This window comes from Pseudophryne corroboree, chromosome 2, assembly GCF_028390025.1.
Source record: "Pseudophryne corroboree isolate aPseCor3 chromosome 2, aPseCor3.hap2, whole genome shotgun sequence".
Classification (NCBI taxonomy): domain Eukaryota; kingdom Metazoa; phylum Chordata; class Amphibia; order Anura; family Myobatrachidae; genus Pseudophryne; species Pseudophryne corroboree.
In genome coordinates, this window is record NC_086445.1 from 396,994,211 (window position 1) to 397,236,277 (window position 242,067).

General features: G+C 46.2%; 3 protein-coding genes, 1 non-coding gene and 4 pseudogenes across 11 annotated transcripts in view; 4 read left to right on the top strand and 4 right to left on the bottom strand.

Moving 5' to 3' along the window:
• Positions 1-10,702: 10,702 nt before the first annotated feature.
• On the bottom strand, positions 10,703-51,601 carry MRPL30 (mitochondrial ribosomal protein L30). 5 transcript variants are annotated; one of them, XM_063953366.1, is made up of 7 exons: positions 50,917-51,007; positions 49,642-49,726; positions 25,984-26,067; positions 25,227-25,373; positions 18,333-18,406; positions 12,676-12,793; positions 10,703-10,880 (listed from the first exon to the last, which is right to left on the bottom strand). In XM_063953366.1, the coding sequence occupies exons 2-7, from the start codon at positions 49,690-49,692 to the stop codon at positions 10,866-10,868; spliced, it is 489 nt and encodes a 162-aa protein (XP_063809436.1). In that variant the 5' UTR covers positions 49,693-49,726; positions 50,917-51,007; the 3' UTR covers positions 10,703-10,865. The 5 variants fall into 5 exon arrangements, with proteins under 5 accessions (XP_063809436.1, XP_063809434.1, XP_063809433.1 ...); XM_063953364.1 differs by lacking the exons at positions 12,676-12,793; positions 50,917-51,007 and adding an exon at positions 51,521-51,601; XM_063953363.1 differs by lacking the exon at positions 12,676-12,793.
• Positions 51,134-137,186, top strand: MITD1 (microtubule interacting and trafficking domain containing 1). Of its 4 annotated transcripts, none has more exons than XM_063953360.1 (7): positions 51,134-51,437; positions 90,264-90,365; positions 105,051-105,187; positions 122,039-122,125; positions 123,507-123,619; positions 124,181-124,241; positions 136,760-137,186. In XM_063953360.1, the coding sequence occupies exons 1-7, from the start codon at positions 51,134-51,136 to the stop codon at positions 136,796-136,798; spliced, it is 843 nt and encodes a 280-aa protein (XP_063809430.1). In that variant the 3' UTR covers positions 136,799-137,186. The 4 variants fall into 4 exon arrangements, with proteins under 4 accessions (XP_063809430.1, XP_063809432.1, XP_063809429.1 ...); XM_063953362.1 differs by lacking the exon at positions 136,760-137,186 and adding an exon at positions 133,866-134,329; XM_063953359.1 differs by lacking the exon at positions 136,760-137,186 and adding an exon at positions 131,766-132,931.
• Positions 64,598-64,716, top strand: LOC135051640 (5S ribosomal RNA). The gene has a single exon (XR_010242211.1). It is a non-coding gene; the product is annotated as a 5S ribosomal RNA (ribosomal RNA).
• Positions 137,187-143,427: 6,241 nt separating the features above from the next.
• Positions 143,428-143,546, bottom strand: LOC135052153 (5S ribosomal RNA; annotated as a pseudogene).
• A 6,584-nt stretch (positions 143,547-150,130) lies between these two features.
• On the bottom strand, positions 150,131-150,249 carry LOC135052164 (5S ribosomal RNA; annotated as a pseudogene).
• A 17,369-nt stretch (positions 150,250-167,618) lies between these two features.
• On the top strand, positions 167,619-167,737 carry LOC135053338 (5S ribosomal RNA; annotated as a pseudogene).
• A 25,673-nt stretch (positions 167,738-193,410) lies between these two features.
• Positions 193,411-193,529, top strand: LOC135052175 (5S ribosomal RNA; annotated as a pseudogene).
• Positions 193,530-240,118: 46,589 nt separating this feature from the next.
• Positions 240,119-242,067, bottom strand: part of LOC135023088 (lysozyme g-like) — a 72,762-nt gene continuing 70,813 nt past the window's right edge. Inside the window, exon 6 of the mRNA XM_063953368.1 lies at positions 240,119-241,310. Within this exon, the coding sequence (XP_063809438.1) occupies positions 241,174-241,310 (137 nt within the window). The 3' untranslated portion in view covers positions 240,119-241,173. The remainder of the gene's footprint in view (positions 241,311-242,067) is intronic.

The window sequence follows — 242,067 nt, forward strand, 5'->3', positions numbered from 1 at the left end:
TATTCATGCCTCCAAATTCCTCTCTCTAACTTCCTCTCTTGGCCTCACCCAATGGTCCAATTCCTCTACTCACCAGGAGGGCCACTGCCTTAATCTTGTGTTCACCAGGCTCGCTCAGTTTCCAAATTCATTAACACTCCTTTCCTGCTCTCTGATCACAACCTGATCCCAATCTCTTCTATTACTCTAAATTCTATGAGACGAAAACCAAGCAAGCCTCCTCTAACCTGCAGAAATACTAACAATATAAATTTTCAACAACTTTCCACTTCTCTGCAACAACTCTTCTCACCAATCTCTACATTTACCACAACTGACACTGCTGTATCCCACCTGCACCAGACCCTAGAGAGTGCCCTTGATGACGTGGCTCCAGCTACCCATCACACTCCATGTAGGCTTAGATGCCAACCATGGCACCTACAAAAACTGTCACGTAAAGTAGAACGTCAGTGGCGTAAATCTCAGAATCCAAGTGACTTTCTCACATATAAGACCACCTACCACTCCTATCGTCAGGGCCTGGACACTGTCAAACAAATATATTTCCAATCTCTCATCATGCCACAAACCCCAAGCGACTTTGTAATACATTTAAATCACTTCTTTACCCTCCCTCATCTCCCCCACTAGCTACTATCAGTGCACAAAAACTTGCTTCATACTTCAAGGATAAAATCCGAGATTAAATTGTATTCTCTAACTCAGCCAGTGACCTGCTCAATTCCCTACCTGAACCCTCTGGCACTCTCTCTTAATTTGATCCCACAAATGAAGATGAAGTATCAACACTCATTTCATCCTCCTACTCCACTACCTCTCCTCTTGATTCTATACCCCAGGCCTGGCCAACCTGCAGCTCTCCAGCTGTTACAAAACTACACAACCCAGCATGGCCTGCCACAGTTTTAGCATTCCCTAATAGCAAAACTCTGGCAGTGCATGCTGGGACTTGTAGTTTCACAACAGCTAGAGAGCCACAGGTTGGCCAGGCCTGCTATACCCCCACAAGTCAGTAAAACCTTGTCTCCTGTGCTTATCCCAACCTTAACTAAAATCTGTAATTTCTCTCTCTCTCTCTCCTGGTAGCTTTCCTTCTCTGTTTAAACATGCAGTGATTACGCCCATTCAAAAAAAAAAAAAAAAACACAACTCTGACCCAAACACACTCTCTAACTACCGTCCCATATCTCAGCTACCATGTCTCTCCAAGCTACTTGAGAGACTTGCTACACTCGCCTTACACAATTTCTTAACTCCCACAGCTTATTGGACCCACTTCAGTCAGGCTTTCGTGCCCAACACTCCACAGAGACGGCACGGACCAAAGTAGTGAATAATCTAGTCCAGTGGTTCCAAAACTTTTTTAGTCCAAGGCACCCTTTGGGACTCCCTGACTTTTTCAAGGCACCCTTAAGCCAAAATAATTACCGAACTGTCCCTTTTTAAAGTAGTTGGGTCAAAACAATGCTATCAGTATTTAGATGAGGAAAAAATGACTTATTACCTTGTTTTAAAAATAAGCGTGCGATTTGAACTAGATGCTATCTAGTACAAAAATACTTTTTTGGCTTGCGATGAGAACTATGTGGGAGCGCGAATCGCATCCCAAGCCAAAAGAAACACAGTGCAATTTAAACTACAAGTGATGCGTTTTGAACTAAAAAGTTCAAAACGCATCCGAGAATTGCACCGTGTATGGGCACCATGAGTGCTTCCCTGCTTTCTGCCTAGCACCCAGCCCCAGCCCTGCTCCCTGACCACCCTGCAGCGTCCCGGGACCTCTGCATGTGTAGAGGGAGCCGCCGGCTGAATCCAACACCACAATGGTAGAGCGCAGGAGAAGACAGCGCCGCTGGAGCCCAAGACACCACAAATTGCCGGAAAGGCGAGTATTCATGAATTGCTACTTACCAAAGTTATATATCACATCGAACTGATGCGATGTATAGTGGTAAGTATCAATTTATTTTACGTAGCATACATGAATACTCCCCTATGTCTTTTATGTCTTTTTGCAGTGCAAATGCATCCATTTAAAAAAAAAAAAAAAAACAGGCTTTGTATAAAATACCAGGTTTTTTTTAAGTCAAATAAATCATCTAAAAAGGTTCCAGTGCATCCATGCACTAGGACCAGCCCCCCCACCTGCTTGCCAGCTTGTCCTCATATAAGCACTGGCGTATCTATAATGGGTGCAGAGTGTGCGGTGCACACGGGCCCCTGGGTCCAGAGGGGGACCGCACCGTACACACTGCACCCATTTTTTCTCTACCTTTCTGGCATCCATCGGTGTTCGTGTGGGCCCCCTCCTCTCCCGTAGCTGCTAGTCACTTATAGTAGGCACCCCCCTCCTATAGATTTCCCTATGCAGCATACAGTATCACATATTAATATTTTACTCACTTTCTCAGCCAGCTGCTCTGTCACAGCGGCCAGTACTTCAATCAGCCGTCGGGTCCCTTGCCCAGCACACTCCTCGGCCACTGCAACCTGCTTGCACCCGCACCCCCTGCGGCTGATTCCAGTCACAGGTTCCCCAAAGGACCCGGTCACAACCTGCACAATAACACCTCCCCTCCCCACAAGGTGACTCTCCCAGCACCTGAGCTGGCTGACTTTGGGCACAGCCACCAGCGCATACCGCACAAACCCCCCACCCCACTCCCCTCGGCGCTGGCTATATCCACACTGCCCAGCCGCAGCTCTCCTCTTCCTCCTCCCTCCCCCGCCGGCTAACTGCACACTGCCCAGCTGTTGGCTATCTACTATCTATGCACACTGCAGTAATCAGCAGCCGCCTGCACTCTCTCCCTCCGTAACTCCCCGGCCGCCCGCGCGCCCCCCTGACTAACTGTGCACACTGTATGACCGCAGCTGCCGCCAGCACCCGCTACCCCCGGCTAACTGTGCGCACTGTATGACCGCAGCTGCCGCCAGCACCCGCTACCCCCGGCGCTGGCTAACTGAGCGAACTGCCCGGCCACCTGGACTTCACCGTGCACACTGGCCTGCCTCTCTTGCTGCCCGCACTCCCCTCCCATAGCCACACAGCAGCACGAATGTAAAAAACAAACAAAAAAAAACCAAGCGGCTGCTAGGCTGCGGCACCCCAGGGAGCCGCGGCGCACAGTTTGGGAACCACTGATCTAGTCACTGCTAGATCGAAAGGCCATTACACACTAGTTATTCTTCTAGATCTCTCTGCTGCTTTTGACAGTGTTGACCACTCTCTTCTCATACAAACACTACAATTCCTCGGTCTTCAGGACACAGCTCTTACTTGGTTCTCATCCTACCTAATCGTTCATTCAGTGTTCACGTCTCTGATTCTACCTCCTTTTTTCTATCTGATATCTCCATAACTGTTCACAATGCGACTATCCACCCTACCCCAGAAGCTCGCTATCTAGATGTCGCCCTTGACTCTGAACTGTCCTTTGTTCCACACATTCAATCCGTCTCTAAATCATGTTACATGCACCTAAAGAAAAATATCCAAAATACGCCCCTTATCTTACACAAGACACTGCAAAAACTCTAATCCATGCTCTCATTAGGCCAAACATAGGCTCTCACCACTACAATCCATTTTAAATGCAGCTGCGAGGCTAATCTTCCACGCTAGACGTTCGTCTGCTGATCCGCTCTGTCAGTCCCTCATTCGTTACCGGTATTCTACCGTGTTAAAATAAGAATTTACTTACCGATAATTCTATTTCTCGTAGTCCGTAGTGGATGCTGGGACTTCCGTAAGGACCATGGGGAATAGCGGCTCCGCAGGAGACTGGGCACAAAAGTAAAAGCTTTAGACTAGCTGGTGTGCACTGGCTCCTCCCCCTATGACCCTCCTCCAAGCCTCAGTTAGGATACTGTGCCCGGACGAGCGTACATAATAAGGAAGGATTTTGAATCCCGGGTAAGACTCATACCAGCCACACCAATCACACCGTACAACCTGTGATCTGAACCCAGTTAACAGTATGATAAACGTAGGAGCCTCTGAAAAGATGGCTCACAACAATAAACAACCCGATTTTTTTGTAACAATAACTATATACAAGTATTGCAGACAATCCGCACTTGGGATGGGCGCCCAGCATCCACTACGGACTACGAGAAATAGAATTATCGGTAAGTAAATTCTTATTCTCTCTGACGTCCTAGTGGATGCTGGGACTTCCGTAAGGACCATGGGGATTATACCAAAGCTCCCAAACGGGCGGGAGAGTGCGGATGACTCTGCAGCACCGAATGAGAGAACTCCAGGTCCTCCTCAGCCAGGGTATCGAATTTGTAAAATTTTGCAAACGTGTTTGCCCCTGACCAAGTAGCTGCTCGGCAAAGTTGTAAAGCCGAGACCCCTCGGGCAGCCGCCCAAGATGAGCCCACTTTCCTTGTGGAATGGGCTTTAACAGATTTTGGCTGTGGCAGTCCTGCCACAGAATGTGCAAGCTGAATTGTACTACAAATCCAACGAGCAATCGTCTGCTTAGAAGCAGGAGCACCCAGCTTGTTGGGTGCATACAGGATAAACAGCGAGTCAGATTTTCTGACTCCAGCCGTCCTGGAAACATATACTTTCAGGGCCCTGACTACGTCCAACAACTTGGAGTCCTCCAAGTCCCTAGTAGCCGCAGGCACCACAATAGGTTGGTTCATGTGAAACGCTAAAACCACCTTAGGGAGAAATTGAGGACGAGTCCTCAATTCTGCCCTGTCTGAATGAAAAATTAGGTAAGGGCTTTTATATGACAAAGCCAATTCTGAGACACGCCTGGCTGACGCCAGAGCTAACAGCATGACCACCTTCCATGTGAGATTTCTTAATTCCACAGTGGTGAGTGGTTCAAACCAATGTGATTTTAGGAACCCTAAAACTACATTGAGATCCCAAGGTGCCACTGGTGGCACAAAAGGAGGCTGTATATGCAGTACCCCCTTGACAAACGTCTGAACTTCAGGCACTGAAGCCAGTTCTTTCTGGAAGAAGATCGACAGGGCCGAAATCTGAACCTTAATGGATCCTAATTTTAGGCCCATAGACAGTCCTGCTTGCAGGAAATGCAGGAAACGACCCAGTTGAAATTCCTCTGTGGGGGCCTTCTTGGCCTCACACCACGCAACATATTTCCGCCAAATGTGGTGATAATGTTTCGCAGTTACATCCTTCCTGGCTTTGATCAGGGTAGGGATGACTTCATCTGGAATGCCTTTTTCCCATCAGGATCCGGCGTTCAACCGCCATGCCGTCAAACGCAGCCGCGGTAAGTCTTGGAACAGACAAGGTCCCTGCTGGAGCAGGTCCTTTCTTAGAGGTAGAGGCCACGGGTCCTCCGTGAGCATCTCTTGCAGTTCCGGGTACCAAGCTCTTCTTGGCCAATCCGGAGCCACGAGTATAGTCCTTACTCCTCTCCCTCTTATGATTCTCAGTACTTTGGGTATGAGAGGCAGAGGAGGGAACACATACACCGACTGGTACACCCACGGTGTTACCAGAGCGTCCACCGCTATTGCCTGAGGGTCCCTTGACCTGGCGCAATATCTGTCCAGTTTTTTGTTGAGACGGGACGCCATCATGTCCACCTTTGGTTTTTCCCAACGGTTTACAATCACTTGGAAGACTTCTGGGTGAAGTCCCCACTCCCCCGGGTGGAGGTCGTGTCTGCTGAGGAAGTCTGCTTCCCAGTTGTCCACTCCCGGAATGAACACTGCTGACAGTGCCACCACATGATTTTCCGCCCAGCGGAGAATCCTTGCAGCTTCTGCCATTGCCCTCCTGCTTCTTGTGCCGCCCTATCTGTTGACGTGGGCGACTGCCGTGATGTTGTCCGATTGGATCAATACCGACTGACCCTGAAGCAGAGGCCTTGCTTGACTTAGGGCATTGTAAATGGCCCTTAGTTCCAGAATATTTATGTGAAGAGACGTTTCCATGCTTGACCACAAGCCCTGGAAATTTCTTCCCTGTGTGACTGCTCCCCAGCCTCTCAGACTGGCATCCGTGGTCACCAGCATCCAATCCTGAATGCCGAATCTGCGGCCCTCTAGAAGATGAGCACTCTGTAACCACCACAGGAGAGACACCCTTGTCCTTGGAGATAGGGTTATCCGCTGATGCATCTGAAGATGCGATCCGGACCATTTGTCCAGCAGATCCCACTGAAAAGTTCTTGCATGGAATCTTCCGAATGGAATTGCTTCGTAAGAAGCCACCATTTTTCCCAGGACTCTCGTGCATTGATGCACTGGCACTTGGCCTGGTTTTAGGAGGTTCCTGACTAGCTCGGATAACTCCCTGGCCTTCTCCTCCGGGAGAAACACCTTTTTCTGGACTGTGTCCAGAATCATCCCCAGGAACAGTAGACGTGTTGTTGGAATCAGCTGTGATTTTGGGATATTTAGAATCCACCCGTGCTGACGTAGCACTACCTGAGACAGTGCTACTCCGAACTCTAACTGTTTCCTGGATCTTGCCCTTATCAGGAGATCGTCCAAGTAAGGGATAATTAAGACGCCTTTTCTTCGAAGAAGAATCATCATTTCGGCCATTACCTTGGTAAAGACCCGGGGTGCCGTGGACAATCCAAACGGCAGCGTCTGAAACTGATAATGACAGTTTTGAACCACAAACCTGAGGTACCCCTGGTGAGAAGGGAAGATTGGGACATGGAGATAAGCATCTTTGATGTCCAGAGATACCATATAGTCCCCTTCTCCAGGTTCGCCCTTGATTATCACCTGCTGGGAATACAGCTTGTGAATGGCTTCCAATACTGCCTCCCTGTCGGAGGGAGATGTTGGAAGAGCAGACTTCAGGAATCGGCGAGGGGGAGACGTCTCGAATTCCAATTTGTACCCCTGTGATACTACCTGCAGGATCCAGGGGTCCACTTGCGAGTGAGCCCACTGCGCGTTGAAATTTTTGAGACGGGCCCCCACCGTGCCTGAGTCCGCTTGTAAAGCCCCAGCGTCATGCTAAAGACTTGGCAGAAGCGGGGGAGGGCTTCTGCTCCTGGGAAGAGGCTGCCTGGTGCAGTCTTTTTCCCCTTCCTCTGCCCCGGGGCAGAAATGAGTGGCCTTTTGCCCGCTTGTTCTTATAGGAACGAAAGGACTGAGTTTGAAAAGACGGTGTCTTTTTCTGCTGAGAGGTGACCTGGGGTAAAAAGGTGGACTTTCCAGCCGTTGCCGTGGCCACCAGGTCTGATAGACCGACCCCAAATAACTCCTCCCCTTTATACGGCAATACTTCCATATGTCGTTTGGAATCTGCATCACCTGACCACTGTCGCGTCCATAACGCCCTTCTGGCAGAAATGGACATCGCACTCACTCTTGATGCCAGGGTGCAAATATCCCTCTGTGCATCTCGCATATATAGTAATGCATCCTTTAAATGCTCTATAGTTAATAAAATACTGTCCCTATCCAGGGTATCAATATTTTCAGTCAGGGAATCCGACCAAGCCACTCCAGCACTGCACATCCAGGCTGAGGCGATTGCTGGTCGCAGTATAACACCAGTATGTGTGTATATACCTTTTAGGATATTTTCCAGCCTTCTATCAGCTGGTTCCTTGAGGGCGGCCGTATCAGGAGACGGTAACGCCACTTGTTTTGATAAGCGTGTGAGCGCCTTATCTACCCTAGGGGGTGTTTCCCAACGTGCCCTAACCTCTGGCGGGAAAGGGTATAGTGCCAATAATTTGTTAGAAATCAGCAGTTTTTTATCGGGGGAAACCCACGCTTTATCACACACCTCATTAAATTCCTCTGATTCAGGAAAAACTACTGGTAGTTTTTTCACACCCCACATAATACCCTTTTTTGTGGTACTTGTAGTGTCAGAAATGTTCAATGCCTCCTTCATTGCCGTGATCATGTAACGTGTGGCCCTACTGGACATTACGTTTGTCTCCTCACCGTCGTCACTGGATTCAGTATCCGTGTCTGGGTCTGTGTCGACCATCTGAGGTAACGGGCGTTTTAGCGCCCCTGACGGTGTCTGAGACGCCTGAATAGGCACTAACTGATTTGCCGGCTGTCTCATGTCGTCAACAGTTTTTTGCAAAGTGCTGATATTGTCACGTAATTCTTTAAATACGACCATCCAGTCAGGTGTCGACTCCCTAGGGGGTGACATCACTAACACAGGCAATTGCTCTGCTTCCACATCATTTTCCTCCTCATACATGTCGACACAATCGTACCGACACCCAGCACACACACAGGGAATGCTCTGATAGAGGACAGGACCCCACTAGCCCTTTGGGGAGACAGAGGGAGAGTTTGCCAGCACACACCAGAGCGCTATATATATATATATACAGGGATAACCTTATATAAGTGTTACTCCCTGTTATAGCTGCTGTATTTATATATTAGCTGCCAATAGTGCCCCCCCTCTCTGTTTTACCCTGTTTCTGTAGTGCAGGACTGCAGGGGAGAGTCAGGGAGCCGTCCTTCCAGCGGAGCGGTGAAAGAAAATGGCGCTTGTGTGCTGAGGAGAAAGGCTCCGCCCCCTTCACGGCGGCCTTTTCTCCCGCTTTTTTCAGGAAAACTGGCAGGGGTTAAATGCATCCATATAGCCCAGGAGCTATATGTGATGCATTTCTTTAGCCATATAAGGTTTTTACAGTGTTTTATTGCGTCTCAGGGCGCTCCCCCCCCAGCGCCCTGCACCCTCAGTGACCGGAGTGTGAAGTGTGCTGAGAGCAATGGCGCACAGCTGCAGTGCTGTGCGCTACCTTATTTGAAGACAGGAACGTCTTCTGCCGCCGATTTCTCCGGACCTCTTCGCTCTTCTGGCTCTGTAAGGGGGCTGGCGGCGCGGCTCCGGGACCCATCCAGGCTGAACCTGTGATCGTCCCTCTGGAGCTAATGTCCAGTAGCCAAGAAGCCCAATCCACTCTGCACGCAGATGAGTTCGCTTCTTCTCCCCTTAGTCCCACGATGCAGTGAGCCTGTTGCCAGCAGGACTCACTGAAAATAAAAAACCTATTTAAACTTTTACTTCTAAGCAGCTCAGGAGAGCCACCTAGCATGCACCCTTCTCGTTCGGGCACAAAAATCTAACTGAGGCTTGGAGGAGGGTCATAGGGGGAGGAGCCAGTGCACACCAGCTAGTCTAAAGCTTTTACTTTTGTGCCCAGTCTCCTGCGGAGCCGCTATTCCCCATGGTCCTTACGGAAGTCCCAGCATCCACTAGGACGTCAGAGAAATATAAAACACTTACTTACATACAAGGCTATTAACCAAACTGCACCATCATACATCTCCTCACTCATCTCAAAATATCTCCCTACCAGACCTCTCAGCTCTGCGTCTCTCATCCACACGTATTACTTGTTTCCACTCAAAATTGCAGGACTTTACCCAGGCTTCACCCACTCTGTGGAATGCCCTCCCACGCATAAGACTCGCCGTTAGTCTCCAAACCTTTAAACGTTCCCTGAAAACTCATCTCTTCAGACAAGCCTACCAAAAATTCCAGACCCACCCACATAACCTTAAATGCTTCCTTATCCAGTTACATCCTCTCTGTACAGTCCACATAACCTCACATATTTTGTCTTCCAACATTGCTGGGTGATCATATCATACAACCCATTAAGAACCTAGCAATCTGGTGGACCATTATGCAACAGGTAGCATCTATCCTTGTGTATCAATGCCCATTTCATTATAGTTTGTAAGCTTGCGAGCAGGGCCTTCCTACCTCTATGTCTGTCTTTGCCCAGTTTTGTTCTATAACTGTTGTTCTAATTGTAAAACGCAACGGAATATGCTGCGTTATACAAGAAACTGCTAATAAATAAAATAGATCAGTGGTTCTCAAACTTTTTTGAATCACAGCACTCTGAAAGTATCGGAATTTTTTCCACAGCACCCCTAAACCAAAAGTTTCTTAATTTAATATTTCTTTCTAAATTTCTCAATAAGTCAGTTGTGTTTATAGGTCATCCTTGGGGTCAGTTATGTTGTGAGTGACAAGATTTGCTTCTGTTCTCCCACATATTTTATAATTGACTGCCACCAGCACTGGTTTTGCCTATTACACTGACCATAAATAATTTGAATTGGTCCTGGACCACCAATCCAAGGCACCCTTAGAAGTGTTCCGGGGCACCCCTGGGTGTCATGGCACACAGTTTGAGAACTACTGGTCTAGATTTTAGTTGGGGGAAGGTGACATGGCCAGAAAAATCATCCGTCCCCATATTCTTGGCAAATAAAAGAAAATGCATGTGTCCGAATTGGTTTCCAACAGCGAAGTGTTGTGGGTGCCCCCTTTCCCCCTCCTGTGAATCACTTCACATCTTGAACCAGAGTGCGCTGGTAAGTTCAGATTTGTGTGTTACTGCACCTGTCCATGGCGCTAAGGTAGAGCTCTATGAAAGCGGTTGATTGGCATGGATGAACTTCAGGCTAGGGTGATGTCCCGTTGTGTACAGCACAGATAAAGAAGGTGTTGTCCTATAGGGGATAACCTCATTTATTTATTTTTTACTAAACAAAGTACTACATTTTGCCAACCTGAGAGTCTTATTGGGTGAGACACTTTGCGTGAGACACCTGCCGTGTCTATTTCCACGGAGGCACCCGGTGCAGTGCATATGGGTAAAGGAGAGCCAGACCACACTGTGTGTGTGTGTATTATATATAAAAAGAAATATAATGAAAGCTGCATACTTTGTATATGTTCTGTACAAAAAACTTTATTTTACAAATGACAAAATAACGTGCACTAGGATTCATTTGATTTTATATCAACTGGCTGCAACTTTTTACGAATCACCAACTGGCCCAGGCTATTCAAATAGGTGTCAGACATATCTTCCTCTGTCGGAAGCCCATACGGCAGTTTAAGAGGCTGAACCCTGTAAAAAGGACAAAATTACAATGTTATTGATATGTAATATCTATTGTGCATCTTCACAATCATCTTAAAAGTTTGTGACTTCCTAACAGAGAAGTGGGCAATTGTTTTAGTTGGGGGGGTTAGGGTAACTGTAGAGAGCCATATAAGGATTTTTGTGTTTACAATGTAAGAAGTTGTGCGGGGCATTGATGTGGGAAGTTCTGCTCTTTGTTACTTTGTAGCATACTCCTGGCTTATTCATTGTGCACAGGACAGATGTGGTGGGGAAATTCAGGGTCACTGCAGGTCCATCTCAGCCCATCTCGTTGCAGGCTGTGGTAGGCAGTGGGCTAGACACAATAGCCTGGTGGCCTACATGTGGTTGCTGAGAAAAAAAAAACACTTCACACATAGTCCTCCTCTTTCTCTTCTTCGATCAGTCTAGGACAACTCAACCGGCCAGTTAACTCCCACTTATGTTTATTCAGCCACTCACATAATGTAAAAACCTTTGCCAGGCAACATCCTGCTCCTAGTATTTCTTGGATGCCCTACATTAATGGCCAAAATCACAGGTGTGATAAGATCACAGAGAGAGAAAGAATAGCAGGTACATGCAGAGGCTGCCCAATGGGATGGTGCGAATAAAAACAATTGCACGGGCGAATGCAAGGCGATTGACAGGAAGAGGGAACTGACCGTTTTACAGGAGTGTCCGGAAAAATGCTGACAGGATCAGGCGTTTGGAGGGGTGTCCGACGTCAGCTCCGGCCCTGAACACCAGGAAACCATCGCAACGGCTAAGTCAGTCCTGGGATGAGCAGATACTGTACAAACTGATGTTTGTGCAGCTCTGCTACAAATGCGATCACACACACCATATACCCTCCCCCTGTAGGCAGCGACTATCTGATCGCAGGGATGCAAAAAAATGCACCCTAGCGATCAGGTCTGAATTACCCCCAAAAACCATTCAATCATGAGTTAAACTGGTGGTGATTCAGTTAGTGAATCTTGGCACTTCAAACAGGACAGGTTTAAAATGTGCAGAGTGATTTAGCGTTGGGAGGGGCGTGTCCTAGTCAAAGTCTACATTGCAGTGTATAAATAAATCTGTCCAGTGTGGGCTACATGCAAAAGCCTTGCATGCAAATATATGAATAAATGTATTTTCACCCCACCCTTTGCAGTGCAATATGGTTTGTCCAGGTGCAAAGTTGCTCCATTTTTTGTTTTACTTCATTCCCAACACTGAACCAGCCCAATTACAGGGTGTGTAAAATCAAGCAACCGTAGGGGGAAATGATTTCACAGTAAATGCTGGAAGGGGATGCTGCTCTGTGCTTCACAAAAAATGGGCATTGCTAATCATGTTCTTAAAGACCTTTTGCGATGTTTCCCATGAAATTGCATCACAGTTCTGAACGTTCGCTTGCAATTCTGGAATACTGAGTGGGTGAGCAGCATCCTTCAGGTACTTCCACAAGAAGAAGTTGAGGGGTGCCAACTGCCAAGTCCAGAGATTGCGCCAGCTACAACCCCCATTAGAGCAGTTGTCCTGGAAAACATCCAAATCTTCCAAGCAAGCCATCTTATTTATAACTGTATGGACTATGACATTGACCTGTTGAAATCACATGTTCTGCAATCTCTCTGCTGGCAACGTGTTGACAAATCCTTGCACCATCGTTCTGCATCAGTCACAGTTCACCGTCTTGGATGAATGTTAGGAAGATGCAACTACAATACGTGCCTTGGCACACCAGACACCAAGAAGAAAACAATTACATGCGTTTGCCCATACGGTAGCGTACCTTTTTGAATACCCTGTATTTGAAAGAAATCTGCTTGTACTCTATTGACAGAACTTTTTCAGATGTAGGCTGACACGTTCTAGCAAAATTCAGTGCAGTAAGACAGGTGTGTGAAAGGCTGTCAACAGTAAAAAAAACTCAGAAAATCCTACAGCTGATTACAGAGTTCAATCAAATGAATTGTTTCAAATCAAGTTATGCCACAAAAATAAGATTTTACTTACCGGTAAATCTATTTCTCGTAGTCCGTAGTGGATGCTGGGGACTCCGTAAGGACCATGGGGAATAGACTGGCTCCGCAGGAGACATGGGCACTTTAAGAAAGAATTTATATTCTGGTGTGCTCTGGCTCCTCCCTCTATGTCCCTCCTCCAGACCTCAGTTAGAGAAACTGTGCCCGGAAGAGCTGACAGTACAAGGAAAGGATTTTGAGAATCCAGGGCAAGATACATACCAGCCACACCAATCACACCGTATAACTTGTGATAACCTTACCCAGTTAACAGTATGAACAACAACAGAGCATCAGTTCAACCCTGATGCAACTATAACATAACCCTTATTTATGCAATAACTATATACAAGCATTGCAGAAGAAGTCCGCACTTAGGACGGGCGCCCACCATCCACTACGGACTACGAGAAATAGATTTACCGGTAAGTAAAATCTTATTTTCTCTAACGTCTTAGTGGATGCTGGGGACTCCGTAAGGACCATGGGGATTATACCAAAGCTCGCAAACGGGCGGGAGAGTGCGGATGACTCTGCAGCACCGATTGAGCAAACACAAGGTCCTCCTCAGCCAGGGTATCAAACTTGTAGAACTTTGCAAAAGTGTTTGAACCTGACCAAGTAGCCGCTCAGCAAAGCTGTAATGCCGAGACCCCTCGGGCAGCCAACCAAGAAGAGCCCACCTTCCTTGTGGAATGGGCTTTTACTGATTTTGGCAGCGGCAATCCAGCCGCAGAATGAGCCTGCTGAATCGTGTTACAGATCCAGCGAGCAAGTTTGCTTTGAAGCAGGAGCACCCAGCTTGTTGGATGCATACAAGATAAACAGCGACTCAGTTTTCCTGACTCTAGCCATTCTGGCTACATAAACCTTCAAAGCCCTGACCACATCCAGTAACTTGGAATCCTCCAAGTCACGAGTAGCCACAGGCACCACAATAGGTTGGTTCATATGAAAAGATGACACCACTTTTGGCAGAAATTGTGGACGGGTCCGCAATTCTGCTCTATCCATATGGAAAACCAGATAGGGGCTTTTATGTGACAAAGCCGCTAATTCTGACACACGCCTAGCCGAAGCCAAGGCTAATAGCATGACCACCTTCCACGTGAGATATTTTATCTCCACGGTTTTAAGTGGTTCAAACCAGTGTGATTTCAGGAAACTCAACACCACGTTAAGATCCCAAGGTGCCACTGGAGGCACAAAAGGGGGCCGAATATGCAGCACTCCCTTTACAAACGTCTGAACTTCAGGTAGAGAAGCCAGTTCTTTTTGAAAGAAAATGGACAGGGCCGAAATCTGGACCTTAATGGAATTAAGCCATATACGGTGATAATGTTGAGCAGTCACGTCCTTCCTAGCCTTTATCAGCGTAGGAATAACCTCATCCGGAATGCCTTTTTCTGCTAGGATCCGGCGTTCAACCGCCATGCCGTCAAACGCAGCCGCGGTAAGTCTTGGAACAGACAGGGCCCCTGTTGCAACAAGTCCTGTCTTAGAGGCAGAGGCCACGGGTCCTCTGTGAGCATTTCTTGCAGATCTGGATACCAAGTCCTCTGTAGCTTTTTGTTGAGGCGGGATGCCATCATGTCCACCTGTGGCAGTTCCCACCGACTTGCAATCTGCGTGAAGACTTCTTGATGAAGTCCCCACTCTCCCGGGTGGAAGTCGTGCCTGCTGAGGAAGTCTGCTTCCCAGTTGTCCACTCCCGGAATGAACACTGCTGACAGTGCGCTTACGTGATTCTCTGCCCAGCGAAGAACTCTGGTGGCTTCCACCATCGCAACCCTGCTCCTTGTGCCGCCTTGGCGGTTTACGTGAGCCACTGCGGTGATGTTGTCTGACTGAATCAGAACCGGTTGGTCGCGAAGCAGGGTCTCCGCTTGACGTAGGGCGTTGTATATGGCCCTTAGTTCCAGGATGTTGATGTGAAGGCAAGTCTCCTGACTTGACCACAGACCTTGGAAATTTCTTCCCTGTGTGACTGCCCCCCACCCTCGGAGGCTTGCATCCGTGGTCACCAGGACCCAGTCCTGAATGCCGAATCTGCGGCCCTCGAGAAGGTGAGCACTCTACAGCCACCACAGGAGAGACACCCTGGCCCTGGGGGATAGGGTGATTAACCGATGCATCTGCAGATGTGATCCGGACCATTTGTCCAGTAAATCCCATTGAAAGGTCCTCGAATGGAACCTGCCGAAGGGAATGGCCTCGTATGATGCCACCATCTTTCCCAGGACTCGCGTGCAGTGATGCACCGACACCTGTTTTGGTTTTAATAGGTTTCTGACCAGTGTCATGAGTTCCTGAGCCTTCTCCATCGGGAGATAAACCCTTTTCTGGTCTGTGTCCAGAATCATGCCCAGGAAAGGCAGACGAGCCGTAGGAATCAACTGCGACTTTGGAATATTTAGAATCCAGCCGTGTTGTCGTAACACTTCCAGAGAGCGTGCTATGCTGATCAGCAACTGCTCTCTTGACCTCGCTTTTATGAGGAGATCGTCCAAGTATGGGATAATTGCTTCCGCAGGAGTACCATCATTTCCGCCATTACCTTGGTAAATATTCTAGGTGCCGTGGAGAGACCAAACGGCAACGTCTGAAATTGGTAATGACAATCCTGTACCACAAACTGAGGTACGCCTGATGAGGTGGATAAATGGGGACATGAAGGTATGCATCCTTTATGTCCAGAGACACCATAAAATCCCCCCCTTCCAGGCTTGCGATGACCGCTCTGAGCGATTCCATCTTGAACTTGAACCTTTTCAGGTATATGTTCAGGGATTTTAAATTCAATATGGGTCTGACCAAACCGTCCGGTTTCGGTACTACAAACATGGTCGAATAATAACCCCTTCCTTGTTGAAGGAGGGGAACCTTGACCACCACCTGTTGAAGATACAATTTGTGAACTGCAGTTAACACTATTTCCCTCTCGAGGGGGGAAGCTGGCAGGGCCGATTTGAGGTATCGGTGAGGGGGCCTCTCTTCGAATTCCAGCTTGTATCCCTGAGACACAATATCTATCGCCCAGGGATCCAACTGGGAGCGAACCCACATGTGGCTGAAATTTCGGAGACGCGCCCCCACCGGGCCTAGCTCCGCCTGTGGAGCCCCAGCGTCATGCGGTGGATTTTGTGGAAGCCGGGGAGGACTTCTGTTCCTGGGAACTAGCTGTGTTGTGCAGCTTCTTTCCTCTGCCCCTGGCAAGAAAGGACGCACCTCGGACTTTCTTGCCTCTTTGTGATCGAAAGGACTGCATTTGGTAATATTGTGCTTTCTTAGGTTGTGAGGAAACATATGGCAAAAAATTTGACTTTCCAGCAGTAGCTGTGGAGACCAGGTCCGAGAGACCCTCCCCAAACAATTCCTCACCCTTGTAAGGCAAAACCTCCATGTACCTTTTTGAGTCGGCATCACCTGTCCATTGCCGAGTCCACAGGACCCTTCTGGCAGAAATCGACATAGCATTTATTCTAGAACCCAGTAGACTAATGTCTATAAGAGCATCTCTCATATATAGGACAGCGTCTTTTATATGCCCCAGGGTCATTAATATAGTATCCTTGTCTAAGGTATCAAGTTCCTCAGACAGGGTGTCTGTCCATGCTGCTACAGCACTACACACCCAGGCCGACACGATCGCTGGCCTCAGTATGGTACCTGAATGCGTATAAATGGACTTCAGGGTACCCTCTTGCTTTCTATCCGCAGCATCTTTGAGGGTGGCCGTATCCTGTGACGGCAGGGCTACCCTCTTCGATAAGCGTGTTAAAGCTTTGTCCACCCTAGGGGAGGATTACCAGCGTAACCGGTCCGTTGGCGGGAAAGGGTACGCCATAAGCATCCGTTTGGAAATCTGCAGTTTTTTATCTGGAGATTCCCAAGCCTTTTCACATAACTCATTTAGCTCGTGTGAAGGGGGAAAGGTTACCACCTGCCTTTTTTCCCCATACATATGAACCCTCTTGTCAGGGACTGGGGTTTCCTCTGTGATGTGCAACACATCCTTAATTGCTATAATCATATAACGGATGGATTTAGCCAATTTAGGCTGTAACTTTGCATCATCGGTCAGAATCCATGTCGGTATCTGTGTCAACAATTTGGGATAGTGGGCACTTCTGAGACCCTGACGGCCTCTGCGACATAGGATCAGGCACGGGCTGAGACCCTGACTGTCCTAAGGCTTCAGCTTTATCCAACCTTTTATGCAAGGAATTAACATTATCATTTAAAACCTTCCACATATCCATCCAATCAGGTGTCAGCGCCGTCGGCGGAGACACCACATTCATTTGCTCCCGCTCTGTTTCCACATAGCCTTCCTCGTCAAACATGTCGACACAAGCGTACCGACACAACACACACAGGGAATGCTCTTTTTGAAGACAGTTCCCCTACAAGGCCCTTTGGAGAGACAGAGAGAGAGTATGCCAGCACACACCCCAGCGCTATATAACCCAGGAATAACACATAACTTAATGTTAACCCAGTAGCCGCTGTTTATATTGATTTTTGCGCCTAATTATGTGCCCCCCCCCCTCTTTTTACCCTCTTCTACCGTGTATCTGCAGGGGAGAACCTGGAGAGCTTCCTCTCAGCGGAGAGGAGTGCTGAGGAAGAAGCCCCGCCCCCTCAGCGGCGGGCTTCTGTCCCGCTTCAATGTACAATTTATGGCGGTGGCTCATACATATATACAGTGCCCAACTGTATATATGTGTACTTTTTGCCCCCCCCCCCCCCCCCCCCCTGCGCCCTTACAGTGACCGGAGTATGTGAGGTGTGTGTGGGAGCAATGGCGCACAGCTGCAGTGCTGTGCGCTACCTCAGTGAAGACTGGAGTCTTCTGCCGCCGATTTCGAAGTCTTCTTGCTTCTTATGCTCACCCGGCTTCTGTCTTCCAGCTCTGCGAGGGGGACGGCGGTGCGGCTCTGGGATCGGACGACGAGGGTGAGATCCTGTGTACGATCCCTCTGGAGCTAATGGTGTCCAGTAGCCTAAGAAGCAGGACCTATCTTCAGAGAGTAGGGCTGCTTCTCTCCCCTCTGTCCCACGATGCAGGGAGTCTGTTGCCAGCAGAGCTCCCTGAAAATAAAAAACCTAACAAAATACTTTCTTACAGCAAGCTCAGGAGAGCTCACTAAACAGCACCCAGCTCGTCCGGGCACAGATTCAAACTGAGGTCTGGAGGAGGGGCATAGAGGGAGGAGCCAGAGCACACCAGAATCTAAATTCTTTCTTAAAGTGCCCATGTCTCCTGCGGAGCCCGTCTATTCCCCATGGTCCTTACGGAGTCCCCAGCATCCACTAGGACGTTAGAGAAATGGGTGGTTATATGCATTTATTACCGCTCCAAGACAATTTCCTACTGATTTTAGGTGGAATTTACTAAAGCATAAAAATAAATTGCACAAACCTTACTAAGTGCTTGACAACTTTAAGCCGTCTGTTGACTGATGGGATGTTCTTGTGTACAACTGGATTGTGAGCCTAAAAACAAAGTATTCAGTGATACTGTACTCAATATATAGATGAACAAACTGTGTACAAGTCACTGAAGAAGAGTATGAATCAAAGCACTGGGAACATAGATGGGGCTAGGGGAAGAGGATCCGGCTTGTGAGCTTACATAGGAGCAGGAAAGTGTGAAATGGGAAGGATACATAGAGACATGGAGTAGAGGTAGAGGAGAGGAGTATAAGAGTACTGGTAAGCTTACAGGAAGAAGGGTATTGTAGGTGCATGTTTAAAGCTGGGGAGACTAGTAGAGTATAAGTGAGGGAATGACGGGCTCAGAGAAAAGGCGAGCATCAGAAGAGGTGAGGTGAAGGTCTAGGAAGCAAAGAGAGATTGTGAACATAGTGGAAGGAAGTGTGTGTGTGTGTGTGTTTGTTTGTTTGTGTTGTATGCTTGGGTGAGGATTTTCAACTTGATTCTGAAGGGGATAGGAAGAGGCAGACACCATATGGCAAGAGAAGAAAATGGGACAAACAGTAACATTAAAAGAGTGAAAGTGGTGAGGAAGCCAAATATACAACTATATAGGTTGCTATTTTTGCTATAAAACCCACGAGTTCTTGTATTAATGTTGCCTTAGAGCAGGTTTAGACAAAGGCTGCTTTAGAGGAACAGTCCTCAGTGAATAAGAAGTCAGTCAAGATACATAGGGGTATATTCAATTAGGGTCGAAAACTGCCACCTGTCGAAAAATAAGAATTTACTTACCGATAATTCTATTTCTCGGAGACCGTAGTGGATGCTGGGGTTCCTGAAAGGACCATGGGGAATAGCGGCTCCGCAGGAGACAGGGCACAAAAAGTAAAGCTTTAGGATCAGGTGGTGTGCACTGGCTCCTCCCCCTATGACCCTCCTCCAAGCCTCAGTTAGGATACTGTGCCCGGACGAGCGTACACAATAAGGAAGGATTTTGAATCCCGGGTAAGACTCATACCAGCCACACCAATCACACTGTACAACCTGTGATCTGAACCCAGTTAACAGTATGATAACAGCGGAGCCTCTGAAAAGATGGCTCACAACAATAATAACCCGATTTTTGTAACTATGTACAAGTAATGCAGATAATCCGCACTTGGGATGGGCGCCCAGCATCCACTACGGACTCCGAGAAATAGAATTATCGGTAAGTAAATTCTTATTTTCTCTATCGTCCTAGTGGATGCTGGGGTTCCTGAAAGGACCATGGGGATTATACCAAAGCTCCCAAACGGGCGGGAGAGTGCGGATGACTCTGCAGCACCGAATGAGAGAACTCCAGGTCCTCCTTAGCCAGGGTATCAAATTTGTAGGATTTTACAAACGTGTTTGCCCCTGACTAAATAGCCGCTCGGCAAAGTTGTAAAGCCGAGACCCCTCGGGCAGCCGCCCAAGATGAGCCCACCTTCCTTGTGGAATGGGCATTTACATATTTTGGCTGTGGCAGGCCTGCCACAGAATGTGCAAGCTGAATTGTATTACACATCCAACTAGCAATAGTCTGCTTAGAAGCAAGAGCACCCAGTTTGTTGGGTGCATACAGGATAACAGCAAGTCAGTTTTCCTGACTCCAGCCGTCCTGGAACCTATACTTTCAGGGCCCTGACAACATCCAGCAACTTGGAGTCCTCCAAGTCCCTAGTAGGCGCAAGGCACCACAATAAGCTGGTTCAGGTGAAACACTGACACCACCTTAGGGAGAGTACTGGGGACGAGTCCGCAGCTCTGCCCTGTCCGAATGGACAAACAGATATGGGCTTTTTTGAGAAAAACCCCCCACCAATTTGACACTCGCCTGGCCCAGGCCAGGGCCAAGAGCATGGTCACTTTTCAAGTGAGATGCTTCAATTCCACAGATTTGACTGGTTTTAAACCAATGTGATTTGAGGAATCCCAGAACTACGTTAAGATCCCACAGTGCCACTGGAGGCACAAAAGGGGGTTGTATATGCAATACTCCCTTGACAAACTTCTGGACTTCAGGAACTGAAGCCAATTCTTTCTGGAAAAAAATCGACAGGGCCGAAATTTGAACCTTAATGGGCCCCAATTTGAGGCCCATAGACACTCCTGTTTGCAGGAAATGCAGGAATCGACCGAGTTGAAATTTCTTCGTGGGGCCTTCCTGGCCTCACACCACGCAACATATTTTCGCCACATGTGGTGATAATGTTGTGCGGTCACCTCCTTCCTGGCTTTGACCAGGGTAGGAATGACCTCTTCCGGAATGCCTTTTTTCCTTAGGATCCGGCGTTCCACCGCCATGCCGTCAAACGCAGCTGCGGTAAGTCTTGGAACAGATATGGTACTTGCTGAAGCAAGTCCCTTCTTAGCGGCAGAGGCCATAAGTCCTCTGTGAGCATCTCTTGAAGTTCCGGGTACCAAGTCCTTCTTGGCCAATCCGGAGCCATGAGTATAGTTCTTACTCCTCTACGTCTTATAATTCTCAGTACCTTAGGTATGAGAAGCAGAGGAGGGAACACATACACCGACTGGTACACCCACGGTGTTACCAGAACGTCCACAGCTATTGCCTGAGGGTCTCTTGACCTGGCGCAATACCTGTCCCGTTTTTTGTTCAGACGGGACGCCATCATGTCCACCTTTGGTATTTCCCAACGGTTCACAATCATGTGGAAAAACTTCCCGATGAAGTTTCCACTCTCCCGGGTGGAGGTCGTGCCTGCTGAGGAAGTCTGCTTCCCAGTTTCCACTCCCGGAATGAAACACTGCTGACAGTGCTATCACATGATTTTCCGCCCAGCGAAAAGTCCTTGCAGTTTTTGCCATTGCCCTCCTGCTTCTTGTGCCGCCCTGTCTGTTTACGTGGGCGACTGCCGTGATGTTTTTCCCACTGGATCAATACCGGCTGACCTTGAAGCAGAGGTCTTGCTAAGCTTAGAGCATTATAAATTTACCCTTAGCTCCAGTATATTTATGTGGAGAAAAGTCTCCAGACTTGATCACACTCCCTGGAAATTTTTTCCTTGTGTGACTGCTCCCCAGCCTCTCGGGCTGGCCTCCGTGGTCACCAGCATCCAATCCTGAATGCCGAATCTGCGGCCCTCTAGAAGATGAGCACTCTGTAACCACCACAGGAGAGACACCCTTGTCCTTGGATATAGGGTTATCCGCTGATGCATCTGAAGATGCGATCCGGACCATTTGTCCAGCAGATCCCACTGAAAAGTTCTTGCGTGAAATCTGCCGAATGGAATTGCTTCGTAGGAAGCCACCATTTTTACCAGGACCCTTGTGCAATGATGCACTGACACTTTTCCTGGTTTTAGGAGGTTCTTGACTAGCTCGGATAACTCCCTGGCTTTCTCTTCCGGGAGAAACACCTTTTTCTGGACTGTGTCCAGAATCATCCCTAGGCACAGCAGACGTGTCGTCAGGATCAGCTGCGATTTTGGAATATTTAGAATCCATCCGTGCTGTTGTAGCAGTATCCGAGATAGTGCTACTCCGACCTCCAACTGTTCCCTGGACTTTGCCCTTATCAGGAGATCGTCCAAGTAAGGGGTAATTAAGACGCCTTTTCTTCGAAGAAGAATCATTTCGGCCATTACCTTGGTAAAGACCCGGGGTGCCGTGGACAATCCAAACGGCAGCGTCTGAAACTGACAGTGACAGTTCTATACCACGAACCTGAGGTACCCTTAGTGAGAAGGGCAAATTTGGGACATGGAGGTAAGCATCCCTGATGTCCCGGGACACTATATAGTCCCCTTCTTCCTGGTTCGTTATCACTGCTCTGAGTGACTCCATCTTGATTTGAACCTTTGTAAGTGTTCAAATTTTTTTAGATTTAGAATAGGTCTCACCTAGCCTTCTGGCTTCAGTACCACAATATAGTGTGGAATAATACCCCTTTCCTTGTTGTAGGAGGGGTAATTTGATTATCACCTGCTGGGAATACAGCTTGTGAATTTTTTTCCATACTGCCTCCTTGTCGGAGGGATACCTTGGTAAAGCAGACTTCAGGAGCCTGCGAGGGGGAAACGTTTCGACATTCCAATCTGTACCCCTGGGATACTACTTGTAGGATCCAGGGGTCCTGTACGGTCCCAGCGTCATGCTGAGAGCTTGGCAGAAGCGGTGGAAGGCTTCTGTTCCTGGGAATGGGCTGCCTGCTGCAGTCTTCTTCCCTTTCCTCTATCCCTGGGCAAATATGACTCTTATAGGGACGAAAGGACTGAGGCTGAAAAGACGGTGTCTTTTTCTGCAGAGATGTGACTTAGGGTAAAAACGGTGGATTTTCCAGCAGTTGCCGTGGCCACCAGGTCCGATGGACCGACCCCAAATAACTCCTCTTCCTTTATACGGCAATACACCTTTGTGCCGTTTGGAATCTGCATCACCTGACCACTGTCGTGTCCATAAACATCTTCTGGCAGATATGGACATCGCACTTACTCTTGATGCCAGAGTGCAAATATCCCTCTGTGCATCTCGCATATATAGAAATGCATCCTTTAAATGCTCTATAGTCAATAAAATACTGTCCCTGTCAAGGGTATCAATATTTTTAGTCAGGGAATCCGACCAAGCCACCCCAGCTCTGCACATCCAGGCTGAGGCGATCGCTGGTCGCAGTATAACACCAGTATGTGTGTATATACTTTTATATGATATTTTCCAGCCTCCTGTCAGCTGGCTCCTTGAGGACGGCCCTATCTATAGACGGTACCGCCACTTGTTTTGATAAGCCTTATCCACCCTAAGGGGTGTTTCCCAACGCGCCCTAACTTCTGGCGGGAAAGGGAATACCGCCAATAATTTTCTATCGGGGGGAACCCACGCATCATCACACACTTCATTTAATTTATCTGATTTAGGAAAAACTACAGGTAGTTTTTTCACATCCCACATAATACCCTCTTTTGTGGTACTTGTAGTATCAGAAATATGTAACACCTCCTTCATTGCCCTTAACGTGTGGCCCTAATAAGGAATACGTTTGTTTATTCACCGTCGACACTGGATTCAGTGTCCGTGTCTGTGTCGACCGACTAAGGTAAACGGGCGTTTTAAAAACCCCTGACGGTGTTTTTGAGACGTCTGGACCGGTACTAATTGTTTGTCGGCCGTCTCATGTCGACCTTGCAGCGTGTTGACATTATCACGTAATTCCCTAAATAAGCCATCCATTCCGGTGTCGACTCCCTAAAGAGTGACATCACCATTACAGGCAATTGCTCCGCCTCCTCACCAACATCGTCCTCATACATGTCGACACACACGTACCGACACACAGCACACACACAGGGAATGCTCTGATAGAGGACAGGACCCACTAGCCCTTTGGAGAGACAGAGGGAGAGTTTGCCAGCACACACCAAAAAACGCTATAATTATATAGGGACAACCTTATATAAGTGTTTTCCCTTATAGCATCTTTTTATATATTTCTAACGCCAAATTAGTGCCCCCCCTCTCTGTTTTAACCCTGTTTCTGTAGTGCAGTGCAGGGGAGAGCCTGGGAGCCTTCCCTCCAGCCTTTCTGTGAGGGAAAATGGCGCTGTGTGCTGAGGAGATAGGCCCCGCCCCTTTTTCGGCGGGCTCGTCTCCCGCTCTTCAACGGATTCTGGCAGGGGTTGAATATCTCCATATAGCCCCCGGAGGCTATATGTGAGGTATTTTTTTGCCAAAAAATAGGTTTACATTGCCTCCCAGGGCGCCCCCCTCCCAGCGCCCTGCACCCTCAGTGACTGCCGTGTGAAGTGTGCTGAGAGGAAATGGCGCACAGCTGCAGTGCTGTGCGCTACCTTAAGAAGACTGAGGAGTCTTCTGCCGCCGATTCTGGACCTTCTTCTCGTTTCAGCATCTGCAAGGGGGCCGGCGGCGAGGCTCCGGTGACCATCCAGGCTGTACCTGTGATCGTCCCTCTGGAGCTAATGTCCAGTAGCCAAAGAAGCCAATCCATCCTGCACGCAGGTGAGTTCACTTCTTCTCCCCTAAGTCCCTCGTTGCAGTGATCCTGTTGCCAGCAGGACTCACTGTAAAATAAAAAACCTAAGCTAAACTTTTCTAAGCAGCTCTTTAGGAGAGCCACCTAGATTGCACCCTTCTCGGCCGGGCACAAAAATCTAACTGAGGCTTGGAGGAGGGTCATAGGGGGAGGAGCCAGTGCACACCACCTGATCCTAAAGCTTTACTTTTTGTGCCCTGTCTCCTGCGGAGCCGCTATTCCCCATGGTCCTTTCAGGAACCCCAGCATCCACTAGGACGATAGAGAAAGATGGCAGTTTTCGACTTTTTAAGGTCGAATAGTGATTCCACCTATTCAATCCCATCAGTTTTTATTCGACAAGTGGGGGAGGGGAGCAGCGGGAGAACAGCCACGGGCATACAGGGGAGAGCAGCGCTACAGCACAGCAGCAGGATGTCTCACAGCCGCGCCGCTCACGGCAGCGTCCACCCGGCTCCAGCAAGTGAGGTCACGCTTGCTGGAGCCGGGTGGACACTGCCGTGAGGTCTGGCGGCTGTGAGACAACCTCCTGCAGTGCTACTCTCCTCCGTCTGCCCGCGGCTTTCTCCCCCCACCTATCCTCTCCTCTGGGTCCCTCATCTCAATTCGACTTTTTAAAAGTCGAATTGAGATGAGATTGAATAGGGGTTGTCGGATCCATTCCGACAAATGCATGTCGGAATGGATCCGACCCTAATTGAATATACCCCATAGTGTTGGGGCAGGTCATTTTTTGTTAAATAATAATTTCGCATCATATAGTCAAAGAAGAATCCAGTATTTCACAGATTTGAATTAATGCTTCCGCTACTACAGAAAATTAAGTAATATAAACTATACCTTTTGAAGTTTGAGCTCATCTATCACTTCCTTTTCCCAGTACGGTCTTCCCACAAAGGATCGTATCCTAGTGACAATATGTAACTTATGTGCTTGATCCGGATTTCCTCCATACTTCTCATGATCTTCTGGTTTTGGCTGAAAGGCCTACATAGAGAAATACATAATAGTATTATCTGGGTTTTTGTACACTGTTTAATAAACTCATTAAAGTGGTACATTTGTGTACATAATTTTCACGTGCCATAAACCTTGTGCTTAGATTATACCACTTATCTATACAGCCATCATATAAAAAGAATATTTGATATACACCACAAGAGACATTTTCAAATAAAAAAGACACCCGACCCTTCTACCTCCTTGGTCAAGTAACTAGACAGTTATTATGGGATTGTTCACCTTTGGCCTGATTCAGATGTGGACGGATTAGCTATTGCTGCTGCTCACATGGAAGCAGCACTGGTAGCTCTAAAACGGTAATGCAGCATCGGATCATTTGTGACACCATTGGTTCACTGCAAGACCCAAGGGTTGTGCAAGCCAGCCCGCCACACTGAAAACAAATAGGCTATGAAATCTCCATCACAAGACTGACAGCCTGGCCTCGTCCCTCCCCCACAACAGCTGTGACGCTCCTCCATTTTGGAACCTGCTCAAATTTTTCTATCTTATTTAGTTCAGGTCATAATTGGATGCAACAATTACTTATGAAAATCAACCCAACAGAACCGTCATTTTTATTTTCATATCTTACCTCCTGGAGAACACGCGACTTTGTGAACTTATGGCGGATCCAGCCAGTCCACACTAGTGACAATGCGGGGTGCTTTGTCAAAACCTGCATAACAGATTTCGTTCACTTAAGCATCGGCCATAGACAACGTAAAAAACATAGCACAATATTACAAATTTAACATTTAATAAAGTTTAGTAGTTAAATGGTAACACTTCTACAACATGGGCACTTTAGCTATTGTTAATATAAGCAGGTTCAAGTGTCTACTATATTAATTATGACACCAAAAACCAAACAAAAGTGCACTTGTTGTACTTCTTATTTTTATTAATGTCTGAATTATCTTGCCATGGTATGGTTTCCAATAATTGTCCATTTAAACCAGAGAAAAATAATAAGAATTTACTCACCGGTAATTCTATTTCTCGTAGTCCGTAGTGGATGCTGGGTACTCCGTAAGGACCATGGGGTATAGACGGGCTCCGCAGGAGACTGGGCACTCTTAAAAGAAAGATTAGGTACTATATCTGGTGTGCACTGGCTCCTCCCTCTATGCCCCTCCTCCAGACCTCAGTTAGGGAAACTGTGCCCGGAAGAGCTGACATTACTAGGAAAGGATTTGGAACCCAGGGTAAGACTCATACCAGCCACACTGTACAACTTGTGATAACTATACCCAGTTAACAGTATGAACAACAACTGAGCCTCATTTAACAGATGGCTCATAACAAAACCCTATAGTTAAGCAATAACTATATACATGTATGGCAGAAAGTCCGCACTTGGGACGGGCTCCCAGCATCCACTACGGACTACGAGAAATAGAATTACCGGTGAGTAAATTCTTATTTTTTCTGACGTCCTAGTGGATGCTGGGTACTCCGTAAGGACCATGGGGATTATACCAAAGCTCCCAAACGGGCGGGAGAGTGCGGATGACTCTGCAGCACCGAATGAGCAAACTCAAGGTCCTCCTCAGCCAGGGTATCAAACTTGTAGAATTTTGCAAATGTGTTTGAACCCGACCAAGTAGCAGCTCGGCAAAGTTGTAAAGCCGAGACCCCTCGGGCAGCCGCCCAAGATGAGCCCACTTTCCTCGTGGAATGGGCTTTTACTGATTTAGGATGCGGCAGTCCAGCCGCAGAATGTGCAAGTTGAATCGTGCCACAGATCCAGCGAGCCATAGTCTGCTTTGAAGCAGGAGCACCCAGCTTGTTGGGTGCATGCAGGATAAATAGCGAGTCAGTTTTTCTGACTCCAGCTGTCCTGGAAACATAGGATTTTTATGGCCCGGACTACGTCCAGCAACTTGGAATCCTCCAAGTCCCGAGTAGCCGCAGGCACCACAATAGGTTGGTTCAAATGAAAAGCTGATACCACCTTTGGGAGAAAATGGGGACGAGTCCTCAATTCTGCCCTGTCCATATGGAAAATCAGATATGGGCTTTTACACGACAAAGCTGCCAATTCTGACACACGCCTGGCCGAAGCCAAGGCCAATAGCATGACCACTTTCCACGTGAGATATTTTAGCTCCACGGTTTTAAGTGGCTCAAACCAATGTGATTTTAGGAGATCCAACACAACGTTGAGATCCCAAGGTGCCACTGGAGGCAAAAAAGGGGGCTGAATATGGAGCACTCCCTTAACAAACGTTTGAACTTCAGGCAGTGAAGCCAGTTCTTTTTGAAATAAAATAGACAGGCCGAAATCTGGACTTTTATGGAACCCAATTTAAGGCCCATAGTCACTCCTGACTGTAGGAAGTGCAGAAATCGACCCAGCTGAAATTCCTCCGTTGGGGCCTTCTTGGCCTCACACCAAGCAACATATTTTCGCCATATGCGGTGATAATGTTTTGCTGTCACATCCTTCCTAGCTTTTATCAGCGTAGGAATGGCTTAATCCGGAATGCCCTTTTCCTTTAGGATCCGGCGTTCAACCGCCATGCCGTCAAACGCAGCCGCGGTAAGTCTTGGAACAGACAGGGCCCCTGCTGTAGCAGGTCCTGTCTGAGAGGCAGAGGCCATGGGTCCTCTGTGATCCTCTCTTGAAGTTCTGGGTACCAAGTCCTTCTTGGCCAATCCGGAACAATGAGTATAGTTCTTACTCCCCTTTTTCTTATTATCCTCAGTACCTTGGGTATGAGAGGAAGAGGAGGGAACACATACACCGACTGGTACACCCACTGTGTCACTAGAGCGTCCACAGCTATCGCCTGAAGGTCCCTTGACCTGGCGCAACACTGCTGACAGTGCTAGCACGTGATTCTCCGCCCATCGAAGAATCCTTGTGGCTTCTGCCATTGCCATCCTGCTTCTTGTGCCGCCCTGTCGATTTACATGGGCGACTGCCGTGATGTTGTCTGACTGAATCAGAACTGGTTGGTTTTGAAGCAGGGGTTCTGCTTGACTCAAGGCGTTGTAAATGGCCCTTATTCCAGAATATTTATGTGTAGGGAAGTTTCCTGACTCGACCATTGTCCTTGGAAGTTTCTTCCCTGGGTGACTGCCACCCAACCTCGGAGGCTTGCATCCGTGGTCACCAGGACCCAGTCCTGTATGCCGAATCTGCGGCCCTCGAGCAGATGAGCACTCTGCAGCCACCACAGCAGAGACACCCTGGCCCTCGGGGACAGGGTGATCAACCGATGCATCTGGAGATGCGATCCGGACCACTTGTCTAACCGATCCCACTGAAAGATCCTTGCATGGAATCTGCCGAAGGTAATTGCTTCGTAAGAAGCTACCATCTTTCCCAGGACTCGCGTGCAGTGATGCACAGACACCTGCTTTGGTTTCAGGAGGTCCCTGACCAGAGATGATAATTCCTGGGCCTTCTCCTCCGGGAGAAACACCTTCTTCTGTTCTGTGTCCAGAATCATGCCCAAGAACAGCAGACGCTTCGCAGGAATCGGCTGTGACTTTGGGATATTCAGAATCCAGCCGTGCTGATGCAGCACTTCCTGAGATAGTGCTACGCTGACTAGCAACTGCTCTTTGGACCTCGCCTTTATAAGGAGATCGTCCAAGTACGGGATAATTATGACTCCTCTCTTTCAGAGGAGCACCATCATTTCGGCCATTACCTTGGTAAATACCCGCGGTGCCGTGGACAGACCAAACGGCAGCGTCTGGAATTGGTAATGACAGTCCTGTACCACAAACCTGAGGTACTCCTGGTGGGGTGGATAAATGGGGACATGCAGGTAAGCATCCTTGATGTCCAATGACACCATAAAATCCCCCTCTTCCAGGCTTGCAATAACCGCCCTGAGCGATTCCATCTTGAACTTGAACTTTTTTATATAAATGTTCAATGATTTCAAATTTAGAATGGGTCTCACCGAACCGTCTGGTTTCGGTACCACAAACATTGTGGAATAGTAACCCCGTCCCTGTTGAAAGAGGGGTACCTTGATTATCACCTGCTGAAAATACAGCTTGTGAATTGCCGCCAGTACTACCTCCCTTTCTCTGAGAGCAGCAGGCAAGGCCGATTTGAGGTAACGGCGAGGGGAAGTCGCCTCGAACTCCAGCTTGTATCCCTGTGATACTACTTGCAGAACCCAGGGATCCACCTGTGAGCGAACCCACTGGTCGCTGAAATTCCGGAGACGCGCCCCCACCGCACCTGGCTCTGCCTGTGGAGCCCCAGCGTCATGCGGTGGACTTCGAGGAAGCGGGGGAAGATTTTTCATCCTGGGAACTGGCTGTCTGGTGCAGCTTTTTCCCCTCTTCCCTTGCCTCTGGGCAGAAAGGAAGCGCCTCTGACCCGCTTGCCTTTCTGGGGCCGAAAGGACTGTACCTGATAATACGGTGCTTTCTTAGGCTGTGAGGGAACCTGAGGTAAAAATGTCGACTTCCCAGCTGTTGCTGTGGAAACGAGGTCCGAGAGACCATCCCCAAACAATTCCTCACCCTTATAAGGCAAAACCTCCATGTGCCTTTTAGAATCAGCATCACCTGTTCACTGCCAAGTCCATAATACTCTCCTGGCAGAAATGGACATTGCATTAATTCTAGATGCCAGCCGGCAAATATCCCTCTGTGCATCTTTCATATATAAGACTACGTCTTTAATATGCTCTATGGTTAGCAAAATCGTATCCCTGTCGAGGGTATCAATATTATCTGACAGGGTATCGGACCAAGCTGCTGCAGCACTACACATCCAAGCTGAAGCAATTGCAGGTCTCAGTATAGTACCTGAGTGTGTATATACAGACTTTAGGATAGCCTCCTGCTTTCTATCCGCAGGCTCCTTTAAGGCGGCCGTATACTGAGACGGCAGTGCCACCTTTTTTGACAAGCGTGTGAGCGCTTTATCCACCCTAGGGGATGTCTCCCAACGTAACCTGTCCTCTGGCGGGAAAGGGAACGCCATCAGTAACTTTTTAGAAATCACTAGTTTCTTATCGGGGGAAGCCCATGCTTCTTCACACACTTCATTCAACTCATCTGATGGGGGAAAAACCACTGGTTGCTTTTTCTCCCCAAACATAATACCCTTTTTAGTGGTACCTGGGTTAATGTCAGAAATGTGCAACACATTTTTCATTGCCGTAATCATGCAACGGGTGGCCCTATTGGAATGTACATTAGTCTCGTCCTCGTCGACACTGGAGTCAGACTCCGTGTCGCTATCTGAGGTAGCGGGCGTTTTTGAGCCCCTGATGGCCTTTGAGACGCCTGGGCAGGCACTGGCTGAGAAGCCGGCTGTCCCACAGCTGTTATGTCATCGAACCTTTTATGCAAGGAGTTGATACTGTCGTGTAATACCTTCCACATATCCACCCACTCTGGTGTCGGCCCAGCAGGGGGTGACATCACACTTATCGGCACCTGCTCCGCCTCCACATAAGCTTCCTCATCAAACATGTCGACACAGCCGTACAGACACACCGCACACACACAGGGAATGCTCTGACTGAGGACAGGACCCCACTAAGTCCCTAGGGGAGACAGAGAGAGAGTATGCCAGCACACACCACAGCGCTATATATCACAGGGATGCACACTATACTGAGTGATTTTTCCCAATAGCTGCTATTATACACAATTTGCGCCTAAGTTTATGTGCCCCCCCCCCTCTCTTTTTTACCCTAGAGGTCTGGACCTGCAGGGGAGAGCCTGGGGAGCATTCTTCCAGCGGAACTGTGAAGAGAAAATGGCGCTGGTGTGCTGAGGAAGATAGCCCCGCCCCTTTCTCGGCGGACTTCTCCCGCTTTTTTATATGTTTTATGGCGGGGGATTATGCACATATACAGTTTAATAACTGTATTATGTGCTATTTAGCCATGTAAGGTACTCTAATTGCTGCCCAGGGCGCCCCCCCCCCCCCCCAGCACCCATCAGTGACCGGAGTGTGTGGTGTGCAGAGGGAGCAATGGCGCACAGCTGCAGTGCTGTGCGCTACCTTAATGAAGACCGGAGTCTTCAGCCGCCGCTTTTCCACTTCTCTTCGTTCTTCTGGCTCTGCGAGGGGGACGGCGGCGCGGCTCCGGGAACGGACGACCGAGGCTGGGCCTGTGTTCGATCCCTCTGGAGCCTATGGTGTCCAATAGCCTTAGAAGCCCAAGCTAGCTGCAAGCAGGTAGGTTCGCTTCTCTCCCCTCAGTCCCACGAAGCAGCGAGTCTGTTGCCAGCAGATCTCACTGAAAATAAAAAACCTAACAAATACTTTCTTTTCTAGGAAGCTCAGGAGAGCCCCTAGGGTGCATCCAGCTCTGGCCGGGCACAGATACTAACTGAGGTCTGGAGGAGGGGCATAGAGGGAGGAGCCAGTGCACACCAGATATAGTACCTAATCTTTCTTTTAAGAGTGCCCAGTCTCCTGCGGAGCCCGTCTATACCCCATGGTCCTTACGGAGTACCCAGCATCCACTAGGACGTCAGAGAAACTATTTTTGAAAAGGATAAACAACTGGTTTTTAAATCAGTTTTGGGCTAGATCAATCTAATTTGTTTTAAGCTGCCCACACACCTGATCATTTGTCAGATCTGGCTGGTTGGAATGAAAACCTGGTAATGGATGAGAGAAAATGACAATCGACCATTTGCTCCCAAACACTGGAAAACAGACAAAAATGGTCAAACAAATTGATTAAATCCATTTGGATTTAACCAATTTGTCTGCGCAACAGTTTGTCACTTTTACGGCATTTAGGAGCAAATGGTCATTTGCTCTCATCCATTACCAGGTTTTCATTACAACCAGCCAGATTGCACAATAAATCTTTAGGTGTATGGGCAGCATTAGTTACAAGTTACATTTATTGTTATTAAAGATGGGATTACTCTGTTTTGGGTGATAGGCTATAGAATGATGAACTGTCGAAAATCAGGGAGAATTATGCCTCCAGCTCAATCTGTGTCCGGATAAAACAAAAATAGGATTTTACTTACCGGTAAATCTTTTTCTCGTAGTCTGTAGAGGATGCTGGGGACTCCGTAAGGACCATGGGGAATAGACGGGCTCCGCAGGAGATAGGGCACTTTAAGAAAGCTTTGAATTCTGGGTGTGCGCTGGCTCCTCCCTCTATGTCCCTCCTCCAGACCTCAGTTAGAGAAACTGTGCCCAGAGGATATGAACAGTACGAGGAAAGGATTTATGTAACCTAAGGGCGAGATTCATACCAGCCACACCGTATAACTTGTGATAAACTACCCAGTCAACAGTATGAACAATTAACATAGCCTCGGTTCAAGACTATATACAAGTCTTGCAGAAGAAGTCCGCACTTGGGACGGGCGCCCAGCATCCTCTACGGACTACGAGAAATAGATTTACCGGTAAGTAAAATCCTATTTTCTCTAACGTCCTAGAGGATGCTGGGGACTCCGTAAGGACCATGGGGATTATACCAAAGCTCCCAAACGGGCGGGAGAGTGCGGATGACTCTGCAGCACCGATTGAGCAAACAGGAGGTCCTCCTCAGCCAGGGTATCAGCCTTATAGAAATTTGCAAAGGTGTTTGACCCCGACCAAGTAGCAACTCGGCACAGTTGTAGTGCCGAGACCCCTCGGGCAGCCACTCAAGAAGAGCCCACCTTCCTAGTGGAATGGGCCTTAACCGATTTAGGCAATGGCAATCCAGCCGAAGAATGCGCCTGCTGAATCGTGTTACAGATCCAGCGAGCAATTGTCTGCTTTGAAGCAGGAGCGCCAACCTTGTTGGCCGCATACAGAACAAACAGAGCTTCAGTCTTCCTGATCATAGCTGTTCTGGTCACGTAAATCTTCAAAGCCCTGACCACATCCAGGGACTCGGAGTCCTCCAAGTCCCGTGAAGCCACAGGCACGACAATAGGTTGGTTCATATGAAAAGATGAGACCACCTTGGGCAGAAATTGAGGACGAGTCCTCAACTCTGCCCTATCCACGTGAAAAATCAGGTATGGGCTTTTATATGATAAAGCCGCTAATTCCGAAACACGCCTTGCAGAAGCTAAGGCCAACAACATGACCACTTTCCAAGTGAGGTATTTCAACTCCACTGTTTTGAGTGGTTCAAACCAAGGTGACTTGCGGAAACTTAATACCACGTTAAGATCCCAAGGCGCCACCGGAGGTACAAAGGGAGGCTGAATATGCAGCACTCCCTTCACAAAAGTCTGTACTTCAGGAAGAGAAGCCAATTCTTTGAAAGAAAACGGATAAGGCCGAAATTTGGACCTTTATGGACCCTAACTTTAGGCCCAAATTCACTCCCGTTTGAAGGAAGTAATGCAGACGGCCCAAATGGAACTCCTCCGTAGGAGCAGCACTGGCCTCACATCAAGAAACATATTTCCGCCATATACAGTGATAATGTTTCGATGTCACATCCTTCCTAGCCGTGATCAGGGTAGGAATTACCTCCTCCGGAATCCCTTTTTCAGCTAGGATCCGGCGTTCAACCGCCGTGCTGTCAAACGCAGCCGCGGTAAGTCTTGGAACAGACAGGGCCCCTGCTGCAGCAGGTCCTGCCTTAGAGGAAGAGGCCACGGATCTTCTGTGAGCAACTCTTGCAGATCCGGATACCAAGTCCTCCTTGGCCAATCTGGAACAATGAGAATTGTTCTGACCCTTCTTAGTCTTATTAATCTCAACACCTTGGGTATGAGAGGCAGAGGAGGAAACACATAGACCGATCTGAACACCCATGGTGTCACCAGAGCGTCTACCGCTACCGCATGAGTGTCTCTTGACCTGGCGCAATACCTCTTTAGCTTTTTGTTGAGACGGGACACCATCATATCTATTTGAGGCAGTTCCCACCGATCCACGATCTGTGTGAAGACTTCTTGATGAAGTCCCCACTCTCCTGGATGCAGGTCGTGCCCGCTGAGGAAGTCCGCCTCCCCGTTGTCCACCCCCGGGATGAACACTGCTGATAGTGCACTCACATGGCCTTCCGCCCAGCGCAGAATCCTGGTCGCCTCTGCCATGACCACTCTGCTCCTTGTGCCGCCTTGGCGGTTTACATGAGCCACTGCCGTGATATTGTCCGACTGAATCAGAACCGGTTTGTTCTGAAGCCATTCCTCCGCCTGGCGTAGGGCGTTGTAAATGGCCCTTAACTCCAGGACATTGATGTGGAGACAAGTCTCTAGGCTTGACCAGAGACCTTGGAAATTTCTTCCCAGTGCGACAGCCCCCCAACCTCGGAGGCTCGCATCCGTGGGAACCAGGATCCAGTCCTGAATGCCGAACCTGCGACCCTCTAGGAGGTGAGCACTGTGCAGCCACCACAGGATACCCTGGCCCTGGGAGACAGGGTGATCTGTTTCTGCATATGTAGATGGGACCCGGACCATTTGTCCAATAGGTTCCATCGGAAAGTCCTCGCATGGAACCTGCCGAAGCCACCATGTTCCCCAGAACCTTTGTGCAATGATGCACCGAAACCTTTTTTGGCTTTAAAAGGTTCCTGACCAGGGCTATGAGCTCCTGAGCGTTCTCCACCGGAAGAAAAAAATATTTTTTTGTCTGTGTCTAGAATCAGGCCCAAAAAGGTCAGACGCATTGCAGGTACTAGCTGGGGTTTCGGTAAATTGAGAATCCAGCCATGCATCTGCAACGTCTTCACGGACAGAGACACGCTGTCCAGCAACTTCTCCCGAGATCTCGCCTTTATAAGGAGATCGTCCAAGTACAGGATAATTGTGACTCCCTGCTTGCGCAGGAGCACCATCATTTCCGCCATTACCTTGGTGAAAATTCTCGGGCCGTGGAAAGACCAAACCGGCGAGAGGGCATGTCTTCGAATTCCAGTCTGTATCCCTGGGAAACAATCTCTATTGCCCAGGGATCCACCTGTGATTGAACCCAGACGTGGCTGAAAAGACGAAGACGTGCCCCCTCTTGTTCTGACCCCCCCCCCCCCTTCCCCCCCGGAAAGCCCCAGCGTCATGCTGTGGACTTTGCGGAAGTAGGGGAGGACTTCTGCTCCTGGGAACTAGCTAAGTGCAGCTTTTTTTCCTTGCCTTTACCTCTGGCAACGAAGGACGATCCCCGTACCTTCTTGTTTTTATTGGAACGAAAGGACTGCATTTGATAATGTGGTACCTTCTAAGAATGCTGCGGGGGAACATAAGGTAAAAATTTGATTTACCGGTCGTAGCAGTAGAGACTAGGTCCGAGAGGCCTTCTTCAAACAACTCCTCCCCCTTGTAAGGCAATGACTCCATATGCCGCTTTGAGTCGGCATCTCCCGTCCACTGTCGGGTCCACAAGAGCCGCCTAGCAGAAATAGACATAGAGCTTAGTAAACAAATGTCTCTCTGAGCATCCCTCATATACAAGGCAGCATCTCTGATATACTCCATGGTCATTAGAATGGTATCCCTATCTAAGGTGTCCATCTCCATAGATAAGGAGTCTGCCCATGCCACGACAGCACTACAAACCTAGGCCGACGCCATGGCCGGCCTAACTATAGTTCCTGAATGTGTGTAAATGTGCTTTATGTTAATTTCCTGCTTGCGATCAGCAGGATCATTGAGGGAAGCAGTATCCGGAGAAGGCAGTGCCACCTTCTTGGATAAGCGTGTCAGCGCCTTGTCTACTTTAGGCGCAGATTCCTATCGTATCCGATCCTTCTGTGGAAAAGGATACGCCATGAGAGTCCTTTTGGGAACATGGAGTCTCCTATCCGGAGATTCCCAAGCCTTTTCGCATGATTCGCTTAGCTCAAATGAGGCCGGAAACGTGACCCCAGGCTTTTTCCCTTTATACATGTGAACCCTCGTGTCAGGGACAGGGGGTTCCTCAGTGATATGCAAAACCTCTTTAATGGCAATAATTATGTACCTAATACCTTTTGCCACCTTCGGCTGTAATTTTGCATCCTCAGTCGACACTAGAGTAGTATCTGTGTCAGTATCTGTGTCAGCGACCTGGGATATGGGGCGCTTTTGAGACCCTGAAGGTCCTGGCACCACAGGGACAGGCACGGACTGGCTACCTAACTGATCCCTAGCTTCAGCCTTGTCTAATCTTTTATGCAGGAGATTTACATTTGCATTCAAGACATTCAGCATATCCACCCAGTCCGGTGTCGGCGTTGCCGACAGCGACCTGACATTCAAGCACTCCCCCTCCACATTAAGCTAGCCTTCCTCATCAAACATGTCGACACACACGTACCGACACACTGCACAACCCAGGGAAACTTTTTCTGAAGACAGTATCCCCTGAAATGCCCTTTGGAGAAACAGAGAGAGAGTATGCCAGCACCCCCCCCCCCCCCCAGCGCAACAACCTGGAGACCAACACAGAATGCTTTTCCCCAGCAGCACTGTATTATACTTTATCCGCCAATTATGTGCCCCCCCCCCCCCTCTCTTTTTAAACTCCCTTCACCGTGTGTAAGCAGGGGAGAGTCCGGGGAGCTTCGTCTCAGCGTTCTGTGGAGAGAGAAATGGCGCTGGTGAGTGCTGAGGGAGAAGCCCTGCCCCCTCGGCAGCGGGCTTCTGTCCCGCTCAAAATCGTGTAAAATGGCGGGGGCTCAATTATATACATGTACAGTGCCCAGCTGTACATGTATATACCTATTTGCCATCTAAGAGGTGTTATTATTGCTGCCCAGGGCGTTCCCCCCTGCGCCCTGCACCCATACAGTGACTGGAGTGTGTGAGGTGATGTGGAGCAATGACGCACAGCTGCAGTGCTGTGCGTTACCTCTGTGAAGCTGAAGACTTCTGCCGCCTGAGACGTCTTCTTGCTTCTGTTCTTCTGGCTCTGTGAGGAGAACGGCGGCGTGGCTCCGGGGATGGACGCCCAGGACGAACCTGTGTTCACCCCCTCTGAAGCTAATGGTGTCCAGTAGCCGAGGAAGCAGATCCTATCAGTTAAATAGGTCTGCCCCTCTCTCCTCAGTCCCTCGATGCAGGGAGCCTGTTGCCAGCAGTGCTCCCTGTGAAAAAGTAAAAATCCAAACAAAAATGCTTTCTGTAGCAAAGAACTCAAGAGAGCTCCCTGCAGTGCGCCCTTCATCCTCTGGGCACAGTGTAAAACGGAGGTCTGGAGGAGGGACATAGAGGGAGGAGCCAATGCACACCCAGAATCCAAAGCTTTCTAAAAAGTGCCCTATCTCCTGCGGGGCCCGTCTATTGCCCATGGTCCTTACGGAGTCCCCAGCATCCTCTAGGACGTTAGAGAAAAGTGCATATAAAATGTTATACAGATAGTATTATGTACAATAAAACGTGTGCAGATATAGCAAGACTACGCTAATTGTTGGTGGTGTGCTTCCCATCACCTGGCTAGTACCTGCACATGGTAGGACTGCCTTAAACTCTCTGGTTTTTGGTTCAATAGTAAAAAAAATAAGAATTTACTTACCGATAATTCTATTTCTCATAGTCCGTAGTGGATGCTGGGAACTCCGTAAGGACCATGGGGAATAGCGGCTCCGCAGGAGACTGGGCACATCTAAAGAAAGCTTTAGGACTATCTGGTGTGCACTGGCCCCTTCCCCCATGACCCTCCTCCAAGCCTCAGTTAGGATACCGTGCCCGGACGAGCGTACACAATAAGGAAGGATTTTGAATCCCGGGTAAGACTCATACCAGCCACACCAATCACACCGTATAACCTGTGATCTGAACCCAGTTAACAGCATGATAACAGAGGAGCCTCTGAAAGATGGCTCACAACAATAATAACCCGATTTTTGTAACAATAACTATGTACAAGTATTGCAGACAATCCGCACTTGGGATGGGCGCCCAGCATCCACTACGGACTATGAGAAATAGAATTATCGGTAAGTAAATTCTTATTTTCTCTAACGTCCTAAGTGGATGCTGGGAACTCCGTAAGGACCATGGGGATTATACCAAAGCTCCCAAACGGGCGGGAGAGTGCGGATGACTCTGCAGCACCAAATGAGAGAACTCCAGGTCCTCCTCAGCCAGGATATCAATTTTGTAGAATTTTACAAACGTATTTGCTCCTGACCAAGTAGCTGCTCGGCAAAGTTGTAAAGCCGAGACCCCTCGGGCAGCCGCCCAAGATGAGCCCACCTTCCTTGTGGAGTGGGCATTTACAGATTTTTGGCTGTGGCAGGCCTGCCACAGAATGTGCAAGCTGAATTGTACTACAAATCCAACGAGCAATAGTCTGCTTAGAAGCAGGAGCACCCAGCTTGTTGGGTGCATACAGGATAAACAGCGAGTCAGATTTCCTGACTCCAGCCGTCCTGGAAACATATTTTCAGGGCACTGACAACGTCTAGCAACTTGGAGGCCTCCAAGTCCCTAGTAGCCGCAGGCACCACCAATAGGTTGGTTCAGGTGAAACGCTGAAACCACCTTGGGGAGAAACTGAGGACGAGTCCTCAATTCCGCCCTGTCCGAATGGAAAATCAGATAAGGGCTTTTTCAGGATAAAGCCGCCAATTCTGACACGCGCCTGGCCCAGGCCAGGGCCAACAGCATGACCACTTTCCATGTGAGATATTTTAACTCCACAGATTTAAGTGGTTCAAACCAATGTGACTTTTGGAACCCAAAACTACATGGAGATCCCAAAGTGCCACTGGAGGCACAAAAGGAGGCTGTATATGCAGTACCCCTTTTACAAACGTCTGAACTTCAGGGACTGAAGCTAGTTCTTTTTGGAAGAAAATTGACAGGGCCGAAATTTGAACCTTAATGGACCCCAATTTCAGGCCCATAGACACTCCTGTTTGCAGGAAATGTAGGAATCGACCCAGTTGAATTTCCTCCGTCGGGCCTTACTGGCCTCGCACCACGCAACATATTTTCGCCAATTGCGGTGATAATGTTTTTGCGGTTACATCCTTCCTGGCTTTGATCAGGATAGGGATGACTTCATCCGGAATGCCTTTTTTCCTTCAGGATCCGGCGTTCAACCGCCATGCCGTCAAACGCAGCCGCGGTAAGTCTTGGAACAGACAGGGTCCTTGCTGGAGCAGGTCCCTTCTTAGAGGTAGAGCCCATGGATCCTCCGTGAGCATCTCTTGAAGTTCCGGTTACCAAGTCCTTCTTGGCCAATCCGGAACCACGAATATAGTGCTTACTCCTCTCCATCTTATCAATCTCAGTACCTTGGGTATGAGAGGCAGAGGAGGGAACACATACCAGAGCGTCTACAGCTTATTGCCTGAGGGTCCCTGGACCTGGCGCAATACCTGTCGAGTTTTTAATCATGTGGAAGACTTCTGAGTGAAGTCCCCACTCTCCCGGGTGGAGGTCGTGCTGAGGAAGTCTGCTTCCCAGTTGTCCACTCCCGGAATGAATACTGCTGACAGTGCTATCACATGATTTTCCGCCCAGCGAAGAATCCTTGCAGCTTCTGCCATTGCCCTCCTGCTTCTTGTGCCACCCTGTCTGTTTACGTGGGTGACTGCCGTGATGTTGTCCGACTGGATCAACACCGGCTGACCTTGAAGCAGAGGTCTTGCTAAGCTTAGAGCATTGTAAATGTCCCTTAGCTGCAGGATATTTATGTGAAGTGATGTCTCCAGGCTTGACCATAAGCCCTGGATATTCCTTCCCTGTGTGACTGCTCCCCAGCCTCGCAGGCTGGCATCCGTGGTCACCCGGACCCAGTCCTGAATGCCTAATCTGCGGCCCTCTAGAAGATGAGCACTCTGCAACCACCACAGGAGGGACACCCTTGTCCTTGGTGACAGGGTTATCCGCTGATGCATCTGAAGATGCGACCCGGACCATTTGTCCAGCAGGTCCCACTGGAAAGTTCTTGCGTGGAATCTGCCGAATGGGATTGCTTCGTAGGAAGCCACCATTTTACCCAGAACCCTTGTGCATTGATGCACTGAGACTTGGCTCGGTTTTAGGAGGTTCCTGACTAGCTCGGATAACTCCCTGGCTTTCTCCTCCGGGAGAAACACCTTTTTCTGGACTGTGTCCAGGATCATCCCCAGGAACAGAAGACACGTCGTCGGAACCAGGTGCGATTTTGGAATATTGAGAATCCAATCGTGCTGCCGCCACACTACCTGAGATAGTGCTACACCGACCTCCAACTGTTCCCTGGATCTTACCCTTATCAGGGAATTGTCCAAGTAAGGGATAACTAAAATTCACTTCCTTCGAAGGAATATCATCATTTCGGCCATTACCTTGGTAAAGACCCGGGGTGCCGTGTACCATCCATACGGCAGCGTCTGAACTGATAGTGACAGTTCTGTACCATAAACCTGAGGTACCCTTGGTGAGAAGGGTAAATTTTGACATGAAGGTAAGCATCCTTGATGTCCCGAGACATCATGTAGTCCCCTTCTTCCAGGTTCGCAATCACTGCTCTGAGTGACTCAATCTTTAATTTGAACCTCTGTACGTAAGTGTTCAAAGATTTTAGATTTAGAATCGGTCTCACCGAGCCGTCCGGCTTCGGTACCACAACAGTGTGGAATAATACCCCGTTCCTTGCAGGAGGGGTATCTTGATTATCACCTGCTGGGAATACAGCTTGTGAATGGCTTCCAAAACGGTCTCCCTGTCAGAAGGAGACATCGGTAAAGCCGACTTTAGGAAACGGCGAGGGGGAGACGTCTCGAATTCTAATTTGTACCCCTGAGATATCACCTGAAGGATCCAGGGGTCTACTTGCGAGTGAGCCCACTGCGCGCTGAAATTCATTGAGACGGGCCCCCCACCGTGCCTGATTCTGCTTGTAAAGCCCCAGCGTATACTGAGGGCTTGGCAGAGGCGGGAGAGGGTTTCTGTTCCTGGGAACTGGCTGATTTCTGCAGCCTTTTTCCTCTCCCTCTGTCACGGGGCAGAAATGAGGAACCTTTTGCCCGCTTGTCCACGAAAAGACTGCGCCTGATAATACGGCGTCTTCTCATGTTGAGAGGCGACCTGGGGTACAAACGTGGAATTCCCAGCTGTTGCCGTGGCCACCAGGTCTGAAAGACCGACCCCAAATAACTCCTCCCTTAATAAAGCAATACTTCCAAATGCCGTTTGGAATACGCATCACCTGACCTCTGACGTGTCCATAACCCTCTACTGGTAGAAATGGACAACGCGCTTAGACTTGATGCCAGTCGGCAAATATTCCGCTGTGCATCACGCATATATAGAAATGCATCTTTTAAATGCTCTATAGGCAAAAATATACTGTCCCTATCTAGGGTATCAATATTTTCAGTCAGGGAATCCGACCACGCCAACCCAGCACTGCACATCCAGGCTGAGGCGATTGCTGGTCGCAGTATAACACCAGTATGTGTGTAAATACCTTTTAGGATACCCTCCTGCTTTCTATCAGCAGGATCCTTAAGGGCGGCCATCTCAGGCGAAGGTAGAGCCCTTACAAGCGTGTGAGCGCTTTATCCACCCTAGGGGGTGTTTCCCAACGCACCCTAACCTCTGGCGGGAAAGGATATAATGCCAATAACATTTTAGAAATTATCAGTGGTTATCGGGGGAAACCCACGCATCATCACACACCTCATTTAATTTCTCAGATTCAGGAAAAATAAGAATTTACTCACCGGTAATTCTATTTCTCGTAGTCCGTAGTGGATGCTGGGAACTCCGTAAGGACCATGGGGAATAGCGGGCTCCGAAGGAGGCTGGGCACTCTAGAAAGATCTTAGACTACCTGGTGTGCACTGGCTCCTCCCACTATGACCCTCCTCCAAGCCTCAGTTAGGTACCGTGCCCGGACGAGCGTACACAATAAGGAAGGATTTTGAATCCCGGGTAAGACTCATACCAGCCACACCAATCACACCGTACAACTCGTGATATGAAACACAGTTAACAGTATGAAACAATAGAGCCTCTCAACAGATGGCTCAACAATAACCTGATTTAGTTAACCATAACTATGTACAAGTATTGCAGATAAACCGCACTTGGGATGGGCGCCCAGCATCCACTACGGACTACGAGAAATAGAATTACCGGTGAGTAAATTCTTATTTTCTCTAACGTCCTAGTGGATGCTGGGAACTCCGTAAGGACCATGGGGATTATACCAAAGCTCCCAAACGGGCGGGAGAGTGCGGATGACTCTGCAGCACTGAATGAGAGAACTCCAGGTCCTCCTCAGCCAGGGTATCAAATTTGTAGAATTTTTGCAAACGTGTTTGCCCCTGACCAAGTAGCTGCTCGGCAAAATTGTAAAGCCGAGACCTCTCGGGCAGCCGCCCAAGATGAGCCCACCTTCCTTGTGGAATGGGCATTGACAGATTTTGGCTGTGGCAGGCCTGCCACAGTATGTGCAAGCTGAATTGTACTACAAATCCAACGAGCAATAGTCTGCTTAGAAGCAGGAGCACCCAGCTTGTTAGGTGCATATAGGATAAACAGCGAGTCAGATTTTCTGACTCTAGCCGTTCTGGAAACATATATTTTCAGGGCACTGACAACGTCTAGCAACTTGGAGTCCTCCAAGTCCCTAGTAGCCTAGGCACCACAATAGGCTGGTTCAGGTGAAACGCTGACACCACCTTTGGGAGAAACTGGGGACGAGTCCTCAATTCTGCCCTATCCATATGGAAAATCAAATAAGGGCTTTTACAAGACAAAGCCGCCAACTTTGATACTCGCCTGGCAGAAGCCAAGGCCAATAACATAACCAACTTCCACGTGAGATATTTCAGATCCACGGTTTTTAGTGGTTCAAACCAATGTGATTTTAAGAAACTCAACACCACGTTGAGATCCCAAGGTGCCACAGGAGGCACAAACGGGGGCTGACTCTGCAGCACTCCTTTTATAAATGTCTGAACTTCAGGTACTGAAGCTAGTTCTTTTTGAAAGAAAATCGACAGAGCCGAGATCTGTACCTTAATGGAACCCAATTTAAGGCCCATAGTCACTCCTGCTTGCAGGAAATGCAGAAATCGACCTAGTTGAAATTCCTCTGTTGGGGCCCTTTCGGCCTCACACCATGCAACATATTTTCGCCATATGCGGTGATAATGAGTTGCTGTAACCTCTTTCCTGGCTTTAGTAAGCGTAGGAATGACTTCCTCCGGAATGCCCTTTTCCTTCAGGATCCGGCGTTCAACCGCCATGCCGACAAACGCAGCCGCGGTAAGTCTTGGAACAGACAGGGCCCCTGCTGCCGCAGGTCCTGTCTGAGTGGCAGAGGCCATGGGTCCTCTGATATAAGTTCTTGAAGTTCTGGGTACCAAGCTCTTCTTGGCCATCCACGAGTATCGTTCTTACTCCTCGCCTTCTTATTATTCTCAGTACCTTTGGTATGAGAGGCAGAGGGGAGAACACATAAACCGACTGGTACACCCACGGTGTTACCAGAGCGTCCATAGCTATCGCCTGAGGGTCCCTTGACCCGGTGCAATATCTTTTATAGCTTTTTGTTGAGGCGGGACGCCATCATGTCCACCTGTGGCCTTTCCCAATGGTGTACAATCCTATTGGAAGACTTCTGGAGGAAGTCCCCATTCTCCCGGGTGGAGGTCGTGTCTGTTGAGAAGATCTGCTTCCCAGTTGTCCACTCCGGGAATGAACACTGCTGACAGTGCTAACACATGATTTTCCACCTATCGGAGAATCCTTGTGGCTTCTGCCATCGCCATCCTGCTTCTTGTGCCGCCCTGTTGGTTTACATGGGCGACTGCCGTGATGTTGTCTGATTGGATCAGTACCGGCTGGTTTTGAAGCAGAGGCCTTGCCGGCCTCAGGGCATTGTAAATGGCCCTCAGGTCCAGAATATTTATGTGTAGGGAAATAACCTGACTTGACCAAAGTCCCTGGAAATTTCTTCCCTGTGTGACTGCCTCCCAGCCTCAAAGGCTGGAATCCATGGTCACTAGGACCTAGTCCTGTATGCCGAACCTGCGGCCCTCTTGAAGATGGGCACTCTGCAGCCACCACAGTAGAGATACCCTGGTCCTTGGAGACAGGGTTATCAGCCTATGCATCGGAAGATGCGATCCGGACCACTTGTCCAACAGGTCCCTCTGAAAAGTTCTTGTATGGAACCTGCCTAATGGGATTGCTTCGTAGGAAGCTACCATTTTTCCCAGGACTCGCGTGCAATGATGCACCGCTACCTATTTTGGCTTCAGGAGGTCTCTGACTAGAGATGACAACTCCTTGGCTTTCTCCTCCGGGAGAAACACTATTTCTGGTTTATGTCCAGAACCATCCCCAGGAACAGTAGACGTGTCATAGGAACCAGCTGTGACTTTGGACTGTTTAGAATCCAACCATGCTGTTGTAACACTTTCCAAAATAGTGCTACCCCGACTACCAACTGCTCCTTGGACCTCGCCCTTATAACGAGATTGTCCAAGTACGGGATAATTACAACTCCCTTTTTTTGAAGGAGTATCAACATTTCGGCCATTACCTTGATAAAACACCCTCGGTGCCATGTACAGTCCAAACGGCAGAGTCTGGACTTGGTAATGGTAATCCTGTACCACAAATCTGAGGTACTCCTGGCGAGGATGGTAAATGGGGACATGCAGGTAAGCATCCTTGATGTCCCAGGATACCATGTAATCCCCCTCGTCCAGGCTTGGAATAACCACCCTGAGCGATTCCATCTTGAACTTGAATTTTTGTGTTCAAGGATTTTAAATATAAAATGGGTCACACCGAACCATGCGGTTTCGGTACCCCAACCCGTGTGGAATAGTAACCCCGTCCTTGTTGAAGTAGGGGCACCTTGAGTATTACCTGCTGGGAATACCGCTTATTAATTGCCTCTAGCACAGCCTCCCTGCCTGAGGGAGTTGTCAGCAAGGCATATTTTAGGAAACGGCTGGGGGGAGACATCTCGAATTCCAGCTTGTACCCCTGAAATACTACTTGAAAGAAACAGGGATCCACCTGTGAGCGAGCCCACTAATTGCTGAAATTTTTGAGACGGCCCCCCACCGTACCTGGCTACACCTGTGGAGCACCCGCGTCATGGTGTGGCCTCACAGGAGGCGGGGGAAGAATCTTGATTCTGGGAACAGGCTGACTGGTGCAGCTTTTTTCCCTCTACCCTTGTCTCTGTACAGAAAGGAAGCGCCATTTGACCCGCTTGCTTTTCTGAAGCCGAAAGGACTGTACCTTTGTCGGTGAGGAAACCTGAGGTAAAATTATTTCTTCCCAGCAGTTGCTGTGGATACGAGGTCCCAGAGACCATCCCCAAATAATTCCTCACCCTTATAAGGCTCTCTATGCGCTTTTTAAGTCAGCATCACCTGTCCAGTGACAGGTCTCTAATACCCTCCTGACAGAATGGACATTACATTTATTTTGGATGCCAGCCGGCAAAATATCCCTCTGTGCATCCCCCATATATAAGACGACGTCTTTAATATGTTTTTATGTTTTCCAACTAGTATCCCTGTTTGACAGGGTCACCGACCACGCTGCAGCAGCACTATCTGCAGGTCTCAGTCTAGTACCTGAGTGTGTAAATACAGACTTCAGGATAGCCTCCTGTTTTTTATCAACAGGTACCTATTAAAGTGGCCGTATCCTAAGACGGCAGTGCCACCTTTTTTGACAAACGTGTGAGCGCCTTATTCACCCTAGGGGATATCTCCCAGCGTAACTTATCCACCTGGCGGGAAAGGGTACGCCATCAGTAACTTTTTATAAATTACCAGTTTCTTAACGGGGGAACCCACGCTTTCACACACTTCATTTATTCATCTGATGGGGGAACAAAACACTGCCTGCTTTTTCTCCCCAAACCTAAAACCCATTTTTAGAGGTGCTTGGGTTAAAGTCAGAAATGTATAACACATTTTTTATTGCCGGGATCACGTCACGGATGTTCCTAGTGGATTGTGTATATGTCTCCACCTTGTCGACACTGGAGTCAGACTCCGTGTCGACATCTGTGTCTGCCATCTGAGAGAGCGGGCGTTTTTGAGCCCCTGATGGCCTTTGAGACGCCTGGGCAGGCGCAGGCTGCGAAGCCGGCTGTCCCACAGCTGTTACGTCATCCACCCTTTTATGTAAGGAGTTGACACTGTCGGTTAATACCTTTCACCTATCCATCCACTCTGGTGTCGGCCCCACAGGGGGCGACATCACATATATCGGCCTCTGTTCTGTCACCATATAAGCCTCCTCATTCAACATGTCGACACAGCCGTACCGACACACCGCAGACACACAGGGAATGCTCTAAACGAGGACAGGACCCACAAAAGCCCTTTGGGGGGACAGAGTAAGAGTATGCCAGCACACACCAGAGCGCTATATATATACAGGGACTAACTGAGTTATGTCCCTAATAGCTTTTATATAATATACTGTATACAGTGCCAATTTTAATGCCCCCCCTCTCTTTTCCCTCTTACTGTACTGTAGAATTGCAGGGAAGAGCCAGGGAGCTTCCCTCCAGCCGAGCTGTGAGGGAAAAATGGCGCCAGTGTGCTGAGGAGATAGGCTCCGCCCCTTTTTCGCGGCCTATTCTCCCGTTTTTTATGGAATTCTGGCAGGGGTATTTACCTCATATATAGCCCCTGGGGCCATATATTGAGGTATTTTAGCCAGCCAAGGTGTTTTTATTGCTGCCTCAGGGCGCCCCCCCCAGCGCCCTGCACCCTCAGTGACCGGAGTGTGAAGTGTGTGAGAGGAGCAATGGCGCACAGCTGCAGTGCTGTGCGCTACCTTGGTGAAGACAGAGTCTTCATGCCGCCGATTTTCCGGACCATCTTCTTGCTTCTGGCTCTGTAAGGGGGACGGCGGCGCGGCTCCGGGACCGAACATCAAGGCTGGGCCTGCGGTCGATCCCTCTGGAGCTAATGGTGTCCAGTAGCCTAAGAAGCCCAATCCGGCTGCAAGCAGGCGAGTTCGCTTCTTCTCCCCTTAGTCCCTCGCTGCAGTGAGCCTGTTGCCAGCAGGTCTCACTGAAAATAATAAACCTAAGACTATCTTTCTTCTAAGAGCTCAGGAGAGCCCCTAGTGTGCATCCAACCTCGGCCGGGCACGAAATCTAACAGAGGCTTGGAGGAGGGTCATAGTGGGAGGAGCCAGTGCACACCAGGTAGTCTAAGATCTTTCTAGAGTGCCCAGCCTCCTTCGGAGCCCGCTATTCCCCATGGTCCTTACGGAGTTCCCAGCATCCACTAGGACGTTAGAGAAACTACAGGTAGTTTTTCCTCACCGAACAGAATACCCCTTTTTTTGGTGGTACTCGTATTATCAGAAATGTGTAAAACATTTTTCATTGCCTCAATCATGTAACGTGTGGCCCTACTGGAAGTCACATTCGTCTCTTCACCGTCGACACTGGAGTCAGTATCCGTGTCGGCGTCTATATCTGCCATCTGAGGTAACGGGCGCTTTAGAGCCCCTGACGGCCTATGAGACGTCTGGACAGGCACAAGCTGAGTAGCCGGCTGTCTCATGTCAACCACTGTCTTTTATACAGAGCTGACACTGTCACGTAATTCCTTCCAACAGTTCATCCACTCAGGTGTCGACCCCCTAGGGGGTGACATCACTATTACAGGCAATCTGCTCCGTCTCCACATCATTTTTCTCCTCATACATGTCGACACAAACGTACCGACATACAGCACACACACAGGGAATGCTCTGATAGAGGACAGGACCCCACTAGCCCTTTGGGGAGACAGAGGGAGAGTTTGCCAGCACACACCAGAGCGCTATATAAATACAGGGATAACCTTATATAAGTGTTTTTCCCCTTATAGCTGCTGTATAGTTAATACTGCGCCTAATTAGTGCCCCCCTCTCTTTTTTAACCCTTTCTGTAGTGTAGTGACTGCAGGGGAGAGCCAGGGAGCTTCCCTCCAACGGAGCTGTGAGGGAAAATGGCGCCAGTATGCTGAGGAGATAGGCTCCGCCCCTTTTTCGCGGACTTTTCTCCTGCTTTTTTATGGATTCTGGCAGGGGTTAAATGCATCCATATAGCCCAGGAGCTATATGTGATGCATTTTTTGCCATCCAAGGTGTTTTTACTGCGTCTCAGGGCGCCCCCCCCCAGCGCCCTGCACCCTCAGTGACCGAAGTGTGCTGAGAGCAATGGCGCACAGCTGCAGTGCTGTGCGCTACCTTGTTGAAGACAGGACGTCTTCTGCCGCCGATTTTCCGGACCTCTTCTGCCTTCTGGCTCTGTAAGGGGGCCGGCGGCGCGGCTCTGGGACCCATCCAAGCTGGGCCTGTGATCGTCCCTCTGGAGCTAATGTCCAGTAGCCTAAGAAGCCCAATCCACTCTGCACGCAGGTGAGTTCGCTTCTTCTCCCCTTAGTCCCTCGATGCAGTGAGCCTGTTGCCAGCAGGTCTCACTGAAAATAAAAAACCTAAACTAAAACTTTCACTAAGAAGCTCAGGAGAGCCCCTAGTGTGCACCCTTCTCGTTCGGGCACAGAGATCTAACTGAGGCTTGGAGGAGGGTCATGGGGGGAGGGGCCAGTGCACACCAGATAGTCCTAAAGCTTTCTTTAGATGTGCCCAGTCTCCTGCGGAGCCGCTATTCCCCATGGTCCTTACGGAGTTCCCAGCATCCACTTAGGACGTTAGAGAAAATTCTATAAAACAATTGTCAATATTACCATGACCCCAAAATACTTTCTCTTGCCTCCGATTGTGGCACATGCTGCCCGCTACAAAAACAAACTGATAAGACGTATGCTCTATACTGCCACTTTCCAGCTGAACGGAAGAAGTCAAACTCTACTTTTTTGGACTCAATATTTCACAGAATTTGGCACACTTTGGCTCTATGGAATACATGGCTAGCATCATCTAAAACTTACGATATCACAGAACCATACAAAATAATATTATAAAGTAAATAAAGTGACTATAATTCTCAGTAAAAAACTGGCTTGCAAAAGACTGCAATTGCAAATTTAGTTTCTAACTGTAAACACTAGTTATGGCAGCTATGCATAATACAGTTCTGGCTATTTAGAATGCCAATAGGGTACCAAAGCAGTGTTATAATGTAGGCGACTTACACCAGAATGAATGCATTCTACAACACCTTTGGGCCAGAAATACAGCTGGTGATGAGGCAATTATGAAAGTGGTTTTACAGGACAACTTTTTTTTTTTCTTTCATATTCTAATCAGGTACAACTAAAATGTAATTGCTTTTTTATGATTTCTTGGGAAATAAAGCACACAGGCCCACAAAGTACGTAGACTAAAACTTTTATGGTCATTCTGATATCAGTGACATTTTGTGTGTGAAAATGTAACATTCTCTTTGAAACATCAAGGTAAAACTTACCCTTAATCCCAGTGTTCTTTTCTGCACAACACTGCAGCACACCAATGCCATTTCTCTATCTGAAATCCAGATATCTTCTTCTTACCTGCAACAGATAAAATTCAAAATGTACTAACATTTAGGAACCAGAATTATACAGCACAATCTAATCTGATAGATGTAACCATGTAAACAATTTGGTCAAATACTAGATTAAACGTTAGTAGTATGCATATTCATAACATTAGATAGAAATTAGGAATGCTTCTTGTAAAGGCTACATCCTATCTGAAAAACACCAGCGACTAAGGAGAGATATAGGGAAAGCATGTACAACAAAGTATCTGTAGGGAGAGCACAGTTGGGAAGCGACATTCATGTTCTAAAGGGGTGGTATTCATGTGACCGGCGGTCACATGATTTCTTCCAAACATCCCGCCACCTCACTATGCTGACTGACAGGGACTATTTCCACTCGTGGGTGTCCACAACACCCATAGAGTGGGAATAGGACCCGTGGCAAGCACAGGTCGCGACCGAGCCAGCAGCATGGCAATCCCGCAAGGAGCTTGCAGCACTTAGCTCATCCCTCTGTCGGTATGCTGACCGCCGGTCAGCCACACTACACCTGTTTTAAAGCGTACTCCCCCATACCCATTCTGATTTGATCATTATCTGGTACTGGGATGGTTTGGGGCCACATGCAGACATAAGCTTGCGGCATATAGGAATAGATACTGATCACAATTCTCTTCTATTAGCGTGAAGAGCAGTAAAACATTGATAAATTAAAAAGTTGAATGTGTTGCAAATGCATAGAAAACATTGTATTAACCTTTATTAAAGCAATGCTGCACTATGTCTGTGTAGACCAGCTTATGCTATGCTGCTCTAATAGCACTGGGCATGATATGCGGTCAGAATACTGACTGCGGCATCTTAATGGTGGGAATCCCGACAAGGGAAAGGCAAGTATACTTACCCTTCCCCAATGCCGCCGCCGCCGCCACCCCCATCCACCCAAAAACTTTGTTATGTGATGTGATCTCATGGCTGGGGAATGTCAGAGCCTCTGTAGCAGCAGAGCTGTCACTGTGTAATGAGCAGGAGGTACAGCAGCCGATAATAGCACCGTGTCCTGTCTGTTGACCATGACCCCACAGGGCGCCCAGCGCGGCACACCCGACAGGGGTATACTGTGCTACTGCCTAACACTGACCTCGCTATATAGATTCCCCCAGCTACACTATCCCATGTGCAGCCTCCTGCTCCGGCCTCACCACCCACAGCAGTCACCTGGGGGTAAGATGCGTGGGCGCTGGTCACTGCCTAGGGTGTGTACCCGGCCCGCAGTGCACCAGGGCTGAAGGTCACCGCGAACCGACCCCTCCGCACCCCGCTGCTTCTAGCGTCCTGCACGGTGTGGATAGGCGCAATAATAAGACGTCATCAGGGCAGCGTCTTCATTTACTCCAACAGGAGTAAAACAGCGTATTCTATACCCGGTCCACGGATGTCTCCAGCACCCGCGCCATATTATCGGAGAGTAAACACTGGCGGCAATAATAATAATAAGCAGAAGCAGGGCAGGAGTCAGAGACGCGGTACGAGCTGTACTCAGAGCTGCGTGTGCGTTGTGTGCACCGAGGACCGTCCCATAGTGACCACTGCTCCCGGCATGTCCGCCCTGACCGGTGTGGAGACCTCGGCAGGTGTAGTGCTCAGGCGGGCGGTGGAGCTGGACGGGAGTGGCCGGTACCAGGATAGTCTGGTCTGCTACCAGGAAGGCATCCAGCTGCTGCTACAAGTCCTCAAGGGTCAGTTTATTGTTCTTACTACTTATTATAGCGCAAGCATGTCACTCAGAGAAGCGAGGTAATCCCTGATACATATAGCTTACACTTATGTATCACGTGTCCTGTCAGTGTTTCGCTTTGAACAAGTGAATGGTGCCTAGCAGTCCTTGTACGGTAGATGCTAGAATCAAGTGGGCTAAGGGACCTTTTCCGTCTGGGGGAGGAGTCACAACACAAGGGGGAGGAGCAAGGCCAGCGGGATAGTTCCTCTACTATCCACGCCACCAACTATTACCTTTAGTAATCAGGTGGCGAGCAGAGCGAGCCACCGAGCCCGAAGCGTGGCGAGCCTACTTTTCGGGTACCCTGTTCGCCTGTAGCTCCTCCTCCTGGTGACGTGTCTCCTCCCCTAGATCCGTCAGAAGGTCCCTTCTCCCACTCCGAAATAGAATCAACCGTCCTTGTACCTCCCAACTGTCCTTTTCCTGGACTTCACTCTTAACCCTCCGTCAGGTGCACCTCTGGGACTCAAGGATTTAGACGCAGTGCACCTGACAGGCGCCTGTTAGAAAATCGTCATTAGCATCTAATTAACTCAATTCTAATGGGCCCTACACACATGCCGATATCACTGCACGATATGAACGATCTCGTTCATTAATGAACGAGATAACGTTCATATCGTGCAGTGTGGAGGCACCAGCGATGAACGATGCGCGGCCCCGCGCTCGTTCATCGCTGGTGCTATGTCGGCTGTGCATGCAGGCCAATATGGACGAGATCGTCCATATTTGCCTGCAAGTCTACGGAGCCGGGTGACGGGGGAGTGAAGAAACTTCACTCCCCCGTCATTGCCGCCGGGTCGCCCGTATCGGTGGTCGGGCAGCTCGGCTGCACATCGCCGAGTGTGTAGGGCCTATAACGCTCTTAAAGTGATCAGTGACCTTCATTAGGACGTACAAAGAGAGAAATTGTAGGGTTTTATGGGCCATTTCAGCAGAAAAGCTGAAGCAAAAAAGAGAAAACATGAATATAGGTTTGGGCGCAATGTGCCTGAGAGGCCACCCTGGACAAACCTACATATTTCCGCAAAATATCCACAACCTTTGTAATTTTAATTCATAAAATGAGCAAAATAAACAATAGATAAAAATAAAAGGAAATACGAACCTTCAAAAGTTGAAGGAGCTTGGGCGCAGTGTGCCTGATAGGCTAGGAGCGTCACTACTGCACTCCATGCAGGCAGCGGGAAAACTGACTAGGGGGGTTTCTAATAGCACCTAGAGATAGGAAGGTACTAGGAGGGACAGGCCCCTGCGCAGAGAGGGGAGCAAGAACAGCTTTGCAACGCCTGTCAGGCCAGCTGCGCCAGACCGAGGGTTAATCTATGATTGCCATCACCTTTGTTGAACTAATTAATGGATTCACCTGGGCGTGGCCTGCCTGCCGAAGGGAGAAACTTTGGGGGTAATTCAGAGTTGATCGCAGCAGCAAATTTGTTAGCAGTTGGGCAAAACCATGTACAGTGCAGGTGTGGCAGATATAACATTTACAGAGAGAGTTAGATTTGGGTGGTTTATTTTTTTTCTGTGCAGGGTAAATACTGGCTGCTTTATTTTTACACTACAATTTAGATTTCAGTTTAAACACACCCCACCCAAATCTAACTCTCTCTGCACATGTTATATCTGCCCCCCCTGCAGTGCACATGGTTTTGCCCAACTGCTAACAATTTTTTTGCTGCGATCAACTCTGAATAAGGCCCTGTGTTCCTGCTGTGCCCCAGCTTACCGATAACTAATTAACTCCACACTCCCTTCCCGGGCTCTCAATTGCCTGTCCGTGGCTATCTTTCCCCCCTTCTCCACCTTCAGCTGTTCCTGGGTCTGGCTCGTGGAATCGGGGAGCAGCCTGTGGACTCCCAGTGCTCCTTTAGCAGCGGCCTCAATTTCCCCTGCTGCCTGAGTGGACTTCTGGCGCCGCTGCCTGCACTGAGCTTTACCTTTGGAGGCTGGTCCGGACACCTGGCGCTGCACTCTCCGGTGCCTGTGGTTCCCGCTGACGCCGAGGTTTACATCCCCTGACCGGAGCCTGCTGCCTCCTGCTCCGTGGACCCCACTCTGGCTCCCTCCTGACGGCAGCCATCTTGGATGACCCAGCGGCCGGTCCGGCTGTATTTTTGCCTCCCTCAGCTACCTCTGCGCCTTGTATACAGGGGATCCCGGTGCCTCCAGCCTGCATCCATTTATCCAGCAAATATGTCCTCCCTGCGGTCCTTAAGTATACAGGGACGCACACACCGCCTAGCCTGCTGGTGACACTGGATAACACTGGGAGTACTAGTGTCCCTACATATTCCACAGGCTTCTCCTGCTGCCCGCACTGTGTGCTTCTCCGGTGGGCACCTCCTGTCACCGGCTCTGATTGTGGGCCCCCGTCCTCAGTTGCTCTGCCACTCTGCGGTCTGGTTTCTGTCTGCAGCTGTTGGATGCTGTACTCCCCAGCTTCTCTGGGCGCATTATATAGCCTCCGGCTGGAGTGATTTTACAGTTTGCTACTGTGACTGCAATTGCTCATCATTATATGTCACAACTGAGGGCCTGAGCTGACGGGAGGCAGCCTCAGTTGTAGGGGCTGAGATGTACCGGAACCTGGGAGGTTGTATCAGACCCCTGGACATGTAAGTAACATGAATAATAACTGCCCGAAGGCGTGACCACGACAACTTGGATAAAAGTCAATGATGTTTATTATGACAACTCCGCAACACAGCAGCAGTAAAAGAAAACGTAAAAGTCAGCAAAGAATAAATACAGTTCCTGGGTACTACAGGATGGCAGGAGCCACAGGGCACTGGTAGTGTGAGATAGTTCTTATAATCTTCTAGATGGAAAGTCCTTACCAGGCCCGACTGTAGCAATGGAGATAACCCAGGATTGTACCAGCTGGTGTTCCAGGAAAAGCTGGGTTGCTGAAGATAAAACGGCTGCTGTGGATACTGGCTGGAACCAGACTGTTGTTAGCACGGAGTGGATACTGGCTGGAACCAGTTAAATAATAAATGAACTTGGGAGCGATGAAATATGAACTGAAATGTAGAACTTGAGAGCGGAGAAATAATAATGCCGGTGGAGAGTGGTAAAGTGTAGAAAGGACACCGGCCCTTTAAGAGAAGCTGTACTCTGCTGGAAGCTGGGCTGGAAGCAGGTAATGTTGTAGCTGGAAACAGATGAATCCACAATGGATTGGAGAGTCAGGCTACACCGCAGGTGGAATGCTGGTGCGGGTCTCTATGGTGGAAGTCTTGAGACAGGAGCTGGAACCTGGAAGACAATCACAGGAGAGAGACAAACAGGAACTAGGTTTGACAACCAAAGCACTGACGCCTTCCTTGCTCAGGCACAGTGTATTTATACCTGCAGCAAGGAAGAGATTGGCTAGGCAATTATGCAGATTAACAATACTGACAACAGATTGGAGGAAATGATCATCTGACAGAATCCAAGATGGCTGCGCCCATGCAGACACTTGGAGGGAAGTTTGGTTTGTAATCCATGTGGTAATGAAAACAGTAATGGCGGCGCCGGCCACTGGAGACAGGAGACGCCAGGCTGACAAGTGCACATCCAACCACGCGGACACAGCGGAGGCCGCGGCCGACGCAATCGCCACTCTGACACTCTGCATGCAGAAGCCCAGGGACGGCGGCGGAGGCCGCGGGAGACGCCATGCCAGATGCAATAAGGCGCTACTGTGACAGCGTCTCAGAGAGACAGGAGAGGATGCAGGAATGCGAACACTAGGATAACAGATGGGATCCGGTCCTGGAGCGCTGAGCCAGCCCCAGGAGGCATCTGATGGGTAAGAAATGGCGTCCAGATACCCGGATCGTGACAGCACCCCCCCCTTTAGGAGTGGCCCCAGGACACTTCTTTGGCTTTTGAGGAAACTTGGAATGGAATCTCCGGACCAAGGCAGGAGCATGGACATCAGAAGCATTGGTCCATGAACGTTCCTCAGGGCCGTAACCCTCCCAGTCAATAAGATACTGTAGTTGACCGTAACGGTGACGTGAGTCCAGGATCTTGGCCACTTCATACTCAACGCCTCGTTGAGTTTGGACTTTCGGAGTTGGAGGAAGTGAGGAATGAAACCGATTCAAGATCAGCGGTTTCAACAGGGAAACATGGAATGTCCTGGGTATTTTTAAGAAGGGAGGCAACTGAAGTCTGTAAGCAACAGGATTGATGACTTGTTCAATCTTGAAAGGACCGATATAGCGAGGTGCAAACTTCATACTGGGAACTCTTAACCTCAAATTCTTCGTGGATAACCATACCCGATCACCCACCTTGAGAGCAGGAACTGCTCGACGCTTCTTATCCGCAAACTTCTTGTACCTGAACGATGCCTTGAGCAGAGCTGATCGTACGCTCTTCCAGATATTGGCAAACTGATGCAAGGTGATATCCACTGCGGGAACAGAAGTTGCTGGAAGCGGTTGGAACTCAGGGACTTTAGGGTGGAATCCAAAGTTAGTGAAGAATGGTGTTGAAGCAGATGAAGAATGATACTGGTTGTTATGACAGAACTCGGCCCAGGGAAGTAATTGAACCCAGTCATCTTGAGAGGAGGACACATAGATGCGGAGGAAGGCCTCCAAGTCCTGATTCACCCTCTCGGTTTGACCATTGGTCTGAGGATGGTAAGCCGTGGAAAACTTTAGCTTGACTTGAAGGACTTGACATAGACTTCGCCAGAATTTGGCTGTGAATTGAACTCCTCGATCTGAGATTTCTTCAGGAAGACCGTGGAGTCGGAAGATCTCTTGTATGAATACTTGAGCCAACTTGGAAGCTGACGGAAGACCGGTGAGAGGAATGAAGTGTGCCATCTTGGTGAACCGGTCAACTACCACCCAGATGGTATTGAACTTGTTGCACATGGGTAAATCTGTAATAAAATCCATCGACAAATGGGTCCAAGGTCGACGGGGAACAGATAGTGGGACCAGTTGCCCCGCAGGCGACTGGCGGGATACCTTATGTTGAGCACACTTTGGGCAAGATGCAATAAACTCCAAGACGTCCTTTTTCAGAGTTGGCCACCAATAGGACCTAGAGATAAACTCCAGGGTTTTTTGGATACCTGTATGTCCGGCAAAACGGGAAGCATGGGCCCAATGCATGAGCTTCTTCCTTAGCATCGGTTTCACAAAACTTTTCCCTGATGGGGGCGTAGAGTCCATCCCTACCGTGGAGAATGCCAACGGATTTATAATAGGATGCTTGTCTGAATACTCTGACTCATTTTCTTGCTCCCATGAGCGGGAAAGGGCATCGGCCTTGCGATTCTGAGAGCCCGGACAGAACTGGAGTTTAAAGTCGAACCTGGAAAAGAAAAGTGCCCATCTGGCCTGACGAGGGTTGAGACATTGTGCGCCTTTCAGATATAAAAGGTTCTTGTGGTCTGTAAGTATGGTGATTGAATGAGAAGCTCCCTCCAACAGATACCTCCACTCTTCTAGAGCGAGCTTGATGGCTAGCAACTCCTGGTCGCCAATGGCATAGTTGCGCTCAGCTGGTGTTAGGGTCTCCTGCCCTGTGCTGCCACGTCGTCATGGCAACCGGGAGACAAGTGCTAGTGGTGTAACCTGAGCGCAGCTGATACTCCGGTTCGGGTCTTTTGCTGTGCAGTGGTTATAGGCTCTGTGCACGGCAGGGGATCCGGTGCTGGTTTTTGTGCTCACAGTCTGTGAGGTCTGAGTGGGGCGTGGACAGCACCTGCTTTATAAGGCCTCTTTTCAGGGTAAGCAGATGCTGCTGAATCTTTGTTGGTTAGTCAGTTCATGAACGTTAGCCAGTACTGTGTAGCTTTGTATTTGTTTGTTGCTTACTGCAAATAGGCCTGGGAATTTGGTATTACACTCTGCCAATCCAGACCTAGCAGTAAGACTGGAGTCAGTCGTTTAGCTTGCTGGGGTTCTGTTACTACCCTGTGAACTTAGCAAGTTTGCGGCTGTATTCTAAGACTTGCCTGTCTAATCCTGTCTCACTGTGCTAGGTGTCAGGGGTCAGTTTAGTGGCAGTAAGCTAAAACCTGTGCACTGCAAGTGAGAATTTGGATTGTGGAGATTCTCCTTGTGTCTATCATTCCATCTCTGACCAAGGAGTTTACTGCCACACCCGTTGGTAACCCTTTAGGGTTTTGCTGTTGCCCTTAGCAACAGCATTTCGGGTACTCTACGTATTAAAACACAACATCTTGCTTTTTCCATCTTAGCAGTTCTAATACAAGGGAGATACCCAGTTCCTTAGCCTCTGGGCTTCTCTGTTCACTTTGTGTGTATTTTGTTACCCTATCACCTTCTGTGTACGTTATGTCATATCCCCCAGTTTGTCTGTGAGTCCATCTGTTTTGCATAACAGTTCAAACACCAGTACATTCCTGCAGACACTGGAGTGCATAACCGTTCTGACACCAGTACTTTCCTGCTGGCACTGGTGTGCATAACATATTCAGCAGCCTAATACTCCTGTTGAAATTTTGTGGGAATATGGAGCATACCCCTTAAAATACGTTGCAACAGGTGGTCGATCAGGTGCAGGTCCTGACTCGACAATTTAATGATTTGTCCATTAAAATGCACACCTCCCAGGCTGCTGGCGGAGCTCCCGCAGCAGCAGCACCTGCAGGGGTTAAGGAGCCGAAAGTAAATCTCCCGGATCGTTTTTCTGGAGATCGCTCGCAGTTCTTTTGTTTCAAGGAGAGCTGCAAGCTATACTTCCGGCTTAGGCCTCAGTCTTCTGGGTCGGAGATTCAGCGGGTGGGCATAGTGATTTCCTTGCTACAAGGAGACCCACAGGTCTGGGCATATGGGTTGCAGCCTGACTGTCCGTCGCTTAAAAGTGTTGATGCTTTTTTTACGGCACTGGGCATGTTGTATGATGACCCTGACAAGACGGCCTCAGCCGAGGCTCAGATTTCGATCCTTAAGCAAGGGCGCAGGCCAGTTGAGGTTTACTGTACGGAGTTTCGGAGGTTGGCCCATGATACCCAGTGGAATGACCCAGCCCTGAGACACCAGTACCGAAGAGGTCTTTCTAACCAGATAAAGGACCAACTGGTACAATATCCCTTGCCTGATAGCTTGGATCAGCTCATGCAGTTATCCATCCGGGTGGATAGACGGCTGAGAGAGCGTAGGCTTGAAAGGGAGACTGAGATTTCCTTCCTTCCCAAGGGAACCTCAGACTCTGAGGAATTTTCTGAGGAGCCTATGCAGATTGGGGCTACCCGCCTCTCCTCGCGTGAGAAGACGCGGAGGAGACAGCAGGGGTTGTGTTTGTACTGTGGGAATAAAGGTCATGTGGTAGTATCATGCCCAGAAAAGCCGGAAAACTTCAGGGCCTGAGGGTGATGGGAAATATCCTGTCAGGCCAGAAGTCAGAATTTCCCAAGAAGACTTTTATCATTCCAGTGACCTTGAAGATCCTCGGTCAAACTGTCAAGACTGAGGCCTTTGTGGACAGTGGGGCCGACGGGGTTTTTATGGACCGCCAATTCGCCCTGAAACACTCTGTTCCCTTAGTACCCTTGGCATCGGAAATTGAGATTTGTGGGTTAAACGGGGAACCATTATTCCAAGGTAAAATTACCTCTTGCACTAGCCAGATTTCTTTGTTTATTGGAGCCACACACTCTGAAAAATTGTCCTTTTATGTGACTGTCTGTACTTTTGCCCCATTGGTGTTGGGGTTACCCTGGTTAAGGGCCCACAATCCTCAATTTGACTGGGTCTCTGGGGAGATTCTTAGTTGGGGTACTGATTGTTTCAGGAGTTGCTTGAGCCTTCCAGTCAGGCTCTCGCAGCTAAGTTTGCCAGGATTGCCAGGGTGTTATGCAGATTTTGCGGACGTGTTCTCCAAAAAAGTTGCAGAGGTACTACCTCCCCATCGCCCCTATGACTGTGCCATTGATTTGTTGCCAAATGCTAAGCTTCCCAAGAGCAGGTTGTACTCCCTGTCACGTCCTGAGACTCAGGCTATGGCAGAGTACATTCAGGAGAACTTGGCTAAGGGATTTATCAGACCTTCACAGTCTCCAGTTGGGTCGGGGTTCTTCTTCGTGGGTAAAAAGGACGGTTCGTTGCGACCCTGCATCGACTTCAGGGAATTGAACCGTATCACGATTAAAAACTCATACCCACTGCCTCTCATTTCGGTCTTGTTTGACCAGCTTCGTACTGCCACCATTTTTTCTAAGATTGACCTACGCGGTGCGTACAATCTAATCCGAATAAGAGAGGGGGATGAATGGAAGACTGCCTTTAATACCCACTCAGGGCATTATGAATATTTGGTGATGCCTTTTGGGCTCTGTAATGCCCCGGCAGTCTTCCAGGATTTCATGAATGATGTGCTCAGGGAATATTTGGATAGATTCTTAGTTGTATACTTAGATGACATCCTAATCTTCTCCCATTCCCTGGAGGAACATCGGAAGCATGTACGCTTAGTCCTCCAGAAACTCAGAGACCACCGGCTTGGGGCAAAGCTGGAGAAGTGCGAATTTGAAGTTCAGCAAATCGCATTTCTAGGATATATTATCTCCCCAGAAGGTTTCCAAATGGAGGGTTCCAAGGTACAGGCAGTCCTGGATTGGGTGCAGCCCACTAGTTTGAAGGCGCTTCAGCGTTTCCTGGGCTTTGCGAATTTTTATAGACGATTTATCGCTGGATTTTCGTCTATAGTGGCGCCCTTGGTGGCACTCACTAAGAAAGGGGCGGATGTTGCTCACTGGTCTTGTGAGGCTAAAGCGGCTTTTGCCCGTCTCAAAAGGGCATTTGTTTCGGCCAAGGTGCTGCGACACCCAGATCCAGAGCGTCCTTTTGTGGTGGAGGTGGATGCCTCTGAGATGGGTATTGGGGCAGTGCTTTCTCAGATGGGAGTGTCTGATAATCGCCTTCATCCCTGTGCTTACTTTTCCCGTAAATTTTCGCCTGCCGAGATGAATTATGACGTGGGTAACCGGGAATTGTTGGCTATTAAGGATGCACTCGAGGAGTGGAGACACTGGCTTGAGGGGGCTAAGTTTGTGGTCTCAATTCTCACTGACCATAAGAATCTGGCATATTTAGAGTCAGCGAAGCGTCTCAATGCCAGGCAGGCACGATGGGCTTTGTTTTTTGCTCGCTTTAATTTTTTGATAACATATCGCCCTGGGTCAAAAAACATCAAGGCTGATGCGCTCTCGCGGAGTTTTGCTCCAATCCAGGAGACCACCGAGGAGCCGTTGCCCATTGTTTCCCCATCATGTATTAAAGTGGGCATTACCCAGGACCTCTTATCATTAGTCCTTAGAGCACAGGAGCAGGCTCCTCCAGACCTTCCGGTAGGTCTTTTGTTTGTGCCTCCTAGGTTAAGACAGCGAGTGTTCCTGGAATTCCATGCCAAGAAGTCGGCAGGTCACCCGGGTATTGCCAGAACTCGGGAGTTGCTATCTAGGGCGGTGTGGTGGCCCTCGGTGGCTAAGGATGTGGATCAGTGGGTTCGGGCATGTGACATCTGTGCCCGAAATAAGACTCCTAGAGGGGTTCCTGTTGGCCCATTACATCCACTCTCTATCCCATCTAAGCCATGGACCCACATTTCAATGGATTTTGTGGTGGACTTGCCCAAATCCTCGGGGATGACAGCCATCTGGGTTGTCGTTGACAGGTTTTCGAAGATGGCGCACTTCGTTCCACTGCTTGGGCTGCCATCAGCCAGACGCCTGTCTGAATTATTTATGCTGCATGTTGTGCGTCTCCACGGGTTGCCACTTGATGTGGTCTCTGACCGCGGATCCCAGTTTGTGGCCAAATTCTGGAGGGCATTTTGTTCCGATCTCCAGATTTCTGTCAGCTTGTCGTCAGGCTACCATCCGCAGTCTAATGGGCAGACTGAAAGGGTGAACCAGTCCTTGGAGCAGTTCCTCAGGTGTTATGTCTCCAAGTGTCAGACTGACTGGGTTGCTCATCTGTCCATGGCGGAGTTTGCCTATAACAACGCGGCTCACTCTGCTACAGGGATCTCTCCCTTCCTTTGTGTGTATGGGCATCATCCTAAGGCCAATTCTTTTGACCCCGTGGACTCCACGCCTGGTGGTTCCTCTGTGGTTTCGGTCCTTAGAGGTATTTGGCGGAAAGTGAAGAAAGCCCTTGTGTCTGTGTCATTAGTGACCAAAAGGGTTTTTGATAAGCGGAAAAGACCCTGCAGCTTCAAATTAGGAGACTTCGTCTGGTTGTCTACCAAGAATTTGAAGTTGAGACAGCCATCTCATAAGTTAGGGCCCCGGTTCATCGGCCCTTATAAGATCACCAGGGTTATCAATCCGGTGGCATTTCAGTTAGATCTGCCCCGTTCTTTGGGTATCAATAAAACATTTCATTGTTCCCTTTTAAAACGGGCGATTAGTAATCCTTCTACCAGTGGAAGACCTTCCCCTCTTCTGATACGTGGCCAGAGGGAGTTTGTTGTTGAAAGGATTCTTGACTCCAAGGTGGTTCGGGGTCGGCTGTCATTTTTGGTGCACTGGAAGGGGTATGGCCCGGAGGAGCGGTCGTGGGTGCGCAGTTGTGATCTTCATGCCCCCAGACTGATACGCTCTTTCTTCTCGCAGTTCCCCGATAAACCCGGTGGTAGGGGTTCTTTGACCCCTCGTCAGAGTGGGGGTACTGTTAGGGTCTCCTGCCCTGTGCTGCCACGTCGTCATGGCAACCGGGAGACAAGTGCTAGTGGTGTAACCTGAGCGCAGCTGATACTCCGGTTCGGGTCTTTTGCTGTGCAGTGGTTATAGGCTCTGTGCACGGCAGGGGATCCGGTGCTGGTTTTTGTGCTCACAGTCTGTGAGGTCTGAGTGGGGCGTGGACAGCACCTGCTTTATAAGGCCTCTTTTCAGGGTAAGCAGATGCTGCTGAATCTTTGTTGGTTAGTCAGTTCATGAACGTTAGCCAGTACTGTGTAGCTTTGTATTTGTTTGTTGCTTACTGCAAATAGGCCTGGGAATTTGGTATTACACTCTGCCAATCCAGACCTAGCAGTAAGACTGGAGTCAGTCGTTTAGCTTGCTGGGGTTCTGTTACTACCCTGTGAACTTAGCAAGTTTGCGGCTGTATTCTAAGACTTGCCTGTCTAATCCTGTCTCACTGTGCTAGGTGTCAGGGGTCAGTTTAGTGGCAGTAAGCTAAAACCTGTGCACTGCAAGTGAGAATTTGGATTGTGGAGATTCTCCTTGTGTCTATCATTCCATCTCTGACCAAGGAGTTTACTGCCACACCCGTTGGTAACCCTTTAGGGTTTTGCTGTTGCCCTTAGCAACAGCATTTCGGGTACTCTACGTATTAAAACACAACATCTTGCTTTCTCCTTCATCCACTAGGGGCCACTGGAGTGTAGTTACAATGGGGAGATAGTAGGTGGTATTGGTAGCTGGCACTTTAAAAATTCTCACACTGTGGCTAGCTCCTCCCCTACTATCTCCCCTCCAAGCCAGTCTTAGTTAAGTGCCCGAGGTAGCTGGTTCACTTGGGTTTAGCTGAAGAATTTTCTTCTTTTTTCTTTATTATTTTATTTTTCTTACACACACTCACAGACTGGCAGCTCTGCCACTGCCAGTCTGCACCGTGGGAGCTGCCGGCGGGGTCCCATCGCAGCTGCGTGCGGCTAGGGATGGGCCCCGGCTGAGGGAGACACTGAGCTCTCCTGAGTTGGCGGACACCGCTGCGTGCGGCGCGTGTCGCGGCCACTCCATCCAGCAGAAGATTCCGGCAGCATGGCAGCGGTGAGTATCAAAAAATGGTCGGACACCGCTGCGTGCGGCTTGTGTCGGGACCACCCCACCACAGAAGATTCCGGCTGGACGCCGCGGCGTGTGTCGGGGCCGATCCACCAAGAACACAGTGGTGAGTGAAGTATACTTTATTTGTGGTGGCTATGTATGTTTTTAGAGCAATGCACTGTTTATTGTTGTACAACCCACTCCAGAAGGGCTCTCTGGGGCTGTAATGTACTTTATTGTATCCTTACCTGTCCTCCTCATGGAGAAACAGACAGGATGATTGGGGGAGGCTGAGTATGTGTTTATACAACCCTGACTGAAAAACGGGTGTGTGTCATTCTGATAACCCTCTGCTCCCCCAGCTCCCCGCACCCCCCGCACAGATCCCCACTCAGCGCGACTCACAGAGCCGGCACAGGGATCCCGCTCGAGCGCAAAGCAATGTTTAAATTTGGCGCCTTGTACGGAGGGGGCGGAGCTAAGTCCCGCTCTGTAAAGCGAGCTCAGCGCTCCCTGCTCCCAGGCGGCGACTCGCGCTCTGTTCAGCGCAACACCCCCCGGCGGCGGCTAGCAGATACAGGGCTCTACTAGCGCTGTATAGCGGGCTCAGCGCTCAGCGCTCCCCGGCGGTGACTCGCAGGCCCAGCGGAGGGTACAGCTCGCTTCCCGCTTAGTTTTGCAATAAGGCGCCATAGCCGGGGGGCGGAGCTAACTCCTGCTCTGTACAGCGGGCTCAGCATTCTCCGCTCCCCGGCCACTGTTATAGTGTAATAGGCATTTATGTGAGTTAAATGGGGAGAATGTGATATAGTCAGAGTGGCTCAGCACTAATCCAGTTATCCACTATATAGATTTTATCGCATAGCCCAGAGGAGTTTCACTCTGGCGGCCATTTCCTCCCTGCACAGACCTGGCTTCATATTTGCAGTGTCTCCTATAGCCCAGTGGGCTAATCTTGCATACTCAGAGACAAATACAAATAAAGTCCCAGGTATATTAACAGTTAACCTGCTTTACTCAGCGGGCTCCCAGGTCTCCCCGTCGCTAGGCAACAGCTCTGGGATTTGTAACTTTTCGATACTTCAGGCTGCTGAAATATAGATACATTCCTCCTGCAGTAGAGTCCTCTACCCAGCATTTTCCTACTTGCAAATCAGGGAACCTGCTCTATTACAGTAGCTGGGACTCAGCTCAATAATAATTAAAAGGATCTACTGTGCAGTATTTATTTACCTACGGTGTGTGTGTATATATACATATATAGTTATGTTTGTGCATGTATATATATAGATATATATATTTAAGTGCGTGTAGGTATGTATATAGATAAATCCATAAAATACCAGATATAGGGGATAAAAGCCTACGGCCACACCACCCTGAACACGCCCGATCTCGTCTGATCTCGGAAACTAAGCAGGGTCAGGCCCGGTTAGTACTTGGATGGGAGACCGCCTGGGAATACCAGGTGCTGTAGGCTACTTCCGCAATGTTTTCTAATAACAACATCTTGCACATAACATTTTCCCCCATCTTTCTCACAGGCTGGTCACCATTTTGAAAAGCCAGCGGAACCTCAGAGAAACATCTGGTGCACCTTAATTAGCGGTACACTAAATACAGGGCGGGGTGTTGCCTTCCCTTTATTATTCCTTGTTGTCACTAGTTACTAATGCTATTTGTAATTGTGGAATGCGTGTAAGGCATCAGACAAATAGCGCTGCGGCTCAGTACGCTAGTAGCGGGTATCTGAATAGGGGTTTGACTCCAAACAAAACTTTAAGGAGAACTCCTATAGCCTAGGGCTAAGACTCCTGTCCCACAGCGCAGCGTTGCTGGTTCAGGTCTCCGCTGCTCCAGAAAGTTTATTTTAATCGTATCGGTCACTACACATTATAGTGCACACCTTACGTAGGGCTCTGTTTATTTAACCCACCTTTTCTCCTTTCGTTTGTCTCTCCTGGGATAGTCGAAGAATTCCCTCTTAGGTGTGAAGTATGCGGCGGAGCCATCTGCTTCGCCCTCCACGCACCTGCACACCCCTGTTTGATCAATGATGCAGGTAATGTCACTATTAACCAGACAATAACTCATGGTTTCCAAGGTCACAGGATCAAATCACAGCGGGACCAAACACACCTTTCCAAAAAGAAACTTTGCTAACATTCCATGCATTACTGATGTCTGTTTTCTGTGGATCTGAACCAGTGTCTCAGAATATACAGGTACATAATACAGCAGTTCATCTGATACTGCAGGTAAAGGAGGAGGACACGTCAAGTCCATCAGGGTTCCACGCCATTGACGAAAATGACAGCGACTGGTTCAGTTTCGGATGAGCTGGGCAGGCTCCGGTAGGCGGCCGACAGACACCCGAATACACAATATCAGGTATCAAACAAGGTTTGTTTTCCTATCTTTTCCCCGCAGATGGCAGGAGATGGTATCAGAACCTCTCTAGGGTATACACCTCGGTGTATCGCTGGTCCATCAAGCCGCCGTTTTCCTGAGGCAACCTTGCTCAGGGATCCATCGACATATGCGGCAGCATGGTTCTACCGTATCCGGAGCAGGTAGGTTGGGGAACAATTGTCCTCTAGGTTACAGGATGCTTCGCATCAGGATCAATTGATACTTTGATACAGGTCAGAATCACGATTCTGCTTTATGTTCCTTGGAGGTCTCCATGTCTACAGACTCGGACCCTGCATCTTCGCTTGGGCTGTCTTAACCCGACGACCTCTGGGGCTGCGACAGTGACAAGTAAACATGAAATCCTACGGGGCAGATGGTTCTGGGGAAGGAACTTTCTGCAGGATTTCTTGAACCAATGGAGGTAGGTCCACTTTGATTTCTCCTACTACTGCCCCAGCTCCAAGACAGACCTTTACTGGTCTTCCCTTTAGATTTTTTCGTGCCCTTTCAGGTTTTTGACTCCACACGGGTGATATCTTCGTCGCCAGGGGTTCTCAGGGTAAAAAGGCTGAAGCAGAGGTTCAACATCCTCAGTCCAGTCTGATTTTATGTCATCCTATACACCCATTACACCTGCAGGGTCCCAGGGTAGGCGCAGGTCGATGGGAGAAGGCTTGGGCGGTTACAACCGTCTCAGGAGTCCCTCGGCATAGGTCGGCTGATTTACGATGACAAGAGAGTCATACTGCAGGCTGCGCTCCATAGGTTTCTAACCGCAAAGGGTGTTGATCCCTGTTTTTCACATATCATTTGAATTAGGACAGTTCTCAGGCCTTTGTTTTCTTTTCACGTTCCGAAGCCAAGTGGCTCGGACAGGCCTATTCTGGCCTTACAATCCTTTTAGTCTGTGATTGCTAGTTTAAACAAGAAAGGGAGTTTTACGTGTCCCTTGTCTTCAGAGATGCCTGTTTACTGATTTCCGTTGGACAGGCTTTTCTCAGATTCCCCCTTAACAGGATTCTCATTTTCACTGTAAGTCCTTTACTCTTCTCTCTTCCGCTCCCACAGAGTTTAGGAAGATAACAGAATAACTCTTTTTCAAGGGCAGTGGGTGACGTTGGTTCCCTAATGGGACAATTTACTGCTACTATCCCACTCTGTACATTAGGTGGCTTCTGAATATCCGGAGGATCCACGAGCTTCTGATTCGACACAGATCCAATTTATGCTCCGCATAGACGTTTCTCAACACGGTCCGTCAGAGGTTTTTTCATTCCTCGGCACCAGAGACTCGATTTCTTCAGTCAAGTTACGACGTAATGAGTGGTCGCCTCCATTCCTCTCGGAACGGGGGACAACAATCTTGTTTCCAGATCAAGCCACCAGGTCAGACTCCTGGGTGAGGGAACATGCCCCGGAGTTTTGTCAGCTGGTCCGCTGTGGGCGGAGATTTCGGATCGACCTCAGGGCGTTCTGACTGACTCCTTAACCCTTTATTACTCTCGGACGGCAGTAGCCGTGGAGGCCCTCAGGGCTCCGGGGAGTTTTCTGGTTATTCTATCCTGCCTCCTTTTCTATTTCTACTTCATGTTCAGTAACACAGGAGGGGATTATGCGTGCTAGTCCTCTCGGTGGCGCTGGTTGGGCCACGCATGACTTGAAGATACAGATACGCCTGTTGTCAGTAGAGGAGCCTTGGCTCCTACCTCGACTGGACTGTCTACTTCAACAGGCTCCTTTTTTCTCCTTGTTCAATTTTACACTGGTTTCGGTTACCCGTGTGACTGTTCACGAGACCTCAGAAGGGAGGAGTTCCCTAGTTCGGTTAGGCCTACTGGGCTCCGATTTCAGAAGTCTATTACCTCTTCTCGCTTTTGCCACTTTGGGAAAACTTTATGGAGCATAATGAAGATAAAAGGGGGTTTTTCCCCCTTCTTCCAGTTACCATTCATCTTTGGTTTCTCTGGGAGGTTTTTTGCTCCGCTGCGCTTCAAACCACACTGACCGGAATTTTAGGTCTCTGCCTTTTTCGCTTTTCTTCCAAATGAGATTAGCCTAGCGGCCGTAAGTTCGGCCTCTTGTTCAGGGAGTACTCTATTGGCAACTCCCCGGGCTCGGCTTCGGCCTCAGCGGTCGTTTCTTCCAGAGGGGAGGTCCATTTTTCATATAAATCTGACACTAGTGGTTTTCAATCCTCTCTGAATGTTGTCAGGGCTCGTCAACTCTCTCTACAGAGGTCTCAGGCTATTCGATGAAGTGTTTTTTCTTCTTTGCTCTGGACGATGCTCCCGTACTAAATAGCCGGGGCCCCAGCATATGCTGGACAGTTGGATACATCTGATCATCAGACAGTCTTCTTGGCGGTTACTAGGGAACCTCCGTTTTCCATTTCAGCGCGCTTTACGCGCATTGTAAGACCTTCGGGGGCAGCCGCCCGCGGGGTCTCCATGAATATTTTGTCGGGCGGCTACTTGGTCAAACCGACATTCGTTTTGTCAAATTCTACAAGTTTGACACTTTTACGGCCTCTGCATCACTGTTTGGCCGAGCAGTTTTTACAGGACTCTCAGCGCTTTCCCACCCGTTTTTTGGGAGCTCTGGGACGTCCCCATTGTAACTACACTCCAGTGGCCCCTAGTGGATGAAGGAGAAATCAGGATTTTGGTACTTACCGATAAATCCCTTTCTCCGATTCCACAGGGGCCACTGGACGCCCGCCCAGCGCTGTTTCTCCTGATTTTTGTTTGATTAACGATTGCAGATCACCATATGACTGCTTGTTGGGTTCAGGCTAGCCTGGTTTTTTGTCAGGTTCTGTTCCAGGTTTAGTTTGTGTTCGCCTGGTTTACAGGGCGTCGTTAACCTCCTCTACCTTACGGTTTGTTTATTACAGCTCTCCTCGGGCACAGTTTAACGTAGACTGGCTTGGAGGGGAGATAGTAGGGGAGGAGCTAGCCACAGTGTGAGAATTTTTAAAGTGCCAGCTACCAATACCACCTACTATCTCCCCATTGTAACTACACTCCAGTGGCCCCTGTGGAATCGGAGAAAGGGATTTATCGGTAAGTACCAAAATCCTGATTTTTCCATCTTAGCAGTTCTAATACAAGGGAGATACCCAGTTCCTTAGCCTCTGGGCTTCTCTGTTCACTTTGTGTGTATTTTGTTACCCTATCACCTTCTGTGTACGTTATGTCATATCCCCCAGTTTGTCTGTGAGTCCATCTGTTTTGCATAACAGTTCAAACACCAGTACATTCCTGCAGACACTGGAGTGCATAACAGTTCTGACACCAGTACTTTCCTGCTGGCACTGGTGTGCATAACAGCTGGGGAGAACTTCCGGGAGAAGAAACTGCAAGGGTGTAAATGGCCATCTTTAGCCCTCTGAGATAACACCGCTCCTACTCCAACGGAGGAGGCATCCACCTCTAAGATGAAAGGAGAGTCGATGTCAGGCTGTTTCAGAACAGGCGCAGAGATGAACCTTTGTTTTAAAAGATGAAATGCTTGCATGGCTTCTTCAGACCACTTGGACGGGTTAGCACCCTTCTTAGTGAAAGCAGTAATAGGCGCCACAATGGTGGAAAAGTCTCGTATAAACTTTCGGTAATAGTTGGCGAACCCCAAGAACCTCTGGACCCCTTTGAGGGTTAAGGGTATCGGCCAATTTTGGATTGCTTGTAGTTTCTCAGGATCCATCTCTAGTCCGGAACCGGACACAATGTACCCTAGAAACGGAATGGACTTGACTTCAAAGACGCATTTCTCTAATTGATGATTGACACGGAGACGGGACAGAACCTCTTTAACCCAAAAACGATGTTCCTCTAAATCGTTGGCAAAAATGAGGATATCGTCTAGATAGACCACGACATGACGGTATAGAATGTCTCTGAAGATCTCATTGACAAAATGCTGGAAGACAGCTGGAGCATTACTCAATCCGAAGGGCATGACGAGGTACTCATAATGTCCGTCACGGGTGTTAAAGGCGGTCTTCCACTCGTCACCCTCACGGATCCGGATGAGATTGTATGCACCTCTCAACTCCAGCTTTGTAAAGATGGTAGCTCCGCTAACTCTGTCAAAGAGCTCAGTAATCAGGGGTAAAGGATAACGGTTCTTGATGGTAATGTCGCTCAAACCTCTGTAGTCGATGCACGGCCGCAGACCACCATCTTTCTTTTTTACAAAAAAGAAGCCTGCGCCGGCTGGGGAAGAAGAAGGTCGAATGAACCCCTTTGCTAGGTTCTCTTTAATGTATTCCTCCATAGAATGCGTCTCAGGCAGAGACAACGGATAAGTTCGGCCTCGAGGTGGAACCTTCCCTGGAACGAGATCAATCGGGCAGTCCCATTCTCTGAGGAGGAAGGATATCAGCAGAAGCTTTACTGAACACATCCGTAAAATCTTGATATGGAGGAGGTGGAACATCAGACGACCTGGGGGAGGAAGAACAGACAGGCAATACTTTAAACAAACATGTCTCAGCACAGGAGGAACCCCTTGCCAGAATTTGCGTAGTCGTCCAATCAATTGTAGGATTGTGAAGACGGAGCCATGGAAGGCCCAGGACCACAGGATGTGTGGCTCTTGGAATCACTAAAAAAGAAATAAGTTCGGAATGAAGAACTCCCACTCTCAGACGAACTGGTAGAGTCCTTAAAGAAATAACTGCATCAAAAATCTTGCTGCCATCCACGGTGTCACGATCCGGGTATCTGGACGCCATTACTTACCCTTCAGATGCCTCCTAAGGCGGGCTCAGCGTTCCAGGACCGGATTCCGCTGTTCCTGAGTTTCCACATGCAGAGTGGTCTTTTCATCAGCCGCGGCCTCCGCTGTGCCCGCGTGGTTAAATGTGCATCTATCAGCCTGGCGTCTCCTGTCTCCAGTGGCCGGCGCCGCCATTACTGTTTCCCAGACCACATGGATTACAAACCAAACTTCCCTCCAAGTGTCTGCATGGGCGCAGCCATCTTGGATTCTGTCATCTGATCATTTCCACCAATCTGCTGTCTGTGTTGTTGATTTGCATAATTGCCTAGCCAACCCCTTCCTTGCTGCAGGTATAAGTAAGCTGTACCTGAGCAAGGAAGACGTCAGTGCTTTGGTTGTCAAACCTAGTTCCTGTTTGTCTCTCTTCTATGATTGTCTTCCAGGTTCCAGCTCCTGTCTCAAGACTTCCACCATAGAGACCCGCACCAGCATTCCACCTGCGGTGTAGCCTGACTCTCCAATCCATTGTGGATTCATCTGTTTCCAGCTACAACACTACCTGCTTCCAGCCTCAGCTTCCAGCAGAGTACAGCTTCCCTTAAAGGGCCGGTGTCCTTTCTACACTTTACCACTCTCCACCGGAATTATTATTTCTCCGCTCTCAAGTTCTACATTTCAGTTCACATTTCATCGCTCCCAAAGTTCATTTATTATTTAACTGGTTCCAGCCAGTATCCACTCCGTGCTAACAACAGTCTGGTTCCAGCCAGTATCCACAGCAGCTGTTTTACCTTCAGCAACCCAGCTCTTCCTGGAACACCAGCTGGTACAATCCTGGGTTATCTCCATTGCTACAGCCGGGCCTGGTAAGGACTTTCCATCTAGAAGATCATAAGAACTATCTCACACTACCAGTGCCCTGTGGCTCCTGCCATGCTGTAGTACTCAGGAACTGTATTTATTCTTTGCTGACTTTTACGTTTTCTTTTATTGCTGCTGTGATGCGGAGTTGTCGTAATAAACATCATTGACTTTTATCTAAGTTGTCGTGGTCACGCCTTCGGGCAGTTATTATTCATGTTACTTACATGTCCAGGGGTCTGATACAACCTCCCAGGTTCCGGTACATCTCAGCCCCTACAACTGAGGCTGCCTCCCGTCAGCTCAGGCCCTCAGTTGTGACACACGGCAGTTAAAGAAATGGACGAAGGAAGTCTCTCGGTGGGTAGGGACCACCGTTTAACATAGGCTTCGGTAATAAAGTTCCCAGCTGCTCCGGAATCAAGGAGGGCAATGACGTTCCGATAACGTTGAGCAACTTGAAGCGAGACTGGGAGATTACAATCTTGAGGAGATGGAGAGGAGATCATTACTCCTAGCCGGCCCTCTCCTTGGCGAGCTAGGATTTGGAGTTTCCCGGACGTTTGGGACAGGCATTAATGGTGTGAGACGGAGCTGCACAATAGAGACAGAGAGACTCGGAGAGACGTCTTCGGCGCTCAGCAGGAGTTAAACGGGAATGGCCAAGTTGCATGGGCTCATCTTTAGATGGTGACAGTTGACGAGGAGGAGGAGCAGAAGATTTTGGAGCAGATGATCTTCCACGCTCAGTTGCTCTCTCTCTGAAACGTAAATCAACTTTCGTGCAGAGTGAGATTAGCTCATCTAACTTAGAAGGTAAGTCTCTGGTAGCTAACTCATCTTTAATACGCTCGGATAAGCCATGCCAGAATGCAGCATACAGGGCCTCGTCGTTCCATGCCAGTTCGGACGCCAGGATCTGGAACTGTATCAGATATTGTCCTACAGTACGTGACCCCTGGCGTAAACGGAGAATCTCGGATGAAGCTGAGGTTACCCGGCCTGGCTCGTCGAAGATGCGCCTGAATGTTGACACGAAGGCAGTGTAGGAAGATAGCAGGGTGTCGGACCTCTCCCATAACGGTGATGCCCAATCAAGGGCTGAGCCACTGAGAAGAGAAATAATGTAGGCAATTTTTGTACGGTCACTGGGAAAATTGCCAGGTTGTAGCTCAAACTGAATCTCACACTGGTTGAGAAATCCCCTGCAGAATCTTGGAGATCCGTCAAATTTTGCTGGCGTTGGAAGATGAAGACGTGGAGCAGAAATGGGTAAGGTGGGTGGGGTTATAGCTGGAGTCACTGTGGTTGACGCACCAGACGCGCCTGATCCACGGAGAGTTGTCTGAATCCCATCCAGCCGAGTAGAGAAATCCTGGAGACAGCGGATGATGTGGCCCTGTGCAGCCTCCTGATGTTCTAGTCGGGCTGCCAGTTCTTGCATCGGCCTGGCCGCTTGATCCTGGTCTCCGGCTGGATTCATTGGGTCAGTGCTTACTGTCACAACTGAGGGCCTGAGCTGACGGGAGGCAGCCTCAGTTGTAGGGGCTGAGATGTACCGGAACCTGGGAGGTTGTATCAGACCCCTGGACATGTAAGTAACATGAATAATAACTGCCCGAAGGCGTGACCACGACAACTTGGATAAAAGTCAATGATGTTTATTATGACAACTCCGCAACACAGCAGCAGTAAAAGAAAACGTAAAAGTCAGCAAAGAATAAATACAGTTCCTGGGTACTACAGGATGGCAGGAGCCACAGGGCACTGGTAGTGTGAGATAGTTCTTATAATCTTCTAGATGGAAAGTCCTTACCAGGCCCGACTGTAGCAATGGAGATAACCCAGGATTGTACCAGCTGGTGTTCCAGGAAAAGCTGGGTTGCTGAAGATAAAACGGCTGCTGTGGATACTGGCTGGAACCAGACTGTTGTTAGCACGGAGTGGATACTGGCTGGAACCAGTTAAATAATAAATGAACTTGGGAGCGATGAAATATGAACTGAAATGTAGAACTTGAGAGCGGAGAAATAATAATACCGGTGGAGAGTGGTAAAGTGTAGAACGGACACCGGCCCTTTAAGAGAAGCTGTACTCTGCTGGAAGCTGGGCTGGAAGCAGGTAATGTTGTAGCTGGAAACAGATGAATCCACAATGGATTGGAGAGTCAGGCTACACCGCAGGTGGAATGCTGGTGCGGGTCTCTATGGTGGAAGTCTTGAGACAGGAGCTGGAACCTGGAAGACAATCACAGGAGAGAGACAAACAGGAACTAGGTTTGACAACCAAAGCACTGACGCCTTCCTTGCTCAGGCACAGTGTATTTATACCTGCAGCAAGGAAGAGATTGGCTAGGCAATTATGCAGATTAACAATACTGACAACAGATTGGAGGAAATGATCAGCTGACAGAATCCAAGATGGCTGCGCCCATGCAGACACTTGGAGGGAAGTTTGGTTTGTAATCCATGTGGTAATGAAAACAGTAATGGCGGCGCCGGCCACTGGAGACAGGAGACGCCAGGCTGACAAGTGCACATCCAACCACACGGACACAGCGGAGGCCGCGGCCGACGCAATCGCCACTCTGACACTCTGCATGCAGAAGCCCAGGGACGGCGGCGGAGGCCGCGGGAGACGCCATGCCAGATGCAATAAGGCGCTACTGTGACAGCGTCTCAGAGAGACAGGAGAGGATGCAGGAATGCGAACACTAGGATAACAGATGGGATCCGGTCCTGGAGCGCTGAGCCAGCCCCAGGAGGCATCTGATGGGTAAGAAATGGCGTCCAGATACACGGATCGTGACAGCATATAACCGAGCCCTGTTTCACTGCTAGGGGTCGATCCTCCTTACCCCGTTGTATTGGGCCATACAGTTTCCCTGCTGTGCTCTGGATAGGGAGGCCCTATATACTGGGACACGTGCTTCTCTTGCCACTAGTGTGCCTCCCTGGACTGCTGTTGATGACACTTCTCCACTGCATGTCTTTCTAATCAGAATCAGCTTTATTAGCCAGGTGTACTCACGTACACTAGGAATTCTTTGTGGTACACTGGTAATGTGACCCCACTTCCCCCTGGTATCCCATATATTTCTTGAAGTGCTACCTGTGCTCCCCTCCTTCCCCTGCCTCTGAGGTGTAATTTGCATTCCTCTTTCTGCCTACCTCTGTTATTTCACAAAGAAATAAGAAAGGTCAGTCAGCCCCTACAAACTTTTTCGGGAACAAAGCTAAAACAGCATAGTCGCAGCGGTCCCTCCTGGACTCATCTACTTCTCCTCAATCCTCTGATTCGAGTATTGACCTACAAATACAGGCCGTGGTAACCGGCCTACTGGAAGGCGTGCAATCTGCTTTTAACCAGGAACTTTCTAAAGCGGTCTCGGAATTTAAATTTGAAATCGCCTCTTTAGGCTCCAGGACTGACACTTTAGAAACTAAGGCTGACGACCCCTGTCGCTCAGAACTGCGCATGGACTTGAAACTTACTAGGCTCCGCAAAGAGATCTAACTGCTTAAGCAGAAGCAGATGGATCTAGAAAATAGTTCCATGTGTAATATTGTCCGTATTCGAAACATTGCGTAATCTGTGTCCGTGATTTCTTTTTTGAAGATGACGCTCTGCCCCATATTCTTCTATGGCTCTTAAATGAATTCCTGTTAATGGACTTAACTCCCCCAAAGAAACGTATAATGTACTTCTTAGTGCCTGTAACAGGTATTGTCTTCCTTCAGGAGACTCGCTTCACTGGCTTGAATACCCAACATAAAGGTAAGCAGTACTCCTAGACCTTCTTTGCCTCAGATGATTGCAAAAAGCTGGGAGTTTCGATCCTATTTCACCGCAGGGTCTCTTTTACTCATTCTAAGATGATAATAGACCCGGAAGGATGATACATTGTAGTGATAGGCTCTTTATGCTCATATACTTATACCTTTGTCTCCATATATGCACCTAACCAAGACCAGCCCCAGTTTTTCCAACATTTGTTTCCCCGTCTTCTCAAAATCGTACAGGGACACATTATTTTAGGTGGTGACTTAAATACAGTTATTGATCCGTCACTAGATAAATCTGGCACCTCATGTCCGCATAGAAATTCTAATCTCTCTAGAGCATCCCTCACCCTTGCCTCTTCCCTTAAACAACTTAATCTCTGCAACTCCTGGCGTTTTTGTCACTCCTCGGCCTGTGATTACACCCATTACTCTGCCCCACCACCATACTCCCGCATAGATATGCTTCATGTGTCTCAGTCTGCCACCACGACTCTTCTTGACGCCAGTATTACTTCTTTTACGTGGACCGATCATGCGGGTGTTTATATTTTACTTTTGAACTTTTATGACTCCTTATATAACTTACCGGTACCCTCTGCTTCCCCATGTGATTCTGGGGCGGTACAAGCGTACCTATCCAATATGCCTTTATCTTGTTTAACGGATAGCCAGTTATCTGCGTCGAATGCAGACATTACGCAAGAGGAAACTGTTGCTGCCATAAAGTCCATGCGCCCGTCTGCTGCTCCGGGTCCTGATTGTTTTATGGCTCAATACTACGAAACCTTTGCGCCCGAGCTGGCTTCCCCGCCTCACATCTCTATTTAATAGTATTTTGAATGGCGCATCTTTTGCACCCGCTTTGTTACTGTCACAACTGAGGGCCTGAGCTGACGGGAGGCAGCCTCAGTTGTAGGGGCTGAGATGTACCGGAACCTGGGAGGTTGTATCAGACCCCTGGACATGTAAGTAACATGGATAATAACTGCCCGAAGGCGTGACCACGACAACTTGGATAAAAGTCAATGATGTTTATTATGACAACTCCGCAACACAGCAGCAGTAAAAGAAAACGTAAAAGTCAGCAAAGAATAAATACAGTTCCTGGGTACTACAGGATGGCAGGAGCCACAGGGCACTGGTAGTGTGAGATAGTTCTTATGATCTTCTAGATGGAAAGTCCTTACCAGGCCCGACTGTAGCAATGGAGATAACCCAGGATTGTGCCAGCTGGTGTTCCAGGAAAAGCTGGGTTGCTGAAGATAAAACAGCTGCAGTGGATACTGGCTGGAACCAGACTGTTGTTAGCACGGAGTGGATACTGGCTGGAACCAGTTAAATAATAAATGAACTTGGGAGCGATGAAATATGAATTGAAATGTAGAACTTGAGAGCGGAGAAATAATAATACCGGTGGAGAGTGGTAAAGTGTAGAAAGGACACCGGCCCTTTAAGGGAAGCTGTACTCTGCTGGAAGCTGAGCTGGAAGCAGGTAATGTTGTAGCTGGAAACAGATGAATCCACAATGGATTGGAGAGTCAGGCTACACCGCAGGTGGAATGCTGGTGCGGGTCTCTATGGTGGAAGTCTTGAGACAGGAGCTGGAACCTGGAAGACAATCACAGGAGAGAGACAAACAGGAACTAGGTTTGACAACCAAAGCACTGACGCCTTCCTTGCTCAGGCACAGTGTATTTATACCTGCAGCAAGGAAGGGATTGGCTAGGCAATTATGCAGATTAACAATACTGACAACAGATTGGAGGAAATGATCAGCTGACAGAATCCAAGATGGCTGCGCCCATGCAGACACTTGGAGGGAAGTTTGGTTTGTAATCCATGTGGTAATGAAACAGTAATGGCGGCGCCGGCCACTGGAGACAGGAGACGCCAGGCTGACAAGTGCACATCCAACCACGCGGACACAGCGGAGGCCGCGGCTGACGTAATCGCCACTCTGACACTCTGCATGCAGAAGCTCAGGGACGGCGGCGGAGGCCGCGGGAGATGCCATGCCAGATGTAATAAGGCGTTACTGTGACAGCGTCTCAGAGAGACAGGAGAGGATGCAGGAATGTGAACATTAGGATAACAGATGGGATCCGGTCCTGGAGCGCTGAGCCAGCCTTAGGAGGCATCTGATGGGTAAGAAATGGCGTCCAGATACCCGGATCGTGACAGCACCCCCCCCTTTAGGAGTGGCCCCAGGACACTTCTTTGGCTTTTGAGGAAACTTGGAATGGAATCTCCGGACCACGGCAGGAGCTTGGACATCAGAAGCATTGGTCCATGAACGTTCCTCAGGACCATAACCCTTCCAGTCAATAAGATATTGTAGTTGACCGTAACGGTGACGTGAGTCCAGGATCTTGGCCACTTCATACTCAACGCCTCGTTGAGTTTGGACTTTCGGAGTTGGAGGAAGTGAGGAATGAAACCGATTCAAGATCAGCGGTTTCAACAGGGAAACATGGAATGTCCTGGGTATTTTTAAGAAGGGAGGCAACTGGAGTCTGTAAGCAACAGGATTGATGACTTGTTCAATCTTGAAAGGACCGATATAGCGAGGTGCAAACTTCATACTGGGAACTCTTAACCTCAAATTCTTCGTGGATAACCATACCCGATCACCCACCTTGAGAGCAGGAACTGCTCGACGCTTCTTATCCGCAAACTTCTTGTACCTGAACGATGCCTTGAGCAGAGCCGATCGTACTCTCTTCCAGATATTGGCAAACTGATGCAAGGTGATATCCACTGCGGGAACAGAAGTTGCTGGAAGCGGTTGGAACTCAGGGACTTTAGGATGGAATCCAAAGTTAGTGAAGAATGGTGTTGAAGCAGATGAAGAATGATACTGGTTGTTATGACAGAACTCGGCCCAGGGAAGTAATTGAACCCAGTCATCTTGAGAGGAGGACACATAGATGCGGAGGAAGGCCTCCAAGTCCTGATTCACCCTCTCGGTTTGACCATTGGTCTGAGGATGGTAAGCCGTGGAAAACTTTAGCTTGACTTGGAGGACTTGACATAAACTTCGCCAGAATTTGGCTGTGAATTGAACTCCTCGATCTGATATAATTTCTTCAGGAAGACCGTGGAGTCGGAAGATCTCTTGTATGAATACTTGAGCCAACTTGGAAGCTGACGGAAGACCGGTGAGAGGAATGAAGTGTGCCATCTTGGTGAACCGGTCAACTACCACCCAGATGGTATTGAACTTGTTGCACATGGGTAAGTCTGTAATGAAATCCATCGACAAGTGGGTCCATGGTCGACGGGGAACGGATAGTGGAACCAGTTGCCCCGCAGGCGACTGGCGGGATACTTTATGTTGGGCACACTTTGGGCAAGATGCAATAAACTCCAAGACGTCCTTTTTCAGAGTTGGCCACCAATAGGACCTAGAGATAAACTCCAGGGTTTTTTGGATACCTGTATGTCCGGCAAAACGGGAAGCATGGGCCCAATGCATGAGCTTCTTCCTTAGCATCGGCTTCACAAAACTTTTCCCTGATGGGGGCGTAGAGTCCATCCCTACCGTGGAGAATGCCAACGGATTTATAATAGGATGCTTGTCTGAAGACTCTGACTCATTTTCTTGCTCCCATGAGCGGGAAAGGGCATCTGCCTTGCGATTCTGAGAGCCCGGACAGAACTGGAGTTTAAAGTCGAACCTGGAAAAGAAAAGTGCCCATCTGGCCTGACGAGGGTTGAGACATTGTGCGCTCTTCAGGTATAAAAGGTTCTTGTGGTCTGTAAGTATGGTGATTGAATGAGAAGCTCCCTCCAACAGATACCTCCACTCTTCTAGAGCGAGCTTGATGGCTAGCAACTCCTGGTCGCCAATGGCATAGTTGCGCTCAGCTGGGGAGAACTTCCGGGAGAAGAAACTGCAAGGGTGTAAATGGCCATCTTTAGCCCTCTGAGATAACACCGCTCCTACTCCAACGGAGGAGGCATCCACCTCTAAGATGAAAGGAGAGTCGATGTCAGGCTGTTTCAGAACAGGCGCAGAGATGAACCTTTGTTTTAAAAGATGAAATGCTTGCATGGCTTCTTCAGACCACTTGGACGGGTTAGCACCCTTCTTAGTGAAAGCAGTAATAGGCGCCACAATGGTGGAAAAGTCTCGTATAAACTTTCGGTAATAGTTGGCGAACCCTAAGAACCTCTGGACCCCTTTGAGGGTTAAGGGTACCGGCCAATTTTGGATTGCTTGTAGTTTCTCAGGATCCATCTCTAGTCCGGAACCGGACACAATGTACCCTAGAAACGGAATGGACTTGACTTCAAAGACGCATTTTTCTAATTTGCAATAGAGATGATTGACACGGAGACGGGACAGAACCTCTTTAACCCAAAAACGATGTTCCTCTAAATCGTTGGCAAAAATGAGGATATCGTCTAGATAGACCACGACATGACGGTATAGAATGTCTCTGAAGATCTCATTGACAAAATGCTGGAAGACAGCTGGAGCATTACTCAATCCGAAGGGCATGACGAGGTACTCATAATGTCCGTCACGGGTGTTAAAGGCGGTCTTCCACTCGTCACCCTCACGGATCCGGATGAGATTGTATGCACCTCGCAAGTCCAGCTTTGTAAAGATGGTAGCTCCGCTAACTCTGTCAAAGAGCTCAGTAATCAGGGGTAAAGGATAACGGTTCTTGATGGTTATGTCTTTCAAACCTCTGTAGTCGATGCACGGCCGCAGACCACCATCTTTCTTTTTTTACAAAAAAGAAGCCTGCGCCGGCTGGAGAAGAAGAAGGTCGAATGAACCCCTTTGCTAGGTTCTCTTTAATATATTCCTCCATAGAATGCGTCTCAGGCAGAGACAACGGATAAGTTCGGCCTCGAGGTGGAACCTTCCCTGGAACGAGATCAATCGGACAGTCCCATTCTCTATGAGGAGGAAGGATATCAGCAGAAGCTTTACTGAACACATCCGTGAAATCTTGATATGGAGGAGGTGGAACATCAGACGACCTGGGGGAGGAAGAACAGACAGGCAATACTTTAAACAAACAAACATGTCTCAGCACAGGAGGAACCCCATGCCAGGATTTGCGTAGTCGTCCAATCAATTGTAGGATTGTGAAGACGGAGCCATGGAAGGCCCAGGACCACAGGATGTGTGGCTCTTGGAATCACTAAAAGTGAAATAAGTTCGGAATGAAGAACTCCCACTCTCAGACGAACTGGTAGAGTCCTTAGAGCAATAACTGTATCAAAAATTTTACTGCCATCCACGGCAGTTAAGGAAAAGGAGGAAGGAAGTCTCTCGGTGGGTAGGGACCACCGTTTAACATAGGCTTCGGTAATAAAGTTCCCAGCTGCTCCGGAATCCAGGAGGGCAATGACGTTCTGATAACGTTGAGCAACTTGAAGCGAGACTGGAAGATTACAATCTTGAGGAGATGGAGAGGAGATCATTACTCCTAGCCGGCCCTCTCCTTGGCGAGCTAGGATTTGGAGTTTTCCCGGACGTTTGGGACAGGCATTAATAGTGTGAGACGGAGCTGCACAATAGAGACAGAGAAACTCGGAGAGACGTCTTCGGCGCTCAGCAGGAGTTAAACGGGAATGGCCAAGTTGCATGGGCTCATCTTTAGATGGTGACAGTTGACGAGGAGGAGGAGCAGAAGATTTTGGAGCAGATGATCTTCCACGCTCAGTTGCTCTCTCTCTGAAACGTAAATCCACTTTCGTGCAGAGTGAGATTAGCTCATCTAACTTAGAAGCTAAGTCTCTGGTAGCTAACTCATCTTTAATACGCTCAGATAAGCCATGCCAGAATGCAGCATACAGGGCCTCGTCGTTCCATGCCAGTTCGGATGCCAGGATCTGGAACTGTATCAGATATTGTCCTACAGTACGTGACCCCTGGCGTAAACGGAGAATCTCGGATGAAGCTGAGGTTACCCGGCCTGGCTCGTCGAAGATGCGCCTGAATGTTGACACGAAGGCAGTGTAGGAAGATAGCAGGGTGTCGGACCTCTCCCATAACGGTGATGCCCAATCAAGGGCTGAGCCACTGAGAAGAGAAATAATGTAGGCAATTTTTGTACGGTCACTGGGAAAATTGCCAGGTTGTAGCTCAAACTGAATCTCACACTGGTTGAGAAATCCCCTGCAGAATCTTGGAGATCCGTCAAATTTTGCTGGCGTTGGAAGATGAAGACGTGGAGCAGAAATGGGTAAGGTGGGTGGGGTTATAGCTGGAGTCACTGTGGTTGACGCACCAGACGCGCCTGATCCACGGAGAGTTGTCTGGATCCCATCCAGCCGAGTAGAGAGATCCTGGAGACAGCGGATGATGTGGCCCTGTGCAGCCTCCTGATGTTCTAGTCGGGCTGCCAGTTCTTGCATCGGCCTGGCCGCTTGATCCTGGTCTCCGGCTGGATTCATTAGGTCAGTGCTTACTGTCACAACTGAGGGCCTGAGCTGACGGGAGGCAGCCTCAGTTGTAGGGGCTGAGATGTACCGGAACCTGGGAGGTTGTATCAGACCCCTGGACATGTAAGTAACATGGATAATAACTGCCCGAAGGCGTGACCACGACAACTTGGATAAAAGTCAATGATGTTTATTATGACAACTCCGCAACACAGCAGCAGTAAAAGAAAACGTAAAAGTCAGCAAAGAATAAATACAGTTCCTGGGTACTACAGGATGGCAGGAGCCACAGGGCACTGGTAGTGTGAGATAGTTCTTATGATCTTCTAGATGGAAAGTCCTTACCAGGCCCGACTGTAGCAATGGAGATAACCCAGGATTGTGCCAGCTGGTGTTCCAGGAAAAGCTGGGTTGCTGAAGATAAAACAGCTGCTGTGGATACTGGCTGGAACCAGACTGTTGTTAGCACGGAGTGGATACTGGCTGGAACCAGTTAAATAATAAATGAACTTGGGAGCGATGAAATATGAACTGAAATGTAGAACTTGAGAGCGGAGAAATAATAATACCGGTGGAGAGTGGTAAAGTGTAGAAAGGACACCGGCCCTTTAAGGGAAGCTGTACTCTGCTGGAAGCTGAGCTGGAAGCAGGTAATGTTGTAGCTGGAAACAGATGAATCCACAATGGATTGGAGAGTCAGGCTACACCGCAGGTGGAATGCTGGTGCGGGTCTCTATGGTGGAAGTCTTGAGACAGGAGCTGGAACCTGGAAGACAATCACAGGAGAGAGACAAACAGGAACTAGGTTTGACAACCAAAGCACTGACGCCTTCCTTGCTCAGGCACAGTGTATTTATACCTGCAGCAAGGAAGGGATTGGCTAGGCAATTATGCAGATTAACAATACTGACAACAGATTGGAGGAAATGATCAGCTGACAGAATCCAAGATGGCTGCGCCCATGCAGACACTTGGAGGGAAGTTTGGTTTGTAATCCATGTGGTAATGAAACAGTAATGGCGGCGCCGGCCACTGGAGACAGGAGACGCCAGGCTGACAAGTGCACATCCAACCACGCGGACACAGCGGAGGCCGCGGCTGACGTAATCGCCACTCTGACACTCTGCATGCAGAAGCTCAGGGGCGGAGGCCGCGGGAGACGCCATGCCAGATGTAATAAGGCGTTACTGTGACAGCGTCTCAGAGAGACAGGAGAGGATGCAGGAATGTGAACATTAGGATAACAGATGGGATCCGGTCCTGGAGCGCTGAGCCAGCCTTAGGAGGCATCTGATGGGTAAGAAATGGCGTCCAGATACCCGGATCGTGACAGTTACAAGCAGATATTGTGGTTATTCCGAAACCTGATAGGGATCCCTCAAAATGTGGTAATTACCGGCCAATCTCCTTACTCAACGTAGATCTTAAAATTTACGCCAAACTCTTAGCGCTGTGTCTAGCCACTCCTCTTCCTCACCTGATCCACCCAGACCAGGTGGACTTGATCCCCGGTCGTCAAATGTCCAATAATACTAGGAGAGCCATAGATTTAATCCACTCTGTTCATAAACAGAAACTCCCCTCTTTAATTCTTGCGCTAGATGCTGAGAAGGCATTCGACCGTATCTCTTCTTGGTCCTTTACCTTTTCAGGTTCTCTACAAGATGGGGTTTGCCGGTCGGTTTTTCCAGGGTATTCAAGCGCTGTATCGTTCCCCCTCTGCCACGGTTTCGGTTACCTACTCACCTCTTGACCTTTTGGGTATCGCTAACGGCATCAAGTAGGGTTGCCCGCTCTCCTCCCTAATATTTGCCCTTGTTATGGAACCCCTAGCTGCGAGAATCCATGCCAACTCAGATATTGCTGGGCTGCTAATAGGTCTGACCGAGCATAAAATTATGTATATCTTAATATGCCTGGGACAACCAGCTCGATCACTGCAACCTCTTTTATCTGAAATAGACCTCTATTCTGATTTTTCAGCCAATAAATTTAATACCGAAAAGCCCGAGGTACTTTATTTCTATATCCCGGGTCCAACCAAATTGGTTCTGGAAGCCTCCTTCCCGTTCAGTTGGCATAAACGTAAACTTAAATAACTAGGTATTTACTTAACCCATTGGCATCATCAACTCTTCCATGCTAACTTTCACAGAGTACTGGACCAGGTCAAATTGTACCTGATTTCATGGTCCACTCATTTTATATCATGGATGGGACGTATAAATTCGGTGAAGAAGACTGTGCTCCATAGACTACTTTATCTTTTTCAAATCCTCCCAATTTTCATCCTCTCTTATGCATTTCAATTTTAAAGATTTCAGACCTCTCAATTCATTTGGGCTAACAAACACCCCAGAATCTGCTTACAATTGCTATAGCGCTCCACACATAATGGAGGGTTAGGTATCCCAGATTTTAGACATTACTATAATGCAGTCATTTAAAACAAAAAAAAAAGAGGGGGGGGGGGGGGTAGAGGTAGAATACTGCGCTGTATATACTATAGCTGGCCTGGGGGTGGTCACAGGGCTCCCCTGTCGGGCCCAAATCAGAAACAAATGCGTAAACGGAAGAAAGCCCACTCCTATTTGGCGCTAGTCAGCTTACACCCACATATGATATTGTGATGTGATATGGAAGACTGCTGGCGGGATTTGGCTCCGCCCACTCGGGCGGAGCCAGGTCCCGGCAGCAGTCTTCCACAGAGGTGATCCTGACAATATAATGTTTCTTATATAGCGCAGCAAATTCCGTTGCGCTTTACAACTGGACACAATTAGAAGACAAAACTAGGTAATAACAAACAGTCATAGAGGTAGGTAGTTTCAACAAAGTTTGGCCTTATCACAATATCATATGTGGGTGTAAGCTGACTAGCGCCAAATAGGAGTGGTCTTTCTTCCTTTTACGCATTTGTTACTGTAATGTAGCTCAACTGGCACACTGCGTGCAATGGTCTAATCCTGAGGCATGGAAGGTCTGGACTGATATTGAGGCTGCTGAATTAGGGCTTTCACCTCCCTCTTATGGATTCCGAGATCTAGCCGACCCAAAAGTGCAGCCTTCCACCCGACAATTTCTCGTTCCCTATCTATTTGGGATTCTGCAATTAAAAAATATAGCTTAGCCCCCAGCCCATCTCCGATTGTGCAATATATACTTAGCACAATCTCACTGAAGACCCTCCCCCCCCCCCCCCCCCCCCCCAGCCTACTTTTTACGAGGCAGCCTAGGTGTCTGACCTTAACACTTCATTAGCTGAAGACGAAAGGGCAGAGATCTGGGACGCTGCTTCTTCTAGTTCTATATGTGTCGAGATTAAAGAGAACACTTACAAATTACTCTACAGATGGTACTACGTCCCTTCTAGACTTAGTCAAATTTACCCTGGTTCTTCAGACAGGTCTTGGAGGGGCTGCGATACGGAGGGCTCATACACATATGGTGGTCGTGTCCCAAAATAGCCGCTCAATGGAAGGAAGATAACACTTGCATAGCAACTCTACTACAAATGCCTATTCCAATTGACCATAAGTTTTTTTCTTTTGCCATTGAATGTCCCGACTTTTTTCAGACAACCGAATAAATCGATGTGCCATATGGTCTCTGCGGCTACCTGCCACATTGCGATGGATTGGAAACGTGCAGCTGCTGCTTCCATCCATTCTATAATAGCTTGCATTTGGTACGTACGCCATATGGAATATATGACAGCATCATTAATAACTCCTTCAAGAAATTTAACTGTTTGGTCCCCATGGATTTCCTTTCAGCAGATCGCTTCCCCATTTGTTTCCTGATGCACTGCCTTGTTCTTAATTATTATCTGCCTTAATCTCATCCTCTCTCACCGAGGATCCACTCTTCCTGTTCTCCCCCCCCCCCCCCCCCCCTTCTCCTCTTTCTCTACTTCTTTCTTTTCTCTGAAAAACAGTAAAATTGGATTTCATATTATACTCTGTTTGATTTGCCTACTACGAATGTTTTTTTGCTTGCATCTCTAGATTGTGACAGAGGGTTTTATTGTGCCGTATTCTGATCCCTTAATAAATAAAACAATTTTGTATATAATAAATATAAATATATATATATATATAGGTGTTTCACCACAGGTGATGGCAATCATAGATTAAGAGGCTCATTTTGGGAGGTATGCTTCCCGCTCAACTCCTCCTTTCTTCAAACTCCCTCTTAACTCACCCCTTCTTAAGTAACCTTCTCTGCACCCAGATGGTCTTGCAAACTATTATTACCACCATGTATTTCGCCTTCGCTTTGGTTCAAACTCCCTCAGAGTATTGTCTACTGCCCCCCCCATATCACCGCTCTACCCAGCAACTCCCTCCTTGACCCTATTCATTCTGGCTTCTACTCCCCTTCGTTACACTGATAATGCCTTTGTCAGCAGGGCAGAAATGCTCTGGGTGGCTCAGCATCAGCATGCTGCTGGGACCTGGTAGAAGCTGGGTACGAGCATCCTGAGAATGCTCCAGGCAGCATCTTTCTGGGATGTGGGGGGTGCTGTTTCATTCATTCTTACCTGCTTAGAAAACACATGTGCCTTGGGGCACTGATGATACTGCTATCTAGTCCCTGTGCCCTGGGCAGCGACACCTCTCTCCCACCCCAGTTATGGCCCTGCTTCCCAGGGTCACCACTGACCTTACCACCAAATCTAAGGAGCGCTACTCTCTCTCTCTCCTTGATCTGTCTGCCACATTTGGCACTTAACCACTCTTTCCTTCGTCACGCCCTCTATTTCATCAGCCTCCGTGACACTGTCCTCTTCTGCTTCTATATCTACTCATGCTTCTTCCATGTGAAAAATAATTTCAAGGAGATTATGCAAAGATGTAGGGTAGCCATCGATGGTCTGTGTTTCACATCCATGGATAGGTAGGGCCTAATGTCAAGTGTTTTGGGCATAGATGGTGTGAGGCCATTGTCGACTGCGTTGCTCCAATAGAATCCTTTGTGTGGCAACCTTTGCCATTTGTGCATTCCCATATGCCACCAATGATGGTTTGAATCAATTGTTTTCCCCCAATGGTAGTTGAAGACCATCAATGGTTGGACTCAGAATCCTACCTAGATGCTTCCGCATGTGGCGTGTCCTCTTCCTCCCAATGTCTTATCTACTGTAGCCCCACTCTTATACGTATTTATTGCCACACGGGCATTTCCATCTCTAACAGGGGGAGCCAGTCATACCCATAAAAGTACACTGTGTACAAGTTGAAATATCTGCAACAGTAATTAAAAACACTCTGTGCTGTGATACGCAACTTGGGGTTGATTTCAATTGTTTTGGGTGTCTAAAAATCCCGTCTAAACAGGACGTTTTGGATGCCCAAACAATTGCCACTATTCATTTGTGTTTGGGCGTCCATGCACATCACACACGTCACGCCCAAACAGACAGGGTTTAGCCGCTTAAAACTGCAAAACCCATCTAACTCCCTGATTTGGGTGTTCAAACTACCGAGCTTCCACACATTGTTTCTTGCACCTCAGGAGGCTGCAAGAAAAATGTTAGCCCCATGGGTACTGGGAGCAAAAACTAAGCAACAATTGAATTGCTCCGTTTTGCGCCTCCCCAGGTCTCCTTTTGTGTCTGGTTCTGAAGCACAGAGTGGTGTAGGCCACAGACTTTTTACTCCTGCAGCTCACTGTCCATGGTTTAACTCGTTTAGCTGTCGCTCTAGGCTTGCTGTTACAGTAAGACAATAATCCCAGTGTTTCAGACATGCAAATGGCCTTTATCTATATTAAATGTTTACAATCTGGCCAGTACATACATTGCATCTTGACTGCTCTGTGCAGAGATCTTCCACATATATCCATACGTCTATTTAGTCTCCAGTAATTTTCCATCTGGAGCTCCACCAACTCATGTAGCGAGTTCTGGCTGAGTAAGAAGCAGTGGTGTTTGTATTGCATACCTCATTGCTGGTGCTGTTAACAGAGAAGAGGAATTGGTGGGGTGCTTGCTGGGTAGTGGGAGAACAGGTGTTTGGCACACACTAATATCCCTTTCATACCGTCTGAGGCAGGTTGAACCCGGGAGCCTGACACGGGAGCTCCCAGTGTGCGACCCACCTCAATACCCCCTTTCACACCGCAGACTGAAACCGGCAATATGCCGGGTTGGTGACGTCGGTGGTGACGCGGCGTGGGTGGTGCTGGGAGATCACATGATCTCCAAGCGCCGCCCGTCCATCCACTGTGGACGGGAAATGGGTTGCACTGACCCGGCTCCCGTTCACACCGCACAGCGAGCCGGGTTGAACACTGGTTCAACCCTGCTCACTAGCAGGGTTGAAATACCGGGTCTCTCAACACGGTATATTGCCCCTGGAACCTTTCACACTGCACAGGAACACGGGTTATGCGCGCTCATGTGCCAGTAACCCGTGTTCAAAGCTGCTGGTGTAAAAGGGGTATAAGGGATGGGTGGTCTTCTGTTTGCCGGCGGTCGGGCTCCCGGCGCTCAGTATACCGGCGCCGGGAGCCCGACAGCCGGCATACCGACAATTATTTTCCCTCGTGGGGGTCCACGACCCCCATAGAGGGAGAATAAAATAGTGTGGCGCGCCACCGTGCCCGTAGCGTGGCGAGCGCAGCGAGCCCGCAAGGGGCTCATTTGCGCTCGCCAAGCTGTCGGTAAGCCGGCGGTCGGGCTCCCGGCGCCGGGATGCTGGTCGCCGGGAGCCCGACCGCCGGCCAGCCGTAGTGAACCCTAAGGGATGGTTCAGAGGTGGAAGCAGGGAAAGCTGCATGCTTCCAGAAGTTTACTGCGGGGATTAAAATTGCTTGAATATCCATACAATTTCTTTTCTGTGTGGTAACTGGGGGTGGCTAATGGTGTCACAGTTGCACTGACACCGGGGATCATGGTCTCTCAGACATTCTGTGTGTTTGTACGCACATCGGTGGATTTGCACCCTAGCTGGTCAGCGTATAAGTAGAACACCCATTGGCCTCTGCATTAACATAAAGAAGCAGTAGCAGCTGTATTCACCACTGAATCTTCCGCACTGTTAGAAAGAGCAGGCTGAGATCATGTATTGGGGATAAGGAAGTATTTGGGGTTGGATGTAAATAATCCAGCAACCACCGGAAAAAAACAGCTGCACTGATAGCACTGGGGAGCAGCCTACAGTAAGCACAAGGAAACAAAAGTGTAATTACTAGTCATCATGAGGGAGAAGTCTATTTCAAGTACTTTGGATTTATAAGTCATAGTACGTACCGAGGTGACCTGTTTCACATACACATCCTATATTTATCTCTATCCACATGGACGGCAGTTGAGTATTACAATGAAAATGTATACACCTATTAAATGTGCATAAGGTGCTGCCTCAAGTGGAAAACATAAAGCATCACCAGTGCTGAAAACAATTAGAAAGCAGAAAAAAAGGTTTAAAACTCACAAAAAGGAGGCTACTCCTCTCTTTCAAACAAAGGTACCATTATGGGAGAGAGAGAGAACCTTTAATACTCTTTCTGATTCCTGCAATGTTTGGTTTGGAAGATGCTGATCTTCAGGCCATCATTGCTGCTCTGCAGTGCTTCCTGAGGGCTTTAAGGTAGTAGTAGGGGTTTGGATCATTGGGATCAACCAAAATTGGGTAGACAGTCAGTAGGTCGACCATATAGGGTTGGCAGGGTCAGTCGGTCGACCTTTAAAAATGTAAACACTTGAAAAGATAGACAGTGAAAAGGTGGACAGAAATGGTTGACACAGAAAAGACGCACAATTTTCTGTTTTTGTGTTTGGGTGTCATTTTCTGTATTGTGACCCCAATTAGTGTACCGCTTAACTCACTGCACGGGCAAGGTTAATATTCCCAGTCGTAGTCCATGTTGATAGTAATTGATGAATTAGTTGAAAAAATGTAACTAAAAAAAACTTGTCGACCATTGACAGGGTAACCATTTGGACCTGTTGACCTTTATATGTCAACCTTTTGTACCTGACGACCTTATGCATGGCAACCATAGGGGGTCATCCATTGATTGCTGAACTATCATACAGAACCCAGTTGTAGTGTTTAAGATGAGTCCCACTCTTCCAGAGCAGCAAAGGGTTAAAAAAAATAATTTATGTACATTTATCAGCTTCTAAGTTGAGTAATATAAAATGTAGTAAATAATTTGCATATATAGAGCCTAATTCAGTAAGGATAGCAAATTCTGGTAATTAGCAGAGTTTGCTATCCTTTGGTTCGCATGCTGGGGTCCACACATCGCAGGACAAGGCCGCCAAGCATACTGACCGCATCACGATTTCTGCTTGTTAGCAGAAATTAGGGTTGCCTCCTGCCGGCGACCGCAGGAGGCCTGTCGCCATGTTCCCGGTCGTGGCGGCTGCGCGTGATGTCACGCAGCGGCTGCGATGATGCCCCCGTTCGTGCCACACCGTCCCCCATTTTCCCGCCTCCGCAACGCTCCGTCTCCTCCCTGGAAACGGAGCGTTGTGCACCCCGCGACCGCCTCTGCCTCATTAACAGACAGAGGTGATCACATTTTCTGTTCCCCCACCCAGAAAATGCGGGCGCATGCGCAGGGCGGATGCTGCGCATGCACCCGCTTCTTTTTCAAATTTTTTACAGTTGGATCGCACACTGTGATCCAACCTGAATCAGCCCCATAGTAAGAAGTCTGCTTTTATGGCATGACACATTCCAGTTGCTCTCCTTTTTAAGCTGATCGGTATTTTATAGAGATGTGCAGCATAAATGGAACTATTACTTATTTATTTTTTCTGCTGTGATTCTTTTATGCTACTAAGGGCTCATCCGTACATGGTAATTTAATCTGCTTCTTGCAGGCACTAAAGATGAAACAAAGAAGGCTCATTACAGACAGAAGCTTAGAAGTTACATGGACAGAGCTGAGCAAATTAAACATCATGTACTGAAGGAGCAGGAAGGTGAATTTGGTTATTTCTGATATACATAATTATACAGTGCGGGTTATTTGTATTGCGGCCTATCTTTAGAACACGCAGAAAAGGTGTGGGTGTGGAGTCTTCCAGTCAGTACGTTCCTTCAGGAGGGAGTGGTGTGCATGTAAAGCAGGTCTCCTCAAACTAACATACAATATGTAAAGCCAGAGATGAGTAAGGCTGCACACCCACGCATTCTTGATTCAAAACAAGCTTGTTAGATTACAGCTATTTCCTGGAAGCAAAACAGACACACGGGGTAACATCTAAAGAGGCACATATTTTGTCGCTGAAAAAAATCCCATTTATGTGAAGGAAGATGCATCAACTTGTTTCTGCACTTGAAGAAGGGGATTTTTTCAGGCCCAAAATGTCTGCTTCTTTTAAGACGTCACCACTAAGGTCTCTTTTGCTTCAATAAAATAGCTGTAATAATGGGTGTAGTATGGTATGCTGGCAGCCGGGCTCCCGGCGAACAGCATACCGGCGGCGGAAGCCCAAACACCGGCATACCGACAGCGTGGCAAGCGCAAATGAGCCTCTTGCGGGCTCGCCACGCTGCGGGCACGGTTCTCCCTCCAGGGGGGTCGTGGACCCCCACGAGGAAGATAAAGTGACGGTATGCCGGGTGTTGGGATTCCGGCGCCGGTATCCTGTGCGCCGGGATCCCGACAGTCGGCATCCTGAAGACCACCCGTAATAACATAAGGTAAGGAGAAAGCAGAGACTGTTGGGCTGGGGAGGATTTGGGGAGATGGCAGCTGATCAGCAGCAGCAGCAGTCTATGCTCTCTCCCTGCCTGATGTGCCACTGCCCTGCCATAGAAACGCCCGTGGTAGTGGGCAAGAGACACTGGGGGTAATTCAGAGTTGCTCGCAGCAGAAAATTTGTTAGCAGTTGGGCAAAACCATGTGCACTGCAGGGGGTGGGGGGTCGGGGCAGATACTGGTCCAGTGGTATCAGGTGTATGCTATAGGTGTGAGCTATGCATGGCTATTGGTGGGATGTGTATAGTGATCACTGTATTTCAGGTGTGATATCTCTGGACTGTGTATAATGATCATTATGTATCGGGTGTTTGTAGGGTAGGTAAATAAACTGGTATTAATGGAACAGAGGATTGGTCCCAAAACCATTATCTTGCCCAGAGCCGCATAGAGTCTTAGGGCCTGATACAGAGATGGAGATTAGTGCACAGGCAGCTGCGATCCCTAACACAGCGTATGTGTGATAATATAATAGAAATGTACTAAGATACCCACCAGCGACCTGACAAATATCAGCATTTGCGTACACACAGATCCTGTCGATAATCGGCCATATGAGTAAACTTGTGGTCACGCACAATGGCTATGGGAACTGAGACGCTGGTGCCATGATTTCTGCATACAAGATTGCAGATGTGGGCTGAGACCTGCCCCCGAAAATGGTCACAAAATGCTGCCTTTTGCCACCACTCCCCGCTACCTCTCCCAAACGCTTGTTAATTGTCAATCTGTGAATAAATGTTATTGTGCAGTGCCACCGCAGCGAATGGGCAGTCAGACGATTATCAGTCAGCTGCCTAAACATCGGCACCGAGTATGTCTGTGACTAAGGCCCTTAGTAAGGTTCTGCCTCCAGGTCTAATTATGTTGTAAGGGGTGTATGTACCCAATTTATGCTTTCTAAGCCCTGTTTGTCCTCTCCCGTAACAGTGTGCTGCAAGTCTAAAGGTGCTTACACACTAGGCGATATTGTAAACAATATCACTCATTTCTACCCTCCTGATTGATATCGTTTACCATATCGCCCAGTGTGTATGCTACAAGTGATGCCCAATGCGCTCTCCCTGGGGTCGTTAATGACCCCCTGCTGTCAGCTGTACATGCAGCTCAATCTGACAGAAGCTGCATGTTCGGGCCGGCTGCGGCATGATGTCACAGTGTGATATCGCACAGTGAGTAAGCATAATGTTGGCAGCCCGGGAGGGGAAACATTATGCGATATCACTAATGGAGTGTATCGCCTAGTGTGTACCCACCTTAAAAGATGCACATGTAGACAGAACGCATATTTCTCTGACGTCCTAGTGGATGCTGGGTACTCCGTAAGGACCATGGGGAATAGACGGGCTCCGCAGGAGACTGGGCACTCTTAAAAGAAAGATTAGGTACTACATCTGGTGTGCACTGGCTCCTCCCTCTATGCTCCTCCTCCAGACCTCAGTTAGAATCTGTGCCCGGCCAGAGCTGGATGCACCTAGTGGGCTCTCCTGAGCTTACTAGAAAAGAAAGTATTTGTTAGGTTTTTTATTTTCAGTGAGATCTGCTGGCAACAGACTCACTGCTACGAGGGACTGAGGGGAGAGAAGCAAACCTACCTGCTTGCAGCTAGCTTGTGCTTCTAAGGCTACTGGACACCATTAGCTCCAGAGGGATCGAACACAGGGCCCGACCTCGATCGTCCGTTCCCGGAGCCGCGCCGCCGTCCCCCTTGCAGAGCCCGAAGACGGAAGTTCCAGGAGAAAATCGGCGGCTGAAGACTCCGGTCTTCAATAAGGTAGCGCACAGCACTGCAGCTGTGCGCCATTGCTCCCACAGCACACCACACGCTCCGGTCACTGGTGGGTGCAGGGCGCTGGGGGGGGGGGGCGCCCTGGGCTGCAATATTTATACCTTTTTGGCAAATGTGCACATAATACAGTTTTAAACTGTATATGTGCCTAATCCCCCGCCATACACATTATTTAAAAAGCGGGAGAAGCCCACCGCGGAGGGGGCAGGGCTATCTCCCTCAGCACACCGGCGCCATTTTTTCTTCACAGCTCCGCTGGAAGGACGCTTCCCAGGCTCTCCCCTGCAGTATACACAACAAGAAGGGTAAAAAAGAGAGGGGGGGCACATAAATTTAGGCGCAAAAGGTGATATAAGCAGCTATTGGGGGAAAATTCACTTTCTGTTAGTGTAAATCCCTCTGTTATATAGCGCTCTGGTGTGTGCTGGCATACTCCCTCTCTGTCTCCCCAAAGGACTTTGTGGGGTCCTGTCCTCAGTCAGAGCATTCCCTGTGTGTGTGTGCGGTGTGTCGGTACGGCTGTGTCGACATGTTTGAGGAGGACGCTTACGTGGAGGCGGAGCAGGTGCCGATAAGTGTGATGTCGCCCCCTGCGGGGCCGACACCAGAGTGGATGGATATGTGGAAGGTATTAACCGACAGTGTCAACTCCTTGCATAAAAGGTTCGATGACGCAGTTGTGGGACAGCCGGCATCTCAGCCCGCGCCTGCCCAGGCATCTTAGAGGCCATCAGGGGCTCAAAAACGCCCGCTACCTCAGATGGCAGACACAGATATCGACACGGAGTCTGACTCCAGTGTAGACGAGGATGAGACAAATGTACAGTCCACAAGGGCCATCCGATGCATGATTACGGCTATGAAAAATGTGTTGCACATTTCTGACATTAACCCGGTTACCACAAAAAAGGGTATTATGTTTGGGGAGAAAAAGCAGCCAGTGACTTTTCCCCCATCTGATGAGTTAAATGAATTGTGTGAAGAAGTGTGGTGTTCCCCAGATAAGAAATTAGTGATTTCTAAGAGGTTACTAATGGCGTACCCTTTCCCGCCAACAGACAGGTTACGTTGGGAAACATCCCCTAGGGTGGACAAGGCGCTCACACGCTTTTCAAAAAAGGTGGCACTGCCGTCTCAGGATACGGCCGCCTTAAAGGAGCCTGCAGATAGAAAGCAGGAGGCTATCCTGAAGTCTGTGTATACACACTCAGGTACTATACTGAGACCTGCAATTGCTTCAGCATGGATGTGTAGTGCTGCAGCTGCTTGGTCTGATACCCTGTCAGATAACATTGATTCCCTTGACAAGGATACTATTTTGCTAACCATAGAGCATATTAAAGACGTAGTCTTATATATGAGGGATGCACAGAGGGACATTTGCCGGCTGGCATCTAGAATTAAGGCAATGTCCATTTCTGCCAGGAGAGTATTATGGACTCGGCAGTGGACAGGTGATGCTGATTCTAAAAGGCACATGGGGGTTTTGCCTTATACGGGTGAGGAATTGTTTGGGGACGGTCTCTCGGACCTCGTATCCACCGCAACAGCTGGGAAGTCGACTTTTTTACCTCAGGTTCCCTCACAGCCTAAGAAAGCACCGTATTATCAAGTACAGTCCTTTCGGCCTCAGAAAGGCAAGCGGGTCAGAGGCGCATCCTTTCTGCCCAGAGGCAGGGGTAGAGGGAAAAAGCTGCACCAGACAGCCAGTTCCCAGGAACAAAAATCATCCCCTGCTTCCACTAAGTCCACCGCATGACGCTGGGGCTCCACAGGTGGAGCCAGGTGCGGTGGGGGCGCGTCTCCGGAACTTCAGCGACCAGTAGGTTTGCTCACAGGTGGATCTCTGGGTTCTACAGGTGGTATCTCAGGGATACAAGCTGGAGTTCGAGGCGTCTCCCCCTCGCCGTTAACTCAAATCAGCCTTGCCAGCTGCTCCCAAGGAAAGGGAGGTAGTACTGGCGGCAATTCACAAGCTGTACCTTCAGCAGGTGATAATCAAAGTTCCCCTCCTTCAACAGGGACGGGGTTACTATTCCACAATGTTTGTGGTACCGAAACCATAAATTTGAAATCCTTGAACACTTATATAAGGAAGTTCAAGTTCAAAATGGAATCGCTCAGGGCGGTTATTGCAAGCCTGGAAGAGGGGGATTTAATGGTGTCACTGGACATCAAGGATGCTTACCTACATGTCCCCATTTACCCGCCTCACCAGGAGTACCTCAGTTTTGTGGTACAGGACTGTCATTACCAATTCCAGACATTGCCGTTTGGTCTGTCCACGGCACCGAGGGTATTTACCAAGGTAATGGCCGAAATGATGATACTCCTTCGAAAGAAGGGAGTTATAATTATCCCGTACTTGGACGATCTCCTTATAAAGGCAAGGTCCAAGGAGCGGTTGTTAGTCGGAGTAGCACTATCTTGGGAAGTGCTACAGCAGCACGGCTGGATTCTGAATATCCCAAAGTCGCAGCTGATTCCTACGACGCGTCTGCTGTTCTTGGGTATGATTCTGGACACAGAACAGAAGAAGGTGTTTCTCCCGGAGGAGAAGGCCCAGGAATTGTCATCTCTGGTCAGGGACCTCCTGAAACCAAAACAGGTGTCGGTGCATCACTGCACGCGAGTCCTGGGAAAGATGGTAGCTTCTTACGAAGCAATTCCCTTCGGCAGGTTCCATGCAAGGATCTTTCAGTGGGATCTGTTAGACAAGTGGTCCGGATCGCATCTTCAGATGCATCGGTTGATCACCCTGTCCCCGAGGGCCAGGGTGTCTCTGCTGTGGTGGCTGCAGAGTGCTCATCTTCTCGAGGGCCGCAGATTCGGCATTCAGGACTGGGTCCTGGTGACCACGGATGCAAGCCTCCGAGGTTGGGGGGCAGTCACTCAGGGAAGAAACTTCCAAGGACAGTGGTCGAGTCAGGAGACTTCCCTACACATAAGTATTCTGGAACTAAGGGCCATTTACAATGCCCTGAGTCAAGCAGAACCCCTGCTTCAAAACCAACCGGTGCTGATTCAGTCAGACAACATCACGGCGGTCGCCCATGTTAACCGACAGGGCGGCACAAGAAGCAGGATGGCGATGGCAGAAGCCACAAGGATTCTTCGATCGGCGGAGAATCACGTGCTAGCACTGTCAGCGGTGTTCATTCCGGGTGTGGACAACTGGGAAGCAGACTTCCTCAGCAGGCACGACCTCCACCCGGGAGAGTGGGGACTTAATCCAGAAGTCTTCAAGCTGATTGTAAATCGTTGGGAAAGGCCACAGGTGGACATGATGGCGTCCCGCCTCAACAAAAAGCTAAAAAGATATTGCGCCAGGTCATGGGACCCTCAGGCGATAGCTGTGGACGCTCTAGTGACACCGTGGGTGTACCAGTCGGTTTATGTGTTCCCTCCTCTTCCTCTCATACCAAAGGTACTGAGGATTATAAGAAAGAGAGGAGTAAGAACTATACTCATCGTTCCGGATTGGCCAAGAAGAACTTGGTACCCGGAACTACAAGAAATGATCTCAGAGGACCCTTGGCCTCTGCCGCTCCGACAGGACCTGCTGCAGCAGGGGCCCTGTCTGTTCCAAGACTTACCGCGACTGCGTTTGACGGCATGGCGGTTGAACGCCGGATCCTAATGGAAAAGGGCATTCCGGATGAAGTCATTCCTACGCTGATTAAAGCTAGGAAGAATGTGACCGCAAAACATTATCACCGCATATGGCGAAAATATGTTGCTTGGTGTGAGGCCAGGAAGGCCCCAACAGGGGAATTTCAGCTGGGTCGATTTCTGCACTTCCTACAGTCAGGAGTGACTATGGGCCTAAAATTGGGATCCATTAAAGTCCAGATTTCGGCCCTGTCTATTTTCTTTCAAAAAGAACTGGCTTCACTGCCTGAAGTTCAGACGTTTGTTAAGGGAGTGCTGCATATTCAGCCCCCTTTTGTGCCTCCAGTGGCACCTTGGGATCTCAACGTTGTGTTGGATTTCCTAAAATCACATTGGTTTGAGCCACTTCAGACCGTGGAGTTGAAGTATCTCACGTGGAAGGTAGTCATGCTGTTGGCCTTGGCCTCAGCTAGGCGTGTGTCAGAATTGGCGGCTTTGTCCTGTAAAAGCCCATATCTGATTTTCCATATGGACAGGGCAGAATTGAGGACTCGTCCCCAATTTCTCCCAAAGGTTGTATCAGCGTTTCATTTGAACCAACCTATTGTGGTGCCTGCGGCTACTCGGGGCTTGGAGGATTCCAAGTTGCTGGACGTAGTCCGGGCCCTGAAAATATATGTTTCCAGGACGGCTAGAGTCAGGAAAACCGACTCGCTGTTTATCCTGCATGCACCCAACAAGCTGGGTGCTCCTGCTTCTAAGCAGACTATTGCTCGCTGGATCTGTAGCACGATTCAGCAGGCTCATTCTGCGGCTGGACTGCCGCATCCTAAATCAGTAAAAGCCCATTCCACGAGGAAGGTGGGCTCTTCTTGGGCGGCTGCCCGAGGGGTCTCGGCTTTACAACTTTGCCGAGCTGCTACTTGGTCGGGATCAAACACTTTTGAAAAATTCTACAAGTTTGATACCCTGGCTGAGGAGGACCTTGAGTTTGCTCATTTGGTGCTGCAGAGTCATCCGCACTCTCCCGCCCGTTTGGGAGCTTTGGTATAATCCCCATGGTCCTTACGGAGTACCCAGCATCCACTAGGACGTCGGAAAAAATAAGAATTTACTCACCGGTAATTCTATTTCTCGTAGTCCGTAGTGGATGCTGGGAGCCCGTCCCAAGTGTGGACTTTCTGCAATACATGTATATAGTTATTGCTTAACTATAGGGTTTTGTTATGAGCCATCTGTTAAATGAGGCTCAGTTGTTGTTCATACTGTTAACTGGGTATAGTTATCACAAGTTGTACAGTGTGATTGGTATGGCTGGTATGAGTCTTACCCTGGATTCCAAATCCTTTCCTAGTAATGTCAGCTCTTCCGGGCACAGTTTCCCTAACTGAGGTCTGGAGGAGGGGCATAGAGGGAGGAGCCAGTGCACACTAGATGTAGTACCTAATCTTTCTTTTAAGAGTGCCCAGTCTCCTGCGGAGCCCGTCTATTCCCCATGGTCCTTACGGAGTACCCAGCATCCACTACGGACTACGAGAAATAGAATTACCGGTGAGTAAATTCTTATTTTATGCCACCACATTGGATGTACTTCCAAAGGAAAAAAAAGTCCCCTCTTTCTTGGTAGAATCACCAGGCAGTAATCGCCTATGCTATAGAAACTGTTAAATCCATAAATGAAGGGGTTCTAATTCCAAAATCTTTCACATCCTGGCATCAATAAACTAAGGGGTCCCCTCATTTGATGTGGTAGGTTGTCTATTTTTCAAAATGGTGTGCTACTTGGATGGCTAAATGTCTGCTACATCTTTCTGAGATACCATTATCTGGTTAAAGTTTGTACCTCTACAGAGATTAACCCCTGATGAAGTCTTATGTGGATATAAAATGCGTAGGGTAAAGAAACTCGATCCACAGGGAGAATTCAGAATTGAGAACTTGTACCCCCAGATTATGGTTAAAAAATGTTATCTCAAGAGAGAGAAACTTATAACTATTGTCACAAATGTGTGTAGTATATGCAATTTTTTATATATTGTGAACTATCATGTTTTAATACATTTTATATTTCTATTTATGGAATTTATTGTATGAATGGCTAAAAGACAAATTTTATTGGGAGTTTTACATGTTATTGAGAATTGTATAGGCAACTACACTGATAAATCGTATTGAAAATTTAATTTTTACTGCCCTTCAATAGGATTTTCTCTAACGTCCTAGTGGATGCTGGGGACTCCGTAAGGACCATGGGGATTAGCGGCTCCGCAGGAGACTGGGCACAACTATAAAGAAAGCTTTTAGACTACTGGTGTGCACTGGCTCCTCCCACTAAGACCCTCCTCCAGACTTCAGTTAGATTCTTGTGCCCGGCTGAGCTGGATGCACACTAGGGGCTCTCCTGAGCTCCTAGAAAGAAAGTATATTTAGGTTTTTTATTTTACAGTGAGATCTGCTGGCAACAGACTCACTGCAGCGAGGGACTAAGGGGAGAAGAAGCGAACCTACCTAACAGGTGGTAGTTTGGGCTTCTTAGGCTACTGGACACCATTAGCTCCAGAGGGATCGACCGCAGGACCCGACCTTGGTGTTCGTTCCCGGAGCCGCGCCGCCGTCCCCCTTACAGAGCCAGAAGCAAGAAGAGGTCCGGAAAATCGGCGGCAGAAGACTTCGGTCTTCACCAAGATAGCGCACAGCACTGCAGCTGTGCGCCATTGCTCCTCGTGTACACCTCACACTCCGGTCACTGAGGGGTGCTGGGGGCGGGGGCACCCTGAGGGCAATATATGACACCTTGGCTGGCAAATCTACATCATATATAGTCCTAGAGGCTATATAGATGTAAAATTACCCCTGCCAGTATTCCAGAAAAAGCGGGAGAAAGTCCGCCGAAAAAGGGGCGGGGCTATCTCCCTCAGCACACTGGCGCCATTTTTCCCTCACAGTTCCGCTGGAAGGAAGCTCCCTGGCTCTCCCCTGCAGTCTGAACACTACAGAAGGGTAAAAAAGAGAGGGGGGCACTAAATTTAGGCGCAATATAGTGTGTGTATATATATATATATATCTATCATATATATATATATATGATATATATATATAAAAAAAGCAGCTATAAGGGAAAACACTCATTTATAGTGGGATCCCTGTGTTATATAGCGCTCTGGTGTGTGCTGGCATACTCTCTCTCTGTCTCCCCAAAGGGCTTTGTGGGGTCCTGTCCTCTGTCACAGCATTCCCTGTGTGTTTGCGGTGTGTCGGTACGGCTGTGTCGACATGTTTATTGAGGAGGCTTATGTGGAGGCGGAGCAAATGCCTGTAAATGTGATGTCACCCCCTGCGGGGTCGACACCTGAGTGGATGGTGCTGTGGAAGGAATTACGCGACAGTGTCGACTCCTTGCATAAAAGGTTTGACGACATACCTAATGTGGGACAGCCGGCTTCTCAGCCTGTGCCAGCCCAGGCGTCTCAAAAGCCATCAGGGGCTCTAAAACGCCCGCTACCTCAGATGGCAGACACAGATGTCGACACGGATACTGACTCCAGTGTCGACGACGATGAGACTAATGTAACTTCCAGTAGGGCCACACGTTACATGATTGAGGCAATGAAAAATGTGTTGCACATTTCTGATGTTACCCCCGGTACCACAAAAAAGGGTATTATGTTTGGAGAGAAAAAACTACCAGTAGCTTTTCCTCCATCTGAAGAGTTAAATGAAGTGTGTGAAGAAGCGTGGGCTTCCCCTGATAAAAAGCTGGTAATTTCTAAGAGGTTACTAATGGCGTACCCTTTCCCGCCAGAGGATAGGTCACACTGGGAAACATCCCCTAGGGTGGATAAAGCGCTCACACGCTTGTCAAAGAAGGTGGCACTACCGTCTCCGGATACGGCCGCCCTGAAGGAATCTGCTGATAGAAAGCAGGAGGCTATCCTGAAATCTATATATACACACACAGGTGTTATACTGAGACCGGCTATTGCTTCAGCCTGGATGTGCAGTGCTGCTGCTGCGTGGTCAGATTCCCTGTCAGAAAATATAGATACCCTAGACAGGGACACTATATTGCTAAACGTAGAGCATATAAAAGACGCACTTTTATACATGAGGGATGCACAGAGGGATATTTGCCGGCTGGCATCCAAAATTAGTGCAATGTCCATTTCTGCCAGGAGAGGGTTATGGACTTGGCAGTGGACAGGAGATGCAGATTCCAAACGACACATGGAAGTTCTGCCTTATAAGGGTGAGGAGTTGTTCGGGAATGGTCTCTCGGACCTTGTTTCCACAGCAACAGCTGGCAAGTCTACATTTTTACCCCATGTTCCCTCACAACCAAAGAAAGCACCGTATTATCAGGTACAGTCCTTTCGGCCCGGGTTAAAGGCGCGTCCTTTCTACCCAGAGGCAGAGGTAGGGGAAAGAAGCTGCAGCATACAGCCAGTTCCCAGGAGCAGAAGTCCTCCCCCGCTTCCTCTAAGTCCACAGCATGACGCTGGGGCTTCACAGGCTGAGCCAGGTACGGTGGGGGCCCGTCTCAAATATTTCAGCAATCAGTGGGCTCGCTCACGGGTGGATCCCTGGATCCTTCAAGTAGTATCTCAGGGGTACAAGCTGGATTTCGAGACGTCTCCCCCCCCCCCCCCCCCCCCCGCCGTTTCCTCAAATCTGCCTTGCCAACCACTCCCTCAGGCAGGGAGGCAGTGTTACAGGCAATTCACAAGCTGTATTCACAACAAGTGATAGTAAAGGTGCCCCTACTTCAACAAGGAAGGGGTTACTATTCCACAATGTTTGTGGTACCGAAACCGGACGGTTCGGTGAGACCCATTTTAAATTTGAAATCCTTGAACACATATATAAAAAAATTCAAGTTCAAGATGGAATCGCTCAGGGCGGTTATTGCAAGCCTGGAAGAGGGGGATTTTATGGTGTCATTGGACATCAAGGATGCTTACCTGCATGTCCCCATTTACCATCCTCACCAGGAGTACCTCAGATTTGTGGTACAGGATTGTCATTACCAATTCCAGACGTTGCCGTTCGGTCTATCCACGGCTCCGAGGGTCTTTACCAAGGTAATGGCCGAAATGATGATACTCCTTCGAAAGAAGGGAGTTTTAATTATCCCGTACTTGGACGATCTCCTGATAAAGGCGAGGTCCAGAGAGCAGTTGTTGGTCGGGGTAGCACTATCTCGGGAAGTGCTACAACAGCACGGCTGGATTCTAAACATTCCAAAGTCACAGCTGGTCCCTACGACACGTCTACTGTTTCTAGGGATGGTTCTGGACACAGAACAGAGAAAAGTGTTTCTCCCGGAGGAGAAGGCCAAGGAGCTGTCATCTCTAGTCAGAGGCCTCCTAAAACCAAAACAGGTGTCGGTGCATCACTGCACGCGGATCCTGGGAAAAATGGTAGCTTCCTACGAAGCGATTCCATTCGGCAGGTTTCATGCAAGAACCTTTCAGTGGGACCTGTTGGACAAGTGGTCCGGATCGCATCTTCAGATGCATCGTCTGATAACCCTGTCTCCAAGGACAAGGGTGTCTCTGCTGTGGTGGCTGCAGAGTGCTCATCTTCAGGAGGGCCGCAGATTCGGCATACAGGACTGGGTCCTGGTGACCACGGATGCCAGCCTTCGAGGCTGGGGAGCAGTCACACAGGGAAGAAACTTCCAAGGACTATGGTCAAGTCAGGAGACTTCCCTGCACATAAATATTCTGGAACTGAGGGCCATTTACAATGCCCTAAGTCAGGCAAAACCCCTGCTTCAAAACCAGCCGGTACTGATCCAGTCAGACAACATCACGGCGGTCGCCCATGTAAATCGACAGGGCGGCACGAGAAGCAGGACGGCAATGGCAGAAGCCACAAGGATTCTCCAATGGGCGGAAAATCACGTGTTAGCACTGTCAGCAGTGTTCATTCCGGGAGTGGACAACTGGGAAGCAGACTTCCTCAGCAGGCACGACCTCCACCCGGGAGAGTGGGGACTTCATCCAGAAGTCTTTCAAATGATTGTAAACCGTTGGAAAAGGCCACAGGTGGACATGATGGCGTCCCGCCTAAACAAAAAGCTAGAAAAATATTGCGCCAGGTCGAGAGACCCGCAGGCGATAGCTGTGGACGCTCTAGTGGCACCGTGGGTGTACCGATCGGTTTATGTGTTCCCTCCTCTTCCTCTCATACCAAAGGTACTGAGGATAATAAGGAGAAGAGGAGTAAGAACTATACTCATTGTTCCGGATTGGCCAAGAAGAGCTTGGTACCCGGAACTTCAAGAAATGATGTCAGAGGACCCATGGCCTCTACCGCTCAGACAAGACCTGCTGCAGCAGGGGCCCTGTCTGTTCCAAGACTTACCGCGGCTGCGTTTGACGGCATGGCGGTTGAACAACGGATCCTAAAGGAAAAGGGCATTCCGGAAGATGTCATTTCTACGCTGATTAAAGCTAGGAAAGAAGTAACCGCAAACCATTATCACCGCATATGGCGAAAATATGTTGCGTGGTGTGAGGCCAGGAAGGCCCCAACGGAGGAATTTCAGCTGGGCTGTTTCCTGCACTTCCTACAGTCAGGGGTGACTATGGGCCTTAAATTGGGTTCCATTAAGGTCCAGATCTCGGCTCTATCGATTTTCTTCCAGAGAGAACTGGCTTCACTACCTGAAGTTCAGACTTTTGTTAAGGGAGTGCTGCATATTCAGCCCCCTTTTGTGCCTCCAGTGGCACCTTGGGATCTCAATGTGGTGTTGGATTTCCTAAAGTCACATTGGTTTGAGCCACTGAAAACCGTGGATTTGAAATATCTCACGTGGAAAGTGGTCATGCTGTTTGCCTTGGCTTCGGCCAGGCGTGTGTCAGAATTGGCGGCTTTGTCATGTAAAAGCCCTTATCTGATTTTCCATATGGATAGGGCAGGATTGAGGACTCGTCCCCAGTTTCTCCCCAAAGTGGTATCAGCTTTTCATCTAAACCAACCTATCGTGGTGCCTGCGGCTACAAATGACTTGGAGGCTTCCAAGTTGTTGGACGTAGTCAGGGCCACGAAAATCTATGTTTCCAGGACAGCTGGAGTCAGAAAGACTGACTCGCTCTTTATCCTGTATGCGCCCAACAAGTTGGGTGCACCTGCTTCAAAGCAGTCTATTGCTCGCTGGATCTGTAGTACGATTCAGCTTGCACATTCTGCGGCTGGACTGCGGCATCCTAAATCCGTAAAAGCCCATTCCACGAGGAAGGTGGGCTCTTCTTGGGCGGCTGCCCGAGGGGTCTCGGCTCTTCAACTTTGCCGAGCAGCTACTTGGTCGGGGTCAAACACGTTTGCTAAATTCTACAAGTTTGACACCCTGGCTGAGGAGGACCTAGAGTTTGCCCATTCGGTGCTGCAGAGTCATCCGCACTCTCCCGCCCGTTTGGGAGCTTTGGTATAATCCCCATGGTCCTTACGGAGTCCCCAGCATCCACTAGGACGTTAGAGAAAATAAGAATTTACTCACCGGTAATTCTATTTCTCGTAGTCCGTAGTGGATGCTGGGTGCCCATTCCAAGTGCGGATTGTCTGCAATACTTGTATATAGTTATTGCCTAACTAAAGGGTTATTGTTGAGCCATCTGTTGAGAGGCTCAGTTGTTTTCATACTGTTAACTGGGTATTGTATCACGAGTTATACGGTGTGATTGGTGTGGCTGGTATGAGTCTTACCCGGGATTCAAAATCCTTCCTTATAGTGTCAGCTCTTCCGGGCACAGTATCCTAACTGAAGTCTGGAGGAGGGTCTTAGTGGGAGGAGCCAGTGCACACCAGTAGTCTAAAAGCTTTCTTTATAGTTGTGCCCAGTCTCCTGCGGAGCCGCTAATCCCCATGGTCCTTACGGAGTCCCCAGCATCCACTACGGACTACGAGAAATAGAATTACCGGTGAGTAAATTCTTATTATCCCCTTACTATAGAAGTTTTCCCCCTAGGAATTTTGCAGGGCAGTGTGCACGAAAAGGGGGCGCAGATGACTGGGGAGGGGGCGCGGCTCCGTCAGCATCAATAATTGGGGTGTGCTGGCCCTCTCAACGTCACTGATGGGGCGTACCCCACCCCACGGTGACACTGAAGCAAGCTTCCCCCATTCTTTTATAACAATTTTAAAAACACATAAACAATAATCACAGTATTAAAAATAAAGGATATATGTGTGTGTGTGTGTGTGTGTGTGTGTGTGTGTGTGTGTAATCATTTTCTCTGATATATATCCAATTTATGATTATAGCACAGACTTGTGGCACATTAAGAAGATACTAGGTTGCAACTGTTTTATAGACTAACAGTCACTATTGTAACATTTATATGGATATCCAGACAGCAACCTGGCAAATGACGGGTCATGTATATTAGTTGATTTTAATAGAATAAAAAAAGGTGACCTATTCCTCCTCAAAATCATACACTGACAAATGTTGATCTCTGTGATAGTAACTAACACATACTGTATGACCTTTGCTTGCAGAGGGAAAATATCACAAACAAATCAAGATTGTAGAAAATGCAACTGGTTATAGCTATGAGAATCTATTCAAGCCATATGTGGATGAGATGCTGACAGAGGTGTGGGTGGAAGATCCGTACATTCGGCATACACATCAGGTAAGTGTGCGAGATCAACTGTCACTCGGGAGCTGCATTTAAACCTTTTAGGAAGGCAGATTTACAAATCCAATTATGGAAGGAACCATAATAAATTTAGACTAGTATGACGCCCCTACGTGTACTAATACTTATGTACTAGTACTATATACTAAAATGTGAGTATGCAGATACTAAAAGTGCTACTAGCTATGAACAGTCATTTTACTTTTATATGATAGATAAGGAAGTGATTTAATTCAATGAATTCTTAGTTTGTCATAAATGTTCCCTTTGGACACCAGGTAGGTTCCTGGAACCGCTGGCTTTTTGCTCAGTTCTGTTGGTCTTATATACATACAGTCAGTGGGCTTCTGTAAATGTGTCTATGAGCGGCAAAAGGAAGGAGGGATCCCACTAATGTAGTGGTTCTCACCGTGAGGTGCCTCAGGACACTTGCAGGGCTGCCTTGGATTGCTGGTCTTGGACCAATTAAAATTATTTATGGTCAATGTAAAAGTCACAAGCAGTGCTGTCCCTCACCACACATTTTAACCTAAGGATTACATCTAAATACAGTTTACATGATTTAATATTTTTTCTAAATTTCTCAATAAGAAAGTTTTGGCCTAGGGGTGCGTGAAAAAATTTCTGATGCTTAGGGCGCCGTGATTCAAAAAAGTTTGGGAACCACTGCAGTAATGTGTTGAGGTTTACAGGTGCACTAAGCAAGTTATGCTAATAAAGAAAATAAAAAAGACACTGACAAATATCATAAGTCACTATTTTTCTTATAATAGAGGACTAGACTAAACACCCCAAAAGCTTATGCAAATAACTGATGGAGTTAATGACGTGAGATTCTTCTCTCAATGCCTGGGACTATTCTCCTTCTCACCTGACTATACAGTAGTGAGCATGATAATCTTGTTTGTTCTTCACATCATTTGTCTGCACTATACATACTTTATATAGTTTTATCATGTGTGGACTTATGTCGTTGAGTTCCAGTTCTCCATCCATTGGAGTACTGTGCTGTTTGCTAATGGCACTGTTGAGCTGTGGAAGTGGGAAGCTGTGTAATTTTATACTATGGGGGATATCCAATTAGCCCCGGTAATTTACCGGGGCTAATTGTCCCGCCGGGGGCTAGCTAATTAGCCACGATAAGCCGCGGATAGCCTGTAAAAAATAAATAAATGGTGAAACATTGGAAAAACGACCGAAAACAGCCATTTTTCAGACCCGACGTTTTTCCGGGGATAATTGGATATCCCCTATATACTTATTCCTATTAAAAAGCTGCACAAATATTTTATAAATGTAGTAGAAAATATACATTCAGGAATTGGGGGACATGATGTGTGACATGATTTATAGTCAATAACCTATAAACAGATACAGTATCTTACCATTGAAGTATTTGTTGTGTGTAATTAAGTTGGATCACTTCATAACAGTACAGCATAAACAACAGTTAAGTGCAGTGGTTCCCAAAGTTTTTTTAGTCACAATGCCCTAAAGTATCAGAATTGCTTTCACGGCACCACTAGGCCAAATGTTTCTTATTTAAAAATTCAGTAAAAAATATTCACTGAAGTCAGGCATGTCAAACATCCTTTTGCAGCCTGCGAGCAGAGGTCTTTTTGCGGCCCGTTGGCAGGAGTTAAATTGGGCTGGAATGGGGTGAAAATGCACTCTGCCTCTGTTGCATGGCTGCTGCAGGAGAGGAGGCTAGATTCTGGGCGGGCTTCCCTCTGACTGCACCACACACTGGCACCCATATCAATATACGGTGGTAGGTGAGCGGCGCTGTGCAATGATTGGGCCCGCCCTGCTTTCTCCAGTCCTGTCAAAGATGATGTCACCTCACGTGTCTCCTGATGTCAGGAGGGAGGTGGAGATATGTACTGTGATAGAGAAGAGTGCCCAGACGCTGAAGACTGGGAGAGATATTTACAGCTAGTAAAAAGGGAACACATATGTGTTACCGGCTTTCATGATCCCGACAGCGGGATACCGGCCGCCAGTATGCCGGCCACGGTGCGAGTTCTAGTAAGCTCCATGTGGACTCGCTGCGCTCGCCAAGCTGTGGGCAGAGGCGTAACTAGGGTTTTTGGAGCCCAGGGCAAGATCAATAATGGCGCCTCCCCCCCCCCCCCCCCCAAAAAAAATAATAATAATAATAATAATTTTTTCTTAATAAAAATAATAAATTAATAAAATGATAATAAAAAAAAAATACAAAAGGAAAGTATGTGCAGACGCCACCGGTGTCACTGCATATAAAGATGTCAGGGTGTGTATGTATGTGTATGTAGGTGCAGTGGTCGAAGTTGAATTTTTGAAGGTGGAATGAAAGAGTGCAGATAGCAATTATGCGCGCGCCTTTGGAAAAGGGGCGTGGTCACTCAAAAGGGGCGTGTCCTTCAGTGTAGTAGGACCCCTTATACTATCTAGTACTGGTGCCCCTTTCACATTATAGCACACGGTATGAGCCGAAATTCACATTATAGCACACAGTATGAGCCGAAATTCACATTGTCCCACACGGCATGAGCCGAAATTCACATTATAGCACACAGTATGAGCCGAAATTCACATTACCCCACATGGTATGAGCCAAAATTCACATTATAGCACACGGTATGAGCCGGAATTCACATTATAGCACACGGTATGAGCCAAAATTCACATTACTCCACATGGTATGAGCCAAAATTCACATTTCCCCACATGGTATGAGCAGAAATTCACATTACAGCACACGGTATGAGCCGAAATTCACATTACAGCACACGGAATGAGCCAAAATTCACATTACCTCACATAGTATGAGCCGAAATTCACATTATAGCACACGGTATTAGCCAAAATTCACGTTACAGCACATGATATGAGCCAAAATTCCCATTATAGAGTTAGGGGATCCTACCCCCAGAATTAACATGGCCTGTGGGGCACTATGATAAGGGGAGCCCACCCCCTTAATAGACTAATTGCAGAGTTTAGCAGCGGAAGGGCTGCAGCGGTTTCTCACCCCAAGCTGCGGCGCTTCTGCCACCTCCGACACTCCACATCTTCGGCACCACCCGGGATGCAGAGCACCACACCGGGTATGCACCCTTTTCAGTGTGGCCTGCTGCGCTCCGAAGGGGTTCTTGTTTCATGCTGCAGGATCCCGATGTGCGCCTTCCTCCCCGCTGTTACTGTCACGGTAAGCATTAGTATCGTTTACCGCAGAGGCCATTTTCTGAGGCATATGTGTTAAACCTCAGGAACTGAGATGCCCTTCTCACCATACAGCTGTGTGGCCGAGCCGGGCGGGGGGACAGTCAGCAGCAGCATGCCGGATATCAGCAGCAGAGGGTGCGGGCTGTACATACTTGAGGCAGCTGGATATTCAACAGTGCTGAAAGCCTCCGGAGCCCGCACCCCCGGAGCTGCAGTACACCGGCAGAGGACACCCATCCCCCGAACCCTGCGTAGCCCAAAGCCGGAGATCAGCAGCATGTTGAACGTGGAAGCAGAAGCTGCTTATTGCCGGTCAGCATGCTGCTGATCTCCGGCTTTGGGCTCCGCATGTGCATTACAGCCCCCACCCTCGGCTGCTGATATCCGGCATGCTGCCCCTGCTGCTGGTTTTCCACCCGCCCGGCTCGCCCACCCAGCTGGATGGTGAGTGAGAAGGGCATCTCAGTGCCCGTGGTTTAATACATATCTCTCTTCGGTAAATGGCCATTAGTACATCCCACACACACTGACAACACACACACAGACTGGCCACCCCCAAATCCTACACACACCCACTCAGACTACACACACACACACATCCTCATACTTTCCTCTCCCCCACACACACACTGGACTGCAAAAATTTACACACACCGACACTGTTACACACACACACAATTAACACACACTCACACTGTCCCACACACACAATTAACACACACGCACACTGTCCCACACACCAGTGGCGTGCGGTGAGGTCAGTGGCGTGCGGTGAGGCACTACAGCCATAATGTCCGCCGAATCCTGTCGATGAACCCTACCGCCACCGAGCCAATGCCCGCCACTGCCTCTGAGCCGATGCCCGCTGCCACCACCAATGGCTTACAAACTCGCCCACCATCAACTGACCCAGCCCTCCGCCACTAATTTGCAACTCAGTCCAAAGTCGCCAATGCCCGCTGCATGCCTGCTCATCATACTTGTGATATATTGTACATTTTTATAGAAAAAAATAATAATCAGTGTTTGGGACTGGGAAGGGAGTGGGAGGAGGACATGAATGCAATTTTGTTGTCCAGGGTTTCCATTAACTTAATGGAGAAGGGTCTGAATGGGTTAAAAATGTAAAAAAAAACTGCGTGAGGTCCCCCTCCTAAGTATAACCAGCCTCGGGCCCTTTGAGCCGGTCCTGGTTGTTTAAATACTGGGAAAAAATTGGACAGGGGTTCCCCGTATTTAGACAACCAGCATCGGGCTCTTAGTCCGGTCCTGGTTCCAAAAATACGGGGGACAAAAGATGTAGGGGTCCCCCCGTATTTTTAAAACCAGCACCGGGCTCCACTAGCCAGGGACATAATGCCACAGCCGGGGGACACATTTATGTAGGTCCCTGCGGCCGTGGCATTACCCCCCCAACTAGTCACCACTGGCCGGGGTTCCCTGGAGGAGTGGGGACCCCTTAAATCAAGGGGTCAACCCCCCTCCAGGCACCCAAGGGCCAGGGGTGAAGCCCGAGGCTGTCCCCCCCCATCCGTGGGCTGTGGATGGGAGGCTGATAGCCATGTAAGTAAAAAAAGAATATTGTTTTTTGTTGTGGAACTACAAGGCCCAGAAAGCCTCCCCCGCTTGCTGGTACTTGGAGAACCTCAAGTACCAACATGCAGGGAAATAACGGGCCCGCCGGTACCTGTAGTTCTACAACAGAAAAAATACCCAAATAAAAACACAACTCACACACCGTGACAGTAAAAATTTATTAAAGCACACTGACACACTCACACATACTTACCTATATCCCACGCCGGTCACGTCCACTTGTCCAGTAGAATCCAATAGGGGTACCTGTAAAAATGAGAGACACATTACTTACCTACATCCCACGCCGGTCACGTCCACTTGTCCAGTAGAATCCAATAGCGTTACCTGTAAAAATGAGAGAGAGATTACTTACCTACATCCCACGCCGATCACGTCCACTTGTCCAGTAGAATCCAATAGGGGTACCTGTAAAAATGAGAGACAGATTACTTACCTACATCCCACACTGGTCACGTCCACTTGTCCAGTAGAATTCAATAGGGGTACCTGTAAAAATGAGAGACAGATTACTTACCTACATCCCACGCCGGTCACGTCCACTTGTCCAGTAGAATCCAATAGGGGTACCTGTAAAAATGAGAGACAGATTACTTACCTACATCCCACGCCGATCACGTCCACTTGTCCTGTAGAATCCAATAGGGGTACCTGTAAAAATGAGAGACAGATTACTTACCTACATCCCACGCCGGTCACGTCCACTTGTCCAGTAGAATCCAATAGGGGTACCTGTAAAAATGAGAGACAGATTACTTACCTACATCCCACGCCGGTCACGTCCACTTGTCCAGTAGAATCCAATAGCGTTACCTGTAAAAATGAGAGAGAGATTACTTACCTACATCCCACGCCGATCACGTCCACTTGTCCAGTAGAATCCAATAGGGGTACCTGTAAAAATGAGAGACAGATTACTTACCTACATCCCACGCCGGTCACGTCCACTTGTCCAGTAGAATCCAATAGGGGTACCTGTAAAAATGAGAGACAGATTACTTACCTACATCCCACGCCGATCACGTCCACTTGTCCAGTAGAATCCAATAGGGGTACCTGTAAAAATGAGAGACAGATTACTTACCTACATCCCACGCTGGTCACGTCCACTTGTCCAGTAGAATTCAATAGGGGTACCTGTAAAAATGAGAGACAGATTACTTACCTACATCCCACACTGGTCACGTCCACTTGTCCAGTAGAATCCAGTAGGGGAATCTGTAAAAATGAGAGACAGATTACTTACCTACATCCCACGCCGGTCACGTCCACTTGTCCAGTAGAATCCAATAGGGGAATCTGTAAAAATGAGAGACAGATTACTTACCTACATCCCACGCCGATCACGTCCACTTGTCCAGTAGAATCCAATAGGGGTACCTGTAAAAATGAGAGACAGATTACTTACCTACATCCCACGCTGGTCACGTCCACTTGTCCAGTAGAATCCAGTAGGGGAATCTGTAAAAATGAGAGACAGATTACTTACCTACATCCCACGCCGGTCACGTCCACTTGTCCAGTAGAATCCAGTAGGGGTACCTGTAAAAATGAGAGACAGATTACTTACCTACATCCCACGCCGATCACGTCCACTTGTCCAGTAGAATCCAATAGGGGTACCTGTAAAAATGAGAGACAGATTACTTACCTACATCCCACGCTGGCCACGTCCACTTGTCCAGTAGAATTCAGTAGGGGTACCTGTAAAAATGAGAGACAGATTACTTACCTACATCCCACACTGGTCACGTCCACTTGTCCAGTAGAATCCAGTAGGGGAATCTGTAAAAATGAGATACAGATTACTTACCTACATCCCACGCCGGTCACGTCCACTTGTCCAGTAGAATCCAATAGGGGAATCTGTAAAAATGAGAGACAGATTACTTACCTACATCCCACGCCGATCACGTCCACTTGTCCAGTAGAATCCAATAGGGGTACCTGTAAAAATGAGAGACCGATTACTTACCTACATCCCACGCTGGTCACGTCCACTTGTCCAGTAGAATTCAATAGGGGTACCTGTAAAAATGAGAGACAGATTACTTACCTACATCCCACGCTGGTCACGTCCACTTGTCCAGTAGAATCCAATAGGGGTACCTGTAAAAATGAGAGACAGATTACTTACCTACATCCCACGCTGGTCACGTCCACTTGTCCAGTAGAATCCAGTAGGGGAATCTGTAAAAATGAGAGACAGATTACTTACCTACATCCCACGCCGGTCACGTCCACTTGTCCAGTAGAATCCAATAGGGGTACCTGTAAAAATGAGAGACAGATTACTTACCTACATCCCACGCCGATCACGTCCACTTGTCCTGTAGAATCCAATAGGGGTACCTGTAAAAATGAGAGACAGATTACTTACCTACATCCCACGCCGGTCACGTCCACTTGTCCAGTAGAATCCAATAGGGGTACCTGTAAAAATGAGAGACAGATTACTTACCTACATCCCACGCCGGTCACGTCCACTTGTCCAGTAGAATCCAATAGCGTTACCTGTAAAAATGAGAGAGAGATTACTTACCTACATCCCACGCCGATCACGTCCACTTGTCCAGTAGAATCCAATAGGGGTACCTGTAAAAATGAGAGACAGATTACTTACCTACATCCCACGCTGGTCACGTCCACTTGTCCAGTAGAATTCAATAGGGGTACCTGTAAAAATGAGAGACAGATTACTTACCTACATCCCACGCTGGTCACGTCCACTTGTCCAGTAGAATCCAGTAGGGGAATCTGTAAAAATGAGAGACAGATTACTTACCTACATCCCACGCCGGTCACGTCCACTTGTCCAGTAGAATCCAATAGGGGTACCTGTAAAAATGAGAGACAGATTACTTACCTACATCCCACGCCGATCACGTCCACTTGTCCAGTAGAATCCAATAGGGGTACCTGTAAAAATGAGAGACAGATTACTTACCTACATCCCACGCTGGTCACTTCCACTTGTCCAGTAGAATTCAATAGGGGTACCTGTAAAAATGAGAGACAGATTACTTACCTACATCCCACACTGGTCACGTCCACTTGTCCAGTAGAATCCAGTAGGGGAATCTGTAAAAATGAGAGACAGATTACTTACCTACATCCCACGCCGGTCACGTCCACTTGTCCAGTAGAATCCAATAGGGGAATCTGTAAAAATGAGAGACAGATTACTTACCTACATCCCACGCCGATCACGTCCACTTGTCCAGTAGAATCCAATAGGGGTACCTGTAAAAATGAGAGACAGATTACTTACCTACATCCCACGCTGGTCACGTCCACTTGTCCAGTAGAATCCAGTAGGGGAATCTGTAAAAATGAGAGACAGATTACTTACCTACATCCCACGCCGGTCACGTCCACTTGTCCAGTAGAATCCAGTAGGGGTACCTGTAAAAATGAGAGACAGATTACTTACCTACATCCCACGCCGATCACGTCCACTTGTCCAGTAGAATCCAATAGGGGTACCTGTAAAAATGAGAGACAGATTACTTACCTACATCCCACGCTGGCCACGTCCACTTGTCCAGTAGAATTCAGTAGGGGTACCTGTAAAAATGAGAGACAGATTACTTACCTACATCCCACACTGGTCACGTCCACTTGTCCAGTAGAATCCAGTAGGGGAATCTGTAAAAATGAGATACAGATTACTTACCTACATCCCACGCCGGTCACGTCCACTTGTCCAGTAGAATCCAATAGGGGAATCTGTAAAAATGAGAGACAGATTACTTACCTACATCCCACGCCGATCACGTCCACTTGTCCAGTAGAATCCAATAGGGGTACCTGTAAAAATGAGAGACCGATTACTTACCTACATCCCACGCTGGTCACGTCCACTTGTCCAGTAGAATTCAATAGGGGTACCTGTAAAAATGAGAGACAGATTACTTACCTACATCCCACGCTGGTCACGTCCACTTGTCCAGTAGAATCCAGTAGGGGAATCTGTAAAAATGAGAGACAGATTACTTACCTACATCCCACGCCGGTCACGTCCACTTGTCCAGTAGAATCCAATAGGGGTACCTGTGAAAATGAGAGAGAGATTACTTACCTACATCCCACGCCGATCACGTCCACTTGTCCAGTAGAATCCAATAGGGGTACCTGTAAAAATGAGAGACAGATTACTTACCTATATCCCACGCTGGTCACGTCCACTTGTCCAGTAGAATCCAGTAGGGGAATCTGTAAAAATGAGAGACAGATTACTTACCTACATCCCACGCCGGTCACGTCCACTTGTCCAGTAGAATCCAGTAGCGTTACCTGTAAAAATGAGAGACAGATTACTTACCTACATCCCACGCCGGTCACGTCCACTTGTCCAGTAGAATCCAGTAGGGGAATCTGTAAACATGAAAGACAGATTACTTACCTACATCCCACGCCAGTCACGTCCACTTGTCCAGTAGAATCCAATAGGGGTACCTGTAAAAATGAGAGACAGATTACTTACCTACATCCCACGCCGGTCACGTCCACTTGTCCAGTAGAATCCAATAGCGTTACCTGTAAAAATGAGAGAGAGATTACTTACCTACATCCCACGCCGATCACGTCCACTTGTCCAGTAGAATCCAATAGGGGTACCTGTAAAAATGAGAGACAGATTACTTACCTACATCCCACGCTGGTCACGTCCACTTGTCCAGTAGAATCCAGTAGGGGAATCTGTAAAAATGAGAGACAGATTACTTACCTACATCCCACGCCGGTCACGTCCACTTGTCCAGTAGAATCCAGTAGGGGTACCTGTAAAAATGAGAGACAGATTACTTACCTACATCCCACGCCGATCACGTCCACTTGTCCAGTAGAATCCAATAGGGGTACCTGTAAAAATGAGAGACAGATTACTTACCTACATCCCACGCTGGCCACGTCCACTTGTCCAGTAGAATTCAATAGGGGTACCTGTAAAAATGAGAGACAGATTACTTACCTACATCCCACACTGGTCACGTCCACTTGTCCAGTAGAATCCAGTAGGGGAATCTGTAAAAATGAGAGACAGATTACTTACCTACATCCCACGCCGGTCACGTCCACTTGTCCAGTAGAATCCAATAGGGGAATCTGTAAAAATGAGAGACAGATTACTTACCTACATCCCACGCCGATCACGTCCACTTGTCCAGTAGAATCCAATAGGGGTACCTGTAAAAATGAGAGACAGATTACTTACCTACATCCCACGCTGGTCACGTCCACTTGTCCAGTAGAATTCAATAGGGGTACCTGTAAAAATGAGAGACCGATTACTTACCTACATCCCACGCTGGTCACGTCCACTTGTCCAGTAGAATCCAGTAGGGGAATCTGTAAAAATGAGAGACAGATTACTTACCTACATCCCACGCCGGTCACGTCCACTTGTCCAGTAGAATCCAATAGGGGTACCTGTGAAAATGAGAGAGAGATTACTTACCTACATCCCACGCCGATCACGTCCACTTGTCCAGTAGAATCCAATAGGGGTACCTGTAAAAATGAGAGACAGATTACTTACCTATATCCCACGCTGGTCACGTCCACTTGTCCAGTAGAATCCAGTAGGGGTACCTGTAAAAATGAGAGACAGATTACTTACCTACATCCCACGCCGATCACGTCCACTTGTCCAGTAGAATCCAATAGGGGTACCTGTAAAAATGAGAGACAGATTACTTACCTACATCCCACGCTGGCCACGTCCACTTGTCCAGTAGAATTCAATAGGGGTACCTGTAAAAATGAGAGACAGATTACTTACCTACATCCCACACTGGTCACGTCCACTTGTCCAGTAGAATCCAGTAGGGGAATCTGTAAAAATGAGAGACAGATTACTTACCTACATCCCACGCCGGTCACGTCCACTTGTCCAGTAGAATCCAATAGGGGAATCTGTAAAAATGAGAGACAGATTACTTACCTACATCCCACGCCGATCACGTCCACTTGTCCAGTAGAATCCAATAGGGGTACCTGTAAAAATGAGAGACAGATTACTTACCTACATCCCACGCTGGTCACGTCCACTTGTCCAGTAGAATTCAATAGGGGTACCTGTAAAAATGAGAGACAGATTACTTACCTACATCCCACGCTGGTCACGTCCACTTGTCCAGTAGAATCCAGTAGGGGAATCTGTAAAAATGAGAGACAGATTACTTACCTACATCCCACGCCGGTCACGTCCACTTGTCCAGTAGAATCCAATAGGGGTACCTGTGAAAATGAGAGAGAGATTACTTACCTACATCCCACGCCGATCACGTCCACTTGTCCAGTAGAATCCAATAGGGGTACCTGTAAAAATGAGAGACAGATTACTTACCTATATCCCACGCTGGTCACGTCCACTTGTCCAGTAGAATCCAGTAGGGGAATCTGTAAAAATGAGAGACAGATTACTTACCTACATCCCACGCCGGTCACGTCCACTTGTCCAGTAGAATCCAATAGGGGTACCTGTGAAAATGAGAGAGAGATTACTTACCTACATCCCACGCCGATCACGTCCACTTGTCCAGTAGAATCCAATAGGGGTACCTGTAAAAATGAGAGACGGATTACTTACCTATATCCCACGCTGGTCACGTCCACTTGTCCAGTAGAATCCAGTAGGGGAATCTGTAAAAATGAGAGACAGATTACTTACCTACATCCCACGCCGATCACGTCCACTTGTCCAGTAGAATTCAATAGGGGTACCTGTAAAAATTAAAATGATACTTACAAACTGCAATCCACAGGAGGAGAGAGAGAGAGAGAGAGAGAGGGGGGGGGGGGGGGGGGAGACTAACCTGCTGCTGCTGCTGGGGAGACCGGCACACACTGCAGGGCCACGACGGGAGGACGGAGCCGGCGGAGGAGGGGGAGAGCCGCACACCGCCGCTCCTGGCAGCGGAGGAGGATGGGGCGCACACTACAGACGCCAATAACCGCCGGGACAATTAACACACACACACAATTAACACACACGCACGCACACTGTCCCACACACACAAATAGCACACACGCACACTGTCCCACACACAATTAACAAACACGCACTGTCCCACACACACACAACACACTCACACTGTCCCACACACACACACACACACTTAACACACGCACACTGTCCCACACACACAATTAACACACACGCACACTGTCCCACACACACACAATTGATACACACGCACACTGTCCCACACACACACAATTAACACACACGCACACTGTCCCACACACACACACACACACACACACACAATTAACACACACTCAAACTGTCCCACACACAATTAACACACTCACACTGTCCCACACACACACACACACACACACACACACAATTAACACACTCACACTGTCCCACACATACACAATTAACACACGCACACTGTCCCACACACACACAATTAACACGCACTCAAAACTGTCCCACACACACAATTAACACACTCACACACACAATTAACAAACACGCACTGTCCCACACACACAATTAACACACTCACACTGTCACACACACACACACAATTAACACACACACACAATTAACACACGCACACTGTCCCACACACACAGTCACACACACACAATTTACACACACTCAAACTGTCCCACACACACAATTAACACACTCACACTGTCCCACACACACACAATGTCCCACACACAACACACACGCACACTGTCCGACACACACACACTTAACACACACACACACACAAAATGTCCCGCACCCCCTTCCCGCTCACCTGCACTCACTGCTGTTCAGGGCAGGGGCCGCACGCCCCCCCGAGGTCGCGCACGCGCATGCGCGCACCTCCGCGGTCGCGATCGCGTACACACAGTCACTTTGCAGGGGGGAGTAGGGGGAGGCTCCTGGCTGCCGCTGCCTGTCTATTGTGACAGGCACAGCAGCCGGGGAGACAGGGAAAGCGCCGCGGGTAGCGCCGGCGGAATCCCTGAAGCATGGGGCGAGTGGGCCGTGCAGGTGCCGGTGGCGCCCCCCTCTGTTGGGGCTGCCATGGCGCCCAGGGCACGTGCCCTGCTCGCCCCGTGCTAGATACGCCTCTGGCTGTGGGCACAGTGGTTCGCTGCGCTTGCCACAGGTTATATTCTCCCTCAATGGATGTTATGTACACCATTACAGGGAGTAAAGCCTGTAGCGGCAGCATTTCACCGCCTGTCGGGATTCCGGTGTCAGCATTGTGACCGCCGGAATCCCGACAGGCGGTTTCGGGATTGCCTCCAAACGGGCGAAAAAATACACTGAAAAAAAGAAAGTGAAAAATCAGAGTGAAAATGGGGAAATCAGCCTGTACCTCAAAAAATGCTAAACTAACATAGGACAATAGTAAAAAAGTGTATTATGGGTGTCATTCCGAGTTGTTCGCTTGTTATTTTTTTGTCGCAACGGAGCGATTAGTCGCTAATGCGCATGCGCAATGTCCGCAGTGCGACTGCGCCAAGTAAATTTGCTATGCAGTTAGGAATTTTACTCACGGCATTACGAGGTTTTTTTCTTCGTTCTGGTGATCGTAATGTGATTGACAGGAAGTGGGTGTTTCTGGGCGGAAACTGGACGTTTTATGGGAGTGTGTGAAAAAACGCTACCGTTTCTGGGAAAAACGCGGGAGTGGCTGGAGAAACGGAGGAGTGTCTGGGCGAACGCTGGGTGTGTTTGTGACGTCAAACCAGGAACGAAACTGACTGAACTGATCGCAGTGGCAGAGTAAGTCTCGAGCTACTCAGAAACTGCTAAGAAATTTCTATTCGCAATTTTGCGAATCTTTCGGTCGCAATTCTAAGCTAAGATTCACTCCCAGAGGGCGGCGGCTTAGCGTGTGCACTGCTGTGAAAAGCGGCTAGCGATCGAACAACTCGGAATGAGGACCTATAGGTGATATTAATTATATTTGGGGTACTTAAATTGGGTCAAATGGCTGTTAAATGCATTTTTTTAAAAATGGAAAAATATTATAAAAGCAAGTTGTTGTTTTTTTTAGCAAAATAAATGCTCATATTGAGTTTGGGGTACATAAAAGTGGGTATAAGTATATATTTGGGTCATTTTATGGGACTTGTAAAAACAAAAAAAAACAAAAGGTGTAAACAGGTTGACTACTCCCACCTGCAAGCCTAATATCCACTCATAAAGCACCCCAATATACCTATCCTATACCTTTAATCCCAAATCCTATCACTTCGCATTTTTTCACCCCAAAACTGACATGTCATTATTGGCCAATTAAAAATAATGAAAATCTTCTAAGTGCCTAATTAGTGATTAGGAGGGGTGTCCCAGGGGTTCTGAACAGGGGCGTTTTAAGAGAAGAGGGGGCCCGTGTGCAGACTCCGGGTGGGCCCCCTCCTCTCCATGGCACCATAGGCTCCGGCACTGTGTAGGAGTCTACTGCGCATGTGCAGGTCTCCGGAAACATGGTGCCCACCATAGTCCGAAGACAAGTTTTGTACTGCATATGTGCGACGGCCATTTTTGGTGGGATTTTTGTGGCGGCCGCAGCGTTCGTCGCAAGACTCCAGAAACGTAAGTATTACAACAACATGGGTGCAGTGTGTGTGGTGTGGGTCCTGGACCCGGGGCCTTTATCGCCGCACACACTGCACCTATAATAGAAACGCCAATGGTTGTGAACAAAATTCCAACGATTTTTACATTAAAATAGGGATTTTCCCCAAGTTTTCCTCTGCTCAGAGTAGTGAAACTTGTGAAAAATTATTGTTGGAAAAGATTTCTCTGCCTATTAGTTAGTGGTTTTTCACGATTTGCGGTAAAAGTCAGGTTTTTGTTGCGCGAAAATTGGTTATCGCGGCTAATAGATTACCCCTCTTAAACATATATTCAATTGAAGTTGAAAGCTGACGTCTGTCGAAAAGACGGCAGTTTTCGACTTTTTCTAGGTGGAATAGGTCGGAACCACTTTCGATCTAACCCCAAATTATTCGACAAGTCAAGGAATTCGACTTGTCGAAAAGCACGTGGATCGGCGGAATAGCTGCCGATCCGCGTGCTTGTGTCCCCTTTTCGACCATCTCAATTGGACTTTAAAAAAAGTCGAAGTGAGATTCGGGAGCAGAGATGGGGAGAGCCGCGGGCAGACGGGGGAGAGCAGCGCAGGAGTGTCACAGCCGCCGCTCACAGCAGCATCCAGCCAGCTGGAGCTGGGTGGACGGTGCCGTGAGCGGCGGCTGTTATGCGGGAGCAGAGACAGGGGAGAGAAGGGTGGGGGGGGGGGGGGGGTCTTGCTTGCTGGTGGACGCTGCCGTGAGCGGCGGCGGCTGTGACATCCTCCGGCTACGCTGCTATAGCCGCTTCTCTCCCCCGTCTGCCCGCGGCTTTCCCCAGTCTCCGCTCCCGCATCTCAATTTGACTTTTTTTTAAAGTCGATTTGAGATTGCATTGAATAGCCCAGGTTGGATTTATTCCGACAAATGAATATCGGAATGGATCCCACTTCAATTAAATATACCACTTAGCCTTTTATTATGTTCATGTGCTGGTTTCACAGTTTGCTCACAAATATCAGACTGTCTGGTGCAGAATATTTATTCTGCTATCAACCTACAAAGGGACAGAGGCAGCAGGCAGGGAAATCACATACAGAGGGGGAGGAAGGGGGGTGTTAATGTGTTATAATGTGTGGTATATATTATTAGTGATGGAATAAAGGAGTCACATCCTGCAGCAGATGTAGGGTACTTGATATATAGTACAGGTTGAGTATCCCATATCCGAAATACGGAATATTCCGAAATACAGACTTTTTGAGAGAGTGAGATAGTGAAACCTTTGTTTTCTGATGGCTCAATGTACACAAACTTTGTTTAATACACACAGTTATTAAAAATATTGTATTAAATGACCTTCAGGCTGTGTGTATAAGGTGTATGTGAAACATAAATGAATTGTGTGAATGTAGATACACTTTGTTTAATGCACAAAGTTATAAAAAATATTGGCTAAAATTACCTTCAGGCTGTGTGTATAAGGTGTATATGAAACATAAATGTATTCTGTGCTTAGATTTAGGTCCCATCGCCATGATATCTCATTATGATATGCAATTATTCCAAAATACGGAAAATCCGATATCCAAAATTCCTCTGGTCTCAAGCATTTTGGATAAGGGATACTCAACCTGTAATAGTGATGGCATAAAGGGGGCACATCTTGCAGGGAATGGAGGGTATATATCAATATATAGTATTAGTGAAGGAAAAAAGAGGTACATGAAATATAATAATTGCATATAAGACTTTTTTCTTTTCTTGCGGACCACACAAGACTTCGACCTTGATTATTCGGCCCAGTTGGGATTTTGAGTTATTCCTGAATTAAGTAAATTGTGTTTTATGTCATCCTTAGGGTGTGTACACACGGTGAGATTTTTTTCTTCCAATTCTGACTATATAGTCAAAATTGGAAGAAAAGTTAGTGCAGATCGCAAGGTGACAGTCACCTTGCGATCCCGTTCGATGCCGATGCGCGGTCCCGCGCGGTCGGCATCGAAAGAAAAGATAGACTGTGCAGGCAAGTCAATTTTGACTATCTCTATAGAAGAGATAGTCAAAATTGACACTTAGCCAAAATCGCACATAGCCAGTATCGCAAGCACACTCATTATGTGCTTGCGATACTGACTATGTGCCGACCTGGCCCCTGTCGCATAGTGAGAATTGGGCATAGCCCGAATCTCACCATGGGTACACACCCTTAGGTTCATTCATGTGGTGAGGGACAGGATTTGCTTCTTCTTGTCCACGTATTTTATGATTAGAAGCCACAAGCGCTGGTTTTGCCTATTACATTGACCAGAAATAATTTTAATTGGTCTTGGACCACCAACACAGGACACCCCTGCAGTGCCCCGAGGCACCTGAGGGTGCCATGGTAAACAGTTTGGGAACCACTGGTGAAGTGTCTTGTTTTTTTTTTTTTTTGTTTGTTTTTTAATTGGATTTCATGCAATTTATTGAAAGTGTTTCTTGTTCTTTCTTTTATTTTTTCAGTTGTATAACTTTTTACGATTCTGTGAAATGCTTATCAGGAGTCCTTCAAAAGTCAAGAAAATAAATTTATTGACTTCAAGGGATGATGTGAGTTGTTGTTGTTTTTGTTTTCTGATTTCTTTAAAAGAAAGAAAATCTGTGTTTTATCTGTGACAAACAATAGTGGTTCTTCTGTTAATTGAATGTATAGATTTTTTCCAACAGAGCACTGGTTAAAGTCTTTGGGCGGTATCTTATTAGCTGCGATGAGTTATCGCCGCTAAAGGATTCCCAACACACACAAACATGGAGCCTATGTAACTACTGCCGGGACCAGTCTGCGTAGCCATTGGCCTAACCTTAAACCCGATGTTCCTCGTTCTTGCTAGTAGGTTGAGTATGTGTACGCACTGCGAATGAGTTGCAGTGGCTCCAGTGGACGTCTCTTTTCAAGCTTCACTTGCTGATATCTGTAGTTGCATTGCGTAGAAAATCAGGCCCCTTATTACCCACAGGTTTCATCGTACCTGGGGCTATTCTGTTAGATACCCCGAGCAGCCTCAAGGTAGCAGTTAACACTTTTCTATTTTCTCAGACCTCCTGGAGGTGCAAACAGAAATCAGCACTAAATGCTGTATCAATGCTGCTCTTGGGTTAATTGCAAGTCTGTAATTGCATTTGCCCCATAAATAATAGAAAACAGACATATGGGGGGTGGAGATTCACTTGTATTTTGGGCTCCCTGCACCCGAGGGAGCACTAATATGCGAAAATCCTGTTTTCCCAGCGCTGGAACAAACATTTTACTTTTTGCAATATGCCGCAGCAGGGCGGGATTAAACTTTTCAATTGCTCCTAAATCGTTAAAACAAAAAAAGTGAGGACGTGACGATATTGGCAAGTGGGGAACTGTTCATGAGCGTTGGGAGAGGGCAGTGCTGAGACAAAATGACGGAATGGGAGTCTCAGTGGAGATTGGGACAGTAGTAAGTTCTCCACAGTGAAAGTATTTTTAGCGTGGTTTTACCACGTGAGAGCAGTATCAAGTGGAAATGGGATAGACTTTTGTACAGTGGCTTTTGTTTCTTTTCAGTGGCTCATACATTTCAGTTGGATTTCCACATGTAGCACACATGCTGGAACCAACAGTGAAATACATGGGCCAGTTACTCTTTCTAAAATATAACTCTTCAAATAAAGTTGTTCAACATAACTACTGTACTTTCCTATTCACAACCTTATGGTAGACACCCTATTAAATTGATTTGGCCATTGAAATTAATGGGTAAAATGTCACTATATAGGAGTGTATTTACTAATCATTGGGTTCTAAAACCCAATATATGCCCAAAATTTAAAAGAGTAATGCTTTTTTTTAGCAGTGGTTTGCTAGTAAAATCATTGCACTTTAAAAATCATTCAGAATCAATAAGAATAATCACAGTTTAATTGATTGTACCTTAATCACTCTTTTTGATACTGGTAATAGGAAAATGGTAAAGACCAACAGATGAGTGGCCTACAAGAGATCAAAAAGTCACTGCTGGATTATGGTGTAATACTAGATGTCACCTTCTCCTCCATCCATGATCGGGAAATCAGGTACAGTAAGAAATCTTGTTGCATATAAAACTGTGCAGTAGTCCTCTGCACATTTCTACTTAATTCAACATTGTAAAATCCCAAGATCTGAAAATATTCAGACATATACATTCAGTCTGAGAAAACACTATGAATGCGTAAGGTATATTACTAAACCACTCTATTGCAAACAGCTGAAACTCCTATGGCTTCCTTTTTCAGTTAGCCTTTGATTTCAGTGTTTATCCCACTTTTGTTCTCTTAAATCAAACAGTTTCCAGTTTCACAGTCTACATTGTAATGGCAGATCATGTCTGAATATATACTGTAGAGTCATTGAGCACAGGGGAAAATGTGTATGTCTTGTCATTTCTCAGCCACTCTTGCAGACCACAATTAAGCTAGTGATCCAGATGCTCAGACAGATAGATAAATGGGCAGATCTCGCTCATATGGCTAAATTGCGCAATGATTGTGTAACTTGATTTTCATGTTGAGCACCCAGACAGCCCTGTTTGTCTGATATTGTAGTAAAAAGCACTGGTTTTATGTAGAATTCTTGTATCCCGTTAATGTTGACAGGTTTAATAATGGCTGGATGATTAAGATTGGACGGGGCCTTGACTATTTTAAGAAGCCTCAGGTAAGCACTGTAAGAATTCCAAAGTCAAAGCTGTGTTCTTTAGCAAAGACTCTCCCTGCCATTTGTAAAATACATAGCGCTCCCTTTTCTAAATATTTACTGTAGGTAGAATAATATGGGTGGTATTCATGTGACCGCCGGTCAGCTGACCGACAGTCACATGACCTCCTCCACCAGCCCGACGGCTCACTATCCCGACGGTCGGCATGCCGACCAACAGGGACTATTTCCACTCGTGGGTGTCCACGACACCCATCGAGTGGGAATAGAACCCGTGGCGACCGCAGGTCGCCACCGAGCCCGCAATGGGCTTGCTGCACTCGCCCCTCCCCGCCGGGATCCCGGCGTCGGTAAGCTGACAGGCGGTCTCCTGACCGCCGGTCAGCAGTACTACACCCAATAATATGACATCACAAAATATAATGCATACATCCAGTAGCAATGTTTGACTACAATTCCTTTGTGAAAACAATGGATGGTTGCAAACTAGCGCTAGGTTTAAAATAATAAAATTTTAAAACAATTTGAAACTTTTTAATCTTCGTCCAAAGTTTCTTTCAGATTCTTTCCATTCATCAGAAAGACACTCACTTTATCGTTCTGTCTCGTGTTCACGTAAAAGTATCTTTCTATCACCAAACCTCCACGATATATTTCATTTGCAATGAGCTTTAGCTATTGGAGTAACACTTACATTAGTGTCCTGTCTCGCGTGCACATCAAGGTATCTTTCTCATCCCTCACAGTGTGGAAGGCAGGAATGGAGCAGACCAGTGTTTTTTTTTCAGGAACACACGGCTTTTTATTCGTCCAATACAGCAAACAAATTGTCAGGTATAGTGGCTAGCAACAACTTCAACGCGTTTCGGGGATTCCCTCCCCTTCCTCAAGAAGTAAAGTCCCTTGATGTGCACGCGAGACAGGACACTAATGTAAGTGTTACTCCAATAGCTAAAGCTCATTGCAAATGAAATATATCGTGGAGGTTTGGTGATAGAAAGATACTTTTACGTGAACACGAGACAGAACGATAAAGTGAGTGTCTTTCTGATGAATGGAAAGAATCTGAAAGAAACTTTGGACGAAGATTAAAAAGTCTCAAGTTGTTTTAAAATTTTATTATTTTAAACCTAGCGCTAGTTTGCAACCATCCATTGTTTTCATATTTCTTGTGTTATATAGGGATAATTAAGGGAATATCCCATGTGTTGCAAACCAGCAGCTTTTATTTGGTAGCGCAGGGCTTCATATATATACGATTGTTACAATTCCTTTGTATCACTTTTATTTCTCATTGAAACCCATCTTGTGCAAGATTGCACCTTGCAATTATGAAACATTTGGATATTCTTTGTTCTAGATTCATTGCTATATTCAAAATAACTTGCAAACCATGGGCCTGATTCAGATGTGGTTGGAGGTGTTCGCTACTGTGCACATGTGCAGTACGGGTCTATGACGTCGGTAGCAGATCGGCTGCAGCCTGTCGGTGATCAATAGTCTGCTGCCATTTGGAGGTAGGGTAGGGAGCAGCGGCGTCCGCCATTTCCTGAAATGGAGGTGTGTCGCCTTTGGTTTGGGAGAGTGATGAGGCCAGGATCTCTGTTGGAAGATGGAGATTTCTTGGCCTCTTGGTAGGATCTGCAGTATCCAGCTTGCGCGACCCCATAGGTCATGCCTCCGGCCTATGGTGTTGCAGGTGATTGGATGCTGCATCCTAGGACGCTGCACGGATTACTTATGTGAGCAGTAGGCGTCTACTTATATCAAATGCTGCATTACTATACTAGTGCATGGCTGCTGCTTCCAAGTAGACGGCAGCGATAGCAGCTCTAACCACATCTGAATCAGGCTCCATGGCCCCAATCAGGCAGCTGTCTGAGTTAAGCCTTCAAGTGCAGTTACAAAAAGAAAAAATCCCCCTGCACTAGTGCATTACTATAGAGTGCTGAATAAAGGGGGTTATTCAGGTTTGTTAGCAAACCAAAAAAGTTAGCAATTGGGCAAAACCATGTTGAACTGCAGGTGGGGCAGATGTAATATGCAGAGAGATTTAGATTTGGGTGCGTTATTTTGTTTCTGTGCAGGGTAAATACTGTCTGCTTAATTTCTACACTGCAATTTAGATTTCAGTTTGAACACACCCCACCCAAATCTAAATCTTTCTGCACATGTTACATCTGCCCCACCAGTGGCGTAACGACAGCCACTGCAGAGGCGCATGGCTGTGCGGGCGCCACCGCTGATTCAGTGCAGATTGACATGCAGACTAGCCATCCGCATGTCAGTCTGCTAAATGTCCCTCCCGAAATGTCCGCCGCCATTGAGGAGACACATGCTAGAGGTCCAGAGCAAGGGTAATTGAATCATCCAATTTGAGCTTGGTACTATAGTGAAGCAGAAGGAGAAGGGAGCTGTGACTGTGGTATCTGACGGGAATTTTTTTTTTATAAGACTCTTGAAGATGTATCTGCCGCTGCCCTGTCTTTGTGCACACTAGAAGCCAGTAATAGGGGGACCCAGCAGTATTTCTCATCACGCTCATGATGGTGAGAAACTGCGATACCGGTCTAAGGGCCTAATTCAGACCTGGTCGCTCCTCTGTGAATTTGCAGAGGTTTGCGATCGGATATTCGCCACCCAGACAGAGTGAAAATCCACCCTGTGCAAGTCTGCATATGCCGTGCGAAAAGCTTTCAAATGCCATCCAGCTGCAAATCCATTCGCAACTCACTCACCAATGAATGATTTTTCCATACTGTGCAGTCTGTGCATAGCCCAGGACTTACTCCTACAGTGCAATACAAACAGGCTGATCAGGGCCGGAGCTGACGTCACACGCCTGCCCTGAAAACGCTTGGGAACGCCTTAGTTTTTCCTGACACTTCTAGAAAATGGGCAGTTACCACCCCCAAACGTCTGCTTCCTGTCAATCAGCCTGCGTTCGCCTAGCGATCAAAAAAGACGCAAGATTTTTTTGCAGTTTGTCCTCGCAGCTGCGCATTACGATCAGTATGCACGCGCAGTCATTCCATAATCTGCCTCTGTGCTATTTCGTACAACAGCGATCAGGTCTGAATTAGGCCCTAAAGCGGGCTGTTGTTCCTGGGGTTTATTTCCACTTTTATTTATTTTTTGTCTAGTTCCTCAGGTCATGAGAACTGTAGATTGAAAACTCTGTAATATAATATAGGAATTATAACCCATCCCATTATGAACTCACTTATATATAACAAGGCCATTCTCTAGTTCTAATTATTATTATTTGATTGACCATAAAAGTGAAATATAAGGGCAGATGTATTAACCTGGAGAAGGGATAAAGAAGTGATAAAGCAGTGATAAGCGCAAGGTGATAGCGCACCAGCCAATCATTATGGATTGAAAAATGACAGGAGCTGACTGGCTGGTGTGTTATCACCTTGCGCTTATCACTTCTTTAATCCTTCTCCAGGTTAATACTTCCGCCCGTTTCTTATGTTATGTTTGCTTTTTTCTCCATTCTCCCATCAACATATTATCCTGCAAAAATTATGCAATAGATCTTCTAATACTGCAGCAAAGTTAGGTTCTGTGTAAAATGCCAAGTAGCTAAGGAATGACTGAGGATAACACTTAAATCTGTAGGGGATCATGTATGGGAAAAGGGCTGCATAGAATAATTAAGAATAATGGAATAATACTTTTCCTAGCGCAATCTAAAGGCAGCCTACGGTGAATACACAAGGGTAAACTTAAGGGGGGTACACACTAGTCGATTTTAGGCTAAAAATAAACGATAACATAACGTTATAATTTTATTTTTAGGCTTATCAGTGTGTATGGGGCAATACCGGTGACCGATGAATGATGCACGCTACCGCATGCCATTCAGCGATCACCAATATTGAGCTTGCATGCAGCTCAACCCGTCCATATCAGGCTGAGTCGCATGTTCGTGAATGCCGGTGGTGACGTCACTGAACATTATCACTATGGCCCTCATTCCGAGTTGATCGCTCGCTAGCTACTTTTTTCAGCCGTGCAAACGTATAGTCGCCGCCCATGGGGGAGTGTATTTTAGCTTTGCAAGTGTGCGATCGCATGTGCAGCCGAGCGGGACGAAAAAGTTTTTTGCAGTTTCTGAGTAGGTCTGAACTTACTCAGCCCTTGCGATCACTTCAGCCTGTGCGGTCCCGGAATTGACGTCAGACACCCGCCCTACAAATGCCTGGACACGCCTGCGTTTTCCCTACCACTCCCAGAAAACGGTCAGTTGACACCCATAAACGCCCTATTTCTGTCAATCTCCTTGCGAACGGCTGTGCGAATGGAATCGTTGCTAGAAGCATTGCACAGCAACAACGCTGTTTGTACCCATACGACGCGCGTGCGCATTGCGGTACATGTGCAGTAGTAACCTGATTGCTGCGCTGCGAAAATCGGCAGCATGCGATCAACTCGGAATGAGGGCCTATATCGTTGAACGTTATATCGTTCAACAATATACTCATTCACTGCTGGCAATTCCCCGTCGCGTAGTATGTATCCGCCTTTAAACCTCAAAGGAAATGTGCAAATGTAAGAAGTTTGTATAAACCACTGGCGCCAAACAAACAGAAAAAGGGTATTTAAAAGTAAAAGACTGGAAATACTTTTCTCTTATGGTGTTTTCTCTCAAATGTTCAGAGTATCCAAATGCATATATGCGGCGGGATGTAATGGAGTTTGGGATCTCTGGAAGTGAGGGATGCCGGCTGATCTTGGATGTTTTTTTTTAAAGGGGCAAACACTTACAAGACATGCCGCTTTAAAAAACTGCCCGAGATCAGCCAACATCCCGCACCTCTGGCGATCTCAGACTCCATGACATCCGGCGATGGAGAGAGCATAAAGCAAGATAATAGGGTGATACTGTTTAAAAGGCTATATTTATTCACACAATATTAAAAGCTAAAATAAAAAATAAAATAAATGAACATCAAATGGGTAAATCGCACCATGGCATGAGAAATTATTATTCAGCGGTGAATATATATGCAGAATCTGTGGCTGAAAAGTCTCCCTACCAGAGCCAGATGGCAAATCAGCGTTGGATTGCACCAATGGGCATCCGGATAAAATCCCCTGGTGTCTAACAAACAGCTGGCTTGCCTGGTGGTATGCTTCACGGCTGCTGTCACACTTGCATAAGTAGTCCATAACGTGTTTCCAGCGCTGAGCTCCTCAGAAGGTAGATGCAAGTATCAGTGAGATACAGCTTTTTATATTCCTAAAAACCGGAAGTCCTGCGTATTTAAACAGACTCATCTCACTGACACTTTTTGTTTAGAGCACGGCACTAGACTCTCATAAGGGGAGCACTCAAACTGATCTTTGTTATATTGAGAACAAAGGTCTGTTCAGAGAGAATTAGTAAAACTTAACTTTTAATGTTAAATCATAAAAGTGAGATAGGGATACTCACAAGAATTTAAAAGGCAAAATATTTGACACACAATGTAAAAGAATCACAGGTTCCAAAAATGTGAAATATAATAATTCTCTATCACAGGTACGACTGTGCAACTTAATTTTAGTATAATAATGTTATATCACAAGTATGACTGTGCACCTTATATATTAGATATTTAATATGGAAAAAGAGCAGGCGTGGCTTTGAGAAAGTGGCTTCCAGATTCTGCTGTCCCGCATCTGCTGGCGCATCGAATGCGGGGTGAGAGATCCGTACTGGCACCATCCAATGGAAAAATAGATGAATCACCTGGGTCTTGGTATGTGAATTTTCGTTTCTGCTGTCGGCCAAAAGCCAGCGCAGCCGATGAGAGAAATACTACACAGCTAGTGTGATAGAAGTACAAAGTATAATTGGCTTACTTAGGCAGATAAAAATAGTATTGTGATTAAATGGCTAGATAAATGGCAGCAAGTCAGGTAAACACCATTCATACCCTGCTATTAAAGGGGATAACGCCTTTAATGCATAGAGGCGATGCCCTGCTAATCAGATTCAATTAACGTCATCTGCAACAATTGCACATCAAAAGAATTTTGTAGGCATAAACAGTGTATTAAATCACACCCCTGGTTGTTGTTAAGTGACTCATGAATGCAGGATAAATTTCACAGAAAAAATATTGATACACTAATTGGCGAATAGATACAATTGTATCATTATGTAACACATTATTGCTGAGACATAAAGGCAGTGTGTGGTGTCCTGTACGTTATTTCCACTGTGAGGCGTGTTGTGTTCAGTTTCAGTGCTCCCCTTATGAGAGTCTAGTGCCGTGCTCTTCAGGCACTTTCTGTGTATTTGTTACATAGTTAATGAGGTTGAAAAGAGGCAAAATGCCCATCGGGTTCAACCTATAATCTGTCTTATAATGTCCCAATTGAAATAATGTTTTATGTTTAGTTAGCAACTGTAAATCATGTTCCCCCCAGATTAAAAATGTCTATTTTAAATGCTATAACCTTGGATATCTTTTTCAGTTAGAAATGTATTTGTCTATGGTTTTCACTCTCAGGTAGCACCCCCAACATCCTTACATATTCCGAAACACATCTAAGAACTTCCAGATACATGAATGTTAGAGATTAATATGGGCTACTGATCATGACGCACTGATTTAATATATTGAGCTTGTGCGTCTGGCAAATCCGTAGCTTTAAACTTTTTGTTTGGCACCAGTGGTTTATACACACGTCTTACATTTGCATAGGATAATTAAGGTCTGTGTGGTTACATAGGACATATCCGTTATTTTAAATATATGATCCCATAGTTTGTATGAATTTCAGAAATATTACACATACTGATGCTCAGTAAATTTAAATTTCAATCTGTAATGGCCTTGTGCTTCATAAATACGCTTCAAAATCATGGTAGCCCATATTGTATAAAGATCTATAAATGTTTTATGTGTTTTAACCTGTGGTCATGTATTGATATATGGTGCACCCCATATATAATAGTATAGTTTCTTCTGTGTTACCCCATCTCCGTATTTTACCTGTGGAATGATGACAGAAGCGTGGTAGCCTGCGTCTATGGGTAGTACATATTTCTGTAAGGAAATGATGGATACAGTGCGGATTCTAAGATGGGAGTAAAGCAAAAAAGAATCTGCACATTGGTAAAACCATGTTGCACTACAGGTGGGCAGATGTAACATGAGGAGAGAGATATTTCCATGTGAGAAAGGGCTGTGTCTAAACTGAAATCTAAATTGTAGTGTAAAAAGAAAGCTTTTTGGCGTTTGTGAGCTACATGTGAAAGCAGCCAGTGCTTTTGCACCCGTTGCATTGCAACATGGTTTGTCCCAACTCTGAATAAACCCATCATTTGTGGGTCTGCAGTACATACCATTATATTGTTCGCAAAAGCCGAATTGTTCCTTAGTATTCTAGTAATGGTTTATAATGTTTCTAGGTGACTGGTGCTTGTTATGAAATGTTTTTATACATTTAAAATGTCTCTTGCTTACGTTAAGCGTTCTTAAGTTTGTATTATTACTTTTTTTCCCCCTCATATCTCTATAGAGCCGATTTTCCTTAGGCTTCTGTGACTATGACTTAAGACCCTGCTATGAAACTTCGGTCGATATTTTCCATAACAATCACACTCGGAAAACATGACTAAAATCTGTACGATGGAGTGATCTTAAGGTGTTTTAAACTATTTGGAGTGGTTGTCCACTATGTCTGTTTTCCAAAGCTGAATTCTATAGCAGGTACCATTGCAAGTGGGCGCATAAAGTCAGTTCGCTAAAAGATGTAAGAACCAGTCATGTTGTTTCCTCTATTGTCAATTGTTTCTGCAGCCACTCTTTTATATCCCACAGGAATCTGGTGTCCAGGAAACTAGTGGATCATATATTTACTGTGCTTGATGTGTGTTTGCAGGTGATTGATAGCTGTGCTATGGTATTAAGGCATGCAAACACAGATAGCATACAGTAATGCGTATAACAGCTCACTTGTGTTTTTTGCTCTACTCTATATATTTTATTGTTTTAATTATTCAAGTGATGTGTTTTGTACATATTAAAAGAAAAATTTAATTTTTTATAATATTAAAATTAAAAAGAGAAGAATAATCTGACTGAATTCCGCACATTGCCAAAGTGCTGTTTCTTGTAATAGTCTTAATTTGTGTACACGCTTACTGTTATTACTGAGAGCAATACATCTGTGATCTTTTGCTTGATTAAAGCTTTTCCAGAAATACTGTGGCTACCTCGGGCTGTCCGCACTTTCCCTAATGTACATGTTAATGTGGCATTTGTGGGTGTGTAATAACTGTTCACTCTATTTTATAACTGTATTTGTGATGCTATCGCTATATACCTGAATTTGTTGGTGCCTCTTTATTGCTTAAGCATAGACTCAGTCAGTTGCTGATGTGTGTATTTTCCCACACCACATGTGCCCACCTGTTTTCAGTATTCTGTGTAATGGTTTTTCTTTTGTTTTGTTTAAGCTGTTGTACCTATTTATTGCCTATAGCTAGTTTAGTTTGACAATACAGTAATTGCACCCATGACGTGTGTGGGAGGTAGACACATAAAATGTATGCAAAGCACAACGCTCTCTGGGGATACCCATTAACGATTTTGTGCCTCATTTCTGTTCTCATATTAAGAATTTACTATACTATTGTATTTTTATATGTAGTCATATTTTTAATTAAAAAAAAAAAATCTAAACTTTGTATTTTCATAATTATCCACATTTAAAATATTCAGATGACTACTTTCTGTATACATCATGTCTGCAATCGTTATGGGGACAATAAAATGCTGGCACAGCTATAGTGACACAGTTGTAATGCATTTTACAGGTGACCGTACTATGATTAAAGAAGCAGGTAAAGCAGCACGTTTAAATGTATAATGCAATCTCCTTTAAAATTTGGTTAGCAGCATTACAACGGTGTTGCCATAACACTGGCAGTCTTTTGGTGTCCCCGTAGAGATTGTCTATGTAATGGCTGTCAGCAAACTAACTACATCCCATACAGGCAACCGATCTGCCAACTTTAGGACAGGTGATAAGAATACGGGCTGGGGTCATGGTACTAAAGCAGTTGTTCTGAATAATGCAGTACATAACCCAGACAGATGATTGGGGACTATTTCTGGCCATAACCAGCTGCTCAACCGATTAACCCCTCCTCGACTGGGAGTAGTTATACCATCGTGATCAGGTGACATATCCATTTTGCTAAACTGAAAATATCTGAATCTACTTTGTGTACCCTGGTAAATTTCATATTATCCCCCTGGTCAAATGGTGCTTTATTCTGGTAGCATAGTGAAACAACCTATTACTTCTGTACAGCGATTGCTTAGTCAGTTAGAGTCAGTGACCGTTCCTGCCCCTTTACTAGAGCCCAAACCTGCCAGTGACATCAGAGTTCCAGCCATGATACAGTTTTTGGCCAATGTCAATTTACCTGTGTAGATTACAAGGTAATACACATCCTTTTGATGTATATACTGTTGGTTACAAATGAAATATATTATTGTCGAAAATGCCTGTAACATGTAATATATGGAATTAGGATAATTGTTAGAGCAAAGTAGGTTTATAAAGAGAGGATTATAGGGACCCCCACCCTAAATAGCTAATCTTTTCTAGCCAACAGGTTAAGGAGTGCTGCATGTACAAGAGGCCTGGGAGGTGCTACAAATGGTACTGGGTTTCATTGGACATGCCGTCAGAAATAGGAGAAGATGACGATCATTCCATGCCTATAAAGGCAAATGTTATAATTTGTTTACACAACCCACTGAGTCAAATTAAGTACAAAGTGAGATGTATCTGAGGTAGGTTAGAGTTTTTGTAAAAAAGCAACAGAGCAAGTTTCTATTTTATTTTATAGAAATAATGTGGACATTCCTCAAACACTACTATGAATGCAATACATGTTATTTGTACTTTTAACAGTAATTAAAACTGATAAAGGTAATCTGTAATATTGTCTCATTATTACTGTGGTTTTCTCATTTGCTCTTCTTTCCATGTCAGCTGCAGAATTCTTACTCTAGTCTAACTCTCAAGTGTGTTATTATAATAGTCCCGTTATGTTATATCCACGAATGTGGGAGAGCTAACTTGCATTCACACAGCAGATTAAAGGAATAAACATACTGTATCTTTTTTATTGCATTTATCAATTATGAAATTTATACCCACAGTACACAAAGTATCAGTGATGCATGGCTAATATAAAGTACCAGAAGTCGTAGCACAAAACATATAAAATCAAATGAAAACATGGAAATAAAAAAAAGATAAAAAATGTATTAGGTCAGACAAAAAGTAATATACATTAAATAGACGTAAGACTAGGCAACAAGAAGTGAGCATGTAGCAGAAGCTTAGGATGAGAGATGGCTGGGTTTGATGAAGAAGTGGGTCTTGAGAGCCTGTTTAGAATTCCAGAGGAAGGGAGCAAATGGTCGATTGTCATTTGCTCTCATCTTACTGGATTTTCATTCCTACCAGCCAGATCTGGCAGATGATCTAATTCAATAACGGTCGTAGAAGTGCGGAAATCGCTATTTGGCATTTTCCACACTTCTGCGCATGCACGGATGCTAGTCTGCGAAGGCAGGGGTCTACCATTAAGATACAAACACATCGCTGTTTAACGATGCGCTTGCATTTCAGCAAGGGAGGAGGACCCAGCATGCAGGGTGGCCTTGCCCTGTGCTGGGCGTCCCCCCAGCATACTAGAGAGGTGGGGTGTAGTTTTGCAACATGCTGAATTAGACCCATAGTATGATTGGAAAGGAAGATGAGCCGGGCAGCAGCATTGAGGATAGGTTGGAGTGGAAAAAGGCGTTTGTCAGGGAGGCCAGATAGGAGTAGATTACAGTATTCCAATCTGGCGATGACCAGTGAGTGGATGAGGGTCTTAGTAGCATCCAGGGTGAGGAAGGGTCTGATCCTGGAAATATTTTTGAGATGGAACCAGCAGGACTGCAAGAGGTACTGAATGTTTGAAGGAGAGGGGAGGAATTAAGGATAACTCTAAGACATTGTACTTTAGGGCTAGAGGAGATAGTTGTGCCATCAATAATTGTGGGAGGAGAGGTTATGCAGGAGAGTGGGAAGAAGATCAGCTCAGTCTTAGACATGTTAAGTTTAAAAAGGTGCTGTGACATCCAAGAAGAGATAGCAGAGAGACAGCTGGAGATGCTGTCATGTCCTGGATCCCTGTGAACTCAGCTGATGGTTTGTGAGAAGGGGTTACTGGGTTAGAATGCCACAACACTCGAGGAGGGTAAATTTACCACTAGTACCTGATGTTGACGAGACATGACCAAAGGCGCAGAGTCTAACCCACCAGGATGTTTATACCAGTGACCCCACTCCTATGAGGATTTGGGTTTCGCGGCACCCAATGAGTAGGTGGCAGCCCCCTGGACAGGTACCCGGTAAAAGCTGAGGAGTCTGAGGATAGATCGCTAGAGGTAGTCTGTGAGATATGAATTAGTCTTTGATGGAACGATCAGAAAACAGATGCTAGGCACTGATCGCCTGGAGGACCTCGATGGTGACCAATGACACTTGGTACTTGAGACACTGGAGAACACGTAGAGATAACTGATGGTAATTGGCACTGGAGAACACGTAGAGATATCTGATGGTAATCAGCGCTGGAGAACACGTAGAGATAACCGATGGTAATTGGCACTGGAGAACACATAGGGATATCCGATGGTAATCAGCACTGGAGAACACGTAGAGATATCCGATGGTGAATAACTCTGAGCGATGATCGATACTGTATCGATGTTGGATCAATGTTGAATAACTGAGCGATGATCAATGCAGAAATGATCTGGGAGACAGAGTGGGACCTGAACCGTGGAACAGCAACACACAACAGCATGCACTGAAGAAGGAAGTTGTTCAGGCCTCTCCTGTTACCAAGATCACACTTATATACCCTTAGTAAGCTTCCATTGGAGGAAGGAGTCAGCTGAGGTTTACCAGCACTCCTATTGGTAAACAATCCGGTAAGCTAACCAGGCAGCATTGCTGCTGGAAACCATGCACAGAGAGACCTAGATTCTGTACACAGGAACCTGACAATTACTCACAATTTACTTTGAAGTGAAACCAAAGCATAGATAATATGGGTGCAGAAATTGATTTGGACTGTAAGAAATAAGAGGACGTGAGTAAGGGCAAAAATGCAGTGGTAATTCAGATGGGACTTTTAAGTGTTTGAAGGATAAAATTGCATTGGTACAGCTGTGCATACATGTATAACTAGTGTGTGTAATGCAGGTGCTTTGTACCATTGATATTGTGTGCCTACCGTGTGATCCCAGAACCCATAAAAGAACTAGGGTACCGTGTGAGCCATAACTGCTGCATTATTCAAGGCAGCAACTAGCATCTTGCAAGTACAGTATAATGCACACATAAACCTGGAATCCTCACAATGTGTGTTTATATTGATACTCAAATTAGTCCATGTTTGCAAATGGAAGTATATACTTCACCTTTTTTTGCAGGGTGAAAAACTACACTGGAAAGCAAGACATGAAATCTAGCTGAAAAAATGAATCGAAATATCATTACCTGCATCACACCAAAAGCATTGTTGTGATCACCCATTTCATTTGGACCTGGAGCATTCCAAGCACGAGGTTCACAAGCTATTATTGCAGAAATAATAGCTTCATCCATGCCAGTTTTCACAGCCACAGATGAATCATCCTTGCCAGATTCTGAGAAGCAATGACGCCGTTATGAAATAAGGTAGATCTATATTTCACAGTGAAAAGTATTTAGCGGGAAAAGTATTAAAATGCAGTTTTGTGTAACCGATTTATAAAAGGCTAAAATGCTGAAAACCTGTAATTTTTTTAAATGCCACATTTAACATCACCCTCCTGGGTTTTTTTTTAAATTCAAAGGTTTTTATTAAGTTTTTGTTTATGTATTACAATTATAACTTAACTGTAGACACCCCCCCCCCCCCCCCCCCCCCAACAAACATATACCGTGGAACAGTCGTACTGCAATCAACCGTAACAGTAATGTCATTCATAATGTCATTAATAAACAAATCTTTAAGTAACAATGCATTGTGCATGGTCATTTTACTGAGAACGCGTGTTTAGCTGTATCATATAGTATCATATAGAGTCGTCTGAATACATCTAAAAATAAAAAATTAATTGTCAATCTAGATATACAGCATATTTCTATCGGCAACCAGCTTTAAATACATTTATTGATTTGAATATGGCGAGTCTAACCACCTCCCCCAGACCCTGAAGTATTTTGTCTCAACACAGTAAAAGGTATGTGACAACTGCGCTGTATGTGACTAAAAGCTGCTCAGTTTAAAAATAGTACAATTAGGAACATAGCGCTCGTTACATGTTCCTAATTTTGTCTCAGCACGCCTAGACAGATAGACATATTTCTCATGGTTGGCAACCTCATTTGTGAGAGATATCCAGGCTGTGGTTATAGGACCTCTGGCAGACATCCACAGTCTGGCAATACAGACTTTAGCTAGCATACAGAGTTTGACAATATATTGTTGCATATTTTTATAAAGAATGTCATCGTCAAAGGCTGCCAAAAGGCAAACAGTAGGAGTGCATGCGTCCATGGGTACTCCAGTAGAGACAAGAACCCGGATAACCTCAGCCCAGAACGAGTTAACCACAGGGTAGGACCATAGAAGGTGCCAAAACGTGCCCTCCATTGAGTTGCACTTGGGGCACCTGGAGTCCTCCCTACCCCCCAGTCTAAGTAGACGCTCAGGCGTGATATATACTCTGTGTAGTATGAATAGCTGAATTTTGTTGAAACCTCGCCGAAGTGGATGAAATTCGTGGGCCAGTCAGAGCATCATCCCAGGTATCCTGAGATAGGGTGCCCAGATCCGCCTCCCATTGTGTACGAAGATGCGGCATGTCAGTCACATGGTGTGCAGTAAGCAGGGTAGAATATATCTGAGATATAAGGTGGGAGCCGTCTAGTGACACCAACATTTGTTTAACAGGTGATTGTTGTATCCTAATAGAATTATCAGGGAATTGAGCAGAGTAGGCGTGTCTCAATTGTAAGTATCGATAGAAATAGGTATGAGGAATCGGATAGTCCGACTGCAACTGAGAGAATGTTTTAAGTACGTTGCCAAAGTATATCTGCCCAATAGAAATGATGCCCCACCTACCCCATGTTTTACGGAGCTGCAGACCCGTCAGTTCTTTAAACTCAGTAGTGCCATCCAACGGGGTATCAGGGTCCCACCCCTCCCTCAGCAGATCCCCAGTCCGCTTCCAAATCAATATAGCTTGTTTAATAAAGGTAACCTGAGCAAGTTATTGTTGCCAGATAGCAAACAGTTCAATGGAGTAAGTCCAGGAGTCAAAGCAGAGACCACCAGGGAGGGAAGATCCATCCCGGTTTCATCCTTTAACCATTCAAAAATATGTGACAGTTGCGTACCCTCCTGGCTTTTTTACACATGGTGAAAGATATGCGACAGTTTGTCAAACTGCACAGGCAGCACAGGAAAACAAAATGAGGGGACTGTGATAGGCTAACAGCACTGTTTGAGCTGCCAGTAGTTAGATAATTAAAGTTTTTGTTTTTTTCTTTAAGTTAAAAGTATCTACTACTACGCAGTAAGTAAGATAGTCAGCATTGGACCTGGCTCTCTAAACAAAAGATCATGCCCCCACACCTATCGATGCCAGACCCCCAAACACTGGTCCCTTCCTGGTTACCTTTGGCAGTGCTAAAAATGTTTAAACATAATGCCTGCTCTTGTAGCACTGCAAGTACCAGAATGGACACAGGGAACAGTGCATACTGTCATTTGTGTTACAAGTATGCACTACAAGTGTTGGATGTCTTTCTGTAATAATCTAAAAGCCTATAGATGGTTTTCATTATGAAGCACTCACCAGAATGATTGTGTCCACCTTATCGGCCTGTGTTATTGGAGGCACCATTGCTAGGAATCGTGCTGATGTTAATATAGCTTACTACAGGGGAAATATTACAAATACAAAACTCAGGAATAGTTCATGTGAATTCTGATGAAAATCATAAGCAATTCCTTAGCTGGAGACAGTGGTGTATCTCTAATGGGTGTACCCTGCACCCATTTTTTAAAATACTCTATTGCACACGCGCAAAGCTCCAGGAAAATGGCGCGGTGACCATTTTTCCTGAGATTTGCGCATCTGCAATAAGGAAATCTCTGGCAAAATGGCTGCCATGCTATTTTCCTGAAGATTTGTGCATGCGCAATAGAGTCTGTGCCCTTTTAGTGCTCAGACTTTTTATTTCTCTGACAGGCGCTGCTACAGAGGTGGGGGCCCAAACGGAGGAGGATGGACACAGGCCTCCTCTGGCTGGACACAAAAGATTTTGTTTTAAGGGAAGTTTAAGTTTGGATAACATCTAGCTTTAACGTAAGCTTCTGAATATTTATGTTTCCCACTTTGAAATGAGTACTGGTGTGGGGTTTTGGGTCAATCAAAAACTGCAATCTCCATGATGGAGGCTTCTCATTGGTCCTCCTGGAGGGGATAGCCAGTAAATCGGCAACTGTGTTTTATAGAGTGTCAAACTCACACCTAAGGATTTATCTGCCCAATCTGTCTGGTGGGAACAAAAGTCTGGTAATGTATGGTGGCAAATGACAATCGACCATTTGCTCCTAAATACTGGAAAACAGACAATGGTCATTCAGACAAACTGATTCAAGTCGTTTGGTTTAACCAATTTATACGAACAATCATTTCTGTCTGTTTTCTGGCATTTGGGAGCAGGTTTTAGATCAATTATTAAACATGTCTGGAAAAAAACTAATGTACAGTGCATCCGGAAAGTATTCACAGCGCTTCACTTTTTCCACATTTTGTTATGTTACAGCCTTATTCCAAAATGGAATAAATTCATTTTTTTCCTTAAAAATTCTACACACACACTGCCACACAGGCCTGATTGATGGATTGCTGCAGAGATGGTTGTCCTTCTGGAAGGTTCTCCACTCTCCACAGAGGAATGCTGTAGCTCTGACAGAGTGACCATCGGGTTCTTGGTCACCTCCCTGAGTAGGGCCCTTCTCCCCCGATCGTTCAGTTTAGATGGCTGGCCAGCTCTAGGAAGAGTCGTGGTGGTTCCGAACTTGTTTCATATACGGATGATGGAGGCCACTGTGCTCATTGGGACCTTCAAAGCAGCAGATATTTTTCTGTACCCTTCCCCATATTTGTACCTCAAGACAATCCTGTCTCCGAGGTCTACAGACCATTCCTTTGACTTCATGCTTGGTTTGTGCTCAGACATGCACTGTCAAGTGTGGGACCTTATACACACAGGTGTGTGCCTTTCCAAATCATGTCCAATCAACTGAATTTACCACAGGTGGACTCCAATTAAGCTGGAGGAATATCTCAAGGACGATCAGTGGAAACAGAATGCACCTGAGCTCAATTTTGAGCTTCATCGCAAAGGCTGCGAATACTTATGTACATGTGATTTCTTAGGTTTTAAATAAATCTGCAAAAATCTCAAAAAAACTTTTCACATTGTCATTATGGGGTATTGTGTGTACAATTTTGAAGGAAAAAAAAATAATTTATTCCATTTTGGAATAGTAACATAACAAAATATGGAAAAATGTGAAGCACTGTGAATACTTTCCAGTTGCACTGTACATTGGTAAGAACTTTATGCAAAGGAAATATAAAGTTGTTTTGTCCATAGCAATCACTCACATATTTGTTTTCATTGTGTAAAATGTACTTGAAAAATAACTGGATAGAAACAGAATTTGACGGCAAATGAGAACCACTTGCCCCATCTAGTCTGTCCCTTTTCTAAATATATTGTTACCTTAAACCCTATTTGACCCTTATTTCTTTGTAAAGATATCCTTATGTCTATCCCATGCATGTTTAAATTGCTCTACTGTCTTAGCCTCTATCACTTCTGATGGGAGGCTATTCCACTTGTCCACTACCCTTTCTGTGAAGTAATTTTTCCTCAGATTTCCCCTGAACCTACCTCCCTCCAGTTTCAGTGCATGTCCTAGTGTTTTTATATTTCTCTTCTTTTGAGGAATGTCTCCCTCCTTGACCTTGTTAAACCCTTGATATATTTCAAAGTTTCTATCATGTCCCTTCTTTGCTCCAAACTATACATATTAGTCACTATATCGCTAGAATCGCACCAGGACCAGCAAATCGGAGTCTATTACAATTGGACCTAGGTGTGAAATGTTATTAGGGTACATCACAGAATATATGTATTAATTCAAAGGAGCAGTTTTTATAAACTTGGGGATTACAAATCTGCCAATGACCAGCAAATGTGAGCAATGTGTTTCAAGCAGTTATAGTAATTAATGCCAAACAACACCGTGCCATCTTTGGGGTGTTCTTTTGGTAAGCGGGTATATTTGCAGGACTTCCACTCATCCTAGGTGAAGTGGCTGTACCTGGCATAATGTGTATAAGGGACTCTACTGTGGCGAAACATGTATAAGTGGCCCTATTGTGGTGTAACGTATGTCAGAGGCTCTACAATGGTACAGGATAATGTGTATAAGGGGCTCTTCTGTGGGGTAATGTTACTAACGGACACTACTGTGCAGTGTGAATTGGTACTATTCTCTGGCCTCGTCCCTTCCCCAAAAAGCCACGCCCCCTTCCGTATGTAGCCATGTCCCTATATTTTGGACGTGCATCTTCACTGCGCACTGTCCCTATTTTGAATATGGGAACAGGGGGCATCAATTTTCTTTCTTGTACAGGGCATAAAACTGTCTAGTTACGGTTATACAAACCACATTTAACAGGGTCTATGAAGGAAACCAAAACATAATCGTTAATCTTAACCACCCGCTGCCACCATCAGGGACTTTTGTGGCGGCATCCCAGTATCATACTGTAGCAGGAAGCTCAGCAGCAAAGCTGTTTGTCAGTGGAGGCGGACTCTGAAGAGTGGTTGCCTGGAGAGATTCAGACCCAGTCAAACCTTTTCCTGGCTGAAAGACAGAGTGGGTCCACCACCAAGCAGAGAGCAGAAGCCTGAGGCAGTAATTGGAGTGGCTAAGGTCCCTGGTAGAGGCATTTAAGGACCCCATACACTAGAATGATAATGCCCGTTTTCATCCAATTTCGGGCATTCGGGCCGATATATCTGGTGACATTTTAATGTGTTTCCGATAAGATCTGCTTTCCTGTGAGGGTCGGATCGGTTCCCCTAGATCGTTAGAGCTGCACTCGTGATATGTCGGTTCCCGCAGGCATGGCTGGGATTGCATACAATATATTGCATGCAAAATGTACCGAATCGTATGGAACCGCTCCCAGGAGAGTTCAAGGGAAATCGCCTCCAACTTCGGCCTCCGACATATCGTTGTAGTGTATGGGGCCCTTTAGTGTAAGGTGAGCACGTACTGATGATCATTGAGGAGGGATCTGGCAGCCAGAGAGTCAGGAGCTGAAGACTAGAGTTTGAGCTTCAGAGGACAGTGGAGTGACTGCTGTCCCAGGTCCTGAACTGAAGCAGGCACCTATAAGGTTTGTAAATACTGTACAATCAGGCCCGGTTTTCCCATTATGCCAACATACACAAGCGCATAGAGCACCAGCCAACAGAAGGGTCTGAGAACTTCCTGCAGTAGGAGAAAAAGAAGGCTCTTGTGTGGGCGCACTCTGTACAGGAAAGGAAGTTCCTATATTATATATCAAGGAATGTTTAAAACATAACTTTTATTGGTAATAATAAAAACATAATTACCCATCTAAATGATCCATGAGAAAAATAAAGAATTGAAAAAATGTTAAAATGTTCTGGTCTCTTTATTTCAAAGAGTAATTGGAAAGGTTGTAGACACTGAATTGTCATACCCCCATTTCCCCTGACCAGTACAGATTTCTGTATTGATAGGACCGAGGAGTGGTCAAACATTATTATGACAATATCCAACTGGTATCACTTATATTAAGTTAATATAATACTAATCGATGGTCACCAGACTTATACACCTGAATTATTGACAGATGCCGCATTGGTAGATAGAAAATAAAGCATTGAGCTGCACTAGATAGAGTGGGAAGATGGGAAGGTATAAAATAGAGATAGTGGTGATACTGCTGTTGGCGTCTCTTCTCACACAGAGAGGAAAATAATTCCTACTCTACAACACCAGGTATTCGCAGGCAGTCTCCTCTCCTGGTACTAACCCGGCCCAACGCTGTTTAGCTTCCAAGATCGGACGAGATCGGGCGATGGCAGCGCGGTATGATAGTAGAGGATAGTAAGATCAGTACGCCAATGAGAGTGCACCTATATAAGAAATAATTAAGTAGCAAATGATAAGAAAAAATGGGAAAGAAGAGAGCGATGAATAAGTAAAGTGGGTGGAAATAGGTGGATCTGCTTTCCACGTTAGGCACGGTTCAACAGTTCCCACATTCGTGGTCCTGTGCTCCGTGGATCGTGGATGAAAGTCCACGAAAAGGTGAAAGAATGGATTGGTCTAAATTGTTATTCAAGGATAAACTGGGTTATAGTCCCAATATAAATTAAGTACAGGGAATTGTATAAAAAAATGATAATGAACTCCTGACATGGGCTGTTGTTATAGGCAGTGGTATTGGTCTTAGGATATGTTTTAACAGCAAGGAAAGGTTTATTTATATACGCATGTGTATGTATTTTCCAGATGTTGATCCGTCCAAACTGACATGCAGTTGTGTGGCAAAAGGGTCCAAGATTAACAGAATATTGCTGTGGATAAACCTGTCTGACAAAATAATTGCCACCTGTTGGAAAAATAAATAAAGCAGCCTGCCTGAAGGTTCTGGTAATACTGTCGCAAAGATCTCTCTTAGGTGTATTAATTATCACAGAGTGTTATGCTGGGCGGCGACATTAATCTCACAGCAAAAAAAAAAAAATATTGAACATATACATGTGTAAGTGTTTCATACATAGTGAGCCGTCTAAGCCAAAATATAATAATAATATTTACATGTCAGAAAGTCCACGATCAGTGCAGATCATTACTAAGATAAACCAGTATGACAGAATTATAGTCCCAATGAGGAGAAAAGCAGCTTGTCTGTGGATTTGAATAATCCTGACAAAAGATATCTATCTGATACCAAAAATCATAAAAGTTATGATATAAGAGATAATAATGTCCTGGCCTCTGTTGGAGGCTAGACTTCCAGCCCGTGTCAGAGGACAAGCCTCACATAGAAGAAATAATAATAAACTCTAATATGCAATTATTACAGATGCACTTGAGAGTATCTATGGGTGAGATATTTCTGTCTGTGTATCCACAGAACAGAAGGGGCTTACGGAACTCCAAACCAGAGGGTAGATGGACAGGTCAATGCATCATCAGGTGAAGTGGAATGGTGCCATAAAGTCACTCCATGTGCGGACCCCCCGTATAGAAGACTCGTTTCGCCCGTATGGATTGTTCACTTCCGGGTTCGGAGGTGTAAAGGGGGGATGGGTTTTTAAAGCAGTTACCTTTATCAGTCGACCAGTGGTCAGGGAGCGAGTGCGCTACGTTAGCGATCACGCCAGCCGTCGCTCCGGGGGAGGTTCACTGGGTATTGCGTGTAGTTGGACTGAGCAAGTCAGCATAAGGCTGACGAGGCCCAGGACGCCATTTTGGTATAGGGATGGGATGTGGTTAAGTTAATGGAGATGTGGGCATGTTAGGGATAGCAGATGCGAGGCCTGGATCGCCATTTTATCTAAGGGATAGGGTGGTCCCGGATTGTTTAAGGTATGGGCAAATGGGAAAAGGAAAAAAAAGGTTGAACAAATAATGTTTGTAGTAAAGATGCAAACAAAGCACCTTTAGATTTGTGGAATAAGATATGGATCAATCAAAAAACTCTAATAAATGGTATAAAATCCTAAACGGACTAATACTGTTGAGAATTTATTATACTAATAGAAAGGGAAGAGGAGGGTACTGGCTAGACCTGGAGAAAAGCTTGGAGGAATTATTATTGTGTTAAATGAAAGCAAGGGACAGGGGTGTTGGATCCTAACATAGGGGTGTGAGTGGGACTGGGACAGGAGTGATATGTCATAGGACATATTGGGAGGTGTCTGGCTGTGTGAACAGTGAATGTGGGGAACTGCTAAAACTGAAATAAGACGGGAATGGAACAGTGAAGGTGAAAAGGAGTATCGCAGGAAAAGTGGATGACTGTTGAATTGTAAATAGAATGTGGGTGATGTGAGATACGAAAATGTATGAAATTGAAATGAAATAAAATAAAATTAAGTAGAAAAATAAATATAAAAATAAAAATTAGATAAAAGTTAAAAGTGGACATGGTGGGCAAGGATTGTGGGTGAAATATTATAAATCTATATAAATCTATTGGTTTGGAGTATAGATGATGCCAGGTGGCCAGGGATTGTTTAATAAAGCTGGCACCTGTTAAATGAAGATAAATGGATGGGCAGATGACAGCTTATTGATGAATGGATATATAGGCATAAATCATAGGATCTGGAAGCATGTGTGTGAAAGAGAAAAAATAATTTTTTAATTGCATATTACATATACATGGGTATCAGTGTAGCTACATACGTGGGAAATAGAATAAAGTGTTAAGGGGAAGGAACTGCAAGGATAAATGAAGTAGATTGGAAAGGCAATCACATAGAGTACAGCGTGAGGCGTGCCTGGGTAAAAACACTGTAAAATACATGGGAAGCAATTAAATTAGAGGATAACAAAAGAAGGGAAAGTATGATATGGTGAAGAAGATTAGGTGTGAATTCGCTGTGGGGGGATAAATTAATGATGAGAGAAGAGGTGCTGAATCACAGGCGGATTAGATGCAAAAGGTGCAAGGCAAAGGCAAAAATGTGTTGAGAGTGATGAGGAGGATTGGACGTGAGTTGGGAGAAAGACAGGTGCCTGATGGGAAAGAAGGTGACTCGATGGGATGAGTAGTGTATAGTGATTAAACTGTGCTATAAGTAAGTGTGAGGATGAGGACACAAATGACTCACAGGAAAACCGCATAATTTATGTTTTCATTCAGACCAGAGGGCTTGAGACTGTTGAGGCGAAAGATCCACTCGCTCTCCTTCTTATAGGGTTCCTTGGTAATGTCTCCTCCTCGTATGCCCAAATGAACGCGGTCCAGGCCAAAGGCCTTAAATTCTTTGATGGATCCTTTATGGTGAAAGTGCCTAGAAACCGAGGTGAGTTGTTTCATACGTGCTAGATCTTTTGACCCTTTCTTTTAGTTTACGTGTGGTCATGCCAATGTATTTGAGATTGCACCCACACGTTATGTAGTAAATCACAGCTTGAGTATTACAATTAAAGAAATGTTGTAGCGTTATTGTTTGCCCATATCTGTCAATGACAGTGTTTGTTTGTTTGTTTGTTTGTTTGTAATATCTATGGGCATGATTTGCATTGACCACAAGGGAAGGCACTAGAAATAGATGGGTTTTTTTGGGTATGGATGTAACGAAATGGCTGCGCACTAGTTGATCTTTTATGTTCTTGGATCTGCGCCAACTCATCTGCAGTGGAGAGTTCAGAAAAGGGGATAAATCCGGATCCAGCTGTAGGATGGGAAGATGTTTAGTTATGAAATTTTTCAGCATTTTCCATTCAGGGCAGAAAGTCCCTATGAGTCTTATGGTGTCATCTGGCTTGATGACCTCTTCTTCCCAAAAATTAAGCTCTCCCTCTTGACTGCTGCAGTGGCCGAGTATTTGTAAATATTGAGATCAAGAAAGGGGACCTTCTCTGAGCTGATGGTGTAGGTCAATGGGATATTGAGATCGTTGGTATTTAGGAGTTTAATGAAGTCCATAAGGAGACCTCTTTCACCTTTCCAAATAATAAAAATATCGTCTATATCTTAGCCATAATATCACATGCGTAGTATACTCCTCATTGATAGTATTGAAGACATAGAAGTGCTCCCACCACCCTAAAAAGAGGCACGCATAAGTGGGTGCACAAGCAGCGCCCATTGCGGTTCCCCTTACTTGCAAGAAAAATTGGTCTTGAAAGACAAAGTAATTTTTGGAGAGAACAAAGTGAAGTAATTTCTGAAGGAATCTGAGAAATCCTTTGCTCCTCCTTGGTCCAGATAGTATTTGACTGCTGTGAGGCCGTGATGGTGATTAATACTTGTGTAAAGTGCCTCCACATCTAGAGTCACTAGAAGAAAATCGTTCTCAAAATGTATATCGTGGATCTTACGTAGTAAATCAGACGTGTCCTGCAAGTAGGAGGGTAAATCAAGAACAAATTCGCGTAAATGTAGGTCCAGAAATCAGCTAGGTTGCTCCAAAAGCCCACCATTACCTGACATTATTGGTCTGCCAGGTGGCTGATGAGCATTTTTGTGAATCTTGGGCAAAAGATAGAATGTTGGTGTTTTTGGATTCTGGACAGTAAGATATTGTAGTTCTTGTTTTGTGATGGTGCCTTGGGCAGCAGCTTCTTGTAATAGAATGTTGTAAGCATTCAGGAATCTGGTGGTAGGATCACTGAGGAGCTTCTTGTAGCATGAAAGATTGTATAATTGTCGATGTGCTTCGGTAATGTACATTTCTCGAGGCCAAAGGACAATATTGCCACCTTTGTCGGATGGTTTTATGATTATATCATGCCAGGTTCCCATTTCTTGGAGGGCTTTTCTCTCTTTAAATTTGAGATTTTTGGAGGAATGGTGGAGGCCAGTTTTAGTTTGAACATAGATATCGTCAAATTCTTTAGACACCCGGTTCAAGAAGACCCTGATCTCTGGGCTGGTATTATCAGGAGGAAAAAAGGACGATTTAGGTTTACATTTCGGTCTGTAGGTGTTTATTCCATCCATATTGGATTCAATTTGGAGTTCTTCTAGTTCCTGGATAGCGTGGAGATCATCTGTGGACAATTCTGAACTGCATGAGCTCTCTACCTGTCTAAATTGTTACTTGGCAAAAAAATTTTTGAGAAGAAGCTTCCTCCCAAATAGCCTCAGATCCTTTTCCCAGGAAAATCTGTTAATGGATCTAGATGTTGAAAAAGAAAGTCCCTTTGCAAGAACTTCCATATAATCGGGGGAGAGAGACCTGTCAGATAAGTTGATGACCTGTAATTTGGATGGATTGTTGGGGTCTACCGCACCGTCTTCCTCTGCCGAGCTGGATATCAGGCGGTCCTTGGTATGTCCCAATCTTGATTGCGTCTGTCGTTTCTTCTTTCCCCCTCTCCTGGTTTTCCTTGATTTCTGATGCGGCCTCTAGGCCTTGAGCCTTGGCCTAAAAAACGTGGGGAGAAATCTTCAACTTCTTCCTGGTTGTATTTGGTGTTTTCAAGGGTTTCACTGGCCGAGTCTCCACTGTTGGAAGACTCAAATTTCCTTTGTTTTCTGTTCCTGTTAGGGAGTATGGGATTCCACCTAAAGATATCACCTCGTGCGAAGTCGCGTTTATCTCTGATGAATTTGTTGCATTTGCGATCAACTATTGATTGTTCATACTGGACAATTTCTATTTTGTGTTTCTCAAAAGCTGTCTGAAAGGATAGATCCCTTTCCCAAGTCTCCAAATTTTTGCCAAGTTCATCTATTTCTTTTTTTTTTCTTTTTTTTTCCTACCTGATCTATGAGTAAAGTGTCATGTTTAACCAAGAGATGTAGTAATTCGTGGGAACACTTGAGAAGTGCTGCTTCCCATTCGGTCTTCAAGTTTTCAGTTGCAAGTGGAAATGAGGGAAATACTTTGGGTCTCAGACCCCGGGGTACAATCTTGTGTTTGATATAATTTTCTAACGTCGTGACATCCCAAGATAGGCGTGTTCTCCTCTGCAAGTTTTTTTGTAATCTGGATAAAGTGGTCCTCCAATCTGAGTTGGAAGAGGATTGTTCATAGGTCTCAGAAAAGGGATCCCCAAAATTCTCCAAGTTTTGGCGTTTCAATAACTCCGTCTTGAGTGAAAATGTCGTCATATCAAATGACGAGGTACACTTGGACAGTATTGGGGTGGAGAATAACTACTAATAAACTGGAATCTGAAAAGAAACTGCTAAAAGGATCTATGGGTAAGAAAAAGAAATGGAATAAGGTAGGTTCAAAGATCGAATAGGGACTATGCCAAACAATCAGAGACTGTCCCTACAACAGTATAGAGTACTTATGACAAGACACAGGGCGATCGGGCACAGGTCACAAAATACAATATTATGTATAGAAGAAAAGACCAATATCGGACAATTAATTACCCTTGGTAAAGGGAGCGAGAAAATATCCACAATTTTCTCCTATTCTATGCTGTCCTAGTTGGTGGTGCGCCCAGAGCCAGAAAGTACACAGACTGGCAATGGGAAAAAAAGAAGGCTCTTGTGTGGGCGCACTCTGTACAGGAAAGGAAGTTCCTATATTATATATCAAGGAATGTTTAAAACATAACTTTTATTGGTAATAATAAAAACATAATTACCCATCTAAATGATCCATGAGAAAAATAAAGAATTGAAAAAATGTTAAAATGTTCTGGTCTCTTTATTTCAAAGAGTAATTGGAAAGGTTGTAGACACTGAATTGTCATACCCCCATTTCCCCTAACCAGTACAGATTTCTGTATTGATAGGACCGAGGAGTGGTCAAACATTATTATGACAATATCCAACTGGTATCACTTATATTAAGTTAATATAATACTAATCGATGGTCACCAGACTTATACACCTGAATTATTGACAGATGCCGTATTGGTAGATAGAAAATAAAGCATTGAGCTGCACTAGATAGAGTGGGAAGATGGGAAGGTATAAAATAGAGATAGTGGTGATACTGCTGTTGGCGTCTCTTACACAGAGAGGAAAATAATTCCTACTCTACAACACCAGGTATTCGCAGGCAGTCTCCTCTCCTGGTACTAACCCGGCCCAACGCTGTTTAGCTTCCAAGATCGGACGAGATCGGGCGATGGCAGCGCGGTATGATAGTAGAGGATAGTAAGATCAGTACGCCAATGAGAGTGCACCTATATAAGAAATAATTAAGTAGCAAATGATAAGAAAAAATGGGAGAGAAGAGAGCGATGAATAAGTAAAGTGGGTGGAAATAGGTGGATCTGCTTTCCACGTTAGGCACGGTTTGTCAAAGTCGAGAAATATCATGATGCATACCCCTTGTACTAACCCCTCATGCACATTCACGCTGCTCGTGCACCTGGTCCCCCGTGCGTACACATACCCGCAGTTTGCGTGGGAGTCGCTCCGGCGACCCTGCACGTGGTATGGGTATTTACGGTAGAGTTTGTGAGCGTGTAGCGTGTTATTAGAACAGTGCATACCTAAACCAAATAATGCATTTTGTACCCATAGTTCCCCTAGACCATGTCAGCGAGTAATGTTAGTTTAAACAGTTCCTGGACAGAGAGATTCCTCTTTGCATGATAGGAAGGGTCAGATAAAGGTTGAAAGGTGATGTCTAGTATCCAGCTGTAGGGTATTTTGAGAGTAACATTCCGGTGTTAGTTAGGAGAAGCTTGCATGTTCCTGCGTATAGTTATGTGCAAAAGTAGAATATGAACATTGACTGTGTTTACTGTGTATTGTGTATGCGGGGGGGAATCCAGAGGATACCACCCACTAGAGCAGTTGGGGAAAGACACAGCCCACCTTTTCAAATCCACCTATGACCTTTGCTGTTGTTAGGGTCTCCTGCTCTGTGCTGCCACGTCGTCATGGCAACCGGGAGACAAGTGCTAGCGGAGTAACCTGAGCGTAGCTGATACTCCGGTTCGGGTCTTTTGCTGTGCAGTGGTTACAGGCTCTGTGCACGGCAGGGGATCCGGTGCTGGTTTTTGTGCTCACAGTCTGTGAGGTCTGAGTGGGGCGTGGACAGCACCTGCTATATAAACCCTCTTCTCAGGTTAGGCAGATGCTGCTGAATCTTTGTTGGTTAGTCAGTTCCTGAAAGCTAGCTAGTACTGTGTAAACTTTGTATTTGTTGCTTACTGCAAATAGGCCTTGGGATTTGGTATTACACTCTGCCAATCCAGACCTAGCAGTAAGACTGGAGTCAGTCGTTTAACCTGCTGGGGTTCTTTTGCTACTCTGTGAACCTAGCAAGTTTGCGGCTGTATTCTCAGACTTGCCTGCCAAAATCCTTTCTCACTGTGCAAGGTGTTCAGGTGTCAGTTTAGTGGCAGTAAGCTGAACCAGTGCACTGCAAGTGAGGACTAGGATTGTGGAGACTCTCCTTGTGTCTATTATTCCATCTCTGACCAAGGAGTTTACTGCCACACCCGTTGGTGACCCTTTAGGGTTTTGCTGTTGCCCTTAGCAACAGCATTTCGGGTTCTCTACGTATTAAATCACAACATCTCGCTTCTTTCCATCTGAGCATTCCTAATACTAGGGAGACACCCAGTTTCTTAGCCTTTGGGCTTCTCTGTTCACTTTGTGTTTATTTTGTTACCCTATCACCTTCTATGTATGTAATGTCATATTCCCCAGTCTGTCTGTGAGTTCATTTGTTTTGCATCCCTCTCCGTTCAGACACCAGTACATTCCTGCTGACACTGGTGTGCATAACAGCTGTAATGTAGAGACATATCCCTGTGTCCAATGAACAAAGGGATTACAGTGACCATTGTATTGTTTTGGATGAAGTGAATAAATAGAGCTTGCAGCAGGCTTGGTTACACAAGACTCTGAAGGCTTTCTCCCTGATAGCTGAGGACTGAATTCAGGTTGCGCCTGCGAAACATTCTCATGTATGTATATTCTCTGTAGCCATTATTCTCCATTATTCTGTTTAGATTTACTTGTTAGTTTGTAGTGTATGACTTGTATTGGTTTACCTTTTATTAGAATCAATCCACGGAGGCCTTAGAACCCTGTGGTTTCAAATACAAACGGTGTTGTGTTTCCTCTTTCCTGCCTGGGCTTTTAAAGTAGTTTAACCTGTTTAAAGTGTATAAGCATTGTTAAGGTGTATGCACTGCGGATACTTTGTATCACCAGCGCTACTTAAGGTTTAAAGGTATTAACATCGTTGCAGTGCTTTGCTGTTCAGGTTTAAAGTATAAGCATATTACATTGTTTCATTAATAAGGTTTACAGTATTTCAATCAGTGTGCGTACGTGCCGCGTGTACGTTGTACCCACGGCACGGCGTCTGATATGCTAAGTGCGTATCAAATACATTACTCAGTACGCAAATAGCGTACTTAGTCCATAGTGTGTGTAATAAGTCTAGCGGCCATAGCGGCTCCACGGTAACAGTGTATAGCTTTATGTTTTAAGATAATAATTGACATTATCAATTGGGGGCCACGTCCTGGTTTTCCTCATACTCACAGCCTAACAGGTTAAAGCAGACTCTGTCTATCAGCAAAAGGGCGGACAGGTATCCTACGTAAGTTTTTTGGCTGTAGAATACACTGGTAAACCCTATTTCATTGCTGATAAGATGGTGTCTGCTCTGCAAGGTTTGTTGGGATGCTGGTGGGATCCGGAAGATAAGAACGCAAAGCTATTTTAAATCTGTAAATTTCTGTTTTGCGCCAAATGCATACACAATACAAGCATACACCTGTACTCTGCATATCTGATCATATTGTTGCAAAACAAGGTAAAATAACTTCAGGGGCTCGCATGATGTGTGATTTCTTAGTGACAAAGGAAGCCGCATGGTTTGTCCTCCATTTTGGACTAACCACATGGCCTGTCCACCATTTTGTGTAACCCTTATGGATGTGGAAGGGGGAGGAGCAGCGGCCATTTTGGGAAGGTCATTTTTTTCTAAATGGCTGATTTTCACTGCCCGAATAATCAGCCGTCCTTGGTCAAAAAGAAATCACCATTTATGAGTTACCAATGCATTTATTTAACCCATTCCATAGTCAATTACAAATAGATTCAGATGGGGCTTAATAAAAGTTAATAGTAAGATGAATACGTCATGTAAGAACCACATACAGATATAAACAAAGTTTTTTTTCTTTACCTCTAGGATTCAGTTAAACTCTGCTTGTTGTAAGATAGCCATTGAAATGCAAATTAACCCGTGTGGCTGCTTTTTCCTGGCAGTGAAAAACCACCTTCACAGACAGTCAAAAGCACATTCATATGCAAATTAGAAGCACTTAATGAGTAAATGAGTCTCAGGAGACCAGTGAATGGTACATAGATATAATATTATAATTATGTGTGTGTGTTTATATCAATGTATGTTCTGCAAGATAGCTATCCAATATGAATCATACTATTGGAAGCATTGATTACTAGATTCATTTAGCCCTTTATTTTGTGTATTCTGCATATCTACTCGCTTGTTGCCATTAGCATTGATTATTAGATCTATTTTGACCCGTGCTGAAAACTTTGTTGCTATTTAGTTAAAAATATAGAGTAATATTTAAGGGAGTACGTGTAAAACACACACGCAGCCTGGCCTAGTTATAAAGGTTTATACAGGAGATACTGTGTGGTGTTTGGTAAGCGATTATAGTTAAATATCGTTTACATTTATAGAAGTGTGGTATTTGTATTACTGCGGACGTATCCGGCCTTTGTACACGTGTCCCGGACAGCGTGCGGGACTGCGTATGCAACGCAAAGGCCTACACACGTGGCGTATTTTACGCAACGTACGTACAGGTATGCCCACTAAATACAAATCACACAATAGCACTTTCAGTTTAGGCGAGACGGTAGCCACGCGATAATAGCACAAATTGATCAGTATCCAATATTTAGTTTAAAAAAAACTTTTTTTCTGTATTACCTCTGGGGAAAGCTATCAGTTAACAGGAAAGGATTTTTCTGATCAGAAAACTATAAAATGATAGTGTGGGCTGAAAAAGGTTTGAGTGTATTGAACCCCGCTTGGTGGTCTTGGTGGTCTTGGTGAAGCTTGGTTAAACTTGGTGAAGCTTGGTGAATCACGGTCTAGGTGAATACGTAGTGAGCACGGTCTAGGTGAATACGTGCGACGGAGTGTGATAAAGTTTTCATGGTATTACGCTCCGGCTGTTTTGGAGCACAGTAGGGAGACTCCAGTGATCCTACCATTTATAGATAACAAGTGTCTATAAGTGGTACGATTGGACTGCACGGTTGTATGGGCAACACGTGACGCAACGTGATACGAGGTTTTGCATATTTGTGCGTAAATCTTGTCATCATACGCGTTGTAGGGAGCACATGCAAGCGTGATTTGTGTAAAGTAAAGGTTTAGGGTATTTTCGCTGGTCTCTCAGGAAAATCTCTAGAGGTAGGGCCTGCAACGGCTACACGTGTCTGCTAGAAGGCGGACCGGGGATACTCGGAGCAGAAGAAGTTCAGTGGAAGATCTTTAAGGATTTCCACCGTAGACTACTGTGTTTGGTGCATTTTAGGAAGTTTTTCTGTGTTAAAAAGGTCCACAATGGAAGCCAAGTGCACAACACAGGGACGTTTAGCAGTCAGGGTTCAGACTGCAGAGCTCAGACCCCGGGGGTCAGCTCGGTTAGTAATGTGGGGGAAGTATGGTCCCCACACTGAGACCTTTTGTGATGAATGGACACGAATGACTGTGGGGGATAAAGCACCAGTTCCTGGGATAGGTAGTTTTGATTCAGAGGTATTGCATAATCTAAGGCTTAGGATCTGTCTGATAAAATCCAAAAAACAGAGGATCAGACACACAAACTGTTTACATTTATGGCAACGAGAGAGTGATATACAGAGGGAACTAGCTTACACAGCTGGTTCTTACCCTAGCAGGAAACTGATAGCAACTGCACAACCACCGTACATTACAGGAGAGAAAATGGCTACAGAGAATGAAATACTGATATATGATAAGAGTGTACTTAATAAATGTATTAATGACAATAAGAGTAAACGTAATAAATGTATTAATGACGATAAGAGTAAAACTGATAAATGTATAAATTCTAACCCGTGCAAGTTGCACCCCATTTTAAACTTCCCTCAGGATTACAAGCGAGAAAGTGAGCCCAGCACGATGTCGGCACTTTCTCTAGCAGCCACCATACAGGACACCCAGGTGGGCACGGCCCAATCGGTAAGGGCAGTAGTAAAGCCCCCTAACGGAGGGTCAGGTGAGGTCGTGTCCACAGGTAAGTACGGTATTGTACATTATGCACAGACAATTGCACCTCACATTGTAGAGTCAACACAAGATGGTGTAATTGAACTAAATCCTGTCAGGGTGATCACAGTCCCCAATGGGAGGACTGATGTTCAGGGAGTCACTCCCGTCAAGGATATTGCTATGCATTGTCCCTGGTCCCAGGCAGAATTGAGAACAATTATGTCAGAATTTCCCGATCCCAGGAAAGATCTAGTTGCATGCCAGAAGTTTATTAAAGAATTAGGTAATGCCACCGCACCCACAAACAAAGATTGGCGAACAGTGCTACGAGTATGTCTACCCTCCAATATTGACCCTGCAAAATTTATTACTGATTGTAAATTAGACGCAGAAGTACCTCTCACTGAGGAATACACTCAGGAGAATGTACGACAAATCAATCTGCAATTAGGAATATATTTCCCAACTGTTGTCAAGTGGAATGAAATTTTCTCCATTAGACATAAAGAAGGTGAAACTGCTTCTGACTATTTCCATTGAGCACTGCAGGAAATGGCTAGATTTACTGGGATCGAAGACATTAAGGATAATGTGCATCATAGAGAGGTAGCGGTGTCCGTATTAATGGAAGGTTTAAAAGAAACGTTGAGAACCAGAGTACAAACCACTCAACCTAACTGGAGAGGTATCTCGGTGGGTGCATTAAGAGAGTCCGCAATTAAGCACAATCGGAACATCAGTAAACACAGGGAGTCACAGGGGGGTAAGCTGATGACAATAAGTATAAAAGTCCTGACAACGCAGCCACATCAGCCTAAACCCCAGACCCCTGTTGGTAAGTCGTATGTGGTAAAATGTTATAACTGCCAGAGGGAAGGACATTATGCACGGAGTTGCAGATTTAGAGACCCACATAAGGTATATCGACCCCCTAGACCTGAACATAACACACTGTATGACGCACGTAATTGTAATCAGGGATCATATAGGAAAAATTTTGGGCCGCACCTGTAATTTGCAGGCAGTGAAGTTGATTATTAGCCTAGGTAGTAAACCTGAGGTCACAGTTGATGTAATTGGTAGGTCATTCCTTGTAGATACAGGGGCGGCCAGGTAAACTCTGTGATTTATCTTTAAATGTTTCCTCTTCATCTCTGACGTTCACCAGCAGAACCACAGCTCAAACGTCACATGTCTACTTGGTCTTTTCAGAGGTCTACCCAACCCCAGTATATCTTACCAGCATCATTGTGCCTGGCCATGCACAGAGGGTGGAGAGTGGAAATACTGGTGGGGGAGACTGTGCAGAGATACCGATAGACATGTTGGTGTGACAGCCTGATGGTGAACGGAAATCTGACAATTTTTCTCTTTTTCTATTATTCTCTCTCTTTTTGTTTTTTCATGTTCTAAGGATGGTATGTCACACAACAGTTAAACAAATGGTAATGCAAGATTTATGCTCCTTACAGAAAGGTCGCTGATTCGGAAAGAATATCGTATCACTGGAGTGTCCGTTTTGGGAAGACTGAGAGGCAGCACTGTTGAGACGGCATCTGAGCAAGAAGAACAACAATACTAGAGGACAATTATCGTACCAATTTTCTTTCCTTTCTAATTATTTTCTTTACCTCCCATTACCACTCTTTCTTTCTCCTTCTGCAAGATGGACTTACCCCAAAAGACTGCGTTCCGTGTTTTCCTGTTGACCCTGTTGTTGACCAGAACAGTCTATTTCGGTGAGAGTACCAGAGAGGTCGAGAAAGGATCTGGAATGGGTTCTGATGACAAGGATGGATTAGTAGAATTCCAATGGCAACACAATCACCGAGCAAAGGCGAGTATCAGAAAACGATCTGGTAGTCATGACACTAGGAGACATTGTGAAGGATTGTTAGCTGAAGAGAATTGTATCTGTAGGAATTGTGAAAACATAGTTGAGGACGGGTGCATCCAGAGATGTCAGTCCAGCCTTAATATCAACATGGACCGTCATCCATTGAGTGACTATCACTCATTAGTGGGTAAGGTTTTAAACCAAACAGAATGCTGGGTGTGCTCACAAGTACCTCAAGGTCAGAGCAAGTCAGGACTAGTGCCATACTCTTTAACAATAGATGAGGTACTTGAATTAAGGGGTGGGAGACCGGTGCACAAGAAATTTTATATTTCTAGGCCTCCTAGTTTGAAGCTCCACCAATATCATGTGGATAGGTCCTTAGTATGTTTTAACATTTCCAATCCCCGAAAGCCGGGAATTTGGGAAGTGACATGGAACAACCAAACCATGGCATTTTCACACACAGCCGATAGAATGCCCGTAGACTCAGAACTTATGCGCCAAATAGCCAGCGGTGGGAGATATTTTCAGTATAGGTATACTCTAGGAAGTAGGACCATGCGGGTTGGAGAAGTATCACCAGGATACTGTGCGCATATCATACAGCCTGATACGTGTACTGAACAAATGAGAAAGTTAGGGATAGGATTTTTCACCTGGAAGGTTTGCAATATGGTGATGTCATATTCTGTCCCATATGTCCTCCCCGATGATGCATATTTCATATGTGGGAGGAAGGCGTATAAGTGGGTTGCCCCAAACTCAGAGGGATTGTGTTACATTGGAAGAGTGTTGCCAGAAGTAATGACCATTACCCATGATAAGATGAAAGACGTTCACCGCAATGCTCAAGCTCCTCACACTCACTACGAACACGTTGTTTAGAGACACCTTATAGATAGGACAGAGCACACAGCCTCTGAATTGATCCACGAATCCACCGGGATTCAATTCCTACTCGCGATAGATATCACCCGTACCGCCAGAGGAGTTATAAATTTTAGGTATATTAATGCGCTAGCGAACCTGATAGACAATATCACCGAGATGTATGATGACACCTTCAGGTATACTGGGAGGGAGTTGCAAGCTTACAAAACGGAACTGATCCAGCACAGGATGGTTCTCAATTACATCACAGCGGTGACAGGCGGGTATTGTGTCACCCTAGCAACTCAGTATGGTGTGAAGTGCTGTACGTATATCACAAACAGCACCGATGACCCAACCGAGGTCATAGATCAAAAGATGGACGGTATCTTGCAATTGAAATGGGAGTTCCGAAGGAGACACAACCTTACCCTTACTGCTGTGAGTAATGAACTGACTGGCTGGGTTTCATGGTTGAACCCACGCAATTGGTTCTCAGGTTTAGGAGAATGGGCTCAAAATTTTATCGTGAATGTAGGGAAATTTCTCTTGTGTATCCTGGGAGTTGTCATAATGGTTGGTTTGATATTCAGATGTGTTCGGATTTTAATGCATTGCAAGTGCAGTACCAAAGTGATGAGTTTGAGGAGCGGGGGCATTGTTACAACAACTGGTTTAATTTATGACCCATCAATCGAGACAATGTTGTGATAAGACGTTATTCCACGGTCCGTTTCTTTCACCCGTTTCTCCTTTGTTTTTCTCCAAGGTAAAAAGACATCCACTCGGAAGAAGATTTTGATGCACACTTCTACAGACCTTTGATGAACAGTTCTACAGACCTTTGATGAACATTTTCACAGACTTTGCGAGACACTTTAGAGACTTTAAAAGACTTCGTATGGACACTTGAAAAACTTTGCTTATCACCCACAGCAAAGATACACCTATCCGAACAAGACTTCAACAGACGCCCAAGGACAATTACACACATTATCATATGAATGTATTTGTGACATATGTTTCTTATCTTCATCTCTACGATCTTCAGGTAGTGACACACATAGTCGACAGGTGATATAGGTACATATATTAGCACTCACATATTTTCCCCCTCCATGTATCATCAACTAATGTGCACCCCATTTGTTGGAACAAGAAGCCGAAAAGAGCTCGGTAGTGTTTGTTAGCCCACTTACAGAGCCTTAATACGGGATAAGAAGGATTTAATGCATACTTCGCAATACCTCGAAGCTTATCTAGAACATGTACGGCACGATGATACATGACCCCTCAGACATGAACTTCATACATACATGCTTTTACTATCCCACTAGGTCATACATTTCCCACCTTCTCCTCTCCTCCCTCCACCCAATCATTTATAGGTATTTCCTTGTATTATATATTTTTCCGCTTAATTGTTTGGATAGTGGCAGTTATTGTTGTCTGCCAAAGGGTGGACTGTCAAAGTCGAAAAATATGATGCATACCCCTTGTACTAACCCCTCATGCACATGCACGCTGCTCGTGCACCTGGTCCCCCGTGCGTACACATATCCACAAGTTGCGTAGGAGTCGCTCCAGCGATCCTGTACGTGATACGCAGTATGCGTGGGAGTCTCTCCGGCGACCCTGCACGTGGTATGGGTATTTACGGTAGAGTTTGTGAGCGTGTAGCGTGTTATTAGAACAGTGCATATCTAACCCAAATAATGCATTTTGTACCCATAGTTCCCCTAGACCATGTCAGCGAGTAATGTTAGTTTAAACAGTTCCTGGACAGAGAGATTCCTCTTTGCATGATAGGAAGGGTCAGATAAAGGTTGAAAGGTGATGTCTAGTATCCAGCTGTAGGGTATTTTGAGAGTAACATTCCGGTGTTAGTTAGGAGAAGATTGCATGTTCCTGCGTATAGTTATATGCAAAAGTAGAATATGAACATTGACTGTGTTTACTGTGTATTGTGTATGCGGGGGGAATCCAGAGGCTACCACCCACTAGAGCAGTTGGGGAAAGACACAGCCCACCTTTTCAAATCCACCTATGACCTTTGCTGTAATGTAGAGACATATCCCTGTGTCCAATGAACAAAGGGATTACAGTGACCATTGTATTGTTTTGAATGAAGTGAATAAATAGAGCTTGCAGCAGGCTTGGTCACACAAGACTCTGAAGGCTTTCTCCCTGATAGCTGAGGACTGAATTCAGGTTGCGCCTGCGAAACATTCTCACGTATGTATATTCTCTGTAGCCATTATTCTCCATTATTCTGTTTATATTTACTTGTTAGTTTGTAGTGTATGACTTGTATTGTTTTACCTTTTATTAGAATCAATCCACGGAGGCCTTAGAACCCTGTGGTTTCAAATACAAACGGTGTTGTGTTTCCTCTTTCCTGCCTGGGCTTTTAAAGTAGTTTAACCTGTTTAAAGTGTATAAGCATTGTTAAGGTGTATGCACTGCGGATACTTTGTATTACCAGCGCTACTTAAGGTTTAAAGGTATTAACATCGTTGCAGTGCTTTGCTGTTAAGGTTTAAAGTATAAGCATATCATTACATTGTTTCATTAATAAGGTTTACAGTATTTCAATCAGTGTGCGTTGTACCCACGGCACGGCGTCTGATACGCTAAGTGTGTATCAAATACATTACTCAGTACGCAAATAGCGTACTTAGTCCATAGTGTGTGTAATTAGTCTAGCGGCCATAGCGGCTCCACGGTAACAGTGTATAGCTTTATGTTTTAAGATAGTAATTGACATTATCAGGTTCAACAGTTCCCACATTCGTGGTCCTGTGCTCCGTGGATCGTGGATGAAAGTCCACGAAAAGGTGGAAGAATGGATTGGTCTAAATTGTTATTCAAGGATAAACTGGGTTATAGTCCCAATATAAATTAAGTACAGGGAATTGTATCAAAAAATGATAATGAACTCCTAACATGGGCTGTTGTTATAGGCAGTGGTATTGGTCTTAGGATATGTTTTAACAGCAAGGAAAGGTTTATTTATATTCGCATGTGTATGTATTTTCCAGATGTTGATCCGTCCAAACTGACATGCAGTTGTGTGGCAAAAGGGTCCAAGATTAACAGAATATTGCTGTGGATAAACCTGTCTGACAAAATAATTGCCACCTGTTGGAAAAATAAATAAAGCAGCCTGCCTGAAGGTTCTGGTAATACTGTCGCAAAGATCTCTCTTAGGTGTATTAATTATCACAGAGTGTTATGCTGGGCGGCGACATTAATCTCACAGCAAAAAAAAAAAATATTGAACATATACATGTGTAAGTGTTTCATACATAGTGAGCCGTCTAAGCCAAAATATAATAATAATATTTACATGTCAGAAAGTCCACGATCAGTGCAGATCATTACTAAGATAAACCAGTATGACAGAATTATAGTCCCAATGAGGAGAAAAGCAGCTTGTCTGTGGATTTGAATAATCCTGACAAAAGATATCTATCTGATACCAAAAATCATAAAAGTTATGATATAAGAGATAATAATGTCCTGGCCTCTGTTGGAGGCTAGACTTCCAGCCCGTGTCAGAGGACAAGCCTCACATAGAAGAAATAATAATAAACTCTAATATGCAATTATTACAGATGCACTTGAGAGTATCTATGAGTGAGATATTTCTGTCTGTGTATCCACAGAACAGAAAGGGCTTACGGAACTCCAAACCAGAGGGTAGATGGACAGGTCAATGCATTATCAGGTGAAGTGGAATGATGCCATAAAGTCACTCCATGTGCGGACCCCCCGTATGGAAGACGCGTTTCGCCCGTAGGGATTGTTCACTTCTGGGTTCGGAGGTGTAAAGGGGGGATGGGTTTTTAAAGCAGTTACCTTTATCAGTCGACCAGTGGTCAGGAAGCGAGTGCGCTACATTAGCGATCACGCCAGCCGTCGCTCCGGGGGAGGTTCACTGGGTATTGCGTGTAGTTGGACTGAGCAAGTCAGCATAAGGCTGACGAGGCCCAGGACGCCATATTGGTATAGGGATGGGATGTGGTTAAGTTAATGGAGAAGTGGGCATGTTAGGGATAACAGATGCGAGGCCTGGAGCACCATTTTATCTAAGGGATAGGGTGGTCCCGGATTGTTTAAGGTATGGGCAAATGGGAAAAGGAAAAAAAGGTTGAACAAATAATGTTTGTAGTAAAGATGCAAACAAAGCACCTTTAAATTTGTGGAATAAGATATGGATCAATCAAAAAACACTTAATAAATGGTAAAAAAAATCCTAAACGGACTAATACTGTTGAGAATTTATTATACTAATAGAAAGGGAAGAGGAGGGTACTGGCTAGACCTGGAGAAAAGCTTGGAGGAATTATTATTGTGTTAAATGAAAGCAAGGGACAGGGGTGTTGGATCCTAACATAGGGGTGTGAGTGGGACTGGGACAGGAGTGATATGTCATAGGACATATTGGGAGGTGTCTGGCTGTGTGAACAGTGAATGTGGGGAACTGCTAAAACTGAAATAAGACGGGAATTGAACTGTGAAGGTGAAAAGGAGTATCGCAGGAAAAGTGGATGACTGATGAATTGTAAATAGAATGTGGGTGATGTGAGATACGAAAATTTATGAAATTGAAATGAAATAAAATAAAATTAAGTAGAAAAATAAATATAAAAATAAAAATTAGATATAAGTTAAAAGTGGACATGGTGGGCAAGGATTGTGGGTGAAAAATTATAAATCTATATAAATCTATTGGTTTGGAGTATAGATGATGCCAGGTGGCCAGGGATTATTTAATAAAGCTGGCACCTGTTAAATGAAGATAAATGGATGGGCAGATGACAGCTTATTGATGAATGGATATATAGGCATAAATCATAGGATCTGGAAGCATGTGTGTGAAAGAGAAAAAATAATTTTTTAATTGCATATTACATATACATGGGTATCAGTGTAGCTACATACGTGGGAAATAGAATAAAGTGTTAAGGGGAAGGAACTGCGAGGAAAAATGAAGTAGATTGGAAAGGCAATCACATAGAGTACAGCGTGAGGTGTGCCTGGGTAAAAACACTGTAAAATACATGGGAAGCAATTAAATTAGAGGATAACAAAAGAAGGGAAAGTATGATATGGTGAAGAAGATTAGGTATGAATTCGCTGGGGGGGGATAAATTAATGATGAGAGAAGAGGTGCTGAATCACAGGCGGATTAGATGCAAAAGGTGCAAGGCAAAGGCAAAAATGTGTTGAGAGTGATGAGGAGGATTGGACGGGAGTTGGGAGAAAGACAGGTGCCTGATGGGAAAGAAGGTGACTCGATGGGATGAGTAGTGTATAGTGATTAAACTGTGCTATAAGTAAGTGTGAGGATGAGGACACAAATGACTCACAGGAAAACCGCATAATTTATGTTTTCATTCAGACCAGAGGGCTTGAGACTGTTGAGGCGAAAGATCCACTCGCTCTCCTTCTTATAGAGTTCCTTGGTAATGTCTCCTCCTCGTATGCCCAAATGAACGCGGTCCAGGCCAAAGGCCTTAAATTCTTTGATGGATCCTTTATGGTGAAAGTGCCTAGCAACCGAGGTGAGCTGTTTCATACGTGCTAGATCTTTTGACCCTTTCTTTTAGTTTACGTGTGGTCATGCCAATGTATTTGAGATTGCACCCACACGTTATGTAGTAAATCACAGCTTGAGTATTACAATTAAAGAAATGTTGTAGCGTTATTGTTTGCCCATATCTGTCAATGACAGTGTTTGTTTGTTTGTAATATCTGTGGGCATGATTTGCATTGACCGCAAGGGAAGGAACCAGAAATATATGTTTTTTTTGGGTATGGATGTAACGAAATGGCTGCGCACTAGTTGATCTTTTATGTTCTTGGATCTGCGCCAACTTATCTGCAGTGGAGAGTTCAGAAAAGGGGATAGATCCGGATCCAGCTGTAGGATGGGAAGATGTTTAGTTATGAAATTTTTCAGCATTTTCCATTCAGGGCAGAAAGTCCCTATGAGTCTTATGGTGTCATCTGGCTTGATGACCTCTTTCTTCTTCCCAAAAATTAAGCTCTCCCTCTTGACTGCTGCAGTGGCCGAGTATTTTAAATATTGAGATCAAGAAAGGGGACCTTCTCTGAGCTGATGGTGTAGGTCAATGAGATATTGAGATCGTTGGTATTTAGGAGTTTAATGAAGTCCATAAGGAGACCTCTTTCACCGTTCCAAATAATAAAAATATCGTCTATATATCTTAGCCATAATATCACATGCGTAGTATACTCCTCATTGATAGTATTGAAGACATAGAAGTGCTCCCACCACCCTAAAAAGAGGTTCGCATAAGTGGGTGCACAAGCAGCGCCCATTGCGGTTCCCCTTACTTGCAAGAAAAATTGGTCTTGAAAGACAAAGTAATTTTTGGAGAGAACAAAGTGAAGTAATTTCTGAAGGAATCTGAGAAATCCTTTGCTCCTCCTTGGTCCAGATAGTATTTGACTGCTGTGAGACCGTGATGGTGATTAATACTTGTGTAAAGTGCCTCCACATCTAGAGTCACTAGAAGAAAATCGTTCTCAAAATGTATATCATGGATCTTACGTAGTAAATCGGACGTGTCCTGCAAGTAGGAGGGTAAATCAAGAACAAATTCGCGTAAATGTAGGTCCAGAAATCGGCTAGGTTGCTCCAAAAGCCCACCATTACCTCACATTATTGGTCTGCCAGGTGGCTGATGAGCATTTTTGTGAATCTTGGGCAAAAGATAGAATGTTGGTGTTTTTGGATTCTGGACAGTAAGATATTGTAGTTCTTGTTTTGTGATGGTGCCTTGGGCAGCAGCTTCTTGTAATAGAATGTTGTAAGCATTCAGGAATCTGGTGGTAGGATCACTGAGGAGCTTCTTGTAGCATGAAATATTGTATAATTGTCGATGTGCTTCGGTAATGTACATTTCTCGAGGCCAAAGGACAATATTGCCACCTTTGTCGGATGGTTTTATGATTATATCATGCCAGGTTCCCATTTCTTGGAGGGCTTTTCTCTCTTTAAATTTGAGATTTTTGGAGGAATGGTGGAGGCCAGTTTTAGTTTGAACATAGATATCGTCAAATTCTTTAGACACCCGGTTCAAGAAGACCCTGATCTCTGGGCTGGTATTATCAGGAGGAAAGAAGGATGATTTAGGTTTACATTTCGGTCTGTAGGTGTTTATTCCATCCATATTGGATTCAATTTGGAGTTCCTCTAGTTCCTGGATAGCGTGGAGATCATCTGTGGACAATTCTGAACTGCATGAGCTCTCTACCTGTCTAAGTTGTTGCTTGGCAAAAAAATTTTTGAGAAGAAGCTTCCTCCCAAATAGCCTCAGATCCTTTTCCCAGGAAAATCTGTTAAAGGATCTAGATGGTGAAAAAAAGTCCCTTTGCAAGAACTTCCATATAATCGGGGGAGAGAGACCTGTCAGATAAGTTGATGACCTGTAATTTGGATGGATTGTTGGGGTCTACCGCACCGTCTTCCTCTGCCGAGCTGGATATCAGGCGGTCCTTGGTATGTCCCAATCTTGATTGCGTCTGTCATTTCTTCTTTCCCCCTCTCCTGGTTTTCCTTGATTTCTGATGCGGCCTCTAGGCCTCGAGCCTTGGCTTTAAAAACGTGGGGAGAAATCTTCAACTTCTTCCTGGTTGTATTTGGTGTTTTCAAGGGTTTCACTGGCCGAGTCTCCACTGTTGGAAGACTCAAATTTCCTTTGTTTTCTGTTCCTGTTAGGGAGTATGGGATTCCACCTAAAGATATCACCTCGTGCGAAGTCGCGTTTATCTCTGATGAATTTGTTGCATTTGCGATCAACTATTGCTTGTTCATACTGGACAATTTCTATTTTGTGTTTCTCAAAAGCTGTCTGAAAGGATAGATCCCTTTCCCAAGTCTCCAAACTTTTGCCAAGTTCATCTATTTCTTTTTTTCTTTTCTTTTTCTTTTTTTTTCCGACCTGATCTATGAGTAAAGTGTCATATTTAACCAAGAGATGTAGTAATTCGTGGGAACACTTGAGAAGTGCTGCTTCCCATTCAATCTTCAAGTTTTCAGTTGCAAGTGGAAATGAGGGAAATACTTTGGGTCTCAGACCCCGGGGTACAATCTTGTGTTTGATATAATTTTCTAACGTCGTGACATCCCAAGATAGGCGTGTTCTCCTCTGCAAGTTTTTTTGTAATCTGGACAAAGTGGTCCTCCAATCTGAGTTGGAAGATGATTGTTCATAGGTCTCAGAAAAGGGATCCCCAAAATTCTCTATGTTTTGGCGTTTCAATAACTCCGTCTTGAGTGAAAATGTCGTCATATCAAATGACGAGGTACACTTGGACAGTATTGGGGTGGAGAATAACTACTAATAAACTGGAATCTGAAAAGAAACTGCTAAAAGGATCTATGGGTAAGAAAAAGAAATGGAATAAGGTAGGTTCAAAGATCGAATAGGGACTGTGCCAAACAATCAGAGACTGTCTCTACAACAGTATAGAGTACTTATGACAAGACACAGGGCGATCGGGCACAGGTCACAAAATACAATATTATGTATAGAAGAAAAGACCAATATCGGACAATTAATTACCCTTGGTAAAGGGAGCGAGAAAATATCCACAATTTTCTCCTATTCTATGCTGTCCTAGTTGGTGGTGCGCCCAGAGCCAGAAAGTACACAGACTGGCAATGGGAGAAAAAGGCTCTTGTGTGGGCGCACTCTGTACAGGAAAGGAAGTTCCTATATTATATATCAAGGAATGTTTAAAACATAACTTTTATTGGTGGTAATAAAAACATAATTACCCATCTAAATGATCCATGTAAATATTATTATTATATTTTGGCTTAGACGGCTCACTATGTATGAAACACTTACACATGTATATGTTCAATATATATTTTTTTTGCTGTGAGATTAATGTCGCCGCCCAGCATAACACTCTGTGATAATTAATACACCTAAGAGAGATCTTTGCGACAGTATTACCAGAACCTTCAGGCAGTCTGCTTTATTTATTTTTCCAACAGGTGGCAATTATTTTGTCAGACAGGTTTATCCACAGCAATATTCTGTTAATCTTGGACCCTTTTGCCACACAACTGCATGTCAGTTTGGATGGATCAACATCTGGAAAATACATACACATGCGTATATAAATAAACCTTTCCTTGCTGTTAAAACATATCCTAAGACCAATACCACTGCCTATAACAACAGCCCATGTCAGGAGTTCATTATCATTTTTTGATACAATTCCCTGTACTTAATTTATATTGGGACTATAACCCAGTTTATCCTTGAATAACAATTTAGACCAATCCATTCTTTCACCTTCTCTTCTCGTGGACTTTCATCCACGATCCACGGAGCACAGGACCACGAATGTGGGAACTGTTGAACCGTGCCTAACGTGGAAAGCAGATCCACCTATTTCCACCCTCTTTACTTATTCATCGCTCTCTTCTTTCCCATTTTTTCTAATCATTTTCTACTTAATTATTTCTTATATAGGTGCACTCTCATTGGCGTACTGATCTTACTATCCTCTACTATCATACCGCACTGCCATCGCCCGATCTCTTCCGATCTTGGAAGCTAAACAGCGTTGGGCCGGGTTAGTACCAGGAGAGGAGACTGCCTGCGAATACCTGGTGTTGTAGAGTAGGAATTATTTTCCTCTCTGTGTGAGAAGAGACGCCAACAGCAGTATCACCACTATCTCTATTTTATACCTTCCCATCTTCCCACTCTATCTAGTGCAGCTCAATGCTTTATTTTCTATCTACAAATACGACATCTGTCAATAATTCAGGTGTTTAAGTCTGGTGACCATCGATTAGTATTATATTAACTTAATATAAGTGATACCAGTTGGATATTGTCATAATAATGTTTTGACCACTCCTCGGTCCTATCAATACAGAAATCTGTACTGGTCAGGGGAAATGGGGGTATGACAATTCAGTGTCTACAACCTTTCCAATTACTCTTTGAAATAAAGAGACCAGAACATTTTAACATTTTTTCAATTCTTTATTTTTCTCATGGATCATTTAGATGGGTAATTATGTTTTTATTATTACCAATAAAAGTTATGTTTTAAACATTCCTTGATATATAATATAGGAACTTCCTTTCCTGTACAGAGTGCGCCCACACAAGAGCCTTCTTTTTCTCCCATTGCCAGTCTGTGTACTTTCTGGCTCTGGGCGCACCACCAACTAGGACAGCATATAATAGGAGAAAATTGTGGATATTTTCTCGCTCCCTTTACCAAGGGTAATTAATTGTCCGATATTGGTCTTTTCTTCTATACATAATATTGTATTTTGTGACCTGTGCCCGATCGCCCTGTGTCTTGTCATAAGTACTCTATACTGTTGTAGAGACAGTCTCTGATTGTTTGGCACGGTCCCTATTCGATCTTTGAACCTACCTTATTCCATTTCTTTTTCTTACCCATAGATCCTTTTAGCAGTTTCTTTTCAGATTCCAGTTTATTAGTAGTTATTCTCCACCCCAATACTGTCCAAGTGTACCTCGTCATTTGATATGACGACATTTTCACTCAAGACGGAGTTATTGAAACGCCAAAACTTGGAGAATTTTGGGGATCCCTTTTCTGAGACCTATGAACAATCCTCTTCCAACTCAGATTGGAGGACCACTTTCTCCAGATTAGAAAAAAACTTGCAGAGGAGAACACGCCTATCTTGGGATGTCACAACGTTAGAAAATTATATCAAACACAAGATTGTACCCCGGGGTCTGAGACCCAAAGTATTTCCCTCATTTCCACTTGCAACTGAAAACTTGAAGACCGAATGGGAAGCAGCACTTCTCAAGTGTTCCCACGAATTACTACATCTCTTGGTTAAACAGGACACTTTACTCATAGATCAAAAAAAGAAAAAAAAAAAAGAAATAGATGAACTTGGCAAAAATTTGGAGACTTGGGAAAGGGATCTATCCTTTCAGACAGCTTTTGAGAAACACAAAATAGAAATTGTCCAGTATGAACAAGCAATAGTTGATCGCAAATGCAACAAATTCATCAGAGATAAACGCGACTTCGCACGAGGTTATATCTTTAGGTGGAATCCCATACTCCCTAACAGGAACAGAAAACAAAGGACATTTGAGTCTTCCAACAGTGGAGACTCGGCCAGTGAAACCTTTGAAAACACCAAATACAACCAGGAAGAAGTTGAAGATTTCTCCCCACGTTTTTAAGGCCAAGGCTCGAGGCCTAGAGGCCGCATCAGAAATCAAGGAAAACCAGGAGAGGGGGAAAGAAGAAACGACAGACGCAATCAAGATTGGGACATACCAAGGACCGCCCGATATCCAGCTCGGCAAAGGAAGACGGTGCGGTAGACCCCAACAATCCATCCAAATTACAGGTCATCAACTTATCTGACAGGTCTCTCTCTCCCGATCATATGGAAGTTCTTGCAAAGGGACTTTCTTTTTCACCATCTAGATCCTTTAACAGATTTTCCTGGGAAAAGGATCTGAGGCTATTTGGGAGGAAGCTTCTTATCAAAAAAATGTTTGCCAAGCAACAACTTAGACAGGTAGAGAGCTCATGCAGTTCAGAATTGTCCACAGATGATCTCCACGCTATCCAGGAACTAGAAGAACTCCAAATGGAATCCAATATGGATGGAATAACCACCTACAGACCGAAATGTAAACCTAAATCGTCCTTTTTTCCTCCTGATAATACCAGCCCAGAGATCAGGGTCTTCTTGAACCGGGTGTCTAAAGAATTTGACGATATCTATGTTCAAACTAAAACTGGCCTCCACCATTCCTCCAAAAATCTCAAATTTAAAGATAAAAGCCCTCCAAGAAATGGGAACCTGGCATGATATAATCTTAAAACCATCCGACAAAGGTGGCAATATTGTCCTTTGGCCTCGAGAAATGTACATTACCGAAGCGCATCGACAATTATACAATCTTTCATGCTACAAGAAGCTCCTCAGTGATCCTACCACCAGATTCCTGAATGCTTACAACATTCTATTACAAGAAGCTGCTGCCCAAGGCACCATCACAAAACAAGAACTACAATATCTTACTGTCCAGAATCCAAAAACACCAACATTCTATCTTTTGCCCAAGATTCACAAAAATGCTCATCAGCCACCTGGCAGACCAATAATGTGAGGTAATGGTGGGCTTTTGGAGCAACCTAGCCGATTTCTGGACCTACATTTACGCGAATTTGTTCTTGATTTACCCTCCTACTTGCAGGACACGTCCGATTTACTACGTAAGATCCATGATATACATTTTGAGAACGATTTTCTTCTAGTGACTCTAGATGTGGAGGCACTTTACACAAGTATTAATCACCATCACGGCCTCACAGCAGTCAAATACTATCTGGACCAAGGAGGAGCAAAGGATTTCTCAGATTCCTTCAGAAATTACTTCACTTTGTTCTCTCCAAAAATGACTTTGTCTTTCAAGACCAATTTTTCTTGCAAGTAAGGGGAACCGCAATGGGCGCTGCTTGTGCACCCACTTATGCGAACCTCTTTTTAGGGTGGTGGGAGCACTTCTATGTCTTCAATACTATCAATGAGGAGTATACTACGCATGTGATATTGTGGCTAAGATATATCGATGATATTTTTATTATTTAGAATGGTGAAAGAGGTCTCCTTATGGACTTCATTAAACTCCTAAATACCAACGATCTCAATATCACATTGACCTACACCATCAGCTCAGAGACGGTCCCCTTACTTGATCTCAGTATTTACAAATCTAACACAAGTTTCCTGGAAACAGAATTATATCGCAAGTATACTGCAACCAATAGTCTCCTTTTTCAAACCAGCTCACATTTTCCTCCAACTATTGAAAATATCCCTAAAGGGGAGTACCTTAGGCTGAGATATAACTGTTCGGAGGATCAAGTCTTCAAAACCAAGAGCAGAGAACTTACCAATCGCCTCTTAGCCAGAGGCTATAGTAAACGCTCACTTAAACGAGCATACTCGGCCACTGCAGCAGTCAAGAGGGAGAGCCTAATTTTTGGGAAGAAGAAAGAGGTGATCAAGCCTGATGACACCATAAGATTCATAGGGACTTTCTGCCCTGAATGGAAAATGCTGAAAAATGTCATAACTAAACATCTTCCCATCCTACAGCTGGATCCGGATTTATCCCCTTTTCTCTTACGTCCTAGAGGATGCTGGGGACTCCGTAAGGACCATGGGGTATAGGCGGGCTCCGCAGGAGACATGGGCACTATAAAGAACGTTAGATGGGTGTGCACTGGCTCCTCCCTCTATGCCCCTCCTCCAGACCTCAGTTAGATCCTGTGCCCAGAGGAGACTGGGTGCACTACAGGGGAGCTCTCCTGAATTTCTCTGAAAAAGAATTTTGTTAGGTTTTTTATTTTCAGGGAGCACTGCTGGCAACAGGCTCCCTGCATCGTGGGACTGAGGAGAGAGAAGCAGACCTACTTAAATGATAGGCTCTGCTTCTTAGGCTACTGGACACCATTAGCTCCAGAGGGTCGGAACGCAGGTCTCGCCCTCGCCGTTCTTCCCGGAGCCGCGCCGCCGTCCTCCTCTCAGAGCCGGAAGATAGAAGCCGGGTGAGTATAAGAAGAAAGAAGACTTCAAAGGCGGCAGAAGACTTCAGATCTTCTCTGAGGTACCGCGCAGCGGTAATGCTGCGCACCATTGCTCCCACACACAACACACACAGCGGGCACTGAAGGGTGCAGGGGGGGGCGCCCTGGGCAGCAATTATAAACCTCTAGGGGCTGGCTAATATATATAGAGGCTGCTGTATATAGAGGCTGCGGAGGCAGTATAATATATAATCCCCCGCCAGTATAGAAAATTTGAGCGGGACCGAAGCCCGCCGCTGAGGGGGCGAAGCTTGATCCTCCAGCACTAACTAGCGCCATTTTCTCCACAGCACACTGCAGAGAAGCTGGCTCCCCGGACTCTCTCCTGCTGAACACGGTGACAGAAGGCAAAAAAGAGGGGGGGGGCACTTTTTATTGGCGCAGTGAGTGTATATTTATATAAAAGCGCTGTTTTTTCTGGGATTTTGGTTTCCAGTGTCAGTTGGCGCTGGGTGTGTGCTGGCATACTCTCTCTCTGTCTCTCCAAAGGGCCTTACTGGGGAACTGTCTCCATATAGATATATCCCTGAGTGTGTGGGGGTGTCGGTACGCGTGTGTCGGCATGTCTGAGGCGGAAGGCTCATCTAAGGAGGAGGTGGAGCAGATGATTATGGTGTCTCCGTCGGCAACGCCGACACCTGATTGGTTGGATATGCTGAATGTTTTAAATGCAAATGTGTCTTTATTCCATCAGATGTTGGACAAAGCAGAGTCCAGGGTTAGAACAGGGAGTCAATCCATGGCTTTGGCTGTGTCACAGGGCCTTTCAATGTCTCAGAAACGTCCCCTGTCCCAAGTAGCAGACACTGATACTATTGCTTTATGGAATCATATTTATGAATATTAATATTTAATATATCATATATGGTATTTAATATATGGATATATTTCAATTAATATGCATTTATCATATATATCTGCAAATATATTATGTCAGGCTTACAAACTAATTGGCTGATACATATATGCAGTCCTTATACATATGACTTATGAAGTTATTAAGTTAAGATTCCTTAAAGAGAGTTCAAGCTTGAATATTACCGCTCTTTTTATATGATTCTTTATTTACAGGCAGATCAAATCGTACAGAATAAGATATACACAGTAGTGATATATATACTAATTATAATTATATTAAGCTATGCTATGTTTCCTTCGTTACATAACATAAAACAACATGACATAAGTTTCACAAACAGTTTCAATTATTATCATATTTATACTTGCAAGTTAAAGATTGCCATCCCAAGAATCATTCCTTCTGCATGTTCTCCGTGACTTCTCCTCCTGACTGACTTCCTTCCTTCTCCTTCTTCTTCTCCCTCTCCCTCTTCCTTCTAACTCCTAACTACAAGTCTGGTCCTTTTATCTCATATTTTACCAATTCAAACTATCATATTCTCATAGTTTCCAATGGAATAGGTAATTATAGGTTTGTCAGATTCCAAGGTGTAATAAAACAAACATTGAACTGGGCTGTCGTGTCCTGTTCACGGAGGCATGGTGTCATAAAAGTGTGGTGTCCACACTGCCTTAAGCAAGTATAGTATTGTAAAATCTGGAATGTCTTTTCATCCAAAGTTCTGTTGTATTGACAAGTTTTCCTGGGGTCGGTTACACAATGTTTTATCAATGGATGTGATCTCTTTTCATAGTAGTTAATTTATACTCCCTAGCTTTTAACCTTCACTGGACAATAGACAAACCAGTAGATTCTGATCTACTGTAAGCACACCTGTGAATTCCAATGACCAACAGAGCTCTGTCACATACCTATTATCATTTATGGCCTAATACCTTTTCTCTACAATGACTCTTGATCTTACTGTAACCTCTCTGGCCTTATTTATGACTAGAGCAGAATAAACCTGTTCCCTACACTATTTTTTACCATCTTGCTGTAAAACACAAATATACAGTATATCTATATAAACACATACACAAACCTAATCTCTTAAATCAGCTAAACATTACCTCATACATTCAAACTTATTTCATATCTATTCCTTACTATATATATCCAGTATACTGTCCACTATGGTAACATCGCCTATTTATAATGAATTATATTTTGATTCAGACAATATCCATTGCCCTAATATTATACTAAGTGCAGACAATTACCTATAAGGCAACAGTCGCCCCCTTGTGGCCATGAGAAATTCTTTTGATTGGCCACACATTAAACTAGCGTAATTGCTTCCAAATACATTTCAAAATATTCCTTCAAACATAACTTTCGTTGTAACCATAATATATACCATAAGTGTAATAATAATAACCATTATGATTTTAAAAATCTCTAAAAATTCTTAGCTTACCTAACCTTATTCTACTTTTTAACTAAAGCAGACAAAACTGAGGTTTTTATTCAGTATTCATGAGGAAAACTAATTTCTACAGACATTTGGAATACCATAGCCCAATTGTAGACCTTTTTTCTGTATCTGGATCAGTACGTTTGGACATTTTTGCTGTTCTTGTATGTAGCAATTTACTGGGATAAGACTGTCATCTGCGTGGTTTGCTTGCAATTGGAGATGCCTTGCGTTTGCATTATGGCCTTGCGTTTGCAACATTTGCACCATTACTAGAAGTAGAATTCTTCGTAGCAGCTGCTCCTTTGCTTGCCATTTCGCTGTTTGAGGCAGAGGGCTGTGTACGTCGAGTGCTGTGTCTTGAACATTCAGTACTTGTGACGACCCTCAGTAATAGTAATAGTCTTTATACAGTCTTTAGCAGTTCTGTTTCCTTTGCGTTTATCCAATGCCGCAGTTGTGACCAGTGTCCATATTGCTTTTGCACAAACAGGTTGTGATTTTGAATAGAACAGGCATATATGAAACAGTCTTTTTTTTTTTCTTTCTTTCTTTCTTTCCTTGCTTGTTAATAGTAGGTCTTAATTGTCTTCGGGCAATAGTACCACAAATGGCTGTGAGTAGTACACCTACTCTGTTCTGTATTTCCTCACTGAATAAATTACCATGCAGTCTTAAATCTCCTTATTCTACCTTGTACCTATTTATACATCTCAATCTTACATAAACTTATACCAGTTTAACCCATATAAAGGCGTTTTCTATCCTACCTATATTTTGACTAATAATTATTTAAAATGCTTTTGATGTGTATATAGTAACATCCTATCAATACAATAAATGAATATAATTTTGCTTCAAACAGATATTAAATATCATTTAGGAATGGCTTTAAATATATCTAATTCCATCCAATATTATTTTATATGCAGCCATGTGCATATACAGTGACCCTGTTATGCTACAAATAATTATCTTAGACTTGTGACAGTCTTTATTAAGAGAATTATTCATCCCACTTAATAATCTCGGCCCAATTTGTTATAACGTGGTATACCATCCTGTATTAGATATTTAATTACTTTTGAAGCTTTTACGAAGGAAGCATAGGTAGTATCTATTGTGTAATATATAAAAAAAACATAAAATATTTACAAGGTATATATGCAATGATATAAAATATATCTCAGACAAATGTTTACATATATGTGATTAAGGTATATGAAGGGATGAGACAGTTCTGTATAATCACAGTGATGAGATGTGCTGTACACTGTTGTGGGAGTGTACATGTAGTTTGAAAGACAAGTAATGATTACTTGTGATGAAAGGGTTAATGAAAACCTTCCCCTTTCTTGTGAAACTGGAAAACTCCTTGAGGATTTGTCCATATATCAGTCTTTAGGGATGCTATGTAGATTTTGCTGGATAGCAGCGATGAAAGGGTTAATGAAGACCTTTTCCCTTGTAAATTGGAGTCTTTTTGGAGTCTTGCACCATTCTGTATACAGGTTGCCAGGATTACTATGAATCAAACAAAAATACATACAATGACTATCACAGATATTTATACAGTGATTTAACATAGCTTGCTATGCATTCTGTCCTATCTGCTGCATGTTATCAGGTACAGAATTTACAAATGTGTCTTTTAACGATTGAATAACAAACAAACAATTGTTTCTGGCCTGTGCCAATCTTTCCTGTCACATTGTGTGTCAATGACAGCACAATTGTCGCTGCAGATATGATGCAGGTTTAATTTGGAAACTGTGGCTGTTTGAACATCAAAGCAAACAATGGCTTCATTGGATCTAACAAGTAAAGGAATGATACTACCGTATTCACTTGTGACCATACTCCCTTGTGATGCAGCCTGGTCCCAGACTGTCTTTAACCATAGCGTTTGCTGCTTGGTGTGGCTCCTTAGTTTGGAAGAATCTTGGAGCTTCTGAAAAAACCTACTTTTGTGGGGAGAGAAACTTGTTAAACTTTGCCAAATATGTATTGCAGGTCCCAGGGCTTTCTGTCTTTCCACACCTGTAATAAAATGGTTATGGCACCAGGGCATAAAAACATTTTCATCCTGGTGATCCTTTTTGTCATTGTTAATTGGTGTGTGGTTTGCAGAATGACACTCTGCATGTGGTCTCTCTGAGAGCATGCAAACATTTGCACCATCACTAGAAGTCTCTGAGTGCTCTGTGGGGGTTACATAAGTTTGGGAACTTTGTTTGTAAACATGCATTCCTGAATTAATTTCATGGATTTTCCCTTTAAACATGTTTCCAGGTGAATACATTTCAAGGTTTGCAACTCTGGTTGCCATGGGAGTTTTCACCATGGGGAACTTCCCCACCCCTGTGTGCACTGTACTGCTGCTATCAGTGTTTAAATCTGCTGACAATTCACCTTTGCCTAAGGGCATAACAAATTCTTCATTTACATTGGGAACTCTGAGAGTGTATTCAGCAGAATACTCATAATCTGAGTTACAATGATCTTCCCCCTTACTAGACACAGTATAGGGGACATCTCCTATTGCTGCTACCTCCTTTACATTAATGTGCTGTCTGATGATAGACACATCCGGCACATTGCTACTTTCTTCCTTTACCACAGAGGCTGTTCTGCTGGTGGTCTGTGTGACCATAGCAGACTCCATGCGCTGCACATTGATGCAGTCCTGCAACATGTAACTTTCCTTAATTTTAGGATCTTGACTGATTAAGTCATTTCTGACTCCTGTAGACTCTGTGTACAGAGTTTCACATACCTCAACACTATTCCTGTTTGGTGTTTCTATCTCAGCTTGCTTGCTGGATGTTATCTCTTCATCAGAGATCTTGACAATTTGATTACAAACTGTCAGGCTTTTCGCTTCTGCCCCAAACTTTTTCTGTTTATTTTTCTGTTTAAGGGACTTAAATAACGAATGCATTTTTGCATTAATGGTCAGGCACGCCTTACGAAGACGTGAACCTGATTCTTCTTTACATTTCTGTTTGGCTTCTAGAGCCGCAGTTCTGCGCATTTTTCTAAATGCTACAGAAAACTTTTGCATTTTTAACATTTCAATGCTAAATTTATATATTCTTTGTTTTTAGTACTGAAGGTATCCTCTCCTTAAGATTGACCGGTGTCTTAAGGTTAAACTCTAATACCTGGTACATTTATACATTTATTTGGAAATACTCTTTTCCACTGTGCACATTTTCTATTCTAGGCCTTTAAATTCTTTATTCTCATTTGTAACCTATTCCACTGTGATCTTGTATTTTGCCAGCAGGCTTATAGCCTTTGGTGCTGCTTCCTAATAGATATTATGTTAGTTAAAATAACGTATATTGCACTAACACATTTATCCTAGGTTATACAGAATACAAAATTGACATTACACAATGGTAATAAATTTTCATAGATACATCCCCACCGTGATTCTGCAGATTTGGTAGCCAGCTTATAGCATCTGCTACTCCTCATAAATATTATAGATCAGATAATCAGATTCAGTAATAACAAGTCCAATTCGTGGTCGCCAATATTGCTTTATGGAATCATATTTATGAATATTAATATTTAATATATCATATATGGTATTTAATATATGGATATATTTCAATTAATATGCATTTATCATATATATCTGCAAATATATTATGTCAGGCTTACAAACTAATTGGCTGATACATATATGCAGTCCTTATACATATGACTTATGAAGTTATTAAGTTAAGATTCCTTAAAGAGAGTTCAAGCTTGAATATTACCGCTCTTTTTATATGATTCTTTATTTACAGGCAGATCAAATCGTACAGAATAAGATATACACAGTAGTGATATATATACTAATTATAATTATATTAAGCTATGCTATGTTTCCTTCGTTACATAACATAAAACAACATGACATAAGTTTCACAAACAGTTTCAATTATTATCATATTTATACTTGCAAGTTAAAGATTGCCATCCCAAGAATCATTCCTTCTGCATGTTCTCCGTGACTTCTCCTCCTGACTGACTTCCTTCCTTCTCCTTCTTCTTCTCCCTCTCCCTCTTCCTTCTAACTCCTAACTACAAGTCTGGTCCTTTTATCTCATATTTTACCAATTCAAACTATCATATTCTCATAGTTTCCAATGGAATAGGTAATTATAGGTTTGTCAGATTCCAAGGTGTAATAAAACAAACATTGAACTGGGCTGTCGTGTCCTGTTCACGGAGGCATGGTGTCATAAAAGTGTGGTGTCCACACTGCCTTAAGCAAGTATAGTATTGTAAAATCTGGAATGTCTTTTCATCCAAAGTTCTGTTGTATTGACAAGTTTTCCTGGGGTCGGTTACACAATGTTTTATCAATGGATGTGATCTCTTTTCATAGTAGTTAATTTATACTCCCTAGCTTTTAACCTTCACTGGACAATAGACAAACCAGTAGATTCTGATCTACTGTAAGCACACCTGTGAATTCCAATGACCAACAGAGCTCTGTCACATACCTATTATCATTTATGGCCTAATACCTTTTCTCTACAATGACTCTTGATCTTACTGTAACCTCTCTGGCCTTATTTATGACTAGAGCAGAATAAACCTGTTCCCTACACTATTTTTTACCATCTTGCTGTAAAACACAAATATACAGTATATCTATATAAACACATACACAAACCTAATCTCTTAAATCAGCTAAACATTACCTCATACATTCAAACTTATTTCATATCTATTCCTTACTATATATATCCAGTATACTGTCCACTATGGTAACATCGCCTATTTATAATGAATTATATTTTGATTCAGACAATATCCATTGCCCTAATATTATACTAAGTGCAGACAATTACCTATAAGGCAACAATACCGACACGGATTCTGATTCCAGTGTCAACTACGATGATGTGAGGTTACACCCAAGGGTGGCCAAAAGTATTCATTATATGATTATTGCAATAAAGGATGTTTTACATATCACTGATGACCCCTCTGTCCCTGACAAGAGGGTACACATGTTTAAGGAAAAGAAACCTGAGGTAACCTTTCCCCCATCTCATGAGCTGAACGCATTATTTGAAAAGGCTTGGGAAACTCCAGACAAGAAACTGCAGATTCCCAAAAGAATTCTTATGGCGTATCCTTTCCCTGCGCAGGACAGGTTACGGTGGGAATCCTCACCCAGGGTGGACAAGGCGTTAACGCGCTTGTCCAAAAAGGTGGCGCTACCGTCTCCAGACACGGCAGCCCTCAAGGATCCTGCTGGTCACAGACAGGAAACTACCTTAAAATCTATTTATACACATACGGGGGCCTTGCTCAGACCGGCAATAGCGTCGGCTTGGGTTTGTAGCGCTGTTGCGGCTTGGACGGATACTTTGTCAGCTGACATTGATACCCTGGATAGGGATACCATTTTATTGACCTTAGGTCACATTAAAGACGCAGTCTTATATATGAGAGACGCTCATAGAGACGTTGGTCTGCTAGGTTCGAGAGCCAACGCCATGGCGATTTCTGCTAGGCGAGCCCTGTGGACCCGCCAATGGACGGGTGATGCAGACTCAAAGAAGCATATGGATGTTTTACCTTACAACGGTGAGGATTTATTTGGGGAAGGTCTCGCGGACCTGGTTTCCACAGCTACCGCGGGCAAATCTACTTTTTTACCTTATGTTTCCCCACAGCAAAAGAAAACGCCGCAATATCAGATGCAGTCCTTTCGGTCGCATAAGTCCAGAAGAGGTCGGGGCTCTTCCTTCCTCGCCAGAGGTAAGGGAAGAGGGAAAAAGCTGCCTGCTACGGCTAGTTCCCAGGAACAGAAGTCCTCCCCGGGTTCTACTAAATCCACCGCATGATGCTGGGGCTCCACTGAGGTAGTCTGCGCGGGTGGGGGCACGTCTTCGACTCTTCAGCCACGTCTGGGTTCAGTCAGATGTGGATCCTTGGGCAATGGAAATTGTATCCCAAAGCTACAAGCTAGAATTCGAAGACATGCCTCCTCGCCAGTTTTTCAAATCGGCTCTTCCAGCTTCTCCCCCAGAGAGGGAGATAGTTTTAGCTGCAATTCAAAAACTGTGTCAACAACAAGTGGTTTCGAGGTTCCCCTAGTTCAACAGGGGAAGGGGTACTATTCAACCCTATTTGTGGTCCCGAAACCGGATGGCTCGGTCAGACCCATTCTAAATTTAAAATCCCTAAACCTGTACTTGAAAAAGTTCAAATTCAAGATGGAATCGCTCCATGCAGTTATCTCCAGCCTGGAGGGGGGGGGGGATTTATGGTGTCACTGGACATAAAGGACGCATACTTCCTGTCCCCGTATATCCCCATCATGAGGCGTACCTGAGATTCGCTGTACAGGACTGTCATTACCAGTTTCAGACGTTGCCGTTTGGGCTTTCCACAGCCCCGAGGATTTTCACCAAGGTAATGGCGGAAATAATGGTGCTCCTGCGCCGGCAGGGAGTCACAATTATCCCGTACTTGGACGATCTCCTGATAAAGGCGAGATCGAGAGCTCAGTTGCTGAAAAGCGTGGCGCTCTCCCTGAGAGTGCTGCAGCAACATGGCTGGATTCTGAATCTACCAAAGTCACAGTTGGTTCCAACAACTCAGCTATCTTTCTTAGGCATGATTCTGGACACGGAACAAAAGAGGGTTTTTCTCCCAATGGAAAAAGCCCAGGAACTCCAGAACATGGTCAGAGACCTGTTAAAACCGAAAAGAGTGTCAGTCCATCAATGCACTCGAGTACTGGGAAAATGGTGGCGACCTACGAGGCCATCCCCTTCGGCAGGTTTCATGCAAGGACGTTTCAGTGGGACATTCTGGACAAGTGGTCCGGGTCCCATCTTCAAATTCATCAGAAAATAAGCCTGTCCCCCAGGGCCAGGGTGTCTCTCCTGTGGTGGCTGCAGAGTGCTCACTTTCTAGAGGGTCACAGGTTTGGCATTCAAGACTGGGTACTGGTAACCACGGATGTGAGCCTCCGAGGATGGGGAGCAGTCACACAAGGAAGAAACTTTCAGGGGATATGGTCAAGCCAGGAGGCTTGTCTACACATCAACGTACTGGAATTGAGGGCCATATACAATGGCCTACGTCAAGCGGAGAATCTTCTTCGCAACCTACCGGTTCTGATTCAATCAGACAACGTCACAGCCGTGGCTCATGTAAACCGCCAAGGCGGAACAAGGAGCTGGGTGGCAATGGCGGAAGCCACCAGGATTCTGCGCTGGGCGGAAAATCACATAAGCGCTTTGGCAGCAGTCTTCATTCCGGGAGTGGACAACTGGGAAGCAGACTTCCTCAGCAGACACGATCTCCATCCAGGAGAGTGGGGACTTCATCAAGAAGTTTTTGCAGAGATAACAAGTCATTGGGGACTTCCTCAAATAGACATGATGGCGTCACGCCTCAACAAGAAGCTTCAGAGGTATTGTGCCAGGTCAAGGGACCCTCAGGCAGTAGCAGTGGACGCCCTGGTGACACCGTGGGTGTTTCAGTCAGTCTATGTGTTCCCTCCTCTTCCACTCATCTCAAAGATATTGAGAATCATAAGACGAAAAAGAGTGCAGACAATACTCATTGTTCCAGATTGGCCTCGAAGGGCCTGGTATTCCAATCTTCAGGAAATGCTCACAGAAGATCCGTGGCCTCTTCCTCTCAGAGAGGACCTGTTGCAACAGGGGCCATGCGTGTTCCAAGACTTACCGCGGTTACGTTTGACGGCATTGCGGTTGAACACCGAATCCTAGCTGGGAAAGGCATTCCGGAAGAAGTCATCCCTACTCTGATGAAAGCTAGAAAGGAGGTGACGGCGAAACATTATCACCGTATCTGGAGAAAGCATGTATCTTGGTGTGAATCCAAGAATGCTCCTACGGAAGTTTTCCATCTGGGCCGTTTTCTCCACTTTCTACAGACAGGAGTGGATATGGACCTAAAATTAGGCTCCATTAAGGTACAGATTTCGGCCCTATCAATTTTCTTTCAGAAGGAATTGGCTTCTCTCCCAGAAGTCCAGACTTTTGTAAAGGGAGTGCTGCACATACAGCCTCCTTTTGTGCCTCCAGTGGCACCATGGGACCTTAACGTGGTGTTACAGTTCCTGAAGTCTCACTGGTTTGAACCTCTTCAAACGGTTGAATTAAAATTTCTCACTTGGAAGGTGGTCATGTTGTTGGCCTTGGCATCTGCAAGGCGGGTGTCTGAATTGGTGCCTTTGTCTCACAATAGCCCCTATCTGATTTTCCATGTGGATAGAGCAGAATTAAGGACTCGTCCTCAATTTTTGCCTAAGGCGGTTTCATATGAACCAACCTATTGTGGTGCCTGTGGCTACGGGTGACTTGGAGGATTCCAAGTCCCTTGATGTAGTCAGGGCCTTAAAAATTTATGTAGCCAGGACGGCTCGGGTTAGGAAAACAGAGGCACTGTTTGTCCTGTATGCAGCCAACAAAGTTGGCGCTCCTGCTTCTAAGCAGACTATTGCTCGCTGGATCTGTAACACGATTCAGCAGGCTCATTCTACGGCTGGATTGCCGTTACCAAGTTCGGTAAAGGCCCATTCCACTAGGTAGGTGGGCTATTCTTGGGCGGCTGCCCGAGGCGTCTCGGCATTACAGCTTTGCCGAGCGGCGACTTGGTCGGGTTCAAACACTTTTGCTAAATTCTACAAGTTTGATACCTTGGCTGAGGAGGACCTCATGTTTGCTCAATCGGTGCTGCAGAGTCATCCGCACTCCCGCCCGGTCTGGAGCTTTGGTATAATCCCCATGGTCCTTACGGAGTCCCCAGCATCCTCTAGGACGTAAGAGAAAATAAGATTTTAATCTTACCGGTAAATATTTTCCTCCTAGTCCGTAGAGGATGCTGGGCGCCCGTCCCAGTGCGGACATGTTTCTGCAAGGCTTGTATATAGTTATTGCTTACATAAGGGTTATGTTACAGTTAAGATCAGTCGTTGACTGATGCTGTTTTGTTCATACTGTTAACTGGTTGCGTATATTCCATGTTATACGGTGTGGATGGTGTGGGCTGGTATGAATCTTGCCCTTAGATTAACAAAAATCCTTTCCTCGTACTGTCCGTCTCCTCTGGGCACAGTTTCTCTAACTGAGGTCTGGAGGAGGGGCATAGAGGGAGGAGCCAGTGCACACCCATCTAAAGTTCTTTATAGTGCCCATGTCTCCTGCGGAGACAGTCTATACCCCATGGTCGTTACGGAGTCCCCAGCATCCTCTACAGAATAGGAGAAAAAGATTTACCGGTAGGTTTGAAATCTTATTTTCTGAACTCTCCACTGCAGATGAGTTGGCGCAGATCCAAGAACATAAAAGATCAACTAGTGCGCAGCCATTTTGTTACATCCATACCCCAAAAACCATCTATTTCTGGTTCCTTCCCTTGCGGTCAATGCAAATCATGCCCACAGATATTACAAACAAACACTGTCATTGACAGATATGGGCAAACAATAATGCTACAACATTTCTTTAATTGTAAAACTCAAGCTGTGATTTACTGCATAACGTGTGGGTGCAATCTCAAATACATTGGCATGACCACACATAAACTAAAAGAAAGGGTCCTGGAACATTTGGGCAACATTCGTAACGCATCAAAAGATCTAACACGTATGAAACAGCTCACCTCGGTTGCTAGGCACTTTCACTTTCACCATAAAGGATCCATCAAAGAATTTAAGGCATTTGGCCTGGACCGCGTTCATTTGGGCATACGAGGAGGAGACATTACCAAGGAACTCTATAAGAAGGAGAGCGAGTGAATCTTTCGCCTCAACAGTCTCAAGCCCTCTGGTCTGAATGAAAACATAAATTATGCGGTTTTCCTGTGAGTCATTTGTGTCCTCATCCTCACACTTACTTATAGCACAGTTTAATCACTATACTCTACTCATCCCATCGAGTCACCTTCTTTCCTATCAGGCACCTGTCTTTCTCCCAACTCACGTCCAATCCTCCTCATCACTCTCAACACATTTTTGCCTTTGCCTTGCACCTTTTGCATCTAATCCGCCTGTGATTCAGCACCTCTTCTCTCATCATTAATTTATCCCCCCCAGCGAATTCACACCTAATCTTCTTCATCATATCATACTTTCCCTTCTTTTGTTATCCTCTAATTTAATTGCTTCCCATGTATTTTACAGTGTTTTTACCCAGGCACGCCTCACACTGTACTCTATGTGATTGCCTTTCCAATCTACTTCATTTTTCCTCGCAGTTCCTTCCCCTTAACACTTTATTCTATTTCCCACGTATGTAGCTACACTGATACCCATGTATATGTAATATGCAATTAAAAAATTATTTTTTCTCTTTCACACACATGCTTCCAGATCCTATGATTTATACCTATATATCCATTCATCAATAAGCTGTCATCTGCCCATCCATTTATCTTCATTTAACAGGTGCCAGCTTTATTAAACAATCCCTGGCCACCTGGCATCATCTATACTCCAAACCAATAGGTTTATAATTTTTTACCCACAATCTTTGCCCACCATGTCCACTTTTAACTTATATCTAATTTTTATTTTTTTTATTTTTTATTTTTATATTCATTTTGATTTTTCTACTTAATTTTATTTTATTTCATTTCAATTTGATAAATGTTCGCATCTCACATCACCCACATTCTATTTACAATGCATCAGTCATCCACTTTTCCTGCGATACTCCTTTTCACCTTCACTGTTCAATTCCCGTCTTATTTCAGTTTTAGCAGTTCCCCACATTCACTGCTCACACAGCCAGACACCTCCCAATATGTCCTATGACATATCACTCCTGTCCCAGTCCCACTCACACCCCTATGTTAGGATCCAACACCCCTGTCCCTTGCTTTCATTTAACACAATAATAATTCCTCCAAGCTTTTCTCCAGGTCTAGCCAGTACCCTCCTCTTCCCTTTCTATTAGTATAATAAATTCTCAACAGTATTAGTCTGTTTAGGATTTTATACCATTTATTAGAGTTTTTTGATTGATCCATATCTTATTCCACAAATCTAAAGGAGCTTTGTTTGCATCTTTACTACAAACATTATTTGTTCAACCTTTTTTTTCCTTTTCCCATTTGCCCATACCTTAAACAATCCGGGACCACCCTATCCCTTAGATAAAATGGCGCTCCAGGCCTCGCGTCTGTTATCCCTGCCCACATCTCTATTAACTTAACCACATCTCATCCCTATACCAATATGGCGTCCCGGGCCTCGTCAGCCTTATGCTGACTTGCTCAGTCCAACTACACGCAATACCCAGTGAACTTCCCCTGGAGCGACGGCTGGCGTGATCGCTAACGTAGCGCCCCCACCCACCGCACTCGCTCCCTGACCACTGGTCGACTGATAAAGGTAACTGCTTTAAAAACCCGTCCCCCCTTTACACCTCCGAACCCGGAAGTGAACAAGCCCTACGGGCAAAAAGCGTCTTCCACACGGGGGGTCCGCACATGTAGTGACTTTATGGCACCATTCCCCTTCACCTGATAATGCATTGACCTGTCCATCTACCCTCTGGTTTGGAGTTCCGTAAGCCCCTTCTGTTCTGTGGATACACAGACAGAAATATCTGACTCATAGATACTCTCAAGTGCATCTGTAATAATTGCATATTGGATTTTCTCTAACGTCCTAGTGGATGCTGGGAACTCCGTAAGGACCATGGGGAATAGCGGGCTCCGAAGGAGGCTGGGCACTCTAGAAAGATCTTAGACTACCTGGTGTGCACTGGCTCCTCCCACTATGACCCTCCTCCAAGCCCCAGTTAGATTTCGTGCCCGGCCGAGGTTGGATGCACACTAGGGGCTCTCCTGAGCTCTTAGAAAGTTATAGTCTTAGAATTTGTTATTTTCAGTGAGACCTGCTGGCAACAGGCTCACTGCAGCGAGGGACTAAGGGGAGAAGAAGCGAACTCGCCTGCTTGCAGCCGGATTGGGCTTCTTAGGCTACTGGACACCATTAGCTCCAGAGGGATCGACCGCAGGCCCAGCCTTGATGTTCGGTCCCGGAGCCGCGCCGCCGTCCCCCTTACAGAGCCAGAAGCAAGAAGATGGTCCGGAAAATCGGCGGCATGAAGACATCCTGTCTTCACCAAGGTAGCGCACAGCACTGCAGCTGTGCGCCATTGCTCCTCATACACACTTCACACTCCGGTCACTGAGGGTGCAGGGAGCTGGGGGGGGGGGCGCCCTGAGGCAGCAATAAAAACACCTTGGCTGGCTAAAATACCTCAATATATAGCCCCTGGGGCTATATATGAGGTAAATACCCCTGCCAGAATCCCATAAAAAGCGGGAGAATAGGCCGCGAAAAAGGGGCGGAGCCTATCTCCTCAGCACACTGGCGCCATTTTTTCCCTCACAGCTCGGCTGGAAGGAAGCTCCCTGGCTCTTCCCTGCAATTCTACAGTACAGTAAGAGGGAAAAGAGAGGGGGGGCATTAAAATTGGCACTGTATACAGTATATTATATAAAAAGCAGCTATTAGGGACATAACTCAGTTAGTCCCTGTATATATATAGCGCTCTGGTGTGTGCTGGCATACTCTTACTCTGTCCCCCCAAAGGGCTTTTGTGGGTCCTGTCCTCTATTTGAGCATTCCCTGTGTGTGTGGAGTGTGTCGGTACGGCTGTGTCGACATGTTTGAGGAGGATAATGATGTGAAGGGGGAGCAGATGCCTTTAGCAGGGATGTCACCCCCTGGGGGTCAGACACCTGAGTGGATGGTATTATGGCAGGAAATGAGTGCACGTATAGACTCCTTACATAAAAAATTTGACGACATGCCGACTGTGGGACAGCCGAGTCTTCAGCTCGTGCCTGTCCAGGTGTCTCAAAAGTCATCAGGGGCTCTGAAACGCCCGTTATCTCAGGTGGCACAAGTAGATGTCGACACGGATACTGACACCAGTGTCGACGACGATGAGTCAAAGTTAATGCCCGTTAAGGCCATTCACTGCATGATTGAGGCAATGAAAGAGGTGTTAAATATTTCTGATTTACATCCAGGTACCACAAAAAAGGGTATTATGTTTGGGGAGAAAAAACTACCTGTAGTTTTTCCCCCGTCAGATGAATTAAATGAAGTGTGTGAAGAAGCGTGGGCTTCCCCTGATAAGAAATTGGTAATTCCTAAGAAGCTACTAATGGCGTTCCCTTTCCCGCCAGAGGATAGGTTACGTTGGGAAACACCCCCGAGGGTGGATAAAGCGCTCACACGTTTGTCTAAAAAGGTGGCACTACCGTCCCAGGATACGGCCGCCCTTAAGGAACCTGCTGATAGAAAGCAGGAGGCGATCCTGAAGTCTGTATATACACACTCAGGCATTATACTCAGACCAGCTATTGCGTCAGTATGGATGTGCAGTGCTGCCGCTGCGTGGTCAGATAAACTGTCAGAAAATATTGACACGTTAGACAGAGACACGATCCTGCTAACAATTGACCATATAAAAGACTCAGTCTTATACATGAGAGATGCACAGAGGGAAATCTGCCGGCTGGCATCTAAAATAAGTGCATTATCTATCTCTGCTAGGAGATGCTTATGGACTCGCCAGTGGACTGGAGATGCAGATTCCAAAAGGCACATGGAAGTCTTGCCTTATAAGGGGGAGGAATTATTTGGGGATGGTCTCTCCGACCTAGTTTCCACAGCAACATCTGGGAAGTCAGCATTTTTACCCCATGTCCCCTCACAGCCTAAGAAGGCGCCATTTTATCAGGTTCAGTCCTTTCGGTCCCAGAAAAACAAGCGGGGAAAAGGAGGGTCTTTTCTGTCAAGAGGCAGAGGCAGGGGAAAAAGGCTGCAGCAAACAGCAGGTTCCCAGGAACAAAAGTCCTCCCCAAGTCCTCTTCCAAGTCCGCCGCATGACGGTGGGGCTTCACAGGCGGAGCCAGGTACGGTGGGGGCCCGCCTCAGGAATTTCAGCGATCAGTGGGCCCGCTCACAGGTGGATCCCTGGATCCTTCAAATAGTATCTCAGGGATACAGGCTGGAATTCGAGGCGACTCCACCCCGCCGTTTCCTAAAATCCGCCTTGCCGATTGCTCCCTCAGACAGGGAGGCGGTGCTAGCAGCGATTCACAAGCTGTATTCCCAGCAGGTGATAATCAAGGTACCCCTACTTCAACAAGGCCGGGGTTACTATTCCACACTATTTGTGGTGCCGAAACCGGACGGTTCGGTGAGACCCATTTTAAATTTGAAATCCTTGAACACATACATAAAAAAATTCAAGTTCAAGATGGAATCGCTCAGGGCGGTTATTGCAAGCCTGGACGAGGGGGATTACATGGTATCCCTGGACATCAAGGATGCTTACCTGCATGTCCCCATTTACAATTCTCACCAGGAGTACCTCAGATTTGTGGTACAGGACTGCCATTACCAATTCCAGACGCTGCCGTTTGGACTCTCCACGGCACCGAGGGTATTTACCAAGGTTATGGCGGAAATGATGATACTCCTTCGAAAAAAGGGAGTTTTAATTATCCCATACTTGGACGATCTCCTAATAAAGGCACGATCCAAGGAACAGTTGTTAGTGGGAGTAGCACTATCTCAGGAAGTGCTGAGCCAGCACGGCTGGATTCTGAATATCCCAAAGTCACAGCTGGTCCCCACGACACGTCTAATGTTCCTGGGAATGATTCTGGACACGGCCCAGAAAAAAGTGTTTCTCCCGGAGGAGAAAGCCAGGGAGTTGTCTTCTCTAGTCAGAGACCTCCTAAAACCAAAACAGGTATCGGTGCATCACTGCACGCGGGTCCTGGGAAAGATGGTAGCTTCTTACGAAGCAATTCCATTCGGCAGGTTCCATGCCAGGATTTTTCAGTGGGACCTGTTGGACAAGTGGTCCGGATCGCATCTTCAGATGCATCGTTTAATAACCCTGTCTCCACGAACCAGGGTGTCTCTTCTGTGGTGGCTGCACAGTGCTCATCTTCTGGAGGGCCGCAGATTCGGCATACAGGACTGGGTCCTGGTGACCACGGATGCCAGCCTACGAGGCTGGGGGGCAGTCACAAAGGGAAGAAATTTCCAAGGACTATGGTCAAGTCAGGAGACTGCCCTTCACATAAATATTCTGGAACTAAGGGCCATTTACAATGCCCTAAGTCAAGCAAAATCCCTGCTCCTACACCAGCCGGTGCTGATCCAGTCAGACAACATCACGGCAGTCGCCCATGTGAATCGACAGGGCGGCACAAGAAGCAGGACGGCGATGGCAGAAGCCACAAAAATTCTCCGATGGGCGGAGAATCATGTACTAGCACTGTCAGCAGTGTTCATCCCGGGAGTGGACAACTGGGAAGAAGACTTTCTCAGCAGGCACGACCTCCACCCGGGAGAGTGGGGACTTCATCCAGAAGTCTTCCAAATGATTGTAAATCAATGGGGTCGTCCACAGGTGGACATGATGGCGTCCCGCCTAAACAAAAAACTAGAGAAGTATTGCGCCAGGTCAAGAGACCCTCAGGCGATAGCTGTGGACGCTCTAGTGACACCGTGGGTGTACCGGTCAGTTTATGTGTTCCCTCCTCTACCTCTCATACCAAAGGTATTGAGAATAATAAGAAAGCGAGGAGTAAACACAATTCTCGTGGTTCCGGATTGGCCGAGAAGAGCGTGGTACCCGGAACTTCAAGAGATGATCTCAGAGGACCCGTGGTCTCTGCCGCTCAGACAGGACCTGCTGCAGCAGGGCCCCTGTCTGTTCCAAGACTTACCGCGGCTGCGTTTGACGGCATGGCGGTTGAACGCCGGATCCTGAAGGAAAAGGGCATTCCGGAGGAAGTCATTCCTACGCTTATTAAAGCCAGGAAAGATGTTACGGCAAAGCATTATCACCGCATATGGCGGAAATATGTTGCATGGTGCGAGGCCAAAAAGGCCCCAACAGAGGAATTTCAACTAGGTCGATTTCTGCATTTCCTGCAAGCAGGAGTGAATATGGGCCTAAAACTGGGCTCCATTAAGGTACAGATCTCGGCTCTGTCGATTTTCTTTCAAAAAGAACTAGCTTCAGTACCTGAAGTTCAGACATTTGTGAAAGGAGTGCTGCATATTCAGCCCCCATTTGTGCCTCCTGTGGCACCTTGGGATCTCAACGTGATGTTGAGTTTCTTAAAATCACATTGGTTTGAGCCACTAAAAACCGTGGATCTGAAATATCTCACGTGGAAAGTGGTCATGTTATTGGCCTTGGCTTCAGCCAGGCGAGTGTCAGAGTTGGCGGCTTTATCATGTAAAAGCCCTTATCTGATTTTCCATATGGATAGGGCAGAATTGAGGACTCGTCCCCAGTTTCTCCCTAAGGTGGTGTCAGCGTTTCACCTGAACCAGCCTATTGTGGTGCCTGCGGCTACTAAGGATTTGGAGGACTCCAAGTTGCTAGACGTTGTCAGGGCCCTGAAAATATATGTTTCCAGGACGGCTGAAGACAGAAAATCTGACTCGCTGTTTATCCTCTATGCACCCAATAAGCTGGGCGCTCCTGCTTCTAAGCAGACTATTGCTCGTTGGATTTGTAGTACAATTCAGCTTGCACATACTGTGGCAGGCCTGCCACAGCCAAAATCTGTCAATGCCCATTCCACAAGGAAGGTGGGCTCATCTTGGGCGGCTGCCCGAGGGGTCTCGGCTTTACAACTTTGCCGAGCAGCTACTTGGTCAGGGGCAAACACGTTTGCAAAATTCTACAAATTTGATACCCTGGCTGAGGAGGACCTGGAGTTCTCTCATCCGGTGCTGCAGAGTCATCCGCACTCTCCCGCCCGTTTGGGAGCTTTGGTATTATCCCCATGGTCCTTACGGAGTTCTCAGCATCCACTAGGACGTTAGAGAAAATAAGAATTTACTCACCGGTAATTCTATTTCTCGTAGTCCGTAGTGGATGCTGGGCGCCCATCCCAAGTGCGGTTTATCTGCAATACTTGTACATAGTTATTGTTAACTAAATCGGGTTATTGTTGAGCCATCTGTTGAGAGGCTCTATTGTTTCATACTGTTAACTGTGTTTCATATCACGAGTTGTACGGTGTGATTGGTGTGGCTGGTATGAGTCTTACCCGGGATTCAAAATCCTTCCTTATTGTGTACGCTCGTCCGGGCACAGTACCTAACTGAGGCTTGGAGGAGGGTCATAGTGGGAGGAGCCAGTGCACACCAGGTAGTCTAAGATCTTTCTAGAGTGCCCAGCCTCCTTCGGAGCCCGCTATTCCCCATGGTCCTTACGGAGTTCCCAGCATCCACTACGGACTACGAGAAATAGAATTACCGGTGAGTAAATTCTTATTTTATTATTATTTCTTCTATGTGAGGCTTGTCCTCTGACACGGGCTGGAAGTCTAGCCTCCAACAGAGGCCAGGACATTATTATCTCTTATATCGTAACTTTTATGATTTTTGGTATCAGATAGATATCTTTTGTCAGGATTATTCAAATCCACAGACAAGCTGCTTTTCTCCTCATTGGGACTATAGGCCCTCATTCCGAGTTGTTCGCTCGTTATTTTTTTTTTTCGCAACGGAGCGATTAGTCGCTAATGCGCATGCGCAATGTTCGCAGTGCGTCTGCGCCAAGTAAATTTGCTAATAAGTTTGGTATTTTACTCACGGCTTAACGAAGAAATTTCTTCGTTCTGGTGATCGGAGTGTGATTGACAGGAAGTGGGTGTTTCTGGGCGGAAACTGGCCGTTTTATGGGTGTGTGCGAAAAAACGCAGCCGTTTCTGGGAAAAACGTGGGAGTGTCTGAAGAAACGGGTGAGTGTCTGAGTGAACGCTGGGTGTGTTTGTGACGTCAAACCAGGAACGAAACTGACTGAACTGATCGCAGTGGCAGAGTAAGTCTTGAGCTACTCAGAAACTGCAAAGAAATTTCTATTCGCAAATCTGCTAATCTTGCGTTCGCAATTCTGCTTTGCTAAGATTCACTCTCAGTAGGCGGGGGCTTACCGTGTGCAATGCTGCTAAAAGCAGCTAGCGAGCGAACAACTCGGAATGAGGGCCATAATTCTATCATACTGGTTTATCTTAGTAATGATCTGCACTGATCGTGGACTTTCTGACATGTAAATATTATTATTATATTTTGTCTTAGACGGCTCACTATGTATGAAACACTTACACATGTATATGTTCAATATATATTTTTTTTTGCTGTGAGATTAATGTCGCCGCCCAGCATAACACTCTGTGATAATTAATACACCTAAGAGAGATCTTTGCAACAGTATTACCAGAACCTTCAGGCAGGCTGCTTTATTTATTTTTCCAACAGGTGGCAATTATTTTGTCAGACAGGTTTATCCACGCGGGTGTGGTTCGTTTTATCGACAGTATCCATGTCGACAATGTTTAGGTCGACCACTATAGGTTGACAGTCACTAGGTCGACATGGATGGAAGGTCGACAGGGTTTCTAGGTCGACATGTGCTAGGTCGACAGGTCTAAAGGTCGACATGAGGAATTTATTTATTTTTGGTGTCGTTTTCTTCGTAGAGTGACCGGGATCCCAAATTAGTGCACCGCGTCCCCTCGCATGGCTCGCTTCGCTCGCCATGCTTCGGGCATGGTGCCTTCGCTCCGCTACCGCTTCGCTCGGCACACTTTACCGTTCCAATCGTAGTCCACGTGGATCGTTAAGTATGAAAAAATAATAAAATAAAAAAATGTGAAAAACTCATGTCGACCTCTAGACCTGTCAACCTAGCACATGTCGACCTAGAAACCCTGTCGACCTTCCATCCATGTCGACCTAGTGACTGTCGACCTATAGTGGTCGACCTAAACATGGTCGACCTAGACACTGTCGATCTTCAGACCGGATCCCTATCCACAGCAATATTCTGTTAATCTTGGACCCTTTTGCCACACAACTGCATGTCAGTTTGGACGGCCCAACATCTGGAAAATACATACACATGCGTATATAAATAAACCTTTCCTTGCTGTTAAAACATGTCCTAAGACCAATACCACTGCCTATAACAACAGCCCATGTCAGGAGTTCATTATCATTTTTTGATACAATTCCCTGTACTTAATTTATATTGGGACTATAACCCAGTTTATCCTTGAATAACAATTTAGACCAATCCATTCTTTCACCTTTTCGTGGACTCTCATCCACAATCCACGGAGCACAGAACCACGAATGTGGGAACTGTTGAACCGTGCCTAACGTGGAAAGCAGATCCACCTATTTCCACCCACTTTACTTATTCATCGCTCTTTTCTTTCCTATTTTTTTTTATCATTTCCTACTTAATTATTTCTTATATAGGTGCACTCTCATTGGCGTACTGATCTTACTATCCTCTACTATCATACCGCGCTGCCATCGCCCGATCTCGTCCGATCTTGGAAGCTAAACAGCGTTGGGCCGGGTTAGTACCAGGAGAGGAGACTGCCTGCGAATACCTGGTGTTGTAGAGTAGGAATTATTTTCCTCTCTGTGTGAGAAGAGACGCCAACAGCAGTATCACCACTATTTCTATTTTATACCTTCCCATCTTACCACTCTATCTAGTGCAGCTCAATGCTTTATTTTCTATCTACCAATGCGGCATCTGTCAATAATTCAGGTGTTTAAGTCTGGTGACCATCAATTAGTATTATATTAACTTAATATAAGTGATACCAGTTGGATATTGTCATAATAATGTTTTGACCACTCCTCGGTCCTATCAATACAGAAATCTGTACTGGTCAGGGGAAATGGGGGTATGACAATTCAGTGTCTACAACCTTTCCAATTACTCTTTGAAATAAAGAGACCAGAAGATTTAAAAAAAAATTAAATTCTTTATTTTTCTCATGGATCATTTAGATGGGTAATTATGTTTTTATTATTACCAATAAAAAAAGATGTTTTAAACATTCCTTGATATATAATATAGGAACTTCCTTTCCTGTACAGAGTGCGCCCACACAAGAGCCTTCTTTTTCTCCCATTGCCAGTCTGTGTACTTTCTGGCTCTGGGCGCACCACCAACTAGGACAGCATATAATAGGAGAAAATTGTGGATATTTTCTCGCTCCCTTTACCAAGGGTAATTAATTGTCCGATATTGGTCTTTTCTTCTATACATAATATTGTATTTTGTGACCTGTGCCCGATCGCCCTGTGTCTTGTCACAACTTCCTGCAGTAGCCAGGCAGTGAGCTGTTGCAGACGTAGTGTAGAGAGGACCCCAGGGCTGCCCCTCCACTGTGCCTGGCATACTTTGAGCAGGGTGGTGTATCTGTTAGAAGCGGCTGCATTGTCACATTGCGCAGCTACATCCAGAAAAAGTGTTGTGAAGAGCCGAGGAATCGCGGTATGTGGGAAGCTGTACAGCTCTCCCGGCACCTGTGGACAAATTACTGAAGAGAAACGGGGCAGCTGCAGCTGGGAGCACCTGAGCAGGAACGCTGTCAACATCTTGGAGGGAGCCCGCATGGGACGCCAGCAGCAGCGACAGGTGAGTGTGACACAGGGGGAGGAGGACTGTACAGCATCCACCTTTCCTGGGACTTTAGGATACATCATCCCCAGAATCCCTGTATCGCTTCCCATGCGCTATCCCGTGTACACTCCTGGACCACCAATCATCCTAAAATTGTGTGACAGATAGTAGATCAGTGGGGAAAACTGTGATTATGGAGCCCTCCATAGCCCTCTCCTCTGGAGCTGACTAAAATGGGACATGATCTAGACATGAAGCCTACCCATGCTATCCCTGCCCCCAGTGCAGGTATAGGTGGGTGATGTGTCCTGGTTATCCCCACTATGTACCAGTACACAAATTGTCTGCATTCCCTGTACTGTTGCCTGCAGGAGATGCCCATATCCCATATTTAATGAGTGTCTTTCTTGTGTGACCTAGTTTTCCTGCTAGGCTGGGCATGCACCCAGAGTGATGGAATGGGGCATGTCATAAGTCCACACCCCTTTCCTAGATTAAACACCTAGTGAGCACTGTCGGCATTCCAATGCTGGTATTTTTACCATCGGAATCTTGTCAAGATGCCAACTACATCCTATAATATACCCATCCTCACATCCCAAACTTTGAAAATGTTTTAAACAGGATTATCAACTCTTTCGTGCCCCACCCACTTTGTAACTCCTCCCACAATATCAACAGTGAGGGGCGCCAAAATCTATATCTGCTTACACAAAAAATTAGGCTGGGCCGACCCTGTGCACAATTATCCTCATACAGAACCTTTTTGTCCAACATGCGCATAAATGTTACTAGGTGTGCTACATTTTTAAAATATCCATTGGAGGGGGGCGCACATTATTACTGTTGCACTGAGAGCCATATTGTCAATAAACGGCCCTAATCCTAACCCCAAATGAAAATGCTTGTTATCTACTGCATGTGAAGCGCATTTGACATGCAGTGTCCGTAGCATGTAAAACAATCTAATGCTGACCATACATTAGTACGACTCGCATTAGACGCCAGCTGCCGGGCATGCGGTGGATTGTACTGTGCTTTTGCACCATACAATCTATCATACCTCCGCAATAGTGGGGGGCCGGGATCGGCTGATCATATGTGCAGCACATACGATCAGCTGTTGGGACGTGCGACCTGCAGGGCCACGCATCACATCATATTCACACCCATTAACAAGCACGATGTGCATGCAATGGGTAGAATGGTAGGTCGATATCATATATTCGTACACAATATCGACTTAGTGTTTAGCCAGCATTAAACTGATCTACTATCTATTATCATTTGGGCTACAATATTGTTATACAGTAGATCTTAATATTCTAAGTCATGCCAATTTAGGTCATGGATATATGAATGGGATTACGAATTGCGGGCTGTGGGTACGCCTCTCAGCTAAGTAATACTTTCTATTACTGCAATATATGCTCTATGGTTATGTATTGCTTTAAACTAATACATGTAATGCTTGATTAATGTGTTTAAATACAATATAAATATAAAGTAATAGCAAGGTAAACTTGTGCTGGTTGTATTGTGTATTAATTTTAACCATATTCTGATCATTAAATACACTGTGATATTTAAGTAATAACTTCTTGATCGCCTTTTCACTCAATCACCACTACACTGGATTATTTTGAGGCAGAGCAGGACCTTCTCACATTTACAGAAGGTAGTCAGAATAAATGTTACTGCCCTAGTAGTGGCCATCTAGTGAGGCCACACAAGGAATTGCTGTTGTCATCCCAACCATACTCCCCTTACACCTAGCTGTAAAAGAAGTGCAAAGTGGGTAATGATGACACGAGAAGCTACTGGTGCTTAGCAGGGGTTGTTTTACTGGCGGCCAGGATACCGGTGGTCAGCATCTCGACGCCAAAAATTCCAGCTGTAGTATGCTGGGGGGTTGGGAGGGAGCGAGTGCAACAAAGTCCTTTGCAGGCTCGGTGGTGAGCTTCTCCTCTATTCCCACTCTATGGGTGTCACATAACTACATCTTCTGTTGCTAAAATTTATTGTGTGCCGCTGCAGGGGCTGTGAGAAGTGTGATCTATGCAGAGGGTGTTCCCTGTGCTGTGGGTGTGATCCTCTGTATATAGAGCATAGATGGTGCCTACTTTCACCCGTTTTATAGTGTAGTTATAACAAGAAAATGTTTCATTTTGTTTTGTATGTGAAAGGGTAAGAACTGTATTGTCTGCCTTTTTCTTGAGTGCTAAAATTGTTTAAATAAAAAATTAAAACAATTGTTCTCTGTTTATTGCCATATTTATTTAAGTGTTCATCCCACAATTCTAGCCACTGCAGTAAATCATGAAATGAACTCCTTCTTAGCTGTTGCTTTTAACAATAATAAATAGCTACAATGGCAATACAGTACCAGGGCGGTAAGGGTTAACTTAATGCTTTGCAGATGTGCATGTGTATTTGGGCTCTCAATTTAACTTTAAAAGAAAAAAAAGTGACAAAATTACAAACCTTTTTAAATTAAAAAAATATTTAAAATTATACAAAAAATCTCAAAAGTCTTTACATATAAAAATATATTAAAACAAAAACTTTTAATTTTGTCGATGCCATCAGTCGATGGCGCTAACAGAACAGGTAATGTGGTGGCGCAGGTACCACTACAATACTATTAAATATTCTTCCCCATGCAAAGGCTACAGAAAGCCTTCGCCAGATACAGTAGCCGTATTATCACTTCCCAGTGGTAAATTTTTTAGGATTTTTGAGTATATTATTATTATTATTACAGGAGTTAAAACATTTTTTGGTATTGCCTTTTATGTTTATGGCAAAGCGAAACTATGCCTTTGAAAAGTCAACCCTTTGTACCTTGAAATCACACTCTCTGCCAATGTTGTAAATTGGAAGGGGTCTTTTGCAAGTTCAACTACAAGTGACAAATTTCTAAATTCCTTACAGGGAACATCTCTCAAGCAATTGGTGAGGGAGCCCACTCGCAAAGACTCAATATTAGATTTAATTCTTACAAATGGTGACAGGATATCAGACATATATGCGGGTGAGCATCTGGGATCCAGTGATCATCAAGCAGTATGGTTTAGACATCCAACTCCTGTCACACAAAAACAAAGGTGTTGGATTTTAGAAATGCTGACTTTGCAAAAATGGGGAGATGTTTAAGTGATTCATTGGCGGACTGGAGGAACTTGGAAGAGGTGCAGGAGAGGTGGGAAAAACTGAAAAGTGCAATACTAAGGGCAACAGATCTTTTTATCAAAAGGGTTAGGAAAAGCACCAGGAAAAGGAAGCCAGTGTGGTTCACAAAGAAGTATCAACTAGTGTGAAAGCCAAAAAGATGGCTTTTAGGAAATACAAACTCAGTGATGACAAAAGTGGTGTATCTTGACAGACGGAAGGATGCTAAGAAAGTGATTAGACGTGCAAAGGCAGAAGCTGAGGAGAAAATGGCCCAATCAGTAGATAAAGGGGGCAAAACTTTTTTTAAGTATATAAATTAAAGGAGAAAATCAAATGGAGGAATAATAAGACTTAAGACAGAGAGTGAGAATTTGGTGGAGGGAGACAAGGCAATAGCAGATCACCTAAATAATTATTTTTGTTCAGGATTTACTACAGAAGGAGAAGGGAAGGGGCCACAGTTAAGTTGCAAGGACATTCATAAAAATAAGGTAGATTAAACTACATTTACAGAGGAGAAGGCCCTAACAGAACTTTCAAAACTAAAAGTGGATAAATCAGTGGGGCCAGATGGGATACACCCAAGGATACTAAAAGAGCTAAAAGCTGACTGGAGGACTGGAAAAGAGCGAATGTAGTTTCATTGTACAAAAGTGTAAGCAAGGAAGAAGCAAGTAATTACAGACCAGTAAGCCTTACATCAGTAGTAGGGAAAGTAATGGAAAAACTATTAAAAGAAAGAGTTGTGGAATATCTTAAATCAAATAACTTACAGGATCCAAAACATCATGGATTTACTGGTGGGAGATAATGCCAAACATATCTTATTGACTTTTTTGACACTGTGATGAAAATAATAGATCAAGGAGGAGCTGTAGATGTAGCATATCTAGACTTTAGTAAGGCATTTGACACTGTCCCACATAGCAGACTGCTAAATAAACTGAAAAGCGTGGGGGTGGATTATAAAACAGTTAAATGGATAAAAACCTGGTTGCAGGATAGGAAACAGACAGTTGTAGTAAATGGCGTGCAATCTATGGAGGGAAATGTTATCAGTGGAGTACCCCAGGGATCTGTACTTGGACCAGTTCTCTTTAATGTCGTTGTTGGTGACATTGCAAATGGTATTGAAGGGAAAGTATGCCTTTTTGCAGATGATACAAAGATATGCAACAGGGTGAGGTAAAACAAATGATCTATGACCTAGGTAGGCTTGAGAAATGGTCAAGAACGTGGCAACTACAATTTAATGCTAAAAAATGCAAAATCATGCACTTGGGTCTCAAAAACCCAAAGGCTCAATATAGTATCAAGGGTACTATAATGGAAACTACTGAGGAGGAAAGGGATTTAGGAGTCACTATTTCAAGTGACTTAAAGGCAGGAAAGCAATTCAACAAAGCAATGAGAAAGGCAAGTCAAATGCTTGGTTACATAGGGAGAGGAATCAGAAGCAGGAAAAAAGAAGTAGTAATGCCACTGTATAGGTCATTGGTACGCCCTCATCTGGAATACTGTGTCCAGTTCTGGAGCCTATATCTCCAGAAGACTATAGAGAGTGTACAAAGAAGGGCAACTAAAATGGTGCATGGCCTACATCACAAAACTTACCTGGAAAAGCTAAAAGATCTTAACATATATCGTTTGGAGGAGAGAAGGGAAAGGGGGGACATGATAGAAACTTTCAAATATACCAAGGGTTCAGGAGGAAAACATTCTTCAAAGGAAGAGAAGTATTAGAACTCGAGGACATACACTGAAACTGGAGGGAGGCAGGTTCAGGGGAAATTTAAGGAAAGATTACTTCACAGAAAGGGTAGTAGACAAGTGCAGTAGCCTCCCATAAGAGGTGATAGAGGCTAAGACCGTAGCGCAATTTAAACATGCTTAGGATAGGCATATGAATATCCTTACAAAGAATAAAGGTTCAAAAAGGGTTGAGATTACCTAAAGGATTAAAAAAAAGGGGCAGACTAGATGGGCCAAGTGCCATCAAATTCTATGTTTCTATGTTCTTAATTTTTCAACTTTTGTATAAACAGACTTTCATGGCACTTGGCTCATCTACTCACGCACATACTTACACACTTGGGCGCCAACTAACTTACCAGTATATTTTTGGATTGTGGGAGGAAACTCATGCAAGTACTGGGAGAATATACAAACTCCAAACAGTTAGAGCTGCGGAAGGAATTTAACCCATGATCTCAGTGATGTGAGGTAGTAATGCTAACCATTGTACCATCCATACTGCCATATTATGATTAAATGTTTAGTATAATAATACAGAGAACATCGCTGTGACTGCCATGTAATACAGAGAAAATTGCAGCCATATAATACAGACAGCACTACAGTGACCACCATATATTACAGATAGCATTTCAGTAACCACCATATACTACAGAGAGCATCAGTGACCACCATATACTACAGGCAGCATAAGTGACCCCCATATACTACAGACGGCATCAGTAACCTCCATATATTACAAAGAAAATTGCAAAGACCACCATATATTACAGAGAGCATCAGTGACCACCTTATATTACAGAGAGCTGACCACCTTATACTACAGAGAGTCTCAGTGATCACCATATACTACAGAGAGCATCAGTGACCACCATATATTACAGAGAGTAACAGTGACCTCCATATATTACAGAAAAAATTGTAGTGACCACCATATATTACAGAGAGCATCAGTGACCATAAGGGGTGGCTCCAGAGGTGGGGCTGTGCACAGTTCAAAATTCAGCTAGGGTAGCCACACCAACTACCATTGGATCAGTTTGGAATGGCAGTTGGTGTGTCTCCCCTATTTGAAATTTGAACTGGCCTGCAGCCCACCTTTGGAGCCGCCACTGGTGACCACCATGTATTACAGAGAAATTGCAGTGACCACCATATATTACAGAAAATTGCAGTGACTACCATACATTACAGAGAGCATCAGTGCCCACCATATATTACAGAGTGCATCAGTGACCGCTATATATGACAGAGAACATCAGTGACCACTAGGGAGGCCAATCCTGGGCCTTTTTTTCAATCCCAGATATCGGAATTGAAAACTGATTAATCCCGGGATTGGGTAGAAGATTTGAAAATTACAATTTTCACTGCTGCACCCCTCCCCCCCTTCCTGGACCCACCCAGCCCACAGAACTACTCACCATCCTCAGAGTGCGGCGAGGTGCAGTCCAGGCAGCGCGAGTGGCTGGCGTCAGACTGCACAGTGTGACCTCTGACTTCACGTCACACTGCGCAGTGTACACAGCCGGGGGCAGGGTGAACCGGGAGGAGGGAGCTGGGCAGCATCTGAGCCTCCTGAAAACGCTCAACGCTGCCCGGCATTAAAAAAACAAGGAGGCTTTCTAATTCCGAAATCCCCGAGATTGGAAGCTCCAATCCCGGGATTGAATCCCGGCCAATTTTAGGCCTAAATCCCGGGATCCCACTGATCCTGATCCCGGGATTGGTCACCCTAGTGACCACTATATATTACACAGAAAATCACAGTGACCACCATATATTACAGAGGGTATGCAGTTGATTTACCGGCAGTTGGGATCCCGGCGGTCAGGATACCGACACTTGGATCCCGACCGCTGACAATGTCGACAGTCGGAATCCCGGCTAACGGGCTATTCCCACTCGTGGGTGTCCATGACACCCATGGCCAGCATGCCGATTGTCAGTAAATCCTACGCTGGGGTCCACATTTGTACCATGGGTTATAGACGGGTCCACCAAGAGCCATTGGCACTTTAAGAGTTTGAGAGTGTGGGCTGGCTCCTCCCTCTATGCCCCTCCTCCCAGACTCAGTCTAGAAAATGTGCTAGGGGAGCTCTACAGAGCTTCTTTAGAAAAAGTTTTTTTTAGAGTTTATTATTTTACAGGGAGGCTGCTGGCAACAGCCTCCCTGCTTCATGGGATTAAGGGGAGTAGTGTCCGCTCTGCGGGGTCTGAGCCACTATCTCCGCTGACAGGACACTGAGCTCCTGAGGGGATTGATCGTTCCCCGCCACAGGGGTCGCTCACCCCAGCAGAATGCCGCCACCCCCTTACAGAGCCAGAAGATTGGTGGCGAATGAGTCACTGACCCCCCTAGCAAGCAGGGAGCTGGTGTGAAGATGGCGGCAACAGGGTATAGAGCGCAGTACTAACTCCGCTCCGGGGCTCAGCGGTACATAGGCGCCCTGAGCCAGCGCCTGCACCCTACACTGGTCACACAGCCTGTCGGGGTCCCAGGATCTCTGCCAGCATAATTCCTCAGGCCAGTATAATCCTATGAAGAGCGGAAAGACAGCACCATTTTGGGGGCGGGGCTTCTTCTTAGTGCTGACCCAGCAGCATTCAGCGCCTTTTTCCTGCCTGCACAACGCTGTCAGTGAAGAGCAAGTCCCTCCAGAACAACTCCAGCTATCTCTCACGGTACCAGTGGGTTGTAGAAGGGGGAGTGGGGGAGGCTGTATACAGGCTGTGTAACCTATTAAGGTGCACAGTCAGTGCTGGTGGGGAGTCTCCCTTTACCTAAAAAGCACTGTGTGTGGGGAGGGCGTGGTTTAGCTGCCAGTGTGGATGGACGTACTGCTTTGGGGCTCCAGCTAACAACACCTTTAAAACTGGTTTCTCACCCCCCAGCCACGCTCTAAACCCTTCCACCCGACTCCCCACCCCCCCTCTCTACCAGCTGGTGAGCAGTGTCCGCGGAGCCGGGAGAGACTTTAGGCCTCTCTGTGGGTTGCGGCCTGCTTCCCCCACACGGACCGGGACCTAGAGTTCCCGGCGCACAGCCCTCGGATCGCGTCGGCTATCCTGTCCCCCCTTCGTGATCCGGCAGCATTTAAATCGACCCCCCGCTGTGCTCACCGTCAAGGAGGCTGCTCTCCCCCTCCCGCTCCGGGTGCTCACCATCTCGGAGGCTGCTCTCCCTCCCGCTCCGGCTTCCTACAGCTGCCGCGGCCCTCTCCAATCGCCGGACCGGAAGGGCTTCCGCTGCCCCACACTGTGCTGTCCCCTGGTGCCGCGCTCGTTGCTGTGCTGGCAGGAGGCAGCGGCCGCTCTCTCAGGAGGACTCACAGGGTTCCCACTGCCATCTGCTGCAGTGCCCCGTCGCGGGACCCGGCGGTGCTCGAGGCCTGGACCGGAGGATTCGTGCTGGGAGGTAAGCTACTCAGGCACTCGGCGGGGGCTGGCTGACACTCCTAGTGCCCCCCAGGCTGCAGTATCCAGCGCGGTGGGCATATGAGAAGAGGCACTGCTGCGGATCTCCCGGGCACCACATCTAAATATAGCCTACACGGCTTCCACCCCCTTACGGGCACCACCCAATAGGAGGGAACTTGGGGCAGGCCAGCAGCGCTAAGGTCCCCCTGCATACGCTGCCCACCAACCTGGAGCAAATAACACATCACTACCAGGCTCTCGCCACGCGTTAGTCCCCCAGCCTTGTCCCTCATACCCTGAGCCCTCACCTCAGCCCTCCACGTGTCTCCCCACACCCCTGACCTCCGTTGCTGATTCCGGGTGGAGCCCGCGCGGCCTCTGCTTTTTGGCTCCCACATCATTCACGCCCAAATTTCCACAGCAGACGGTGGTTCCCGCGACTTCTAACCCCACATCGGTTCTCTGGCGGGGTGTGGTTTTACACGTGGCACTACCAAGGCCCCCCACGTTCATCTACGCCATCTGAAAGTCCTCATGCCCCACTGATTTCACCATAACTCAGCCCTCCAGTGGTTCTTTTTCAGGCTGTTTGGTTGCTCCGCCTCTGTCATCTGCTCCAGTGCTTTGTTTAACCCTTCTACACTCCAATCCAACTGCCGAGGTACAACCATGTCTAAGTCCAACCCGAATACAAGGAAGCGCGCGGGAACGGACATCTCCCACCATTTCACTAACAATGACAAGAGCGACAAATCCTCCTTGCCCTCAGGCCCTCCTTCTCCTAGCCTGTCCTCATCAGACAGGGAAGATCCATCACCGTCACCTGTTCTATCGACCAAAAAGGATATTTTGGCCTTGAAATCGCTCATAATGGACTTCAAAGAATCGCTGGAATCCAAATTGGACAGAGCGGTCACCTCAATCAGATCAGACATCTCATCTCTGTCTTCCAGAACCTCTAAATTGGAATCCAGACAGGACATTCTCCAAAAGGACCACATAGAAACTGTCAGGGATATCGATCACCTTATCCAGGATATATCGGTGCTGCGCGCTAAAATAGCGAAAGGAGAAATAACCTCCGAATCCGTAATATCCCAGAGTCTATTCTCCCTGCGGCCCTTGAAGCATATCTGCAAAGGCTATTCTCCACCCTGGTCCCAAGTGTGGACACTCGAGAGCTACCCCTGGAAAGGGCTCATAGGGCTCTTCGATTTAGACCTCGCGATGGCGACCCCCCCAGGGACGTTATCATGCACTTCCTCAGTTTCAAGGATAAAGAACTGGTTCTCCTTCCGACTCGGGGCAAACCGTACATATTGTTCGAGGACTCCAAGTTACAGTTTTTTCAGGTTCTGGCCCCCTCTACTAGACTTAAAAGGAGAGAACTCAGGGACTTAACCTCCGCACTCCGCGCACGCGGGATTCGATACCGCTGGGGGTTCCCCTTTAAACTTCTGGTCGACTACAACAGCAAAACGATCGTCATCAAAGACCCGAGAGAAGGGGGGGGACTTCCTGTCACATCTGGAGGACTCTGACCCCCCACCTGGGCCGATCCCTACATCTCGCCCGACCTAAACACTTTGGCGCCTGCGGTTAAAAATGAACACTCTACTCGTTATACTGCTCCAGTTACTACGTTGATTGCTTGTTCTGTTTCAATTTATTATCCTGGTTGTTACTGAATGTTTACTGTTTATTGCATACCCGTTTTTCTCTCCGCCTGCTCTTCTAGCCCTGCTACTCGGAGTCCCGCGGCTATATCTGTCCTTTTAGCCCTGCTCGCATGGTACCCACTGCCGCATAATTGTTGCTATTGCGGTACTTACACCCACACATAGACGCCAGGATATATAGATCAGATTTCTAGTAACTTTGTTTTTTATGTTACTGTTATTTTGCTTTAATGTGACCAATGTTGGTCTCCATACTCTACTTCTCTACCACATGTCTTTCACACACTGGTTTTTACGCCTTACGGCCTCTACTGCAAATTTTACATAGACCACCACTGGAAGGACGTGTTCCCTCACTGTCCTCACTTATCACACTAACACTGTAGCTTTCTAGTCTCTGAACCCGCCTCTCCACCCTTTTCCCCCTGTGGAGGGAGTAAGCTCGTTACCCGACACTCCTCCACTCCGGATCTTTGGATCCTACCCTCAGTGCCTGTTACCTCTCGCTGGTGTAAGGAACCTTCTCACAGACTCCCCCGACCCCCTTACACCTTCTCTCTGTAACTATTTTCCACTGCTCTTTCCTCTCCTTCATTCTCTTCCGCCCGCTGAGTCGGGTCCCTCTCCCCCCCCCCCCCCCCCTTTTTTTCTTTCTTTTTTTTTTTAGGTGATTTTCGTGATGCCCTTGACTGTGGCGTCTTTAAACGCCAAGGGTCTCAATACCCCTCAGAAACGTTCGTCCCTGTTCCGCTCTCTCCAGACCCTTTAAGCGGGAATAGTGTTTATCCAAGAAACCCACTTTAAATCCCGGTTGCATCCATCCCTGTCCACCAAACGCTACCCAACGGCTCTATACTCCTCGAGCCAATCGACACATAACGGAGTGGCCATGTTGATTCATTCCAAAGTACCCTTTACACTACATTCGACTCACACGGACACTGATGGCCGCTATATCATCCTGACAGGCACACTGGGGCAACTGGAATGCACGATCGCCACTGTCTATGCCCCCAACTCCGGGCAACCCTCCTTTTTCAATTCCTTTTTTACAGATCTGACTAAAGTCCAAAAAGGTCACTTGATACTAGGGGGAGACTTCAACACCGTCCCAGATGTCGACTTAGATAAATCCTCTAATCAATCCTGCTCACTGCACGATCCCTCCTCGCGATCCTTAAACAAACACGTCCACGAATCTGGCCTCTTTGATGTCTGGCGGGCCCTCAATCCAGCTGCTAGGGACTACACCTTTTTTTCGATACCCCATCAATCATATTCCCGAATCGATCTTTTTTTCTGCGGCACTCTGGTCTCTAAGCACGTAACAGACTCATCAATCATTACTAACCCTTGGTCGGATCATTCTATCATCACGGCCACCTTTGACATACTCGTCTCTCCGACAACCCGCCCCAATTGGAGACTGAACGAGACGCTCTTGAAAATCCTTAAGTTCCAAGAAAAAATCAATTTAGCTATTGCCGACTATTTTTCTTTAAATGTTACTGACTCCTCCTGCACCCCATTGATCTGGGAAGCTCACAAAGCTGTCATCAGAGGTCACATTATTAGCTATGCATTGCATAGGAACAGGGAACACAAGCAAAAAATATCATCCCTAACGGTAGAGGTTCACAGCCTGGAAACCCTACACAAACAACGGCCCTCGCGTTTCCTCTACACACAACTCACGTCTGCCAGGGCAGCACTGAACCCTTTGCTGGCCGAAAAAACTGAGCATACTCTCCGCTGGCTGAAACAAAAATTCTATGAAAAGAGCAACAAAGCTGATACACTATTGGCCAGCAGACTGAGAGCCCGTAAGGCGCACACTGCTATCCCGGCTATTAAAGACGACAATGGCTCCTTCCAATACAACCCAGCATCTATTAACTCCCTTTTCCAGACTTACTATGAGCGGCTTTATAACCTACCTGATGCCTCACCTTCTTTGAACTCGACCCACCCCACGACTTCTGACTACTTAACGTCCTCCGACCTGCCCTGTATTGACTCAGACACTTCTTCTTCCCTCGATACTTCTATAACCCCTGAAGAAATAGACCTTGCTATCAAATGCCAGAAGCCATCCAAAGCCCCAGGCCCAGACGGCTTTCCGATGTCTTATTACAAAACCTTCCAACCCGCCCTACTCCCCCTCCTCACCACAGTATTTAATCTTATCCTGGACGGAACTCCCTTTCATTCCCAAACTACTAAGGCTATTATTACCGTAATTCCAAAACCCGATAAAGACCCCCAGCTTCTTTCCAACTACCGGCCTATATCACTTCTGAACTCTGATTTGAAAATCTTCGCCAAAGTATTAGCTAATAGACTTAACTCTATCCTCCCCTCGCTCATACACCCTGATCAGGTGGGATTCGTCCCGTCCAGACAGGAACTTGATAACACTAGACGCGTCGTTGATGTCATTCATCACATTAATCTACACAAGATCCCAGCCTTGGCACTGGCCCTGGACGCGGATAAAGCCTTTTACAGGGTCTCATGGACTTTCATGCAGCAGACTCTACAACGTTTTGGCTTTCAGGGTAAATTTCTCCAGGCCATACAGGCCTTATATCAAAACCCCTCGGCCTCGGTACATTCTAATGGCATATTATCAGACCCCTTCAAAATGTCTAATGGCACCCGACAGGGATGTCCACTATCTCCCCTTATATTCGCACTTGTCATTGAACCCCTCGCAATCGTATCCGGGCCAATCCTGATATATCAGGGGTCTATATTAATCACGCTCAATACACTATTTCTCTTTTCGCCGACGACATCCTTTTAACTTTGACAAATCCGACTATTTCCCGACCGAATCTCTTCCGAGAACTGTCCATATATGGCAACCTCTCGGGATATAAGATTGACCAGGCAAAATCTGAAGCCCTCTCCTTACATATCCCCAAACTGACCAAATCTCAACTACAAAAGAATTTTGACTTCTCCTGGCTTAGACACTCACTTAAATATTTAGGGGTTTCCATCACTAAATCTTATAGTTCTCTTTACAGAGCTAATTACCCACCGCTCATCGCATCTATCCTTAAAGATATCCACCAATGGGAATCTTACTTTCTCTCCTGGACAGGAAGAATCAATGCAATAAAAATTAACGCCCTCCCCAAACTCCTGTACTTGTTCCAGACGCTCCCAATCTCTATTCCACATTAGACTCTTAATACCCTCCAATCTTCTTTGTGTAAATTCATTTGGAACCACACAAACCCTAGAATCCGGCGGGATATCTTAGCTAAACACTCTCGGAACGGCGGTCTAGGCCTTCCTATCCTCCGGCGTTATTACGATGCGACTAGGTTGAGACAAATTTTTGCCTGGCATGCCCCAAAGCATACTAAATGGTGGGTTGACCTAGAGAGTGATTTACTGGGAGTCCCATCGATTTCATACTTACCTTGGCTTTCTGGTAAACAATGCTCTCAAATCCACTGCCCCTCGCCCACTATAGAATTGACTCTTAAGCATTGGCAGAACTTGAACAAAAAGTTGAAACTATCTACCCATCCCTCCCCTCTGACCCCCATTTGGAATAACCCAGCATTTCCCCCAGGGCTCTCTCAAGGAATGTCCCGCCCTTGGATCGCTGCTGGTGTTACTAGATTTCACCATTTCACGGGGACACATGCCATTAAATCATTCTCCGACTTGCAAAACACATATGGTCTTCCCAACTCCCTGTTTTATCAATATCTACAAATCCGTCACTTTCTCTCTTCTTTACACTTACCATTCCCATTACCGGTCCCCTCACCTCTCGAGAGACTCTGTATTTACAACCCTACTGATAAGGGCACTATCTCTCTCCTCTATAAATGTGTCCTTAACCCTGAATCGCCCCCCCTCGAACTGCACGAGCTAGCATGGGAAGCAGATCTCGGATGTCACCTTGGAGAAGAGGGATGGAGCATAATCCGCAACGCGATCTCGCAATGCTCCATTAGTGTGGCCATCCGCGAAAACTCGTATAAAATATACACGAGATGGTACTTGGTACCGGAACGACTGTATAGGATCTACCCCGAAGCCTCCAACCTATGCTGGAGGAACTGCGGTCAAATAGGCACGTTTCATCATATCTGGTGGACATGCCCGGTGGTTGCCCAGTTTTGGAGGATGGTCCGCATGCTCCTCTCTCAGCTAATTGACTTTCCAGCGCCTCTTTCACCCGCTAACCTCCTCCTTTGCACCCCACCCGATTACATCTCTAAAGACTCGAAAAAACTGATCCTCTTTATCTCCTGCGCGGCTAAATACCAAATAGCGCGCAATTGGAAGAACCCCGAAGCTCCCACCCGTCAGGCACTAATGAACAGAATTTGGTTCGTCACAAACATGGAGTATATTACTAGCCTTCAACACAATACAGTTCAAAAATTTCACTCTACTTGGCTTCCCTGGTACAGACATCATGACCATCACCTACCAGGATTACTCTGATTCTAGATCCCACTCTGTTATTTTAATTTTATATATTTTTATTTTTATTTTATTTTTTTCTCCATCTCCCTCCCTCATTTCCCTCCTGCTTCCCAGGCCCCGACTCTTCGGAGAACGTCTCCTTTCTCTTTCTTCTTCTTACTACTTTTACGTCTCTCACAACCTCTTTTCTGTTCCTCCCTTCCTACCTGCTATACCCATCCGTCTCGCTAAATACTCACTTTCTCCATTATAGCTCAGATCTCTACGAGCTTGTCTCTTTCTTCGACTATATATCTTTCTGTCTCTCACTAACGTCTTGATACTTAAATCTCGGACCTCTAAATATGACGTTACTTTACTCCAAGTTTTTCTTTCATTATCTCTTAGGAGAAAAATTTTTGTATACTTATATTTATACAAGTCTTTCAACTGCATATTCGCTTTTTGCATCTCTGTTATACTGCTCTGTATTGACTTGTGTATTAACCCCTGTCGAAGTCGAAAAATATTGCAATACACACACCACATGCAAACACCACACAGATGGCATCCATGCATGTATTCAGTCTGCCGTGCGTGCGCATACTCGCAAATTGCGTACAATCGCCTCCCATGGGAGTGCGCGTACGGGCGTGGTATGAGCAATTACAGAAAGATTCTTACTTGCAATGGAAATTATTACAGAGACATGCCACAGTGCCCAGCCTGTGTCGAGTCACTGTTCACACACACACTAATCTAACCAAACATGCACATCCTTCCAACACAATGTCTTGTTCACTCCAATGTTTGAACAGACCCCCTGGTCTGTGAAGAAAGACAAGCACAAACTGAACAAGTCATCTTTGGTGGGGGCCAGAACAATGGGAGACAAATATCCCAATAGATACACACAAGCCTGCGGTTGCAAATTATTAACTACTGGCAGCCTGCAGTCTAGAAAACCTTTGAAAGATAGATATAATAGCAGGGAAACACACACATATATATATATATATATATATATATATATATATATATTTGTGTGTATCTTGAGAATGGTTGGTCATTTCATGTGTAGGATCATGTTGCCTGGAGATAACATAACAAAGTAACCTAATGAACATGGAAATATCTGTCACACATTACATATTTCCCAAACTTAGTACACACATTACACATAGTCTCCCCTTTCCCCTCATGCAACTTTTACTTATTTACAAGGCACAAGGGAATTATACACCTTTACAGTATGCGAGGGGACAGTAACTGATCAGAGCATCATGCATGGTATCTACGTGTTCGGATAATTATGAGTAATAATCCGGTGTTGGTTTGGAGAAGATTGCATGTCGTTGCGAATAGTTATTCGCAAAGGCAGATTAAAGGTATATTTGTGTTTATTATGTACTTGGTATGTGGTGGGAATCCAGAGCTGACCAGCTGTGCACACCCCTGGATCAAGGCATCGCCCATCTCTTCAAACCGACCAATGACCTCTCCTGTACTGTAAACGACCATCCCTCCAACCAATCAGTGGAGAGCATACAACCCCATTGTATTGTATTTTGGGCAAGGGTATATAAACCTTGCACCTGGGCCGGTCACGCTCTCTCTCTCTGCTTTTTAAAGACTCATAGGTCGTCTCGCAAGATGACTGGGGACCGGATCCGGGTGGCGCAAGCGACAAAGCGTACGTATCATTGGGTGTGACTCTCTCTCTGTGATTGAATTGTATGGTGTTGTACCATTTATATTGTAAGTTATTGTAACCCCCTTTTTCAAATATATTATTACTTGTTGCTGCTTTGGACCACAACTTACAATCAAATACTGGTGTCGCATTCAGTTTCTGTTGAGCGTTTGTATAGTGTAATTGCCACACCTAGAGCTGCCTCGTGCTCTCAGCGTGTCGGTCTGTGTGTATGCACTGAGTGTAAGCTGCACGGCTATTCCGGCGTGTGTACGCAAAGTGCGTGCACAGTACGGGACTGTGTACGCTAACTGGGGACAGAGTACGTAGGTAAAGGATTTATTACAGCGGCCGCAGCAGCTTCAGTTACAGTGTGCAATGTTATGCACACCAGTGCCAGCAGGAATGTACTGGTGTCTGAACGGTGAGGGATGCAAAACAAATGAACTCACAGACAGACTGGGGAATATGACATTACATACACAGAAGGTGATAGGGTAACAAAATAAACACAAAGTGAACAGAGAAGCCCAAAGGCTAAGAAACTGGGTGTCTCCCTAATATTAGGAATGCTCAGATGGAAAGAAGCAAGATGTAGTGATTTAATACGTAGAGAACCCGAAATGCTGTTGCTAAGGGCAACAGCAAAGCCCTAAAGGGTTACCAACGGGTGTGGCAGTAAACTCCTTGGTCAGAGATGGAATAATAGACACAAGGAGAGTCTCCACAATCCTAGTCCTCACTTGCAGTGCACTGGTTCAGCTTACTGCCACTAAACTGACACCTGAACACCTTGCACAGTGAGAAAGGATTTTGGCAGGCAAGTCTGAGAATACAGCCGCAAACTTGCTAGGTTCACAGAGTAGCAAAAGAACCCCAGCAGGTTAAACGACTGACTCCAGTCTTACTGCTAGGTCTGGATTGGCAGAGTGTAATACCAAATCCCAAGGCCTATTTGCAGTAAGCAACAAACAAATACAAAGTTTACACAGTACTAGCTAGCTTTCAGGAACTGACTAACCAACAAAGATTCAGCAGCATCTGCCTAACCTGAGAAGAGGGTTTATATAGCAGGTGCTGTCCACGCCCCACTCAGACCTCACAGACTGTGAGCACAAAAACCAGCACCGGATCCCCTGCCGTGCACAGAGCCTGTAACCACTGCACAGCAAAAGACCAGAACCGGAGTATCAGCTACGCTCAGGTTACTCCGCTAGCACTTGTCTCCCGGTTGCCATGACGACGTGGCAGCACAGAGCAGGAGACCCTAACAGTACCCCCCCTCTGACGAGGGGTCAAAGAACCCCTACCACCGGGTTTATCGGGGAACTGCGAGAAGAAAGAGCGTAACAGTCTGGGGGCATGAAGATCACAACTGCGCACCCACGACCGCTCCTCCGGGCCATACCCCTTCCAGTGCACCAAAAATGACAGCCGACCCCGAACCATCTTGGAGTCAAGAATCCTTTCAACAACAAACTCCCTCTGGCCACGTATCAGAAGAGGGGAAGGTCTTCCACTGGAAGAAGGATTACTAATCGCCCGTTTTAAAAGGGAACAATGAAATGTTTTATTGATACCCAAAGAACGGGGTAGATCTAACTGAAATGCCACCGGATTGATAACCCTAGTGATCTTATAAGGACCGATGAACCGGGGGCCTAACTTATGAGATGGCTGTCTCAACTTCAAATTCTTGGTAGACAACCAGACGAAGTCCCCTAATTTGAAGCTGCAGGGTCTTTTCCGCTTATCAAAAACCCTTTTGGTCACTAATGACACAGACACAAGGGCTTTCTTCACTTTCCTCCAAATACCTCTAAGGACCGAAACCACAGAGGAACCACCAGGCGTGGAGTCCAGGGGGTCAAAAGAATTGGCCTTAGGATGATGCCCATACACACAAAGGAAGGGAGAGATATATGTAGCAGAGTGAGCCGCGTTGTTATAGGCAAACTCCGCCATGGACAGATGAGCAACCCAGTCAGTCTGACACTTGGAGACATAACACCTGAGGAACTGCTCCAAGGACTGGTTCACCCTTTCAGTCTGCCCATTAGACTGCGGATGGTAGCCTGACGACAAGCTGACAGAAATCTGGAGAACGGAACAAAATGCCCTCCAGAATTTGGCCACAAACTGGGATCCGCGGTCAGAGACCACATCAAGTGGCAACCCGTGGAGGCGCACAACATGCAGCATAAATAATTCAGACAGGCGTCTGGCCGATGGCAGCCCAACCAATGGAACGAAGTGCGCCATCTTCGAAAACCTGTCAACGACAACCCAGATGGCTGTCATCCCCGAGGATTTGGGCAAGTCCACCACAAAATCCATTGAAATGTGGGTCCATGGCTTAGATGGAATAGAGAGTGGATGTAATGGGCCAACAGGAACCCCTCTAGGAGTCTTATTTCGGGCACAGATGTCACATGCCCGAACCCACTGATCCACATCCCTAGCCACGAGGGCCACCACACCGCCCTAGATAGCAACTCCCGAGTTCTGGCAATACCCGGGTGACCTGCCGACTTCTTGGCATGGAATTCCAGGAACACTCGCTGTCTTAACCTAGGAGGCACAAACAAAAGACCTACCGAAAGGTCTGGAGGAGCCTGCTCCTGTGCTCTAAGGACTAATGACAAGAGGTCCTGGGTAATGCCCACTTTAATACATGATGGGGACACAATGGGCAATGGCTCCTCGGTGGTCTCCTGGATTGGAGCAAAACTCCGCGAGAGCGCATCAGCCTTGATGTTTTTTGACCCAGGGCGATATGTTATCAAAAAATTAAAGCGAGCAAAAAACAAAGCCCATCGTGCCTGCCTGGCATTGAGGCGCTTCGCTGACTCTAAATATGCCAAATTCTTATGGTCGGTGAGAATTGAGACCACAAACTTAGCCCCCTCAAGCCAGTGTCTCCACTCCTCGAGTGCATCCTTAATAGCCAACAATTCCCGGTTACCCACGTCATAATTCATCTCGGCAGACCGAAAATTTACGGGAAAAGTAAGCACAGGGATGAAGGCGATTATCAGACACACCCATCTGAGAGAGCACTGCCCCAATACCCATCTCAGAGGCATCCACCTCCACCACAAAAGGACGCTCTGGATCTGGGTGTCGCAGCACCTTGGCCGAGACAAATGCCCTTTTGAGACGGGCAAAAGCCGCTTTGGCCTCACGAGACCAGTGAGCAACATCCGCCCCTTTCTTAGTGAGTGCCACCAAGGGCGCCACTATAGACGAAAATCCAGCGATAAATCGTCTATAAAAATTTGCAAAGCCCAGAAAACGCTGAAGCGCCTTCAAACTAGTGTGCTGCACCCAATCCAGGACTGCCTGTACCTTGGAACCCTCCATTTGGAAACCTTCTGGGGAGATAATATATCCTAGAAATGCAATTTGCTGAACTTCAAATTCGCACTTCTCCAGCTTCGCCCCAAGCCGGTGGTCTCTGAGTTTCTGGAGGACTAAGCGTACATGCTTCCGATGTTCCTCCAGGGAATGGGAGAAGATTAGGATGTCATCTAAGTATACAACTAAGAATCTATCCAAATATTCCCTGAGCACATCGTTCATGAAGTCCTGGAAGACTGCCGGGGCATTACAGAGCCCAAAAGGCATCACCAAATATTCATAATGCCCTGAGTGGGTATTAAAGGCAGTCTTCCATTCATCCCCCTCTCTTATTCGGATTAGATTGTACGCACCGCGTAGGTCAATCTTAGAAAAAATGGTGGCAGTACGAAGCTGGTCAAACAAGACCGAAATGAGAGGCAGTGGGTATGAGTTTTTAATCGTGATACGGTTCAATTCCCTGAAGTCGATGCAGGGTCGCAACGAACCGTCCTTTTTACCCACGAAGAAGAACCCCGAACCCAACTGGAGACTGAGAAGGTCTGATAAATCCCTTAGCCAAGTTCTCCTGAATGTATTCTGCCATAGCCTGAGTCTCAGGACGTGACAGGGAGTACAACCTGCTCTTGGGAAGCTTAGCATTCGGCAACAAATCAATGGCACAGTCATAGGGGCGATGGGGAGGTAGTACCTCTGCAACTCTTTTGGAGAACACGTCCGCAAAATCTGCATAACATCCTGGCAATCCTGGCAAACTTAGCTGCGAAAGCCTAACTGGAAGGCTCAAGCAACTCCTGAAACAATCAGTACCCCAACTAAGAATCTCCCCAGAGACCCAGTCAAATTGAGGATTGTGGGCCCTTAACCAGGGTAACCCCAACACCAATGGGGCAAAAGTACAGACAGTCACATAAAAGGACAATTTTCAGAGTGTGTGGCTCCAATAGACAAAGAAATCTGGCTAGTGCAAGAGGTAATTTTACCCTGGGATAATGGTTCCCCGTTTAACCCACAAATCTCAATTTCCGATGCCAAGGGTACTAAGGGAACAGAGTGTTTCAGGGCGAATTGGCGGTCCATAAAAACCCCGTCGGCCCCACTGTCCACAAAGGCCTCAGTCTTGACAGTTTGACCGAGGATCTTCAAGGTCACCGGAATGATAAAAGTCTTCTTGGGAAATTCTGACTTCTGGCCTGACAGGATATTTCCCATCACCCTCAGGCCCTGAAGTTTTCCGGCTTTTCTGGGCATGATACTACCACATGACCTTTATTCCCACAGTACAAACATAACCCCTGCTGTCTCCTCCGCGTCTTCTCACGCGAGGAGAGGCGGGTAGCCCCAATCTGCATAGGCTCTTCGGAAAATTCCTCAGAGTCTGAGGTTCCCTTGGGAAAGAAGGAAACCTCGGTCTCCCTTTCAAGCCTGCGCTCTCTCAGCCGTCTATCCACCCGAATGGATAACTGCATGAGCTGATCCAAGCTATCAGGCAAGGGATATTGTACCAGTTGGTCTTTTAACTGGTTAGAAAGACCTCTTCGGTACTGGTGTCTCAGGGCTGGGTCATTCCACTGGGTATCATATCATAGGCCAACCTCCGAAACTCCGTACAATAAACCTCAACTGGCCTGCGCCCTTGCTTAAGGATCGAAATCTGAGCCTCGGCTGAGGCCGTCTTGTCAGGGTCATCATACAACATGCCCAGTGCCATAAAAAAAGCATCAACACTTTTAAGCGACGGACAGTCAGGCTGCAACCCATATGCCCAGACCTGTGGGTCTCCTTGTAGCAGGGAAATCACTATGCCCACCCGCTGAATCTCCGACCTAGAAGACTGAGGCCTAAGCTGGAAATATAGCTTGCAGCTCTCCTTGAAACAAAAGAACTGCGAGCGATATCCAGAAAAACGATCCGGGAGATTTACTTTCGGCTCCTTAACCCCTGAAGGTACTGCTGCTGCGGGAGCTCCGCCAGCGGCCTGCGAGGTGTGCATTTTAATGGACAAATCATTAAATTGTCGAGTCAGGACCTGCACCTGATCGACCACCTGTTGCAAAGTATTTTGAGGGGTATGCTCCATATTCCCACAAAATTTCAACAGGAGTATTAGGCTGCTGAATATGTTATGCACACCATTGCCAGCAGGAATGTACTGGTGTCTGAACGGTGAGGGATGCAAAACAAATGAACTCACAGACAGACTGGGGAATATGACATTACATACACAGAAGGTGATAGGGTAACAAAATAAACACAAAGTGAACAGAGAAGCCCAAAGGCTAAGAAACTGGGTGTCTCCCTAATATTAGGAATGCTCAGATGGAAAGAAGCAAGATGTAGTGATTTAATACGTAGAGAACCCGAAATGCTGTTGCTAAGGGCAACAGCAAAACCCTAAAGGGTTACCAACGGGTGTGGCAGTAAACTCCTTGGTCAGAGATGGAATAATAGACACAAGGAGAGTCTCCACAATCCTAGTCCTCACTTGCAGTGCACTGGTTCAGCTTACTGCCACTAAACTGACACCTGAACACCTTGCACAGTGAGAAAGGATTTTGGCAGGCAAGTCTGAGAATACAGCCGCAAACTTGCTAGGTTCACAGAGTAGCAAAAGAACCCCAGCAGGTTAAACGACTGACTCCAGTCTTACTGCTAGGTCTGGATTGGCAGAGTGTAATACCAAATCCCTAGGCCTATTTGCAGTAAGCAACAAACAAATACAAAGTTTACACAGTACTAGCTAGCTTTCAGGAACTGACTAACCAACAAAGATTCAGCAGCATCTGCCTAACCTGAGAAGAGGGTTTATATAGCAGGTGCTGTCCACGCCCCACTCAGACCTCACAGACTGTGAGCACAAAAACCAGCACCGGATCCCCTGCCGTGCACAGAGCCTGTAACCACTGCACAGCAAAAGACCCGAACCGGAGTATCAGCTACGCTCAGGTTACTCCGCTAGCACTTGTCTCCCGGTTGCCATGACGACGTGGCAGCACAGAGCAGGAGACCCTAACATACAATAGGGGTTAGTGGCTGCTTTCCAAGAAGTCTATCAAACTTCTCAGTTGAGGGCATCGTCCGGCTCATCTTATACCCGGCTTTTGCACAACTTTGCAGGCGCTTGCCAGCAGCAAAGGGTGGATTAGCATTATTATATTGTGTTGAGCTATCTTGTTCTGCTGAACCGCGCCTGTACTGCATTGGTTAGGGATGCTGGCGTGAACCGCAAGGACAAAGGGAAAAAAAAGCCATTTAAAAGTTTTTTCTTTTTTTTCTTTTGCACATGTAACCTTGCGTAAAGGCGCACAGAGCGTACCCATACTTTGCACCCATCCCACATATTGTTGCCATAGGTTATAACGGTCATTTATAGGTTTGTGTGAAACCGGATACATCGGTGTTGCTATATACATTTGAAGTAACTGTGTTAATGATATAGTTGTAAGAACGCAAAACGCAGCTGTGGCCTAGTCCTTTAGGTTAAACAGAGCAATTGTTCGTAAGCGACAATAGTTTATATCGCTCACATTTATACTGTGTGATTTGTTTTAGTGCGGGCGCACTTTTGTACACGTGGCCCGGACAAAGTACGTGAGCGCGCAAAAGCGTGAAAAGGCAAGTGTGGTTGCGTAATTGCGCAAGTTGCGTAAGATCGCTAACGCCAAGGACAAACCACACAATAGTTCAATTTAAAGCGGAGTAGTAGATGTTTAGCTACAAATAGCACATAACTATCTGGTTTCAAACGCAGATTAGAATAACATTGATAAAGTGTGTTACCTCTGGGGAAAGCTATCAGTATACAGGAAAGGATATTTTTCTGATCAGAAAACTATAGAGTGTTAGTGTGGGCTGAAAAAGGTGTGAATGTATTGAACCCTGCTTGGTGAACTTGGTGAACTCGGTGAACTTGGTGAGCACGGTCTAGGTGAACACGTGCAACGGAGTGTGATAAAGCTTTGTGAAGTTGTTGTTTTAAAGGTTTTTTTTCTTGGTATTACACTCCGGCTGTTTTGGAGCACAGTGTGAAGGCTCCAGTGATCCTACAACTTATAGATAGCAAGTGTCTATAAGCGGCACGATTGGACCGCACGGTTGTGTGAGCGATACGTGGCGCAATGTGATACGAAGTTTTGCATATTTGTGCGTAAATCTCGTCATCATACGCGTTGTATAAAGCACATGCAAGCGTGATTTGTGTAAAAATTGTCTTTTAGGCAGATATTCACTGGGTACGGTAAGCTACTCCTAAAGGCCCAGGGGATATAGGCCGAAGTAGGGCCTGCACTGGCTACGCGTGTCTGCTAAATAGGGCGGATCCGTGGTACTCGGAGCAGAAGAAGTTAGTGGAAGAACTTTGAGGACTTCCACCGTTAGACTACTGTGTTTGGAGCATTTTAGGATGTTTTCCCATGTTAAAAGGGTCCACAAAATAGAGCCAAGTGCACAACACAGGGACGTTCCTCAGTCAGGGTTCAGACAGCAGAATTGAGACCCAGGGTGTCAGCTCGGTTGGTAATGTGGGGGAAGTATGGTCCCCACACTGAGACCTTTTGTGATGAATGGACACGAATGACTGTGGGGGATAAAGCATCATTTCCTGGGATAGGTAGTTTTGATCCAGAGGTACTACAAAATGTAAGGATTAAAATATGCCTGCTCAAATCCAGAAAGCAAAGGGTAAGGCATACAGATTGTTTAAACTTGTGGCAACAAGAGGGGGAAGTGCAAAGGGAGCTTGCTCGCACAGCAAGTTCCAAACCAGGCAGAAGCGTGAATGCGACAGCACCACCACCACCATATGTTGATGGAGAGAAGAGTGTCACTACCAATGAAACAAAGGTAGAGGTCAGGGAAATGCGCAGCGAATGTATTAAAACTAACGCTTGTACCTTGTACCCTGTTTTACCTTCTCCCCAAAATTACAGCAACGTAGAGGATGAGTCTAGCATGATCTCAGCCCTTGCCCTGGCTGCCACCATACACAACACAAGGGTGGGCATTGCCCAACCACCAAGGGCAGTGGCCGCATCAGCCAGTGAGGGGGCAGATGAGATTTCGTGGCGACTGGTAAGTATGGTACCGTCCATTATGCAGAAACAGTGACTCCCTGTATTGTAGAGACAAACAAGAAAGATGTGGTTGAGTTGCATCCAGTTAGGGTGATTGCAGTCCCTAACGGGAGAACTGACACTCAGGGGGTGACCCCAATCAGGAACATTGCAATGTACTGTCCCTGGTCCCGTATGGAGCTGAGGTCAATTATGGCAGAATTCCCTGACCCCAGAAAGGATTTAGTCGGATGCCAGAAATATATAAAAGACTTAGGACTTTCCCAAGAACCCACAAACAAAGATTGGCGGACGGTGTTGCGAGCGAGTCTCCCCTCTAACATTGACATCCCAAAATGTATTACAGACTGCAACCTAGATGCAGAAGTGCCACTCACTGATGCTTACAATCAGGAGAATGTCAGGCAAATCAATATACAACTAGGTTTGTATTTCCCAGCCGTAGTTAGATGGAATAAGATTTTTTCCATAAGACAGAAAGAGAATGAACTGGCATCCGAATATTTCCACAGAGCTTTGATGGAAATGGCTAAATTCACTAGGGTTGAGGATATTAGAGACAATGTCAACCACAGGGAAGTAGCTGTGTCTGTATTAATGGAGGGATTGAAGGAGGCACTGAAAACCAGGGTGCAAACTTCTCTGCCAAACTGGAGGGGTATTACGGTGACTGTACTTAGGGAATCAGCACTGGAGCACGACCGTAATATCCAGAAAACCAGGGAGGCACAAGGGGAGCGGTTGATGGTGATGAGCATCCAAGCACTGGAAGGAGCACCAACTTGACCAAAACCCCAGGCCCCTGACACATGGAAAAAGTCAAGAGTTTGTTATCTGTGTAAAAGGGAAGGGCATTATGCCAGCAATTGTAACAGCACACAAAAATTCAGACCCTCTAGACAAGAACACGAGCAAAGTAATTATACACATAGAGGAGATCAGGGATCATACAGGAGAGAGTACGAGCCGCATGGAGGGGAAACAAGGAGGTACCCACCACGGGAGGACTGGCGAGCCCCCGAAGACTTACCGTTATCCCCCTCACATATCATAGCCGCCAACGCCCAAAAGGTGGGTCCACGGCCCCAATAGAGGTTAGGCCACACCTGTAGTCTGCAGCCTGTGAAGCTGATCGCTGGCCCTGGGAATGAACCTGAGGTCTTGGTCAAAGTAGCAGGAACACTACAACCATTTCTTGTAGATACAGGGGCGGCCAGATCTGTACTCAAAGCTCCAACCAATTTACTGACCACGGGCAAAACCATTTTGGCTATGGGAGTGACGGAAGAGTGCAGCAGTATCCTTTGTCTAGACCTGCAGAGATTACGATTGGGCCCTTGCAAACCAGACATTCATTTTTGTTGGCTGCGTCTGCTCCGACTAATCTACTAGGCAGAGACCTACTGTGCAAAATGCGATGTGTCATATATTGTACACCTGAAGGCGTGTTTTTAGATATCCCTGAAAACTACGCACAGGAAGTGCAAGATATGCTAGGCACACCACAACGGCTAATGTTGCACTCTACTGTCCTAGACGCATGTCCATCGCAGGTAGAGGAAATGATCTCACAAATACCGGGTTCCCTATGGACCAAAGATGGACAAGACACTGGATTGATGGCGAATGTAGCCCCAATAGTGGTACTATTAAAAGATGGCAGGATAGCTCCAAAAATCCCCCAATACCCTCTGAAGCCAGAGGTAGAACTAAGAATTTTCCCTGTCATAGAACGGCTGCTACAGCAGGGCATCCTAGTCAGGACGTCCAGCACAGCCAATAGTCCCATTTTCCCTGTCAAAAAGAGCGGTTACCGGCTAGTGCAGGATTTAAGAGGGGTGAACAAAATAGTTGAGAGTCAATTCCCCGTAGTGCCCAATCCAGCTGTCACCTTGATGCAGATCCCCGCAACCTCTTCATACTTCACTGTCATTGATCTCTGTTCTGACTTCTTTTCTGTCCCTCTCCACCCCGACAGTCAGTACCTTTTCGCCTTCTCTTACAGGGGAGTACAGTACACCTGGACTCGTCTCCCCCAAGGCTTCATTGACGGCCCAAGTATCTTCTCCCAAGCACTGCATGACTGTTTGCAATCCTTTCCACCTGAAAATGGCTCAGTGCTAATACAGTATGTTGATGACTTATTGTTGTGCTCTGACTCATTTGAAACGTCCTTGGCAGATACGAAACAGCTGCTGCTTCACCTCTCCCAGACAGGACACAAGGTTTCAAAGGATAAATTACAGTTGTGCAGTAAAAGGGTGAGGTATCTGGGGCATTGCTTGACACAAGGACAACGACACCTCACTGCTGATAGGATAGAGGCGATTCGCGACATGACTCTGCCACAAACCCAGCAACAGATCCGCACTTTTCTTGGAATGTGTGGGTACTGCCGAAACTGAATCCCAGGGTTTTCCATACTGACTTTACCTTTGCAAGAGATGGTCTCTTCGAACAAACCAGATCGGATCTCGCACACAGATGAGTCCGAACTGGCATTTGAGAGACTCAAACAGTGCCTATCACAGGCACCTGCATTAGGCATGCCAGATTATGGGAAACCCTTTGAATTGTACGGTACGGAAAGTGCTGGGTGTGCGGCAGGTGTCCTAACCCAGAGACATGGTGATGCCAGCAGGCCGGTAGCTTACTACCGTGCACAGTTGGACAACGTAGCGCGGTCTCTCCCCACATGCTTGCGAAGTGTTGCAGCGATAGCTTTGCTAGTAAGTAAAAGCGAAGACGTAGTGTTAGGACACAACCTGACAATCCATACATCTCATGCAGTATCAGCTTTACTGAACTCCACCCAAACCAGACATGTCTCATCGGCACGGTTTACAAAGTGGGAATTAGCACTAATGGCCCCTGTAAACATCACCATAAAGAGATGCAGCGCACTAAATCCTGCAACTTATCTGCCAAGTGTGCCTGGACAGGCACAAAGGTTGGAGGATGAGAATGATGGTGAAGGAGGATTTAGTGCAGACACTGATACGCATGATTGTATGGAATACCTGAACCAGACTTTCACTGCAAGACCTGACATTAGTGACAACCCACTGGAAGGCGTAGATTTAACTTTTTACACTGACGGTAGTTGCCACAGACAGACGGACTCGGGAGACTTGTGCACTGGGTACGCAGTTGTAGACGACAGAAGTATCATAGAAGCTGAGCCCCTGGGCCCACCGCACTCCGCACAAGTTGCTGAGCTGGTCGCCCTAACCAGAGCGTGTGAATTGGCCAAGGGTAAGTCAGCTAATATATACACGGATTCTAGATATGCGTTTGGAGTGGTACATGATTTCGGGGCCCTATGGCGCCTCAGAAATTTCATGACAGCAGCTGGCACACCTGTGGCGCATGCGACCCACATCAAAAGATTGCTATCAGCAATACAAGACCCCAATAGAGTGGCTGTTATCAAGTGCAAAGCCCACACTCACAGTCAAGACCCAGTGTCACTTGGTAACAGCCGGGCAGACAAAGCTGCCAAGGCAGCAGCAAGTTCAGCCACACTAACCAACATCACACCACTGATGACATTTAACACAATAAGCACACAACAACTCATTGAAATGCAAGATTTGAGTTCCCTGCAGGAGAAGTCCGTCTGGAAGGCGAAGGGATATGGAAAAGAGTATTCGGGCCTCTGGACGGATGGGCACGGTAAGCCAGTTGCCCCCAAGGCATATCTTCCAGCCCTAGTGGAAGCAGCTCACGGCCTGACCCACTTGGGCAAGGAAGGTATGTGCAAACTGGTCAGGGCATGCTGGAGTGCACCAGGGTTCTCATCTCATGCAGGTAGGAGGGCAATGGCTTGTATTACCTGCATGAGAAAGAATGTTGGGAAGACAATACCGACGGAACCATCCCATATCCCTCCTACGGACGGACCCTTCCAGGTAATACAAATAGACTTCATACAGTTACCACCCTGTAGGAATCTGAAATATGTCCTAGTGTGTACAGATGTCTTTTCAAATTGGGTAGAAGCATTCCCCGCTGCCACAAATACTGCTACGTTCACTGCAAAGAAAATTGTGCAGGAATTTGTGTGTAGATATGGTATCCCTAGAATAATTGAAAGTGATAGGGGTACCCATTTTGCAGGTGAAGTCTTTCAGGTCATGTGCAAACTGATGGGTATTAATAGCAAGCTACATACTCCGTACCGGCCACAGGCGAGCGCAAAGGTGGAGAGAATGAATAGCACTATTAAGAACAAGCTTAGCAAAGTGATGGTTGAAACTGGATTGTTGTGGCCAGAGGCATTGCCACTAGTGTTGTACAGCATCAGAACCACTCCCAGGTCACCACTTAACCTATCACCCTTTGAAGTTCTTTTGGGGCGACAACCTCACGTAATGATTGACCCCCAGGATGATTTGAAATGTAATAATGAAGTGACTGTGCAATATTTGGTTAGGATGAGCCAGCAGCTCAGAAATCAACAAAGAAATCTAAAGCCGGTGATTCCTGACCTACCAAACAGTAATTGTCATGACATTGAACCTGGGGACTTTGTGATGATTCGAAATTTTCTACGCTCAGGTTGCCTCATTGACAGGTGGGAAGGACCGTACCAAGTTTTATTGACCAGTACAACAGCACTAAAGGTCGGCGAAAGAGAGACTTGGGTCCACTCGTCCCATTGCAAGAAAGTTGCAGACCCGGAGACAGCTCGTGATAAGGAGAAAGGTGAAGAGAGCCTTGTATCGCTGGAGCAGCTATTCCGGGAGAACTAAAAAGGTAAGACTGTTGAGCGGCACCCGAGTCTAGGGAGCGGAAAGAGCAAAGACGGTTGGTGCAGCCAGAGACGGTAAACAAAGATCAAGGAAGGTTGTCGCACCAGTGTTTCTTTTTTCACCTCCCCACTACTTTCTCTTTGTTTTTGTTTTTCCCCCTCATCTTCCTATTTTAGTCCCTAACGAAATGGATCCATCCCAAGAGACTGTATTCCGGCTTTTTCTGGTGGTTTTGTTTTTGTGCAGGAGAATTTGTTTTTGTGAGGGCCCCCGAGACGTCGAGCAAGGATCTGGAGTGAGTTCTGATGGAGAGTACGGGTTGGTAGGACCCCAGGATCAGCGTATCACTTTCGCCAAGGCTAGCATCAGAAAAAGGAAATCCACAAACCGGAACCCAACTCATCAATCACCAAAAATGTCATTTTATTGTTGTATGTACCGTTACATGTCTTCTGTTCATCTCTGTAGGGCTAAGTTAGTGAAACACACATAGTCATTGGATAATAGGGACACATAATTGCTCACACATATGGATCCCCACGATGTATCATCAGATAAATGTGCTCCCCATTTATCATATAGCTCGGTGGAGTTTGTTGGACCATGTACAGACCCTTAATACGGGATGAGAAGGAATATAATGAATACTTCGCAAAGCCTAGAAGCTAGTGATGCACGATGATACATCCCCCTCAGGCAGTTACTCATACATACACGTTTTTCCTATCACACTAGGCCATCCATTTCTCACCTATGACCTTTTCTCCCTCTTCCAAGGTACATACTCGCCCATTGTAATGTATAGCATGTAAATATTTTTTTTCTGTTATTAATATTAGTGGCAGTTATTGTTGACTGCCAAAGGGTGGACTGTCGAAGTTGAAAAATATTGCAATACACACACCACATGCAAACACCACACCGATGGCATCCATGCATGTACTCAGTCTGCCGTGCGTATGCATACTCGCAAATTGCGTACAATCGCCTCCCACGGGAGTGCGCGTACGGGCGTGGTATGAGCAATTACAGAAAGATTCTTACTTGCAATGGAAATTATTACAGAGACATGCCACAGTGCCCAGCCTGTGTCGAGTCACTGTTCACACACACACTAATCTAACCAAACATGCACATCCTTCCAACACAATGTCTTGTTCACTCCAATGTTTGAACAGACCCCCTGGTCTGTGAAGAAAGACAAGCACAAACCGAACAAGTCATCTTTGGTGGGGGCCAGAACAATGGGAGACAAATATCCCAATAGATACACACAAGCCTGCGGTTGCAAATTATTAACTACTGGCAGCCTGCAGTCTAGAAAACCTTTGAAAGATAGATATAATAGCAGGGAAACACACATATATATATATATATATATATATTTATTTGTGTGTATCTTGAGAATGGTTGGTCATTTCATGTGTAGGTTCATGTTGCCTGGAGATAACATAACATAGTAACCTAATGAACATGGAAATATCTGTCACACATTACATATTTCCCAAACTTAGTACACACATTACACATAGTCTCCCCTTTCCCCTCATGCAACTTTTACTTATTTACAAGGCACAAGGGAATTATACACCTTTACAGTATGCGAGGGGACAGTAACTGATCAGAGCATCATGCATGGTATCTACGTGTTCGGATAATTATGAGTAATAATCTGGTGTTGGTTTGGAGAAGATCGCATGTCGTTGCGAATAGTTATTCGCAAAGGCAGATTAAAGGTATATTTGTGTTTATTATGTACTTGGTATGCGGTGGGAATCCAGAGCTGACCAGCTGTACACACCCCTGGATCAAGGCATCGCCCATCTCTTCAAACCGACCAATGACCTCTCCTGTACTGTAAACGACCATCCCTCCAACCAATCAGTGGAGAGCATACAACCCCATTGTATTGTATTTTGGGCAAGGGTATATAAACCTTGCACCTGGGCCGGTCACGCTCTCTCTCTGCTTTTTAAAGCCTCATAGGTCGTCTCGCCAGACGACTGGAGACCGGATCCGGGTGGCGCAAGCGACAAAGCGTACGTATCATTGGGTGTGACTCTCTCTCTGTGATTGAATTGTATGGTGTTGTACCATTTATATTGTAACTTATTGTAACCCCCTTTTTCAAATATATTATTACTTGTTGCTGCTTTGGACCACAACTTACAATCAAATACTGGTGTCGCATTCAGTTTCTGTTGAGCGTTTGTATAGTGTAATTACCACACCTAGAGCTGCCTTGTGCTCTCAGCGTGTCGGTCTGTGTGTATGCACTGAGTGTAAGCTGCACGGCTATTCCGGCGTGTGTACGCAAAGTGTGTGCACAGTACGGGACTGTGTACGCTAACTGGGGACAGAGTACGTAGGTAAAGGATTTATTACAGCGGCCGCAGCGGCTTCAGTTACAGTGTGCAATAGGGGTTAGTGGCTGCTTTCCAAGAAGTCTATCGAACTTCTCACCCCTCTAAATAAAAATTACACGATTGAAAAAAAAAAAAAGCACTGTGTGTGGGTTGGCTCCAATCTCTGTGTCTCTCTTGCCATTCTTGGGGGTGAAACTCTGTCTGCTCTCCCGTGTGTGTTTTTGTGTGTGTGTGTGTGTGTGTGTGTGTGTGTGTGTGTGTGTGTGTGTGTGTATAGAGTGTCTGTGGTCTCCATTAAGCTATGTCCAGGGACTCTGTGTCATATGATGCAGAGGATATGTCCTTTCAGGATGATCCCATTCCATGTAATCAGGATTGCACTGTTTTAGCACAGATACCAGCAAGGGAGCCCGAGTGGTTATCCTCTATCAAATCTATGATTTCTCATATTTCCACTAGGGTTGCACAGAATGAGTCTGCAACTCAGGGGGTCATTCCGACGGAGCGATTAGCCGCTAATGCGCATGCGCAATGTCCGCAGTGCGACTGCGCCAAGTAAATTTGCTATGCAGTTAGGTATTTTACTCACGGCATTACAAGGTTTTTTCTTCGTTCTGGTGATCGGAGTGTGATTGACAGGAAGTGGGTGTTTCTGGGCGGAAACTGGCCGTTTTATGGGAAAGTGTGAAAAAACGCTACCGTTTCTGGGAAAAACGCGGGAGTGGCTTGAGAAACGGAGGAGTGTCTGGGCGAACGCTGGGTGTGTTTGTGACGTCAAACCAGGAACGACAAGCACTGAACTGATCGCACTGGCAGAGTAAGTTTCGAGCTACTCAGAAACTGCACAGAGAAGTCTTTTCGCAATATTGCAAATCTTTTGTTCGCAATTTTGATAAGCTAAGATTCACTCCCAGTAGGCGGCGGCTTAGCGTGTGCAAAGCTGCTAAAAGCAGCTTGCGAGCGAACAACTCGGAATGACCACCTCAGGCTTTACAAAACTCTACGGCAGTCTGGCCCAGTTCTGTTACCTCAGGTCCCCCGCTGTATATTCCCAAAAATGTGCTCTTGCACAGATTATGCAAGATGACACAGATACCGATTCTGACACTGAGGACGGTGATGGGGATGTGTTAAGGGGGCAGCATCTCTTGCAAAAGGGGTGCAGTTGATGATAGAGGCCATTAGGGATGTGTTGAATATTACTGATACAACACCTGTGCAGGTTGAGGAGGCTTACTTCACTGAAATTGAGAAAGCCTTGCTAAACTTCCCTGCGTCAAAAGAATTAAATGCTATTTTTGAAAAAGCTTGGGAAAACCCTGAGAAAAAATTCCAGATCCCTAAAAAGGTCCTAGTGGTGTTTCCTTTCTCTGTGGAGGATAGAAAAAAATGGGAAAACCCGCCCATTTGTTGATTCGTCTGTATCCAGACTCTCAAAAAATGTGGTTTTACCTGTTCCAGGATCCATTGCCTTGAAAGAGCCGGCTGATCGTAAAATTGATAATACGCTCAAATCCATGTACACGGCTTCGGTTCCGGTATGAATGGTCGACCATGTTATGGTCGACAGTCATTAGGTCGACCACTATTGGTCGACATTGGCATGGTCGACACATGAAAATGGTCGACACGTGAAAGGTCGACATATGAAAAGGTCGACATGAGTTTTTTAACTTTTTTGGTGTCGTTTTTTGCGTAAAGTGACTGGGAACCCCAATTCGCTCGCCATGCTTCGGGCATGGTGCCTTCGCTTCGCTCGGCACACTTTACCGTTCCAATCGTAGTCCATGTGGATCGTAAAGTATGAAAAAGTTCCCCAAAAGAAAAAAAAGTTAAAAAACTCATGTCGACCTTTTCATGTGTCGACCTTTCATGTGTCGACCATTTTCATGTGTCGACAATGTGTCCGTGTCGACCATGTCAATGTCGACCAATAGTGGTCGACCTAATGACTGTTGACCATAACATGGTCGACCATGTGAACGGATACCCACGGCTTCAGGGGCTATACTACGTCCCACTATTACCAGTGCTTGGATTGCCAAAGCTATAGTAAAGTGGTCAGGCACATTACTTTAGGAGTTGGATACTATGGATAAATCTGATGTTGAATTGTTTTTGCGTAACATTCAGGATTCGGCAGGATTTCTGGTAGAATCCATGAAAGACCTGGGTTCCATGGCTGCAGGAATTTCTTCCATGTCTGTCTCAGCTCGTCGAGGACTGTGGCTGCGACAGGAGAAGTGTGTAGACCCTACCCTATACAGGTCAGGCTCTCTTTGGGAAAGCGTTGGATGCGTGGATCTCCACGGCTACAGTGGGTAAGTCACCCTTTCTTCCCTCAGCTGCACCTGCTACTACGAAACCCTTTTCTTCAACTGCATCACAGCCCTTTCGGGCTGCCAAGCCACAGAAGGCCAGACCGTCCAACACCTTCTTTGGGGGAGGTTGGCCCAAATCCAAGAAACCGGCTACTGCAGGTTCCCAGGAACAGAAACCTGGTTCAGGTACGCCGAAGTCCTCTGCATGACGGTGGACTGCACGCCCCGGAGGTGGGGCCTGTGGTAACGAGACTCAGGCATTTCTGTCACGTCTGGGTGTCGTCCGGCCTGGACCCCTGGGTGCAAGATATCGTGTCCCAGGGGTACAGGCTGGAATTTCAAGATCTCCCTCCTCACCGATTCTTCAAATCAGGCTTGCCAGCTTTGCTGGCAGACAGGGCTGTCCTGCAGGCTGCCGTCCAGAAGTTGGTGGATGCACAGGTTATTGTACCAGTCCCTCCTCATATGCCATACAAAGGTTACTATTCAAACCTTTTCGTGGTACCAAAACCGGATGGTTCGGTCAGGCCCATTCTGAACCTAAAGTCACTGAATCCCTTTCTGAAGGAGTTCAAGTTCAAAATGGAGTCTCTAAGGGCGGTGATATCAGGTCTGGAAGAGGGTGAATTCCTGGTATCCCCGGATATCAAGGATGCGTACCTCCACATTCCGATTTGGCGTCCGCATCAGGCTTATCTCCGATTCGCACTGTTGGACTGTCACTATCGGTTCCAGGCTCTGCCATTTGGCCTCGCCACAGCACCAGGAGTATTCACCAAGGTGATGGCGGAAATGATGGTTCTCCTCCGCAGACAGGGGTGAACATAATTCCATATCTGGACGATCTGCTGATAAAGGCATCATCCAAGAAGAAGCTGTTACAGTCGATTCTTCTCATGACCCACCTGCTCAGGGAACACGTTTGGATCCTGAATCTTCCAAAATCGAATTTGGAGCCAACCAGGAGGTTGTCCTTTCTGGGAATGATCCTCGACGCGGAAGTGCAGAGGGTGTTTCTTCCAGAGGAAAAAGCATTGGTGATACAAACAATGGTTCGGGATGTCCTGAAGCCACTGCTTTGCAGAGCGGGGGCGGGGCCACACCATGGGCAGTAAAGCTGCACAGAAAGGGTGGTAAAAGAGGCATGCCTCTGAGTGTGGGGGCAGGCCTTGTGTACTGATGAACAATTGGATGTGTCATGTGACCAGGAAGTGCACTGTACTCGGAGCACAGTCAGCAGCATCATGAGAAGACACAGGGTTGCAGGTAGGAGACTAATGGACACTGTAGCTTAGTGTAGTGAGGGGAGAGTTATATTGAGTAGCGGGTAAGACAGGCTCCCAGCATTCAGACCCATCCCCATGTGTGCCTCCCCAGACATTCACCTCACCGCAAATCACTGATACTACAAAGAGCATTAGTGAACCCTGTATACTACAGAGAGCATCAGTGACCCTGTATGCCAGAGAGAGCATCAGTGACCCCTAAATACTGTAAACAGTATCAGTGACCCCCGTATACTGTAGACAGCATCAGTGACCCCCCGTATACAGCAGAGAGCATCAGTGACCTCAATATACCGCAGAGACCATCAGTGGGCCCTGGATACTGCAGACAGCATCAGTGACCCTCGTATTACACAGACAGCATCAGTGACCCTTGTATACTGCAGAGAGCATCAGTGACCCTTGTATACTGCAGACAGTTACGTTTAATTTGCCGGCTGTCAGGATCCCGGTGTTCAGGATACCAATGCCGGAATCCTGACAGCTGGCAATGCCGACAGCCAGAATACCGGTGCACAGGGACTATTCCCACTCGTGGCTGTCCACGACACCCATAGAGTGGGAATAGAGTGGGAATAGAACCTGTGGTGAGTGCAGTGAGCCACTGAACCTGCAGCATGACGAGCACAGCGAGCCCACAGGGGGACTCTTTGCGCTAACCCCCCTGCCGGCATACTGGCGGTCGGGATGCCGTTGTCGGTATACTGACGGCTGGCATCCCGGACACCAGAAAATCATACTGAACCCGTGCAGACAGCATCAGTGACCCCAGTATAATACAGAGAGCATCAGTAACCCCCCCTTCATATTCCACAGTGACCCCCTATATACCGCAGAGAGCAAAGGCCTAGATACTACAGCTAGTATCAGTGGTGCCCCCGTATACTACAGACAGCATCAGCAACCACCATATACCACAGACAACATCAGACATTCCCATATCTCCAGAGAGCATTAAACGTATATTTTATATTTTCACAACACACTTGATAATGGGCTGGCTGGCTCTGGTGGCAAAGTTCCTCAGTCCTCACAGTACTGGTAAGGCTCCTCACAGCAGCTGCTTCAGTGCATTCACGCTGAGCAATTGTCCCTCCTCTCTCCTCTCAGAATTCCATGGAGAGGAACTCTTTGCAATTAGGGGGGCACAGCTGCAGACAGACCCAGGGGGCCGAGCGTATTGTGGCTGGGGACAGAGCTTCGTGAGACACGGAGGGTGGTAGAGGAAAAATATTGGAGCAATTGTGCATGTCAGCTGCTGGCCATGAAAGGATAGGCGGAGCCGAGCATATTGCGGCTGGGGACGGAGCTTCGTAAGACACGGAGGGTGGGAGAGGAAAAATATTGGAGCAATTGTGCATGTCTGCTGCTGGCCATGAAAGGATAGGCGGAGCCGAGCATATTGCGGCTGGGGACGGAGCTTCGTAAGACACGGAGGGTGGGAGAGGAAAAATATTGGAGCAATTGTGCATGTCTGCTGCTGGCCATGAAAGGATAGGCGGAGCTTTGGGCGGCCAGGACTGGAGTCGAATAGGGAAATGATATTGGTGATGACAGAAGAAAAGGGTTTTTTTTCTGTCCACACTATCTGCACTGCAGGGAATCCTGTGTGCCTATTTTCAATGGGGGCCTGGAGCTGCTGCTCCATCCGCCCCATTGTTAATCTGGCCGACTGTAATCCTTTTACAATGACTAGAAGGAAGCAAGAATAATGGGCAGGAATACTACTGGCAATTTGTAGTTTCCACAATAATAAGCTACATTTGATTTGAGACAGAACACGTTTTCTTTTAATCAATCTTCATATGCTCCTCCATTATGTCACCAGTTTTGAAGTGAAAAAATAGGACTTTAATACCTACCGGTAATTCCTTTTCTCCTAGTCCATAGTGGATACTGGGATCCTGTACTTTAGTACCATGGGGTATAGATCGGGTCCACTGGAGCCTGGCACTTCAAAAACCTTTAGTGTGTGTATGTGTGTTGGCTCCTCCCCTCTATGCCCCTCCTACCAGACTCAGTCTAGGAAAACTGTGCCCGAGGAGATGAACATAATATGAGAGAAGAAACATTACAACAGCGGTGAGGCAACAAGCCAACACACAACCATAAATGAAAGGGGGTGCTAACAGAACAGAGGATAGCAACACCAACCAAACCAGGATAGCACAGCTATCCCAACAACATAATGAGACTGCGACGGTGGTCCAACCAAATACTTACACAGGTAAGCAGGAACAAAGCACTGAGGCGGGCGCCCAGTATCCACTGCGGACTAGAAGAAAAGGAATTACCAGTAGGTATTAAATTACAATTTTCTCTTATGTCCTAGTGGATACTGGGGTCTTGTACTTTAGTACCAAGGGGAAGTCCCAAAGCTCCCAAATGGGTGGGAGAGTGCTGAGACACCTGTAAAACCGCCTGACCAAACTGAAGGTCATCCTTGGCCAAGGTATCGAACCGATATAATTTTACAAACGTTACGAAGCAGACCAGGTAGCAGCTCGGCATAACTGTAGGGCTGATACACCCCAGGCAGCCTCCCAGGAAGAGCCCACCGACCTCGTTGAGTGGGCCTGAATAGACGTCAGCAAGGGCAGAGCCGCCGAAGTATATGCCTGTTGGATGGTCAACCGGAGCCAGCGAGCAATAGATTGCTTAGAAGCCGGCCGACCAACCTTGGAGGCATCATAAAGGACAAAGAGCAAGTCAGATTTCCAATGATGAGCCGTCCTTTTGACATAAATCTTCAGGGCCCTGACCACATCCAGGGACTCAGGACCAACGGATGCGTCAGACAACACCGGAACCACAATAGGTTGATTCACATGAAAGGCCTTACACCACTTTTGGCAAGAGCTGAGGATGGGTCCTAAGATCCACTCTGTCTTCATGAAATATCAAATAAGGGCCCTTACAGGATAAGTCCCTCAAATCAGACACCCGTCTGGCAGACGCTAATGCCAATAACATCACCGTCTTCCAGGTGAGAAATTTTAACTCCACCCTATGTAAGGGTTCAAACCAGTCCGATTGGAGAAAGGACAGAACCACATTGAGGTCCCACGGAGCCGTGGGAGGTACAAAGGGCGGTTGCAAATGAAGAACTACCTTCAAGAAAGTTTGTACTTCATGCAACACAGCAAGTTGTTTCTGGAAGAAAATAGAGAGCGCAGAAAACTGAACTTTGATGGAGCCTAACCGTAGGCCCATATCCACTCCCACTTGCAGGAAAAGTAGAAAATGACCAATTCTAAATTCCACTGGAGAAACCTTTCTACCCTCACACCAGGAAACATACTTTTTCCAGATATGATGGAAATGTTTTGACGTAACCATCTTCCCGGCCTGGATCATGGTGGAAATTACCCTGGAGGGAAGACCTTTCCTAGCTAGGATTTCCCTGTCAACTTCCAAGCTGTTAAACATAGCCGCTGTAAGTCTGGACAGATGAACAGACCTTGTTGAAGAAGATCTTCTCGGAGCGGTAGAAGCCAGGGATCCTCCAGAGCCATGGTTAGGAGGTCCGAGTACCACGCCCGTCGCGGCCAATCCGGGGCAATTAGAATTGCCTGCACGCATTCCCTTCTTAGTCTTTTTAGAACCCTTGGGATTAGCGGTAAAGGACGGAACAGGTACACAAACTGATACCTCCACGGCATCGTCAGTGCGTCCACTGCAACAGCCTGTGGATCCCTCATTCTGGAACAGTAATGGCATAGCTTCTTGTTGAGTCGAGAAGCCATCAGATCTATCTGCAGACAGCACCACTGGTGAATTAGCTGTTGAAACACCTGGGGATGTAGGCCCCATTCCCCTGAATGGAGGTCGTGCCTGCTGAGGAAGTCTGCTTCCCAGTTGTCCACTCCTGGAATTAATATGGCTGAGATGGCCCTTGCGTTGGCCAGAGGAGGATTTTTAACTCCTCTCTCATTACAGCTCTGCTTCTTATTCCCCCTTGTCAGTTTATGTACGCCACAGCCGTAGCGTTGTCTAACTAAACCTAGATTGCCTGATCCTTTAGGAGATGAGACGCCTGCAGAAGAGCATTGTAAATTGCCCTGAGTTCCTGGAGGTTTATCGGCAGAACAGACTCCTGTCTCGACCATATCCCCTTGAACTGGGCCCCTTGGGTCACAGCCCCCCAACCCCGGAGGCTAGCATCTGTTGTCAGTAGAGTCCATGAGTGGATACTGAAACTCCTGCCATTCACCAGGTGAGGAACCTGTAGCCACTATAATAGAGAAATCCGGGCTTTCGGAGGTAAGGTCACTTCCTGATGCATATGAAGGTGAGATCCCGACCATTTGTCCAGTAGATCCAGCTGAAATGGACGGGCATGGAATCTGCCGTATTGGATTGCCTCGTAAGCAGCCACCATCTTGCCCAGTAATCGAATGCAAAGATGTATAGATACCTTGCAAGGACTGAGCACCGAGCAAACCATAGCCTGGATAGTCAAGGCCTTGTCCATTGGGAGAAATATCTTTTGAGACACTGTATCCAGACTCATTCCCAGGAACTGAAGCCGTTGGGTCGGTTCCAGGTGAGAGATTTCTGAAAATTTAGGATCCACCCATGATCCGTAAGTATTCGAGTAATCAGATCGATGCTGTAAAGCAGACACTCCTTGGGCACAGAGCTTGCGGGCTCCTTTGTCAAGTTTGACAAAGGAGCCCGCAAGCTCTGAAATGAGTTGTTTTGTGCTGCATTCTTGTAGAACCACTGCAGAGGGTTGCCAATATCCATCTCTTTAGTTAGGGACCCATTTGTTACCTGAGCACCGTAATAAACTTTTGCTGACACTTTTTAAATGTGTAATTTCATACACTTTTTACACATACTAATGTTTTGGATGTTTTAAAATATTATTGGATGTATCCAGTTTTTTAGAAAATAAACCTGTTTTTTGTTTGGAAATACCGGTGTGGAGATATTCCCTTGTTGAAGCAAGTGAAAGATACCTTTACGAGCACTCGAGACAGAATACTAATGTAAGTTAACTGTCCTTTAGAGCTCGTCTGTGTTTCATCATTTACGGTGTGTTGTAAAGAAACTGCTATGTGTACGCGAGATTGAACTTGAATGTAAGTTCATGCACAAAAGCCCCATGTTCATGCTGATCGGTGTGTGATAGATTTAATACATCTGGAAGCGCAAGAGGCCTGTATTGTCCCTGAAACTGGAAATGGTCATCCAATATTGCGAACCTGAGGTAAGCCTGATGAGGGCGCCACATGGGAATGTGTAGGTAAGCATCCTTGACATCCAGAGACACAGGAATTCCCTCTCCTCGAGCGTGGAGACCACCGCCCGCAGGGATTCCATCTTGAATTTGAACACCCGCAGATATGGGTTTAGAGACTTCAGGTTCAAGATGGGGCGCACCGAACCATCTGGTTTGGGAACGACAAATAGACTGGAGTAAAACCCCCTGTTGCGTAACAGAAGAGGTACTGGAACCACCACCCCCGTCTGCAAGAGTTTTTGAATAGCCTCTTGTAAGGTAACTTTTGCTGCGGGTAAAGGTGGTAAACCCGACTTGAAAAATCTGTGAGGAAGGAGTGTTTGAAATTCCAGCCGGTATCCTTGGGAAATGAAGTCCCTCACCCAAGAATCCTGACAGGATTCTGCCCACACATGGGCAAAGTGTTGAAGGTGAGCACCTACCTGACAGATGCCTTGCTGCTGAGGCCAACCATCACGCGGAAGGCTTAGCGGCAGGGGATCCGCTGGTCTGGTCCAGAGAGACAGCATTTGCAGGTGTATGGGACTTACCACAAGATCCTCTGGGAGTGGTGGAGACCCCTCGGCCCCTGCCTCTGAATCTCGCCACATGAAAGGACTGTAAGGAGGGTCCGGTGTAAGAACGTCTACCAGGTGGCTTAGCCGACGGCAGATAGGTAGACTTACCCGCCGTTGCTTGGGATATCCATTTATTTAATTTATCTCCAAACAAGGCATCACCTGTAGGGAAGATTTTCTACACCCATTTTGGATTCAGCATCTGCCGACCACTGACGTAACCACAGAGCTCTGCGCGCCGAAACAGCCATAGCATTAACGCGGCCATTTATCTTACACAACTCTTTAATAGCCTCACTCATAAAATTTGCAGCATCCTGTATATGTTTTAGCAGAGTAATGACCTCATCCTGGGGCAGAGAGTCGAAACCATCAATAACATTATCTGACCACTTGACTACCGCCCTGGAAATCCTCCCACAAACACTTGTGGGGCATTGTGCTGCGCCTGCTGCCGTATTTATTGCCTTGAACGTGGGCTCAATCTTACGGTCAGTTGGCTCTTTTAGGGATGTAGCCCCTGGCACCGGCAGTACCAATTTTTTGGACAGTCTGGATACAGATGTATCGACAGACAGGGGGTTTTCCCATACCTTCCTGTCCTCAGCTGGGAGTAGAAAAGTAGTTAAAAACCTCTGAGGAATTTTTATTTTTTTATCAGGGTGTAACCATTCTTCCTTGGCCAGTGAGTTTAACTCTTTAGACACAGAAAAAGTTGCTGAGGTGAGCGTTTATGTGAAACCACTAGAGGGGGCTGAGAAGCCTTCTTGGTATCTGCTGCTTTGGCCACATAATCAAGTGTTTTAACACCTGTCTCTCTTTTCTAGCTGCAGCTAATTCTGAATTAACATTTTGAATCATGCTTTTTAAACTATCTAGCCAGTCAGGTGCCTGTGAACTGTCACCTTGTGGAGATAAGGAACATTGTTCACACATGAGTGACCCCGCGGAAGACGGGGTTGAGTTACAAGCTGCACACATTACCATGTCCACAGACATCTTACACAACTGTAAAAACAGTGCAGCCCACTGACCAACACCTCCACATAGACCCTAGAGAGCCCCTGGATTGACACTGAGGAGCGGACACCAGCACACAGAAACACAGCAGTATGATTTGTAACTAAGTGTATGACCTGCCAGTAGTGCAGCAGTGCTGCTGCTGGCGTGCTCCCCCCTTTATATGACCCCCTGGTACCAACACAGAGTACTGTAGCAGCGTGGGCCTCTGGAGGAGCAGCGTGCATGCAGCCGTGATTTGCAGCAGCAGGAAATGGTGCCTTCCCGCCCAGAGCCGGCCCTAACCAATATGATGCCCTAGGCAAGATTTTGGCTGGTGCCCCCTAGCACCACCGCTGGTTCTGCCTCTGACCTTGCACCTCTTTCCCAGCACCATCACCCCTCACTCATAGCAGTCCTTGTACCCCCTATATTTTAAAAAGGAACAGTTTGCACATTTGACGCACAGCCCAAAAAGGGGCATCTTCTTGCTGGGAAGGGGCATGGCCACACAATAGTAACCCCAATTCCAATTACGCCACACAGTACTGCAACTTTATTCACATTTTATCTTGCGATAGTGTCCATAATTCATATTACATCCCACAGTAGTATCACTTTACCTTATAAACGTTACTCCTCACAGTAGAGCCCCTTATTCACATTACATCACACTGAATTGCTCCTTATTCACATTACACCACACCTTATTGCTCTTTATTCACATTAGACGGCACAGTAGTGCTCTTTCTATATACAACGCCACATAGTAGAGCACCTTATACCCATAATGCCACACATTAGTCATGCATTTATACACAATTCCACACAGTAATGCCCCTTACACATATGAGACACATTAATGTATTTATAAACATAATGCGCTTTACACATTATGACAACCTTTATTAATGCCCTTTTACACATAATGTCCCTTACACATATGGAGCACTTTATTAATGCCCTTATACACATAATGACACACATAGTGCCCCCTACACATTTGCTGCACATTATTAGTGCCCCTATACACATAATGACACACATACAGTAGTGCCCTGTTACACATATGCCGCACATTATTAATGCCCTTATACACATAATGACACACATAGTGCCCCTTCACACATATGTTGCACATTATTAATGCATTTTTTCATGACACACATAATGCTCCTTACACATATTCCGAACACTACTGCACAACCAACCCACTCACATGCACACAGCACTCACACTGCCACTAACACTGTGACCTCTGCCTGTGCTTGCATACAGATGTGTCCTCACAAATCTTGCATCAATGCTAACATCGAGCACCTTTTTTTTAATGAAAATGCATCTTATTTGCATTGCTATGTGGCTAGGATGCACAAGCAGCTTCTGCTGATTAAACCGATATGCAGCATGCCTATATACTGTGTGAGACTGTGGCTGTATCTGCATATGAAATGCTACACACAGAATATAGGCATGCCGCATATCATTTTAATCAGCAGAAGCTGCTGATGCCCCTAGGCATATCAAATGCCCTAGGTAATTGCATAGTTTGCCTATGCCTATGGCCGGCTCTGTTCCCGCCTCAGGTCTCGCTCCGGGAAGCCCCGCCCCCTGTAATGGCGCGCGGTCCCTGATCAATAGTTTATACTGGCTATGTTAAAAATAACATCATAATATGCATACAGTACACACAAAGCCTTTTTGTGACAGTGAGCACTGAGGGACATCAGCCCTTAGCCAGTTTATCCGCAACGGGCACCTCAGCTCTGGGCCCGTGACCGCTGTGTAACTTGCTGCCAAAACTGCACCAGGGACCCACTAACCAGGATCCCGGTGTAACACTCACCGCACCTTGTACTTCGGCATCTGTTATAGGGTGGCGGCTAGCTGCTGGTGTGGGCACACATACCAACGATGTGTGGTCAGTACCTCAGGAGCTCAGTGTCCTGTCAGCTGGGATTACGAACCATTAACCCTCAGTAGGTTGGTTCGGTCCCCCCTCTAAGTCCCACGAAGCAGGTAGCCTGGTTGCCAACCAGGGCTACCTGAAAATAATAAACTAAAATAAAAACAAAGGAAACTCTCTGGAGCTCCATAGAAATGCACCTGGCTCCTTGGGCACATTTTTCTAAACTGAGTCTGGTAGGAGGGGCATAGAGGGGAGGAGCCAGCACACACATACACACACTAAAGGTTTTTAAAGTGCCAGGCTCCAGTAGACCCAATCTATACCCCATGGTAATAAAGTGCAAGACCCCAGTATCCACTAGGACGTAAGAGAAACTGCAAGCTTTGCCATGTGGACTTCTGAATAGATACCTAAAAATATACTTTTGTTATATTTCCACTGTCTTTGTGAAACCCTTGCATGGTCTAATGGTTTGTAAATCACCCCAATAAGTAAAGGATACATGCTATCCACAGGGGCATAACTCAAATTTTGGGCCCAATAGCAACATCTTGAAGAGCCTTGTCTCCGATCCCCCACCCCACCCCACCACCCTAATGCTTTTACAGAGACACTCTCTACGCAACAGTTGTTCATTTTATGCCTCATAGTAGTGCCCCACTTAATTTAATACCACACAGTAGTGTCCTAGTTCATATTATGCTACACATAGCTCCAAGTTCATATTAAGCCACAGGGCTCCCAGTTCATATTACACCACATTGTAGTACCCCCAGTTCACATTATACTGCACAGTGCTCCCTCTTCACACTTTAGGCCGCACAGTGCTCCCAGTTCACCTTATTCCACAGTGTCCCAGTTTGCAAAACACCACAGAGCACCCTCAAGTTCACATTATGCCACATAGTGCCACCAGTTCACATAAATCCTTACCCTACACCCACTATAGTTAAACCCCTGGCATCCCCACAGTTACATACTGTATGTCACATGTATGGGGGTAAAATGACAATAAATAACAGTTGTATGACTAATTTTGGATACTATAACTTTATCAGAGCTTTATGAAACCACATACTGTGTACAGAGCCCACACATACAGTCAAAGCAGATGAATGCATTTTGGTGGTAAATTACTATAGTTTTATTTAACATGTCCCATGGGCAGAATCCTGAGCAGGGAAACCAGTTTCATAATGTTTTTTTTCCATTTAAAATGCATATAACATTAAGAAAACATTGCTACCCAAAGGAAAGCTGAGGACAAAACCTAAATAGCATTTAATTATATTGAGTAAGGATTAAGTGGTCTATTTACTAAGCCTTGGCTGGACATAAAGTGGACGGAGATAAAGTACCAGACAATCAGCTCCTAACCGTAATTTTTCAAATACAGCCTGTACCATGGCAGTTAGGAGCTGATTGGTTGGTACTTTATCTCCATCCACTTTATCTGCATACAAGGCTTAGTAAATAGACTCCTAAACATTTTCATGATGTTTTAGTGATGTAGATGTAACAAGCTTAATATATAAAACAATTCAAATTGCACAGATTGATATAATTTTTATTATTATTGTACTTATTTAGAATCAACATTCTATCAAAAATTATACAGCAAGAAAAGAAAAATACGTTTCAGATACATGTGGTTACAGCTCCTACTGAAATGCAAAGTTAGATGTACAGTTGCTTTTCATTAACAGTCCACGGAAACACATAAACATTTAGAACTTGATTTGTTTTGGCCATTAATGCTAATTTATTGATAACCTTTCTTGAGGTTGATAAAAATATTTTATTCCTTTTATCATTTTGTTTCAATAATAACGTCAGTTCCAAGTTTGACACAATGTTTATTTCAAGTGTGGAAAAACATTATTAGGAGCATAAGGGCACCAAATATGGGGAGATGTACTAAGCCTTGGAGATTGATAAAGTGGGGAGAGATAAACTACCAACCAATCAGCTCCAAGCTGTCATTTTTTGAAACACAGCCTGTAACATGGTAGTTAAGAGCTGATTGGTTGGTAATTGATCTCTCTCCACTTCATCACTCTTCAAGGCTTAGTACATATCCCAAAAGTCTGATATATGTAAATGTATGTAATGATGTCACGTATATACGGTTAAGATGGAGTTAAATATTGGTCACTAATAAGTGGACCTTGTTTTTACACACATTGGTGAAAATAAGTATTTAAGGATCTTTTGGGATACAGGGACAGATTTATTAAGCCTGGTGAAGTGATAAAGTAGAAGGTGATAACGCACCAGCCAATCAGCTCCTGACTTTCTACGTTACAGGTTGGGTTTGAAAAATGGCAGTTAGGAGCTGACTGGCTAGTGCGTTATCACCTTCCACTTTATCACTTTACCAGGCTTAATAAATCTGCCCCACAATGATGATTATTTTATTTCCAAAATGTCTGCATTCATAGCTGCTATATTTCCTTTGGACTTTACTAATGGGCCTTTAGGACAACAGTAGATCCTTTATCCTGCATGGCACACTGCACAGTCAGTAGCACTACTTCTAATGATTAAAGAAGAATGAGAATTCACCAATCACAAGATGGGCCATAATCATAAAGGTTGCATTTAATTATATCCATGATTCCTGAAGTACTGTGCACGTGCAACAACATCATTCCCATAGTCTACTCCGGTTGTTTTCCTATCAACGTTCTCCAAACTGGTCACACCTGATACTCCACAGTTATAAGCAGCAATACCCCCTATAAAAAAAAACGTTCAGTTAGTATCATCATTGCTGGCAAAATATACAGTGATTGTTGGAGCTGAGGCTTCTGTCATTAGCCTGGAGAATATTAAAGATAGTCTGGTGCAGTATTTGCTGATTTAACATGCTTGTCATTTTTATGATTTCTGCTAGCACATTATGGGGGAGATGTGCTAAGCCTTGGAGGAGATAACATTGAGAGAGATAAAGTACCAAAGCGGTGAGCTCCTAACTGCCAAGTTACAGACTGTTTGAAAAATTACAACTACAGTAGAAGCCAGATTAAGGGTGGTGGGGGCTCCGGGGCAATGAAGTTGTGGGGGCCCCCAGTGGTAAAATTCCTGGGAAACAACCCCCATCATGCATTCATAATACATATCCCTCCATGTACACTGTTATATACATATATCCCTCCAAGTACACTTATACATGCACACAAATCCCTCCATGTACACTGTCATACATCCTTTCATATACACTGTCATTCATACCCCCATGTACACTGTCATTCATCCCTCCATGTACTGCATATCCCTCCAAGTACACTTATACATGCACACAAATCCCTCCATGTACACTGTCATACATCCCTTCATATACACTGTCATTCATCCCCCCATGTACTGCATATCCCTCCATGTACACTTATACACACACACAAATCCCTCCATGTACACTGTCATGCATCCCTTCATGTACCCTGTCATACATCCCCCATGCACACTACCATTCACCCCCCCATGTACTGTATA

Excerpts from the sequence above, each read along its gene's own strand:
- MRPL30 (XM_063953364.1), bottom strand. The coding sequence starts at position 49,692 with ATGGCATTGGTGTGCTGCAGTGTTGTGCAGAAAAGAACACTGGGATTA. Across the intron at positions 25,374-25,983 it reads AGTCGCGTGTTCTCCAGGAG|GCCTTTCAGCCAAAACCAGA; the intron begins GTAAGATATGAA and ends TTCTCTATGTAG. Across the intron at positions 10,881-18,332 it reads GTTGTCAAGCACTTAGTAAG|GGTTCAGCCTCTTAAACTGC; the intron begins GTTTGTGCAATT and ends TCCTTTTTACAG.
- MITD1 (XM_063953359.1), top strand. The coding sequence starts at position 51,134 with ATGTCTCCAGCACCCGCGCCATATTATCGGAGAGTAAACACTGGCGGC. Across the intron at positions 122,126-123,506 it reads TATTGACTTCAAGGGATGAT|GAAAATGGTAAAGACCAACA; the intron begins GTGAGTTGTTGT and ends TACTGGTAATAG. Across the intron at positions 123,620-124,180 it reads ATCCATGATCGGGAAATCAG|GTTTAATAATGGCTGGATGA; the intron begins GTACAGTAAGAA and ends TAATGTTGACAG.